Source organism: Lissotriton helveticus, chromosome 7 (genome assembly GCF_964261635.1).
Source record: "Lissotriton helveticus chromosome 7, aLisHel1.1, whole genome shotgun sequence".
Taxonomy (NCBI): domain Eukaryota; kingdom Metazoa; phylum Chordata; class Amphibia; order Caudata; family Salamandridae; genus Lissotriton; species Lissotriton helveticus.
The window spans coordinates 192,063,822-192,307,614 of record NC_136068.1 but is presented as its reverse complement, the minus strand read 5'-3'; the positions used below and the strand labels follow the sequence as shown (position 1 = coordinate 192,307,614).

General features: G+C 43.6%; 1 protein-coding gene across 2 annotated transcripts; it reads right to left on the bottom strand.

Annotated features, from left to right (window-relative positions):
- Positions 1 to 786: 786 nt before the first annotated feature.
- On the bottom strand, positions 787 to 237,758 carry KCNS1 (potassium voltage-gated channel modifier subfamily S member 1). Of its 2 annotated transcripts, XM_078650462.1 has the most exons (5): positions 237,717 to 237,758; positions 183,445 to 183,499; positions 121,985 to 122,143; positions 110,544 to 111,536; positions 894 to 1,452 (listed from the first exon to the last, which is right to left on the bottom strand). In XM_078650462.1, the coding sequence occupies exons 2-5, from the start codon at positions 183,475 to 183,477 to the stop codon at positions 1,039 to 1,041; spliced, it is 1,599 nt and encodes a 532-aa protein (XP_078506588.1). In that variant the 5' UTR covers positions 183,478 to 183,499; positions 237,717 to 237,758; the 3' UTR covers positions 894 to 1,038. The 2 variants fall into 2 exon arrangements, with proteins under 2 accessions (XP_078506589.1, XP_078506588.1); XM_078650463.1 differs by lacking the exons at positions 121,985 to 122,143; positions 183,445 to 183,499; positions 237,717 to 237,758 and having other exon boundaries at positions 787 to 1,168; positions 1,263 to 1,452; positions 110,544 to 111,530.
- Positions 237,759 to 243,793: the final 6,035 nt, after the last annotated feature.

The following is a 243,793-nucleotide window of genomic DNA, read 5'->3' as shown; positions in this document are numbered from 1 at the left end:
AAGCACCTATAATTATTCGTGTGGCTTTAACCGAGTGACACAAATCCTCCTTCTGTAGAATCACAGGCATGTTACCCAACCTAATCAGTGAAATTATAACTCAAGTAAACGGATAACAAAATAAGGCCGGAGCGAACTAATGTTTTGCAGGAGAGACCTTAGTAAGAAAGTAGCCTTCAGGGCTGAAAACTTAATGAAAATGAATGCTTCCAGGCTTTGTTAGTCTGTAGACACCAGAACTGATGAGAGAGAGAGCTGGGACAGCCAGTCTTACAGGTCCTTTTATGAGAGTGAGAAGTGAGTCCTCCAGATGCATATGCCAATGTAGAGTTTATATGGTCATGCTGTTGTTGCCTCCCATATAATATTTTCATAGGTTGCATTCCTGGGGACACTGGTCGCAAACGAATATATGATTATACCACGATTTCAATTACCACGCATGGCTTTACCACGCGAATTTTACATCGCAAGTGGCTTTACCACGCTGGTATTTACAACGTAGGATTTTACTACGCCTAGAAACGTCTTACCTGCACGTCTTTCTCTACGAGCCCTTACTTCCATCCTCCATTGAAACAAGCGTCAAAACACGTATACCAAAATAAAAAAAGGACTGCTTTTTTGACGTACACGGCACGTCTTTGGGGGAGGCTCTTTCCTTTTTCTTTTAAAATTATGTTCGTTTTTTTTTTAAAGTAACCTGCTTGTTATTTTTGGGGGGGAGACCCCCCCCAGCCCCCCTCCGAGCCCCCCCCCCCTCTGCCCCCCAAACCCACGCAGAACGACTTGAAGGAATACCACGTCTCCCCCCCAGCCCGTGGTAAAGACGTCGTGGAAGGCACCCTGCGTGGAAGGCACCCTGCGTGGTAAGTGTCACGTGGTAAACGTTAGTAGTGGTAATGCCTTCGTGGTAAATGATGTTTCCCGTCGCAAACATCATATATATATGCGCTTTGGTCAAGGAAGTGTCTGCTCTCAATTTGATTTATAAAAAATGAAAATATAATTAATTTGTTCATGTTGCAGTGATTATTTCTAAGAAAGTCCGGTTTCACTTGTTTCGTTTCCTTTGCCATCAGATACTTGGCTTTCGCTGTTTTCGTTTTCATCAACTGCTTGTTCCTTGTCGCTATTCCGCACAGCTGCCTCCAGCGCCTTTTGTCTCCTGTAGAAGTGCGAGAACTTGTTGAAGATGATTGTGATGGGCAAAGCCACCACCAGAATTCCTCCCAGAATGCAACCTGAGGCAGCCAACTTACCGGCTACAGTTACTGGTACCACATCGCCATACCCCACAGTTGTCATGCTCACGGTGCCCCACCACCAGCACGCTGGAATGGTGTCGAAGCCAGCATCTTCATCCATTTCTGCGGTGTATGCCATTCCAGAAAACACGCAGACTCCCACTGCCAGGTACAGGAGCAACATGCCCACTTCCCTGTAGCTGTGCTGCAATGAAAGGAAAAAAACACTCACTTGAAAAGCATTATAAATAAATTGTAAAAGGTATTACATGCCTACCTTTGAAAAAGATAGGATAATGCAAAGCTAATGTAATTGAACTTGTGTTTTATCAGCTTTTTTCCTTCTGTAACCCAGCCATCTGGCCAGCCGCAGCCTGTGCAAGTAAGAGCGGTGGGGTTGGGTGGGCGGGGTTATTTAGACAGACGATGACGAGGGAAAATTAAATTAATTTTCCCTCATCATCGTCCATCGAAATCCACCCCACCTGGCCCAACTGCCTCACCGCTTTTATCTGCAGGGGCCGGGCTGAATCTGGCCATACTGTAAAACAAGCATCAGCAAAGGCAATAGATCTGGTTTTAGCTGCCAGCCTTTTGTCTTTGTCAAGCTTGGTTTGTTCTGTCATGGTTTTTGCAAAATGTCATTGTTGAGGCAGTTGCCAGCCTTCATCAATCTAAAAGAAATAGAACAATGGCTAAAAGCAAAAATATTTTTTGATCTCGAAAAGCGCACATTTTTCCATAGTAGTTTCTGGCACTGAAGGGTACTACTTTGTTTGTGAATGTGCTGCATGTGAAAGGAAAGAATGCTGCCAATCACAGTGAAGTTAACCAATGGCTAAAGTGGGCCACCCCCCTACTATATGTTGTAATGGGCAGAAGAAAAATGTGATTTACAAATAACCGATCAATAGATGAAAATGCTGACAAAGTCCCTATAAGTAAGTGTAATATTTGTAAAAGTAAAAGGTCTTTGCTACCACCAATTGTTTGAGCCTGCTGTCTGTTTGAGCCAAGGCACAGTAGTGTCATGTTATGCCACAGCGATAAAAAGTATAGATGTATTATTATTATTATTATAGAAAAATGTGAATTATTTTTGTAGCCCACCCTTCTGCATTGCATTTTTTCTTATAGTGTGGGGGCTACTAATCAATCACTCAATTAATCAATCTGGAAGGGAGAAAGACTGGGGTCTTCCGATGAGGAAGGAGGCAATCCACTTGAGGGCGTCTTTGGGGATTCCAATGTTGTGAAGCCTTTTGATCAGGGTGTGGTGTGATACTGTGTCGAACGCTGCTGTGAGGTCGGCGAGGATCAAGTCTGCCATTTTTCCTTGGTGGAGGAGGAATCTATGGTCATCCGTGGCTGTAATCAGGGTGGTTTCAGTGCTGTAGTTGATGCGGAATCTAGATTGAGAAGTGTCCAGAAAATAGTTGTTCTCCAGGTGTTCTGTGAGTTGGTGGTTGATGGCCTTCACGAAGACTTTGGCGGGAAAGGGCAGCAGAAAGATGGGGCGGTAGTTCTTGAGTTTATAGTTGTTGGCAGATGGTCTCTTGAGTAGGGTCTTGACTTATGCATGTTTGGGGAAGGTAGCCTTGGTGATGTATGCGTTGAAGATGGTGGTAAGCTCGCTGCTGATCGTCTTGCTCCAGAGGCTGAAGACGTGGTGGGGACAGGGTCAGTGGGAGCTCCTGAGTGTCGGAGTTCATGGTTGCTGTGGTGTCTTGCGTGAAGTGCTGGTCTCGAGTGGTGAACAGGTGTTCATGTTCCTCATTTTTTGCCGGTGAAATGGTTGAGAGGGTTGGTGGGTTGGGGTTCTTGTCTTGGATTAAGTCCATCAGAGTATGCAGAGTTCCTGATAAGGGGTGATGATGTTTTCTATGGCTGAGGGGCTGGAGAACTCTCTGATAATGTTGAAGAGTCCTTGATGTGGTTGGAGCTTGCTTTGATGCGGTCGGCCAGGGCACTTATCTTTGTCTTTTACAGGAGTCTGTGGTATTGGTTGAGGGCTGTTTTGAATGTGGTTCGGTCTGTGGGTTCCATGCTGGTGCGCCATTTCCTTTCAATTCATATGCAGGTGCATTTCATAGTTATTACTTCTGTGGGCTGCCAACTGGCTTGCTTGGACGACCTCTTGAGCTTGGTGGAAAAGCAGAGGTTAACTCTGTTAGTGTAGTCTGTGGTTCAGGTAGAGAAGTTCTTGACTGCCTGTCTTAGGTTGGTTGCAGTTGAGGGCGGGAGGTGTTGAGAGTGTCTGTCAATTGGCTCTCAGAGACTTTCTTCCAGTTGCAGTGTGAAGTACTGGGCAGCGGTGCTGGGGGGTCCCGAGATGGTGAAGTGGACAATGGTGTGGTCTTTCCAGGTGAGCTTGGTGACATGGCTGTACTTGACTCTGTTGCTGGCCTTTAAGATGGGGTTGAGTGTGTGTCCTGTGATGATGTTGGGGTTGCTGGCAAGGTTGGGGAGGCCAATGTTGCTTGTGCTTTTGAGGAGTTTAGCGGTTTTAATGCCATCAATCTAAAAGTTGAGTTTGCCAAGGAAGATGTATTTATTGGATTCTGTAGCGAGTGGAGTGATGAAATCAAGAATGGCGTTGCAGACGCTAGGTCGAGGTTCTGGAGGTCTGTAGGCGAGAGTGTCTTTGATTGTGATTTTGCATATAGTTCTGAGTTGGGAGTTGAGGTGTTCCATGATCGGGGTGGCATCATTTGCGGTGGTGGTGCAGTGGATGGTTTCCTTGTGGATGATGGCAATTCCGCATCAGTGCTTGTTGATGCATTCTCGGTGAGCAATCTTGTAGCCTTTGGGTGTAGCTGAGGCGATGCGGGGTGACCCAGGTCTTGGTGAGGACGATGATGTTGGGGGTGATGGTGCTCCAAATCTTGTGCTTGCTAATGAAAAAGCAGTGGCGGTTTGAAGAGCTATATTTGTTAAAACCTTTATATGGAAGTGATAAGCTTCCACAGAAAACTTGGCAAAGGGATCTTTCGTAGACAGACCAAAACCTTGTTTCACCTTAAGGTAGTGTGTACCAACATTAAGGCTTGCTCTGATGGAGGCAAAGAGGGTATTCATGGATCCAATAAGAAATATCTGTGTTAAAACATAACATCTAAAACCCCAATCGAGTGTTAACCCCTCCTGTGCTCATGACGAGCTCAGCTTGTCATGAGCCACGGCACTCCGGTGCTCATGATGAGCTGAGCTCGTCATGACCGCGCCCGTTTAATGTAACGCTCGCACGCTGGGCTGATTCCCCTGCTGTGCTGAGCGTTCCATTAAATGGGCGCGGTCATGACGAGCTCAACTCGTCATGAGCACCGGAGTGCCGTTGCTCATGACGAGCTCAGCTCGTCATGAGCACCAGGGCGCAGTGCACGCCCCCCAGCACAGCGGGGGAATCCTGCCAGCAGCGAAGGGGTTAAAAATGAACTGTTTATTTACAATTCTAAAAGAAATTCACAAAGCAGAGAAAACTGAATTGTACAACCAGGGACAGATAGAAGGTGAGTTACATGGCCAAAGTTCTCAGACTTTTTAATGTGTCCAGAGCCAAGTTTAGGTCAACTTGCAAGTGCACGTGTTGCTGTAGATCAAGATGATTTGAGTTTGTAGACAAAGTTATCTAAGCCTGTGATGGACATCTTTAGGAGAGATTAAATAATGTTTCTGAGTCATGGTTGTGTCTTTTGTGACACAGACTCTTTGAGCTATGCATATGATTAGTCTTGAACCAACTACGTTGCCTGCCAGTTGCTGGGTGTTTTTTAGATCGTGGTGCCAGTGGCAGTAATCTTCAGGCAAAAATTTCCTTTACATCTTCTGCCAATTTCAAGGTGCAGGGCTTAACAGCCGACAGGCTTGTCGCTGCAAGGAGAGTCTGCTTCAGTTTTGGATCTTGCGTTCTTGTTGGGCTTCCCCGTTACCAGACCTTGTGTGCCTCTGCTGCTGTGGGCTCCAGCCACAGGAAGGAAGGATACTATCAGCAAACAGGACACTTCATTTGTTCCAGGGGTGAGTCAAGGAGTTTGCCTCTCCAATAGAGATCATGACTGGGAAGGATCCCAGGGCTAGATTGTCAGATACACTCTCCTAAATGTAACTCTGTCCCCTTGACCTGGCAGGGTCCAGTGACAGAAATGAATCAAGCAGAGAAAGGAGTAATTCTTCCTAGCTCTCTAAAGATGTGGTACTATGCTGTGCAGGGCACATGGACTGTATGATCCAGAGAAATTTACAAGGGTTCATGTGCCCTGTATATTCCAGGGGGCGCATTGGACAATTGGCGCATTGCACCTACTGTGCACTTTTAACTGGGTGCACCAGGCACAGACTGCTTCAGTGTGCTGTGGAAAAGTAAATTTTGCCATGTTATATGTGCCTACGTGTTCCCCATGTTATGCCATATGTGCATGATCGATATGCATGTACTCCCTTCTGATTGATTAAAGACGCAATTACAGTTGTGTCCATCTCTAGTATGCCAGTTTCCAGTTTTCGTAAATATAACGAATATCAGGCCTATGTAAAACTACGTTGCCACGTTTTACAGTGTGCACGTTAATTCATTGAATTGTCCCCGTTTCTAGGCCTCAAAAGGGCCCGGACTCAGATTCAGCTCCTGTCTCCTGAACCCTCCTCGAGGAGCGATACAGCCCCCACCTGTATCCCTGACCCTTCACTTACTTTCATGCCTCGCAGTGCCCGGCTCGGCCTGGCTCTGCCTCCCAGTCTGCCAAGAGTATGTTATGTTTCTAGTTATCAGTCCAGCCCTCCTTCTCTGCATTCCTAAGCTACTGAATCGCATCAATAGTTTCCGTCATGGTCTAGCCTTTATGTCTCCATGTAAGAGAAATACTGTATTAATATTCATTTAATATTCCTCACACACGCACTATATGTAGAATTATGTATGCCCCAGTCTTAGTGTCTGTTAGCCTTTGCCCTGATAACTCTTGGATTCTATCAACATGTTCTCTAAACACTAGATACCAGATAGGCTTTAGGTACATGTCGCTCTGCTCTCCAGACTTTAGTCTCCTCTTCTAGCGCAGAAGTCATAGCCCCCAGTTCTCCCTGGTAACACGTCATTGCCAGTTTGCGCGCACCACTAGGTTAGAGGTCCCAGCTGCTCAGGTAGCCCCCTCCATGTTTCCGCCCCGTTTATGACATATTCTGTTACGTTTGCATCACATGTCTATGTATACGCCCTGTACACACCTCTTGTTACACCCACTTTATGCCTTATCTTTCGCGACTGCTACAAACTCCGCCTACTGTATTCAATACAATGTATTTGTTTAACTATAAATATTGTGCACTGTTATTAAAGTTTGCTAGCCATTCCCAGATCCTGCCCCGGCAGCTGTCGGGCCCTGCCATCCTATTCCATGCAGGCTGTCCTGTTCCAGTCCTTTATGCCTTAATTAAAGCCTGTCAACTCTAGCTACCTCGTATCTTGACTCTTATTTATTGAGCTAACCGTTTATTGTTTATTGTCAAAAATAGAACCGGTATTTAATTATTTATTTACCACATAATGGCGCCCGAATAGGGACTTGCCCTTTCCCCACGCGCCGGAGAAGCCACGCAGGCCCCCTGATCCTCTGCAGCCGTGACGGAACCATACCGTGCACGTGCAGATATTTCTGCTTCAAGTATCCCTCAGGCCCACGGAGGAGACGGAGGTTGCGGTCCAGCATCCAGACGAGGCGGTGGAGGAACGCGGCGAGTCCCGACCAGAGCCCAAGCCGAGAGTTCAAGGTCCGAGGTATCCGGAGGCCCACCTGTAATGTAACTGAAGTCCGAAGTTCGTCCGTCCGTCGTCATAGCAGTCCAGTCCAGTCCGAGGCCTTCCGTTCTTGCTGCCCGGTGAGTACCGTTGCTGGGGTAGTATCTAGACAGGGTCAAAAGTAATTTGTCTCTGGTCCGTGGGTTTGGGTACACAGATCCAACACGAAGTGTCCACCTAGGTGGATGCGGGTCCTGACGTGTCTCTTTATGGGACCGGTAAGTTTCGTGCTGTTTTAGCAGTGCATCTAGTAAATTCTAGTAAGTTCTGTTCTCGAGAAATTCATGTGTTCTGTTCTCAGTATTCCAGGTAGCATTTTGTCCGAACTGTTATTCTAAATGTTATTCCATGTGTTTTCAATGTCGTGGTATGAGTGATTTGTCTTTCTTGAAGTTATTATTGTGTTTATCGTGTATTGTATTGTGTCCAGATTCCAGTCTTAGTTATGCCTTTGTTCTCGAAATTACGTCAGTTAAAAACTAGAAAAGGTCTGCTCGAGGAAGCAGTTCCTGTCCCGCCTAGGGACAGTCCAGGACATTTTATGTATCATAAGCATGGCTTGAGTGCCATAATATATCTAGATTTATGGTCTGATTATACCAGACATCTCGAAGAGAAATATAGATGGCCTGTATCAGGCACATGGGATGCCGAGTGCATCATGGGAGTAGAAGAAGTATTATGGAAAAAGAAATCCAGACAGTCCCAGAAAGATGCCATCGAGTTATGGCGCAAAGAATCTCATAAAAGAACCGAAAAAGAAATGAGAAAGTCAGAATTAAATAGAGAATCCTCAGAAAGAGCCCAAGAAAGGGAATTAATCGAAATAGGTGAACGAGTAAAAGCCGAACAGTCAGACAGACAGAGAAATGCCCTCATTAAGGGTATGTATCCTCTTCTTGCCGAGGGCTTGCCGAAAGCAACCCCGGAAGCACCATGTAATTTTCCGCCGCCATTAGTTCCGATTAAGCTACGTCACAAACCGACCGCAGCTGATATTTTTCTCTCGTCCTACTTGGACGACAGTCCCAGAATATGCAAATCCTGCTCTGCCAGCTCCTGTAAATAATATAATTCCTGTTCCTCCAGCCACCGGGGCACCTGTTACAGCACCTGTTACGGTACCCCCGGTCCAGCCCGTAGTACAAGTTCCCGCTACATCAGTCACTCTGCCAGCACGAAGAGTATCCGTCGACGATTCCAGTTTAGGGGCCGCGGGGGGAGGTCCTCCTGGTACCCCGCCGCCACACAAACGTGTAACATTAGTCGAGTTACATGAACGTGCGTTACAGCGTACGCCCAAATATCAGTCCGTTGCAGATATCAAGCGAGCTCTTACCGAATGCCGTTATGATCCAGTCCCAGGCGATGATAATATGGTTATATATTCATTGCGTGTAAGACGGGTGACCGAGTATTTGGACACCCTACCGAATATGAAAGAAGATCTAGACAGAATATATTGTTTCATCCGTACAGGAGACGATCCAGAAAGTATTGGTGAAATCATGTCTTTAAGGAAAGCTGAGACCCAGCTCATGCTATTAAAATTTCTAATCAATTGTTTAATAAGGGAACAAGATTGTCCGACTAAAGATCCGACCGAAATGAAAGTTCTGACAAGGTGGAGTGATAATATAGCCGAGGGAAGACACAAGACACTCAGTAGTATAGAGAGTATGTACAAGAAAATTCGTAAGGAAATAATAAGGTTACACGACAAACGCAAAGCAGCACAAGTAAGCGAGAAGGAAAACGACTCTTCTACTGAAGAGGTAGACGACGAGAATCCTTCCAGAATAGCGTATGTAGGTAAAACTAGACTTTCCGACCGACATTCACGCCTAGAACACAAGAAAGCTTTTCCTTCTCCAGTACCAGAACAGTGTTCCCTCGAACAAGTATTTCAAGCTACCGATCACATCCTGAAATCACGAATCGGTTATAGTGAACTTAGTACCATGCATGAACAAGAACTAGCCCGATCAGCAGTCCGATGGACTACTGATTCTACCACTTTTCCAGACGAAATAGTGGCACAAATGTTTCTGAAACTGCCCCCAGCCGAGCAGCGACTGGTGGGTATGTATATGATCCAGCACCTCATTACACTGTATGAGGGTCAACATTCTGATCCAGGTCCGTTACATGATGTTCTGAACGAGTTACTCCAGTATAGATGGAAAGGTTTAGGTACCGATTTAATTAGTGTCATTCTAGAACAGCGCCACAAATATAGAACGTTTCTGAATCCGCATTTTGGTCATGTCTCACCTCCAGAAAGTAAATCATTTTACATAGATAGACAGCATCCATTACGAGAAGTCCACCCAGTTAGAGGAACGGGTGGCGATCTAGAACGAGTATTTGTTTACACCCCGATTACCAAGATGGAACTCTTAGAGATGAAGAAGTTAATTCCCTGTCATGACAAAGATCCAGCAGGGTTCCATCGAGAATTAAAGGACATGCTCCGTATGGGAGAATACACATATCCAGATATTATTAAAATGTTAAAAGTCCTGTTGCCTGCGGGCATATATGAAAAACTCAAGGAAAAAGAATGGGAGGTGGGAGAGAAAAAGATAGATTGGACAGCTCTAGAAGCTGAAGATAATGCACGAGTACCAGGTACCGGTCTTGGGGACAAATGTAAAGAATTACCTGAGTTATTGATACAAGTTTTGCCAAGATTATTAGCCACGAAAAAGGAAGATTGGGATGCAATCTCAGCATGCAAACAGAAACAGGATGAAGATACTAGTGATTTTTATTCTAGATTCGAGAAATGTTTTATCATTAACAGTGGTTTGAAGACAGGTAGCGAGTCATACCCTCATCTTTTTGTTACTAAACTAGTCGAGAATTCAAGTCCACAAGTTAAAAATCGAGTTTTGAAAGTCGAAAGTACCTGGCAAGCTAATACTCCGTCACAAATGTTACAGATGCTCCAGTATCACCAGAATAGAATCAGGGAAGAGCAAGAACACGAAAAGAGACGTATGAAAGACACGAAAATGAAAGTATTAGTTGCCCAATCTGTTCCACAAGACAGTCAGAAGAGGGGTCCGAATCAAGCCAGTCATCCTGCAGCTCCCGTTAAAGGGACATGCAATTATTGTAAACAGCCAGGTCATTTTATAAACGAGTGTGCAGTTCTGAAACACAACATAGCTACTGGTAAGACTAAAGAAAGACCACGTCCGCCTAGACAAGAACAAGTTTCACAGACTTCACCGTCATCGCAGAATGCACAACAGACAGTTCCAGCATCGCAGCCCATCGCTGCAACACAGCATGTTACACAGCAAATGTACCAGTATGCCCAGACAGAGTATCCAGAGTATCAACAGTATTCATGAAACAGCCTAGAGAGGGAGGTAGGCTTGCCTCTCATCGAGATACCTGTAGATCAAGAGGGTCCCTATGTACACAGTCAAGTATTAGGGAAAGACAGAAAGTTTTTGATTGATACAGGGGCAAGTAGGACTACTATCAGTCATGACGAGGTTCCAGGGGCTCCGCTCTCAGGCTCTAAAAATGTTTCCCTTGGATTTTCAGGAAAGCCTATTGTAAACGAGATTTCAAAGCCAGTTACTCTAGAAGTTGGTCCATTGTCCCGAACTACTGATTTGTTACTTACGAAATCATGTCCAGAAAATTTGTTAGGCATTAAAACATTGAAAGAATTAGGTGCAGTAATTTGCTGTTCCCCAGAGGGAGTTCGTTTGTTTTTAAGGGACTATAAAGGTCATTATGTATTACGTGATTTTGATCCAAGATTACTGAACGTCCCCCAGCATCTATGGGCACAAGGTCCAACTGATGTTGGTTGTATGCAAATCACACCCCATCGTGTGACTCTGAAACAAGGTGTTGTCCTGCCACGAATCAGACAGTACAAATTGCCACCTGAGGCTGTAGCAGCCTTATCCAAAATTATTGACGAGCTCATTGTTCAAGGAGTGGTTGTAGAAACTGACTCCAATGTATGTAATTCTCCTATCATTCCAGTCATGAAACGTACTGATCCAAATGCACCTCCAGTATATCGATTAGTGATTGACCTTCGAGAACTTAATAAATGTATCATACCCCAGTATCCAGTAGTCCCAGATATTTCATCCTTATTGACAGCTATTGATCCTGAAGCTACATTTTTTACTGTAATAGACCTCAAGAATGCATTCTTCAGTGTTCCCATTCATCCAGACAGCCAGTACCTTTTCGGTTTTTGTTTAAATGGAAGGAGCTATAAATTCACACGAGCTCCTCAAGGTTTCACAGAAAGTCCTAGTATTTACAGTCAAGCACTTAAAAGACAACTAGACAATATTCACATGCCAGCTGACACTGCCCTGCTCCAGTATGTCGATGATCTACTGATCACAGCCCGTTCTGAACGTGACTGCGAGCGAGCGTCACTTACAGTTCTGTATTTCCTAGCCGAGATGGGGCACAAGGTGTCCCCTTCGAAGCTTCAGTTCTGTGTCCAGCAAGTGATCTACTTAGGCCACTTACTGTCCAAGTGGGGTAGGCAGTTGACACCAGACCGTATCCAGTTAATAGCGAGTCTTCCACAGCCCAAGACACAGAAGGAGGTACGTGCTTTTATCGGCCTTACTTCTTACTGCAGACAATGGATTCCTCAGTATGCATTTCTAGCAAAGCCACTGATACAGTTAACGACACAGGAGGCAGCCGTATCGACTGTCCTCCCTTGGACCCAGGAACATACACTTAGTTTTAATGAATTAAAGAAAGCCTTATGCCAAGCTCCTGTTCTAGCTACACTGAACTACAGTAAGCCTTTTACACTTTTTGTCACTGAACGTAATGGTACTGCATTATCTGTTCTCACACAAGATCAAGCAGGACAGTACAAGCCCTGTGCTTATTTTTCGAGCACATTAGATCCAGTAGCCCAGGCTCTGCCTGCGTGCCTCAAGTCAGTTGCAGCCACAGCTCTAGCTATCAGACAAAGTGATTCCATAGTGTTAGGACACTCCCTGACAGTACAAGTCCCACACTCCGTGGAAGTTCTTTTAAACCGAACACAGACCCAGCACTTGACTATTGCACGTTTAACAGGTTATGAACTGACACTGTTCCAGCCACACATAGAAATCAGACGCTGCAACGTTCTAAATCCTGCTACCCTGTTACCATCAGTTACTTCAAATCCTGCCACACATGACTGTGTGGAAATCATTAATACTATGACTAAGCCAAGACAAGACCTGACAGACATTGCATTACCTAAACCCGACCTGACACTTTATGTGGATGGTTCATGTATGAGAACTAGTACAGGAGAACTAGTAGCCGCGTATGCAGTGACTACTGAAACCGAAGTTATAGAGACACACCGTATTGACATCCTGTCTGCTCAAGCAGCAGAGCTAGTTGCTCTGACCCAAGCCTGCATACGTGCCAAGAATCTGAAAGTGAACATATATACAGATTCACGTTACGCATTCGGAGTTGTACACGACTTCGGAGTGCTCTGGCAGGAGAGAGGTTTCATGACTTCTCATGGAACCAAGATTCAGCATGGTCTCCTCATTCAAGCTCTGTTAGATGCAATACATTTACCGACAGCTATTGCTATCATGAAGTGCAAGGCACATACGAAAGTTACTGACATCATTTCCCAAGGTAATGATCTAGCAGATCGAACAGCCAAGCTCACAGCTCAGACACCAGACATTCCAGTTAACAAGACACAGACATCCACTCCAGAACAGACTACTTGTATGACAGTTAAGGACCCTACACAAGATGTCATAGACATACAGTTACATGCTACTCCTGAAGAAATCAAGAAATGGTCCGAACAAGGAGGGGTCCAGACAGATCAGGGATGGGTGACGAAGGGAAAAGCCACATGGTTTCTCCCCGACTCTATGGTTCAAGTCATTATTAATACCGCACATAGTCCAGCACATCTAGGAGAAAAAGCCATGTTAGACAGTATACAGAACCTTTGGTTCAACAAACACTTACGAGCTGCAGCCAAGCAGAAAGTCCGTACTTGTATGATATGTTGCCAGTTCAATCCAGGTAAAAGTGTCCCGGTGGAACAAGGTGGATTCCAACCCCCTGACCACCCTTTTGAAGTCCTCCAGATGGATTATATTCAGATGGAGCGATGTCGATGTTTCAAGTATGTCCTTGTAGTTGTATGCGCTTTGTCCAGGTGGACAGAAGCATATCCAGTTCCAGATTACACAGCAGCGACCACTGCCAAGCAGTTGGTTCGTGAATTCTTCCCCCGTTATGGACTCCCTAGGGTCGTGTATTCTGATAACGGCCAGCCATTCTCATCTGAACTAATGAAACATGTTTCCCTTTTGTTAGGGTACCAGTGGAAGTTCCATTGTGTGCGCCATCCAGAAGCAGCCGGTCTCGTAGAGAGACATAATCAAACTCTGAAAGTCCGTATTGCCAAGACATGTAAAGAGAAAGGTGTAGACTGGCTAGTTGCCCTGCCAGTTGCTTTATTCTTCATGCGCATGGTTGCACATTCCAGATCAGGTCTGTCCCCTTATGAGGTCGTATTCGGCCGCCCCCCAAATATGTGGGGTACACCTAGACCCCGCAGTATTACAGATGTTTCCAGTAATATGTTGACAGATTACCTAGCTTCCTTGATGTCTGCCCTACACTCTTGTCGTTCACAGGTTGCCGCCGCATTTCCAGACAATACTGAAGTGAAACCACATGAGGTCATTCCAGGCGACCTCGTGTTGGTCCGGAATTTTGATCGTTCAAGTCCGCTGGAGCCTCGCTGGAAGGAGCCGAGACTAGTCCTTCTGACCACCCGTACGGCCGTGAAGTTGGAGGGCCGCAAGGGTTGGGTCCATCTGTCGCATATCAAGAAATTTCATGGAGTTCGGAAAAAGACTTTTAATGACAATTCCAAAGACTGTTCCATTTTTAAAGACTGCCTGAAACCAGACTCTAAACCAGACAGTATTCTAAATCCCGAACTGAAAGCCTCCCCTGTTAGAGAAAACTCCGCAGCAGGAGTATAAGTTAAAACTCCGGTCTAGTAAAATAAGTCAGCCAGTTTAATTGTCTAAGTCCCTCTCGGGTGAAACGGTTAGACAGGTATCTGACATGTATGAGATAGACCCCCATAGTGAGAGAGTTAGTCAAAACTCTATCTGATGTATCGTTTTTCTAAGTTTTCTATTGTTTCTAAGTTTGATGGTTACCTGCACAAATTATGCATTGCATTTATGTCTCCAATTTCTCATGTAAATAAGTTTTCTAATGCTACAGTAGAGCACACATTTAGTGATCTGCCTCCTCACGAGTTATCCTATCGTCTTGCTATGAGAAATAATACATTTATAAGAATGTTACACTATTCACACCAGACCAGCAATGCTACTAATTGTTGGGTGTGTGGTCGACTCCCCCCTTTCCAGACACCGAAGGGAGTTCTGCCACTCTTTCCTTATCCGTTTTCACATAATGGTTCGTGTGGAGCATGGTCCACGTTAACATCATCCTCCAATGATATGTCCCTTCTGAATAGAACATGTTTCCCAGACAAGCAAGGTCTCCCCCATAGAACAGGGTTAGATCTAGAAAATGAAGTTTATAATTTAGGTAATTATTCTTCGAATTTTATGGTCCTGAATGTTCAGTCCGATACTACTCCGGACTTACCTGCTATTTCAGTACTACCAGTCAAAGGCGAATTATGTGTCAGAAATAATGGTTCCGCACATGTAGGACATAGTGATTGTACTACTACTGTCGAGTATAGTGACAGTGGGAAATCTATTTTCAAAGCCTCACGTCATTCTTATTTTGTTTGTGGTCAGACCGCATATGTTCGTCTGCCCCTCGATTGGGATGGAACATGTTACATTGCCTTCCTACTGCCACCAGTTTTTCTAGCCCCATCTGATTATCATAGAAACACACATCTAGTACACATTAGACATAGAAGGGAGATCGAGTCCCCGATTGTCGATCAAACTGAAACTACTCTAGAACAATATCAAGACTTCAATAAAGGTTTCTTCTTCTTTATAGGACCTGTCCAGAATAGTAAGTTAATCCGTAGACTAACCAGAACCCTTGAAGCAGTAGTGAATGAGACTACTTCTGCTCTAGGTAACTTAACTGAAGAGCAATCTGCTATGAGATTTGTCGTGCTCCAAAATCGTCTCGTTCTTGACGTCATACTGGCCGATAGAGGAGGAGCATGTAGAGTCATCGGATCTAGTTGCTGCATTTTCATTCCTAATAACGCGCCGTCTGTTTATTCAGCTATAACCAGACTTCATAAAATTGCCCATCAGTTACACCAGAATCCAGGCACCTGGACATGGTCCGGTTGGCTCTGGAGTATCATATCCGCTTGGGGATGGAAAGTATTGTCATTCCTAGGTATTGCAGTAACGATCATATTCAGTTGCTGCCTCTGTATACAATGTGGCCCTGCGATTTGCGGCATTTGTGCTACCTCTTGTATTCCTAGTCCTAAGTCCCGTTCCAAGACAATTCGAGACGAGCAAATTATGCTATATGAAATAATAGATGGTATCATGAATATTGATGTTTCCTGATGGAAACGTAGGGCACAAGGAGGGAATGTGGAAAAGTAAATTTTGCCATGTTATATGTGCCTACGTGTTCCCCATGTTATGCCATATGTGCATGATCGATATGCATGTATTCCCTTCTGGTTGATTAAAGACGCAATTACAGTTGTGTCCATCTCTAGTATGCCAGTTTCCAGTTTTCGTAAATATAACGAATATCAGGCCTATGTAAAACTACGTTGCCACGTTTTACAGTGTGCACGTTAATTCATTGAATTGTCCCCGTTTCTAGGCCTCAAAAGGGCCCGGACTCAGATTCAGCTCCTGTCTCCTGAACCCTCCTCGAGGAGCGATACAGCCCCCACCTGTATCCCTGACCCTTCACTTACTTTCATGCCTCGCAGTGCCCGGCTCGGCCTGGCTCTGCCTCCCAGTCTGCCAAGAGTATGTTATGTTTCTAGTTATCAGTCCAGCCCTCCTTCTCTGCATTCCTAAGCTACTGAATCGCATCAATAGTTTCCGTCATGGTCTAGCCTTTATGTCTCCATGTAAGAGAAATACTGTATTAATATTCATTTAATATTCCTCACACACGCACTATATGTAGAATTATGTATGCCCCAGTCTTAGTGTCTGTTAGCCTTTGCCCTGATAACTCTTGGATTCTATCAACATGTTCTCTAAACACTAGATACCAGATAGGCTTTAGGTACATGTCGCTCTGCTCTCCAGACTTTAGTCTCCTCTTCTAGCGCAGAAGTCATAGCCCCCAGTTCTCCCTGGTAACACGTCATTGCCAGTTTGCGCGCACCACTAGGTTAGAGGTCCCAGCTGCTCAGGTAGCCCCCTCCATGTTTCCGCCCCGTTTATGACATATTCTGTTACGTTTGCATCACATGTCTATGTATACGCCCTGTACACACCTCTTGTTACACCCACTTTATGCCTTATCTTTCGCGACTGCTACAAACTCCGCCTACTGCTACGCCTACTGTATTCAATACAATGTATTTGTTTAACTATAAATATTGTGCACTGTTATTAAAGTTTGCTAGCCATTCCCAGATCCTGCCCCGGCAGCTGTCGGGCCCTGCCATCCTATTCCATGCAGGCTGTCCTGTTCCAGTCCTTTATGCCTTAATTAAAGCCTGTCAACTCTAGCTACCTCGTATCTTGACTCTTATTTATTGAGCTAACCGTTTATTGTTTATTGTCAAAAATAGAACCGGTATTTAATTATTTATTTACCACAGTGCCCTGTTACAACAAATTTGCTGTTCCCAATGAAGGCATGGACCTGCTGTTTGAAGCTCTGATGCCCCTTCCACTGGAGGCAGTGACCCTGGCTCCATTTCAAAGTAAAGTGGGAAGTGATTCCTTTGCACTCACTTGCTAGGGGATGACTGATTGGTCCTGTTGGCCCTCATGCCTGCCTCATAAAAGGCATCTTCTGAAGGCAAACTGATTGTATAGCACCTCTGTGGGGCACTGCCAGTGAGCCTCCTCATGGCATCTTTGCCTCTGTAATATGGTGAGGGTTCAAAGGAAAAGCATTTTCTCATTGGTATGGGGCCGTGCCACCATGCAAATAAAGCAAAAGACACACAATTGATGGATGGAATGCAGAACAAACCAAAACATTCACCCCCAGTCAAGAGATCTGGGTTAAATCCATCATTCTTTTGCTCACTATGCCACTTTAATTTAGACCTGGCCATATGCAAATCAGTCTTGACCCTGTGCCTCATGGGAACAGTTCAGCCTGAACGGCCAAGCCAGGTCCTTCCTGGACTGGAGACAAGCATCCTAGGACCGGTGTCGGGGTTTGCAAATAAAGGCAGATCTCTTTTGGATTGCGTAAACTCTATCCTTATTACAGAAAGGACCACACAAGCGTTTGCAGCCACTGCTGTAATACTGTAGTGCCTTGTGGGTGCAAATGCCCATTGTGCCCACAGGGCACTATATTTGTGGAGAAGTGCGGCTCACTGGTTAGAGGAGGCGGACCTGGAAGCAAAGGTCAGCCCGGGACCAGGGTTCAATTCCCGGCTCGGCGGGGTCTTGAGTCCTAAAATGTCCATGGACTCGACAATTCTCGCTCCGGTGCCTACTCGATTCACGGGTTCACACTCTGCGACTCTGGGCAATAGCTTGCTTAATCTCCACAACGCCCCTCGCGGCGGGATGCCTGGCTTTCACCTTGCGGATACCCTGCCGGAGTTATCTCACAGGGGAATACCAGGACGGGTTCCCTAAGCAAGCGCTTAGAAACCGCTCGGTGATTTGCGCTATATAAATTCCTGTACATTTACATTTACATATAATACAGCCCTGAGGGAGCAACTTTTCATCCAGTAGCGCTGTTCTCGTCAGTCTGATTTGCACAAGAAGAAAAGGTATGTTAATGAGAGAGCGCTATTTACAGTGAAATTTGTAGGGGTGCATCATATGTACAAGTAGTCAGCACCCGTATATATATAGAGGACTTTCTAATCATGTTCGGATGCAATGTGGGATAGGGAACTAGTGTAATTGGTATTAGAAAACATGAAGAGCCAATGTTAAGATCTACAATTGCTGTTTAACCTAGAGATGTCGTTGAAATGAAATCTTTTCACTAATGAGAAATGGGTTTAAGCGAGCACTATTGTGTATCCAGATCTGCTTTATTGAAATATATAACTGTGTCTTTTTGTACTCGATAACTAGCTTAAAGTAGAAAATGCATTTGCTGTTAAGGTTGGAGGCCTAGTGAACCAAGGGATTGCTCATGTAAGATGTTGGGCCTATAATTCAAGCAGAGGCCTAGTCCATGGAAATTATGCAGGCCGAAAATGTCTTGCTTAACGTTTAATTGTAGAATAGTTGTAAAAGATGCCTTTAGCAAATATTGCAACATTACTGGAATGTGAGCTGTTGTATGTATTTCCTTGCAGGTGCACCGCTATGTAGACAGAAGAGTAGAAGGGCCCATTGTGTATGAGTGTTAGAATGTTAGACCCAGACATGGCGGAGTAGACCAGGACTTCAAAGAAGCAACTTGAAGCGATGGAGAGTCTGGGACCCAAGGACATCTGCACGGACAAGGATGGAAAGGTGCCATGATGGAAAATTCTGAAAGCTAACACCTTCGAGAGGGGCGTACCTGAAGGCGTGTCATTCACATTGTGGGGTTTCGTATTAGGGACAGCACCCCGAGGGTGGAGGCAGAGCAGATGGACTGAGGAACTAGAGAGGGTGGTCGTTTTGGGCAAAGAGCTTAGCGTGAATGAGGAACTCTAGTCTAAGAGAGAAGTGGTCGAACCACTGCTGACACCTTTTGTTAGGTTGGGCTATTGCTAAGTAGGGATGTCACGTAGTATAGAGTAGGGACAGATTAATTTGAATTTATGCTTTTTCCAATGCATACTAGATCACAGGTTATAGCAATTCTGTTTAGTCTGATGATTCTGGAATTGATTCTTGTATTGTTCATCAGCCGTTTGAGACTTTTCAGTAGGATTATATTTGTATTAGTGCCTGTTTATCTTCTGAACCTCTTGCTGAGGTGTTTATACCTTCAGTTGTTTTTGGTTATGTAATAAACCTACAAACTTAGTTTTTGGTCAGTGGTTCTTTGGGGAAGCTATTGGGATTTCTGAAATTTGATTGATTCCAGATGAAAAGATTGCCTAATTCACTCTGACAGGTAAAAAGGTCTAGTCGACCTGTGACGGGATTCTGTAGAATGGTAAGCAGACCCAGAAAGTAAAATCCCGCCTTTCCAGTTGGTAGCAGAGTAGGATGGTTTATCTTCTGGAGTGAGGGTAATCTAGAAGTAGGTTGAGATTTCCCCGAGGCCCATAGAGAACCAATGAAGAGTGTCCAGAGAGTTGCGGACGGAGGATGGCGTTCCAGGGAAACTGACGGAGAGTGACAGTGCGGCAGAAAGCAGCAGGTCGGAAGAGAGTGAGTATGAAAAGGGTCATGCGTCGTTAGATTGCGGTTATGTTGTGTTGTTGTGTTGTGTTGTCTTGCGGAGTTGAATGTCTGTAGTGTGAAAGGAGGTCAGGTTGTGAGCGCGCGCAACCGGAGAAAATCTTAAGCTCAAGGGGAGTTTAAGTGGTTCGGGTGTATCGAACACCCAAAGTAATTGTCGACCATTGTTAAGGGGGTCATGAGGTACCATTGATCGCCCGCAGGACCGAGATAGGTGGGACGAATGTGTGAGTGCGTGGGTAACGAACGCTGGTCGGAAGTTGCCGTGTGTTTGTAACCTATCAGTTGAGGCGATTGTCCGGTCGTTCGCGGACAGACATTTGCCAGTTCGGTGACAATTACAGTCAGACTGTGGACGTACAGTCAAGGAAGTGGTTGCTTGGTCGGCAATGATCACTTTCAGTGTATGATTGGGACGCATGCGTGACCGGGAGACGAGCGGAGAGAGGAGGGGAACTGCTGCGAAACGGAGGCGAGTGACGTCCGATAGAGCCGCGCTGGGATAGGGCGGTTAGTGAGGAGCCGCGCTGGGATTGGTGGATTGGCATCAGGAAGCAAACGAGTGCTGTAAACAAGGAAACGTTGTGGTTTTCATCATGAAATGTTTTAAAGTGTTGCGGAATTGTTTCAAGGGCGAAAAGAAGTTAGAACCTCGGGGTGGGGAGGAGGCTCCACCCGAGGATACTCCAGCACATTATATGGCTACAAATGTTGGGTTACATACCATATTGTGGCTTGAGAATTGGTGTAAGATGACAGATGGAAATGAGGAATTGACCTTTCCTAAATATGGAACGTTTAGACTAGAGGTGTTGTATCAGTTGAAAGCGATTATGGCTGCGTTGCGACGTTTGCCCAGACCAACACAGTTTGAAGCGCAAAATGCATGGATCAGGGCAGCTCATGAAAAGAACAGAGATAGGAGACAAGAAAGAGTGAAACGATCAGTTAGGGCGGTTCAAGATGCGAGATGGGATGCACAGGCCAAGAGATGGAGAGTACAGACCATTGAAAGGGATAGGTTGTACCCATTGCTGGAAAATACAGGGGATGCGCAGAGGAAAAGTACGGAGGATGAGCACAGTGAGACAGACAACAGCCTGATAGAGAGACTGTTGTCAGAGAGGCCACCTCCATACAATCCTGAGGTGGAGGGAACGCCACCATCAGCAATGAGCCGGGAAGCCTCTGTTGGGGACGGGGGGGGTCCAAATGGTGAGTGCCCTGGACACCTCAGGGGACAAGTTTGGCCCAGGGGAGGGAGAAAAGGCACCTCCACCTTCCCCAATGACGAGAGTAGTGGGAAGATTTACAGTACAAAAAGTACGGGTAGAAGAGGGTGTAAACTCTCAGAAACTGCCAGATGCTCTTATGGTATCTGTTACCATAGGTCCCATAGTATTAGTGTACAATCCAGAACAGAGACAAGGCGAGAGTCCGCCACGAAGGGAGAGCGAGAGATGTCAGTGAAGACAGGAGTAATGTGGCGGATGGGTGGAGGCAATTACCAAGGCCTGTAGAAAGGAGCACCCCTTTAGCAGCATCGGCAGACTCCTCTGAAGAGCAAGGGGGTTTGAGAGGACCGATGGATCTGAGGGGGCCGAGGTCGATGAGGGAATTAAGGCCTGATTTGAGAACTTGGGAAACAATTGTGGACACTCAGAGCAACAGATCGATTAATGAATTTGGGTCCGGAAGCCAGGAGAGTAGGAGGGTGTCTCACTGCGCGCCTAGCGAAAACAGGCAGGAATGGGAACGCGGAAGTGTGGGGAGTAGGGGGGCGTCCCACCACACCTCTGGCGACAGTAGACAGGAGTGGGACCGAGAAGGTTGGGAAAACAGAAGGGTTCCCCCTAACACACCTGAAGAAAACAGATGAGAGAGTCAGGACTGTGGCGGGAGGGACTCTAATGGAACTTCTAGCCAAGGTACATTGAGGGCTGCAATAAAGGCAAGGAGGATAGATGTGCTGAGACTAAAATCAGAAGTGGAGGAAATAGTGGAAGGTACATTGCCACTAGAAAGGATCGAACTCTATGAACCAGATGAGCTGTTGTTTGTGGTGAAGGATGTTACACGGAGGGCTAGGACAACTCATGAGAAACTCTCTGAATTAGCGAATAAGTATACTGTAGATTTGACGAAAACAAAAGCACTGCAGGGTGGCCACCGGTTACAGTACTCAGACCAAGATCTAGAAGAAAAGAGGGTGATCGGATTAAAAACCCACATCAGGGAACTGATTGTGGGAATCCGAACCTGGTCCCAGTTGGAGAAATGGGAGGAAAGGTGGTCAAGGAAAAAGAGTGTTAGACGGAGTACTATTGAGACATCCCCGGGAGGAGGGTTGATGCATACAGAAGCGTACCCCTTGCGGGAGGTGGCTCATGGGGGTTATGTACACGTGCCCTGGAGTAGGGGAGATCTGGCTGCCTTTACGAACACATTTCCAAAGTTGGGTGAGAGTCCAGTGGAATGGTACAAACAGGTAGAGAGGTTTGTTAAAATCTCAAAGGTGTTGTGGATTGATTTAAACACACTGTTTGACATTGTGGTTCCAGGAGATCTGTGGATAGCATGTAAGGTCAGTGTTGAATGGCCCACAGCGGAACCAGAACTAGATGCTGCAACGAATGGACCATCACCCAGGGTGATGGCAAAGTATGAGCAGGCGATCACATGGTTGAAGACTAAGGTACCACCACAGGACATTGACTGGGTGAAAATAGATCGGACCAGGCAAGAACCAAAGGAGACAGTACATGAATATTATGAGCGATTATTGCAGATTTTTAAGCAGTACAGTGGATTAGATGTGATGGATCCGAAGGATATGGGACAGTTTGTATCCAAGTTTGTTCTGGGACTGAGGCCTGATATCTGTCTCATGATACAGCAACATTTAATTTGTTGGCAGAACAAGCCTCTGGATGAGATCTTGAGGTACGTGAGGTATTGCAGTGACGAGATAGACTCAAAGACAAGAAAACTTAAGGATAAACTGATGTTAGTACAGATGCAATCAGGAGGACAGGGTCAGTCAGGTCAAGGCACGTTGGGGAGGAAATCAGGGGGACAGAAAAGGGACAACGAGGAAGGCCCAAGGACGAGGATAGACCTGGCAACTCTGAAAAAGACGACTAAGTGTCACCAGTGTCACGAGATTGGACATTGGAGACGCGAGTGTCCCCAGAACCCAGACAATCAGGTTCAGGAAGAAGAGGAGGAGGAAGTTCAAGCCCCTCCGGTACGGAAAGTAACAGTAACAAAGTTCCAGACGACTAAAGGGGGGACTTCAGCCCCTAGGGCTCCGGTTCCCCAGCCGCCGAAGATTTCAGCAGGGAACAAGATTTACAAGCAGATGCCTTTCATAGTCGAGGGGGACGAGTACTATTACTTTGACCCAGTGACAGGACGGTGCCTGAGTGGGGACGAGGGGACTGCACCCTCGGGGCAGTTCTAGAGGTAGATCAGAGGGGACCATTCGTGGAAGCTGATGTGGACGGACACCCTACCACCTTTTTGGTTGATACTGGTGCTTCCTGTTCTACTGTGCGGTCCGCAGTTGTCCCCAACTTACCCCTTTCAGGACAGACTATCCAAGTGGTAGGGGTTGCAAACAGAAGAATGACAAACCCCCTGACTGAGCCAGTCCCAGTGAAGATCGGAAGTTTTAGGGACAGACACCAGTTTGTAGTGTGTGATTCCAGTCCCGTATGCCTGTTAGGAAGAGATCTTTTGTGTAAACTCAATTGCACCATCTATTGTACCCCCAAGGGAGTAGAGTTACAGACAAACGATGACGATGCTGATTTTAAGGTTGCAAATACGCATGTGTGCATTGAATTGTACCCTGCTTTAACTGTGGAGGAACTCCCTTGGGATTTGAGGGATTCAGTCTCACCGGAGGTGTGGGACTTTACAGGGGAGAGATCGGATTGATTAAAGGAGTAGAGCCTGTCAGAATTCAAGTAAGACCGAATGCGGAATTCCTGAGAACACCCCAGTACAAGTTGACCCCGGAAACACTTGCAGGTATAAAACCCGTGATTGAGTCCATGATTAGACAGGGAATTCTGAAGGAGGTGATGGGCAGTCCCTGCAACTCTCCGATCATGGGTTTGCAGAAGCCAAGTGGGAAGTTCAGGATTGTGCAGGATTTGCGAAAGGTGAACAACATAGTTGTTCCATGCTGTCCAGTGGTACCGAATCCATCAGTGATACTGTTTCAGATACCGTTCCAAGCTGAATGGTTTTCTGTGATTGATTTGTGTCAGGCTTTCTTTTCCATCCCATTGCATGAGGAGAGCCAATTTCTTTTTGCGTTCAAAATAGAGAATCGCGTCCTAACATGGTGTCGTATCCCTCCGGGGTATACAGAGAGCCCATTGTTCTTTAATCAATTGCTGAAAAGGAATCTTGAGAGTCTGGTATTGCCGCAGAACTCCGTTCTCGTACAGTACATAGACGACCTCCTTGTTGCGTCAGACACCGAAGATGTTTGTAGGATTGACACCATTGCCTTGCTGAACCATTTGGCAGAGAATGGACACAAGGTATCCCCAAACAAGTTACAGTACTGCCTGTCTGAAATGCAGTATCTGGGTCACAGAATAGAGAAGGGAAAGAGAAAAGTGTCGCCTGACAGGATTGAGGCGATCATGAGAATGACGGTGCCTTCAACCCAAAGAGAGGTTAGGATGTTCCTAGGCATGGTTGGCTATTGCCGACAGTGGATTGCTAACTTTTCCCTGAAGGCGAAACCATTGCTGAAACTGACGCACAAGGACGTAAGTGATCCGGTACCATGGGACACGGATTGTATGATGGCTTTTCTCGAGCTGCGAGAGGACTTGTGTCGCGCTCCGGCTCTGGGAATGCCCGATTACACCAAATCATTTGCATTGTTCTGCTGTGAGACAGAGGGGTGTGCTTTGGCAGTCCTAGTGCAGGATCATGGAGGAGTCCGTAGACCAGTTGCTTACTTCTCGGCTACCTTAGATCCAGTAGCCGCAGCGTTGCCCGGATGTCTCAAATCCATTGCTGCAACAGGTGTCAGCATTGAAAGATGTGAAAGTATTGTAATGGGATATCCACTGACAGTGCATGTGCCTCACTCTGTGGAATTGTTGATGACCAGGACCAAGACGCAGCACTTGACTAACAATAGGCTCACACGCTACGAGCAAGTTATACTTGCTGCGGAGAATGTGACTCTCATGAGGTGCTCTGTCTTGAATCCTGCTACCTTGTTGCCATTACCAAATGATTTGGAAGATGATTGGGAAGACCATGATTGCCTTGATGTGACTGAACTATGCACCAAACCCAGACCGGATATTGTTGATGAGCCACTGGTGGACCCTGATGAAATTTACTTTGTGGACGGCTCATGTGTAAGAGACAATACTGGTCAGTTGAGGGCAGCGTTTGCTGTCTGTACTATTTCTGGAATAATTGAAGCAGCCTGCCTGGAAGGAGTACACTCCGCGCAGGTGGCTGAGATAATTGCGTTGACGCGTGCCTGTTTGGCAGCCAACGGGATTCGGATCACCATATTCACTGACCGTCAATATGGATTTGGGGTGGTTCACGACTTCGGTCAATTGTGGTCTCAAAGGGGTTATATGACATCATCGGGTTCCCCAATCAGGAATGGAGAATTTATCAGGTTACTGCTGGAGGCTTTGCAAGGTCCAGCAGAGATAGCTGTGGCAAAATGCACAGCCCACACCAAAGGTACTGATTTTGTGTCCATGGGGAATCGTTATGCTGATGAAGTCGCACGTTACTGTGCAGAACAGAGATACTCCTTTACTGAACAAACAGTCGAAGGGCCAAAGGAAAGAACCGAGTTAAGCATGATGCTTGAGGTGGCTGACACCTGGGAAGAGTTGAAGGGCATGCAGGGACAGACGTCAGATTATGAGAAAAGGGTGTGGGAATTGGCTGGTTGTGTCAAGGGAGACTTGGACATGTGGGTTTCGGCTGATGGAAGAGCTGTGTTGCCGAATGAGCTGGTGAGTTCGATGGCACGACAGATACATGGTCCGGTGCATCTGGGAAGAGATGCGATGATGCGTGTGTTCAGGCAAACGTGGTACAATCCGAAATTTAGACAGGCTGCGGAAGCAGTATGTCAGAGATGTGTAACATGTCAACAGATGAATGTTGGGAAAAGAACATCAGTTACATTGAGTCACATTGGGAGGTCCGGTGGACCTTTCTATAGGATGCAATTGGATTTCATTGAGATGCCGAGGTGTAATCGCCTCAGGTATGTCTTGGTGATTGTGTGTGTGTTCTCTAGGTGGGTTGAGGCATACCCAACTCGTAGGTGCGATACACTCACAGTAGCCAAATTGTTGTTGAGGGAATTGGTGCCATGATTCGCGGTTCCGACCTCTTTGGAATCGGACAGAGGGAAGCATTTCAACAGCGAAGTTGTGAAGATGCTCTGCTCTGCACTGAACATTGACCAGAGACTGCATTGTAGCTACCGCCCAGAGGCTTCTGGCATAGTGGAGCAAATAAATGGAACTCTTAAGGCCCGAATGGCAAAAGTGTGCTCATCCACATCCTTGAAGTAGCCCGATGCATTGCCGTTGGTACTGATGAGTATGCGTAGTACACCAGACAGGAGGACAGGGCTCTCACCTCATGAAGTACTGATGGGGAGGGCTATGAGACTGCCATCTATTCCTACAACTGCCTTGCTGAATATCACAGATGATCTGATTCTTGATTACTGCAGGGGACTTTCTGATGTCATCCGTTCTGTGTCTCTTCAGGTGCAGGCTGCTGAAATCCCGGCTTCTAGCTACCTTTGTCACGACCTGTGCCCGGGTGACTCGGTCCTGGTGTGGAAGCACGTCCGAAAAAGCTGCCTGGATGTGCGCTGGAGAGGACCTTTTCAAGTTATTTTGGTGACAAACACTGCTGTGAAGTGTGGTGGATTGCCAAACTGGATCCATGCTTCTCATACCCGACGAGTCCCAGCACCCTTGGAAGGAACAGCTCCTCTGGTAGAGAGAAATCCTGACGAGGAAGAAGATCCACAAGAGGAGACGAGTCAAGCTGTGGGGGTGCCGGTGGAAGTTGGTGACTCTCCTGATCGAGCAGAAGGTGATCACGACAACAGTGACACTGAGTCTGCCTCGGAAAGGGGAAGTGGCGACGAAGGTGATCTGAGCGCAGAAGAGGCTGACAGTGGGGACGAACAGGGTGTGCAAACGAGAAGCAGAAGAGCAAGAAGTGCAGAGGCTCATTGGCCCGAGAGACGGAGGCGAATGAATGTGAGATTGGCTTCCGAAAGAGATCTTGCCCCTGTGTCCGAAGAATCAGACCCGGAAGAAGGAGAACAAGAACAAGAGCAAGGAGGTCCGAGAAGGTCAAGGAGGGTGAGAGTACCTTGTCGAAGATACGCCACTCCCGAGTGGACCTACCCTCTGACAAATGCCCGGTGTACTGAGATCAGGGAGGGTGAGGTCAGTGGCGGTGACCAGTACGATCCCAAATGTTAAGTTGGAGGTGATATTGTTGGTACCTGGACTGGAAATTGAAGGTGTACTGACACTTACCATTCCTAATCCCCCTTACCTAAGCAAGATACGTGATTTACTCCTGGATAGACTGATTTTTTCTACATTTGGTCCGTAAATACCATCTTATGACGCGGTTGTGCTCCGCATGGAACTTTTAGACTATGTGTTACAGGCAATCGGAACAAGTGTGATCATAGACTATTAAAGACTTTGTAAATAGCTGTTGAACTAACTTAGAGCCGAGTGGAAGAAGAAGAAATTTAGGGACTTTCCACAGAGGACGGAGAAGGGTTAGGGCTGTCTGCTGTTGAAGCAAAAGAAGAACTGAAACGGGGATTTCTGCTTTCAGGTGTGGTTCAAGAGACTCAAATAACAAAGAAAGAGACTTTGGGTGATTTCCGAGAACGAACTACTTTGTGCCGAGACCATGGAGGCTGGAAACCCGACTCGTAGAGCTAAGTGCATAGTAGGCACCCTTCTAGGAGGAGTGATACTCCTTATATTCGTAGTAGTTCTAGTTTCCTACTTTGCACCACACGAACAGGTAGTGAAGTTTGAGGGGACACCGACATCTACCACCCCTAGTAAGAAGGAGGACAGGGCAAGAGCGGAGAGGGCTTCGCTGGCAGAGGAGAGTCGGAGGTTACATGCAGATCTGTCTAAGGGAAATTTTGGACAGAATGCGTATGCAAAGTTGTTGTATGAATACATCGATGCAATGGATGCTAAAGACTGTTATGTGTGTATGCAATTGCCAGCTTCAGTAGATGAGGGTATTAGATACCATCACCTTCCATTGACATATGGAATTTCATGCAGTCTGCTGCTTAGCATATTTTATGGGCGAAACCATTTTGAATATTTCTTTTCGAATTATGATGCTGTGTTATCAGAAGTCCCTGCTTATAAGCACTTGAACAAGTGGGATTATTATAAGTCAGAGGACAGACTTGGATATTTCTTCATTCCCACACAAGAATTAGACACCCCGTATGCACACCGACACAATTTGACATGCTTATTATCAGAGACAGAGAAGAAGTTCATTGAGCAAGTGGAAGATAGGTACACGAAGCAAAAACGGTTGCGAGATTCAGGGCAAGGCAAAGTAGATTGGACGGAAGAAGAGAAGCAGCATAGGTCAAGAGGGAGTTATGGTCCAATAGCTCTAGATGCGGTACAGAAAGGGAAGTTGTGCATTCACAGACCACAGACGTATTATGAAAATGTGTATGTGGGTCATACTACATGTGAACACACCTTCACATTGGAATATTACATGAAAGATTTCCTGAAGAGTGTGGTGCAGGTGATACCTACCGTGTATTTTGTCTGCGGAAGGAATGCGTATGTGAGACTGCCGGAGAAATGGTATGGAACATGCTACCTAGCGATTATTTTTCCCAAGATTTACCATACTGAGGATTTTGCGCTCTTAGAGGGAGGGCATCAAAAGAGTGTGAAGCGAGGGGAAAGTGCTGGAGCAATTATTAGAGATGTGTTTGGAGCAGCGATACCTATGCTGGGTGTCATTTTGAATGATGTAAAGATAAGACGATTGGCAACAGTGGTGGATGAACTGTCAATGAATACAGCTAAGTCATTAGTGTTGGTTGAGGGTGAGATGTTGTCGATCAGGACAATGGTTTTACAGAACCGTCTTGCCCTAGACGTCATCCTAGCAAAAGAGGGAGGAGTCTGTAAACGTTTGAAGGTACAGGAATGTTGTACTTATATTCCAGACAACTCTAAAGATCTGGAGAAATACATAAGCAACATTACTGTAATCCATTATGAAATTGAGGATTTGACTCAAGAGAATGCGTGGGAGACGGTTGGCAAGGGATTTGGAAAGGTTGGAAACTGGTTTGCAAACTTAGGGAGAAGTTTCCTTGGGTTTGTACTGAAACCCCTCATCATAGCAGTGGCGTGTGTGATTGGATTGTGGGGTTTGGTAAGAATGTACAAGTGGTATAGGTCAACTAGATTGGCGAGATCGATGAGAGTGCAAGAGCAGCGAATGGAGAGGCTGCAAGACAGTCAATATCGTAGCTTGAGAGCGTTGGAGATGTTCAAGCGAGGGAAAGTGGAAACAAGCTCTGTTTAGTTCGGTTCTTACCCTGAGGATGGTGATGACACGGGTCTTCAAAGGGGGGAACTGAGAGAGCGCTATTTACAGTGAAATTTGTAGGGGTGCATCATATGTACAAGTAGTCAGCACCCGTATATATATATATAGATGACTTTCTAATCATGTTTGGATGCAATGTGGGATAGGGAACTAGTGTAATTGGCATTAGAAAACACGAAGAGCCAATGTTAAGATCTACAATTGCTGTTTAACCTAGAGATGTCGTTGAAATGAAATCTTTTCACTAATGAGAAATGTGTTTAAACGAGCACTATTGTGTATGCAGATCTGCTTTATTGAAATATATAACTGTGTCTTTTTATACTCGATAACTAGCTTACAGTAAAAAATGCATTTGCTGTTAAGGTTGGAGGCCTAGTGAACCAAGGGATTGCTCATGTAAGATGTTGGGCCTATAAATCAAGCAGAGGCCTAGTCCATGGAAATTATGCAGGCCTGATCGAAAATGTCTTGCTTAACGTTTAATTGTAGAATAGTTGTAAAAGATGCCTTTAGCAAATATTGCAACATTACTGGAATGTGAGCCGTTGTATGTATTTCCTTGCAGGTGCACCGCTATGTAGACAGTAGAGTAGAAGGGCCCATTGTGTATGAGTGTTAGAATGTTAGACCCAGACATGGAGGAGTAGACCAGGAATTCAAAGAAGCAACTTGAAGCGATGGAGAGTCTGGGACCCAAGGACATCTGCACGGACAAGGATGGAAAGGTGCCATGATGGAAAATTCTGAAAGCTAACACCTTCGAGAGGGGCGTACCTGAAGGCGTGTCATTCACATTGTGGGGTTTCGTATTAGGGACAGCACCCCGAGGGTGGAGGCAGAGCAGATGGACTGAGGAACTAGAGAGGGTGGTCGTTTTGGGCAAAGAGCTTAGCGTGAATGAGGAACTCTAGTCTAAGAGAGAAGTGGTTGAACCACTGCTGACACCTTTTGTTAGGTTGGGCTATTGCTAAGTAGGGATGTCACGTAGTATAGAGTAGGGACAGATTAATTTGAATTTATGCTTTTTCCAATGCATACTAGATCACAGGTTATAGCAATTCTGTTTAGTCTGATGATTCTGGAATTGATCCTTGTATTGTTCATCAGCCGTTTGAGACTTTTCCGTAGGATTATGTTTGTATTAGTGCCTGTTTATCTTCTGAACCTCTTGCTGAGGTGTTTATACCTTCAGTTGTTTTTGGTTATGTAATAAACCTACAAACTTGGTTTTTGGTCAGTGGTTCTTTGGGGAAGCTATTGGGATTTCTGAAATTTGATTGATTCCAGATGAAAAGATTGCCTAATTCACTCTATGACAGGTAAAAAAGTCTAGTCGACCTGTGACGGGATTCTGGAGAATGGTAAGCAGACCCAGAAAGTAAAATCCCGCCTTTCTAGTAATTTAACAGAAATACACAGTTACTGCTAGGGAGTGGGCAGTCATGCTTCAGACAAGGCTAAAATTAGCAGTCCAAAAGTATTTTTCCTGAGGCAGGAAGTGGAGTTCAGACAAGTGCAGTTGGGATTTTACACCATTTTTCTAGGTTGCAGCCTGTGCCATGACTATGGTACATAGAAAAGGCCAGCGGCCTAAGGTGATGTTATCCAGCCTTAATATGCAATGAGTCAACCGATGGTGACTGTAGTATTCTCATGTGTTACTGGAGTTCCCACTGTGTCCTGACAAATATATTCTCCAGGACTTTTATTCAGATGTGTAACAAGCAGTGAAACTTGCCCTTTGCATTGAATTTTCTGAATATATAAGATTTTATTATTCTGGTGTTTTTTATGGAAGTTAGGCACCTGTTTATTTGGATTGCATTTTATGCGTTTGCCATTGCCACCCAGATCATACTTGAATTGAGGCTTGACCTGAGCATCCATCCAAATATTTCTTTGGTTTCTACAGCTCGATCGGCAGCAATTGGCTGATATTTAACTTCCAGGTTAAAGAAATTCATGGTGGTTAATGATACCGGTGGCAGTCCCAGTTATGACTGAGGTAACAGGAGGCTGCATTTGTCCCATTGTTAAATCAGTGACAGGGGACCCTCTTAGAGGGTCCACTAGAGTATACTCATAGACCAAAGCCAATGTACAAAGGTCCTCTTCAGTCCATTGTAGGCTCTAATCCATTCATTAGATGACCCTGACCAAAAGAGCATCAGTGGTTACAGTCTTATCCGCCCCCGGAAAATTGATCCATTACATCTCAAAGACTGCCATGGATCCTGTGAGTGCTGCCCTGCAAAAGGAGTGCTCTCCCCCACACATCTCCTAATCCCTAGAGACCAAAAGCTGACCTCACTGCTCCTTGCTGTCACTCTTGCCCACCAACGCGTCCTCACGCGCTGCTGCTATTCCTCATTCTATTTCTATGACCACCTGCAAGCCGCGAAGACCACCTTTCTACTCTCAGAACACCGTTTGTCTTCAAACCCACTATGATCACCGAACTTCACCCATCAATTTCCTTCTCCAGGTCCTCAAATGCTCTTGCTCTGTCTGCAGCTGTAATCGGTGTCTTCAGCCGACCCTTGAAGACTCCTGGCAGGCCATGTCCACTAATTCCCAGTCAACCTTTAGTCAGAGCAGAGAATCTATATCTGACTTTTTTACAAAACCATGCAAGTTCCACAGACCACGAAAACCCTTCCACTGTCCCCCAGAGACTCTTGTCCCATATCTACTGGCCCTTTAAAACAGCCTCTCAGAGGACTTAGAATACTACACTTAAGTTTCTTAGAGACTATTTTTTTAACATTAAGGCCCTGATTACAAATGCACTCGATTGTGGGAAGATAGTTACCTCACCTGGTACATTACCATTACTCAGATTGAAGTATTTTCTGGATGTGGTAAATACCTCCTATTCCAATATTTTCAGTTGTAAATGAGGCATAACACGAGGGCCCTTATTAAAAGCGTGTCGGAATGTGGTCAGGTAACACCACAACCAATAAATGCCATTATCCCAGGGTGATTTATTTACCAGATGTAGTAATGAGCTCCTAATTTAAGTACTTCACTTGAAAATGAGGCATTACATGCAGGATCGGTATTCCATACAGCCTATGGTTTTTCCTTTGTTTGTGCTTTTGCCCTGACAGTTTCACCTGGTTCGACCTTTATCAGAGAAACACTGTGAGTGTTTGATAATTTTAACGTAACTCATATTCAGTCCTGAGATTGTAGTGAGGGCTGTGAAATTGATATTTAAAGCACTAAATGCAATGTCTTGTCTTTTCCCAGGCAATTTCGCCTTATAAATTCAGCAGGTATCACCTGTGGAAATCTGTGAGGGGAAAACATCAGGGTGGGGGTTGATAGTTACTGAGCAACTTTGAAAGCTGATTACTTTGCAAACTCCTTTTTGCACAGGAATGGGAAATTAAGCCCCAGTTGTGAGGAATAGGGCCTTCACCACAACCAGTAACTACTATTACCTCTAGGCGAGTTATTTACTGGATGTCATACCTCCCCCCTAATCTGACTTTTTAACTTTAAAATGATACATAACATGCAATATTGGTGCTTAACACAACAAATTCTGCAAGTTTTGCTTATTTACTGCTAGGTTTCTGCAGGTTTGACCGGCTGGAATCTATCAGGGGAAATCTACACTGTGTGATATTTATCATACAACTCCTAGTGATCCCTGAGTAAACCTCTCTTCACAAAGGGGTAACATTTCATCCCTGAATTTGTAATCCAGGCCTTCAGAAACAGAAAGGAGAGGGCTGCTGGAGGTGCAAGCAAGAGGGGAGTTCAGATAATCGAAAAGCACTTGCTGATGGTGAAAAATTCCACAGTATAATCTTCATCAGACGTTTGAGGCTGATGTGCTGGAGTGAGCACAGCAAGTCAAACCATCAGTATGGCACAGACTAGGGTTTTAAGTAGGATTAAAACAAGTGTGTGGGGGGGCTCTAGAAGGGGCGTGGCCTGTAAAATTAAGGGCATGGCTAAAACACATATACTAAATTTCTGTATTGCATCCAGAAATTTAGCAACTGACATACACATAACACCACCTAGGACTATTGACTTTGTCAATGGGTGTTAGCTGTTTTAGCTAAGTGAGTAACTGAAATTGTGGGAATAAAACATTAGTGAGGCCCGTGGATGGGGTAGTGGTCTTCAAAGCCCTCAATCTCTCCCATTATGTTCACTCTGTTAGACATTTACACCCTTTTTCTCTCCACATCTCCTTCCTCTGCTATCTTACACTGCATCTCTTTCCTCTTTAGCACCCTCTTTTCACTCTCTCCTGAATGCACTTCCTCGAATCCCCTTCATTTCACTACTCCCTAAACAAACACACTCAACTGTAAGCACAGCTTTATTTTTATGCCTCCTCAATGTTTTGGCAACTGAATATCTCACACACTTACACAGAATAACAATTGCAACCTGAATACAAGACAAATGTTCTGTGTGCTCTGCAGAGCGGCCAAATACTGGATGACTGTGAGTTATGAGCACCTTTTCCACCCACTGACAGACACTCTGAGAACATCACACTGCCTTCAGCCTCAACTCCAGACTTTTTAATCGTAGCCGTTGTAAACACCTTAAAGGAAACTCTGTACAAAGGATGTACTATCTGAGAGGGGGAGATACGGACACTTACCTGAACACGCCGCAGCTTGCCAGACGGCCACGGTCCACGCCGCCACCGCCAAGAGTCACCTTTCCTGCAGTTTGGTCGCGCCGCCGCTCCGGGACTACGAATCCCGGCAGCCTACGCGGCGGCGCACGTTTCTGACAACGCGAGGGCGCCAAGGAGGCGCAATAAAGCGCCGCAGGACCGGCGGAGCAGGGGGAGATACGGACACTTACCTGAACACGCCGCAGCTTGCCAGACGGCCACGGTCCACGCCGCCACCGCCAAGAGTCACTTTTCCTGCAGTTTGGTCGCGCCGCCGCTCCGGGACTACGAATCCCGGCAGCCTACGCGGCGGCGCACGTTTCTGACAACGCGAGGGCGCCAAGGAGGCGAAATAAAGCGCCGCAGGACCGGCGGAGCAGGGGGAGATACGGACACTTACCTGAACACGCCGCAGCTTGCCAGACAGCCACGGTCCACGCCGCCACCGCCAAGAGTCACCTTTCCTGCAGTTTGGTCGCGCCGCCGCTCCGGGACTACGAATCCCGGCAGCCTACGCGGCGGCGCACGTTTCTGACAACGCGAGGGCGCCAAGGAGGCGCAATAAAGCGCCGCAGGACCAGCTTCGCGGGACGCGAGCGGGATGCCCGGGGCGAAGCCCGGGCAAAGGGCGGGCCCTCTACGGCCCTCATCGGCCCTCATCGGCTGGGCTGGGCCACCCCCCTGACACATCTCACATGGACTATAAGGTACTGTCTCCAGCTAGTTCTATTTGATAAAAGTTAACAGAGGCATTGGCCTCCCTTTCCATTACTGGATGTTTTGATTGACTTGCACGGTATATCGTTGCAAACATTGACTGTACTCACCTGAATTGAGCCCTGAAAGGTCGTCTAAAATTACCATTTCAATTATGGGGAAAAAGCTGATCCCTGCCCCAGCTGAGGCAGTGAATACTATTGACTCATATCTTGTACAAGTGGTCAGTAATATCAACAATAAGAGAAGGCAATCTCTTGGCCTAAGTCAATCACCTATTTTGCACACAGATAGTCCCTCTACAAGCATTTTAAGTACAGCGACATCGGATTCACTCACTGAAAAACCACCATCAGTTTCTGCAGACTCTAATCCTCAAAACAATAGCACTGAGGTAGCTGCTGCTGCTGACGTTGACTTTTCAACAGATAGAACTGATTTAATAGATCTATCAGATAGTTTTTTTATTGATGTGAACCAACAGCCAGCTGTTACGGAAGAAGACCCACAATCTCTGCAGCCTTCGACACGGGCTGTTAGAGCCTGTAGAAGACTTCCAGCAAAGAGGGGGGGGAAACAATTAGGAAGGAAAAAACCCGCCACACCACCCACTAGGTTGGGGGGGAAATATATAGAGCCCAACATTGATATAGAGTCCAAACGCATTGTCGATGATGATCTTTTTAATAGGATTCAAGAAATGATAGATATTAAGATCAGGACCATAATTAAACCTCTGATCGGGAAACTAGATAAATTAACATCTGAGGTCAAAAAACTGGGTGGGGTACACACTAAATTAGTTGATGAGGTAGAGAATCTATCCTCTCTCGTCACAAATCTAACACCCACAGACGTGGAGGTTACCCCAATCGAAAGTAATTTACAACCCATTCAACAAGGGCCGCTGCTCTTGCCAGCGCTGCCGTCAGTACCTATTCCTGGTCAGGATACTGCTGTAGATAATGGAGACGGCCGAAACAGCACCACTGGTCTTACAGCGGTTGCGCAACAAGAGGACGTTTCAGCCCAATTTATAGTGGAAGCTTCGCCAGTAGTGCTGGTGCTGGCGAATGTCCCTGGTCTATCACAAGGAAAAATGAGTCCAATCAGGATCTAAAAGATAAAGCGTTACATTGGCTCTCTAACAATATGTATATGGCCCAACAAGGGCTCGATAAATTGGCAGGGGATATTGTTATGACTAGGAGGGTCCCATGGATTGGCAGTAAGCCAAAAAAGTTCCAGGGGGACTGTGTCATCTTAAACTTTGCCAATGCCGAGGTTCTTACAGAAATTTTGAATAATGTTTTCCCACCTCAACGTCGTAGTGGCTTGATAGTTCCTCTTACTCTCAAGTTCTTTTATGACGAGACTCAGCTTGCTACCAAACCCATTATCCCCAGTTACAAAAGAAACACTAATCCCAGTAGCTGGGGTGGGGGCACCACATCTCGACATTTTAATGACTGGTTTCAGCCCATAGTACATCGGGAGCCAGGAAGATTCAACTACCAGAAAGAGTTTAATAACAGGCCAGTCCTTGCACATGAACCAAGGTTTAATGGTTGGGGTTCTGGCCTTATGGGCTACGAACATAGCGCGCGGGGAAATAGGCCCACACATTGGTTGAGAAATGACCATTTTCTTACACGTCCTATTACCCCACAACCTATGTGGAACCCAGCTTTATATGGACAGGGCCAGGTGGCTACTCCTTTTGAGTGGGGCTTTGCCACAGGAAACAGGTTTGGCCCTTTATCTGACCTGAACACTTGTGACTGACTCGAACCAGGAATTGACCTGGATAGGGAGGTGTTGAATAACTCACTAGTAAAATGTGGAGATTTAAACATTTTTGAGCACTTGATTAATTCTGTCCCCAATGTAGCATCAGAGTCTCAGGCGTTAATGAATCCTGTACAGCAACTGCCCTCATCTTGGACGGTGGCTGCTGTAAATATGAGTACGTGGGGAGAGGGCATACAGAGCCCGTGTCCAGTTGGCACAAGCGAAGGCCCATCACTGCAACTAGCAGTCGAGGGTGATTTAGAGGATGCAAATGTACTAAGGCCATCTACTGATTCGTGCAAGATTATTAGTTGGAATGTAGCAGGCTTAGCTGCAAAACGTCAGGATAATGCCTGGTTGAGCTTTGTCACTAAGCATCATATAATCGCCTTGCAAGAAACATGGGACACATCCAACAACCTTTGGTGGGATGGGTTCACCTGCTTTACCAAACCTGCAGTGGCTAGCAGGGCGGGCAGAGCAAAAGGTGGATTGGTAATTTTGTTTGCGTTAGACTTAGTGGGAAGCTACAGGCAGATTAGTACTGATTCTGACAATATACTAATGGTTGAAAGGGTGATTAATAAAACATGTAGGACTTTATATGTAAATTTCTGCAATTCAGGGAATAGTGATTATAGTGGTCGCAATATCTCCAGTTTGGATAATATTTTAAACACAGCAGTACAGAATATCGAGTTAGCTTTTGAGTTTATTTTATTAGGCGATTTTAACATTCATTTATGTAATCTATCATGTAAGGGAAGAAGTACAAATGAGTTTGATGATGCGGCCTTACAGGGGCCTCATTTTGAACATTCTGTAGAGGGCCAGGAGCTTGAAGATCTGTTGGCTAACTATGACTTATATGAACCTGATTGTGGCCTAAGATTGCCAACTTTTACCGGCGCCCAAAATGGCACAGTGATCGACTACATTTTTGTCTCACCAGGGATCTTAAATCGGACCATGGCTTACCGCACAGTTGCAACACACTATAGTGACCATAACCCAGTTTTACTCGAAGTGGCCTGGGGTGTTCAGATGGGGGCGCCACCAACGATATCAAAACTGACACATCCCCTGAGGACCACTGATCAAGACCGACGAGTGAAGTGGGCTAAAGTGATGCCGGAAAATTTTTATGAAAAATGCTTCCCCAAAATTAAAGACCATGTGGAGCGTTGTAAAAATCCGGGCACGCAAGGCATTCACATAGTAGCAGCTTATGAGGCAATTTGTAACCAGGTATCTAAGGATCTGTTGGCGAAACCAATCCAGGGAGTACAAGGACACAAGCGATGGTTCGATTCGGCATGCTCGAAAGCCCATAGAGAACTGTTGGCAGCTTTAAAAAACGCCCCAAGGGATAAAGTTGTAATCTCGAGTTTAAGGAAAAACTATAAGTCAGCCATTAAGAATCGTAAAGACACCATTAAAAGCGAAACATGGGACAATCTTTTCTCGGCGGCAGTGCTGAAGGATAGCAGGAAATTCTGGGAGATCATCAAACAGCCCATATTCTCTGATGACAGCAATGCACCTATGGACTGTGTGATCACAGATGATAAATGGTTGTCTTTCTTTAAAAATGTTTAGGGGGGTGATGAAGATGGTTGTAAAAATGGTCCATTACCCAATGTGGATGTTCATCCTATCATCTTTAATCCCCAAGAAGTGGAGAAAGCTATCTTGGCAACCACCAAACATAAGGCACCTGGCCCCGATGGAGTCCCTGCTGACTTTTTTATGTACTCTCCTAAACTGTGGGCTGAGGTTATGTCAAATGTGTTCAATGCAGTTAATGGTAACCCAGCTCCCGCCTCGTGGGCCAGATCTACTATCGTCCCCATTTTTAAAAATAAAGGTCAGCGGGACGACCCCGCGTTCTATAGGCCCATATCCCTCTTGGACTCAACGGTAAAAATTCTGGGGAGAGTTCTTTTATCTAGATTGAGGGAGAATGTTGAGGGCTGTGGCGGGCTGTCTGACCTGCAATATGGTTTTAGGGAGAGAAAAGGGACCATCGAACAATGTATTAATCTGCATTTACTCATCTCTAAGTACACGGTGGCCAAGGAGGGTTCTGTGTTTCTGGCATTTATGGACCTCTCCTCGGCCTTTGACCTCGTCAATAGGGCAAAACTTTGGTCAATTCTTTTGGAGATGGGTATTGATGAAGCTTTGGTCACGTTCATGGCTACTATGCATCAGGAGCTTTTTGCAGCTGTCCGAGTGTCAAATAATGGCAGATGCACCCCATGTTTTAAATCTTTAAAAGGGGTTCAGCAAGGCTGCATCTTAGCGCCCACGCTTTTTACCATCTATATTAATGGCCTGGGGGAATACCTGCGAGACCAGGACGCGGATGTCCCCCGTGCAGGAGATGTCCACATCCCGGCACTCCTGTACGCGGATGACGCCGTGTTGATTGCCCGTACCGGTGTAGGTCTGCAGCGCCTCTTGGACGCTTTTGGCTCCTTCATGGATAACCTAGACCTTAGGGTTAATGTCTCCAAGTCACACACTATGGTTATGGGCCGTGAGCGTTTAAAAAAAAGACATAAATCATTTTTCTGCAGAGGGGTCCCGGTGGCCAAGGTAACCTCATTTCCCTATTTGGGTGTATTGTTTGACCAGAATGGAACGTGGGGGCCACAGATTAGGGCAAAGAGGATTGCGGTTACTAGATCTTCCTCAGCGCTTTTGGGCTTTGCTGGCAAGTTGGGAGCTAGGCCCATGGAAGCCCTTTTGAAGATCTATAAGTGCAATCTCACTTTTGTTACAGTCCCTTACCACAGGTTTTTACTAACTAAATTTAGGTTTAACCTGTTACATTTTTATTTAGGCTCTTTTACGTCTTGGCAGAAGCCAGACCTAGCACCCCCATGCAGTTGTGACCATTTTTCTGTGCAGGACACAATGCATTTCATTATGTTTTTTAGCCTATACCATGAGCAGAGAAGAAAATATTTGCTCCCTATTTTGAAAGAAGCAGGCTTTACTCAGGTGCGTCCGGCGTTGCTTTATTTACAACTCCTGACAAATCCTCGTACAACTTTCTGTATTGCTAACTTCTTAGTGGCCGCTGCGAGGGTAAAAAGGGGGGGCCAATGTCACCTTAAAAAAAAAAAAATAATAACTTTTTAAAGTTATGTTTTTCTTTTTCTTTGATATGAATTGTATAATGTATTTTCTATTTATTCTTGTATATAGTATTTATAATATGTATTTAGATTGATGTTTTTAGGTCATTGAAGGGCTATTTATGTATATTTCCCTTCTCAGGGTTTTATTGTTTTGTTTCTTTGTATGACTTGTAATAAGTCGAATAAAGATATTCTGACTGACTGACTGACTAGTGTACTGCACACAAAAAATAAAGAAAACCAATATCCTAAAAATAGCTAGCAATCATGGGGAATACAAATTAAACAAAACATGCAAAATAAAAATGGGAACTAAATCGCTTAACGTTTTTTACATTCTTTACATTCACTGTTCAGAAATCAATCAGTGTTTTTTATGACAAAAAAGTTAAGGACGTGAACATAAAGCACTGTTTCAACGTTCTTTTTTAAATTACTACCGGGTCTCAGACCTGGAGGGACCCGGCTCACATAAACCCCAGGTGATTATTTGGAAGTGTCTTTCACTCCCTTGGAAATACACCAATAGTGAAAGCGAATGGTGTACCATTCCCTCCATTCCATGTGGAGCGCATCAGCCTAAAGTAATAATACCTTGACCGATTAAACACAGCAGATCTTGACCTCTACACATGACATGGGTTCAGGCAACAAAACCCTTTTCCTCTATGAACAAATAAAATGGTGGGCAACAAGAGGAACAGTCATGACATGTTGCCTGGGAGGAGGGCCCAGGCAATGGAGCTCTGTGAATACATCAGAGCCGTTACCTCCCTACACCCTTGATTCCTCAAGAGGCCAAATGCAGGGGTACCAATGGGAGGCTAAGAATCCTCTGAAAAAGCAGGGAAGATAGCAGGCAAGAGGGCTGGGCTGAGAGGACTGAAGGAGGACATAGTAGCTGCTGGGACACTAGGGTCAACCTTAGAGAAAAGCACCTGACTAGGACACCCTGTCTCTTCTCCAGAATGAATCTCGTCTAGTCGAAACAAAATGGGTGACTCCACTGTACGCAAAATGGGAAAGCAAATAACCTCCTACACAAAGGCTGTCCCATCAATGTCACATCTCAGCCTGCAGGCCATAGGGTGGAGAGAGGGGATTGCTTAGATGCAAATGCTATGTTGGTGTGCTCCACAAGAATTGATCCACCTGTTAGACGACATCTTGGATCGCGAGTCAAGTTAAACGGAAAGTTTTAGTTGCTCAACCTTGCCCTCAGTACCTACATACACAAAAATACTTCAGTGGTCTGACCATTGGCGTGTTGATTGGTTACATGCATACTGACATTGGCCAATCCCATTTGTCTTTGAAGAGGACAAGCACCCTTTATTACTGATGTAGAGCCTTGCATGTAAGGGGTGACATAGGCAACATTTCCCCCTCAGGGAAGGCCACTGGAGCTGCATTAGGATTAACAAAATGTGGTTGTGCTTTATGCTAGAGATCAATTGAGCTGCAAAATCCGACATCTCAGGACCTGCAAAAGCCAGAGAAGAATCATAAACCGTTCTGGAATCAGATCAACTGGCGTCAGCCAACGGAGTACAAATGTAATGACAAGAGGCGGGTGTGCGAAATTGTAATTCAGATAGAAAAATCTAGCAGTTTGCCACATTTTCAAATGTTTAATTGTCGGCGAAATTCCCCACCCATAAAGTTTTTTGAGTGAGATTTTTCCTGCAAATACATTCTTTGAAGAATAATTCCAGCTATTGCGTGGGCTTTTCTCCCACGGAATCTACTTTTTGTGATTTTTGCATATGGCAACTTTTAAAATATATCTATATATTAGACAGTTTCTTGACTTTGTCAATGTAGGCAAAGTTTGAAAAAACTTAACGAGGTTGTTTGTACACCCCTACTTCAAGACCAAAATGTGGACCTCGGGAGTTGATGGTACAGACAGTAGATAAAAAAGTAACCTGATTTTAAGGCTACCAAAGTTTATAAAATAACAAAGGGCCTGATTACGTAAACTGCCCAGTTCTAAGGCAATTCTGCTTCGAACTTGGGCAATTTCACACCGTTACAATGTAAGTTTGTACTCAGCAACTGGAGTAGACATTACAGTTGCACTCATAGACCACTATAAAAAAATACCCTTTTCAGGCATTAGTAACTGCAAACTGCAAATTTTAGGGCAAAATTGCCCAGCATTAGTGTTATTTACACATTGCTAAAAGAACAAGAGGTCTGAACGGCAGGTCAAAAGATGACCTAAAAAATTCCACAAATTCATGGTGTGGTAATCAAGTACTCCCTTCCCCATGGCCCATGGATGTCTTGGGCTTAACACGACATCAAAACTTCAGAGGTGACGGGTAAACTAAAATGAGGGGCGTTACTTGGTAAAAAAATAAATAAAATTAACAATCCAATTTTTCTAATACGAAATTTACATATTTCTAAAGCACTTAAATATGAATGAATCAAGCCAGCTCTGCAACTTGCACATTAGAATGTTATTTTCTCATTTCTCTGCAAGGAAAAAAATTTTCCCATATGGAAACCACTTCATCTACAATCCCGTTGGATATGAAGGTGTTACCTCCCTTTTTTGCGTCCTGGACACCTACATATCTGCCCCGGGCAGGAGTAGTATTCAAGAACATGAACATCCTAAAAGAGAAAGTTAGTTGTTAGGTGGTTAGTAAAGAAACACAAACTCTTGAGTTTGTGGGCGTTCTCTTGCTTAAAAAAATGGGGATAAAACAATGCAAATTTCCGTCCAATTTCTTTAGTGCGAAAGTTGCAGATTTCCTGCCCACTCAAATGTGAGTTAACTCATGGGTAATTCGGAAATGGTGCTGCAGATTGCGCGCCAACATTTTATCTTGCTTTTCTCTGCAAGCAAAATATGTTTCTGCTGAAGAAAGCCTTTTCCCTTACACCACAATTTTTTTTATATATAGGGATTCCCTTACTTTTCCCAACCTGGATCCCTTCTTTATCCTAACGTGCCTAGGATCAGGCTGCATGTTCATCCTAAAGGAGAAACGACCTGCATTGCAGTTCGGTAGTAAAACAGACACAAGCCTATGAGTATATGAGTGTTTACTACCCTTTGCAATGGCCCCTCATGTGTAACAGCTACTTTCCCTTCACAAGCATTACATTTGTGAATGTCCGATTTCGCCATAGTACCAAATTGTCTTCATTCACAACTACAACTTACAAAAGTTCATTATGTGAGTCAGATTGTGGTATCTGTATTCGAAAAATGTTTAAAAATACAATGTTTTTTATATTCGGTGGAGTTAATGAGCAGCACATGACAAAACAAGAGCAGAAACCGTAATAATTAATAAATAGCACGTTTCATTGTTACATCGCTAAATAAATCCTCTCAAATTCATCCTAAAATCTTCCATAAAAGTACCATGTGCTTAAAAAATGAATAAGTCCTATATTATAATGTGCAGGAACCCGAAATTCCCAATATTAAAAAAAAACTGCCCTTTTGTCATATTTCTTTGTATTTGGCCATTGATTCTTCTTTTTTTGCATAAGTTAATTCAAAAGGTTTCATTCTATTCTATTTTTGTTGTTGTTGTATAGGTAGGTGGACTTCCATCACTGCAAAATAAGTGACCAAGCAACTGTCATGGTGACAAACATACCTATGTTGCAAACTCGGGTGCTATTTCTTGTATACCCAAATAAGATGGTGAACAAATCTGGTATCAAAACCCTGTTCAATCAGGAGCCTGAAAACATAAACAGTTAATAGAGTCTGCAATTTTAAAATTAGTCCCTGCTAAGGCCCCAGGCCCGGATGGTCTGCCAGGAGATTTATTTTTGTTTGATTCCAGAGGGTGGTCGTGCTATTTTTACTTATTGTTTAATGCCATTGCTGCAGATGCCCAGTTCCAGTTTCTTGGAAAGGTGCAGAAGTAGTTCCCATTTACAAAAAAGGTGATAAGGAAGACCCTTCAAATTATAGGCCCATAAGCTTGACTGATATAATGCAAAAGGTGCTTGGTAGGGTTCTCCTGCAGAGAATACAATCTTGATGTGATGAGGAAGATATCCTCTCACAATACCAAGCAGGTTTTAGGGCCAATACCGGGACGATCGTTCAGGTTTTTAGGCTAATGCTCATATATTGGAAAGTGGTTTTAATTGGGAAAGGTAGCCTCTATATGGCATTCATTGATTTAAAAACAGCTTTTGATCTCGTACCGAGGGCCAAACTGTGTCAGATTTTAAATGATATGGGCATTCCTCCGCTCATTCTTAACTTACTAATCCGTCTTCATGAGGGTAACTATGCTCAGGTTAGAAGGGGCGCCCAAGGTCAGTTAACAAAGCGGATTTCTGTCGACAAGGGAGTGCGCCAGGGTTGTGTGTTGGCTCCCACCCTGTTCTCCTTGTATGTGAATGGGGTGGTGAAGTTTCTACAGGAGGATCCAGCGGATGCGCCTATTTTAGTGGGTGACAAAGTGCCAACGCTCCTATTCGCTGACGACACCTTGTTGGTGTCAAAGACTCCAGTTGGGCTTCAAAAATTGTTGTTCAGATATCAGTCCTTTTGTGATGCACAGGGCTTAGTTATTAATACCACAAAGACAAAGCTTATGGCTTTTAACCCCCCAAATTTTTTTAGGAACAACTTTACACTAAATGATACCCCTCTGGAAAGAGTCGGGAATTTCGAATACCTTGGCATACGACTCTCAGATAAAATGCTCTGGAGGCCCCATATATCTAAAATGCTTCTGAACCATAAACTTGTGACCGGGGCAGTAAGCAGAGAACTTCGCTCCTCGTATAGTAGGCCAGTTGCCCCTGTGCTCACAGTTTATGAAGCAAAGGCAGTTAGCTCGGCCATGTATGGAGCCGAGCTATGGGGGTTTGAAATGTGGATGAAATAAGTAGGTCTGAGCACAAATTTCTGAGGGACTTGGTAATGCTTCCCCGCAACACCCCTTTAACACCATTAATGTATGACATGGGTAGGCATCAGTTTAGAGCAATTGCCAGGTTACCACCATTGCTTTTTTGGGCTCGCCTGTGGCGCACTGAAGAGCTTACCAACTATGCTGCAGCTGTAACAGAGGTAATAAATCTGGATGCAAACGATAAGGTCAAGTGGCTATCGTATGTGAAGAAAGCTATGATGCAACTTGGCCTTGGAGACTCATGGGACAGCCAGACTCTCCCTAGTAAAGTGGAACTCAAGAGATACTATTGGGATTGGATTGACAGGCAAGAACTATGCAAGCCAATGTTGGGCAGACTGACAGAGGAGGATTGGATTGACAGGCAAGAACTATGCAAGCCAATGTTGGGCAGACTGACAGAGGAGTTCTTCCTGTTTAAAGAAACTAGAAGCTTGGAGCGCTACCTTGATGTGATACAGGTCCCACGAGATAGGACTCTACATATCCAGTTTAAATACGGCACGCTTCCTGTTAACACCCGAAAGGCAAATTGGCGTACAGCCGAGAACATGACAGAGAGTTGCCCGTGCTGTTGAGCTCTGGTGGAGTGTGTTGCCCATGTCTTGTTTGATTGCCGTGCTTATAATAAATCTAGGAGGAAATGGTTAAAACCAATATGTAGAGACATGGGCACCCGCAATTACCGGTCAGCCATGCGTATTTTAAAATCTGATTCCAGTGTCCTTTTTTCATGCGGAGTGGCAAAGTTTCTAGGCCAAGCCTGGCAAATCAGGATCAGAGCCCTATGAGGTGTGTTTTTAATGTAGATATTAATGACTCCTTACTTGTGACTAAAACTATATACCATCCTAGAATGTTTTACAACCTCTGAACACTGTCAACTATATAGATAGCACTTGTACTTTATACATTGTTTACTGAAATGGATTACGCCCCCTTATGTATATAGTGTCCCAGACTTAAGCTTTTTATGACATTTGTTTTATGTTTTTAAATCAAATATGCTGCTATTCATTTTATGTCAAGCTTTTTTAACGACCATCTGCACAGTACTGCAAGACTTTATCCTAAAATTTAGCAAATCTTGTTTTATTGTATAGATACAATTTGAAGCTTTTATGATACATGCTGTCGAATAAAGCTATTTGAACTGAACTGAACTGAAAATAAACAGTTAATTCCAAAAGAAGGTGAATTGGGGTGGGCTGCAATGCCATGTCGCCAATTTTCATCCCCGAATTGCTGCCACGTGAAACAGTGATAAGAAGAAGATGGATACAACTTGTTGATGACGCTTGGGAGTGGGATAAAGCAATCATCTTGTATAAAATTTCATCATTCTAAAATTTGCATCTCTAAATAGTTTATAGCTATATTGCACCCCATTCTTGAAGAGTAAGCCTCAACCCTGTTTCTCTGTCCACCTTATCCATATGGTGAACGAGGAGAGGGATATAGCAGTCATGGCATAGATATTTAATCCAACACAGGACCCCCCTACATTCAGCTTAAACAGGAGTTTTAAGAGCAAATTAGCACTCTCATCAATTACAGCAGAATATTTCTGGAGCATATTTTTAATCTTCAGGAAGCTGAAATACAGCCCCACATGCTCATTTCTATAGACAACACTAGCTGCTCCCAGGCTGTCCTTCTAGAATGTATCTTAAAGTCTGGTGTTATGCCCCAGTCTGTCCCAAATTAATAACTCGTCTCCTGAAAGCACTAGATCTAAATCTGATGTAGATCTGTCATTTCATATGCTTACGTTTAACGTTTCGAACCGAGGCCTTTGTTGGGAGATATGCACAACGAAATCCTTTGAAGTGCAACTTGTTTTGGTCTACGTGATACTATTTACTTCTTGCTGGCACAGAGAAAATACATATTTGAAAGCCCTAATGCATGTAAATCTGATATGATAAATACACAAATACATGCCCAGGTAATGGTTTGAAGTTTTGCATGTTTCTGGTACTGCGCTGTATGTCTAAAACACTTGCATATGCATTTAAACCCAGTCAATACATAATTTCAGTTCATCGATTCTTTCCCCATTTACAGCACTTGCTTTCTCCAGCTGCAAAAGTGCATCTCCACAGCCCCCGACATCGCCATAGCCATCCCGGACGGCTACAAGATCACCCGGAAGGACCGCGTCAACCAAACCGGAGGAGGAATCGCCATCATCTACAGGAACACCATCAGCGTCATGACCAACTCCGAAGACACCCTCTCTACTGCCGAACACCTACATTTCCAGATCCACACCGACCCCAAGACTACCCTCAGAGGAAACCTCATCTACAGACCCCCGGGCCCACGCACACATTTCAGTGAAGACATCGCCGATTTCATCAGCCTGCATGCCCTCGCCTCATCAGACTACATCCTCCTAGGGGTCCTGAACTTCCACCTGGAGAACAACAACGACAACAACACCACCACCCTGCTCGACAACCTCGCCAACCTCGGACTCAAGCAACTGGTGAACACCCCCACCCGCTACGCCGGCCACACGCTCGACCGCATCTTCCCTGCCAGCAGCCACGTTACCTTCAGCCACTCCACCGGACTACACTGGACCGACCGCAGCTGCATCTATTTCACCTTTATGAAGACCACATCCCACCATCACCCGCTACAGATCCCCCGCAGATGCTGGAGCAAAGTCACCACAGACCAGCTAACCACATCACTGAGCCAGAACCCACCAATCGACACTGCTGATACCAACGACGCAGCCCACAAACTCACACACTGGATCACCAACTGCGCCGACGCCCTTGCACCACTGAAGAACCCTAACTTGAAAAACACCAAAGGGGCCCCCTGTAAAAAAGGATAATACCCTAACAGGGAAAATACTTGCTTGGAAAACACAGTGCACAGGGCATAGTGCTAGAGATAAAAAAAAGAAAAAAAGAAATGAAATAAAAATATGTCTTTTTATTAAATATGAAGTCTTTTGCTATAGGTACTGAATCCAGTTCTATTGTTTGTGCGCTACATTGCATATCAATAGCACTATGCCTGGTGCACTGTGTTTTCCAAGCAACCACTGAAGAACCCTCCAGGCAAGCCCGGCAACAGAAAAGCCACTTGGTTCACCGACGACCTCAAAGAATCGAAGAAATCCTGCCGAACCCTCGAGAAAACCTGGCGCCATGAACAGACGACAGAAAACCTGACAGCAAGGAACTCTTCAGCATCGTAAAAGAGCTCTCCAACCCAAGCGCCAGCAGCAAAGACATCACTCCGTCTCAAGACCTCTGCAACTCCCTTGCCACGTTCTTTCACCGCAAGATCGCCGATATACACGACAGCTTTGGCGCCCCAACTCCGCCTCCAGCCACCGAACCAACACCCCCTACCACCACCCTCAGCGCTTGGACTCCCATCATCACGGAAGACACCTCCCATGTCATGAACACGATCCACTCCAGCTCTCCCTCTGACCCATGCCCGCACCACATCTTCAACAAAGCCGACACCATCATCGCACCCCACCTCCGGATCATCATAAACAACTCCTTCACGTCCGCCACCTTCCCAGAGAGCTGGAACCACACAGAGATCAACACCCTACTGAAGAAACCCACAGCGGACCCGAAAGACCTCAAGAACTTCCGCCCCATCTCCCTTCTTCCCTTCCCTGCTAAAGTAATTGAGAAACCCGTCAATAAACAGCTGACCGCATTTCTCGAGGCAAATGACTCCCTCGACCCATCCCAGTCCAGATTTCGAGCCAACCACAGCACCGAGACCGCCCTCATCGCAGCCACCGACGACATCAGGACCCTGCTTGACAACGGGGAAACAACTGCCCTCATCCTGCTAGATCTCTCAGCCGCCTTTGATACTGTCTGCCATCGCACCCTAATAACCCGCCTCCACAACGCTGGGATCCAAAGAAAAGCCCTGGACTGGATCATCTCTTTCCTCTCCGACAGAACCCAGAGAGTCCGCCTCCCTCCCTTCCGCGGCCACCGATATCATCTGCGGCATACCCCAAGGCTAGTCGCTCAGCCCCACCCTCTTCAATATCTACATGAGCCCCCTCGCCACCATCGCACGCAAACACAACCTCAACATTATCTCCTACGCCGACGATAACCAGCTGATACTCTCCCTCACCAAAGACCCAGCCACCGCCAAAATCAACCTCCAGGAAGGAATGAAAGACGTCGCGGAATGGATGAAGCTCAGCCGTCTGAAACTGAGCTCAGACAAAACGGAGGTCCTCGTCCTCGGCCCATTACCATCTGCCTGGGACGACTCCTGGTGGCCCACAGCGTTGGGCACCGCACCGACACCCACGGACCACGCACGCAACCTGGGATTCATCCTGGACTCCTCTCTCACAATGACCAAGCAAGTCAACGCCATCTCATCCTCATGTTTCAACACCCTGCGCATGCTCCGAAGGATCTTCAGGTGGATCCCCACCAAGACCAAAAAGACGGTCACCCAGGCCCTCGTCACCAGCCGACTGGACTACGGGAACGCCCTATACGCAGGAACCACAGCCAAACTTCAGAAAAGACTCCAGCGCATACAGAATGCATCCGCACGACTCATCCTCGACATCCCTTGCCACAGCCACATATCTGCCCACCTGAGAGACCTACACTGGCGCCCCGTCAGCAAAAGGATCACGTTCAGACTCCTCACCCACGCACACAAAGCGCTCCACGACATGGGTCCCGAATACCTCAACAACCGCCTCATGTTCTACACTCCAACCCGCCAGCTCCGCTCCACCAGCCTCGCCCTCGCCACCGTCCCACGAATTCACAGAACCACCACTGGAGGAAGATCGTTCTACTACCTAGCTGCCAAGATGTGGAACTCCCTCCCCGCCCACCGCCGACTAACCCAGGACCATCTCACCTTCAGGAAACCCCTCAAGACCTGGCTCTTCGAGCAGTAGAAGCACCCCCCCTCCCTTCAGCGCCTTCAGACCCTCACGGTTGAGTAGCAGGCTCTATAAATGTTCTGATTGATTGATTGATTGAATGCTGTTCTACAGCACCAATGTACCATTTCCATTAGCGTTTATGAAATCACATAATACTGGCTGCATGTGTATGTCTTTATAACAAAGGATGTTGTGTTGCTGGCGGTAGCAAAATTAATTCAGGGTGGTCATTAGAAACCTGGGCTCGGATGTACAAAGATTTTGAGTCGAGTTAGCATTGCTTTTTAATGTAGACCCGGCACAAAGTGTTAGGTTGGTATTTACAACCCAGTGTAAATCATGATTTACATTGGATTGTAGCCTAAGTAACACAGCTCAATGAACCGCCTTGTACTACTTTACGCCAAGTGGGTGTTCCATGGGTAATGCATGGGCGTGTCTGTGCTGCTACCTATGGGTATTTACCCAAATCTCTCTATCTACAGAAATGTAGAGTATTTGAGTCAACATCCTGCATCTCCTTGAGGAAGGTGTAACCAGAAGAAATATCTACGTTTCTCCTTGTTTTTCCCTCCTTGCATGTCTGCTGCTTTCTACAGCACACATACAAATAAGGAAAATGCCTTAAATCATGGATAGTTCTTGGACAGTAAGGGACCTCTTCCTGAACAAAAACTACACTGACCACAAAGCAGATACCCTTGCACTATGGTGGCGGTTAGATGTGCACCAGTGTAGTAAACGAGGAGAAAAGCACCACATCTTTGAAGATATAGGGCCAGATGTTTCAAAATTGAATTTAGCGAGTCTATAATAGCGACTTTTACCGATTTGCTATTATAGACTCGCAAAATGCAATGTATGTAGGTTTTCAGCAAATTGTCCATGCAATTTCATGAGTGCAAGGCAGCCGTAAGGCCACCCTGATGCAACTTTGAAATATGCATGTGTGCACATGTGGCGCACATACATGCCCTAAGGGTATGTATGTGCGCCACATGGCACTCAGGAAAGTGCAAGATTGTGCATTTTTCTAAGGATTTGCAATTTACCACCAACTTGAAGTCAGTGGTAAATTGCGATTCCTTAAAGCAGGGTCGCAATTTCAAAAGCGCGTCCTGCATTGCATTTAGAGAATCGCAAATTGCGATTCTCTAAATGCATTCGCAAAATAGGTCATCACAAATATTGCGATTCCTTATTTTGAGATTGCCTTTTGGAATGATACATCCCAAAAGGCTTCTTCCCGCTTGCAAATGGGCCGATTCGGCAAATCTACCCATTTGCGAATGGGAATACACTCGATACATCTGGGCCATAGTGCTTTTCTGCTCTCTCCCAATCATGCAATGCAGTGCAGCTATTTTATTGCTGAGCTGCGTTGCATGACTGCTTTGGATATCTGGTACAACTTTCTTCAAAGTTCAGGGAGAGTAAACATTGGGTGGCCATGTGTGTGTATTGTTACATGGAGAAAAGAGTATTCTCTCTTCTGGGTTAAGAATAAAAATGATTTAGATGAGACACAGGAGCCGCTGGGAAAGGCTGCGATTGAGGGACACAATTCACAGGTGGGTTAGCATGTGCCAAAGTAGTGATAAATCTGCTAAAGCGTGTCTGGAAGAATCACAAACAGGTTGTACTCAGTAGTAATGTGATATTGACTTAATAAACTATTGGTTTAAGTGGACTGTAAAGTCAATGCTCATGCTGTGACAGAATTTCTTGGAGATGTATGTTGTAGGGAAGGGTTGTCTGTGGGATTGGTGTCTGATAATTATCCAGACAATAACTGGATACTTTTAATTTGGCAATTAAAGAGTGGGTTTAATTGGCAGGTGAAGGAGGCACTTGTTGAAGGAAGGAGCTATATGCAGGGCCATTCTTGTGCGCTGTAACATCTATTTCAGGGCTATCACCTTTTGAGTTGTTGAGAGGGTGTTAGCTAGGAACTAAATTAGTTCCCTTGTGGTGGAGAAGAAATATGCTAGTATTAGTTAGACAAAGCAGGAGTACATTACAGATAGTCATCAAATATCAAATCAGAATGACCAGTTCCATGGAGCACAGAAGAGAGGATACACCATAGTGGTAGATGTAAGAATAGGACAGTTGTCAAAAATTATAAAATTGGCAACCTTTGAGTTAAAAGGATAGGCAAGGTTAGTCAGAATCTACTAAGCTCATAAAAGTATTGTCTAAAGCTGCGAAGCTTGAGGGTAATAAAGTAAGGAATCTTGGACATGTGTGAATGTGCAGAGAGACATTGTGTACAAACAGGAAAATCCCAAACCAATCCAGAAAAATTGCACTTAATGTAATAGATGAATCAAGACCAAAATGACAAACCTCTAATTTGTAGAACCAAAGATTTGCAATTTGAAAGATTTAAGTGAAAATCGTGCCAAAAAGCCCTAAGTCCCACTCGCGGCTATGTGGTCGTGCAAGCCCGGAAGAAAGTCACAAGTTTAGGCCGACCACGATGGAGCATGGGTTGGACACAGGGACCAGGTTAGTCTTGCTGAATAGTTACCTTCTCAGTCCAGTGCAAACAGTCACATTTGCAGTGGAGGGGGCTGAGAGGAGCAGGGAAGCGCCGCCGGCAGTCGCCGATGTAGCTTAAAGAGCAGGCCTGGCATTGTGAATGGTTGGTGCTGTATTGTGAAGATCCTGTTGTCGTGAATGCTCGGACTGGAGCTTCGTGGTAGCGCTTCCCGTGAACCGTTGCTGCTGTAGTGCGAAGGGTTGGATTTACGGAACTTCACATTGGCATGCAGTGCAAGGAACAAACATACCCATTATTGGTTGTGAATAGCCATATTTTTAATTTAGCTCCACTGAGGTTACACAAAGGGTCTAGGACCTGAGGGGCACCCATTGGGGGTAAGGGGCTTGCTCCAGGTGGATCAGGGTGCTGGTTCAGGTGGTGGGAACCTGTTATGTTCCTGTGGCTCTGAACAGTAGGCTAGCAGACTAATTCTTGGTGTCATTCTGGGAGTCCTGAGTACAGATGGAAGTCCAATCTCTCTGACTCCGGCAGTCCAGCAGGACAGCAGTCCAGCAGAGTGGCAGTGCTTTCAGTTGCCACAGTTCTTCTTCCTGGCAGGGTCTCCTAAGGCCCAGAAGTGTGCTGAAAAGTTGGTGCATGCGGTCCAATATTTATACCGGATGCCTCCTTAGAAGTGAGAGAAGCTTCTAGAGTTTTCCTTTTGAAGTGAACAGTTTTCCTGTCTCCCCTGCCCTGGCTCCATACTAACAACATTGGGTATGCAGCCCTTCGTGTGGAGGCAGGATATATATACTATTCAAGAGTAAGTAGGGCTGTGCCCAGCTCCGCCCTCCCATCCTGACAGTGAGGACCCATCCAGGCGCACCTAAGCTCTCTATTGTGTATGGCTGTCTAGGAGCAATACAAAAAGCCCAACTGTCAGCTACACCCAGTCATGTGACCCAAAGACATGCTGCAGAGTCTAAATCACAATGGCCGGAAAATTAAAAACTTTTTTAAAGTGCCATTTTCAAATTTTGTATTTAAAATCCGACTTTACCATAAAAGAGTATTTTCCATTACAATTCCAAAGACACCAAACACGACCTGCTTACCTATTCCCCTTCTGAAGTTATAGCTTATTAAATGTAATAAAGTAACATCTGATATTATCCTATGGGAGAGGTAGACCTTGCAGTAGTGAAAAACGAATTTAAGAGTCTTTCACTACCAAGACATGCAAAACTAAAAAGTACAGATACAACTTTTTTAATACACTGCACCCTGCCCTCTAGGCTGCCCAGGGCTTACCCTAGGGACGACTTATATGTATTAAAATGGAAGGTTTGGGCCTGACAAATGGTTTCCTTTGCCAAGTCGAAATGGCAGTTTAAAACTGCACACACAGGCTGCTATGGCAGACCTGAGACATGTTTAAAGGACTACATACGTGGGTGGTACAATCAGTGCTGAAGGTGGGAAGGTCCACTAGTGGCATTTAATTTACAGACCTTGGGAACAGGCAGTGACACTTTACTATAGACTTAAAAGTAAATTAAGTATGCCAATAGGGAATAAGCCAATTCTACCAGGTATTAGCGAGAGAGAGCACACGCACTTGAGCACACGCACTTTAGTACTTGTTAGCAGTGATAAAGTGTGCAGAGTCCTCAGGCCAGCAAAACAGGAGGGTTGAAGGCAAAATGTTAGTAGGGAAAACCACATTAAAGATGCCAGGTCTAATAGTATCATTGTTTTCTTACTAGAGTGGCCTAGTGAGTGAGAAACCATGCTCTGGCATGCGACCTTGAGCATTTGCCAGTGGCTGGGATTATTACAAGCATTACATTGCCTTTTTGCTACGGCTATCCATTCTTTCTCTTGTTTTTTTCATATTTGCTGTGCTGGGCTTTTTTAAATGTTATATTTTTTGGTTTGAGAGAGTTCATATCTGTGAGAACAAATGTAAAAGGTGAATTTTCTATCTGAAATTGTTTGTGCAGCCTTCCCACTGATGTTGAATGTTGTTTGAAAAACTTTGGATTTCATGAAGTTGAAAGAGTATATAGCAAAGGATGTTTCCTGTGAGTGGATTATTGCACAACGATCCTGTATCATTTGGAGAAATGATGTCTGTGATAATGAAATGGACTGACCAGAAGCATGGAAACAAAGTGCGTAGCTGAATGAAATTTTAACTGCGTTCAGCCAAAACAAGCATATGACTCGTGCAAGTAAGTGCATCCATTTATCACAACCTATCATGGATATAATTTCCATACATTCTGCTCTGTGGGCAGAATGTATTTTGGACCAAACATTGACTTCGCCTAATGGAAGGATTGATCGGCCTGCCTTTTTTATAGTAGGAAGCCAAGCTGCAAATTTTGAATGGATAGCAAAAATACTTGAAAGAGCAACATGCAGAGTTGCAGTTTTATAAGAAGCAAGCCCTGTTTCGCCGTCAACGCAACTCATTTCTATCTGCACAACAGTGCCACTATATGAACCACATCTTATGCTTTTAAGCATTGCAATGAGTCCCTCTAGCATTTTATAAGAGCGTGATGACATAGTTATGATATGTATATAACACTACCGTAGATTAGGGGTCTGGAGGGATGATAGATTATAGACAGATAGGTGTGCGTTCCCTCATGCAAACTAAATACAAAAGTAGAACACCTAAAGTCTTGGACATGTGTATGTAAGCAAATGTGTAGTGCCTCTCTCAAACGTGATGCTACAAGCGTGAAGTGACTGGGGGAGACATCCCTTAAGGATAAGAACCCTCACTCACCCGAGGGTGACATGCTTCATCATATGGGTCCTCCTTACCAGTGTGGAAAACCTAGTCACCACTGGGAGCTACTACTTAAGTGTTTAAAGAAGGAGCTCAGAGATGTTTTATCAGGTAAGGGACAGGATGATAATCCCATATGTGAGATGATAGGTGTAGTAAGGTATGAAGCGCTGTGTGAAGGAGTGGGTAGGTGAGATTAAAACTGCCTAAGTAGAATCACTACATAACTTTATTAATGTGTTCATCTTGACAGGATTAAAAAGAACAGCACAGTGGTATGGATATAGAACCACTGTCACTTGATAGTCAACATGTTTCAGCCTGATGATCTATACCAAAGTATCAGCTGCTTTCTTCAGGACCAGATTTAATACGTGCTAATGCTGCAATTATGTGAAAAAGTTTTATACAAAACCGGTATTCCTGCTTTTCATTTTCTCTGTCAGGTCATACCCAGGTATCCTCAACTGTAGGATAGTCCTGCCTCACCTCTACCTGGCTGGCTGCTCTGGAAGGAGGCCCTGCTCTGTCCGTCGGTACCTCGATACACAGGAGAGCTCGCCCCGGTATCCTGTGTATCGAGGTACCGACGGACAGAGCGGGGTCTCCTTCCAGAGCAGCCAGCCAGGTAGAGGTGAGGCAGGACTATCCTACAGTTGAGGATACCTGGGTATGACCTGACAGAGAAAATGAAAAGCAGGAATAACGGTTTTGTATAAAACTTTTCTTTATTATTATATATTTTTCACATAATTGCAGCAGCATTAGCACATATTAAATCTGGTCCTGAAGAAAGCCGCTGATACTTTGGTATAGATCATCAGGCTGAAACATGTTGACCATCAAGTGACAGTGGTTCTATATCCATACACCTGTGCTGTTCTTTTTAATCCTGTCAAGTTGAACACATTAATAAAGTTATGTAGTGATTCTACTTAGGCAGTTTTAATCTCACCTACCCACTCTTTCACACAGCGCTGCATACCTTACTACACCTATCATCTCACATATGGGATTATCATCCTGTCCCTTACCTGATAAAACATCTCTGAGCTCCTTCTTTAAACACCGAAGTAGTACGCCCAGTGGTGACTAGGTTTTCCACACTGGTAAGGAGGACCCATATAATGAAGCATGTCACCCTCAGGTGAGTGAGGGTTCTTATCCTTAAGGGATGTCTCCCCCAGTCATTTCACGCTTGTAGCATCACGTTTGAGAGAGGCACTACACATTTGCTTACATACACATGTCCAAGACTTTAGGTGTTCTACTTTTGTATATAGTTATGATATGGCCTGGGTCAAGCTCCCACGTTTCCCAAATAGAATCTAGGGTACAAATTTGTAGAGCACCACAGTGACTCCAAAGGGTATTTTTTATGCTAGAGACCGAATTCTAGCCAAGATGTCTATATACCTAAAGTAACAAGGCAAGGAGAACTTTATTTTAAGAGTTTTATGGAAAAGTACCACATTCCATTGTGCTCTTAAAACAAGACTGTTCCCAAAACTGGGAACTTAGTGAGTAAAGTTCCAGTCCCCACAACGCTTCATGTAAACTGAAGAGTCACCTTAAAGTTGGTAAAAGTAGACCCAAGGGAGGGAGCAACTGAGAGATTTCTTCAGTACCAGGTTTTGTGAATGAACATTCATTTGAAACGCCTTGCTTCGTGCCACACATATTTTAATACACATATTTTGGGTATATGGAGCCAATAGAGGCTGATGGGTGATTCATAATGGTCTCTTAAGCCACCTCATGATCTGATCAGGTTCTCCTGGCTATTGGACAAACCTGCCGGGGCCTGTGCTACTTCCCCCAATGCATGTCTTCAGAAGATTAATCTATCTACTCTCGCTGATACTTTATCCCGTGACCATCCCCTTCTGGGCTCTGAGGTTTCTGGTGCTGTACAGAGTTTTAATGCATGGATTGGTAGGGGGGCCGCCTCTTCTGTGAATCAGGGATCTGCGCACAGAATGCGTCTCTCCCCCTCCAAGCCCTGGTTCTCCCACGCTCTGCATGAAATGAAATTGGGCTGCAAAAAACTTGAACGATATTGGAGACTGGGCTATCAGCCGGCTGCCAAGACAGCTCTGCGAGCTGCTCAGAGAGACTATTATGCTGCGATTAGGACAGCAAAGGGAAATTACTATGCAGGAAGAATTGCGAAGGCTAACAATAATAGCAAAGAAATTATTTCTATTGTTAAGAGGTTTCTCTCTCCCTGTGCTGAGCAACCTATGCTACCTTCCTCAGAACTGTGGTGTGAGGATATGTCCTCCTTCTTCACTGATAAAATTGTGAAGATTCAGGACAATCTGCTCACCGCATGCCTCAATCAGAGGACTTTGCCTCCCCTGCCTTTTTTGCCCCTCTCTACACCTCCTGCTGGCCAAGCTTTGAGTTAAACGGATAGGCAAGGTTAGTCAGAATCTACTAAGCTCATAAAAGTATTGCCTAAAGCTGTGAAGCTTGTGGGTAATAAAGTAAGGAATCTTGGACATGTGTGAATGTGCAGAGAGACATTGTGTACACACAGGAAAATCCCAAACCAATCCAGAAAAATAGAGCTTAATGTAATAGATAAATCAAGACCAAAATGACAGACATCTAATTTGTAGAACCAAAGATTTACAATTTTAAAGATTTAAGTGCCTCCCCTGCCTTTTTTGCCCCTCTCTACACCTCCTGCTGGCCAGTTTGAGGAATTCTCTCCCTCTGCTGAACTGGACATTTTGGCTGTTTTGAGGTCCATGAAGTCAGGGTCTCCAACTAATCCATGTCCGGCTCGTGTGCTGGGAGGTGTCGCAGGGACTGTATGTGCAGACGTTACCCAGATTGTTAACCTCTCCTTTACAACTGCGACTGTTCCGATTTGCTGGAAGCAAGCTAAATTACTGCCGCTTCTAAAGAAATCTGCCTTGGATCCTTTCGCCCCGTCCAGCTATGGTCTATTTCTTTGCTACCGGTGCTAGCAAAGGTTTGCGAAAAGATGGCGTTTCGCCAGCTAGACAATTTTGTCGAGGCCTCTAATGCCTTGCACCCGGCTCAATCAGGGTTCCGGGCAGCCTATAGCACTGAAACAGCACTGGTTGAGATGTCAGAGGCGATTCAGGAGTGTCTGGATGGAGGTGGCAGAGCGACTCTGATTTTGTTGGACCTCTCTGCCGCCTTCGATACGGTGCCCCATCGTCTCCTCCTTGCCAGGCTGTCTGCTATCGGCATTACTGGCTCCGCTTTAGAGTGGCTGACATCATTTCTGAATGAACGTACCCAGCAGGTGTGGATTCCGCCCCATGCGTCCTCTTTTAAGACACTCGCCACTGGGGTGCCTCAGGGGTCCACTCTCAGCCCCCTGCTGTTAAATGCTTATCTGACCCCTCTGATTTACCTGGCTGAGCAACTTGGGGCAAAAATAATTGCCTACGCTGACGACACCCAGCTTCTGTTTACTTGGCCAGGTGATAATCTGGACACCTCTGCTGCTCAGCTCTGTCTCTCATCGGTCTTCCCTTGGCTCACACTTGCCCAATTGAAGTGCAATGAGGAAAAATCAGAAATTCTCCTCTATGGTGATTTTCCCAGTAATTTTAGGGAACTTCTGTGGCCTCCGGACGTTCCCTGCCCCAATTCCAATGGCTGCCCGGCAAAAAACCTGGGTGTATGGTTTAGCGAAAATCTTAAATTTGAAGACCATATAAAAAAACTGACAGGCATCTGCTTTGGCACATTAAAAGCCCTTCGTAGATTTTTTCTTCTACTCCCGAGGGAAGCCAAAGAGACGGTGTCACGTGCCCTGATTCTATCTCGGTTAGACTACGCTAATGCTTTGTTCAGTGGTATTCCAGCTTACCTGATCAAGCGTCTCCAGGTCATTCAGAATGTGGCGGCTAGACTCCTTTTTGACATCTCGAGGAGGTCTAGCGTTCGTCACCACTTACATAGTCTACACTGGTTGCCTGTGGCACAACGGATTCTGTTTAAATCCCTGGTTCTCTCTTTCAGAGCTACGCATGACCAAGGACCCCATTACTTGAGAAAGCGTTTCTCCATGTATGTCCCCAATCGTTGTCTCAGATCGGCCAATCAGTGTCGGATGGTCCTTCCTCGCTTTCAGCGTGCCCGGCTGGGTGGACAGTCCAATTCTGTGATAACAGCTAGAGCCTGGAATGCTCTCCCCCTGAAACTTCGCGCTATTTAGGACGTAGGTCTTTTCAAAAAAGCTTTAAAAACACATCTCTTTAATACAACATCTTGATTTCCCCCTCTCTGCCACCCTGCCAACTTGCACGAGCTCGCACCAGGATACTCCAGAGTAATTGCGCGCGATATAAAACTCTCTATAACATAACATAACATAACATTTAAGATTAGAAAAGCAGCCAAATTTTGACTGATATGGAGTTTGACCAACAAGTACTTGGGAAGGTCCAAGCACAATGAGTTGCTATAATACAAATGAAAGACATATACAGCTGAAATGGCAATTTTTAGGAGTGTCAGAGAAAGTATATAGAAGACTTTTCAGGCTTTTTTACTTGCAAGAAGAAAAGAGAAATGTGTTTACAAACCTCAGGTTTCAAAACAGAGATCAACCTAAGGTCGCATAAAGATGCATATGACAATGGTCTGGCACCCATAATAGTTGGTCACCATGCGTGAGATGTTGCGTCAAAGAGTTTTCCAACTATTCATATCTTTTTCTTATTGGCATAGGGGGTTGAGGAAGTTGATGTCAAGCCTGTGGATACTACTTTAAGGCAGTTTTGAAAATGTGCCTGAGGATTGGACCTTCAGCTGGGTATCATTTGTGAAGGTATATAATTTGATGCTCTAGCAGAGTAAAGTAGACATTACTCTGCTTTGTGAGGTTGGTGGAGATCTCTGAGGCACTCCTCATTTTAGTTTCTTAACAGATTAACAGCAAGGATGGATGGCTGCAACCTGATAGTAGTCTTGAAGAAAGGATGTCAGCATTTGAAGTGATAAGTTCCCTCTTCTAAAGATTTGAGATTCTAAAACAAGATGCCATGTGAAGATGGACTCACAAGGATAAGCCATGTGAGAAGTTGAAACACATTGCCCTGTTCTAGAGCAACTGTTCCCTGCTGCAGCCATGTTTTCTTGCTTATGCAGCTTTAGCCTACCAGATGTGCCCTTCTCTGGGGTTTAGATTCCCTGCCCCTGTCATCTGAGATGCAAACATTTTCAAGATAGCTTGCTCAGCCAAAATTGTTTACATTGTAGTTATTCATCTATCACAAACTCATTAGTGCACCTACTTGTTCTCTTGGTGATCATCTAGTTGTGTGATTGATACAAACAACTGTCTGTATGTGTTAGGGTTTATATTTGTTTCATGCCTTGCCTTAGGGAGCCTGGCTCAACTGGTGATGTATGGGTCTCCACTTATCAATACACACTGTGATTTATAGACTGTTCTTTTTTGCAATGGACTCAACTGAATGTGAGACAGAACTTTCCTCAACAGCCAATTTTTCCTAAGGATATCCATGTCTTACCTCTGATTGCCAAGTACAGTCAAATAATAATATAGTTAAATAAATACAGAAGATGGAGGGCCACACCATGTTGCATTAAAATAAAATAAGTATAATTCTACAACAAATGGAAGATTCAATAAGAGTTCAAGAATTATTCAATGAAATCTAACTTTCATAACGAACAATCTGAGAAGTTGTTTTGATGAAATTAGTAAGATTTGGACCCACTACGTGTATAACATCAACATTTCATATTGATAGCCGCCAGTAGTCCAGCCATCATGCAACGTCAACTTGAAATATTTTTAGCTTCAATATGCTCCAGCCACATAATCTAAGCAAACATGTGAACATCCAAGGGTGGCTCAGTGCACCACATTCAGGTTATAATGTCTTGGGGTCGGAACATGAACAGTTACCCTAACTCAGAGCAGAGTTGAAAGCCTGTTTTCTGTGTTTGCAGCGTATACATTATTACATTTAGCATTGAATTTCTTAAAGTTAATGCATAACCTGCAGACAGCCCAGCTTGGAAACAGAGAAAGGCATCCATCGCTGTGACTGCCATAGGTTCACAGGAGGCTCACATTCATAGACGTTTCTGCATATGGACATGTCAATTGTTGCTAGCAGAAATGTCATGCTAAAAAGTACATTCTAACTTAGTAAATTTATTTTGTTTCTACATATGGAAATATTTTTCCCTTTAGTAAATGTTTTGTAAGGTTGATTATTAGTAGGGGTAAATAGGCATCTACCACTAGCAATAAGGCTACCAACGCAATATAAGGTCTAGACAAGGTCTCAATAAATGATTCACTTGCTCAACTCTTAGTAGCTGGCAACGAGCAGACAGACTGAACTTACGAGACAGGTGTGTAAAGCATTTAAAAACACCAGTACATTCAATAAGTAAAACACAACACACAATAAAAGTCCCACACCAATTTATGAAATAGGAAATATTTTTATATTTAAAACTACAATCAATAAAGAAGTGGAACTCGCACAACCAAGTGCTCTCAGGTAATCCAAAGTGATAGTTGTAGTGTGCTACTGGAGTGAAACACTGTCTGGCCTCACAGTGCAAAATCCAAGGAACTAATGCGGGGTCCTCTCAACCAGGAGAGGGCTACTCCGAGCACAACTTTTAGAGACCGATAGGTGTTTTTATTTAAATCAAAAGGTTCATCAAAAAGTATATGAAGGAACAATATTCCAAATGTTCACATTGCATTTTATTTGCCACGTAGGTTAATTCACCCAACGTTATTTATGGTTCCATAGAATCAAATCCATATCATATCATCTTTTTCTCATGATATTTACACATCCCGATGCATTTCGGGCATAGCCCTTCTTCAGGGGAATACTCTACAAAAAAAACAATCCAAATAAGCCATATTCAGAAGGCAGTTCTAAATAATCAATAATCCAACAAAAAGTCTGCATGCACAAGTATCAATACACTTAATCTAATGATGATTAAAAAGCAAGAGTATAATGTCCCTAAATGAACAAATAACAGCGACAGAAAATGTAATCCTAAACCCATGGTGTTAACAGAAAAAGCGTGAAAAGTGACATCAAGGTAATCATCATAGTGTTCAAAAACGTGTCTCAATAGTATAGCCAACACCACAAACCAAAACTACAAGACCGGAGTGTACGTGATCAACTGTGCAAATAAAACAGATCCTGTAACCCAAAGCGTGTTGTTTTACATAGGTGAGAAAAACGAAAGTGTTCTCAAGCAGCGGAATCACTGCGACGAGAGAAAAGGCGAGTGTGGTCTCCAGAAGCGGAAAGAACCGCGGAATGAGTCCCAGAAGGGGTAACTTACTTGAAGCAATGTGCACAAAGTTCCCAGTCAAAGCGGGAAACGCGAGGACCAAGTGTGGCAGACCGATACTCCCAACCCTTAAAGCCCGGTGTGTATGAACATAAACAAAATACTGGAGGTCATAAAAATAAAAAACGGACTACCCGTCCCAGTGAATAGAGAGGTGCCTGTGCCTATCACGGTGTGAAAACCACCACGTACTACACAACATAACGAATTACAAACAGCAAAATACTGACAACATATTGCATGTATACAAAAACAAAGAACATTATTAAGTTAAGGAAATATAAAATTGTGTGAGTGTAAACAGTGTGTCATATGCAAATTACAGATAACATAAGAATTCCATCCGGTCATTAAGACCATCGGGCACCATCGTGGACATTGAACGGATCCAAAAGTTCTCTCGTTTAAGAAGAGTGTTCTTATTATTGTGTGTCACTTTAACCTGTTCAAGAATAAGAAACTTCAATTGTGCCACATTGTGTCTTTGTTCGTGGAAATGATTCGCTACACTGGATTTTTGATTGTGCGTGCGAATATTGCTTTTGTGTTCCAAAATGCGAACACGTATTTTACGTTCTGTGTGACCGATATAACATTTGCCACACGGGCATTTCAACATATAAATTACGTTAGCACTGTTGCAGGTAGCATTAACACGTAAATAAGAACACTCTTCTTAAACGAGAGAACTTTTGGATCCGTTCAATGTCCACGATGGTGCCCGATGGTCTTAATGACCGGATGGAATTCTTATGTTATCTGTAATTTGCATATGACACACTGTTTACACTCACACAATTTTATATTTCCTTAACTTAATAATGTTCTTTGTTTTTGTATACATGCAATATGTTGTTGTCAGTATTTTGCTGTTTGTAATTCGTTATGTTGTGTAGTACGTGGTGGTTTTCACACCGTGATAGGCACAGGCACCTCTCTATTCACTGGGACGGGTAGTCCGTTTTTTATTTTTATGACCTCCAGTATTTTGTTTATGTTCATACACACCGGGCTTTAAGGGTTGGGAGTATCGGTCTGCCACACTTGGTCCTCGCGTTTCCCGCTTTGACTGGGAACTTTGTGCACATTGCTTCAAGTAAGTTACCCCTTCTGGGACTCATTCCGCGGTTCTTTCCGCTTCTGGAGACCACACTCGCCTTTTCTCTCGTCGCAGTGATTCCGCTGCTTGAGAACACTTTCGTTTTTCTCACCTATGTAAAACAACACGCTTTGGGTTACAGGATCTGTTTTATTTGCACAGTTGATCACGTACACTCCGGTCTTGTAGTTTTGGTTTGTGGTGTTGGCTATACTATTGAGACACGTTTTTGAACACTATGATGATTACCTTGATGTCACTTTTCACGCTTTTTCTGTTAACACCATGGGTTTAGGATTACATTTTCTGTCGCTGTTATTTGTTCATTTAGGGACATTATACTCTTGCTTTTTAATCATCATTAGATTAAGTGTATTGATACTTGTGCATGCAGACTTTTTGTTGGATTATTGATTATTTAGAACTGCCTTCTGAATATGGCTTATTTGGATTGTTTTTTTGTAGAGTATTCCCCTGAAGAAGGGCTATGCCCGAAATGCATCGGGATGTGTAAATATCATGAGAAAAAGATGATATGATATGGATTTGATTCTATGGAACCATAAATAACGTTGGGTGAATTAACCTACGTGGCAAATAAAATGCAATGTGAACATTTGGAATATTGTTCCTTCATATACTTTTTGATGAACCTTTTGATTTAAATATTTAAAACTACAACAAACAACAAAAACCAGTATAGCGAACTGGAGATATGAATTTTTAATCAATAAACCCTTTCTAGTGCCTAAAAACATATAGCACTGCTTTGGGACATTTGTTCGCGCTTGAAGGAGAAAAGTTAATGTTTGAGGCTGACTGCGATGGAGCCCTGGTCAGATACACTAAGTGGGAGGCCTTGGTCAAAACTTTACCTTCAGACTTAGAAACTTTTCAGGAGGGTTTTCTCTTGACGTTGAGTAGTCTCCTCCAGCAAGCCGATTCCAATGCAACGTTGTCCAATTGCTTCTCCACGAGGCCCCGGTCAAATCCTGGAAGTCTGGAGCTCCGGAGCTTTCAGCTGGGTAAACTTGAAATCCAGGCTGGGTCGTGGGTGAAGGTAGCCGGCTTGAATCTAGACATCGAGTTGGTCACCTTATGGAGCTTTTTCCAAAAGTTGATCCAAACTCCTCTAAACTTCTGGAACTTCTTCTTGAAGTTCCTCTTGAGGGTTCAAAGTGTCCAAAACACACATTCAAGGGTCTAGAAGCTCTGAGATGGTCCTTGGTAGTTTGGGACTACAGTTCCCACAATGCATCTTGCCAAATCCTTAAAAGTCCACTGGACACACTTCAGCCTGGGAACTTCTTGTGAGAGATGGTGCACTAGTTCACTCAATTCCTTTGTGGAGCAGATCAAAGTCCTCAGGGCTTTAGTTCCAAGTGTGCAGCAGGAGCAGGGCTTCAGAGAGCAATCCTGTGTGGTGCACACCAATGTGCCAGCAGGGCAGTCCTTCTTCTCTTTGTAGTTTCAGGCAGCAGATCTGAGCTGCTATGCAGCTTTCACATATGTATCCAATGATCTGGGGCGACAAGCAGGGGGCACTACTGTCCAATGAGGTGCAGGGTCCCGCCCAAAATCATGACTGCTTCCTCCAAAGTGTGGCATATTCTTGTCCCACAAAGCACTGCACTTTACACTGGTGTGGCTCGTTCCCCTTAACACTCCCTTCCTTTCCAGACCTCCTGGCTAGCAGAGCACAGTCAGTCAGTTACCCCCAGTTTTAGTCAAACAATGGGTGCAATCGGGGCAAAAAAGGATGACTTTCTCACAAACCTCCCTACCATTGTTTTCATGTTGAGAATCTGCCTACAAGAGTTTGAATTCTTCCAACACAGTTTGTGTGTGCAGAGCAACTTTTGCAGGTTGACTCACTAAGAAACAGCCACAACCCCCCCTGAAAGCTGATGTCTACTAAAACATTTTATTTCTAAAATGAGAAAGCGCCAAACTCTATTTCGATGCTGTAGGTACAGTGGTGGTACTTCTTCCCCTCCTAATATCAAAAAGGTGGTCTCCCAATAATTGAACTCCCAAAAGAGCCATCCACCATTCCTCAAATGCCTTTGCAATATTTCCTCAAATCTATATTTGGTAGTTACAACAAAACAAAAGCAGAGTGTTTTTTATTCAGAGAAAGGTCCAGCATTTAAATAATTAATCACCACATTTTAAACATAGAGTATGGTAGCCATTCTTTAATACATTCCAACCATTGATACTAATACAAAAATGGTGTTCTCCTAATAAGTATTTTCCAAAAGGGCCTTCCACCACTGCAATGCCTATGCCATATGTTGGATCCAACATTTCAGTCTACCTTTTGCAGTTGCAACAAAACAAAAGCAGTGTCTCTTATTTAAAAAACTGTTTAGCTTCTAAATCATTACATTAGCATGTGGCGGCACTATCTTTCTATGTCCAGGAGGAAAACCTTTTAAAATTATTTTTCAGAAATTAGCAATGTTGGGCAAAAAATTCAACAGGAGTGTAAGGGTCTCTATGCTGTACAGACCACATACCTCCTCCCAGCCATTTAAAAATGTACAATCCTAAGCAGACCACAGTTTATAGGTATTTTCAGAATTTTTATTTTTTTAACAAGTCGGAGGAATATAACTGATTATTTCTGGTTTTCAGAGCCCTACAAAACTAAAAAGGGTGCTGTCTTTTTCCTCACAATAAGGGCATTTTTAAGGCTATATGATGCAGTCTGGCATCATATTGTGGCATCTATGGTGGCCCAGAAAGGCTGCCGTCCATAATGGCCATAACGTAGCACTGGTTCATAAAACTGCCTAGTATCTATATTCTGTTAGCAAATTTCATCCAGGATTGCCAGGTATGCACAATAAAAGTAAATGTGAACCTTTAACACCTGCTGCAAAATTCGAGGCAGCGAATCACCCTTCAAGTTCAAGCCGCCTAGAGACAGCCATAGCTGTCTGCCATCATCACAGAGTAGGGCCTTGTGTCAAACTCTCAAAGTCATTCCTTACTTAAAGTGTTTTTCACATGTTGGATCAAAACACTGAAGTATTGCACAGGTTTACATTTTGCATTGGTGATCGATACAAAGGTTTGCTTCTGGCCTTGTTTATTCTGTGCGAAGTGAAACTGGACACCTATTGAACAGTAAGGTATTTAAAGCTCCAGTCTGAAAAAAACATCAATAAGGGCATTGACGGAGGAAGACATTCTTCTCCCTGCATTTGCTTTGCCCACGCACACCTTTCAGAAACTGCACTGTTATAAAGATAAAGGACAACTGAAAGGAAGAGGATGTAGCTTAACGGCTAGAGCGGCCGACCTTGCAGAAGGGAACCTGGTTCGGGTGTGGTGGAGGCTCAAACATTCTGTGATTTTGATCAAATCACTTAATCTACCCATGCCTAAAAATGAATCTGTGCATCTGTAATGTAACTGGTGCTCAAGTAAAGCGCTCTGATACCTTCGGCTCTAGTTATCACTATATAAAAATGCAAAAAACAGAAAAAGGATTTAGCACCAGTTTGCAACAGGGGCGGCTAGGAACTGTGAAAATCGGTGAGGCACAGCGTGCCGTAAACTCACCAATATGTCGACTTTCTCCACTCCCCTCTCCCGATGATGACAATCAGCAAGGAAGGTGGTTTACTTACTGCTTACAAATCTATCGAATCCTGGAGCTGCTGCTGCTCAATTTGAGGCTGCAGCCTGTGTCTGGAATCCCTTGGCTGTCTTATCGCACTGGGATTGCAAGCTTTGAAGTGCGCATGACAGATCGGCCAGCTGCACACAGCCGGCCAATCTGTCATGCGCACTGGGCAGTCATCCTGCAATAGGCAGGAATCTGTGTGCCGCACGCCCACCATCACGCTTGCGCTAGCGTGGCCGGCAGCACACAGAATAATAAAATGGTATGACCATTTTATTATTCCAGGAAGGATCATGTTTTTAGGTTTTGCATCTGTAGCCATTAGGTTCCATTTCAACCAATACATGCAGTGCGCTGTAGATTAGCCCTTTGCTCATGAATTACTTTATTGTTTTTGATAGATGCCTGTTGTTAATTTGATAACTTTCATGACCTGAAGCTTACGGTTGCAAAGTTTTTTGCTCTGTATCATCTACTGCCGATTGCAAATAACGATTTTGTTTTACTGATCAAAGTCAATATTAGCTGACTTTCATTATTACTTCCATAAGTGATTGGTTGGTATTACAGATATAGAAGGATAATCATTGCTACATACAAGTGCCTGGTATTAGCTCAGACAGTTAGGGTGACTTCTTCTACAGCACACAGGATGCATTTCGAGCCATGATAATAAATATTACCATCACAACATATCAATAGCATATTTATTTAGGACATAGAAAACAATCAAAAATCATTAGACTTGTGAAAGTGAATATGAAGTTTGTGTTGAAGCCACTGCATCTCTGTGATCGGGTTCAGCAGCGTCTCCTTCGCTATGGCAGAGAAGCATCACCTCCCCCAAAACCGGCAGGAGAGGAAAAATAAAACACTAGTTTTATTTTTCCTTTTCTTCCGAGTCTTGTAATCGGGACCTGGTGGTGACAGGCACTGAGGGCAGTAAACGTGCACTTCCATCACTGCGCATGATGGTTTGGCCGTCTGACTCAGGCCAGCCAAACCATGATGCGCAGTGAAAACTCTCTCCAACCCAGCAACGTAACCTGGTTGGACAGAGCAGGCACAGACTCACAATCTGATCTGGAGCGCAAATCAAGGGTGCTCAGGGCAATCCTAAAGCTGATCTCATGTGCGAGAGCAGCTTCAAGATTGACTGCAGGGCATTGGGGGAGCCTGTGCCTTCCTGAAGAGCGCGACAGGGACGACTTCAGGTATTTTTTTTTTTTTTAATTCATTCCCCCCCACGACCCCTAATGTCCCTTCTCCTCCCTCCATTCCGCCCAGCTCCTCCAGCATACCAGCCACTCCTGATCGGGAGAACTGAAACAGGCAACTGATTGCCATTGTTTCTTCCCACTTTTAACAAAAGATATTCAAATGCATCTGCTCTATTCGTAATTCTCTGGTATCCTGAGATTGATGGGGTATTTGTGGACGCCCACAAGACATTGAGTTACTGTATGAGAAACTGCAACCTTATTATAGAAAGGACCATGTCACAGGGATCTCTTGTAACAACCTAAGGTACTGCAGCTTCCAATGGAAAAGGATTTGTGTCCGAGTTGTTGGGATCTAATTTTCGATACCATCCATTATTGGCCTAATATATCCAATGTAACCTCATAATTATATAATCGCATAGTTAGAATACATTATGAACTTTTAGTGACCGTAGATTCACTTTTGACTCGCTTGTTCCTATTGATATAACCAGAACCATTTTGTTTCGTTTCCCTATGTGCTCGCGTTGTTTCCCTGAAATCACGTGATCACGTTTGCTGCTCGAAACTATGACAACAGTCACCCCGCTTACTATGGTTGTTAGCCGGTAGCTCAAGGAAACCCAAGGTCACATCTGCCTTTCTTGTGGATTGCGCACATTCTAGTAGAGCCCGTTCCTGTACTCCCCGGGCTACAGATAGACAGGGAGGCACCTTACTGACCTGCCCCCGGAATAGCTTAGGCCTAGGCTACTAGCAATCAATTGTGCCTTATATGGGTATTCCTCTTGGCATGCAGACAAGTTGTATCTTTCCTTGTAGGGTGTCATCGTGAACACATGAAACGTATATATGCTTTGTGTTTTGAACATGTAACCAGTCTCCTCTGCGCACCTCCGAGGGTCGTGTAGACTGAGGCTCCCCTGCCAGGGTTCGCATTTGATTGAATAAACGATTGAACTTTCTCCATTGCCGACTGAATTATTATTATTGATAAACGTACATGGGCTATTGGTAAGTACAGCCCGATAGATTAATTTTGAATCCTTCAGTTGGCGACTCCGCCGGGACTCCGCGATAGGGTCGTCCCCTCCTGTAAACAGGGGTGACGGGACAGGGAGGAGTTCTGGCCGAGTGGGTGGACGGAAAGAGGATCCTGATTTGAGACACCCGTTTGCGGTACGAAAACAAGCTTGTTCCACCCTCGAGCCCAGTATCCCTCCCAGCTGTTGAAGACCCTACGCCGGAGTCCTACGGGCTTAACGCGAGAGAAGAACAGACTGTGTCGGTCTGTTTAGGTGTCGGCAGTGGAGAATTCGCAATCAACCTGAGTGCACCAGGTGAGTGATATTTGAAATTGAATTGGATATTAATCACTTAGAGGAAGTGGTTCTTTTTGGATAACAGTTAACTGTCTTTGTTTGAAGGTGGCCGGTGAATCCGGACCACGAGGGAATCTGGGGATCTATCGTTGTGGCGAAGGGGCTGCACGAGTAGAGGCCCCACGGACTTGTTTGGTGAATAATTGAGATTACTTCTGATGCCTTAGCAGAGTACGGTGTTGCTCGCTCGGCCGAATTCTCTCCGGGAAAGCCCTGGGAGCAACTGGGTAAGCCAGGGGGTCTGGAGACGTGTCTAGATCCCCGGCCCAACCAGAACAGGACCATGGGATGGCCTGTGAGAGAGTTCGTGGTTCGCCTATCAGAGGCTCTCAGAACAGTCTGATGACTGTTCCCTTTTGGTGAAATTTTGTTGGTCTGGAATTCATTTGAATCGATTCCCCGAACAGGAGTCGACGGGCTCTGTTCGTATTTGAAGACGTCATTTGCATAAAGTAGTATCTGAGAGGTGTTTTTGCCTTGCACTGTTTTACAGCACTTTTCTGTGACTCTGGAATAAAAGGTGTATGAGTGGATGAGAGAAAGGACGCATCCAAGTATGCAGGTATTGTGAGAATTTTTGTGACGTGAAAGTATTATCATAATGTCGTGTTTTAGCAAAATATGTTTTGGGTGTTGTTGTCGGAGAGGTACACGGCTCGAAGAAAGACAGCCTGCCCTTCCCGAGGGCAGCCCCAGTTTCGATATGTATACCAAACATGGTTTACAGCCGATTCTGTTTAATACTCTTTGGAACAAATACATCAAGGATAATTCGGATTTACAATGGCTTCTCACGGGGTCTTTTGATGAGAAAAAATTAATTATATACAGAATAAATTGTTTATGAAGAAGAGTCGTCAGTCTATGTTTGATTCCTTGAACTTATGGTTGAAGGAAGCAAAAAGACGACGAATCAGGGAAGAGAAGCTGGGAAAGATGAAGTTGGGTCAAACGGTCACACAGAAAGCCATAGCGTATGATAAGGAAAAGGTGGAAAAGAATATTGAACGAATGGATAGGCAGTTCCGGTTGGAAACTGATAAAAGCTATGTGGCGAGACCAGAGACAGGGGATGAATTAGAAGAATTGCTGGAAACCCGACCACCTTCCCCTTATGCCCCGCAAGGCTTGTATCCAGCTGTGTCTATGGTACGAGTTGATAAAGCGGGTGCCATCTCGGCCGCCCGACCACCATCGGGAATGGTCGCCACGGCCCCCGTTGGTGGATCAGGATCCGATACTCCGATTTCCCCTCCTTCTCTTCGACCAACTACCGCATCCTTATTATCCCTTCGGCCGGACGCGGCGCTTCCTTCTCCCTTGCACCCTGTATTTCTTTCTCCTCCGACTCAAACCACTTTAGATCTTCGAAATATAGTTGGTCCTGGTGCCACGCCCAAGCGACCGTTGTCTGACATGAGTGGTCAGCGCGCTTTCACTCGGTCGCTGTTGGGACAGGAGGAAAGGAGAGCTATTATAATTCAGGCATCCCAGTGGATGCGGAATCCTATTTATACTTTGGAAGATATTTGGAGTACTATGAAGGATTTTGAACCCGTTGCACAGCAACTGGCTCTAGAAAGCATGGCGATCCGATTGATCTCACTATGGGAACAGTGTTTTGAGGAAGGATTACCTCTTCCGATACTGCGTGATATCAGGGATCATGCTCATAAATTCCATATCCAAATCGAGGAAGTGTATCAGAATGTAACTACCCTTTTGCATTATAGGGAACGGATGCACCGAAAGAGCGCTGAATGGGGGGCACAACACCCTATGAGAGAGGTGCATCCTCTTTTCTTCCCGGAACTACCTGAAATAAGGGATAACGGGGGCAATGTTACAAGAGCACAAGTGGACGCTAGACTTCAGGAACAATGGGTTTACACCCCTTGGAAACAAAGTGAGGTCCTTATGTTAAAAGCCCAGCTCCCTGACCCCCGTAAAAATCCTACCGCCTATTATAAAGAATTGACGGAAGCTGCAAATTCGGCCATTATGACTATAACTGACATTGAGCTATTTTTCGGTCTCCTAATTCCGGTGGATATTTGGAGACAGATACATGATACGGACCACATTCCTGAATTAGGGGGGGACTGGAATCAATTAAAAGATTGGTATAACGAACGAAAGCCGGGTGAGAAACCCCGGGATGAAATATTAGCAGTGCCAGAAAAGATTGTTACCTATATGCAGACTCTTCTCCCTCCAAGGAAGGTAGATTGGGATAAATTGACAGCACGTAAACAGAAAAGGGACGAAAGTGTGTCCGATTTCTTCACCAGGTTTGAGAAGGTGTTCATAGATTTTAGTGGTCAGGACCTCTCTACGGAGGGTGGAATTCGATTATTTGTAAATAGGTTTGTTACAAATTTGCTTCCTGAGGTTATGACTCGTCTCCAATCGGCAGAAAGCACATGGACTATGGCTGCACCCTCTGTTATTCATGCATGGCCCAATATTATGGACATCGAGAAAATGAGAGTAAGGAGAAATCAGAGAAAAAGTCTACGGATTTAAAAATTAGGGTACTACTGCAGCAAGTCAGTAGAGGGAACAATTCAGGACGAGGAGTAAGAGGTTCCTTTCAGAGAGGTCAAACAACAGGAAGAGGAAGGGGTGGCCCACCGAATATTGGAATCAATCAATGTTCTAATTGTAAGGAGGAAGGCCATTGGAGAGTAGATTGCCCTCTGTTACTGACAAGGAATGGACCTAGTAGAGGACGAAGTAGAGGCCGAGGGAACATAGATCGTAACAGCATGAGGAGAGAGGAGTCACAACGTGATGGTTCTCGGAAAAATTATTTCGATGACCCACAGAACAGACAATATTACAACAAGACTTACCAGGACGATAGATACGATGAACGGGATTATGCATGAGACAGCCATGGACAGAGCAGGGGCCATATTACAGTACCAGTTGACCAAGAGGGACCTTATGTACAAGGAGAATTGTTGGGTACACGGGAAAGTTTTTGGTGGATACTGGGGCGATGAGTAGTTCGGTCGCTCGTACACTGGTCCCAGGGGCAGCTCTGTCTGGCCAAAATAATGTATCAGTGGGATTCTCTGGAATACCGGTAGTGAGCCCCGTTTCAAAGCCTCTGCCTTTTACGGTAGGTCCCATTTCTATGCACCCCCCCCTTCCTTCTTACTTCTAATTGTGGTGAAAACCTCTTAGGGTTAGACATTCTCAAACAATTACATGCTCGCATTTATTGTTCCCCGGATGGTGTCATCCTGACAATGCAGAAACCATCGGTGACAGAGTCCCAATACTTTGCTAAAAATTAGACTTTGCCTCCTGAATGCTCCACCATTCCTCTGACACTGTGGGCAACAGGGGACACTGATGTCGGTCTGTTAAGAATAGCTCCTGTGTCCATAACCCTGAAACCAAATGCGCAGATGCCACGCATTCCCCAGTATAAGATTTCACCAGAAGGTGAACAGGCCTTGTTGCATATCATTCGTGACCTCATTGACAAAGGAGTGGTGGAAGAAACAGCTGCTAATGTGTGTAACAGTCCCATTTTGCCAATTCTGAAAAGGACATTTGATGGTGCCCCCGATTATAAGACTGCCTATCGTTTTGTGATTGACCTTCGAGCGGTCAATAAGATAGTAGTCCCTCAATACCCAGTGGTACCGGACATAACAACCATTCTTACAATGATTCCCCCTACGGCCCAATATTTTTCTGTGATAGATTTAAAGAACGCCTTCTTTAGTATTCCAATCCACCCTGATAGCAGACATATCTTCGGATTCTCATTAGGAGGCCGAAGCTTTAGATTTAAGCGTGCGCCCCAAGGCTACACAGAAAGTCCTAGCATTTATAGCCAGGCTCTAAAAGCGGTTCTGGATGAATTAATTCTGCCTGCGGGTAACGCAATCATCCAATATGTGGATGACATTTTGGTGGCCTCTGATACAGAGGAAGGTTGCAAGGAGGCAACGGTGAAACTGTTACATCATTTGGCTGATAAAGGAAATAAAGTCTCCCTCTCTAAATTTCAATATTGTCGACAGGAAGTGACCTACCTTGGCCACTTACTGTCGAAAGCGGGGAGACGACTAACACCAGAACGAATATCTGTAATTACTAATATGTCTGTACCTCGTAGTCAACGTGATGATCGTGCTTTTCTTGGCATAACCTCTTACTGTCGCCAATGGATTCCTAACTATTCACTTCTCTCTTAACCCTTGTTGTATTTGACAACCAAAGATGCCCATGAACCCCTACCCTGGACGGATGAATGTCAAGAAGCCTTTGACTCTTTGAAATCTGCTTTGTGTTCTGCACCTGTTTTGGGTACTCCGGACTACCGGAAGCCTTTTTCACTTTATGTGCACGAGGTGGACGGTTGTTCCCTTTCAGTATTAACACAGGATTTTGGTGGGAAGCAGAGACCCTGTGCTTTCTTTTCATCAGTATTAGATATGGTTGCCCAAGCCCTCCCCAGTTGTCTGAGGGCCACTGCGGCGGTAGCAGTGGCCATCCGGCAATCGGAGGGTATTGTTTTGAATACGGAACTCACAGTCTTGGTACCACATGCAGTAGATATTCTGTTAAATAGAACTAAGACCCAGCACCTTACGAGTGCTCGTTTGACAGGATATGAATTAACATTGTTTGCACCACATATTACAATCAAAAGATGTGCTACATTGAATCCAGCCACGTTATTGCCCCTTCCTTCCGGTGCTGAGACAAATGATGCCCATGATTGTATATTCAGAACTGAAGAAGAAACAAAAGGCCGTGTAGACCTTACCAACACCCCCTTACCAGAACCCCAAGGAGAATTATATGTGGATGGTTCTTGTTTTAAATTACCAGATGGTACGGCCACAGCTGCATATGCCATTACAACCTTGAAAACGGTGGTGGAAACCGCTAGGATTTCACATTACTCAGCACAGGCAGCTGAACTAATAGCCTTGTTAAGAGCCTGTGAGATCAGTAAAGGCTTAAGAGTAAATATTTACACAGACAGCCAGTATGCCTTTGGCATCGCCCATAGCTTTGGGAGGCTGTGGAGGGAAAGGGGTTTCTTTACCACACTTGGTCAGAAAATTCAGCACGGGCCTTTAATTGATCGTTTATTGCATGCCTTGACACTACCAGATAAAGTTGCCATTATCAAATGTAGTGCCCATCAGAAAATCATTGATTCTACAGGAAAGGGAAATGCATATGCTGACTCAGTAGCTAAAGAAACAGCGCACACTAAGATGATTCCTATGTTCCCTAGTGCTTCAGCCCGGTGGGTGGCAGAAACATCTGTGTTTGATAATACCATTGAGAGCGTAAAAGAATTACAGAAGGAAGCTACCATAGATGAGACACAGAAGTGGGAACAAGAAATGGGTCAATTGGACACAAATGAATGTTGGATAGATCGAACTGAGAAACAGCGTTGGTTACTCCCTAATGCATAGGTATATGCTGTAGTGACCATGGCCCATGGTCCGGCACACATAGGGGCAAAAGGTATTTGTGCAGTGTTGGACCCAGTTTGGAATAACCCAAATATTTCCAAAACAGCCGTACATGTGGTTAAATATTGCCCAGTATGCTTACGTTACAATTCGGGGGGCAGAGAGGCGGTCCTGAGTGGAAATTTTGCACCACCATCTTTGCCCTTCGAAGTTCTTCAGATTGATTACATACAGATGGAGAGAGTAAATAATTTGAAATATGTGCTAGTGGTGGTTTGCGCGTTCAGTAAATGGGTCGAAGCCTACCCCACTAAGGAAGCCACCGCAGTTGCCACTGCTAAAGCTTTGATTAAAGAATATTTTCCCCGCTTTTGTTTGCCCCGAATTATCTGGTCTGATAATGGCTCACACTTTAATGCCTCCCTGGTTCAGAGTGTCTGTGATGGACTACAGATTAGGCAAAAGTTTCATGCAGCCAGACATCCTCAGTCAGCGGGCCTGGTCGAAAAATACAATGGCATATTGAAGTTAAAGATGGCCAAGATCTGTGCTAGTACAGGATTAAAATGGCCCAATGCCCTCCCTTTAGCCTTATTGTCTCTGAGAACCACCCCGCACACGAGAACAGGTTTATCCCCCTATGAATTCGTTTTTGGCCGCCCCGCCAATGTGTGGGGAGTCCATAGACCCAGATCTTTTAGAGATATTGACTATCCTTTGATGACAGATTACTTGTATGCGTTGACTAAAGATCTGCGTTCTATTCATCAACAGGTATCCGAGACATTGCGGCCGCTACCAGAGGGTCCAGGACATCGGTTGGAACCAGGCCAGTGGGTCCTGGTGAGGAACTATCAACGGAAATCGAGTCTGGAACCGAAATTGTCTGATCCTTACCAGATCATACTCGCTACAAGGTCGGCGGTGAAGGTGCATGGACGAGAGCACTGGATCCATGCGAGCCATCTGAAACGCCTTCCGCTTCCTTTACCTTTTGATTTGCAAAACCGTGAAGGAATTCCTAGCCAGGAAGGAGAGTCGCTGCAAGGCTTTGTGCCCTTTTCTGAAGCCCGAGAGGAGGGGCAGCGAAGTGAAGCGTTGCACTCCGGTGACAAGGAGGCGGCTCAGACAGCGGAGGCCGTTATCTCTGATATATCACAGGGGTCAAATGCATCTGATGCCCCTGCAGCTGAGTTGTTTTCTGACCAGGAGCAACCTGGTCGCTGTAACTACAACCTGCGGCCCCGAAAACAGCGCGGTACCCCGTGGAAGAAGATAGGGAAAGACTTCATTTGAAAAGTATCAGATAGTTACACTGGGGTACTGAGCGAGATACTGGACTGAACTCGTTGAGTGCTTGGAACACTGTGTTAAGCAGCTCTGTTCAGAACGAAAGACTAAGTTGGGGGCCGCGGTTGTTTTCCCAGATGAAGGAGATCATTTTCTTTTTACTTGATGGATGATGAGAGTCTGCCTGTGAGGCTCTAGAACGGACACTGGGAGAAGATCGCCTCTGGTGGCGTGCGTGCTTTGTGGATACAAAGATAGTTTTTGGACTTATAGAGAGGGACCGAGTTAAATTTGGACTTATAGAGAGTATGTTTCCCTTTGCTCGATTTGCGATGGAGGATGAAAGGCCACTGGCCCCTCGTCGATATATGGATAATATGCATTTATTTTCTGGATGGTCCACCAGAGTGAAGGTGGCATTCGTTGCTTTCATTGTTATCATTACAATAATTATGATGTGTGTATTCGTATATTTAGAATTTCAGCACCCAGCACAGAAGTTGTTAGGAACTACTGTTGCCCCGGAGGAGCATCTCTTCTATTCTTTGCCCCCTCACAAGGCCAGACATAGAGAAACTTATATGAAAAATGCTTTTATTGAAATGTTGCACCAGACACACAGCACCACGAATAAGACGAACTGTTGGGTATGTGGGTTACTTCCTTCAGTCATGCACCAGCATGAACTGTTTATCTCCTTGCCGATGTCATATTTAGCTAGTTGTGAAGCTTGGTTCCAGTTGTTATCTTTAATGTATTCACATTATGTAGCTGAACCGAAAATGTATACTGAAAAGGATTATGAAGCCATTTTGAAATACATAGAAAGACATCAAGGATTTGATGCAGCAGGAAATGGGGGAGAGGGTTCTTTGGACCCTAATGCTTGCATGAACGTGTATACCGATTATAAGAATGTTACCTGGCTAATGGAGGAAATGCAGGATTTTGAACTCTTTAATGACACTATGTATTTCCAGCATTTTAAGGAAAGAAATGTCACGAATGAGAAGGCCTTGCCGATTCCCATCATTAATACAACCTCTCCCTTTTGTATACAGGGACGAGGTCATGTTAAGGTAGGAAAGAGCAGATGTAATTATACATACACTTTACAGATATATAGTACCCCACCTATGATCACTCCACCCGATGTATATTTCGTTTGTGGTGAGAATGCATACACATGGCTTCCCCGGGGATAGGCCGGAAGTTGCTACCTCTCATTTCTCTACCCACCTGTGTATATTGCCCCGCCCGACTATCACCGAACTCATCAGCTAGTCCAGAAAGAGGCAGGAGTTAGTAGAAATGTTAGGAGTTATGACACTGACAGTACAGACCAAACTGATACCTCCTTGCAACAATTCGAAGATTTTGGTAAAGGTCTTATCCCCTTCTGGGGACCCATATTTAATAGCCGCAGCATACGACGCCTGTCTCGGATAGTTGAGAACGTGGTCCAGACCACTACTGGGATTTTAACTAATATCACTGTAGAGCTTGCAGCGACGAGGCTTGTTTCGCTCCAGAACCGGATGGTTCTTGACGTCATCCTCGCAGATAGGGGAGTAGCCTGACGTGTGATCGGCAGCTCTTGCTGCATGTTTATTCCAGATTCGGCCCCTACCATTCATCTAGCTATACAGAAACTACATCGATTAGCCAGTGAAGCCCATGTGGATAACGGCACCTGGTCCCTTAGTAGTTGGTTCTGGGGTCTTTTAGCCACCTGGGGTTGGAAGATATTCATAGTGCTGGCCGGAGCTTTTGGAGTAATATTTACGTGTTGCTTGTGTCTCCAGTGTGGCCCGGCTTGCTGTTCGTTCTGCGCAAACAGAATGACATCTGCTTTGAATTTTTCTCGACAAGTGAAGGTCGAGAAGCAGATGATTCAGAAGGAAGTATCGGATCTCATGCAGATCGATGAAGGGATTTTTGTAGAATGAATTGCATTGGCTATAGTAGGCCAAAAGGTCCGTCTGTTGGGATTGAATTTTCGATACCATGCATTATTGGCCTAATATATCCAATGTAACCTCGTAATTATATATTCGCATAGTTAGAATACATTATGAGCTTTTAGTGACCGTAGATTCACTTTTGACTCGCTTGTTCCTATTGATAGAACCAGAACCATTTTGTTTCGTTTCCCTATGTGCTCAAGTTGTTTCCCTGAAATCACGTGATCACGTTTGCTGCTCGAAACTATGACGACAGTCACCCCGCTTACTATAGTTGTTAGCCGGTAGCTCAAGGAAACCCAAGGTCACATCTGCCTTTCTTGTGGGATGCGCACATTCTAGTAGAGCCCGTTCCTGTACTCCCCGGGCTACAGATAGACAGGGAGGCACCTTACTGACCTGCCCCCGGAATAGCTTAGGCCTAGGCTACTAGCAATCAATTGTGCCTTATATGGGTATTCCTCTTGGCATGCAGACAAGTTGTATCTTTCCTTGTAGGGTGTCATCTTGAACACATGAAACGTATATATGCTTTGTGTTTTGAACATGTAACCAGTCTCCTCTCGCATCTCCGAGGGTCGTGTAGACTGAGGCTCCCCTGCCAGGGCTCGCATTTGATTGAATAAACGATTAAACTTTCTCCATTGCCGACTGAATCATTATTATTCATAAACGTACATGGGCTATTGGTAAGTATAGCCCGATAGATTAATTTTTAATCCTTCAGAGTCCAAGAACCTTTAATAATTACCGAAGATACTGCTGACGCAACAGAAGTTATGTCCGACTCAAAGGACCTCTAGTAACAGCCTAAGGTACTGCACTGCAAGATTTGCTTTTAACTTCAGGTACCTCTAACATGTTACTTCAGCCTATTACAGAAAAGATTTTGTTAGAAATGGGGTTTCTGGTGGGCTAGGGTATTCACCTTAGCCAGGCAGAACCCACCACTCTAGTCAGGATAAGGGACATCCAAGATAACCCCTGCTCACCCCCTTGGTAGCTTGGCAGAGCAGTCTGGCTTATCCCAGAGGCAATGTGTAAAGCGTTTGCACAACACACACACTAGTGACGCACAAAATACACCACATAGGAGACTCCACGCAAGGTTATATAAAAATATCCTTTTTATTATACATAAAACACATTAGACCACAATCACATACATCACTTTGCTAACTAGGCAATTGTCATACTAATGTATAGATCATAAATCACTTTGCCATAAGGCAATTGTCATAAACATAACAGATAGTGCACTATATCAAGGACTTATAAGTTGCACATGTCATAAAAATCATCCTGAAAACCTTTATGCATAACATCACAGTTAGTGTAATAAAGCAATACTTATAGATTGCACCTATCATGAAAACCTCAATGCATGGAACAGAAATGCAGAAATGCAGTAGTTTTAGGTAGAGCTAAAACACAAATGCGGTATTCTGAATGAAATGCCCCCAACGGTGAGAGGCAGCTGCCTACTGACATGTGGCGCAGCCGCTGAGATAAATGTAGCGGGGGCCCAGCCACTCTGCTCAGGCCAGTGTGGCCAACCATGCACCCCCGTCATGCCAGCAATATCAAAATGCAGTACTTTACTCAAAAAATGCCCCTGTTGGCAGGGAGACCTCACTGGGGCTCCCGCATGTAAAAACTGCCAAGTGCAGCTGCCTGGGACCTTGTGAAGCCGTTGTGGAACAAGGCGGCCTTCCAAAATTATTGCGGCAATGTTGTAGTGTGTCCAGAGCCCTCCGGGGCCTCGCGGACCGCTGGGAAGAAATTACTACTGCCCCCAGAGCTGCATCGGCCTTCTCCACTGAGGCCGAGCCACTCGCACAGCAATGTGGGATGACGGCAGAGTTCCTCTGCTTTCCTCACCTCTTTGCTCTCGGCAAGACCGGCAGCAAAGCACTTCTCACACGCTTTCCCTTTTTTTCCAAACCAAAAGGTACCAGGCACCTTCCTCCTGTTCTCAAAGGTGGGAGGTGGCTGATTGGAGCCTGTGAGCCTCCATTTCCTTCCGGGTGTGGTGGGTTTCTGTTGAGGGTCTCTGGTTGCTACAGCAACCGATAGGGGCCACGTCCAGGCTTCCTTCCTAGACCTGGCAGACGCCGAACAAATTCTCCTCACGCCAGTTCTGCACAGCATGAGGCCACTTCAGCAGAGCCCCTACTGTAGGTTTAATTGGTACCTCATCATACGTAGTGCAGCGCTGGTCACGCGCTTTCACTTTAGGCATTAAAAATGATGAGGTAGGCAACCCTAAAGCCCTCCACATAATCAGGACTGCCAAACAAAGCACTTCTCACACGCTTTCCCTTTTTCTTCCAAACCAAAAGGTACCAGGACAAGCCGGTCCTTTTAGTGCTACAGGCAGGAGCAACCACTGCAGGCCATCCTACCCCACACAAGTCATGGGCAGCGCTCCTAACACAGCTTCTACAGCTCTCCTCCCAGGCAGGTTATTTAAAATCCAGCAAGGGTCCTTTTCTTATGAAGTCTGTGATTTTCCTGAGACTTCCAACAGGAAGCAAGAACACACAAGCAGAATACCACAGCAGGGCCAAAAGAGTCAGTCATTTTTCACCATCAGAGACAGAAGGAGCATCTGCAGACCAACCCACCCCTCACACAGAAAAGGCAACGCTCCTAACACAGTCCTTCTGCTCTTCCTCTTGGAAGGTCCTCTTGTTTCTTGAAGTAATCTAAAGCCTTGGATTTTTAAGGTCTCATACTTATAACCCATTTTCTTATTGTTCTCCTTGTGACAGAGTCTCTGAGCTCAGTTCTAACCAGTTCTGCCCTCCCTCGTCCAGCATGACCACAGGGGGTGGAAACAGCATTGTACAAAGGAGATACAGCCTTTTCAGGTGCTAGTGAAACCCCTCCCACCACTCTAAAGGCAGACCAGGTCTATTTAGCCCAGCGATGAGTCACCCAGGCAAGGCAGGACACACCTCAACCCCCCTTGTGACTGTCTGGAGTGAATACACATCCCCAGTTCCTGTCACTCCAAAACCAGGCGCTGATTACACAAACAGTCAGGTGCACATAGAATGGTCAAGTAAGAAAATGCCCACTTTCTAAAAGTGGTATTTTCAAACACCCAATTTAAAAACCACATTTACTAAAAGGTGTGTTATTACATTTTAAGTTCAGAGAGCCTAAACTCAATTTCTCTATCTTGTCCCAATGGAAAGTTACACATGTAAGATGTTACAAGGCAGCTCCACTGATAGCCTATGGGACAGACAGCCTTTAAACAGTGAACAACGAAATACACAGTATTTCACCATCAGGACATGTCACACACACATCAGTACATGTCCTACTTTCACCTACACTGCACCCTGCCCATGGGGGTACCTTGAGCCTACCATAGGGATGCCTTACATGTAAGGAAAGGTTAGAACCTGGCAAGGGGGTGAACTTGCCAGGTTAACATGGCAGTTTAAAACTGCACGTGACACTACAGTGGCAGGTCTGAAACACATTTACAGGGCTACTCGTGGGCGGCACAACCAGAGCTGCAGGCTCACTAGTAGCATTTGATTTACAGGCCCAGGCACACTCAGTGCACTTTACTGGGGACATATCAGTAGATAAAATATGCCAATAATGGATAACCAATCATATCGCAATTTATACCGAGAGCATATGTACTTTAGTACTGATCAGCAGTGGTAAAGTGCCCAGAATCATATACCCAGCACAAATTGGGTCAGAAAAATAGGAGGCAAAAGGCAAAATGTTTGGGGATAAACTTGCAAAAAGGGCCAGGTCTAACAGATTTGCTCCTGTTTCCAGGAACCTCCAATAATGATCAAATGAACGGCCGTCTGGTACAGAAAAGGTTTTGCTTCTGACTGAATCCAGGGAACCTGGCACAGAAAGAATTTGTGGCTAACTTCAGGGACCTATAGTCACTACCTAAGGTACAAATTGCCTGCTACAGAAAGGTCTTATCTGTGATTGGAGGGATCTCTAGTGCAAGCATTCGTAAACCTGATAGGTTGGGCTAGCATTTTCATTTAAAAGCCAGATTTATTGGCTTTGCCAATACTTGTTTTGCCAATACTTTTTTTTTTTAATCAAGCCCCACCTGCTTTGCCAATCCTTGCTTACTGTGGTTTTGTTTCATGGCAGGGACTCTATCAGTTCCAAGTAAGCGATTAGTGCTTGAAGATTATGGTCATAATAAGTATTTGACCTTGGGACCGTAAAGTAGCTTGAATGGGCTCTAATATATGTTAGGTTTACATACGTGCTCAGGGAAACCCTACCCACCGCTGAACTTCAGAGAAGATATGTTTCCCTTATGAGATGGTAGCTATCTAAGCCTCAGCCGATATGATATTAGATATTCTGGTGAATGGACTGCTTTTTTCAGCATCAGTGAGTTTCTACATATTATATATATATATATATATATATATATCTCAAAACAAAACCCTTTCAGGCATTGAGTGACGCACAAATTATGCAAAAAAGAAGAAGAGAACTCTGGGTAGTTCTCAGTTTAGGTGGAAAGCAGGTCCTGTTAGAGCACTCTTAACACCAGCGACACTCTAGATCTGCTAACCTCTTTTTTGCATATATATATATACTCTTGAGGATTAAGAGAAATAGTACCCAAGATAAGGAATTCGAGGTGGCTGCCTCGGATTGCCTAGCCCGCTTTCGCCTCAGAGGGTATGATGAGCCACTTTTACAGAGCACATTGAAGAAAGTGAAAAAGATCCCTAGGAAAGATCTGCTTAAAAAGAAACTGGGTGGGATTAATACTAATGAGAAAAGTGTATTTAGGATGATTACACCATATTCCACGGGTGCCGAGAGACTGAAAGCAATGATGCGCAAAAACTGGCACATCTTGCTAACAGATGATATATTAAAAGAAGATCTGCCACCATACCCATTAGTGACCTTTAGCAAGGCTAGGTCCTTGGGTGACATGCTGGTACACAGTCATCTGCAGCCCCTTACCACCCAGCCTAACACCTTAAAAGAAATGAGCGGGTTCTTTCCCTGTGGGAAATGCAAAGCTTGCGTGAATAGCCGGAGGGTTCTCCACTATGAAATCCCTGATGCAGGTAGAACAAATAAAATCCAAAAATTCATTACCTGTAGTACTACATACGCCGTATATTGTTTGGTTTGTCCATGCGGCATGAGATACATAGGGAGTACCATCAATCAACTCAAGTTAAGAATACTGGAGCACCTCAGGGCTATAGACAGAGTAGATCCCTCTTACCCAGTAGCACAGCATTTTGCCGAATATCATAACAAAGACAGGAATAAACTACGCTTCTTTGGGCTAGATCATGTTCCATATAATCCATGGGGCGGGGACAGATTAAGAAGACTGAGACGTCTTGAATCAAGATACATTATCGATCTGTCCACAAGGTACCCGAAGGGCATGAATAGCTGGGAGGATATGGTAGTTCATCTTGGAAAATGACATGTTAATATCTATAGTCTTTTCTGAATGATATGTGGAGGGTTTTCCACCACCATGTAAAAGTCCTTCCATGATTGCTACTGCTAAGATTTATACAACTTGAAGTAGGAGATGTTCTATGTCTGTCTATATATACAACTATGTCTTTGCCTGTAATTTTATTATAATTTTGCCCCGATTGGGTGACCTGCTGCCATTGATTATGATTATGAGTATTTGGATCTTTTTGCTTATTCCTTTTGACTCCTCAGTGTCTATAACTTTGGTCTTCTAGATGAATTATACCATTTATTGATTATATATTACGGACTATGATGAGTTGTCTATGTAATCTATTATGAAGACCATTTTTCACTCAAGTATTTGGAATATTTAGTGTCTCCTGTTCCCCACTAGGTAGACATTTGGTTGTCTGTGTTGTTTAGATGGTTATTGTATTATTTCATTTTCTACAATTATTTGCATGAACTGTTGTCAGCATTAATTAATTGAATTGTTGCTGCCATGAATTATAGCAAACTGTAGTTAAAAGAAATACGCCAAACATATGCTCATGGTTTAAAATAACGGTAATGTGAATATCTAAATGTATATGTTTGTTGCTTGATACACATCTTCTTTTAAGGGGCAATTGCCGATCCACGGCTTTACTGTGTTTATATGTATATATATATTTTTGATTACCTTTTGCCCATTATGCATGTATGTTTACCGATTCACGGTACGATCCTGCATTAGTTCCTATATTAGGAATCCATTCCAAGATGGCGCCCGTCTTGGTCTTGGTTGGGCTGGCCCCTTGTCGATGTTTACTCTCGCATACAATACTTTATTTAAACCGGAACCATGTTTGTGTTGGTCGAAACACTGACAAAGGCATTAGCCGAAAAGTTTGCTTGCTGCTGCGATCAATAAACTCGCTGTGTACCTGTCACCACCGGAGTGCTGTTTCCTTTCCCGACGTTGGAGGGATTTCAGATATATATATATATATATATATATATATATATATATATATATATATATATATATATATATATATATATATATATATATATATATATATATATATATATATATATATATATATATATATATATATATATATATATATATATATATATATATATATATATATCCATATCCTTAGGGGCCAACTAGCCCACCTGTTACCTCCAGTAAGTCCCACATAGTGGGATTGCTGAGAGGTGCTCGGAGGCTAAGCCCCTTTTCCCACCACTTTGCAAACACACCTTTCAGTGGGGCTATGAGGTCCCTTTACATCCTGAGGGCCTTAGGACCAAAGTGGACTTCATCCCCCAAGCAGGAGTGCGCCAGGAGGTGCTTTTGCAGAGTGGTGGAGAAAGGGGGCATGGCCTCTGACCTCTCTGTAATCCAGCTGTTTGGGGCTTACCGGAGATAACAGGTAGGCTAGCTGGCTCCTAAGGACACCCAGCAGCGAAGGGAACTTTCTCCCCCAACCAAGAGAGGGTCAGGAGACGCATTTGCAGACTGTTGGAGAAAGGGAGCATGGCCTGCTAGCCTGCTACGTGGGACTTACTGGAGTTAACAGGAGGGGTAGTTAGCTCACAAGGACGTCCTTGTGTGTGTATTGTCTGGTCTACTAATATACGTGTACATGTGCAGCTGCTTGTGGGCAGCAGCTGACTTGTTCAGTTCGTATGAAGCCCATGTCCAGTATATCGAGGTCTTAGGGGGGACCCGTGGAGGTCTGTGGTTGCTGCCCCGTGATCGTGGAAAAGAGGAATACTGTTGGATCCATATGCAGGTTGTCCTATGTCTCACCTCCAAGTCCCTTATTCTCCCTCTACTCCATCTGTATTGGGTCTCCCTGGGCTACCCACTCCATCTCCAGGGTCACCAGGTTCTGAGTCCAAGTCTTCCCAGTTTGCCAAAATCTCTGTCCATAGTTAGGCCAATGGGTACTTGCATTTTACCCTGGCATCTTCTCTCCAAGAGCAGCACAGTTCTTCAATGACAATGCTTTCTTTGTGGCATTCTCCATCATGCACCTTACCATCAAAAGTGAGACCACATGCTAAGAAATTATTCCCATTTGGGAAGTTATCAATCAACCTTTCTTCTCTGAAGATCCGAGGAGAGAATGTTAGATCCTCTCAGAAGATTGTGTATCCCAATTTTGAAGGGCCTTGACCAAGAGGCTTGTAATTCACTTTCCCCAGTGGTATGTCACTTTGTTCCAGACAGTGCATATTTCCGTGCTAATTCTATTGATGTATGTGATGTCGCACTGGGCATTAAGAGCCCTGCCGGAAAATCTCCCAGCCCAGGTGGCCTTCCTATAGACTTCTACAGACAAAATCCTACATTCTGGATCTCTCCACTCACAAATGTGTTTTGCAGCACAATTAGAGCCAAAATCCCAAGCTCCGGGAAGAAATCCATTATTGTCCCTATGTTCAGAAAGGGCGATAGAAGTCAACCTACATGCTATCACCCAATCTCCTTCTTAGATTCCTCTGCCAAGACCCTAGGCAGGGTGATCTTCCAAAAATTGGAAGATTGTGAGGAGGAAAGAGGCTTCCTTTCAGAATTACAATGCGGCTTTAAGATTCAGGGGAGGTTCTCTCCATTTAGCTTTCATGTACCTCTCTAGTTCTTTCGATATGGTGGACAGGGTAAGGCTTTGGGACATGTTGAGAGAGGCAGGGGGTTGAAACTTCTCTGATAGAACAACTTAAACACCTCCAGTGGGACACGACTGCACAAATTCGGTACAGCAATGAAGGAGAATGCACGCCCCTTTTTAAGACTAAAAGGGGGGTTAGACAGGGCTGTATACTAGCCCCTTTTCTATTCCTATTTTATATTAATTCCCTTGATCAAGTGTTGAAGGTCAGAGGGACGGATTCTCCTATAGTAGGTGACCGACCTGTGCCTGTCCTTCTCTATGGAGATGACGTGGTAGTCATTTCCCATACTGCCAATGGGCTAGAGTGATTACTTGACTCTTTTAACGACTTGGTGGGGGTAACTAAAACTAAAGGTCAACCATAAAAAATTATGAATTTTATGATCTGCGGATGAAAGATTACACGCTCTCGCAGATTTTATTGGCGAGACAGCCATTGCTAAGGTATCAAAATTTAATTATTTTGGACACATGATGGATGCAAACTTTAGGTGGGATCAGCTATTGTCCCAGCTGGCTTTTAAAATTGCAGGGGCAGTGGATGTCATTTTTAAATTTGCCAGAAGACTCAGTCAAACGGCCATTAAATAATTAATTATTTAATTATGCAAAGCCAAATAACTTTCTGTAGGCAAGTATGGGGCCGGTGTTTAGGGCTAAACAGATCCAGGGTGCCTGCAAGTTATTGAAAACAAATTCCTTGGCAGACTGCAAGAAGTTCCTAAGAGCACCACCAATTTCATAACCAACACAGAGGTCAGCTTTTCTTACATAGATGAGACAATAAAAATTGCACCACTCCTATTGTGATTGAAGATTTGGCTTTCACCATACGCCCAATGTTCCCGTCTAGTTCTTGCAGACTATGCAAAGACCCTCCAGCTTTTTGCGATTTTGCGGTTCACAAAATAATTACCATGTTGGTCGCAAAAAAGGTCTCCCAGCAGGCAGGAAAAAATGGTGACTTCTTGGCTGTACACATACGTGTCACTATGTGTACAGTGCAGCCGTAATGGCTACTTTCCCCTGCATGTGTTTTCCTTTGTGTATTTATCAGTATATCTACTGAAACGCAAAAACGATCAGTTCACGTTGTCAATGACATACAGAGCCATTGCTTCCAGGATTACCAAGCGATGTTTAGAACTGCAAGTAGAGCCCAGCCTGCCCATGCCTGGATCTCTGTAAAGGGGATTGTCTCACAGCGACCAATAATTTGTCACTGCACATTGTGCCCATCTGGCTGCACCTGTCACTTTTTCTCTCTCTTGGTTGCATTTGTTGATGACCATATTTTTGTCCTATGACATGTCTTTTGGTGTATTCATCTCGGTACAGTATGGTTCCTTGTGTCTTTATGTATCCACCACTGGTATTCCTGTGTCTCTTTGGAGTGTCTATTTGATTATTCATCTTTCTTTTACTGTGTTGGGCCTGATTAGGCCTGTTCTAGTGCATAGAACCTTATTTGCTATGGATCCTTTACTCTTAACACAGATTTTATTTAACATGTTTTAGATTGTGCACAGTACATTTCATGGCAGCTTTTCCACAGCATGGCACTTAGTTATCTACCTTGCTCTGCTGCCCATGTGATAAGACTAGTCAGCAGTTGCTTTTCTGTGGTTTTAACATCACACCTAGAGTTTAGATTTTATGTCCTAATCTATGTGCAAACAACCTCAGATCCTTTAGGTCAAGACTTCTTTTTTTTTTTTTACAGCTTCTGGACTTACAATCTCACTCTATTATTAGTTATGCCCAGCAAGCATTGAAGATTATGAGAAATAGGGAGGTTTTGGCTTTGCTAGACTCATAGCCTCATTATAAAGGACCTTTTGGCTTCACTTCTTCCTTTTATGAAGTTTTTAAGCTGACTGCCCATTCGATGCAGTGGATTGTCATGTATAAACAGTTTTTATAAAAATGATTATGCTTTGTATTGAGCAACGTGTTTTATCCATGTGTTTGTTGCAGTAGAGTTTGCATTTTAAGCACTTTGAGCAATTTATGTATACTTCCTTGTATTTTTAAGAGGTGTGTTATTATTATGAATTTGTCTTTTTATGACTATACAGCCAAATAAAGTATTTTGACTGAGTGACTGATTCCCAATGAATCACATACAAGTATGGTCCCCTCACAGAGATCAAAGGAGGGATTCCATATGTGTTCCAACATACAAAGCAAAAGTCGGAAGTCACCCTTTAAAGTTCAGAAGAGTGAGAAGGAATTCTCATAATCTAGAGACTGATAACATTTGTTCAGACAATCACCCAATTCCCATCAATATTTGGTGAGATGTTCCCTAGTCTGAGCTGTAATAAACAATTGAAAGTCTAGTTACCGCCATGTCAACTGGTCGTTAAGATGTCTGTGAATATCACTCTAGGATAAAAAAATAATACAGTGTCCTCGGCTACAGAGTTATCTGTTGATGCTTGGGGTGGCAATCTAGCAGAGAACACCCTGATCGTCGATCTGTATTCGTTATAAAGAGAATGCCTACAATATTTTGACTCATTGGTACCTAACACCCGTTCATTTGGCCAAGATGTCCAGGGATTCTGCTACATGGTGGGAGGGCTGTGGTGAGAGGGGAACCTTTTTCCATACTTGGTGGTCATGTCCTGTGGTTCAATCTTTCTGGGTAGAGGTACAGAGTATAATGTTTGCCATCACCAATTTCTACCTCCCCCTCGAACCCCAATCATTTTTATTGGGCGATCTAGGGGCTGACCGCATTTTCCCCTCAACGACCCCTAAAGGCCGCCTTATGTTCCAACTACTCCTTGCAGCACAGCTTTGTGTGGCACAACTGTAGAAGCAACCACTTTCTCCTTCTGTAAATATGTGATGGGGGAAGGTTTGGGCTCTCTATGCTATGGAGAAGTTGACTGCTCTTATTCGGGATCGGGTGGCTAAATTTGATGCAACCTTGCACCCCTTCACCATCTAAGTTAAGCGACTACAATGAACCATAGGTCTCCATATGTCAATGTAACGAACATTACGCGCATCTGATATTCATATTATGTCTTCTTCAGACTCAGACCATGGCTCTGCTGAACTGTGAACACTGTGTAGGGGATCAGGGTGGTAATTGTTTAGCTAATGATTCGGGTCCAGAGAGGCAGAGTAAGCACAAGTCGTTCACCACTGCGTAAAGCAGGTTTCGCCTTTCTGGCCGCCCGACGAAGTTTACAAATAAACTCCGAAAAGGTACTCATAGACCTTAATACAGGTCAGGATAATATACCCAGACCCACCCTCAAAACGAAGAGGTGTTTTCTCATTCTCACTATCAGTTTCTAGGTCCTGAGGAAAGCCTACTTGACCCCCAGGGCAGACCAAGGCTGAAACATGTCGCCCTTTTTATGGACTCTAACCAGTGCGGAAGCCCCATAACTTTCCTTCCTACGCACGAAAAAACTTTTTAACAAGCCTGACACCAGACCTAATAAAATTTCGTTCTATCTGGTTACCCAAGCTTTTTTATCAAGAACTTTTCTCACTCACAATTTTTTTCATCACTAATCACTACTGTACTAACCAGTGGTTCACCTCCGGGTGGAGGAAGCATACAAATTAACCCAACGATGATGCCGTCACCTAGCTAAAAAATAAAGGAAAGGCGGAGAAGCAAGATATACCACCATTCGAGCCTTAGTACGTGAATTAGTTTTTTTTTATTGGTACTAGAACGAATAACAACAAAACCCTGGTAACTCAGGACAAGTGATCCTTCCCCACTTTGATTTTTTGATAATGAACAAGGAAGCTGAAAGGATCACAAATTCTTCCATCTCCCTCTTTTGATTCAATTTAGCTAATGCTTCCCCATGTACACAATTGTATGTGATTTGCTCTTCCATTAGGTGTGAGTCTGATATATTATCTTGAGTGACTCTGCGCAATGTGTCTTGTTAACTGTTTTCATTCACAAGTGCAAAATAAAATTGTTTATTTTTATAACTGAGTGTCCAGTCATCTTCAGAGCTAGATGGTAATAATAAAGATAACTTCATATAAGAAGTATTAAAACAATTAGATGATGTGCAATGTCACCAGATTTTTTTTTAACAAAGAGTTCTCCTTGAGTTTTCAATGACCTACATAGCATTTATTTCTATTTTAAACATAAATTCTTGATTTTTACTTAATTCTAAAATATAAGTGGTCTTTAATTTGACAATAGGGGGTGGTGATGGACGGAGCATCTGAACCAATCAAACACTCACACCCAGTCAAAAGATCTGGGTTTGATCCATCACCGTTCTTTATCCCACTCTGCCACCCCAGTTCAGACATGGCTATATGCAAAACAGTCTGACCCTGTGCCTCATGGGAACAGTCCAGCCCGAACTGCCAAGCCATGCCTTCCCTGGACTGGAAACAAGCTTCCGAGGACCGGTTTCTGGCATTCCAGCCGTCTTCAGCCCGGCTTGCTTGAATCCAGTGGCAAAGTGTGCAAGGGACTCATGTTTGAGCATACCCTGCCACACTTATGGCGGCCAAAGCGGTACAAAAGGGGGTGGTGATGGACGGAGCATCTGAACCAATCAAACACTCACACCCAGTCAAAAGATCTGGGTTTGATCCATCACCGGGCAAGCCTGGCTGAAGACGGCTGGAATGCCAGACACCAGTCCTCGGAAGCTTGTTTCCGGTCCAGGGAAGGCATGGCTTGGCAGTTCGGGCTGGACTGTTCCCATGAGGCACAGGGTCAGACTGATTTGCATATAGCCATGTCTGAACTGGGGTGGCAGAGTGGGCTAAAGAACGGTGATGGATCAAACCCAGATCTTTTGACTGGGTGTGAGTGTTTGATTGGTTCAGATGCTCCGTCCATCACCACCCCCTTTTGTACCGCTTTGGCTGCCATAAGTGTGGCAGGGTATGCTCAGACGTGAGTCCCTTGCTCACTTTGCCACTGGATTCAAGCAAGCTGGGCTGAAGACGGCTGAAATGCCAGAAACCGGTCCTCGGAAGCTTGTTTCCGGTCCAGGAAAGGCCTGGCTTGGCAGTTCGGGCTGGACTGTTCCCATGAGGCACAGGGTCAGACTGATTTGCATATAGCCATGTCTGAACTGGGGTGGCAGAGTGGGCTAAAGAACGGTGATGGATCAAACCCAGATCTTTTGACTGGGTGTGAGTGTTTGATTGGTTCAGATGCTCCGTCCATCACCACCCCCTTTTGTACCGCTTTGGCTGCCATAAGTGTGGCAGGGTATGCTCAGACATGAGTCCCTTGCTCACTTTGCCACTGGATTCAAGCAAGCCGGGCTGAAGACGGCTGGAATGCCAGAAACCGGTCCTCAGAAGCTTGTTTCCGGTCCAGGGAAGGCATGGCTTGGAAGTTCGGGCTGAACTGTTCCCATGAGGCACAGGGTCAGACTGATTTGCATATAGCCATGTCTGAACTGGGGTGGCAGAGTGGGCTACAGAACGGTGATGGATCAAACCCGGATCTTTTGACTGGGTGTGTTTGATTGGTTCAGATGCTCCGTCCGTCACCACCCCCTTTTGTACTGTAATTTGACAATGACAGCAAACAACTTCAAGGTCTGCAAACAAACAGCAAACGAAGAGCATATGTGACTACTGATCTAAAAATCCTCATTGTACTAACAAACTAAAGTTATCCTTGCTACAGTCACATGGGTGAATTGTAGCACGAAGAGACAATGTAATAAAGGCTATGAAAAGTTACAGTCTTTATTACACTGTTAAGAAAACTGGGTAAGAAAATAACTAATTAAGCATTGTCACAATTGAGACCAATTTGTAGTCAGTATTTTCTGTGAGGGATTTCTATAAAATTTTAGAAAGGTTTAAAATTTGCTGTAATATAATTGTCAAGAATGGGTTTTGAAAAAAACATCTCTGGCAAAGGTTGAACTCGAGGCTACCGAGCATTAGTGCGAGAGGACTGGCTCCATATCAAATTTTCAGGATATCCACATGAGATAAACTTACAGGGTATGCATTTAAATGGCTTGGCCTTTTAGTGGTTATCTTAAAGATCTGCATAGTGGTGTCGACCCTCACTGACTCTCACTAGGTGGCTCTATCAATGGAGATAGTTTAGTAAGTTTCACAAGCATAAAGTTGTTTCATTTCTTTTTTAAGTGCAACTACCTTAGGGAAATTAGTTGCCGGTCACTCTTTATATAGAAGTAGATACACAGATTTTCACAGACAGATATGGTTCTGACATAGTCTCTTTACTTTTTAATGGAAGCGCTCAACTTACTGTATATCGGTTGATGGTTGACAGTCGCTTCTATGCACAGGAAGGTAATATTCAAGTCATTCGGTCCAATATCTGTATATGTTTCAATTGGACCATTGCCTGAGGGTTTAGAGTAAAAGGGAGCTGAATTTATTCCAATGTCAGTAATAGGTTACAATCTGAAAAATTGGTTTGGAGGCTTTTGAGTTAAATTCTCTTTCATGGAAAACATTATTTTTCTGAATGAGAAACATAGAAATATAGAAACATAGAAATACAATTAGGGACCGTACGTATGACCTAGTTTGTGCCATGTTTGCACCACGTAAAATGGTACATGCGCGATGCGAACCTTAAGAGAGATTTATGATGCCACACACTGTCACTTTGCGTGGCCCTGAGTGGCTCAATAAATCTAGAGTAAAGCAACGTAGCGCAAATCGCTGTGTTGCCTTACTCTGCCCTGAGCAGGCATTCCATGGGCATTGTGTGGGTGTTTACCATGCTAATTTCATGCATTTTGATGCATTCCCAAATTTACCAGAACTGGAAAACCAGGGAACGTGTCAAAAAGATACGTCTTCCCAAGGGAGGCATAACGAGGAGAAATATCTTTATTTATCCTTGTTACTTCCTCTTTCTATGTGTGCTGTATTCTGCAGCACACAGAAAGAGGAATATGCCTCTCAGGATTGTTTTTGTGATGGGAGGTGCCCCTTCCTGCACAAAAACAATCCTGCATGCAACGGAGGCACCCTTATACCATGGTGCAAGGGTGCCTACATTGGCACGAGGCTACTAAAAAAGGGCGCCAGAGCATGGGAAAGTCAGGAATGCGCCTTATTGACTTAAATACAGCGCATTCCATCCCTTTTATTGTCACGTAGTGTAGCAAGGTGACTTGCTGCACTGCGTGACAAGTTCGTAAATCTACCCCTTAGTGTGGAAGAGTGCTCCATAAGATAAATTGATCATTTTTGGAAGACTTCTTGACATAGATGAAAGGAATAAGATGCATTGTTTAAGGTGTAGTTGTTTATGAATAAAATAAAAACAAAAAAGATGAATTATGGTATATCAAAAGGTGCTAGAGGTAGGAGACATAGGATTAGAAAACAGCTTTTGGAGAACAGCTAGTGGTGAAGCTGCAATATCCCTGCATGTGTCTGGTATCCAGGCTTTAAATTCTATCCCTGGTTGGCCTCATGCTGATCTACTGTGTGCTCGATGGCCTCAGCCTTGACATGAGTGAGGTCCTACCTAGAAAGGGGTGCACCAAGTATGCGCTCATTTAACTTAGTGAAGACAACCGCCCTGTCATAATTTCCCATGTAGAGTGGGGGTGGTGGTGGCATACTGTTTTTGGAAATCAGTAGCTGTGATCAGCTTTGATCTGTGTCACTGGAGTGGGGGCCAGCTGGCCCACTTGTTTACAATTGTGGTTTAATACATCAATGCAGATCCTTGTTTTAACATCCCAAGTGTGAGTTATGCATGTGCATGTATGTGGCTTGTGTGGTTTATCCAGGTTGTGTATGAATGAGCAGGAGTAATGGAGGCTTCCGGTTTCCATTTTGGAATCCACTGGCCTTTACTATGCACAAGAAGATAGGGTGACTCTGTTTACCCAGTGGATGTGTATTGCTGACATTCCTGATGTTGGAGGGAGAAGCCCCAGACAAAGAAGTTGGAAAAGAGGAGACGGGGTGATTTTTCAAAATTGAATACGGAACTTCTGCTGAGAGGAGTTTACTCATCATTCTTCCTGGGGGTGAAGTTCTGTTGTTAAGTGAGGGAATGGTACTTTAGTTGAGGTGAACCTTTTCTCCCTTCCTAGATCAGTAGCAGAGTGGCTGTTTATGTGTTAGGTACAGCAAACACACTCCTCATTGTGCCACTGTTCTGGGTGCTCCACCCTTGACACTACCCTGCTGCAAGGAGCATCACTCTACAAAAAAACTGTGTTCAGAGAACAGCTTAGAGAGGACAAATGCAAAGAGAAACAACCTAAAGTGGTTCTTAAACTGCAGGCAAACAGAATTCACACCCCCTGTCTACTTTGACTGCATAAAAGTGGGGATTTTGACCCAATATATGTTCCAGTTTCAAGTTCATTTCAACCAAGGAATGAAGTGCTCTGCAAAGTACCCAGAGAACTGCTCTGCAACCAGAGATGCTACCTGCCTGACACAAGCTTCCTAGAAGTGAGGGGACATCACCTGGCGTCAGCCTTACCTGGAAGAAGCTGGATTTCTGACCTGAAGCACCTTGAAGCCAACCTGCTGCTGATAGAGGGAAGGATCCTGCAGAGGTGTGCCTGACCTGAAGCACCCAAGAAACTTGAAACCTGGTGCTCTGTGGGTCTGTTAGCCAAAAGAAGACTGAGGAGAGCAATTTGCATGCCCTACGGCTTGAGGGCTGTAGACTTTCTATGAATCATGGACAACAGTCTTTGCCATTGTTACCAAACAGCTAATGCCAAGGTGGAGCACGCATTTGTGAACATGTGTTGTGATGAGACGTTACCATCAAGAAGGTTTGTGCAAGGTGGAATGTGTCGTCATCCAGATGTTTGTGCCGAGTTGGTCTATGTTGCAGCCTTCCAACAATTATGTCCAGGATTTGCTGTGCCGCTTCACCTGTGACCCCACAGTGGCTGCCTTAATACTGCTGAGATTTCTGACCCTGGCTGCGCCCTCACTGCAACTCACTGGTGTCCCAGAAGAGGGTGCTTTTCTCACCAGAGTCTACACCAACTGGTGAGGCTATCGCCAATGTCATACTGCTGTGGTCCTACCCAGATCAGGGTCAACTTTCCACCCGGCACATCTCTCCCGTAAGCAGGAGTTCAGTGAGATGCCTGTTGCAGGTCCCCGCCATTAATCCATTCAACCTCCGATGCCCGAACTGTGGTGGACTATAAAATCTGAGAGTTGCTGAAGGTGCTGAATGCTAAGGAATGAATTTAAGGGTAATCTGCACCTAAGCCTTGACTCTTGCCTGAGAGACACTTAACACTGGGGGGAGACCTACCTAGACTTGCCATTGAGTGGGAACACCTGAGAGAGGGGCGTAGTGGGGCAGAATCCAAGGTGCAGTAATACAAGTGCAAATATGAGAATTGTACCAGTTTAATGGGCTCTGAAGTATTACATTTTAAATTTGTAGATTAAAGTGCTTTTCTTTTAGCAAAGTAATGCACCTGACTGGACATTCACTTATTGTGCTGCTGGATGATTGTTGAGAGCCGAGTTTGCACCCCCTTCCCACCCTACCTTCCAGATTTGCTTGTGACTGCTCTCCATCACAGTCACTGAGAATTAAACCCTGGAGGGATTTTGCTGGCCTTATTTCAGAGCCATAGTAGAATGGGCCCTTGGACACCAGAAGGACATGACCCCAACTCACAAAGATAAGGCCCAATAGTCCCTGCTTGCCCCGTAGCCCCCCAAACTGAGTCTGGCAGCTAGTGCAGGTAATAAAACAATAAACAGGGTAAGCTTGGTTCAGTCAAACTCAATGATATTTTGAACTATATTTGTACGTGACATTCCCTCACGTTTCTTTTATGTACACCTTAAATTTCAAGCTAATGGGAAAGCCACGTATGAAATTCCTGACCATTAATGTCAGCTTGTAATAAAATGAGGATTCCAAACCTGACAACAGGAAGTAGCAGATTATTTTGGAGATTTTGCTTTACCTCCTCGGTGATAAGAAAAGTGACTATTGAATAAGGGGACACATTTATTTGAAGATGTGAAACACCATTCTGCAAGATGTAAGGTTGGAGCATAAGGCAGAAACAGGATGAAAGGTAACATCCTGCCAAAGAACAAAACCATTGAATGAGAAGAATGTGTAGGGAGAAATAATAAAGCAACCATATCCCATCATATAATAATGACTGTAACAGACCACGTTAGTAACGATATTGCACATTAAACAAACATTTATGGAACTGTGGGAAAGGGAGAAGGTACTGTAGATATCATAGAGAACCAGGGTTCCTCATGAGAAACAATGGTAGACTTAATTTTAGAGCAAAAGTAGAACCTCACATTACAATTAATGTAGAATAATCGTGAAGTAGTGAACAAGAAAAATTTCAAGATGTACTAATGAACACAATTAGGGTTTTATGAAGGCATGGAAAAATGCAACCCAATAGGCATTATATGCAAAAGTGCTCATAGGATCAGTGAACAAAAAACATAGTTAACGTTTTTTATGGATTCCTGGGAAACAAATGATTATTAAAAGACCGAGGAAATTACAAATAATAGTTTGGACTATTGGTTTAAGAAGCTGGGCCTGGGCAAAGACAATGCTGAATTGTGAAATGGCAAGTAGGTAATTTTAGGTTAAATAAAAACCACCCAAATCCACTGTACAGGCTAAACAGAGAAACACTGGACGATTTCTTGTTTGTACAATTGAAGCAGTTTGTTGCATGGATTGTCTCTGGCCAGCAAAATATGAACTAGGAAGAACCACAAACCACACTCCAGTGGCTATTCTACTGCTCCATTGAAAGCACATTCCTCATGTAGGCATCCATTTGGTTGGTTCAAGATCAGCTTAGTCTCTTTGTTGCTGTGAAGAGCCTCTCATTGACCCAACCACAAAGGTTGCCTGCTGAGGTCCTGGATCCCCCACAATAAACAGATAAAATGCCACCTCCCATGCCAATCAAAAACTGAAAGTTGGAGATGATCATTCCATAGGATCCCCAAGGTGTCTGAAAACAAATAGGAAGAAACCCCCAAACCACTGAGATACAACCAAGAGAAGGTGAAATGCTCAGAGGAAATACTCTTGCCTGAAAGACTATCCTTTAAAATCCTTGGCGTGAAGTAGGTTAACCTGATGGTGTTGCGCACAATAATAAAGGTTACGTATCTGTCTGAAGCCTAGTTTGATGTGCGCTTCAATTTAGCCTTGTAAGGTAATTTACAATTTGCACTTTGTGCAAGAGCAGAATGTTGTCACTCCCTGAGAGGTAAGCAAATGGAGTGGGCAGCCCCTGTGCTTCATGTATGAATAAATATACTGCAAATTCTTGTCATTTATCTCTGTTCTCTTCTTCAGTTTTTGAGAACAAAACAATATTGCGAGTTTGCCTTTTGTAGTGAGTGTGTTGACAATAAATACAAACACAGTTTAGTTTCTGTGAAGAAACTGTGTTAAACTTTGCAATCTCTTGTGTAAAGTTATCAATTTCATGTTAACTGTGTCCTGTTCCTCTACACTTGCACATACTAAATCCTCATTTTCTCAAGACTCCTGTTCAGGACCAAAGAAATGAAACTGAACATCTTCCCAAACTTCTTTCTACCTCTGCTACTGTACCATGCAATAGAGCTCTATTCATTTCTCCTAAACATAAGGCAGGAGTTTTCACAAAGTAAAGTCCTAACTAAATTTCGCATTTTAGAGTGATGAACAGCTAACATTCTGAAGTGATGAAATGTGCTTCTGCACACTTTCTTCGACAGACATGCCAGTGAATGCTCCTGTAAATTAGTATACTTCCTTACTGTGCATGGATCTTATCCGTGCAAAATTCAAAGATTCTGTTTCAGACTTATGCATGGAAAGGTAGGTAGGAAACTTTTAAATACATCAATTTATTTCTGATGAACAAGCGAATTTCACATTCAATCTATGCTGATTATCTCGTATTAATTTTGACCACCCAGTGCGGCCTCCAAACACAGCTAAAACGATTGGAGATGATAGTGCTCAGAATGGACTGCCAACCAATTATACCAAAACAAAAATATTATAATTTGGAAACCGTAAGTTGAAATTTATTTGGCAGTTGGAGATAGTTTATTTAATTAGTTATGGAGCATACGTACTTAGGTGTGACCTATAGTTTATTTAACTAGTTATGGAGCATACGTACTTAGGTGTGACCTATGCTCTTAAACTTGCATTGTTATAATATTTAGAAATTATCAGGGACAGACTTAAATCTACTGTCACAGCTATTGCACGTTTTCCCCATTTATATGGGGGAGCTGCTCTTTGTCCGACATTAACAATGCTAACAATTAAGATTTATCAACCATTTTATATAAGGTAATTGTATTTAATAAGCAAGTTAGGAAGGTTTTTTAATATTGATGTAGAACATTTTTAAGAATGTTTTAAATCTACGGCTTTTGACCCCTGCCGTGCAATGATCAGACTAGAATTTGGCCTTACTCTGCTAACTATCTTAAATTACATACATATAGTTAATTATTTAAGTGATTGTCAAAATGGATCACTTAACCTTTTAAATGGTCTAATCAGCGAAGATATTGAATTACATCCTGGAGACCAACTGAAATACCTTAGCAGAAATTCCAAAGATGAGTCGCAAACTACTCAGTAAAAAGAAGATGAAGATGAATCAATGGCCTTTTGCTTTTTCTGTGTGCTGCACATAGAAACAGCAAAAACAAAAACAAGTTGAAATGAAACATTTCTCCTTAATGCGCCTGTTTAAGACCAGGTTTTTCCTGGTCTTAATTTTGGCACTGCCCAATATTTACATTGCACTTGTAAATATGGGGCAGCGTTAAAATCAATGGGTGTTGTGGTGGAACACCCACCACAAAACTCATTTACCGCCCCTTTCATGCTAAGTTTGGTGTGAATGGAGGCTTTATTTACAAGGCAGAGTTAAGCCACGTTGAGTGGCTTATCGCTGTATTGTAAATAAGGCACAGCCCATACTACCACAGAAACGTTACTAAAAGGGGTATGAATACCAAATGACCAATGCACATCAAATGTTGCTTTATTGTGCACAATCAGAAGGCAATGAAGGTGCCAAAGAGAAGGGGACCCTGAAGCATGAGAGAAAATGGTTTTCACCTGGCATTGAGCATGTATAATTTCTGTAGACAGGTTTCGCATTCTAAAGTAGGTCTAAACTTGCTCCAACAGCGATCATTTAATTATGGTTCTTGAATAGTCCTAAATTGAATAGTGCTAAATCATAAAATTTACAAACACCTAACATTTCAGGGGTGTACAAAACTGTAGCTGTGCTGTATCACCTAATTGCACACTTATGTTTATCACTCGCTCTGCCGCACCTCATATTTATCTGCAGCGATGTTCACAGGAGCATGTTTGAATCATGTCTTTGAACTTTATGCTCCTCGCCCAACATCTCCCATATAGGATACACTACATCCAACATCCTTATCAACCATGCTGTCCAAAGGGGTACCTAAAATCACAAGGCAAATCAGAATACCTCACAGTTTTGTCCAGAGAATTAAGACCTATATAAATATAAGTGGAGGTGTGGATGCGGGCCTCTTAGTGGTAGCAAGGGTGGTGTCATTGAGCCTGGCCAAGGCTGCCTGCCCCATTACCTGTTGAGCATTCTAGAGGAGGTTAGACAAGGGGGCAGAGGAGACAGCAAGTGCCACTTGTGATGTTAATATGCGATTTTAGTCAGAGGTGTGGTAACCTTTACAGTGCAAAGACGCCACAACCCAGACATGAGAGAGGCCCAGTCTTCTCTGCATTGGCTGTAGTTTTTTTAAAATCAGAGACACAAAAGGTGATGAAAGGAATGCTGGCAATAAGTCTAAACATGAGCAGTCACTCCAAGTGGCATTTCAACAAATTCTTCTTTTGCCACCTCAGTTGGGACCCAGCCATATCTAAATCAGTCTTAAACCTGCTCCAATAGGAACAGCCAACTCTGAAATGCCAGGTCCTCCATGAACCAGAACAAAAGAACCCAAGACCGGTTCACGCTGATTGGGGATCTTCAGTCAGGTGTAGCTTGGTTCCAGGGGCACAGTGAGCTAGGGGCCCACATCTGGGCATACCCTTGGCCACTTAGTGTGTTACATCAAACACACAAAAGGTGATGGGAGGAATGCTTGCAGTAAGTCTAACCAATGCAATCACTCGGGAAGCGTTCCAAATGATTGTTCTTTTGCCTACCAGGTCAACGCTGTTTGGACCCAGCCATAGGCAAATCGGCCTTGAACCTACTCCAATTGGAGTGTTCTAGCCTGAACTGCCAGGTCAGATCCTCCCTGAACCAAACACACAAGCAACCCAAGAATGATTTTGTCCTGATTTTGCTGAGAATTACTTTGAAGTGTTTCCTTTGGTTTAACTCTGTGTGGTCTCGATGTGGGAGGGGTTGTGGAAGACCCATTGCCACAGAGAGTGAAACCAGTCTCAGGCAGGCACTAGTAAAACTCATAACAGAGGTTATAGCAGGACAGAGATCAAAGTTTAATTCAATGTGTTTGTACAGGAGCTTGTCATGAGGTAGAAAAAAGACAAGGAGACAGTGTGGAAGTTGATGGATGTGGTGAAAAGGCAGCAGAAATTAAGAAAAACAAAAGGGTGGAATGATATAGAGGTAGATACAATGAGGTTGGTAGGTGGACAGCTATGAAGGCTAGATATTATAGAGTGAAAGAATGGCGGGGTGAGGCTGAGATATGAAGTAGAGAGAATAACGGAAGAGGAGAGACAGGGAAAGAAAATGAAAGAGGAAGGAGAGATTGGAAAGAAAGATTGGAGAGCAGAGAAAAGGAGCAAAGATAAGAACAGTGTTTGGAAAGTAAGAAATGTACTGGTTAGGAAAGGAGAAAAGTAGGAAGGACAGAAATAACAGAGGGATAGAGAGGAAAGACGATTTGGGAGGGAGAGGGGAGATTTGACTGTAGAGAGAAAAAGAAACATGTATGGAGAGGAGAAGCCATGGAAGTGAAACAGAAAGCAAACAAAAAAAGGAGAGGAAAAGAAAGAAAGCGGAGTGAAACATAGAAAGGAGATGAAAAAGGGAGGGAAAGAAAGAAGGAAAGGACGATAAAACATCCATAAGGGGATAGGTAGACCAAAAGGTGGCATATAAGGAGGTAGTACAAGTTGAGAGTGGCATAGTCAAGAAATAGATTTAATAGAGTAAGGGTGGAATGTGAGAGCGAACAGGGAGATTAGAGAGACTTTGTGGGAGAGAGAAGAGTAGAATGTAGGTTAAAGAGAGGAGACAGAATGAGCAAAAAGTGGAGCAGAGCAAAATCAGAGAAACAAAAGTGGTTGTGTATGGAAGAGCAAGGAGAGAAAAAACTATAATAAAGGGAGGAAGGTAGTAAGGACAAGCTAGGAGATCATGTGGAAATGGACAGCGATAAGTACAGTAGTAAGGAGGTGATAAGAGTAGCAGATAGCAAATAGAGAGGAATTATAGGAAGGATGATTAGGACACAAGATGCAGTGGCAACCACGCCCAAGGGTGCAAGGAGCACTCAGCGCCTCAATAATGGGTGTCTTTTAATGCCAACCCAGAGGTGTATGTTTTTATGTGTGGGGGGTTTCTTTTTTATACTGGTTTGATTTGAGGCCATGGCACCCTTATTATGCCACCTATTTTGGTAGCTTGCACACCGCACATGCTTATCTTCAGTGCACGAAGCCTTAGCTGCAGTGGAAGTAGCACTTTTTTTTACCGCACATAGAGGAAAAATATTACAGAGAACATTGGTCGAGGTATAAGATATTGGAGCTCTAGCGTGCACACACAAATTGCTAAAATTAGAGAGAAACATTATTGATTATCCTGCAGTGCTACAAGAGTCAAGTAGAAATTATAACTCATTTTTCACAGAAAGGGTAGAGTGACAAAGCTTGAGGTACCTATTAAAATCATAGGGAGAAGTGTTATTGAACATACTTAAGTTGCTCCTTCTTCGTATGCTTAACTTTCAGGAATCAGATGTCCCTTGAAAGCTCTTACTAAATGTTCCTCTCAGCCAGAAACAAGCACTTTAATAAAGGATATTAAAGGATCATAAAAGATAATACCACTTGATAGTGATAAGTTAAAATATCAACTATAGGAATGAATTCAATAATAATTGTCCAAAGTACTTGCCACACATTTAAAATAATAGTGAAATGAAATAATAGGTGTTTTGATGAACCATCTTTCCTTTTACAATGCCAACACATGAAATTATCTAGAGACTTAGCTTTAAAAAATGTAAAGGGTTTCCACACGCAACTGGGTAAGACAAATATATTTGATTGTATAGATTAATGAAAAGCCAATCTGAAATATTAGAAAGCCATATCTGCTGCCAGTCTTTCAATAATATCGATAAAGGGAGCTCATTATTCCAAAAATGAATTAAAAATAGTAAATATTAAGACATTAATACATGAACTATTTTAATATATTTTGATACAGTATATTCTGATGAATTCAATAAACATAAATTGAGCTCTAATTGGGAGGTTTTAGCTACGAATAAGGCATTTGAAAAAATGCTTAAAATGTACTGTTATTGCACAGCTTTATGGGAAGATTTTACCACAATAAATCTTTTTAGAACATGCAATGTTTAGTGGAAAACAGAGTCACATTGAAGAAGTACTGATCCAGTAACTTTCAGTAGTGAAGTCGTTTTAATACGATTATGTTTATTACTAGAAATTGTTAATAAAGTGGGCTTTGGAAAATTCTTATGGTGTTTGCAATGATGTACTAAACCCATTCAAGCATTATCTTTACTAATGTTTAGTGTATTATATTTAATTCTTGGTGTTTTTTATTCCATATAAAACTAGAAATAATCTTATCTATTTTTACGTAAAATGCTAATGGAAACTGTAGAGGCAGCATAGACAATATATATAACACTTGTATATCCACATAGTTTATTAAAGCTATTAATCAAAGTTAATACAATTGGACTAGAAGTGCCTGAGTTACTAATGAGCAATTGAATATCATCTGCATAAGCAGATGTTTTAGGTACTATGGCCTTCATTTATTACAAGTGTTGCATCGCTGCATGAAAGCAGTGATGCAACACTTCTCAGTGCGCCCTCCTTGCGACATGATGGATGCGTCATATTTACTGTAGAACGCATCATGTCGCAAGGAATGACATATGTCAGTATTACCGACGAATCTGTCGGAGCAAAAGTGGCGCATTGCTGGGATGTTTCTGAAAACAGATGCAACTCCAGCAATGTGTCCTTTCACATGGGGCAAGCCCCATGTGAAAAGCCCTGCATCACCCTCATGCCTGCCGTGAGGCAGGAATAAGGTTTTGACACATTGGCGTCCTTGAAGTGGTGCAGTGAAATCTTATAGATTTTACTGCGCCACTTCTATGACCCTTTCTACTGGGGGAGCACCCACCCTGTATACATTATACCTGACGCAGGTATAATGTAGAGCAGGGGTTTATGAAGTGACGCATCTGCCTGATGCATCAATTCATAAATATGGCGCATTATTTGTGCCGCTGCAGTGTCGCAAAAAGTGACACAATGGCGGCGTAAATGTGACGCAGGCCTTCATAAATAAGGCCCCATATCTTTAACACTAAGTCCTTTATCTTCTTCTGCGTTCCGAAGGAGGTAGCATAGAGGTTCAATTACAATTTGAAAAAAGATGTGACAAGATAATTTCGTTAATTGGAGCTAAAATTGCCAATTCATCTTATCTAAGGCGTTTCCTACATCAAGTGTAATTAAGCCAATAGATTAGTCAAATCAAGAATTAGATTTCAAAATAGTCTTGTACTGTTGAATGATAATCTTCCTTTAAGAAATCCCGACTGATCAGGTTTAATAGTAGAACTTAATTTTTAGTCAATCTCATCGCTAGGGTTTTCTAATAGATTTTTTCATCTAAATGTATTAAAGTCATGGGGCAGCAATTAGTTATATTTTGCAAAATCCGTATCTGGTTTAGTTAGTACAATTAGTAAAGCTTCTTTAAAAGACCCAGATACAAATCCAGGATCACTAAATTCAGTATTTTTTTTTTAAAAGATGGCATGTTAATTGAGTAGAGAAAATGTTATAAAATTCTGCCCGAATTCCATCATGGCCAGGGAATTTCCCTGTATTGAGTGCTATTATGACACTTTCAATTTCTTCAGTGGTTATAGGAGATTCTAATAGTTGTTTGTCAGCTTGAGATATTGTGGGTAACTTATAGGTTTCCAAAAATGAATCTATGATGTTAATAGTGATTTCTTGGGGGTTATTATATAAGTTAGAATAGAATTTTTCTGAAGTCATCAACAATATCTTTAGTAGATAGTAACAAATGACCAATATTTCCCAAAATTGTTTATATTTAGTTTCTATCTTTTTTACTGCAAAGGCAATTACAAAGTAACTTGCTAGATTTATTATATGTAAAATAATACTCTGCTAGTTGTTTGATATTTGCAGACTAGGTCTACTACTAAGCAATAAATTATATTCATAATATAGTATTTGTAACTCCAATGTATGCGTATTGTCACCAGAGTATATAAAGGGACATTAATGTTTGGCTATTTCATTTTCATGAACAGAAAGGATACAGTGAAACTATTTCTTTTTGTATGCCATTATAGAAATAGCTGTACCCCTTAGGGATGCTTTGAAACCATCCCAACGAGTAATAGCTTAAGTTGCATTTTCTGTATTCAAAATAAAATATTATTGTAATATGTAACATTTAATCGTTATTTTCTTTATTAAAGATTATATCTGCATTTATTCTCCAACTAGATCGAAACACAGACAAATCATCAAGTCTTAAAAACGTAGAAACCATGCCATGGTCAGAGATTCCAATTTGCTCAATCCTGAGATTAGAAATTAATTTAGATACATTTCTTGAGGTTAACAAATAGCAATATGGGAATGGTATAGATGAGATTTAGATAAGAATGTAAACTCTTGTGGAGAAGTGAAGTTTCAATTGATTAACACGCGTAATGTTCTTAAAGAAGGCTTAAAAATGGGAAAATGCTCTAGGAAGTTTATATTTAATAGAAGATATTTAACCAAGCAATGGATCTGGAATAAGGTTCAAATCTCATCTTGCAATAAAGGAACATTACCGAACTCTATAATTTCTGAAATTATATCCCTCCAAAAATGTGGGTCATCTGCAGTAGAAACCATTGTTTATCTTAACAGCTGTGGAGGAAGAAAAGTGACCAACCCATCCTTTAGCCCTAAATAAGATAATATCTTTTCATTGATATTTATTGCAGAAGAGCAGCTCCTGGACGAAATAGAGCCTGCTAAAGCCAAGAAGCTCTATCTGCATGTCAGGTATGGGACCCTGCCGCTTCACTCTTTTACAGCTAAATGTTTGTAAACCCCTGGGGCACTGGATGAGCTGGGTCCATCTTGCAATAATTCCACAGAGTCGGTAGAGCATGTCTTGTTATTCTGCCCTGCATATAAAACAAAGTAGTAGGGAAAAAGTGGATCTTACCTTTAGGCCGCAATATAGGTGTCAGAGAATATAAAGTTGCAATGAAAATTCTAAAAACTGACACAAGCCAAGGTGTAGTTTTTGCAATGTAATGGTTCTTAATGGCGATTTTGGATGCTCAGACAGAAAAAGGTTAAAGCAGCATTAGCTCTAGGTGTCAACACTTAATTGGCACTGCATTCCTCAAGACTACCCCTTTGTATTTTTTAGATCAATTTATATGAAATAGGATTTTACAATCACATGTATGTATTGGTATTGATCTGCCTACGATTTTATTCTCCTCATCTTTTTGATGAAATAATGTATCATAGTTGTATATATGCATAGTAAAGTATTTATACTATTTTATGCTCTTTAAACTCAATTTATGTATTGATTTTTTATTTATTTGTACAACCAGTGATGTGTGTTGATTATTTGTACTTTCACTGCAATTTTGCTGAAATAAAGTTAGACAGATATTTACTTCTTGAAGCAAGAAAATATATTTATGTCTGGCTAAATAATCAAGTATTTTCTTTCATTTCAGTATGTGTCTCAAACCTTTAGCACTCAGTGGTGTAATTTCTAAATTGTACCCCTTGTTTATTGTAGGCAAATAACAAACCTAGAATATCTAAAGTTTAAACTTTGTGTGATATTATGGTAGGGTCAGAAGATCAGGAGAGAAAAGACAGCCAAAAAGAACACAGAACATGTACAAGTGAACACACAGGACCCATTTGAAAAAATCTGAAACACAAAGGTATGAGCCCAAGAATAACCAATACTGCATCCCGCCTATCCAATCCAGCATCTAAGCAGGGCTTAAATGATAACAACTTCAGAAACAATTTAGCAACTTTCAAAGCTCTTCATTGTACTGAGTGTTCATAGATAAAGGATGATGTAAATCATGGAATCTACTAATTCAAATGTCTAATTAAAAGGATTTAGAAGTGTCGTTCCTTCATATTCTCATTGTGGAGAGATCGAAGAGAGCATATATACATACATACATAGTCTCTGAGTCTGGGTGTCAACGTTGTAAATGCTTTGGGAGACTTTGGGAGATTCAGTGTTTCTCTGCCAAAATCTAGGTAGATATAAATTCTATTACCTTCGCCCATCAAGGAAGGACTTTCTCTTGCCACCTACCTTAGCATAACTAGAAGTTTATGTAAAAGTACTTTAAAAATAATCTGTCTCTGTTTAGTTTGGTTTGCCATTTGGTGCAAAGGAATCCAGTGTGCCATATCAATTTCTAAATTCTCTGAAAACATTATATTAAGTAGAGCAGGTAGCATGTTTTCCAGGTATGACAAAATCTCATGGTAAATTTAAAATTCATTCATTGGAAGAACTTTAGCTGCGATTGGAAAAATTTGATCAATCATGGCTTTGATGTCTCTAATTTTAATCTCATTGTCAGAAACTATCATAGACAAACCTGCAAGGTCACTTTGAATATTTTTAACATCCATGCCATTAGCTCTGATAGCAGTGATTTTTTAAGGAATTTTACTTAACCAAGGTTCTGTTGGTTCTACCATTTTGGACTTATCTGGTGGGAGTGACATTATTTGCTTCCTCTTATTTGTATGGTTTAGCAAATATTTGATCTCCATATTTGATGTAGCCGTATGAGGCAATTATACTTTGCGAAATCCAGACCTGGTAGAGAATATTGAACATAATGAAATAATCAGTTCAAAGTATTAATTATAATATATATCACCATAAATCTATATAGTGGGGACCGAGCAAAATTTTATGTAACTCAGAGTTAGAATGCAAAGTGAATGAAAGTGAAAAAGAAATTCTTGCTTTACAGTTCAGTCTTTCCCTTCAATATCTTGTGGAAACGCACACCCAATAAAGGCCTAACAATCGGCTTCTTTATAAAAACACCACCATAAGAATGCACAGATTTAATATATAACTGTCGACTCCAATAATGCAGGTACATGCTTCCTATTATTTTAATTAATTGTTAACAGGATTGTTTTGGGTGCATCTGCTACATTTGACTAGGGCGATCAAATTTTGAAAGCTGCACCCTTCTTACAAATACAGCTGTCTCCCTGTGAGGAGAAACCTGTGGTGAGGGGTTGTGATGAGCCAGTTTTCTGTCCTCCTCTGCAGCTCTATAAAAAGAAGAGAATCCTCCAAATAACAATGCCAGCCCCCACACAGGATAGTCAGACAACTTTGCAGGTAAAAACGGTAGATATACAAAGCCACAATTGTCATCCCAGTGATCATCATCTGACAGGTGAGCAGGAGCTCTCAGTTAAGGAGCCATCTTGTGTGTGCTCACTTGTCTCAGAATTTCACTTTTGTGACAATAATTTACAATGCATGAGTATTTCCGGCCATTTTGGTAGATGTAACGACATGTACTACAGCCACTATATGCATTATAACAGACTCATGTCCACGTACTGATTATAAGTGCTCTGTTAAAAAAGCGGAGGGGCCCACACACTGAAATGGTCACATAGGCAAGACAGTGCTTAATTTGTGCAGGTGGTTGGTACCGGCACTCATTTTCAAGGACCTTCACTTATTTTGATAGCCAAACTTTGACCCAGCGCAGGAGAGGAAAAAACAGAAAAGGGGCAAAAGAAGGCAGAAGTAAAAGATAAATGTAAAAAAACAATGACAAAGGGGAGAAAAGAGGGATAAAAGGACAACCAACAAAAGTGAGATGAACAGACAGTAAGAATTGGGTGGTGGAAGAAAGAGAAATGTAGTGGAATCAGAACTATGGAATATGGCAACCTTAGCATTGGTAGCATAAGCAGTGCGCTCCTAAGAACAACATTTAAGACATTGAACTTATTATTATTATTACAAAATATTTACTGGGCAAACACCGCAATCTTTTTTTGGTGCCCCCGTACATTGTAAAATGAGAAAATCTTTCCTCCTGCATGTCATTTTGCAATGATGTCTAAAAAATAATGGTTCATTTGAGAAAGAGCTGGCTACCCCATAACTCCAAGGCAGTGATCTTCAGATTTTTTAATGCCACACCCCCTTGTGAAAAAAATCATTATGGCCCCAAGAATTACACACACATTTTTTCACAATTAATTTATAAAAAAATGGCAACTCTAAATATATTTATCAATTCAAACATTGCACTTATAAAATACAATCAAAAATATGATTGCCAACATGTTATGGGCAGCCTGCGCCTCCTGTGTTCACAGTATGACCCTTTATAAAAAAAAAGTAGGGGGGGGGGAAGGACTTTGCGGGTTCTTTTAAGCACCCTCCCAGGACATGAGTGACAAAAGACAATACTGATGGCCCATTACAGAGTGGCTCACTGCCATTGTCTTTATTTCACTAACACAGTACTGAATTCAGCATGATGCCCCCTTAGCCAGTGCCTGGAGCCCGCGGCCTTCCCCCAAGCTTCAATTTAGCCCCCTCCGTTGATGTGGTCCAACCCCAGCTTGACGTTGTCTGTTTTATGGGCCTGCAGCAGAGCTCTGAGCTCTGGTGCTGTAGTCTTCTCTGCTCATTGACCAGGGCCAATTTGACTATAGAATCATGGAGAAAGCGAGCCAGCACGGCAACCTCTAAACAACATTCTCAACCTAATGGAGGCAGGTTTGACTCTAAGGACCCAATTAAAAGGGCCCCGGAAGGGTTAGGCAAAATTATCATCCCTAATAAGATCCAATACTTGGCGGGGCACTGGAGTCACTATTTATGAGGTGTAATAATTATCATGTATTAGGTGTTTACACCCCTTATAGAGGGGCATACATTGTGGACTAGACCAAAATATTCTGGTTATATGCTGGGCATTTCTACCTGATACATTTCAGCAGGTTAGGCCTGCAATAGGTATGTTGGGAAACTTGTGGAGATGCAGACTTTCTGGCACTTTTTTTTTACTAGTGTGCAAACTTCTCAGAATCTATTTTTCCGATCCACGTGCAAATAGGGGTTTGCGCAGGGTTGGAATTGTCCATCCCACTTGCAATCAGAGACTAAGGCTCATCAATGGATATCTCAGCAAATGAGGCAGCGTAGGAAGAAGAAAAATGTCTATAACTTCCCAAGTTATTGGTAACATTCACCCCATACATTTAAATTACCTGCATTTCTTCTAGACCAGATTGGCAGATTCCTCAGTATGCATGGGGTTTTTCCATGTCAGTTGCCTAGAAGTGGTCTTTTTGATTGCCTAATGAAAACCCTTGAGTCTCATGCAAAGACTATGTCAACGAATCAGGATTGAGCAACGACATTGATAGCTATGAAGCAGGGAGGGAGAATGGTGAAGAAGTAAAGTTTTGACCAGTAGTCCTCTTTAAGGTCTCAGCTAAAATGAAACAAATCACGAGGTGGAACAATAAGACTACAATATTTGTTGACGTACAAGATGTCAGAACACATCAAACAACAATGTCTCTTTTTCAAGGCCCACCACCAAAGTAACATGTGTGTTGTACTGTTTCTGAAAGCAGACACTATCAGTAAATGTGTAGATTGCAGAAAATCTGCTTTTGAATGATTTACTGCAGACACTGCCTTGAGAATTAATTTTACCTCTGAATATTTGTTGATAAATGGATGATTACCATGTTTCACTTTTTGGAGGCTTACACTGTGCACCATGGTTCTACAGACAATTTAGTTTTCTCCACTGAGACACTGGTATTATAAATATGCTCCTAAAATCTCTACCACCCCATACACAACTGTACATTCATAGTTGACCTATGATTCTTGAAACATATCTTTAAAGAATCAATGCTATCAATATGCATTAAGATTACCTTTAAGGTGGCTCCTAGTGACCTTAGTCCAGTCGAATGACGAGCCAGCTTTAGCACTCGAAATATCCTCATGAGACGGAACACCTGCACCACCTTCCCAAGATTGCCAAGTTCATACTCACTGCCAATAGTCATATCCACCAAGAGTGTGAAGTAAATAGGTAAAACTGAACCTATGTCAATCAAGTTCAGTGGGTGTTTGAAAAACTTCTTTAGATCTGGGGCAAGGAGCAAGCGAGAAGATACCTCGAAGGTGAACCAAGAGATGCAGATGTACTCAAGAACTTGGAGGACTGGATCGTCCACCTCCTTGTCGTCTTCGTCCAGTAACTGGTATTCAGGCATGCTGTTGATGCACATTGTGGCTATGGAGATGAGCACCACACTGATAGACACAAAGCTGAAGAGTTTGCTTGGAATGGAATAGCCAGGATTTTCCATTGTAAGCCAAAGTCGTTTGCGCAAATTGCCGCAGCAGAGGTTGTCAAAATGATGAAGATCCTGGTTAATGTCTGAGATTTCATCAGGGGTGGTGTCTACTACACTACTTGCCTCGCTTTCCTCATCCCAGTTATGAAAATTGTTCTCAAATTTGCGCTCATGGTAGTGGTGACTGCAGCAAGTATCGAGGAAAAAGTCATTAATGCCCCAGTACTCAAGCTCTTGGGAGAAGGAGTACACACACAATTCCTCCATGACATGTAATTTACCCGTCTTGTAAAAATTGAGCACATAGAGGAAAAGTCCTGGGTTTCTGTCGAAATAAAACTCGCTGGCATTTATATCGTAGTCGTCGCAGATCTGAAGAATGGACTCCTCTGAATTGCAGGATACCAGGCGGCCAAGTCTTGTCTCTGGGAACTTAGAGAGAGCGTTGGAGCGGAGCTTCTTTTTCATGCCCCCAACATTAATGTTGACTACGTAATCCTGAAATTTTGGATCCCAGAAGTTTAAGATGTCACGGACCATAGTTAGCCTTGGCATTCGATAATTCTGGAAACAAAAAGCGTCTTGTATTAATTCTCAAATCAATCCAGAAGTAGCTTCCATACTGCATGCCCTACACACTGCTTGAAATGCTTTGGGACATTGGAAAAAAAAGATAGCCTCCGAAATCAGGGGCATATTACCAACAACTAGCGATAATTTTTGTCTCTAACTTGTTTAGAGACAAAAATTATCGCCGCACATCGGCGATTTTTATCGCAGATAAACCTTGCTATTAGCAAGGTTTATCGCAAATGCGATAAAAAACGGCCGCAATGCATGAATATCGCTGAAAAGTCAGCGATATTCATGCATTAGCGAGCAAATGCTCTTAGCCATGTTATCCACCTCCCATTGGATAACATGGTGAAGAACTGCTCAGGGCAGGTGTTAGCTTTTGGAGATATTCGCGCTTAGCGCGAATATCTCCAAAAGTTGGTAATAGGAGATAGCGATGTTAGCGACTGTTTCCAGTCGCTAACATCTTGGCACGCCCACTTTGCATATCATTAGTGATAAATATCACTGACATGCAAAGTGGGGCCCAAGATGCTCGCTATCTCCTACTAGCTGTCGCTAACTGGTGTTAGCGACAGCTTGGTAATAGGGAGATAATTTTATCTCCGCTTTCTTGGCTTTTAAAGCCAAAAAAGCGGAGATAAACCCCCTTGATAATATGCCCCTCAATTCTTTGTACTCCACTGACAATGTCTTGCAGAAGAGGTGAGATGCCCAATTTTACAACATCATTGGGCAACAGAACTGCAATGCGACATGAAGTGTCCAATTCACAACGCTATTGGGGAGTGTATGATTAGCCTTATTTACAAGTATTTACCCACTTTTGACATTACACTTTGTGGTTTTACTATCATAAAAAGATTTACTCACATTGATTTTAGTCTAAATAAATCTATTCCCAGAAGTGCAGAGAGAATTCGAGGAAAAGTAGACCCACAAATATACTTCTTTCTGGCTTTTCCCAAATGTTTGCCAACTCTTTGTCCCACTCTGGAAAGTATTATTGGAGATTAACTTTGATTAATTCCAGAAATAAATTCTTGTTTGGGGAGGAATATGCTGGCTTCGCTCCCCAAAAATAGTGAGTGCAGGAAGCTCTTGGAATTATAAAAGTTCAGGTACTCACTTTGCCCGAGCACTACTGAAAAGAGAAGGCACTCTACCATTAAATCTATTGCATCCTTGGTGAGAAGTACTGATTAAATAAGTGTATGTACTTAAGATAGAAAATGCTTCAAATCCTTGCAAAGTATTTACCTTCACTTGTTGTGGGCTTCAACCATGTCTTAAAAAGCTGCAAATGCTTGGTAGAAGTAGCCAATGCAGTGGCTGTATCACTGTAGACTGCCCTTCATCATGCCTGCACCTGGGTCGATTTCACGGCGTGTACCTTCAGATCACTTTCTTCCTATTAGCTCCTGATCGTGGCAACATGCATAACAAAGGTGTCTCCTTGGAGTTACATCAAATGCCAGGGATGGGAGGTACTGTCATCGTGTTATGATTTTTATTCATACTGAGAGCAAAAGTGGAAAGCCCGCTAGGGACCCATCTCAGCTCCTGGGGCCACATTTATGGGTTCTTTGCCTTAGGGCAGCGCAGCAGGCCTTGTAGCTGCACTGCTCAATGGCAAAAGAAAGGGGCAGGAATGCGCCATATCTATTAGATAAGACACATTCCTGTTCTTTTCACCTGCGCCGGTGCACACTGGGCTGCCATGCATTAATGCAGGCACACTTGCACCATGGTGCATGGGTGCCTGTGCTAGAGGGATGTTTTTTGTGGAGGAAGGGAAACCTTCCTGCACAAAAATAATCACAAGAGGCTTTTTCCTCTCCGTATATGTGTGGTGCAACATAGAAAGAGGAAAAATGAGGCGAAATGAAGATATTTATCCTTGTTGTGCCTCCCTCATGTCTCTCCAGGCGTATGTTTTTGGTGCTGCCTCAGACTTACGATTTCTCATAAATCTGGGGAAGTGTCAAATAGCCCTGAATGTTGCTGGGAACACCTCCAGCAACAACCCTGGAACGCTCCTTTCACGTGACTTTCTGCGTGAAAGGGGGCACATATCTATAAGGAAAACTGGAACTGTGACTGTGGTTTCTGAAATGTAACCCCTTAAGATGGCCCTGCTGCTGCTTTGGTGGTGAGCAATGGCTCTGGCAGGACCTTGGGGACGATCCTGATTTCCACAAGGTGAAGCAAACAACCCAGGGTGAGTCAGCAGCAACAAAGTGGCCTGGATATATGCTGGATATGTACGGGGCTGGATTTGGTTTGTGGAGTGCCGACTGTGGTTAGTTTAGCTTTATGAGCACGAATCAATGAACTGAGCAGATGGTATGTGCTGATGAGTAATCACTTCTGAAAGAGCAGAGTGAATCCTGGACAGAAGTAGTAGGAGCATTCAGGCAACTGAGCCTGAGGGATAAAACAGATCACCATACTCCAATGCAATTCAAAACGGACCTAGCCAAACCAATAAGAGGCCAGCATGAACAGGGCCGGACTGGAAACCAAAACTGGCCCTTGCAAAGAGCTCGGCCAACCCCCCCTGGGAGTGGCCAAGCTGTTTGCCAGGGCCGGTATCGGCCGATTTTGTTACAGGGGACGCTAAGCTGCAAAAACGGCCATGTAACAGAAACGACCCCCAGGGGCCCAAAATCGCCCCCACCGTGGTGGCCCACCGGGGAAATTCCCGGTGCCCGCTACGGCCAGTCCGGCCTTGAGCATGAATGATTTATTTCCCTATCCACTGCAACAGGCAAAGACACTGATGATAAGAGGGGTCCGGATGACCTTGTCCGACCATCATAACGAAGGATGAATCAGTTCTTTTTGACCTTCTGCAAGATCCGAAAACTATCTTGAAATGTACTGCAGGAAAGTTTTCTATTAGGAAGGAAGCTTTGCAAAGATTCATGCCAGAATCAATGACAACGAACATGACCTGGAAAGTGTAAAATGCTTGGCTGCCAGGGGTGTAACACAGGCCCCCGCAGCCCACACGGTGCTGGGGGGCCCTAGCTTCAAGGGGCTTCCTCGGCACTGAACTCTGGCCGGGAGAGCTCCTGATTGAGCCCAGAGGGGGCCCCCCTAAGTACCGTGCAGGGAGGCCCCCTCACTTTTCGTTACGCCACTGTTGGCTGCAACAACTGATCTTCAGTTTCAAGCACAAGTCAGTTTTCATAAGTCTGGAAACGTAGTGATAATACGATCACTGCTATGATGACTAAGGAGGAATCCAAGCTAGAAGACATGGAAACACCACAATTCCAACTGGATGGCAAGTGTTTGGTATCCCTCCAACCTGTAGTGATGAATGAATGAATGAAAATATTTCTAAAGCGCACAGCTACTCCGAAGAGTGTCCTGACACTTTTAGGCATCCAGAAAGGCACTACACAGAGGGTAGATGCACCCCCATTCATTACTAGACTCTAAATAAAAATATTTTCAGTTTCAGTGATAGGGTATTATATCCTTTTTGTTGGAGTTTTTCACTGCTGATGATTGGGGGTCCCCTCCATTGCGGAATAAAACATATATGGCTACCAGGATAACTACAAGAGGCTCTAAGGATACCCCAAGTGGAATGGGCTCTATCATTGCAGACTTATGCTCCTCTAGAAAGAGAGATGAACTGACAAACAAGGTTGCTAAGATAAAAGGGCTACTTTGAAGGATCCTAAGATTCACATATTACCTGGTGTTCCACAAATGACTCCTCATTGGAGATGAACTTCAGATTATAAGGACAAAGATAAACATGCTACAATTAGTAGCTTTGTGGACAGTTTACCTCTTTGTTTCTGTGGCTGCCCGGAAGTCCGTGACAATGCTTCCCTATTCTTGTGCCTCTATGACATGCCACCTAAATATGTGGGTTCTCCACTATCTCATGGTGTAAATGTATTACTATTGGGAGGGCTTTGGTTGGTGGGTCTCGTTCTGTGGAGAACATTAAAACCAGATTAGATTGGTGTGGTTAAGCAAAGTCTTGGCTGAAATTCTTTAGAATAGCACTGCGATTGTCCATCAATAGAAATATAGAGCTTATGCCTAAGAGGACCAGAGAAATTGTGAATTAAAATATGGACTCCCTACCATGTTGTATTATGTCGGGAATGTGCATGGTTCTAAGGGAAGGTGTTGTATAGGTCTTTTAAGCCATCAAAAAACACAACCATGTTTTCTATGGCTTCTGGCCTATTCGCTACAGTGTAACATGATTGTAATACATTGGAATGCTTAGTGTTTTGGATCTAGTAGTTGTTCAGAGCACATGTTTTTAATTTGTGTGTACGTGGGCATGAGTGTGTGTGTGGAAGGTGAGAGTCCTTTTTTATGAGTCTTGTTTCAATGAATTGTATCTTGATTGTACAAGTATATATTTAATATTATTTGGGCAACTTGTTACCATTATTATAGAAGAAATTTTATTAAATCGATAAATATTTTACTGATTATTTTTAAAAAATCAACGATAGACAAAATATATTTTTTGAGGTAGAAGCTTATTGGATGCCGCTCTGTGTAATCTTAATCACAACCTTACAATATATGATTTTACACTTTCTGTATATCATGGCTAGTAAGGCCTCCCTTTTTTCATTTCTTCGTTCGGTAACTCAGTGAGACTGAGGGTGGTAGCAAAAGGATGAGTGAAAGCGTTTACCCATCCATTTGAAGCCCGCCAGCAATTGCCTGAATCCGCGAAATCATGGAACACTGACGATTAGAGCACTTCAGTTCCATAAGTTCTCCCAAGTAAATTTGATTCTGGTGATTTATGGATTCTTTTTTCTTGCACTTAGGTCTGTGTGTTACTGAGTTTCTACACTAGAGTTCTAAAAGGGCTTCTTTTAGTAGTTCTTTTTATGTGGGCATTCTTAGTTGCGCTATATTTGTGATAAGCTGAGGATATGTGACTGAGGGCCTGATTTAGAATTTGCGAGACAAGGTACACTTCCACAAACGTGACAGAGTCCCCTGTCCACCAAACCGTTGGCCCGCCCACTCTGTTTACTCATGCGGACAGCGACGTTTCTGACAACAATGCCCCTGACAACAACGATCACCTCAGTCAATCAGTGTGGCAAACTTTATGTCCTCTGCCACCGTGATGAATGGCAATCCGCACACTATATTATAGACCAGGCCATACGTTTTCCCATGTCCTTCCCTTCTTCCCCAATATTTTCTCTTGGGCAAGGCAGAGCTGAATTGGGGACAGATTGGAGAATCTTCCACACTAAAATGGATTGGGGGTGATTTTAAACTACTTAAGATACATGTACATATTGTTCTACATACCTTATGCTGTGCTTTATTGATGGTTTCTTTAACAAAGAAAGATTTAAAACTAAACATACTGAAATTCTCCTTAATTACATCTATAGATGTAATGATCAAGTGAGACACATGTCAATGAAAGTATTCCCTACACTGTAGTCCTTGTTGCACAATGTTGTGTTATGTGCATTTGCATAGTGTGCTAATCACCCATGAGGGTATCCTGGCAATTTGCAGGTGGCGGACAGCGTTTTCTGGAGATGGTAATCGAAGAGGCAGGTCTTCAGCTTCTTGCAGAGCTAAAGAAGCAATGCGAAGGCTTTGATGTGGTGAGCAATGTCGTTCCATGCTTTGGGGGAGAGAGATAAGAAGGTGCCGCCTTCAGCGGTGCTTTGCGGATCCTGGGTATGCATGCCAGTGAGAGTCTGGCTAAAACGAGTTGCCTGAGAGGTGTGTATAAGTATATGCACCTGTTAAGGTATGCAGGGCCGGTGTTGTGGAATGCTTTGTACGTGTGTGAGCAGTTTGAAATGGCTGCGTTTGTGGATTGGGAGCCAGTGCAGTTATCTGAGTTGTGGGATGATGTGCATGTGTCTAGGTAGGTTGAATCTAAGTCTTGCTACATCATTTTGGATTGCCTGGAGCCAGTTTAGGAGTTACTAAGTGATTCTTTCTTAGAGTGTGTTGTAGTAATTGGATCTGCTGGTGAGCAAGGAATGTGTGACTATTTTCCTAGTGTTCTCAGGATGTCATTTGAGGATCTTTCATAGCATCCCAAGAATGTGGAAGCAAGTGGTGGTCACTGCATTTACTCGGGCTGTCACGTGGAGCTTGATTCCAATATTTCTTGCATAAGTGGTGGGAGTGGGTTAGGGTCTGAGGTTTGTTGTCCACCATGTGGAGCCTCAGGAGGAGGCTTTCCCTCCAAAGATCACTACTTCAGTTTTGACCCTGTTCAGTTTGAGGCAGTTGTTTTTCTTCCATGTGCTTACTGTAGCCATGCATTTTGTGAGGCTGTTTTTTGTAGTAGGGGGTCTTGTCTGACAGAGGATATACTTTGGGTATTGTCAATGTAGGAGAGAGTGTTGATGTTCTAGGATTTTACAAGGTCTTCTAGCAGAGTCACGTAGATGTTGACTAACATAGGACTTAGGTATGATCCTTGGTAGTCTCTACTAATGAGGTTCTTAGCCTTCGATGTGTATGGTGTGGCAAGTTGACTCTTTGGGCCTGATTCACAAAGGTAAACTTACACTCTTGTGTAAGTTTACAATTGTTTGCTATTCAAGATACTACTTTGTAAAACTTTTTGTGAATAGCAAACAATCGTAAACTGACATGAAAGTGTCATACAAGGTGAGTCCTTGTATGTCTGTCTCATGTAGTATTTTGATCAGGGTGGAGTGGGAGACTACGGACAGGCTGAGTAGTATAAAGGCTGTTGTGTCTCCTTGCTCTAGGATCATCCTGATGTCGTCAGTTGCTGTGATGAGGACAGTCTTGGTGCTGTGGTTCTGTCAGAAACCACATTTTTTGTTGTCCAGGAGAAGGTGTGCATTGGGGTGGTCAGAGAGTTGGTTGGTTATGGCTTTTTCCATCACTTTGGCCAGGTAGGGTAAAAGAAAGATTGGTGGTAGTTTGATAGTTGCGTAGGGTTCTGCCAAGGCTTTCTTTAGAAAAGCATTGACCACTGCATGTTTACAGACTTCCGGGAACATCTCAGAAATGATGGACGTGTGGGTGTTTGTGGGTAGGCTGTAGCCGAAGGAATACGGATTTGGTTGAGGGTAGAATTTGTCATACATGGCTTTGATTTTGTCTCTTAAGAATTCTGAGAGGTTTTCACATAGTTCTTGCTAGGGCATGATGCAGTTGGTGGTTGCGGCTGGTGAAGTGATGTCCTTGACGATTGTGAAGATTTATTTTCTGCTTTTGGAGCTGTTGTCTATGCGTTTTGCTAAGACTTTTTTCTTTGTTTATTTGATTTGTTGGTGGTAGAATATAAGGGCTATCTTACATGCTATTTTATTATTTTCTAGATGGTTAATTCTCCACTGTTGTTTGCAGTGTTGTTTTGTTGCAAGGTGTTCCTCGGTGTATCCCCTGGACTGCTTCCGTATTTCCCTCTGCGCATTGTGCTTACGGGGTGCCAGGGATTATGCATATTTCATGATCCAATCGTTCAGGTGTTTGACATCGCTGTTTAGGTCATTGTTGCGGGTTGATTGATTTAGATGCAGGGTGTCTACCCAGTTGGGGTCCTGGTTGATACTACAGCTTTGTTTGGCCATGTTTATGGTGGCGGGTCTTGTTGGGCGGTGTATGTAGATGAGGAAATTAATGTTGACATGGTCAGTCCAGCTGAGCCACATGGATGTTGTGAGTTCAATGTTGTTGAAGGAGTGTTTGAGTCTGCTGATATGTTATGTCAAGTCCCAGATTCTCTAGGATCTCTAAGAGTTTCATAGTGTTGGGATTGTTCTTGCTTTCAAATGGTAATTGAAGTCTCCTAGTAGGATGTAGATGCTGGGGTTGATGGCTGTTGTCTGCAAAAGTGACACAGAGTCCCAGTGGTCAATATATGAGGGTTCCACTAAGAGTGTATTTTGCTGACGTATGTAGCTTAAAGTGCAGGTTCTCCATGTAGGGGGTTGCGGCTTCTATGATTGTTGTGCAGTTGAAGGATTCCTTGCATATATTTGTGATTCCCCCTGTGCCGCTGGGCGCATTGCAGGTGTGGATAGGTGCAGACAGGATTGGCTTTTGCATGCCTGCTGCATGTGTCTGCAGAGCGGGTGCGCTTCTTGGCCCCTGTAACTAGGCCCTGGGATGGTGGTGGAGTGCAGGAGGCAGTGGGTGGGCTATTGTGCTGCATGGATTGAGCAGTGGTGCGGGAGGGCCAGGTAAGGATCGGGGGAGGAAGGAGAGTGCGCTGGAGGTGGAAAAACGGAGCACTGGAGGGGGACCAGAAATGCAACAAAAGGGTAGGAAAATGCGAGGAACTCAGAAAGAGAGTGAAAAGCAGAAAGGCACAAAAGGGTGAGAAAGAGTACGCAATGGAAGGGTAGAGCACAAGAGAGCAGAAATACAAACACACGACAGAAAGGTGAGAGTGGGAGAGAAGAGAAAAAGGCAACAGAAGAGTGCAAAAGAGTGTAAGATAACAGAAAAAGGTAACAGATTGGTGTGCAAGAAGGCCAAAAGTCAGAAGACAAAGGAGTTCAATGCCAGAGCTGGCACAGGTATGAGAGAAAGAGTGTTCGCTGGAGAGGAAGCATCAGACTCAAGGTACTGGAGCCGGGTTCTGAAGGCCTTAGCCAATTGGAGGACTGGTCCAGGGAAGTCAGGCGGCAGGGCCCTGTGCACCTACTTATGGCAGGTATGCACTGCAGCTGCATTAATTAGGCACTGGGATGTGGGAGGAGTGTAGGGGGCTGTGGGCGAAGACAGAGGAAGCCCAGGCACAAGAGAGTGTGTGATTGGGAGAGGAAGGTGCAGCCTCAAGGCATTAGAGCTGGTCTGTGAGGGCCTTAACTAGTTGGAGGACGACAGGTCCAGGTAAGTCTGGGGCAGGAGACCATGCGCCCCCACAATAATAATTCTTGCCTCCAGAAGTCTGTATATTGCCATAGAATTGGCTGTGACTTCCCAATTGTGCTCCCTGGAGAGCTATGTCCATCAGCAGTGAATTATACTGTTCAGTCAATGAGGCTTCCTTATAGCTAAAGAATTTTCCAAAATGAGTTAAATCCCCAAGGCCCTTGCTACAATACATTGTTGTGTCTTAATTGGGAAAGTGATGCTTGCTATTATGTGTTTTATAAATAATTCACAGAGATTTTAATGCATTTTTAATTTCATGGTTTTAAATGCACATGTCTCTTTTTATGGATGTTGGATTTCCGATCTTAGACATCTATCATATATTTATTACTATACAATGAGACTCTGAATTTAATGACCAGAGGCCTGCATATTCCTGTTTCTTTCCACTTTGATGAGTATCACAGGCTGCAGAGTGAAAATTGAGGGTTGTTGATAGTCTGAAATTATATTTATTAACACCCAGAAGCACATATTATCGGTTTCCAACAAAAATGCTGATGAAGGTTGTCGATGGAACACAAAGGTTTACTTATCGCCAATGGGCAGGAATCCAGCGCATCACCTGGGCAAAGAGATATGCTTTCTCCTCCTCCTGTAAAAAATAGTTTCTCTAACTAAAGCAGCATTACGGTGGGACCTTGGAACTTGTGTTTATAGGAGAAAAGACCAAGCTTTAGCAAATGATCTTCTGCGGAACAAAGTTGATGATCTTGCGCTATTTGACACAACTCAAGCACAATCCTATTCCTTGGGAAAGGGTGCACTGGAGAAATTGTTAGAGGTCTTGAAATGTAATCTTTGTAACATTCTCATCCTGAGTTATAGGGAAACATGCAAGTGGGTGTTTCCAGGGAGGCTCAGGCAGAACTTCAATTTGCCCAAGTGATTGACCCAACAGAATGATAAGATTGGTCACTGAGTTCATCGAGAGGCAAGTTCTCGTAAATGAGTGTATACCAAGATTTGTGTCCCTTGGCATGCCGCCACTGAGATCAAAAGACTGAACAGTCACAGCTATAAGATAGTAGTAGGTAAAGTGGTCTATATGCAAAACAAAAATTAATCCAAATAGAGAAGGATTGTGCTGCATAAGTCAAGAGGAAAATTGAGCTGTGACCTGATTACTCTTCCGGGCGGTCATTATATTTTATACTGTATCTCGCATGGCAAGAAATGTCTATCTATTACAACTACATCATCAATGTGGGTAGATGTGGAGTTAAGAATAGTAAATAACACAACATTGTCCTACCTCATACCACTTCTTTAGCGGACTAGACCTATCAACACTCTTCATTTATCTTCAAGAATGCTTTATCCACTCATAAGGAATGAATAAACAAATAATTTAAAGAATGAATGAAACCAGCAATTTTATTGCTTCACTTTCCTTTACCCCATCTTTCTCTAGTATATTTCTCTCATGTCAGCATCCAATCCTGTTTCTTTAAATGCTTTCTATGTTCCTCCTATTTTCTACCCTTCCTTTAATCTTCTCTTTCTCTCTGGTCCCCGTTACATGTTCTTACTTCAGTAGTAGCAGCACTGGCCAGATGTGCATCTCCATCCCATGCTGTTTGGTGAGTCCAATCCAGGACAGCACAGCCATCTCTCTTTGTACTGTAAGAACGCAGTAGGCCGCCACCTTTGTCAGGAGCCTCCCATGAGTTTGGCAGGACTTGGGCAACCTGGTAGGAAAAGCAAGTAATGAACAGTGGGAGGAAGGAGGGACGAGCAAACGAAAGGCTGATGAAGATGGGCATAAACATGAAACAAAGAAGAAAATTACATATTAATCTAAAGAAAAATAAACATAATACTAGGAGTCCCACAAAGTTCAATTACCATACACTTAACACAGACATTTTCCTGTTGGGTAACATCTACTAATGAAAGTTTTGTAAATCAAAAATATAAGAAATATAGGGCCACAATTAAATTACATAGAAACCAGTAACATGATCCTCTTCTTTAAGAGGTGTTAAACCACTATATTGTTTAAAAATATTGTTGGTCCTTAATATTGTTGCAAAAATGCTATGATGTCCCGAATATTATGGGACATGATATCACAAATAATAATATGCTTTATTTAATTTTATTAATAATATCAAAGTATTCAATGTTGTGTTATTTAATATCACTGCATTAATTATTGTATTTTTAAACTGTTTATTAGTTTGAACGTTTTAAGTTATTATTATTTCATTGTTACTTATTTGTAGTTAGTTTTAGTATTGCATATTTTTTTGGTGTGGTAGCATATTTAAAGAATTATTATTATATCTTTTTGACTTGTTGATCTGTTGGATTTCCAGGGGATAGGGAGGGAAGTGTGTTACAATGTATATTTTACACAGTTAATACATTATTTAACAATTTTTAGATGTTAATTGGTTGATAAGATTATTAATTAGGTACAATAACTATTTCTAATATGTATATTTTTGTGCATTTTATAAAATATAAATTTAATATTTCTTAGAGTAGTACAGTTATTAAAATTATTTGCGTAGTTAAGTTTTGAGGGTAGTAGAATGGGATGTGTTTAAAATTTATATTTTACATTTCTTTAAATAAAGGACGTATTTGTAATTAGTTAAATAATTTATAAGATGGGTTTCTTATTTTGAAAACTATGTCAATATTTGGTTGCTTTGAAAAAAATGTAGATTTTTTAATGCATTTATTTATTTATTTATATGGCGCAACTAATACCCGAAGGCGTTAGGCGCATGTCGACCAACATTCTGCAGCCATAAGGTGAAAAGTGAAGAGTAGTTAAGAGAAAATAGAGAAGTACTAAGGTTATGCCTTAAAGAGCCAGGTCTTAGGACCCTTCCTGAAAGAGAGCAGGTGAGGGGATTTTTTAAGTGTGAATGGGGGGGACAACCAAGCAGAAAGCCTTTACCTGCAGTCACGCCGAGAGCTGCTCCTGGGTGGGGAACGCTGTGTGTCTCGCCGCCGCTGTTCCATCCTCGCGGCTGGAGACTACAGCTCCCAGTGAGCTTTGCGGGCACTTCCTGCCTCCCGCCCTCTTCACGCCCGGAGGCGCTACAAAGAACGGACGCTCCCTCGGTGGAGCGGGGGGACAACCAAGCAGAAAGCCTTTACCTGCAGTCACGCCGAGAGCTGCTCCTGGGTGGGGAACGCTGTGTGTCTCGCCGCCGCTGTTCCATCCTCGCGGCTGGAGACTACAGCTCCCAGTGAGCTTTGCAGGCACTTCCTGCCTCCCGCCCTCTTCGCGCCCGGAGGCGCTACAAAGGACGGACGCTCCCTCCGCGTCGCGGGACGCGCGCGGGCGTCGCCGGGCGGAGCCCGGGCAGAGGGTGGCCCGTCTAAGGCCGTCCAAGGACGATCAGGGACGGAACGGGCCACGTCCTTTTCATTATGGGTAAGCGAAAATTAGTAACATCTGTGGTGGGTGAAGTGAAGGCCAAAGTTCCTAAGTACACCACCAGCATTATCACTTACCTGACTACGAAAGTGGACGAACTCTCTACCCAGATTGCGGTCACAGAGCGTGAGCTGGGCCTTGAAAGTACTCCAGTGGGCTCAGGCACACCTAATACTTCTACCATCAACTGTATACCGCTGGAACCAAGGGTCATTATTGAGACATGCAGACCTAACATGCCCCAGTCCCCCACTGTACTTCCTATCCCGGAATTGTCAGAAACAGTGATACCTCCCATATCTGTGGTCTCTGGTGACAAAGAGAGTATATCAAGCAGCCAGACCGGGGGTCAACGTGCTATTTACATTACAGAGGAGGGAATTTCGTCTCTACTAGAAAAACTTTTTTCTGACAGACTGGAATCTGCCCTAATCCGGATTGCCACTGATATAACTGAGACTTTGAAGGATTGTGTTAAGGACCTTTTGGTGAAATGCGACCGCATTAATGATTTTTTAAACAAACAGGTCCCTACACCCCCCACACAAACGGTGTTATGTCCACCAGCCTTACAGGTTTCAGCACCCAAAGTTGGCGGTCCCTTGACTAACACGGTCACTGATAACCTTGTGCACAATAAAGGAAAAGTCGAAAGGGGTAGATCCACGCCTACTTTGGAAGCTGTGCCGAGCTCAACTTTTTTGGAGAGGGCTCGAGGCTTACAGGGGGGGCGGTCGGTTATGGTACCCCCAGTAAATTTACCACCAGATGCAACACCTTTTGTAGCAATACTGGTAAATGTGCCCAAACTTGCTGACGGGGAGGTAGAATCACACGAAACCCTTCTTAATCATATTAAAAAATGGTGCAATGCGAACTGTTCGGGCGAAAGTAACATTGCAGACAATATACTGACAGGCAGAAGGGTTAATTGGGTGGGCAAAACAAAGAAATGTGTGGCAGGTGACTGTGTAATAGTCAATTTTAAATCTCGCAATATAACTAGCCGCCTCTTTTGCGATGCTTCTCCCCTGGACCCAGTAGGTAAGGGCGTTCGCGCTATGCCCCTGGGTTTTTTCGATCCCCCAGCACACATGACAGTTGGCGGCGAAAAAACTAGGCCGCAGCATAATTATAATAACGCATGGGAAGAAGATAGAGCAATTACGCCTTTACAAGCCAATCAATGGGTTACAAAGCAATCTAGGGGTGGTGGTACAGTTAATACTTCAGGGAACATGCCCAGAGACGATTTAATCCTGTCATGGGTCTTGCAAATCGGGCAGATATTGACTGACTAGAGCACGATCAAACAAGAAAGAAAGCCTATGGCCATGATAATGCTATTACTATTTCACCTTTTAACGTATTATCCACAGCCTGTGATGGCCCAATAGATCTTGGCCGGGGAAATGTCAGGTTACTATCTTGGAATATTGCGGGTTTACGCTCAAAGCAGGAAGACCCGATTTGGTTAAAAAAGTTAAAAGAGCATGATATAGTGGCCTTACAGGAAACCTGGTCAAGGGACAATGTTTTTTGGCTGGATGGCTATACATCATTCTTTGTTAAAGCCCAGAGTTCCCCGGTGGGAAGGGATAAAGGGGGCCTGATGTTTCTAGTGTCCGTTAATGTAGCTGGTAGCGTTAAGGAAATCTCCAGCTCCTCACACTATTTTCAGCTGTTGGAAATCCTTCTACCAGACAAAAATAAGATAGTTTTAATAAACTGTTACAATTCAATGCAGAGGGGTCCCCCAAATTTTGTTTTAGAAGGTTTATCTTCTTTTTTAACTGATTATATGTCAAAGCAAACCACTTTTGTGCAACTCATATTAATGGGAGATTTTAATGTTCATTTGTGTGGGTTACATTGCCAGATTGAGGATGTTGATGGTCCTGATCACACGACCTTGCCACATTTTGAGCATAGCTCAAAGGGTTCAGCTATGGAAGATTTGTTATCATCAAATGATTTATATGAACCAGGCTTTTCTGATTCAAGTGATCGTGTGGTCACATACAATGCGAGGGGAAGTGAGTCGATTATTGATTATATTTTTATGTCCCCAGGTCTTCTCCATTATGTATTCTTTTATAACGCCATAGTAAGCGGGTTCAGTGATCATAACCCTGTGTCACTAGTTATGGATGGGTCTCTTGGTCTACTCAAAGGTGCCTTGTTGGCCACTTCTGTGAAGGATGTCAAGAGCAAAGATCAAGGGAGGCGACTAAAATGGTGTAGAGTGTGCCCTGAGGACTTTTTAGGTCTGATTGAGCAAGAATTGGCAGTGGAACTTGACGCATGCAGGGATACAGACATGGGGGGGAAAGAGGTAGTCACCGCCCTTGAGGCTATCTGTTCTAGAGTGGAAGATGAGCTCACAGTTAGCCCAAAGAGGGGACCGGCCCCAGTTCATGGTTGGTTTGATCATACATGTTCTAAAGCTCACTCTGCACTGTTGAGAGCGCTTAAACCTACCCCTAGAGACAAGTCACTGGTAGCACAACTGAGGAAGAACTACGCAGAGGTGGTGAAGACACGGAAAAAAGTTATAAAAGAAGAAGCCTGGGACTCTTTAATGGATTCTACCACCCTTAAACAAAGCTCTAAATTCTGGTCAATAATTAATAACCCTTTATTTGCCCAATCACGAAATACAGATCTCGAAGTAAATATCCCGGAAGCAGAGTGGCTTAAACATTTTTCTGCAATTTATGGGAGTAATGAAGTCTTTGAGACATTTCATATGCCTTGCCACTCCGATTTGCTACCCAAACTAGAATTTAGTGTAACTGAAGTTGAGGTAGCGATAAAAGGTTCTGCTGGGAATAAAGCCCCTGGTCCGGATGGGGTTCCTTTGGATCTTTATAAATTAAAACCAGAGATGTGGGCAATGATACTAGCGAATGTTTTTAACTGTGTACTTGTAGGGGGTTTTCCCAAAACCTGGTTATGCTCAATCATAGTTCCTATTTTTAAAAAAGGGCAAAGATGTGACCCCAAATGTTACCGCCCTATATCCTTGTTGGATTCTTCTATGAAGATCCTGGGCAGTATTGCTCGCTAGAATTAATAAGTGGTCATTGGATAATGATATCTTGTCTAATGCCCAGTACGGTTTCTGTTCAGGAAGAGGCACAGAGGATCAATGTTTAAATTTACATTTGATAATCTCAAAATATACAACGGCAGCAAAGGGGTCAATTTTTGTGGCCTTCATGGATCTGTCTACAGCATTTGACCTAGTTAACAGAGCTCGGCTGTGGTCCATGCTGTTAAAATTGGGACTTGACCCACCTCTTGTCCACTTTCTGGCTGAACTCCATAAAGATTTAAAGGCATCTATTAGAACGAATCAAGAAGGAAATCGCACAGCTTGGTTTAAATTGAGCAGGGGTGTGCGCCAAGGCTGCATCCTTGCCCCCATGCTGTTCACTTTATACATAAATTCTCTGGAGAAAAATCTTTTAACTGCTTCTGTGGACATACCGCTTGCAGGAGATACCCGTATCCCTGTTCTCCTGTATGCGGATGACGCTGCATTAATAGCCCGGACACACTTAGGTCTTCAAAGACTATTAAATACATTTAGTGATTTTATGTCCTCACTTGACCTAGTGGTAAATAATTCTAAATCACATGTTATGGCATTTGGGGCTGTTAAAAATAACACCAAATCCTTTTATTGTAATGGTGAAGCGATCACTAGCGTCAAAGTTTTTACATACCTTGGTATAATTTTTTAAACTAAGGGAAGCTGGATTCCACAAATAATAGCCAAAACTAAAGCGGTGAGGAGCTCGGCAAATGCAATTTTAAGCTTTTCAAGGAGACTTGGTGGGAAACCGAGCGGTGCATTATTAGCCTTGCACATTGCAAAAACACTGGCAATAGCAAGGTACGGAGCAGGTCTGTGGGGTTACGCGAAAAGTGAAACTATCCAAAGGGAGGTAAACAAGTTCCTCCGGTCTATGTTAGGGCTCCCCCAGTCGACAGCCACTTTCTCAGTTCATCAGGAGCTTGGATTAGGGTACATCACTGATATCCTTTCCATGGCACCTATTCTTTTATGGATTAGGGTTTGGATTAACAACAACTTAGGTCTGAACCATAAAATACTCATGGATTGTTTAAAACTTGACAAATTTAAAGATATTGATTGGCTGTCATATATTCACAAGTGCTCATTAGAACTTGGACGCCCTGAGATATTTTACTCCCCTTTGGGTTTAAAAAAAGCTGACCTAGAATGGGTCAAGCTCAACTTTTCTAAACTGAAGAGCTTGGATCGGGAGGAAAATCAACTAACTAAACCCACGGTCAGAGCCCATTTCATGACGATTACCTGTTTAGCTATTCAACTGTACCTTGCTATAGTAAACATTCCTTTTCACAGGTGGCTTCTGGTTAAATTTCGATTTAACCAGATTTATACGGTTCTCTGTGATAGCCATGGTTGGTACAAGCCTGAGGATGCACCTGTGTGCAAATGCGATAATTTTTATCTTCAAGACAATATGCACCTAATGTTGTTCTGTCCATTTTATAATACTCCAAGACAGAAGTATTTGGTGCCTTTATTGAAAGGAAAAGCTTTCTTACAGGCAAAACCAGCTCTCTTGAATTTACAAATGTTAGAATCACCCTTGGTTATGTTTAGCGTGGCTAATTTTCTTGTTGATGCTGTCAGGATCAGGAGGAGGAGAATGTAAATGTAACATTGGGGTCCGTGTTGGAGGTATAAATAGAAGAGAGGGGGTCGTAATAACCCGTAGGGAAATGGAGCACCAATATACTGAAAAGTAAAACAAGAAGTTTTTTCCCTATGGGAGATATTATTTCCTGCTCATAAATCAGGACTCAAACTGACAAACCCAATCCACAACATTCATTTATCTTGCATCTAGTTGAATGGGAGAACACTTACCAGAAAGGAACACAAACAATCTATTTAAAAAAGTATACAATTTATTATAAATAAAAATACATAGATATCAATGAGTAGTCAATTAAAAAACATAAGATACACAGATAAAACCACCTAATGTGGATATGGAGAAAATTATCAAAAAAGACACTGCTATCTGTCTTAGTTATGTCATTTCGGGCCCTCGTTTGACAACAATGGGGGAATAATATTCCTTTAGACCAAATTGTTTGTTGGCAACGCCGAATATGACTTGGTGAAATTGCGTCGACGCGTTTCGGAAGCTTAAGTTGATAATGGCTTCCTTCCTCAGGACAGTCTCTATGTGTTTTCTCCACAGAATTGTATCATACCTAATGCACAAATGAAATACGACTATTAGATCCTGACTTTATAATGCAAATGCAAAGACAGGTAAAGGGCCTATCTGTGATTACAAATAGGCCCTTTACCTGTCTTTGCAATCATGTTCCACATTTACATTTGAGAACAAATTCATAGATGGAAGTCGATGGAAGTCGATTCAGTTACCCTTAGGAGATTATATTAAAAAATATGCAATTAGTCATTATAAAGTCAGGATCTAATAGTCGTATTTTATTTGTGCATTAGGTATGATACAATTCTGTGGAGAAAACACATAGAGACTGTCCTGAGGAAGGAAGCCATTATCAACTTAAGCTTCCGAAACGCGTCGACGCAATTTCACCAAGTCATATTCGGTGTTGCCAACAAACAATTTGGTCTAAAGGAATATTATTCCCCCATTGTTGTCAAACGAGGGCCCGAAATGACATAACTAAGACAGATAGCAGTGTCTTTTTTGATAATTTTCTCCATATCCACATTAGGTGGTTTTATCTGTGTATCTTATGTTTTTTAATTGACTACTCATTGATATCTATGTATTTTTATTTATAATAAATTGTATACTTTTTTAAATAGATTGTTTGTGTTCCTTTCTGGTAAGTGTTCTCCCATTCAACTAGATGCAAGATAAATGAATGTTGTGGATTGGGTTTGTCAGTTTGAGTCCTGATTTATGAGCAGGAAATAATATCTCCCATAGGGAAAAAACGTCTTGTTTTACTTTTCTGTGTTGGAGGACAAACTGTTTTTATAATTGACAATTTTATCCTGTAATTATTTTAATGTTTGTTTTAAATTTTGTATATATAATGATATTGTATTGTATGAAATTTTTATGAATTTAAATTGCCCTTTTCTTGATTGTAGCATGCTTTTATGATTTTTAACTAAATCGAATAAAGTGGTTTTTGACTTGACTTGAAGTGTGAATGGCAGCTGATTCCACAATCTGGTTGTGATATTTAAAAAGCTTTTACCACCCCAGGTAGACAATCTTACTTTGGGGGCCTCCACCAACACAAGTGAGGATGACCGCAGCATTCTGGTTGGTGAATACCAGCAAAGTGCCTTAAAGTTGATCCGGGTTTTTTCTGGAAGCCAGTGTAGGGTATTAAGGGCTGCCTTTGCAGAGGAAAATTTTGGCAATCTAAAGAGCAGATGGGCGTCCGAGTTCTGAATAACCGGCAGTTTAACCGGGAGGGCTTTGTTAATTCCAATCAAAAGACCATTACAATAGTCCAGCCTTGATAGACCTAAGGCTGAGACCACTGTTTTCTGCAGGTCCAGAGGTATGAAAGGGAAGATTTTCCTCAGGACCTTCAGAGAACAGCAGGCAGCTGAAGTAATTACATTCACATGGTGGGAGAAGGACAGGGAGGTGTCAAAGATGACACCCAGGTTTTTTGCCGTGGCGACTGGTGTGGGGAGAGGGCCTAGTTCCGTAGGCCACCAGTCGGAAGCCAAAAAGGAGAACCGCTGTCTTATTATATTTAAGCTTAAGACAGTTCTCTGACATCCATCTACTCACATGTCCCATACAGACGTGAAAGTTATGGATTGGGTTTCGGGAGTCATCTGAGATGGATACTATAATCTGGGTGTCATCAGCGTAAGACACTATAGCAAATCCATAGGATTTGATAAGCCTGACCAGGGGGACTACATAAAGATTGAAAAGAGCTGGGCTTAAAGACGACCCCTGTGGAACCCTACACGGAAGATTGAAGCTCCAAGAGCTGAGACCTTCCATCTCCCAAAATTGTTCCCGATCCGAGAGGAAAGAGTTGAACAATGATAAGGCTGCACCAGCAATGCCTATTTCTTGGAAGCGATGTAGTAGGAGGCCATGGTCCACCATATCGAACGCTACCGACAGATTCAGCAGCATCCGTGCCGCCCTGCCTCCCTTATCTACAGTGCGCCTGATTTCTTCAGACGCCGTGATCAATGCAAGCTCAGTGCTGTGTCCACTTTGGAAACCATATTGAGATGGATCCAGAATGTCATTGTTAAGGATAAAAGAAGCTAATTCTTGGTTAACATATTTTTCCAGAATTTTTGCTGGTAGCAGCAGGTGTGCAATGGGACGATAGTTGCCTGGGTCTGCTTTATACAAATTGTTTTTTTTTAATAGTGGAAGAATTTATGTCTTTTTCCATTTTTTAGGGAAAATGCCACTTTTGAGAACAAGGTTAAACACCTCTGTGAGATGGCCGGCTATTGGCTCAATTGCAGAGATAATAATCTTAGGAGGACAAGGGTCTAAAGGTGATCCAGATTTGGAGACAGAGAGAAGTTAAATGACCTGCTCATGCGTTATCGGTGGAAACTCAGAGAGATATGCAGAGTCAGGGCTGCTGGAGTTCTTAGAAACATAGAGATCCAGACTTCCTGCTTCATGAGTTATTTGTATTAATTAATACGTTACTTCTATTGTTTTTGTGTTTATTATGTTCGTAGATTTTTCAATTGTTACTTTTTTTGTGCATTCTTGTGTTTGCAAGGAAGTAGCATTGGTAATATTTATAAATATATTTTGTATATATTAGGTGTTGAAATTGGTTATTAATTTTATGAATTGTATATTAAAATATTTCATTGGAGTTCATACATTTTTTATTTAGTTAGTTTTAATGTATTTATATATTTTTAATTAAGTATTATTTTTAACTTTACTGCCTTTTTTTATTTTATGGAATTATATTTAATTTATCATTAATAAGTAGAATCTATTTTTAAATTAATGCAATATTGTGTTTGTAGGAAAGTGCCCTTTTTTGCATGATCTGCCTCATACTTTTTGCCCCAGTGTTGATGGTTTAGGGGCCGAGTTCGATGTCGGACGGACTCAGGTCGGTCGGACATCAGTCAGGAGCCGTAATCGACCGACCTGCTGTCGTCGGTTACGGACGTGCAAGAACGATGCGACCGAACCCTGTTCGGTCGCATTCGTATGCTTCACAATGGAAGCATGCATTCCGACCGGAATGCATGCCTGCATTGTGTAAAGCAGGGGTGCAGTTCATCCCTGCACCCTGTGTCGGCACCCTAAGGTGCCATTTGGCGGCCTTGCACCCATGGGAGCCCTGCTGTTGACCCCCAGAGACAGTTTGAAACTGCCTTTTCATGCCGGAAACACCGGCACGAAAAGTCAGTGAAAAACTGCCATTGTACTCCCTCGGTCGTAAAGAGGCGACCCGGGGAGTACTGAAGGATTTCTGGATGGCAGACGGGCTCTCCGAGCCCGTCATAAGCCATCCGGAAGTCCGAGTTGGATTCCATTCCGACCGAGCCCATCAGAATGGCTCGGTCAGAAAGGAATCCGGCCAGCACATTCTGATGCGGTCGGAAGGGCTCCGAACATGGTACGGAGCCCTTCCGACCGGAATCGGAATTGCCCCCTATGTCTCTGAAAGTGCACTGGAGCTTTCTAACTAGGCCTCAGTGCCAGTGCTATCTCCCAAAACTGATGCATGTGAATTGGTAACCCCCAATTGACAAGGACTTTAAACCCCTTATTAGTCCATTGTAAGTGGCAATAGTGGTTGTCAGGGCTTGGGAGTTACAGGGGTCACCATGGCCTGAAGCACTGATTGTGCCACCCTGAGTGACCCAGTTAAACATGTGACAGCAGTCCTGCCATTTCAGATTGCCTGTGCAGTGCAAACTGCCCATGTTCGACTTTGCCCTCACCATCTGTGGCAAGGTCAAAGCACTATTTTTATTATATGCCAGTCACCTCTAAAGTAGGCCTCCCCAGCCTGGGCACAATATATCAAAGGTGTGGCTATATAAGTGCAAGCCTATATGTCCCTATAGTAACCTATTTTCATTAAGGGCTACTGTAAGTGATCAGGGGGCCATAGGATAGCATGGGCTGTCACCCAGGCACCCCGAGGTTGCCAGCTCTTTTATGATCCCACTAAAATATGTTATGCTTGGTATCAAACATCTTGTCTCATCACCCATGACATGAATCCCATGTCAGATTTGATGTGACATGCACCCAGGTGGCTACTTAGCGGTTGTCCATCTGGTTGCTCCGACCTTTCCTGTGCCCTGGCTGACAGCCTGCAGCTGCTGCCGCCAAGAATGTGACCCCCTGCCAGGAGGTGTGAACATTCCCAGGAGTCAGAAACAAAGGCCTGACCGGGAAGGAGGTGGCACCACCCTCCCTAAACGGATGGCTAGTGAAGTGACACATCAAGAAATTGAGCTTCAAAGCTTATACCACCTATGATATGTATCCAGGCTTCCTCCCAAAGAAGAAAACAGCCCACCCCTTGCCCCAGGCACATTTGCACCTGGGCAGGCATGAAAATGATGTCTCTAGAACTTGTACACGTCCAGAAGGCTAGCCACACCCCTAGGATGGGCTGCCTGGTCTGTACAGCAAAGGAAGGTTTCTGCCATTTTTTAAAGTGGCAGAATAGAGGGCTCTGGGTAGCAAAGGTGCACCCCCTCCCCACCGGATGTGGTAACCTCAGGGGCAGATTAGCCGCTGGGGCTAGTAGCCCATTGGCTACTTGCAACCACACCCTAATACCTCTAAATCTTGGATTTAAGAGGCACCCTTATCACCAGAACCTCAGTTCTGATTCAAATTGCAGCAGAGGACAAAGAATGGACCCGAGTCTGGGACTTCTGAACCTGCATCATACAAAGGAGCGATACTCTACACTTGCGGCAACCACCCTGCAACTGCATGACTGCAGCTTGTCCCGGACCAAAGACCGGATCCCTTTGAGAGCCAAGTGCATCTCCAGACACCCATGGACTAGTAGCATTAGTCCCCTGCAGCCCACAGGTAAAAGCAAATTCAGGGAACTAAAGAATTGTGCATTGTGGGAAATGTAATCCTGACCTCCAGCAGGTTTCAGGTGGCTACTGTTTTATTCTGGACCTCCAGATGTCCAAATATCTTCATGCTGACATTATCACTGCCAAGGCTTGATGGTGGCCAGTCTGGCTACCACTACCTTCACTCGACACTGCAACCCGAGGGAACACCACAGCACCTTCAACCAACCACCTTGGTGGCCCATTGCTGACTTGGTGTATCCGTTTCCTCACCAGCATCGTCTGAGCGGTCAAACTAGCTTCCTCCGCGACTCCCACTTCAGCACCAGGGACAGCCAGGGACAGCCAGAGCGACTCTGCCTATCCCTGCTGATGAGGGGTAATACCCGGAAAGACGTGTCCAGGGATGGCGAAGACAGCGAAGATAGCAGAAGATCGAAAGATGATGCATCGCGAACACTTTACTACATTGACCAGAGTCCTTAGGGGCGACACCGCCGGTGTGTGAGTAGTGTGCGACCCCACCCCCATTTGTAACTTTAAAGCTCCCTTGAGCAGCAGGCTGACGAGCCTGGGATCCCGCACCTACGCGCCTGAGTGGTACTATACCTGGCAGATATTGGCAGCCATCGGCAACCCCAGTACACGGCCTATCCCTGCTGATGAGGGGTAATACCCCGAAACACGTGTCCAGGGATGGCGAAGACAGCGAAGATAGCAGAAGATCGAAAGATGATGCATCGCGAACACTTTACTACATTGACCAGACTCCTTAGGGGCGACACCGCCGGTGTGTGAGTAGTGTGCGACCCCACCCCCATCTGCACCATTTAACCTGCAACCCAGGTAAAATCCAACTAATTGTCATGGGCTGGTCCTGGGACCCGCATCACCTTACCCCCAGTGGGTTCGATGCAACTCGACCTGCAAGTGACCAATTGTCACTAGTGCTTTTTACCATGCACCACAATATTAAAGTTTTGCAGTATTGATTGCACTGATTTATTTTTCTTTCTAAAATCCATCATTCCTGTTCTACTCATTTGATTGTCTTTATCTTGTTGTCTAAATGCATATAAAAATCTGCTCTATTTTTATAAATTGGTATTGGATTTCTTCCAATTTGCGCCAATTACTTATTGTCTGTGTGGGTACTCTAAAATGCTTAACACTTCTTTCTCTAGTAAAGCCTGACTGCTCTGTGCCACACTACTAGGACTGAGCTAGGAACTGACTTATTTTGGGGCATTGAGAGAGAATGAATAATGAAACCTAACCCGCTTCCCTGCATAATACTCCATGGTGTTTCATATGTTTTAGTGTTCATTTTTTTGTAAATATTCTACATTTCTTTTTTTTATATTTCTTTAGTTTAATTTTAAGTCATTTTCCTATTACTTATGATTGGGAATATTAAATGTGAAATGTTCAAAATTCTAAACTTTTTATACTGCTGATCCGTTTAGATTGAGAATAGTAAATATAATCCTTCAAAAGTTCAGCATTGTTCCTAATGTTGCTTGGTTTGGAGTTGGAACAGTAAAATGACCCCGTTAAAGTTATTCTCTTTCCCTATTGTTTCTCAGGTTGGAGTGAGACTAATAATTCTTACTCCTCCAAAATCTAACATTTTGCCTACTGTGGCTCAGATTCGATTTGTAATAGTAAATCTGAATCCTCGAAAACACTTTCCTTCTATTGCTCAGGTTGGAGTCAGTTTAGTAAATGTGGTCCCACCAAACAGTGGTGTTCTGAACCCCACTTTAGCAGCTAAAGTGAGGCTTTCCACTTGAACTGATAATCTGGGTCCTACTAAAACATTTGTTAGGTTTACATGGGCCACGTTCTATTTTCAAAAAGCTCATGAAATGCTCTAACGAAATACCTGTACAAGTACATATACTCCAACAAGAACCCACATGTAGACAGCATAACCAAATGGAACTGATATATTGATGATATCGTGATGATTTGGACTGGAACAGAAGAAAACTTGAAGATCTTTCTGACATGGCTAAACAATTGTTCATCCGACATCCAATTCCCTATGACATACAGTAAGGATTCACTACCATTTTTGGACCTGACATTGGAAATGGAAGACAACAGGATCATTATGAACCTATATAAAAAAACAGACAGATCGAAATACCCTCCTCTAATACAACTCACAACACCCCAGAAACCTGGGGGATAATTTGCCCTAGGGGCAATTCTTGTACTTGCGCATGAACTGCACAAGACGCAAAGACTATTTCAAGGAAACAGATCTACTCATTACTTAGCTGCGTGACAGAGGGTACCCCAAAGGTCTCCTTAACAGGGCACGAAAAAGAGCCTGGTACAGACCACGTGAGACACTGTTAGAAGTACAAGAGAAATCTATGGAAATGGACAGACTGATTTGTGTAACCACATTCAATATGAGGAGCCACGAAATCAACAAGGTGGTTAAAAAATACTGGAACTTGGAAGGACCGGAAATTGAAATGCCAGAAGCACCCATGTGCTCGTTCAAACGGGCGAAAAATATCAAAGACCACGTGGTTTCCTCCTATCTTGAGACTCCCAGTACATTGGACATTAGAACACAGCTTGGCTTACCACCGATAACTGGTCATCAAAGATGCGGAAGATGCAAAGTATGTAAATATACCAAAACTGGTAATTCATTCACACACAGGATGAAAACTCATGCTCTTACCAAGTTCAACAACTGCAATAGCCAAAATCTTATTTACGCCATGCCATCAGATGTCCATGCCAGATGATCTATATTGGACAGACTACCCAAAAAATAAAGAACCGGATTCTGCAACATCAGAGTAGACTTCGATGTAAGGTACAAGGTGCACCCTTGGTTGACCACTATAAAAAACTATGGCCACACACCTGAACAACTTGAGTGGTGGGTAGTAGAAAAAATACAACTACACCAGAGAGTAGGTAACATTGCCTCCTCGCTCAATTTCAAGGAATGCCGCTGGATTCATATCCTCGAATCTGTTACTCATGGCCTAAACGAACACGAGGAAACATACTTAGAAATGAGTAGACTATAATTACTCAATAGAAATACATGCACCTGTATGCACACCTCCTTAGGTCTAACAGCCGCTGGGCCATGCATGCCTGAGAACTAGGGTTTTACAATCGCTGCAATATATTACCTATTTCTTGTGTAAACATTTGCCACTGAATGTCCATAGGCTGATAGACTGTAAAGCCAAGGACTAAACTACACTATCCTATGTACTGATAAACACTTGTACCGTCACAAACATAACACTATAACATAAGGGCTTTTATTAATGTGTAGAAATGTTACGCTTTCCAACTGTGTATTTGTAGGCACCGAAATACAGGATAATATGCATTGACATGATTATGTACCACCAATACCTCGTGATAACTTCTGAACTAACTCCTTGTCTTTTACGAGTTATCTGATGGAGTGACCAGTAGATAAAACACCTGTTGTAGACAGCAGCCGCTTTTCTCACCACACACACATATCCGTGTAACTAAGCCCAATACTCTGTGTTGATGCGTGCCACTTCGAAACTTGGCAATATGCCTTAGTACACTCAAAAAAGTTATTTTTGTAAACGTGGAGCCATTACCAGGTTTATTATTCTCCCTGACCTGGGTGAGAGATATGCTACACTACACATAGGCCACATAGCCTTACCTGTTAAATAGGTACGGCTTGAGCGTCCCCCTTGCATTTAATCGCTGAGCATAGACGAAGACAGACGCTAGCTCCACAGCTCAGAAGTAGGTTTCCATGCATCTTAGAGAAGTCCGTTTGCCCCCCCTTTTTAATTGTAACATGTTTATTCATGCACCGATCCTTTTTATCATGAGCACTTGGAAGTTACGAGATAATTTGGGTTCGGCTTCACTTCTTTCCTCTTTTAAAATATGCTTGTCCCATCTCTCTTAAATAAATCATCATACGTGTCAATAGGACACTCCGCCTCCCACAGACTGATACTGCTTGCCTTTCATCACATGCCCGGGAGCTAAATTCGTATACGAGCACCTTCCCGCTTGCATTAATTACGCGGTTCTATCGTGTGTCGGCACTCCGAACAGACACAGACGTGCATTCACAGACGACGCCTGTCTTCCTTAAAGATATCCCTCCGGGCCGGTAATACCTACACCCCCTGCCACCGTTCATATGCACTCGCGTTCGTTTTGTCCACAGCGGGCTGCTCTCTTGAATAGCACATCAAGAAGTATGTCAGACGCTCCACACTGACACTGTGACCACCTCGTGTATAATGCATGTCGATCAAGACGTTAGTCACCACGACCATGACTTGATATAATATCCGCATAATAGGGCTCACTTACAGATTTAAGGCAGATTTTCAATATTTGTACTCCTTCTGGATACTTGATTAACTCTAACGATACAGTTTAAATAGGGGCTCTGTACTCATCGGGGGTCTCCATTACTTCCGCAGGTGATCGCTACGGCGGCACACATCCTGTATTTCTCCCACGGCTGGTGAAGAAATTCTACATTCATTGCTGAAGGTATGTGCATAATTTGATACCGCCCTCAGTTGTTTCCTTTCCCTACTGCCTAAGTACTGATACCCACATACATATCTCTACAGGATACCACAATAAAGGATATCTCTGGAAGGGTGTCGGCTGATACCCCGTCCGCAAAAGTTACTGAAGAATCTTCTAACCCTTCAAGGTCTCAGGTGAGCAGGCCAACTGGCATTGCCTCCTCCCCCCGTTTATATCCCCATGAACACACAAACTTCTAAAGTCCTCTTTACATTTCCAGGCTGTCCTCTTTGCCCTGTCCTGATGAAGACCCGTTCGAGATGCAATTAAGCCTGCACCACATTTTAGGGTCGAAACGTCGACGTTGTATTATCAATCCATCCATGTTAAGTCACAACACAAGAAAACAAAATAGTTGTGTCTGTTGTGACTATACAGTTTTTAAAATGGATTGATGAGAATTTTTGTTTTGTATGTCAATATGTCATCCCCACATTATTTTGTATAGCACGGTCATCACTTGTCTCTACCAATCACCTAAAAGCATTTCACTCTGTATGTGATTTCATGTCATTCCTGTCTCGGACAGCCGTTTTTTCAATTGATTAATACATCAAAGATATTTATAATAAGAAAAATCATGTAAATTACGAGTTGCGTTGTGTGTTCTTACATACTGTACTTTCATTGTTGATGATGTGAAAAGAGTAAACAGGATTTAGATTCACAGCACAACAAAGAAATTGTTCAATACCCGATAGAACCATTGTTTTTTGCCTAACTAACGAAATACCTGGGCAGGGCTGAGGTGGGTAGAGGTCAGGGGCTAATAAAAATGTGGATTTTTGTGAAGGAGACAAAGAAATGATGTAAACACAGAAAATTACAGCGAAAGCTCCAAAAACAATGAGTAGGACAAAGAAATGTAAGAGAAACAAAATAAAGTGAGAAAACTGATAGAAAAATGGCTAAGTAAGAACTGATAAAGAGGAATGTATGAAGCATTTGTGAAAGGAAGGAATAGTAAAAGGAATGAAGGAAACATTAAAGAAAAGAAGTTACGTTGAAAGGAAGGGTTAAAATGTCATGGAAAAGGGATTGCAATGCTGGATGGCCATGAAGATGAAATGTTGGATGTAAAGGTGGCAGTTTCAATTGGTACAAATATGGATGGAAGGAAGAATGGATGACTGAATGGAGGGATGGATAGGTGTAAAGAAGGATGGATGGAAAAGTGAAAGGATGAAAGGATGGAACGATGAATGGGTGATGCATCAGGTTGTGAACAGAATCATCATTGCATGGAATGTTGAAAAAATTTATGGAGGGGTAGATGGACAGAATGATGGAAAAGTGAAAGGTTGACGGATGAATGTTGGACTGTATAGATGGATTAAATGGTCAGCGATGGATGGATGGGGTGAATTGATCGATGAAATGATAGAATGATGGACGTGAAGGTGGATTGTGATTGGGAGATTGAATGGATGGATGAGTAGAGGTGAACATCAGGGAAATAATAGAGCATACTTGTTGAGTTCACTCGGTGTCATTACAGGTTCGGCTCAAAGTGGGGGATATTTCAATTTTCTAGCTAATAATTTGCATCCAAAGTCTTAACATTGTCCGTGCTCTTGTTCTGGTTGGAATGAGAACAGTAAATCCGACTCTTCGAATGTCCAATATGGTCTCAATTCTTGCTCAGGTTAGTGTGGGAATAGTAAACCTGACCCTTCCAAAGTCCAAGAAGTTCTCTGCTGTTGCTCAGTTTGGAGTGGGAATTGTAAATTTGATTGTATTTGTAAATTTTAAATGTATTTTTGTTTAAAGGGAGATATGTAATTTCATTTTTTTTTTTTGAAAACCTTTATTGTGCATGAGTAAAAGAACAAATACGGGCCCACAACCGTCAGGCCGGCCACAATACTGTTAAAGCACAAGTGCGAGCAAAGTAGTTCCTCAGCGGCATCATGTGACATAGCAACAAATAATGGATGTTACACTGAATAGAATCATGTCGCCTAGGAAAAGGAGCATTGAAGGTTAATTTAAAAAAAAAATTCGGACGAAATATAAATCAATAAAGAATAAGAGCTAAGGAGAATTGAGTCCGTACAATAGCGGCACGACATGGGTAGGCGGCATCATCACAGGAAACAACAATGGAAGTTAACACCCCGGGCAATATGGCGGTACAAAGTAAAACAACAAGATCATCAGCAGTATTCACGCCCCACATATAGCTCTACCCCCTACCTACTAACCCCTATCGCGGACCCAAAACAGAAACAGGTTAAGAAAGCGCAGAAGGATAGAAAAAATAAGGCCCATAGAAACTCAATAAGAAAACTAAATCCCTCCCCCCACCCTACACCAATGCGGAGGCTACGGCCTACCCCCCCCAGCAGAGTGTTTGTCGCCCAGTAAAGAACCCGAAATATAGACCAAGAAAAGAAGGAAGGAAAAAGAAAGATGGTAAGAAAAAGGAAAGAAAAAACCCCTAACACTTGAGATATAGGGAGTAAGAGAAGAGTGAACTAATCCATTACTCCCAGAAAAATGAAAAAGGAAAGGTGGGGAGGAGCCCACCCAATATCAAATCTCCCGGACTCCCCAGCCATACACAACTACTACGCGGTGTACAACAGTAAATTCGGAAGACATAGAACCAAAAGAGGGTCAGAATCAGTCACACCCAGATCCCCGGGCCAGCACAAAACCCGCCGCCCCATCAGCAAGAGTAAAGAACAGGACTTAGCAATTACAATCTTAAGTGGGGAAAATCAGCACATTAAACGCAATCAACATAGCAAAATGCGGTTCAGTCCGGGTCTCCGCCAGCCGAGCAAGCAAAACCAACGAGGAAAACACCTTCAGCCCTGGCCTGAACGACAAAATCCCTTCAGACATGGCCATCGCTGCGAGCACTCCTCAGGCAGAACAAAGGAGCAAGATGGCCGCTCTCGACAAGGAATAAGCAGCAGAGGAGGAAATGAGCGTCCCCAGTCCATTACAAGTTCAGGGTCATAACTGATGAACTCCACTTCCATCGCAGGATGACATACACTCCACCATTGTAGGATAGAGGCTCCAGAGGCAAAAACAACGAGGGGGGTCATCAACTGGAAGGTCGATAAGCGGAGCCTCGGTAGCAATTGCGCAGGCAGAGTCACAGTTCTCGAAGTGGAGTGAAACCTTGTAACCATAGCCTCACCGATAATTAAACTATCAACATGGCCGCCAGGGACACATCGCTCCTCCGCCCTCTCATGCTGCAACATTGTATCCGTTTCAGAAGTAGTTAGTGGTAGCAGGGGGCCAGCCAGCCCCGGACACGTTATGCCAGATGAAGAAGCCCCCTCAATCTTCCAGATCAGATCTCGGAAGGTTCGCCGCCATGTTGCCCCTAGGTCTGTAAGGGCAACCAGGATATCTCCACAAGTCAGGTCGCTCTGCGACATTAGCCGGTCCGCACTGCGCAGCGATGCCCTCGGAGCAGCCTCCGTCTCGGGGACAGGCAGGACAGCACATCTTAGGGATAGGGGAGTAGCCATCTTTCCGTCGTGAAAGGCAGGCGCCATTATCACCCCTTCAGTGAGTCCACAATAGAGGGAGGGGGGCGATTTCGTTACCAAGAAAAACAAGCGTGCGAACCACCGATGGAAACGCGGCCCACAACAGAGGGGCCGCGCAGAACGAGAGTCTCCTCGCCTTTTATGAATGCGGGCGGTCCACGGCTGAGAGGGCGCCCCAAGATGGAGACCGTCCAGTGAGCGAGTAGTGTAGCGGAGGGAAGCACCGCGTGAAGGGCTCCCATCTCGCAAATACACACTCCGTAGTCAGAGAGAGTCCCACTACACTGGAAAGGGTCTACTCCGTCCACTGCCGTAACCGGACACGCTCTCCCAGCCAACGGCACCTCCCCAGCTCGCCCCACCGGCTCCGTCCCGTAGTGTCCAGCGGAGGCGATCAGCACAGGTCTCATGAGCAGCATCGGAGGTCGGCAAACGCTGCGAGGTCTGCACCAAAACAGCCGGCGGAGACTTCAAAAGAACGCAATCGGCAACAGCGCGTTCATGGCTCCGGTTCAGCATGGCGTAGGCGAGGATGAATGTCAGGATATCGATGCGAAAGCAGACGGTTTGCGGAGCCGGGAGCTTACACGTCCGTCCCGGCAGCCATCTTGGCTCCTCCCCTCGATATGTAATTTCTTAATATGTATTTTAATATTTATTACGTTAAATTTAGAATAGCAATTATTTCCCTCTTTCATACAAGGTGTATATCATTTCTTATTGATGTTTGTTGGATATAATTTATAGTAGTATTTGTGAATACAATTAATTATTTTTGTTTGAATTTTGCTTACTGTTTTGTATTTGTGATAGTGTTATAGGTCTATGTTTTGTCATTAATTTTAAAGTACTTATCCAACTAATGGTCATGCTTTTGTCCACTATTTTTGTGGGCCGACATTTTGGTACCTTACACAGCAGGTAGGTAAAGTCAAAGTTGTTGTCCTATGTATTTTTGCAGTGATAGTTATATATCGCAATACTTTTGACCTCGATATTAGTTACACAAGCCAAGCCTATAAGTAATGCATGCACCTTTCATCTGCAAAGATATCAACATCAAGACTGATACAGTAATCATAAATATATCTTTCTAATTAGTATGAAGTCAGTTCATTTGAGGAAATTGATAGGTACTAACATCCTGTAATATAATGTTAATAAATATAGAGTGTAGTTGATGTAGCAATTGTTAAAAGCACACATATTTATAGCCAGATAGTTACTGTCAGTGCCCCACAGTCGCCACCATTTTACCAGAAAAAGACACCAATGCATCACTGGAGACTTCAGCTTCAGGGGCCTGCCTCCCTTTCACATTGGTACCCTATACATCCACATGCACTAGCCCTAATTTGCCAGCCTCTGCCTGCGGTAGCTTAGTGACATAAGTGTAGCACCACAAAGGGAGGGAAAGTTGTGGTGCAAGCTTCATGTGGCGTGCATTAAGTGACATGATCAGCAGCGGTGCAGCCTCAAGCTAACCAAGTCAATGATAAGCATAGAGAAGGTGGTCCCATATTGACACTTAATTCGTGCCGATGCTTGCAGCCGATGGACCCCTGCATTCATTTTTGTGGACAGGGACTTCATTGTCATCATAGACTTTGCTCCAGATCAAGAGAGAGAAAAGAATGAATGGGAGAAAGAAGGAGGAATAGAACAACAGCAAACCCCTTTCAAAGGGAGAAAGCAGGGATGAAAAACCTGCAATTGTGGGATAGAGACAGAAAGTGTAGGGAGGTGGAAGAAGGAAGCATGAGGTTGAATCAAAAGTAGGTATTCTTGATGTTCTGCAACTTGGGCTGTCAGCAGCACCGCCTAAGAACATCTTTGGGAGCTTACACATATATTATTTACATATTAAACTCTGGTTGATATTTCAATTATGCCATGGGGCATAAAGATAGATTATACCTTTTTTATTAAGTCTTGGCCGCTGTTTTTGTGAGAAAATATGTGAGTCTCTTAAGGGGTGTGGACCATTTCCTCCTCATGGTTATATAAAGGGTTAGTATATTGAGTATCAATTTTCTTGGGAAATTGATACACTATACTAGCTCTTTACGTTTTAGGTAATCTGGGCCCTGTATCCTGTTCCAGCTCTTGTCACCACGTTACTATGAGCCCAATATACGAGTTATCCATTTGCAAAAAGTGTCTGCAAATTAGGCACTGACTTTTGTGAATGCAAAGGAATTCTGCAAACCAACCTATGGACTAATAGGTCGGTTCACAAAATTCTAAATCGTAGTAAATGGCAACTCAACCTACCCCAATTTTATGCAAGAGGCAGGTCGCACACTGCAACCCACTACAAATGGCTAGAGTCACAGGCATGATATCCTGTGGAGGTCAGCAAACCACCACGTCGGTGGTTGCTTTTAGATAATGCTTTTTTTTTTAATGCAACCTGTTTTCCTAAGCGGAAAATCCAAATATGGCCAAGGTTGGAGATGCAATACCTATTGTATTTGAACTGGCAGTGAAAAGAGAGCACACTTTTTAGCATCTGATATGTTGGCCAGCAAGTGAGAACCTTTTTTTCTGGTTTATATATTGTGCACTTTGCCCAAGGGAATTGGAGCGCTTTATATGAGCATCTGTTACATTACACAAGGTCAGATACATTTTTAGGCACAGAGAAAATAAGCAATTTTGGCCAGAATCACAGTATGTTGAGCTGACACTGGGATTCAAACCTTATTCCCCAGGTCCAAAGTTGTCAGCTTTAACTGTAATGCCCCATCCTCTCCATACGAATATATGACATTGCAACGCATGCAAATACAACTCATGCTTTTACAACGCAGTCTTTACATCGCTACTACCATTACATTGCATTATTTTACAACGCATGCCATTACAACGCATTTTTTAAAACTACCACTACAACGCATACCAAACAACACATAATACTTTTAGGGCAACAGTAGGGTATGTGTTGGATAGTATAGGGGTAAAAATTACTATTCCCACTCCAGTAAGTGCAAAAGTAGGGTAAGTGTTGGATAGTGTAAGGTTAAAATTACTAAGTGTTGGATAGTGTAGGGGTAAAAATTACTATTCCCACTCCAGTGAGTGCAACCGTAGGGAAAGTGTTGGATAGTGCAGGGGTAAAAAGTACTATTCCCATGTACCGCAAAACACATACCCACCACAAAAATCTCTATTACTTACCTTATAATGCGTTGTAATGGCATGCGTTGTAATGGTATGCATTGTAATGGCATGCGTTGTCGTGACATGCGTTGTGTAATGGCATGCATTGAAATGGCATGCGATGTAAAGGCAGTGCGTTGCAGCAGTTGCTTTATACAGGTAGGTCGTTGTAATGACTGCGTTGTAATGGATGTTTCCCCTCAATACCTTTCACAGTAGCGATACAACACCCACTGAGGGTGCCACCATTTAGTTTAGATTCTGTCTGTATTTTTAAGTTCTAATTTCTAGCTCCTAATTTCATGTACTACTTGACAAGTTATTTAAGATTTTACTGTGTTTTGCTAAGCATGTTCATACTTACACCGCATAGCATCCTGGGAAAAGAATGGGGCACCAATCCTTTTTAGTTGTATCATGTGCTCACGATGCACAAGTATGATTGCTAATTCTGGCAGGAAAAGGAAAAAGCAACAACTGTCAACATTACCACTCATTCATCAACATCTAGACCGATAAAGCATAAATGGCCCATGCGACATTCGAACGTAATCAAATGATTGAAGTTTTTTTTCATATTAAGCATTTTGCATTAAATCAACATTAACACGTAAACATGCAAATGTTATTAAAAGTGTATTAGTCATGTTTAGGTTGACCATAGCAAATGGATGCCTGCATTTTAAAATGGCTAACATTGGTTGCCATCTTGCATCTTGCCATCTTGCAGTCATGTCACTTTTTATGATGTTCCTGTGGCAATTAACCCTTTGCCTAATTTACAAGGGGGCGTTAAGCTGCTTAATGTAGTTTGATGGCATCTTGAGTAAAAGGCCCCCTTTCACACAGCATTTAGCGTGAAAGGGGCGAGCAATGGGTGATGCTGCCCCCTATTTACAAGGGTGGCATAAATTGTGGCAGCGCAAAAATTAAGACCAATAAATAGCCTGGTCTTAACATGGCGAAAAGAGGAGAAATGCTGAATTTTTCCTCGTTTATGCTGTTTCTATCTGTGCTGCATTGTGAAGCACACATAGAAGCATCATATTGCCAGCACACATAGGAGTTACACATCACCATTAGTGATTATTTAGGTGCAGGAAGGGACACCTTTAAAATGACACCAATACTAAAAAAAAAAACCGTAGGGACCCAGAGATATGATTGTTTAAAGATTAGATATGTTCTAGTGTTTAGAAACCAACAGTGCCACTTCTGGACATTTGGTTGTCTCTGACAGGGACAAATACACACTTAGCAACTTTTCTGGAGGATTTCTCACCAGACTAGTGCAGCCTCCTCCAGCAGGCCTAATTTCTTCCTGAATTTCCTCTTGCGGGTCCAAAGTGTCCAAAACACCATCCAAGGGTCTGGAATCTCCAGGAGGGTCCTTGGAAGTTTGGGACTTCAGTTCCCACAATTCACTTGGGACAAAACCCTTACACATCCACTGGTAGCACCCCAGGCTGAGGATTCTTTGTGGTGATCGTCCAGGTGAGGTCTGTTGACCTGTAGCTTGCAGGGAGCCCACTCCTTAGTCCTTTTGAAGCTAGTTTGATCCACATGGCTGTAGTTTCAGATAGCGCAAGATACACAATCTTCAGAGTGCAGATCCTGGTTAATGTGCATCAAACTCCTCAGCGTAGACCCTTCTGGTTGTCTTAGGGTTCAAAGAGCAGATCCGAGAGGCATTGCCCCTTCTCCGATACGTATTCAGTGTTCTCTGAGGTCAAGCAGGAGGGCGCTCCTGTCCAATGAGGTGCAGGGCAATACCACAGAGCATGACCACTTCCTCTAAAGTGAGGAAAAGTGATACCCCAGAAAGCACTAATTCACCAGAATTCAATATGCCAGAATTTTCAGCAGAGGGAGCAGAACTAACTAAACCAGCCTACAAGCTGGCTTCATCTGCATAGGTCCATTCCCCTTACAGAGGAGAGAGGTGTAAATAAAAACTGGTTTCTCTAGCTTTCCCTTGCCTCCTCCTTCTCTTGAAGAACATTATTTATTACCCCTTCCCTTGGCTCTGGCATTCCTATGCCCAGCAACCTCTCCTTCCAGAAAGGCTTCCTATCCTAACCCCAGGTGTCATGTATCACCTCTTCAAAGCAGCCAGGCTAATCCACTCATCTCTGACCAATCAAGGCAGAGCACTAGAGGGCTGAATTTCATCGTACAGACAAGAAAGTCTTATAACTTCCTGTTTGTACAGTTTAGAAAAAAATCAACAATACCATATTGTTGAATTTATCACTACCATACTACTAAGTCCTTTAATCCTAGTTTTATGGCTTTTACTTCTCCAGTTATTAACTAATAACCTCTTCCAATGTTAACCTATGGGCTGGGGATCTGCAATGGAAAAATGAACTGGTCAATTTCTCCAATACCAGGGCCTATAAAACAGGTTTTATAAGCACCCTGCTTATACCTACAGGACCACCCACCTCTGGAACAAGTAGGAAAGACTTTAGGGGTTCTGAATATATCAAAATATTGCATCTCCTCATTTGACAGTGCTCCTAGCACAAAAGTCAATTTTGGTGAGCACTTTACTACAATGTGGGGAGTGAAATGTACAATTTCACTAACCCCAGAACATATAAAAAAACTTTTTTTTTATAAAGATTCTCCTTATAGGTACCTGACCCCCCCCCCCCCCCCCACACCCCAGGGACTCCTAGGGGAGACTCTGGGGGTACCTATAATGCCAAAACATTGTAGTTTATTCATTGTTAAGTGCCCCAAACACAAAAGTCGAGTTTGTGCACAATTTGCATTTTAAAAGCAGTGCTGCAACACAGGGCTGCTTTTAAACTGAACTCATGTGCCAGATGTGCACACATGCAAGTGCATAAAATGCTGTGACCTCTAAACTGCCCTGCCCTATTCTATACTGGGGACTTAAAGGTAGTTTCAATCCCCCTGCCCTATTATGTACTAGGGCCTTATGAGGGAGGCCATGCCAATCACAGGGGTAGCCTTAACCTATAGTGTACCCTAGTGTATGTAGGTGTTTTCACTGTATTCTAAGGGTTTACACCATAGCACTGGCCCTAGGCCTGTCTAGCAGAGCCCAAGGCACTCTCAGAGTCAGAAAACCAGCACTTAGGGTTCTCAAATGGGGCAGGAAGTGGGGGGTCACTGCAAACAGGATTTCTAACAATCGACAGACAGAACACATCCAGTCCATGGGCTTCCTCAATGCTTTTCTAGGCATAGGAATTTGTATGGATGGGTTGCTTCCAGGGCAAAACCTATACTAGACAGTATGCACAGACATCTGCGAAGCTGCATGTCACACAAGGCAGACTTTTAGAGCACCAGCACTGAGGATGACGCCAGCTGTAGGCTAGTCCTAATAGTAATGCACTGCGCCTCCCCCAAGTTTGATTGCGGCACTGCACTTAAATCTGGGACTAAATCTAAAAATGTTTAAGAAGAGAATGATCTGTGTTGGGACAACATAGCAGCAGCCATTCTTACTGTGTCAAAAATAGATGCATGAGCAGTAATGGTAAAGCAGAGTGTTAATTACTCTTGGACATATTCTAAAAAAAAAAAAAATTAACAAGTCATGGTATTCGATTGTTGTCATAACTTGCCGAATAAACGCGACACTGATCATCAGAGAGGAGAATTAAAATTAAGCAACATGACCAGGAAAAATGATCATCTAAATCAAGGGGGGGGGGGACTGTAGGGGTACTGAAGGATTTTTAGGTAATCTGGAATTGGTGAGTGATACCTACTGCCCTCCATTCTTGTCACACAATTACAAAGAATGAGAGTCTAAAAGGTGTAACTTCAGGTAGGGGCAACACTTGTTAACCACTTGTTAACCAAAAATACAATGACAAATCTGGTAATGGAAAAAGAAATTGTGTCTCACCGGTAGCTACCAGCTAAGTCAATCAGTACACATTCAAACTTATTTCTCTTAGAAAAATGAGTCAGGAGTGAAGGCAGGCCAAACAGTCCCTATCAGTCCTTACTTTATAAAATGGTAAGCACCAGTGGGGCTGCTGTATGTTGGTGTTTTAGAATATCAAGCCTATCTAGTCCTGGTTCCATCTGATTCCTCTTCCTCGCCCACCCTACACCCATGCCCCTTCATTTCACTCCTGCGGGTTCTTTTTCATTCCTATGTTCTCCCTTTCTCACTGTTTTTCCGTCAGTCTCTTCCCCCTTCTTTTCTGAATTTCTCTCTCTTGTTCTGGATCGAAGTGTCATGATTGAAAAATATGTCCCGCCCCAAAAATGATTACCAGTGGACCCCACCTGCACCCACTGGCTCAAATTAAGCACTGTCCTCCATAGTAAGCAAGAGTGACTGCAGGAGGCATGGCAGACTCTTCAGTCCACAAGCACAGATAAGAACGCGTTGGTGGCATATCTGGCACTCTTTGTGAGGGTGTCCGGTACTGAACACATTCTGGCATTCTGCGGACAGTGAGGCATTGGTTAGAGGGAGACCAGCACTGTTGTTGGCATCCTGTCCTGACCTGCTGCTGGTGTTCCGGCCTTGTGACTGAGGGATTTCTAGAAGATCCATCATTCATCAAGGTGGTCCATGCTACTGAATGACTTTGGTACTTTGCAAGTACAAAGAATGACAGGCAAGGCATTAAAGAAAAGTAAGTTTCACTCTCCGGAGGAGAGGCAGCAGTTTGGATGGTGAAAAGGAAGGGCCTGCATTGAGTGACCTTGAACTTGCCTGGGGTCAGAAAGACATTATGCCAAACCCCAGACTCCATTTTGAAGAGATCAGTAACAGTGGAAAAATCCACCACTTTGATGGTGATGGAGATTAGAAAAGATGGACTCCAGGGCGGAGGAGTAACAGACAACAAGTGCACTTCCTGGAGATCATGACAGGGAGAACAGAGAAGCAGGCAAGGTGGAATTATTATTCAGGAAAAGAAAGAGTACAAAAGGCAGCTAAATTGTGCATCTCAGGCTATCCACCTATTAACGACGAGACACCTGGCTCGGAGTTATCCGCTCATTTATTGTTGACCACTGGAGATACCCAGAGCGTGCAGGTAGATAGTTAATAGGCTAGGCCCATAGACTCTCAACCAAATCCCAGGCTATGCCTGACGAATCAGACCATTATGATGGTTTGGAATGACCCTAATCTCTGGGAGGCCATTCTTCAAAGAGCAGCCTCCTTGAACGGATATTCCATGGCAAGAATCCCCAGCACAGCACAAGGATAAATTGGACATTAGTGGCAATGTGGAACCATACCAAGCTCAAGGTTTATCATCATAACAAGATTTATGCACTCTCTTTTCTAGAAGGTCTTAAGCTGTACTATTTCTCTGCCATATAAGATGGTTTGGAGAATGAAACTCTAGCAGGGCCAGACTTGCCATTCTGATACTCTGGTATTTCCCGGTAGGCTGCAGTCTAGTGGGCTGCTTTCAGAGCTGGGTTGAGTGCCATGACCCAACACTGCTCCCCATGGCCCATTCTAGTCGCAGACTCCTGCAGCGTGGAGCTTGATTGAGCTTGATTGAACATTTTTACAATGGCTGATTTTGGGTTCCAGCCTGTCCCAAGACACTGTTTTATCCTTCTCTTTCAGATGATTGTGACACACAAGGCAGGAGATTTTTTAATTCCAGCTGGACCGCCTTATGCCTGGGTTACAACAAAACGAAAAAAACAAAAAGGAATTTACAAGGAAGATGGTGTGAAAAACATAAAATATTTACAGGACTGGTTGCCTACTGTTGGCGGAATTTGAAAAATCCCCTCAAAAGCGTGCCAGAATTTTATTGCCGTTGGCAATTTTAAAGAAGCATTTTTACAACATACTTTGGAGGCAGCATTTGCCACATTGAACCTTAAGAAGAGAGCCCTTGAAGAACCTTTGCTAATCATGATGCTCAGTGTTGGAATACATTTGTAGCAAGCCTGAAGGAGGAGGTGGGATCAATATAATCCTCCGAAACAAGTCGCTTTCTTTTGCTCATTCATGGAAAAATTTATTTGTACACTATTTTGTAACACATGCAAATAATGATATATGAATGTGAAGATTGTTGTTACAATTATCTTGGTTTTTTGTGACTTGGTTCTCATATGTTTTTAATGTATATATTGATGTGCTATTTTTAGTGCTTTTTAATGATTTTGTATGAATTAGTCTAATAAATGTTTCCAACGGAAAACCCTTTTTATTGTTTATATTTTGACTTTCTGGTAACTGATGGTACTGACCCAATGTATGTCTAACAATATTGTTGAATATTGAAGTACGAATGTTTGCTGAAGTATTGTATGTGTAAATTGTATGCCAATAGAATATCCCAAAGGGAATCTTTTTTCAACTTAAGTGATCCTTCTTTTTGTCATGAGTGTATAGAGACAGAGGTGGGAGAGGTTTGACGGGGTAGGGTGCAATGGATTACTTAGGGTTACCTTGCTCTCTGTGCCCCAACCCAAACTAGCTTTTTCTTTCTAGTATTTCTACCTTCTCGGCTCTTCCCTCTCTTATCTTGTTGTTTGTCTTTAGTTTAGGAAGTTTATCTGGATATGGTCATTTAACAGTTTAAACTTTTGGAGAAATACACATGTTGGGGCCGATTCACAGAACTAATCTGAAACAAAATCCTAAACTTACTACTTTTGGTATTCCCAGAAGGCATTTAGTAGTCGTAAAGTTATGATTTTGTTTTAAGTTAGGATTTTATCTTAAAACCAAAATTTAGGACAAACTTAAGTTTAACTTAAGAAAAAATCCTAACTGTAGACAAAATCCTAATTTAAAACAAAATCCCAATTTAAGACAAAATCCTAACTTTATAATTACTACATGCCTTCTGTGAATACCAAAAGTAGTAAGTTTAGGATTTTGTCTCAGATTAGTTCTGTGAATCTGCCCTGTTGTGAGTTGTATGATTAACAATCTTGTGTATTTAATTAATGAACGTATAAGATTGTCCATTTAACTCAACAGAAAAAGGACTGGACCTTTGCTACACATTTAAACATATGCAAAGCGACAAACCACCATAATAGCAAAACTCTGAAACTCCAGCATAACATCAACACAATATTCACAGAGATCAGACACCAGACATTCTTGCATCAAACGCACTCCCACAGAAAGCATCCTCCCATCCCTAAATGTGCATCGGTACCTCGTTAGATGTAAGAAGAACTACATGAATACAACCACAATACACCGACAATGTCCTGGCCTGCACATAAGAGCACCTTTGGGAGGGGAGAGGTGGGTTCTGGGTGATGAAGCTGGGGGATGGTTCAAGAAATTGGAAAACAGGCCACAGTTATGAAACTGGGGGACATAACATGATTCTGAAAATGCTGGATAAGGTAAGATTATGATTTTTAATATCTTAGATTTCTGAAAGTGTGCAATCATTAATGGCTCTGAAACTGTGCGTCATGTTGTGATTCTGAAAAGGATGCACAGGCCATGAATCTGATCCTAGTAGATGTTCTATGATCCACAACATTGACATAGCCAGGTAGGCTAATACCTTGATTAAGGAGCAGTTTTAGCTGTGTCATGGTTTGTGTTGGAAAAACACCTTTAAAAACCCTTGTGGCTTATTTAAAAGTCCCTTTTGGCACATTTCTGCAGAAGGAGCATCACTTTTGTGATGCTCCGAAGGCGCAGTGTGCAGATCCGTATTTACGAGGCCACCAAAGCCACTTTGCGTAGTTTTTCATGGCCTCGTAGATATGGTGTAAGGCAACATAGTGCAAGTCACTGTGTTGCCTTACACTGCATCATGGGGGAGTTACATGGGCGCTGTGGTGTGTGTTCCCATTCAACAACAATGGGTTTTGACACTGCCCCTGATTTACAAAATCAGGTAAACCAGGAGCAGGGAAAAAACCTTATGCCTTCCCATGAGCAGCCGTAACTAGGAGAAATGTTTTATTTCTCCTCAGTTTCCTCTTTCCATGTGTGCTGCAGCACACATAGAACAATGAAAAAACTTCCATTGATTGCTTTTGTGCAGGAAGGTACCTAAACTTTTTATTTTTCCATTGCAAGCACTGACTTTAGGAACATTTAGCAATGTGATCCAGCTTTCAATTACCTGTGTATAGATATTTTCTATGGCTCCTCTGAAAGCATTTCAGTGTATTGATTTAACGAAACCAATAATGTATGGCAAATATCAAATTAAGCCATCTCAGAATTAGAGACCTGATTCTTGGAACTCTGCTCTAATTTCAACAAACTGCTCAAATACTTTCCATAAATTATTCAGTGCCTCGCTCCTGTAAGGTAATACCTCAGTCTATCTTTGGAAAGGCTCACACAAAGATATACTCTGAGGAGAAAGGTGATCTGGAGAGGAATGAGGGTCTTCACCATGAAAAGGCAGTTTTGTGAAATGATGTAAAACTACCCAGTGAGGCATTGAGCATGCTGTAGAAATCTGTGTGCAACATGCAGGGCACAGGTTTGAATTCGGATGTGACTCAAGAGCCATACAATAAGCATAATTAAGATGGGGTTACAAATATTGCTGCACTTTAAGCAGCGAAATACTATGGCTCAGATTTACAAAGAGAGGACACAACATGAGCAGCAAGCAAAGTTGCTGCGCTGGATTATGTGAACTGGAGAGAGCAGAACTGCATCATATCTACAAAGAAGTGGAACAGTTCTGCTCTCTCCCTCCTCTTGTGCAGTTTCAGCAACCATGCACCAACAAAGCCATCCTTGTGCCATAGTGCAAGGGTATCTGTGTTGTGGTCAACATAGGTTGTGTCCAGGAAGGGCTCCCTTACTGAACAAAAACTAGGTATTATGGCATTTTCCTCTTTGTATGTGTGTTGCAGAATGCAACACACATGCAAAGATCTAAAAACTAGGAGAAATAAAAAGATTTCTTCTCATTCAGGGAGGCTCAGGATTTTGGCACAAATCCATGTTTACAATTCTTTGTAGACAGGGATTTGTAGCACAATCCATGCGGGGAGGCACATGAATGCCCATACACCACCCATGGAATGCCCCCTTGCTGCAAAGGAACATAAGGCAGCACATTACACTACATAATGTTACTTTTAGTTATAAACCAATGCACATCACCATTTATGTTGGTTTGTAAATACCAACTTAAATTTTAGATTGGGACTGCGATAAAAAAGTAATGCAAACCCAATGTAAAATCAATGTAAATCTGGGCCCAAGCTTTTTGAGGCAAGTGCTTTATACATTAGCAATTGTCACATTTTTGGAAAATAGATTGCTCTAATCTCCCAAGTGCTGGAAGGTCAGGAGCTGATGAAAGGTACTATGAGGTCTCAAGGAACACCGAGATGACCATATAAGTGACAAACACTGTGGCGCATATTTATTAAAGAGTAGCAACGCCCTTGCGCCGAGCAACTGGCGGAAGAGGGATGAATCTCTGAAGTTAGATTTATCAAGCCACGCAAGGCCACTTTGCATGGCTTTGCGTGGCTTGATAAATCTAGAGTAATGCAACGCAGCACACATTGCTGTATTGCGTTACTCTGCTGCAGGGAGGTGTTCCATTGGTGGAGCGTGCGTACGCCCACGTATTGTAGTGTTTTATCTAGGAAACCCGAATCGATATTCCTATTTTATGCCCTTGTTCGGTTATAATCAATAATATCCATACAACGGCATAATAATCATATCCATAATTCAGTCGTAGCACATGCTGTCACATTAAGCAAGGATACTTCTCCGGCCCCCTAGTAAGCACACCGAGTTCTCTAAACAAAACCAAGCCTCCAGCAACCTGGGAAATCCCCCTTGCTATTGTTTTGATTTCGTCCTAGAACTCCAGTAAAGCACTGTAAGAACGGCCAGTTCTTAGTGACATCTTTATTGACGTCTTATGTCCAACCTTACGTCAAACCCAGGCACCTTTCAGGTATAAACAGACCCTCCAGCTTATCGCGATTTCGCGATTTGCAAAAAAATCGCGAAATTTGCATCTTTGTGCAAATCCCGCGATTTTTGGCAAATCGGCCGCGAAATCCGCCGTTTTTGATTGGACGCCCAGGAGCCAATCTCAATCGTGTGTCCTTCTCTTCTTATTGCCCTGCTCTTCCATTCTCCATCCACTCCACACTCCAGGATTTCGCGCCCGAGAAGAGACCAACGCGCCACGGACGACGACGACGGGAGAAAACCAAACCAAGAGACGACGAAGACGAGAGACGACAGCAGAGCCAGGTCAGAGTGCCAGGTAAGCCTAATTGTTGTAACGCTGGCTCTGGGCTCTGCTATGTGGGGGCCCGCCGCACACGGGGCACGCGGCGGGCCCCCGGCCGAGCAAAATGCGTTTTTTTAATCTGTTGTGGGGGCCCGCCGCACAAGGGGAACGCGGCGGGCCCCCGGCCGGGCAAAAATGTATTTTTTTTATCTGTTGTGGGGGCCCGCCGCACAAGGGGCACGCGGCGGGCCCCCGGCCGGGCAAAATGTGTTTTTTTAATCTGTTGTGGAGGCCCGCCGCACAAGGGGCACGCGGCGGGCCCCCGGCCGGGCAAAAATGTATTTTTTTTATCTGTTGTGGGGGCCCGCCGCACAAGGGGCACGCGGCGGGCCCCCGGCCGGGCAAAATGTGTTTTTTTAATCTGTTGTGGAGGCCCGCCGCACAAGGGGCACGCGGCGGGCCCCCGGCCGGGCAAAATGTTTTTTTTTTATCTGTTGTGGGGGCCCGCCGCACAAGGGGCACGCGGCGGGCCCCCGGCCGGGCAAAAATGTATTTTTTCTATCTGTTTTGGGGGCCCGCCGCACAAGGGGCACGCGGCGGGCCCCCGGGGGCCAAAAATCCTTTTACTTCCTTTCCGGTGGGGGCCCGCCGCACAAGGGGCACGCGGCGGGCCCCCGGGGGCCAAAAATCCTTTTCTTTCCTTTCCGGTGGGGGCCCGCCGCACATGGGGCACGGGGCGGGCCCCCGGGGGGCAAAAATCCTTTTCTTTCCGGTGGGGGCCCGCCGCACATGGGGCACGCGGCGTGCCCCCGGGGGCCAAAAATCCTTTTCTTTCCTTTCCGGTGGGGGCCCGCCGCACATGGGGCACGCGGTGGGCCAAACATCCTTTTCTTTCCTTTCCGGTGGGGGCCCGCCGCACATGGGGCACGCGGCGGGCCCCCGGGGGCCAAAAATCATTTTCTTTCCTTTGCTGTGGGGGCCCGCCGCACAAGGGGCACGCGGCGGGCCCCGGGGGGCCCAAATCCAGGTTTTTAACTTAACTTTTAACGCAGTGTGACCCTTTGGCCTGATTTTGTACTGTCACTGTTACTGATTTTTTGTCCTGAATCTTGACCCTTTGGCCTGATTTTTTACTGTCACTGTTACTGATTTTTTGTCCTGAATCTTGACCCTTTGGCATTAATTTTTACTTGCCATTGGGCCAGGTGCCGCTGCGCACTGGTAAGTTTGGGGTTGTGGGCACCTGGTGAGTTTCCTAACTCTTTACTTGGTTTCTTTTACAGAGCATCACAGGGGAGAATCCGCTGTTGCAAGAGCCAGAATTGGGTCAGCTGCCGCTGCGCACTGGTAAGTTTGGGGTTGTGGGCACCTCTGGGGAATGTCATAATTGTTTGTTTTGGTTCTGGGGAATTGTTGTGTTCTCTGGACTGTACTGCATTTTTTCCCTGAATCTTGACCCTGTGGCCTGATTTTTTACTGTCACTGCACTGAAGTTTTGTCCTGAATCTTGACCCTTTGGCCTGATTTTGTACTGTCACTGTTACTGATTTTTTGTCCTGAATCTTGACCCTTTGGCATTAATTTTTACTGTCACTGTTACTGATTTTTTTGTCCTGAATCTTGACCCTTTGGCATTAATTTTTACTTGCCATTGGGCCAGGTGCCGCTGCGCACTGGTAAGTTTGGGGTTGTGGGCACCTCTGGGGAATTTCATAATTGTTTGTTTTGGTTCTGGGGAATTGTTGTGTTCTCTGGACTGTACTGCATTTTTTTCCTGAATCTTGACCCTTTGGCCTGATTTTTTACTGTCACTGCACTGAAGTTTTGTCCTGAATCTTGACCCTTTGGCCTGATTTTGTACTGTCACTGTTACTGATTTTTTGTCCTGAATCTTGACCCTTTGGCATTAATTTTTACTGTCACTGTTACTGATTTTTTGTCCTGAATCTTGACCCTTTGGCATTAATTTTTACTTGCCATTGGGCCAGGTGCCGCTGCGCACTGGTAAGTTTGGGGTTGTGGGCACCTGGTGAGTTTCCTAACTCTTTACTTGGTTTCTTTTACAGAGCATCACAGGGGAGAATCCGCTGTTGCAAGAGCCAGAATTGGGTCAGCTGCCGCTGCGCACTGGTAAGTTTGGGGTTGTGGGCACCTCTGGGGAATTTCATAATTGTTTATTTTGGTTTGGGGCAATGGGGAATTTCATAATTGTTTATTTTGGGGCAATTCTTTCACTTTCTTTGCACGTGGCTTTGACATTTTAAATTTTCAGGCACTTGGAGCTTTTCAACAATTGCTATGGCTTTTTCCCCCTGCGCTTTTCTCTCTGTCTGTTTGCTCAACACCGTTCGGGGACTGGCATTTACCATTGCAGTTATGGCCCAACACGTTTGTCAGTTTACTTGTGCTTCAGGGTTGCATGCATTTCTTATCGTTGAGCATCGGCGCTTTATGAACTTTCCATTCAACAATTGCCTTTCCCCCCTTCCCTATCTTTGTAGGTGAGGTAACTGACAGCGCCACAACAGCGAGATCTTCTGTCTTACAAGGGAGCAACAAGCCACCACAAGAAAAGCAGAATGGATAAATTTGTGCTGCAGCCTGCAAAGGGTGTGAAGCACAGATCACATCTGCCCACCCAGATAACCGCAGCAGACCGGGCCAGAGACTACAGCACCGTGATGCACGCTGACGGTGGGGTGCTGTTTTGCAGTGTGTGCAATGTGGCGGTGGACCACATCCGGAAACACACTGTGGATATGCATGTGCGGTCCCAAAAACATTTGAAGCGCTGTTCAGATGATCCGGACCTTCAATCGTCTCCAAAACGTGCCCGGCAGATGACAGTGAACTCGCTATTCACAAAGAGTACAGCTGCCGGTGCCGCAAACCATGAAATGATAAGTGAGTGGGTTAACGTCTGCACTGCGTTGAACATTCCGCTCAGCAAAACCGACCACCCTGTGTTGCGCAAGTTCCTACACGAGCGAGTACGGAATGGTGGCGCGATACCTGGGAGTCATCAGCTGCAAGAACGTTATCTCCCTGAGAGATATACAAGTGCCAAGAACGAGCTGCAAGAGCTATTGAAAGATCAGAAGATCAGCGTTATCTTTGACGAAACACCAGATGTCGAAGGGCGGTGTGTTTTGAATGTGCTAGTTGCAGTAGTCTCTCCGCAGGGTGCCCGTCAGATCCATACCTACCTGGTGGACACAGTCTTCCTATCTCAGTGCAACCATGGGACTGTAGCGCAAGCTGTTGTAAAGGTGCTCACAGAGTACAGCATAGACTTCCAGAACGTTGTTTCCTTCAACACTGACAACGCGGCATACATGCTCAAGGCATTCAACACAGTGTTGAGGAATCTGTACCCAAACTCCATCCACATCACCTGCTTGGCACACATCATGCATCTTGTTGGAGAGTCATTTAGGAAGCCTTTTGTGGAGCTGAATGCTTTCCTGCTGTACTTCTCCCGCATCTTTTATATGGCCGGCAGCAGAAAGAGAAGGTACCTGCACCATCTTGCAGAGAACCATGGGATGAAGGCACGGGTGGCACCTGACCCTTGCAGTACCCGCTGGAATTCTTGGTTTGCCGCAGTCCAGTACCACTGCAAGCACTTTGAGGCCTATGCTGGGTTTGTGGAGTCAGAGATGCAACTCAGCAAGTCTCCCCCAGATTCCCTTGAAAATCTACAGAAGATTTTTAACACCGACCAAAGGGAGTGCATTAAAGTCCAATTGGACATTGTGGCAGAAAAATGCCAAAGCATTTTAAACCTGATGGAGCTATTCCAGATTCAGACACCAGTGACCATGAAGGTATACGATTATTTGGAGGACCTCCACATGAACTTAACCAACAATTCAGTCCTCACTGTGGAGTCACTACAGCCGTTTGTACAGACCACTGCAGGGGCAAAATTAAGCCTGGCACAGAAAAAAAAAATTACAGCCCAGCTTAATGAAGCTTTTGAACATTCACTAGAAAAGGTGGCCAAATACATGGGGGAGGCCCAGCCAGGCATACAATTCTTGAAACAAGTGCGCCTCTTCAACCCTGCGCGACTCAGCATCCTGCCTAATGAGAAGAGTGCCTATTCAGCAATCCCTGGTTTCAGCGAAGTTCCCGATCAGGAGCTTCGCCTCTACTTTGACAATGTAGGGCCAGAAGCAGTGCAGGCGTCTGTTTCTGGACTTATTGACACCGACCTCTTTTGGCGTGGGCTGGCTGACCGCATTCCAGCTCTTTCCCAACTTGCAGCTGTGTATAAGGACTGTGTCACAAGCTCTGCAGATGCTGAAAGGAGCAACAGTATATACAAAATTATTCTCTCTTCCAGACGACGGTCCCTTTCAGAGCAATCAATCCGGGCATTATTGTTTTTACATTACAACCAGCAGCACAATACTGGTCTTGATTTGGAGTGCTCGGAAGAACTTACCGTACGTGGCCAAGACTAACATGCCTTTTAACTAAAACAAATGGGCTGAATTGTAAATAAACAAAATGTACATAGCTCCATGTTGTCAAATAACTCAAACAGTAAGATATCTGTGTTTGGTGTTGCAAAAACCACAAAATAAAATGCTGCTAAATGCCGCTACATTTCCATTTTTGTGCCGCTAAATTTTCATTTTTGTGCCGCTAAATTTGCCAATCCATGCCGCTATATCCTGGGGGGTCTGTATAAATATACCAACGTTGCCTTAAGCAAATACACGGTGGTAATTCTGGAGCAGAGCAGCTATCTACTTCCGAGAGCCCAGCTGATGCGAGAGCCCACGGACGCTGCCCCTCCTCTTTGACGCGCTGAGAAAGACGCTGTCTTTTCTCCTGCCGAGAAATCCAGCTCCGGCATTTCCAACCTACCCTCGCGGGTTGCTGGGATATCGAGCCCTGAGAGAGAGATACAAGACCTCCTGCTTTCTATTTACCCAGGTACGGAACTGACTAAACCCTTACAGAGAATTATTGAGTCAGATTCTTGGCAAAACAAACTTAACTTAAACTGCTACTTACTTACTCCTTCCCACGTATTAGGTTTAGGTCAGGTACACCGGGGTAGGCATAGTTAGAAGCACCAGTTGAGTATGATTAGTCAATGTATATATGTATGTATATATTTTATCTATTTTAAAGTATCATATGGCTCAGAAACCAAATCAATGCTTTTACAGTATTATTTTATAATCCTCCTTTTACTGTACGCACTTTATTTTACCATAAGTATAACAATCGTGGCAATTCATTTCTCTTGTATGAGGAAGAAGACTGCTCAATAAATAATACCTTTTATTGAAAACGCCCGTCTCTCTTTTCTCTGCATTCTGGTGAAACTAAGTACGCACATTTGGCTGAGTGAAATAGCTGTCTTTTGTTTTTACACGACTTTAGAGATATACTCTTATTCAGGGAGAGCAAAGTTGTCATGTTGTACGGTTGTCAGAAGCTAATCCCTTCTTGTCTATCCAGGGAGGTTAAACTCCTCCTCGTTTATTCGAGAAAGTTTCTAGTGACCTCTGAGCTAGCTGGCAAACCTTAAGTCTAATATAGTCAGTAGAGACCTAGATAACCTCAGTCCTACGTCTACACTGCTGAATATATTATTCCAATGCGCAGAGCCTATTGGGAATATAGGAACTACACTACAGTATCCACCGCATTACCAGATTAACCATTACTGGTAAGCCTGGGAATGCGTCAAATAGCTGCACCGCCCCAGGCGAGGCGTAACAAGGAGAAATGTCTTTACTTCTCCTCGCAATTTCCTCTTTCCATGTGTGTTGCATTCTGCTTGGAAAATGACTCAGAGGATTGTTTATTTGTAGGAAAGTATCCTTTCTGCACAAAAACAATCCTGCCTACAATGCAGGCACCCTTGCACAATGGTGCAAGGGTACCCGGGTTGGCACAAAACATTGTGCACCAGTGGAGGGACAACACAGGAATACGCCGTATCATGTTAAATACGGCACATGCTTTCCCTTTCTCTATCACACAGCTCAACGTAGCAAGGTATCTTGCTGTGCTGCATGATTGTTTTCATAAATATGCCCCTAGAACTGCAATTCTAATACTAAGCAGAACAAAAGACACATGGACCTATATGCATGGGCAACATTACTGAGAACTCCCCAATGCTTGACACAACATGTATGGAACTTTAGAATATATTTTTGGTTGTTTTCATTTGTTCTGTTCTGTTTGTAAAACACACTATCATCAGTTTTCCTTAGGCCTGCTACAAATATAAGCGAGAAAAACCAACACATGCCCTTCTGAAAAGGTCAACAAAAGCCTGCTTGAACAGCCAGGTCTCCATCTGTCGTCTTATTCTGTTGGCAGAGAAAGTGTCCTCCTGATTTAGACTTGAGGAATCTAGGAATAGCCATCAAGTTAAAAGATGATGATCTCAGAGTCCTAGCACGAACATACTTTTGATGACTCATTTGAATGAAAGCAGGAGCATCCCTCAATCTAGATTTATAAACAGTCATCAAGTCTTATAAGTAGATGCACTGTCTCACTGGAAGCTTGGGGAGCAGCTACTCCAGCCTGGCTGGAATATTCCAACAGGCTTAATGGTAGTTGCAACTATTACCATAGTCTAGCAGAGACCCTATCAATGCAGCAACTGTGAACCTATCAATTCTGCGAATGTGTAGCACAAACTTTCCTGGGTCGAGTATTGGATCATTACTCTCAATATTTTGATTTACCAAATGCAGGATGGCTCCACTGCCGGGACTTGGGCAGATATTGAAAGGCAATTGTTGATCTTCACTTCCAAACTCTTCACAATGTTAGCAGGTGTTGGAAGGGTGCTGTACAAAATTGGGTTATTGGTTGAGAGGGGTAGAGCCCCATAATAATAAACATCATTTTTGTAGGGCTGAACCACAAAAGTCACTCAATAAACATGTTCTTAACCAGCTGGTAGCTTGGCACAAAAGCAGTAAGGCGTAACTTAATGGCAGGGTGTGAAGTATTTATGCAGCACTTAAACAGTAATAAAGTGAAAACACAAAACAAGAAAAATCCCAAAGCGATCCAGAAAAATAGAGTACATTTTATTAGATAAAAGAACACCAAAATGTCAAAAATCCAATAAGTGGAACAAGAGTAATAATTCTTTCAAGTTTTACGTAAAAATGGTGCCAAAAAGGACAACGCACCAATTCGCTGTTGGTCAAAGTCAAAGTTCAGGCTGACCTCAATGGAGCGCAGGTTGGATACAGGGACCAGATTCATCCTGGTGGAACGTGTACCTACTGACTGTCCGATTCCATGTGAGGAGCCTCTGTTAGAGTTTTGTGGGGGACCACAAATAGATTGTTGTTGGTATGAGGAGCTGGTCGCCGGGTGAACCTTTGTGTTGGTGTGAAAGGCAGACCAGTTGCTGTCATTATGAAGAGCACTGTGTTAGTGAAGTCCGGCGGCTGTAGCCAATAACGACGCATTGGCCATCATATGCGGGTCCCACATTGGCATCTGTGAAGTCTGCTCATGTTTGTGAGGAGACATGGGGCAGTTATTTTTCATCACAAAGAGCCCAGAATGTCTGGATTTTCAACTGCAGTCCAGTTTCTGAAGTTTTTAGTTTGGAGAAGTACACTCTGGCACTGGCCAAGGATCTTGGGGGGGGGGGTGCAACTCTTGTGGTTTAAGACTCACTCCAGCAGATGCAAGCAGCAGGGTAAAGACAGGTCTAGTTGGTGCTGGTAAGCTGGGCAGTTACAGGGAAGGCCTCTGGAAGCTTGTGTTGTCTCTGTAGCTAAAACTGGAGGTCAGCCAACTGATTCTTGGAGTCACTTCTGGAATCCTGGGTTCAAGGCAGGCAGGTCCAGTCTTGCTTCAGGTTTCAGACAGCACCACAGTCCTTCTTCTGAGTCTCCAAAGTACAGACGTGTTCTGATGAGAGGTTCTCAGGGTGCCACTTTTATACCCAGTGACAGCCTATATGTGGAAGTCAACCCCTTTGTCTAACCCTAAACTGGTTTTGGTCAGTTCTTCCCATTCCCTGGGGTCTGGCTCCAATCTATTAAGTTTAACCAATGGCAGGCAGACCCAGTCATGGGCTGCATTTTCCAGTTACAGGGTAGGCATCTTCAGAAGTTTGGAAGTGGTGTGTACAGCTCTCAGGTTACCCTTTGAAGCTCAGGAAGGGTATAGCCCTAAGCCATCCTGATCAGGAGAGGAACACCCTTCCCCACACCCAAGGCCCTTTTGTTGTCCCCTCTCTGAAAGAAAAACACATCACACCACAAGAGAGCCATTTACGCCATGTAACCCTGGACACTGGCAGAAAGGCACCTTTAGTTTAGAAACAGAAATTCCAACTTTCTAAAAATAACATTTTCAGAATAGTAGCCTAAAATCTGACTTTATCATTAAAGAGGATTTACAATTACAATTCAAATAAATGGAAGAAGTATTTCTCTATCTGCTCCCATACTGAAGTTATCACTTATTAAGTGTCTGATTCAGATTTGCTAAAATCCTGTACGAATAGCCGTAAGGAGCATTTTCCCGTACAAATCGTATCCTCGAACGTCCCCATACGTACGATGTAGTGTGATGCGTACCCAAAGCAGTTCTCCGTCCGAATCGTACCAAAGCCCATACGACTCAATAATCCATATGAATCGCATTCGGAACGCGCAGTACGCGATGTCCCTATGGATCGAAGCATCATTTTCCGACCCAGCAAGTACGATTCGTCCAGTCAACACTCCGTACGACTCTTTTTTTACGAGAGCTCAAAATGTCCAGAAAAGCAGAATTCGACTCGAAGTGCGTGCAAAACGGACCCCCGGTACGGTTCGTACACCCCATGATCGTAGGGGTACGGTTCGTACACCTACAATCATGGGGTACGGTTGGTACACCACATGATCGTAGGGGTACGGTTTGTACACCTACGATCATGGGGTACGGTTCGTACACCCCATGATCGTAGGGGTACGGTTCGTACCCCTACGATCATGGGGTATACGAACCGTACCCCTACGATCATGGGGTGTATGAACCGGACCCTATGTGATTGTGTGGCTCTCCATACGAATTGCTCATACGCGATGTTTACCGTACGATTGTCGTACTCATTCCCCGTACCGGATCGTACTTGTCGGGTCGTACGGCATGTTTACGATTCGTACGGTTCACTTTCAGGGTCCGTATCGTACGAATTTTCCCTTGCTTTTCGTACGGTTCGCAATGATTCGGATCGTACTACGCAATTCGGACAGATTTGTTCGATTCGTACGGAAACAGCTACAAATTCGAATCGTCGTACGGATTTGTTTTTCCGAATCGGAATCGACCCCAAGGTGTAATAGGGTAACCCAGCCTTGATACAGTGAAAAAGGACTTTCACTGTCAGGACATGTAAAATGCACATGTCCTACTTTTATAAATACCATGCGTGCTGAGCCCTAAGGGCTTACCTTAGGAGTGGCTTATAATTATTCAGTTTTAGGATTTTTTAACCAGTTGAAATAACATTGTAAAATTGTGCAAAGGCAGCAGAGGCAGGCCTGGGGGCATGTTTTACAGTACTATTTTAGTACATGACACAAATAGTGCTGCAACCCACTGGAAGCATTTAATTTACAGGCCCTGGTTACATGTAGTACCATTTACTAGAGCATTATAAGTAAATTAAATGAACCAATCATGTGCATATCAATTTGACCATGTTCAAAAGGGAGAGCACAATCACATTATCACTGATTAGCGGAAGTAAGTTGAGCACAGTCTTAAATGTCAACAAAAATGGATTCAGCAAAGGAAGGCAAAAATCTGGGGTGACCCTGCAGAAAGGGCCAGGTCCAACAGGTGACCATCCCTACTGGTCAGTAAACATAACGCCATTCATTTCACGAATAAAGTCTGTTGTAAAAGGAAGTTACATTCAGTCCAGAGCCTTTACTAGTTATTTAAAGAGAGCATCATGTGCTGCTAACTAGTTTACTTGTGATTACTAGTGATGGTTGCACTGAACAAAGGGAATGTGGTCTACACAATGTACCCAAAAAGCCTATTGAAAGACTGCAGCGATTACTGAGATAGAAAATAAGGTTGGTTCTCAACTGGAAGAATGAGGACCATATCTATTCAACCTTAAAAATCCATTAAATGTTGCCCATAGAAACCAGGATTAAAAGCAAAGTCATATATGGTACGAATAAAGCAATCTGGAATAATGGGACTGGAGTATATGCAGTGAGGCACATGATATGTTGACTGGAAACTTCGGTTGGCAATGGCAAAGATCATCCATAAGAAACAAAGCTTCAAACTGATTTAGACCATTGTTCCATTCCTGCCATCTGAATGACAGTTTTTTGGGTTTTTTTAGGCAAAAATGTATTTATTATGGAATTAACAAAAGCATTACGAGAAAACTGCATGAATTTACAAGAAGGCTCCAATACAGAAATACACGGTCATAAAACTTTATTAGTCACGTTTAGGCAAACCCAGAGACCAAAACTAATAAAGAATACTGAGAGACTCCCATGAACAAAAATGGACGTAGTCTCAGGAAAAAATAAAAAGTCAACCAGTAGCAGTTGATGCAACACTTAATAATGACCCAGTGATTCTAAAACCCAAGAGCTTTTATACACAATTCACACAAGCTATTAATAAATTCTGCAAATTCAGCATGGTATGATCATGGTTAGCACTGCATTTGTAAATCAAAAACTGCAACTTAATATATATATATATTTTTTTTAAGCTGTGTCTTATAGTTTTTTTTTTATTAATTTATTTTCAAACCATGGTAGGTACATTACACACACTCAGGGAGAGTCGTAACCCATACCGGATAGCACATCATGTCGGGTATGATAGTAAACACAGCCGTTCAGCCCACAACCAGGGGGTCGGGCGGCGGAAGTTGCAAGACTTAAACACGCTCACCTGACCGTGCAACATGCAGTTCATAAACAAGAGATTCATCCTAGCCTATTACATCTGTAAGCATATGGTATAACTAACCAATAAACCAACTAAAAACGATGCCTCCAACTCTGCGCTCACTCCGTTATCTTATGGTGTGTCCCCATTAATCATGCTATTATCACATTTTCCTACATGTAGTGGGTGGCAGCAGACGCGATTGCAGCCCCCTTTGACATTCACCTCCACGAACTTTACAATATTCGTCACTCCTATGTGGTATTAATTACATCATTTTGCATTCCGGGAACAGGGTCCACCTCCCCCTCTTCTGTATTCTCTGCCATGGCGGTTAGGCGCTGTTTATATTCTACATATAGCCCCCAGAAGTTCTTGGGTCTGCTCTTTAGGGGTAACAGGTCACTGTAATTCTCCGTTTGTGTACAACAGTAGGCCAAGTTCCTGTCCCACTGTGCTAATGTGGGGAGTGGGCCCCTCAACCAGCCACAAGCCAGTCTGCGCTTGGCCAGCAGCATACCCATATCTACCAAACGTCGCTGAGCTTTAGGCAGTCCCTTTGAGTAACCCAGTAGAGCCAGTGCGGGGGACGGGGCAAGCTCTGCGGCTATTATTACACCTAAGGCGTGAAATACTCTGTTCCAGTATCTCTGCACTCCGTGACACTCCCAGGATAAATGCATGAACCCCGCATCCTTAGCCCCGCATCTGTCACAGGTCGCGTCCTCTCGCAGGCCAACTCTACACAGTCTCTCTGGCGTGTGGTAAACTCTATTGATAAATTTAAAATGTATTAACCTATGTCTTCCGTTTAAGGAAATCCGCCTTGTGTTGTTACAACAGTATCTCCACATGTCATCGTCAATTGCAGTCTCTAGGTCCCTTTGCCACTCGAGCCGCGCCTTACTATACCCAGTAGCTCTGCCTGTTAGAGTCATCCTGTACAAAATGAATACCAGTTTCTGAGGGGAATCTGTCTTGATAACATGCGTGAGTTCCACCAGTTCAGCCGGTTCCGCTAAGTCGTCACCCAATTGTTCCCGCCATGCCCCCTGACTCTGTGGAAGTGGAAGTGTTGTAGCCCGGTCGGGGCCATGTCCGGCGGGAGTACTGCGGCAAGCGTTTTGAGCGTACCCTCCTCAAACATGTCCCCCGCCGTTTTAACACCCATTTCGTTCAAAGCCGAGACCACACCCTTTTCCAGACACGGCGATAGCCAAGCCATCCACTCGACGGGCATCAACGGGGAGTACAGCAGTGCCCCCGCGTGGCACTGCAGCAGTGCCTGCCACGCATGTCTGGGCGCGTTAAGTGAGTCCAACAAGCCCGTGCGTCTGTCTCCCGGGCCAAAAACAACCACTGGCAGTGGCCGTGGCGCGGCGTAGAGACTCTCAAGTTGAACAAACGGGGCATTTTCCTTGTTGTGTATCCAACTATGCACAGCCGCACCCTGCGCGACTCTGTAGTAAAGCTCAAAGTCCGGAGCCCCCAAACCACCGAGGTGGTATGGTAACACCATTACAGCCCACTGCACCCTAGCTTGCTTTCCCGCCCACACCAGTTTTATCATCAAAGACTTAGGGCGGTCAAAGAAATGTTTCGGTAGTACCATGGGAATGTTGGTAAAAAGGTACAGTAACCTTGGCAGAACGACCATTTTCATGATCAAAATACTGCCTACCAGCGAGAGCGGCAAAGCCTTCCAGACCTCGACGTTATCTTCAAGTTTCGCCATGGCGGTACCATAGTTTTCGCGCATAACTACTTCAGAGTCTGTATGTAGTTGTATCCCCAGGTAACTCACCGAGTCCGTCGTCCACCTCAATGGATATTCCATTTCAAATTGTTCCGTTGCCGGGGTTAAGGGGAATGCTATGGATTTGTTCCAATTGACCGTCAGCCCTGATAAAGCCCCAAACCTCACCACCTCCCTCAGGAGCGGCGATAAGTTCTGCTCCGGCTCCTGGACATACAGCAGTGTGTCGTCCGCGTAGGTCGACAGTATCAGACGGTAACCAGGGAAATTTAGCCCTTTGTGACTGTGGTATTCCCGCATCGCACAGGCCAGCGGTTTCGCCACCAATGCGTATAGCGCGGGGGACAAGGGGCACCCCTGTCGGGTGCCTCTCCGGATATATATTTTGTCTGTGACATGATTCCCGAGGCGCACATGAGCCGTCAAGTCCGAGTACAAGACCGCCATCACTTGTAAAAACCCCTGTCCTAACCCCAACCTCGCTAGCACTATTCTCATGAAAGGCCACTCTACAGAGTCGAAAGCTTTCTCTATGTCTCAAAACACAGCTATCGCCTTCCGATCCTGTGTTATGTGTTGAAGAGCGCCAAACACTGTTCTTAAATTGTACGTCACGTTTCGACCTGTCACGAATCCCGCCTGTTCTGGTGCAACCAGCTCCGGGGTGAGCAGGGCCAGTCGGGTAGCCAGAACTTTCGCGTATATTTTGGTGTCAACGTTAAAAGGCGACAGAGGCCTAAAGGAGCTACATTCTTCCGGCGGCTTCCCCGATTTCGGGATGGCCACAATTAATGCCTCTCTCATTGAGGCGAGCATCACTCCCGCCTCCCTCATATCTGCAAACAATGCAGAGAGGTGCGGCATCAGTAAGTCCAGGAAGGCAGTGTAAAACCCCACCGTGAGGCCGTCTGTCCCTGGGGCACTCCCTGCTCTCATTCCGCTGAGAGCCTCGCTTATCTCATCGCGTTCTATTGGTTGCAATAAAAATTGCCTATGGGCATCTGATAAGAACGGTAGCTTGATGTGGTCTAAATAGTCCTGAATCTCGTCTTCACTGCCCGTCGCCCTGGTCTCATATAGTTCTGAGTAGTAAGTCCGGAACCGGTCAGCTATCTCCTCCTCCTCTGTAAGTAGGGTACCATCCCTAGCCTTTATAGCCGTCACAGTCATCCTGTGTCGCTGCTGTCGGATCATGTTAGCCAGCACTGAGCCTGGTCTGTTCCTTTCCCCGTATATTCTGGCTGTCGCGTATTTCCCCAGGTGCTTTAGTTCAGCGTCCGCCTCCTCCTGATAATCGGCCACCAATGCCCTAAGTTCTTCCCGAATTTCCTCTGAGTCATTTCTTAGTAGTCGCTTTTCACAGTCCGCCACCCTATGCTGCAGTGTTACCAAACGCTGTCGAATGGATCGTAGTACCCCCGAGTGTTTACTCATGACCTCTCCTCTAATGTATACCTTAAAAGCCTCCCAAACAGTAGTGAAGCTATCAACCGACCCGATGTTAATGTCGAAAAAAGTCTCTATCGCTTTGTGTATGTCCTCTCTGAATTGTGTGTCTTGTAATGAATAGGGCGGGAATATCCACGTGAAAGGGGGGATCCTTCTTTGTGGGGTTGTGAGTGTTATCAGCACTGGGGAGTGATCAGATAGAGTTCTAGGGAGCACCTGGCAGCCGCGTACAAGTGAGAATAGTCAGGAGGAAGCCAACCAATAATCAATGCGGGTGTGGATATTATGAAAGGCGGAGTAGTGCGTAAAACCTCCTCTGTCCGGGTATAAGCTGTGCCACACATCTATAAGGTCCTCGCTGAGTAACAACCCATCTAATTCCCTAGCCGCTGGTGTCTGTCGCCTATCTGGGCCGCTCGATCTATCCAACCCGGGGTTCCTGGTCATGTTGAAGTCTCCACCCCAGAAGACTGGTAAGTCTGTGTAGTCCCGGACCGCTGCCGCCAAGTGTCAGTAAAAGTCAGGGCTGTCAAAGTTAGGGCCATAAACATTAACTACTAGGATTTCCATCCCCTTGCCCGTGCATTGTGAAATTACATATCTGCCTCCTGGGTCAGCACATAGCAGTTTCAAAGAACATTCCGATTTCGGGTTCACCCAGGTTAGTACGCCCCTGGCGTGCGTTGTGAAGCCCGCTGCATTGTGCTGGCCTTTCAGCCCCCTTGCCTGCAGCAAAGGACTGCTATTAGAAAGGTGTGTCTCCTGTAGGAGCGCTAAGTCTATGTGATGTCTCTGCAGGTAATTAAGGGTTTTCCTCAGTTTCCTAAAGTCGTTCAGCCCGTGAACGTTCCACGTCATTGCTCGGAGTGTCTCCTGACGAGTGTCTAGGACAATGTCATCAGGGGCCATCTGTAGAGGCTAATTTCTCAGTCAACGTTGGACCATCCTCGTCATTAATAGCATTGTGTATTGTGAGTCTAGCATATTTGGCATCAGAAAACATTATCAACAAACCACCCCCCTGTCCCAACTCCCATCCCCTCCCACAGCAGACCACCCCCAACTAGGTCGCGACATTTCCATTTCCCAATCCCACCGGACCCTCCTACCCCCCTCCCCTTCAATTCTTACCCCTTCAGTGTTGACACTTGTGGGTGGAGGTAGCTCAAGACCATTAGCCAGTTACTCAATACAGTTCTAGTACTTGACGCTGTCACCGTACCTCCCGCCGGCCGCAGCCAGTCCATCCCGCACCAGGAGGGGGGCACCTCCCAGTTGCCTCTGTGCACATCTCTTCAGTGATTTCGGGTGGTGCAGTCGCCCGTCTCCGCCCCCGGATCACCCGGGGCGGCCAGGCACCTGATTCTCCGTCTTGTTCCTCCATGTTGCCTTCGTCGGCACCGTCTGGCGCAATGTGACCTGGACTCCTCCTCTGTCTCTTAGCCCAGTCCTTCATTGCCTTTTGAAGCGCTCTCGGGCCCGTGAAGACGTGCGACTGCCCGTCTCTGTTGACTTTAAGTTTAGCCGGGTATAGCATTGCGTACTCCAGGCCTAAGTCCCGCAGTTGTTTTTTCATTGGAAGGAAGTGTTTTCTCGCCTCTTGGACCCTGGCAGTAAAGTCCGGATAGAGCGAGATAGTTGATCCTTCGTATGTTAGCGTCTGTTTTTCTCTGGCTGCTCTCAGCGCCGCATCTCGGTCCCTGTAGTTCAGGAATTTCGCTATGATCGGTCTCGGCGGAGCTCCAGGCTTCGGTCGCGGCACCAGCGAGCGGTGCGCTCTCTCTATGATAAACATGTTGGAGAACACTTCGGCGCCCAGCAGGGTTGTTAGTAGTTTCTCTACAAAAGTCTCCATTTTGCCGGTTTGAGTTGTCTCCGGGAGGCCTACGACCCGCACGTTGCATCATCGAGAACGCGCCTCCAAATCTTCGGGCTTATCCTGGAGTATCTGCATCACCCTCCCCAGCTGTTTATGACTAGCATCAATGGTGGTTTGCGCCTCTTCAACCTCTGTAATCCTTCTTTCCGACATGTCCAGGCGCTCCGCGTGCTTGTCGAGCCGTTCGCCCATTCTGTCCAGTCTGTATGTCATTGCGTCCATCTTGGCTCCCAGTGACGATATGCCTTCCTGCAGGCCCTTCTCCATAGACAGTAGTAAGCTTTTAATGTCCTGGTCCTGTTCCTCTGGAGAGGGGGGCCTAGTGCTGTCCTGAGGGTCCTTGTCCTTACATTTAGCACTCTTCTGTGCAAACGGAAGTTTAGATTGGACCCGGTCCGGCTTCCCCATCTTACTGCCACTTCTGAGTGCCAGATTCGTGCGCGCTTCGTCGTCCGCCAGTGTTTCCAAGCAGGGAGGGGTCTTACCAGCTTGTCGGGTGCCGCACCAGTGGTCTATCTCGCGCACTCCGCTGTTCTGTTGCACAGCTCACCTGCCTTCCCACCGTGTCCTGATCTGCGCCGTGTACCGTCCACTCAGTGGCTCTACTTCACGTTTACTCTGCCCTCAGCAGACTGCGTCATCTTCTCTTCCAGAAGCCACCGTCTGCTCTCTGACCTTGCAACGCGGCACCTACTGCCGCTACCGGCGTCTCACACTCTGCCCTGTGTGTCAGCTCATGCTGTGTTGTTTCCTGGAGGCAGTGCAGTTAGGCATAAAGAGCAGATCTACTACGTTCACTGGTTTATAGGTAATGCAGGCAGAGGGTGGATCGCTGGGCAACCCTATCCTTCAGTTAGGTTAGCACGGGAGGCAGACCCCCCCCAAGCACGCGGCCCCCGCAGGTCCGATGAGAAGCAGGTCCAATTATCCGCAAGACCCGGGGAGGGGCCCCTCACCACCGCAGTGTTGTCTCCTGGTGAGGCGGTCAGGCCAAGGCGCAATTCACTAGGCCTGTGTCCGTGCGCCGCCTTCCGCCTCCAGCATCTACCGCACTTCTCCTGCAGTCAGGCACCCGTCTTCTGGGCGCCGCGCCGGACCACTGCACTTTCGCGCTTCTCCTTCCTCCCAGTGGGTGCCTTCTGGTGCAGCCAGCACCCCAGGGGGCCGAGCCGGAGGCCCGCCGCCTCCCCAGCCAGGTCCGAGCCACTCACCGCCCTTTTTCTGCTATTCTTCCGCCCCCTCGGGGCTTCGGCGCGTGACCCAGCCGCACGCAAGGCGACGTCGCCGGGCGGGCCGCAAAATCGAGGCCGGTGCTTTGGGGCCTAGCCGCGCCTCCGTGCAGGTCCCCCGAGGGCACGTTCCCCGGGTCCGATTCTGCCCGCAGTCGCACCCACGTGTGCCAGCCCGCTGCGCGGGTCCGCCGCTGCTAATTTGGGCCCCTCTCCGTCGCGGGATGCAGGATTATGGAGGATAGTTGTGCCGGCATCGGAGGAGCCCGAGACTCAAGCGTCCATCTTGGTCTCGAGCTAGCGCTGCTCCCTTATCTGAATTACAGTTACAGGATTGATCGTGGACTCCAGATTCAGTGTAGATCATTCCTGGGAGTACTAGTTCAAAACTCTGGACTTCTCTTCCTTTGTCCATAAATATTCGGCCAACTATTGAATCTTTTCAGGGAATTACCCAAGCAATTCAAACAGTTATATTATATGAGAGCCCACACACTGAAAGACAAGTAGCTCTAGGCTGGAGGGTGGGTGAAAGGGCTTGTGCTACATGGTTCGCTGATAGAATATCGATGGCCAAAATATCCCCATACACAAATATCGAGTTTTAAATATCGATGTCAAAAATATCGACATCCTATATTTATAATGGGAAGTATAAAAATATTGGGGGGGAAATCGATGTAAAAAATATAGATGTACAAAAGATCGATATTTTTATTTATATAAAAATTAATTTTAAATACATTAAATAATAAAATTAACTTTAAAAAAATTATTTGGATTTAATATACATTTTAACAAATATAAGAAAGAAATGTAATTAAAAAAATATTTAAACATATATATATATGGGGGTGCCGCTCGTAGCCGAGGAGATTGAAGGAGACTTTTGCCCTGTATCCCGTCGATTTCTATTGCCGCACGAGGGAGTTTTTTCTGCACTGTGAATTCCCGACGCTGAGAATTCAGGAAGGCATTTGGGTCCTGTTGGGCAGTTGGGCAGTGGGGACGGGGCCCGGACTGCGAGGCCCAGCATTCAGAGTGGCCAGGCACTCGCCGCACCTGGAGCCCCTTCCTGCCCCGCCCCTTCCTATTTACTTATTTCCTCCTTTTCCCGCGCTCGCGGGACGCGCGCGGGACGAAGACCGGGGCGAAGCCCGGGCCAAGGGCGGGCCCGTTTAAGCCCGTTCAAGACTGGAGAGGGCCGGGACGGGCCATCCCCCTTCCATTTACTGTTCAACACACCCCTGTGAGTACTCTGCCCATGTACATTGTTGTAGGTAACTGGGAAGTTTGCTATGCCGGCCAAGGGGAGAACGGATGCTGCTAATTTCACGGGAGCTATGGACCAGTTCATAACAAGGATGAACAGTGTTGTCGATGAGGGGATCACTATAATGGAGCGACGTGTCTCACATGAACTGGCCATCGCAAGAAGGTCTTCTATGGGACAAATTGCGAACGCACGGACTCCTGATAACTTAAATGCCAATAGTGGCTTAAGTGCTTCCCCCATTTTAGAACTCCCTATCCCACAGCTTCCCGTTTGCAATTTGTCACAGACTTCCCTTAGTAGTCAGTCCACAGCCTCTGAATCACTGTTGTTATCCCCCCAAAGGTTTCCTACTGTGCCCAGCATAGCGAGGGTGTACAATACTAGGCAACAGTGTGGGAAAGACCAGGGGGCAATCCCAAAAAATATGCAACAACTAGCAAACAACACTGGTGGGAGGAAACAAAAAGGTCGAAAAGTCATGAAAGTAAATCCACCTATCGTGGAGCAACCTGTTGCAAACTCTGCCCATGGCTTGACTGATTCTTCCTTGCCGTGCAGGGTGACCCAGGTTTCAGGCGGTTTGCCTAGCCACGAAGAACGGGAGGGGGTGCCAGAGGCTGAGTCAAATGCCATCTATGAGACTCTCAGGCTCCTTTTAGCCCCATTAGAGGAAAGGCTGAGCAAGATTGAGGTCCACCTAAAAAGGATTGAGCGTGACGTCAAGGGTATTGTAGAACCTACCCTAAAAGATATTTCACCTACGGTTACTAATTCATCGGCTAAAAACCGTAAGGAAAAGGTTGTTGCTCTAGCCACCCACAAAGAACTAGTAGCGCCTAACACAGCCCATCCGGTTTTACCGGCACCTGCACATATATATATATATATATATATATATATATATATATATATATATCCCAGATGGTTCCGTTCTCCTCTCACTTTAGGCGCTACTGGCAAGTGCGTTGCTTCGCGCGGTAGAACCAAACCGCAACATATTATATCTCTGCTTGAGCCCAGGACCTCCCGCGCTCCAGCCAAAAGAAGCCGCAACTCCAGTCCAAGTTTTTTAAAGAAACTGATAGATTTATTGGTTAAATCAATACAGCATACTTCACAGCGTAAAACCAACGCGTTTCGTGAGCTCCCTACTCACTTGATCACGGTTGTTACAAACACTGTTTGCTGAGAACAATTTAAAATGGGAGACCCTCCTACCATCGGTCACATGATTCCAGCCTTAGGTTTTCTTTCACACTATGGCCTTCTGGGACTTGTAGTATTTACATTAAAAAAGTTGTTTCGTGTTATTTTCACAAAAGAACAAATTGTGCATCACTTTTTTCACTATTGGTTGTCAATTCTAAAACACTAATTTTATGACATTTACCAACAAGATTTCTCATGTACTGGAAAAACTTAAATGTAATTTAAGGCAATTGAAATTAGAAACAATTTTTCAAAAACTTCTAAAGGCCCTCTGGTGGGCTGACTTAAATATGTAATATCTTTAAGACTCACATATGGTTAATTATTCCTTGCAATTGGAAAGATAGTTGGTGTCTCCAGTACTTTGTAATAAAGAATTATTATTTCAACATATAATTTCTCATGGTATTCAAACAATCACTTATTTTTTTGGGTCTAAATACATTTGACCTGTTTGAGGCCCTCAAGTGGGCTGATTTATGTGAGAGTTTTTGATAGTAACACAAAATTAGGTACATTAAGAATTTGGCCCAGAATTCGGTTTACATGTATATTATGCCGTGGTTACAAGGAGGGGAAAAATCCATTATGGAGCATGTCAAGAGAGGCTTTCATTATTCTTAAATATGTACATAAAGTTCTTCGGACTGGTTCAGACCATACGGGGTCATCGTTCGAAAGTTCAAGATGTGGCGTGATTCTTTTTGGCGTAGCAATTTTTCTCGATGTCCACCCCTTTCCGTTGGGGCCAATGTTTCCAATCCCAGACAGACTTCTTGTGTACCATATCTGAGTTGGTTTGGCGGGATAATTATTGGCTAATATCCATGGATGTCATCGGATTATATACAAATATTGACAACAACTTAGGATTGATGGCTTGCAAATATTTTCTGGAAAAACGAAACATACATTATAAGGAACATAACGACATGTTGTATGATATGATCAAATTGTTACTCTCAAACAACATCTTCTTCTTTGGAGAACAACTCTATCGTCAGCGAAATGGCGCGGCGATGGGTTTCTCATTCAGCCCAAGCTATGCCTGCATAGCAATGGGTTGGTGGGAGGAGGAGATAGCCTGGAATCAGCAAAATGTGAAACACACCCAACACATCGTACAATGGAAGAGATTTATTGACGATCTGTTTATAGTGTGGGGGGGAAGTGAGAGTGAATTTGAAGAATACTTTGAGCTTCTGAACAACAGCACAAGAGGTTTAAAATTCACATACACAAAAAGCAGGCAATCGATATCCTTCCTGGATACAGAAGTATATATCCAAAATAACAAACTAGAGACTACCTTACACAGGAAGAAAACAGCCACAAACTCAACATTGGAAGCCACCAGCTTCCATCAGCCTGCTTTAATATCAAGCATACCATATGGTGAATTTCTCCGTGTGAAACGCATCTGTAGCGAAAAAACAGAATGGGAGAAGCACAGTGCAATCACAATGGAGAGATTCCGAAAGAGGAAATATGGAAAGAATCTGACAAAAAAATGTTGGGAAAGAGCTAACGAAAAACCAAGAACAGAATGTTTGAAACCACAAATCAAAGCAAAAGAAACAGAAGAACCTATAAGACTGATACTGGATTATAGCAAAGAAGCAAAAGAAGTTGTCCAGATTCTCAGAAAAAACTGGAAGTTGTTGAAATTAGATCCAACAATTGGTCAGAAAATGGGAGACCACCCAGTGGTTACATACCGCAGAACAAAAAATCTGAAGGACCAACTGATTCATAGTCACTTTATGAAACCGGAAAAAACAATTTGGCTCAAAACTGTTGGATTCAACAAATGCTATAACTGTAAAGTTTGTGAGATAGCAAAACCAACGAAACAAATTGAGATGACTAATGGAAAAATTTGGAAAATTAAAGAACTAATCACTTGTAAAACCCAGTATACAGTCTACCTGATTGAATGTCCGTGTAAGCTGCGCTATATAGGAAGTACAATTTGTGAGCTAAAGAAGCGCATCTTGGAACATACTAGAGCCACAACCAACAAGGACAGAGGCAATGCTGTGGCCAAACATATGGAGACAAATCACAATGGCAATTGGCGACTTCTAAAATTTCTGGGATTGGAAACATTGGCCCCAACGGAAAGGGGTGGACATCGAGAAAAATTGCTACGCCAAAAAGAATCACGCCACATCTTGAACTTTCGAACGATGACCCCGTATGGTCTGAACCAGTCCGAAGAACTTTATGTACATATTTAAGAATAATGAAAGCCTCTCTTGACATGCTCCATAATGGATTTTTCCCCTCCTTGTAACCACGGCATAATATACATGTAAACCGAATTCTGGGCCAAATTCTTAATGTACCTAATTTTGTGTTACTATCAAAAACTCTCACATAAATCAGCCCACTTGAGGGCCTCAAACAGGTCAAATGTATTTAGACCCAAAAAAATAAGTGATTGTTTGAATACCATGAGAAATTATATGTTGAAATAATAATTCTTTATTACAAAGTACTGGAGACACCAACTATCTTTCCAATTGCAAGGAATAATTAACCATATGTGAGTCTTAAAGATATTACATATTTAAGTCAGCCCACCAGAGGGCCTTTAGAAGTTTTTGAAAAATTGTTTCTAATTTCAATTGCCTTAAATTACATTTAAGTTTTTCCAGTACATGAGAAATCTTGTTGGTAAATGTCATAAAATTAGTGTTTTAGAATTGACAACCAATAGTGAAAAAAGTGATGCACAATTTGTTCTTTTGTGAAAATAACACGAAACAACTTTTTTAATGTAAATACTACAAGTCCCAGAAGGCCATAGTGTGAAAGAAAACCTAAGGCTGGAATCATGTGACCGATGGTAGGAGGGTCTCCCATTTTAAATTGTTCTCAGCAAACAGTGTTTGTAACAACCGTGATCAAGTGAGTAGGGAGCTCACGAAACGCGTTGGTTTTACGCTGTGAAGTATGCTGTATTGATTTAACCAATAAATCTATCAGTTTCTTTAAAAAACTTGGACTGGAGTTGCGGCTTCTTTTGGCTGGAGCGCGGGAGGTCCTGGGCTCAAGCAGAGATATAATATATATATATATATATATATATATATATATATATATATATATATATATATATATATATATATATATATATATATATATATATATATATATATATATATATATATACAAAATGTAATATATATACAAAATGTAATATATATATTTTAAAACAATTAAACTATTCATTTTAATTTATTTTATAATTTTATAAATTTATTTTAAAAAGTACAAATAAATATATATATTTACATACATTTATAACATTAAATCTAATAAAAAAATTATATCATATAATTAAAAGATTAAGGGCTAGATGTAGGTAAATGGTATTTACCGATTCGTAAATACCGAATTTTACCGATTCGGTATTTACAAATCGGTAAATGCTATGTAGGTAAATATTCGGTAAAAATTACCGAAACGTTAAGATTCGGTAATTACCGAATCAGTAAATACCGATTCGGTAAAATTACCTAATAGTTAAGGGTGGCAGGGTGTCACTTTGACACCCTGTTGCACCCCTGATTAGTGCTTGTGTGCCATGTGACACACATACATGCCCTTAGGGCATGTATGTGTGCCACATGGCACAGGTGTACATGATGATGCATATAGTTCACGCAGCTGCAACAGAGAAGCAAAACACAACCATGCTCTGTTTAAAAACAGCTAAGACTATAAGGTCGTAAGCAAGTGGATTTAAGCACATAAATAGCTGAATGTTATAATTATGAATCTGTTCACATTTATCTATACGAAGACACAGTCTTTTTGCCCATGAATGATTGGCATGAGAGTGTGGGGTGGTGAACGGGAGGACGGGTAGGAGTGGTGCATGGGAGGGTGGGTTGTTGGTGAATGGGAGGGCAGTTGGGGTTGGATAAGTGGACTCAGCTCCCCCTGTGCCAACAAAACGAGTGGAAGAGAAGAAGCCATAAAGGAGGAGGGGATTTAAAGTGTGGTGGTTGGATAGTGTTGGATAGTGTGAAATAGTTAGGGAGGCACAATACAGTTGGATGGGAGCAAGTATCATAGCAAGTATCATAGAGCCTTTTTTATCAATGGGGACCTCTAGTACGTGATTTCAAGAGATAGTATATTTTTAGCAGAATGTAGAGATCAATTAAAATAATGAAAAACAGCCCTTATGGTGTAAGTAGTTCAAATGACCAGCATTGTGTTATAATCTCTCAGCACATTTTAAACTAAAGCATACTCCCAAATGTCAACCTGTTCAAAAGTATTGGTTGTTTCAAACTTACATAGTTTTGGCATGCTAATATCGGAACCTGTAATTTGTTATAATGAAGTAGATGTCTTTTATGTATTCCTCAGTATTTAAAAGGGTGAGTATACAAGTAAGCTCTTATTGTATGGGGCATTTCTGGGTTTGATGCTAGTATGCATCAATATAATGAGGGGGACCTGAGTAAGGAGATGTAGCCGATGGACTTCCTGCTCGTGCGTTTTCAAAGCTAAGAGAGCTGAATTTAAATCCTTGTAACCTGGGACATTATGGAGTTGAGGTCGTATGCATCATTATAATTAAGGGCTCCATGGTAGGAAAGGAAGACAGTACGTTACCTTGACCAGTTAAAGTTCACTGGTAGAAACCCAGAGTACTCCGGGCACTAGAGTCTGTTTGGTCCCCGCGGGACACTAAATAAACAAATGCCATGTGTTCCATGGTATCGTAATGCAAAGGGGCAGAGCATAGTGCTCCGGTCGGTTTAGGCAGGGTGGCTGTAATAAGGTATGAATAAGGGAGCCATTATTTATAGCTTCTAATCTGGAAATCTCTTACCTTAAATCCTGGGTCACATCCCTGAGTGTCGTGTGAGTCTGTTGGTGTGATGTTAATCCACCATGTTTATAGGTCGTGTCAAACCCTTCTTTGATGTCAATTACCGGAAAGCGAAAGGGAAGTCTACATCTCTAATGAGGTTGCCATATTGGAATGTATAGGGCTGAGCCGTATTCCTTTAAGATTTATGGTTTAAAACGTTCATAAAGGTGATTAAACTTAGGTCAGAATAAACGTATTTCATGTAATTAACCCTGCATCCTATATAGGCTAATTGCCAATCCGTGATGGAGGCAGGAAACCAGAGAAGAAAGAGAAGTGGAACGATAGAATTAAATTGGAAAGGGGGAAGCGAATTTCATGTTACCATTGTAACATTGTTTTAAATATATTAGTAATTACATCAAGGGAAGTGAAATCCGGGTGGAAAATCAATGATGAGCTGAGGAGTTACAAATTAGCTTGTCCTATATGGATAATAGAGGGAAGCTGTGGCTAGAACTGCTCCGTGTGGTGAGGTGTAAATTATATTGAGTCCCATAAATTAACTAATGGCCTGGTTATATAGGGTCCGTATTACCATGTCCTAGGAACATGCTGCACTTAAAGTAGCTGAATATGCTGAAATACAGGATAACAAGCCCAATCTCCCTTAAAAGGAAGCCCAAAACCAAACCAACATCCTACCCAAAAAATCCAAAGTGATGGTGGATATCGAAAAGTGCAAAAAGGATTTTAAAAAATACAAGCAATGGAACGGGACACACAGCGTGTGAGGCACCACTAACATAACTTTGTCATTAAGCGTAGGTGGGAGGAAGGAATGCTATATTTACATCTAAGCAGCTACAGCGCCAAAGATGAACACAGGCAAACGGTAGCAGAGCAGGAAACCAAGAAAAAATAGTCCCCCAAAGAACAGATAATGAACCACAGCGGAATGAGACAGTACTTAGTCCCTGCTGCGTGAAAGGGATGGAAAAGAAAAAGGAGGGACAAAGAGGCAGGACTGACCACTAGCAAGGAAGGATTTTTAAAGAACACTCAAGCAAACAAATGGAAAGCAGGGGGTGGCTTTAAGAACACAAAAGAACTTACAACAGTTCTTGCATGCTTGACTTAAAAACGACAAAATACTGAAGTAACGCTATCACAAAATATACCACATTATGCTGTATAATTTGCCTTTTCTTACCACATGATTCCTGAAGCTTTGTCCTACAGTTTCCACCTTTAGGGACTGGAGACAGAGAGTGAGGCTGATGACGAAGTGGCTATTGTTGCCAGCCCTGTACAGCAGTCAGAAAGTTCTTGACCTAGCAGAGTACTGTTTTAGCTGCAGCTTTTAGGTTTCGCCTTGCCAGCGCTTGCCCTGGGCTTGAGAAATCTATTGCTTTTAATATAAATTTAAGAGGGGCTTACATACCGCCTCCTCTCTTTCCGGGCTTCTCATTGGTTCCTGTGCTTGCTACTAACCTTTTCTCCATTTATATTGGCTATAGCATATTTTCCTGCATTTACCAATACTTGCTCGTATCAGTTTCCAGCAACCGAAATACTGTTAACATCCACTTTGGTAGATCTATAATTTCATAAAGTTTTGCCTTTTACTCTTGCAGCATATTCATATAACAATGTATCACCCGGAGAGATTAAGTAATTTGCATAGAATCACAGGATGTTGCACAGTGCCGCCGAAACCCGAACTGGGATCTCCAGCTCTCGAGTCGGCTGCTCTGGACGCTGCACCACATCCTCTCTACTGCTGTGTTACCTGCCAGCGAGCTCTTTCCTTCTTCCGGATGATGATTGATGAAAGCAGCTCTTTATTCACTACATAGGCAAAACCGATGCACTACCGGTGCTTGTTTTTTTTTGGTTCGGGAAGCTCACATTGTTTAAAAACTATCTTATGAGGTTGTGAACATAACATTTTTGTAGTTTTACACAGACCGACCACCATCTTAAAATGTTGCTAACCATTTGTTGCCAAAATTAGGCCTGGGCGTAAATTTTATTTCACTAGCGAAATTCCTAATTTTCACGTTAGATCATTTTGTGTCATTTTTGGCCCGCGGGAGTCCGGTTAGTGCAGAAAATCTCTCACAAAAGAGACGTCTTCTGCTTGATCCAGTCTATAGCCAATATCTTGTAAGACTTTTTATGTAAGTTGCATGCCTCGCTTAAAAGCAAACCTGAGTTACCAGCAATCCTTTCATTCTGAAAACATAATTCTATGTAATGTTCATGGGATTTTTTGGAAAAAAAAATGTATATGATTTTGCACACTCCCAGTCTAAATGCTATATTGGAACTAAACAACCAGCCTTTTGCAACACTATCACACAGGTCGACCCCTTACCCCATCCTATTCTTACTTCAAACTCTATTAAAAACACAAAAATTTCAAGAGCACAAACCCAACACAACTAATGTAAAAAAAACAACTTTAAAAAAAAACTTTTACTAATTTTCTATTTATCTCTAATCTTGTGTCCCGGACTGCATGCTAATTGCCACAAAGTGCTACAACGCTTCATAAGGGGGTAGTAAGCGCTATGTAAATAGCATTTACTACTACAATACTGTGTTGTACGCATAGGGTCCCAAGGAGGCCGAAAGGGGGGCGCTTTACAAAAAAAAATTATGAAGAGCATAAATAAATATGGACCAAGAGAATTTTTGTTTAACCCTCCCAGGCTCAATCCAAATTAATAAAACGCGATCACAATTTTTTCACTCTAGAAAAATATCCTTTTGTTATCTTTTGATTTTCGACTTCTTTGGAACGATGACTTAATTCACCAGAGAAGCCGTATTTTCGTACCCGTGTTTTCCCTCCAGAAGCAGAGAGGTTAACAAAGGCACAACGAGTTAGGAGTAAACAGAATCCTGGAAAAAAACACGGGGCTGGCGCAGCGGTGCTATCCGAACGGATCGATGGATGGTCCATTAGCGCGCACGGAAATACATCAGCGCGTCGGCTTCCTGGATTCCCTTTCATCCTCGCGGTGTACGAGGTGCGGCTATTTTCAGAACGCGTAGATTCCACCGACGGGCCGCTGGTGGATTTAGGGAATGTCTTTTCTCTTCTCGATCCGTGTTCCTCGACATGAATCAGAGTCACACACTCTGAGCACGAGTGATGGTGTCCAAAGCTAGGAACATTTTAAGTCGTTCAACAAACAACATTTTTGGAAGAATAGGCTATTTGTTCCAATTCTTTTTTTGCAGCGGTAAGTAACTTTATAGCAGCAAAATGAGTCTTCATAATTTCCTTAACACAGATTCATGCTACCACGTGTGTGTAGTGCTTTGTATCTCACATTTCAATTTTTGAAGCACTGTATATGAAAAGCTACCACTACTGACAACTTAATCTAGCCATTTCACCAACCTCAGCCGAATGTAGGCTGAGGTTGGTCTTAACAGGATTCACACGCCTTACCTGCAGGTCAGAGCAGATGTCAGGAGCGAGCATTTAATTCATTGAGCTGTCATTCCTGCAAAATAAAACGTATCTCTTAAAATTAGATGTCAGAAAGTAGCTCACCTTTACACATATCAGATTGGCATTAAATTGAATATAATATTTTATTGAAACCAATATCTAAGAACTTTATGACGTATTTAACCTCTTCAATGCATTGAACGGCCCCTGGCTGTCTGACGTCACAGTGGGCGTGTGCGAAGGACAGCCGGGTGCCGTCCTAACCATGCACGCGTAATTTTTTTCAGCACCACAGCGGAATGTCCGCCGTGGCTAATGTTCCACTAGATATTCCATTTTTATTCTTCATGTTTGCAAACAACTTCCTTTTTTTTCAAAAGGAAGAGCTACACACCAAGAATTTAAGTGGTTGTGGGAAAGGTGATGGTGTGACCATGTATTATAAGTGATAAAGTACCCCATACCATTCAGGATAAGGATATTGCAAGTCATTGAGGAGTTCCATATCTTTATAGAGGAACTCTGCCTTCGGCCTCGTTCCTCTATATGGTCATTAAACACCTCAGTGACTTGCAATACGCTTATCCTGAACGGTAGGGGGGACTTTATACCTTATAATACATGGTCACACCATCACCTTTCCCACAACCACTTAAATCCTTGGTGCGTAGCTCTTTCGTATGAAAAAAAGAGCTTGTTTGCAAACATGATAAATAAAAGCAGGGGTATTTTATCCCATATCGAACACTTGGAGCCTGAATTAGAATGAGGTGTTTAGAGGTATTCTAACTGTTTGGGAGTAATATGTGGGATTCAGATTTTCAATTCTGACCCGCTATGTTCTTTTCCTAGTATTTGAACTGGAGATTTTGCCTGCTTCCAACAGGTTAAATATTTGGGTGAAAAACCACATGTTGGGGCATATTTACTAGCCCCTAATTCCACCTGAACATCACTTTTTCTGATACTGCAGTGGTGTTGCACCATTCCCCATATTTACAAGATGGTGCTAAGTAACCCTGGGCGGGCAACTTCCCTACGCCCACGAAGTGGGCATAGTGTTGCCTACTTCGCCCTTTGCAAAGTAGGCGAAGCAGGCAACACTACGCCCACTCCTTGGGCGTAGCGAAGTTGCCCGCCATCCGCCTCCCTCCCGCCCTCCCGAACATACCTAATTTAATTAAATGGGCCGCCCGCGCATGCGCATTGATTGGTTAGGGAGCCCCGGGACGCCGCGGACAAGGTAAGTGTATTTTATTTATTTTTTGGGGCCCATTTAATTAAATTAGGCATGTAGGGGAGGGGGCATGCGGCGCGTAGTGGGGCTACGCGAAGTGCGCAGGTGGGCTTAGTTTCTCTCCCACTTTGCGTAGCTTCACGTAGACCCACTACGCACACTACGCCCAGGGTTAGTGCTAAGCCACTTAACGTAGCTTAAAACCACCTTTTAAACATGCCCCTTTCCGCTGCAGTCTGCTGCGGCAAAGCGGCTGTCAATGGGTGTTGCAGTGGGTTTTCCACCGCAGCACCCATTGCTTTTTGATGCTGCCCTGATTTACAAGGCTGAGGCAGTGCCAATAACTAAGGCCAGGTAATACCTAGTCTTAGAATGGCGATACGGTGAGAAATAATTAATTTCTCTCAGTTTTCTGCTCTTTCTACGTGTGCTGCATTCTGCAGCACACATAGAAAGAACACATCGCCATTATTGATTGTTTATGTGCAGGAAGGTGTCCCTTCCTGCACAAAAACAATTGCCCCTGCAGCGCAGGCACCCTTGCAAAATGGCTCAAGGGTTACTGCGCTGGTGATAGGCAGCTTTTTTAGCGCTAGCGCTAGGGTAAACACAGGGGTGAGCCATATTTTTGTAAATATAGAGCATCCCTGTGTTTTAAAAATGTCGGAGCATGGCGTTGCCAAATTTGACGTAAAACCGCGCTCTGGCATTTTCTTGTAACTATCCCTGTGGTGTTCCTGATAAACGTATAATTTCAATGGGTATGGTAAATCCTGTTCCACACAGGAATTATCAGAGCACATGTTTTAGATGCCAAAGTGCTTCAGACTTACCGACAATAGGCAATGTAGCACAATGGGGGTGCCCTTGAATCATACAATGAAACCAAGCGGAAAAACTATGATCACAATTCAGGCATACAGTTTCCAAAATAGACAAGTTAACGAAAACAAAAATGCTCCCTGCTCCACAGGGAGGAGTGCACATAAAGTTCAGCCAGAAATAATAAAATGTGAAGGTGGAAAGCATCTGCTCAGAAAACTAGTTTTATGATATTTCTGTAGCTGGTCAACTGGATTTATGCAACAGTGGAAGACCTCATTATGAGGTAGGTCGGACTAAACTATGCAGCAATTAAAAACAAAACATATGCAAAATATGCAACACTATTTCTATTAAAAAGAGTCCTGCAGTATAGCCCAATTCAATATCTGTATGTGCCTTAATAGATACATTCAAGCTCAAGACATGAGATCCTAAAAAGCAATGCTTTATGTTTGGTTCTTATAGAGTTTGGGTAATTTTCTGATATACTTGCATATATGAGGACTGTGATGTGATGTGATTATGAATTTGTATTAAAAATAAAACAAAACAATCATGGGAAATAAGGAATCATTCTTTCTCTGCTATTTTAATTGCATTTCAGTTATAACTATTTTGTGTTCTGCAGGGAAAAGTAATTTCATCAGACAGGGATGTTAAGAGTACCTGAGCACAATTGTAGCCTCTTTAGAGGCCTGATCATAATAATCCAAAAAGAACAATTGATGGACAGAAGGCTGAAACAATGTCAAACATTCACCCCAGTACAGAAATCCGGGTCTAAATCCATTGTTTTTTTGCAAACCATGCCATTCCACTTTAGACCCAGTTATATGCAAATCAGTCTTGACCTTTCTCCCCTAAGAGAACAGTCCAGCCCGAACTGCCAGGCCAGGTCATCCCTAGACCGGAAACAAGCATCCTGGGGGCGGTTTTAGGGTATCACCTCTCATCAACCAGACTAGCTTGACTCCAGTGGCATGGTGAGCACAGGACCGATGTCTGGGCATACCCTTCCCACTTAGGGCGACAAATGCAAAAAGAACAATTAATGGATGTGTCATGTATTCCTATAGGTCCTGAATCGATCCCCCTATTCCTGACCCTATTCTAGTTAAACAAGCCAACAAGTTAACTAGCAGTCAGCCCATGAGGCAGAAAACCCCCATGATGCAGATACCGTTATCTGACGCAGTCACACTACGGCACAGGAACGTGTTATCTGATTAGGTCATAACGCTTGCGATCTAATTAGACAAGCGATATTCCTCCAGTCCCTGATAAGGCATACGGAGTTCTCATAACAAATCAAACCTATGACAACCTGGGCAAAACCCTGCGGCCATTGTTTTGATTTCACCGAGAACTTTAGTAAAAGAATGTGCTAACGAGCAAGTCGTATGACATCTTTATTGACGTATCTATGTCCATCCTTACGTCAATCTCGGCACCTTAAAGGTATAAATATTACCGATCTTGCCCTATGCAAACACATGCGTGGTGACGAGACGGAGCAGCCATACTTGCCGAAGCCAAGAGCAGAGCAGACCCCGCTGGCAGCAGCCCCGCCTTCCTGACGCGCTGAGAGACGCGCTGCTTTCTCCTGCCGAGAAATCCAGCCCCGGCGTTTCTGGGTAGCCCTCGCAGGCAGCCTGGAATATCGAGACCAGAGAGAGAGATACCATTCCTCATTCATCCTAACTTCCAGGTACAGAACTGAATAACCCCTCACAGAGAATTCTTTAGTTATTCACTTGGCAAAAACAAACTTAACTTAAACTGTAACTTTCTATTCCCGCCCTCGTATTAGACTTAGGTCAGGTACACGGGGTAGGCGTATTTAGAAACACCAGTTGAGTACGTTTAGTCAAATGTATATGTGTATGTAATATATTTTATTCATTTTAAAACATCTTATGGCTTAGAAACCATATCAATGTTTTTACAGTATTATTTTATACTATTGCTTTTAATGTATGCACTTTACTTAGCTATAAGTATTGCAATAATATCGATCCATTTCTCTTGTATGAGAAAAGAGACTGATCAATAAATAACACCTTTTTATTGAACACGCCCGTCTCTTCCTTTTCTCTACATTCTGATGAGACTAAGAATGCACGTACTGACTGAGTAAAATAAATTGCCTTTTGTTCACACGACTCTCGAGATTTACTCTTGATTAGGGGAGAGCAAAGTTGTCATGTTCTATGGTTGTCAGAAACTAAATCCCTTCTTGTCTAATCAGGGAAGTTAAGTCCTCCTTGAACATTCGAGAAAGTTTCTAGTGAACTCTGAGCTAAGCTGGCAAACCCAAAACTTTAAGTCTAGTATCGACAGTAGTAGACCTAGTTAACGTCTGGCCTAGGCCTTTACTGCTGTAGGTATTATTCCAATGCGCAGAGCCTATTGGGATGATAGGAACTACACTACATGGCGCCCAACGCGTTTGGAAAGGGCGATAAAACTAACGTAAGACATTTAGAGTAACTCAGTCGTGCTTTCTCACTCAGACCCCTTTTCCCAAATACTCCAAAGACGTCTGGAGTGGGTGAAAGGTTATATCCTCCAAAACCTCGCAGGAGGGAACTCCTATGTATGGTTCTTGGTATAGTCAACGTTGAAGGATACACTGTTCCAAAATATTGTGCATCTAATCTTTGTTTCCATAAGAAACCTGATCTGCAAACAAACAAAATAATCTTCAGGACAGTAAAATGTCAGACAATGAAGAAGAAAGAGAGGCAGTTAGATTAGCAGCTGAACTCGCAGCGGCTGATGCTGCAGCACTAGATGCGGACGGGGATATAATACTCATCCCGGTCATCAAAAGGAGATCTATAACTCTAAAACTTATAGAAAATGGACTGACACCTAGAGGTGGCACAGTCATATTCGTAATTGAGGCACACGAATATCGGCAGACAGAGGTATATTATTCATGGATACATTTTCCAGCAGCAAATGCTGTAACAAAGTACTTCCACTATTACAAAATAGAGGAACCTCCTAATGAGTACACTCCTTTCGAGGAGGTGGAAGTACCACTCAAATTCCAAGGGCATTTGCTCTTATTTGATGGCGCCCTAAAACACAATAATCACATCACCAGGCTCGGTCCTTTAGGCAGACCAGGAGCAACGTGGCCAGTCCTAGCCGGATACACACCACATCCAGACATCAATGGGATGTCTGTAGCAGAGCTGTTAACACAGCTAAAGCAATTAATAAAAATTCATAGACAATTAGTACAGTATGTAATGCGGACTTCAACAATACAGCCAGCGATTAAACTTCCACAGCTGACCCCTCACCAGGGGAACACAAATAAAATTACACCACAGAACATACAGTCTTGCCTAGGTCAAGTACCGGCTAAACGGGAACAAATACCATTCTGGTTGGCACAGAAAATAACCCAAATAGAGGTGGTGTTTCCTGACACCACCCCGCTAGAAAAACACAGGATTCTGACTATCTGTCTTCCAATGGGAATCGCACCACACATTGAGGACTGTGACACTTGGGGTACAGTCTTTGCTTCCATCTACACAAAAACGCACGGTGTTCCATCCATTTCGGTGATACCAGATGTGCTAAAACAAATTCAAGACGAATATGGTCCAGAACCTGCTTTAACTCTTGGTATGAAATTACTAAAAGACTTCAAGCAGGTCTCGGCTATACTATTAGCCAACATAAAAGGTGAAGCAGCAAACGTGGCGATCCGCCAGAGGTTAAAAGAGACAGATATAGCAGACCAACCAGCTGAAATTGCCAGAATCATAGAAAAATCCTATGAGGAACTAGGTAGAGACAGTTTAGGTGGAATACCAGTAAAACCGCAACTGACTGAAAGTCCAGAAAAAATATTTTTTAATAATAATTCTCCAAAAAAGAACTGGGATGGAAACAAACAATCCAATCCTAAAGAAAAGAAATTCCAGTCCCGAGGAAGGTCTCCTAGGCGAATCGAAAAATCTCCGAACCAAAGACACAGGTCACCCCAGAGTGACCCCTCTGGGAAAAGATATAACCTTAGAAATAGGGATAATATAAAAAAACCTGATAGATATCAAGACATTGATACACGTCCCTCTCAATCTTTTCAGACTTCCTCGCAGAAATCGGAAAGAAGAGGACGATCAGAACAGAGAGAAGAGCACGCCAAGTCCAAAGACAAGGAACCTGCTCAACTAAAAAAGAAATTACAATTTCCAAAAAAGAAGGTAGCCAGTATCAAGGTAGTTAACAATGCCGAGAATACTGAGGACACAACTGAAAAACGGGGAATGGGCTCAGACAATGCTAGACAGCGCAGCAGAAGTGAGCATAGTTCGCAAAGTCCTTATGAATCATCTGGAGACAGTGGACACGAATGAATATCTTCAAGTGGAAACTGCAGACACCAGGGTTAGCAAACCTCACAAGATATACGAGATAACATTACGTATAGAGGGAGATAAGACTAGGAAAATAAGGGGACTATTTTGGGATAACCTCTCCGAGGGTTATGACATCCTTCTAGCTGAAAAAGACTGGCCACCAGAGTTTGTCAGGGAGTGCCCTCATGGCGAAGAAATAATTATGCCGGCCTTCTCAAATCAAATTCCAATTCATAAAAAATACACACTTGCCAGAAAGTGGGCAGTAGCTCTAGCTCCTGCTTTACATAAAAATCATGTAGGATGGGATGAGGACTCCCCTCCTCACAAAATCCAGTTAAAATCACAACCTACTGCACAAAGGCAGTACCCAATTAAGCAAGAAGCTAAAAAACAGGTAAATGAAATACTAGATCAGCTAGAATACCAGGGGGTGATTGAAACTTGCACCTCACAAATGAACAACCCTTTGTTTCCGGTCTCCAAACCAGACAATTCATATTGTCTAGTTTTGGATTACCGACACCTTAACACATGTTGCAAAACTTTTGCAGTGCAAAACTCACACAGTGCTGCACTAATGAATAACATAGTGCGCAAAAAATACAAAACAACCTTAGACATTTCTAATGGATTCTTTTGTCAAAACATAGCACCAGAGAGCAGATATTTAACTGCATTCTCAGTAAATGGCACTCAAAAACAATTCTGTCGGTTAGCCCAGGGGTACAAGAACAGCCCGGGGGTATTCTCAGCGAGAGTAACAGAATTACTACAACTATATGATGATGAAGCATTATCTTATGTCGATGACATTTACATAACAGATGATGACTTGGAGACTCACTTGAAAAGAGTGAACACCATAATACTTGGGTTCGCAGCTGAGGGTTACAAATTCAACTTTAAAAAATCCAGAATTGCCCATCTGACAGTCCTGTTCTTAGGATATGAATTATCAAGTGAAGGCAAAAGCCTGGCTGACAATTTCCTAGAGAAATGTGCCGTACTCCAAGCACCTAGAACACTAAAAAACCTACAGTCAATTCTAGGCTTCCTAAATTTCGGAAGAACATACATTGCAAATTACGCAGAAAGGGTCAAACCCCTTTATGATCTAATTAAACCAGATTTTAAAAGATCCAATTGGACTCAAATACACACAGAAATTTTGAGATCCTTACAAACAGTCATGCTAATTAAAACAAAATTAGAAACACGTGATAACACACGCAATCTTGTGATTCGAGTCATCCCAGGGAGATGCGGATTCACATACCTGACCTCTAATGAGGGAGAAAAGGTACCAATTGCATTCAAATCACACTTGTACACAGTAGCTGAACAGAAATTCAGCAACAAAGAAAAGATTGTTCATGCAGTTCAAACCGCAATAGCTACAGAAAAAGACATAGCTGACGGTAGACATATCACAGTCAGAACAGCTGAATCAGCCTTTGAGGCATTAACAACACCGTGTAATTTACCAACAACAACATTGGATCCAGAATGGTTACAATGGGTGAATTCGATCACAACGGACAAAGTATACTACTACTTTGATCCAGAACTAGAAGAAATGGAAGATCTAGAATATGAAAAAACATACCCTCTGCCAGCCGACATTCTGCCCTTACGACATTACGCTTGTGTAATCTATACAGACGGACATGCTCAACCCTCCGTTTGGGGAGAACAAGCATACAACCCCACATGTGAGATTACAAAAGAAGTGTGGCGCGGAGGTAAACTAAGACCTCTATTAACAAAAACACACTCAGTTGAAACTAATTCAGAACAACAAACTGAAATAATAGCATTGAAAATGGCGCTAGATAATGCGGATCGCGAATTCCCGACACTCATAGTGTCAGATTCATATTACTGCGTCAAATCATATAACAAGGACTTGCAGACATGGATTCAAAACGGTTACAAAGATGACACAGATGCACCAATAAAGCAGAAACTGCTCTGGGAACAAGTAGCTCTTTTACAAAAAGAACTACCAAAGACTCACGTGACACACTCACTGAGTCATCAGCGTGATGGCGTTCACGTTGTAGGGAATTCATTGGCTGAAACAGCCAGCGCGGCAGCCACTAAATCGGCTCCCGTAGTTCAAAAAAAGCGTACATTAAAATACATTGACGGTGAAACAGTGCTGGCGGTGAAAACGTCATCAAAAGGCGACTGCTCAGCGTTACCGATCAACTATCCACTCAATTATACATACATAATCGATGCAAACTCCGTCCCTTTTGCTCGAATCCCTGGAGTGGGGGATAGAGTGATTCCAAACATGGACAGGAGAAACTTGTTAATCGCAGACGCACATATGGGCGAGGGTCTCAGACACCTCAAATTAAAAGATTCTCTGGAAGAATTACAATCACGGTACTGGTGGCCAGGCATGAGCCTGCGTCACACCATGTTTGTAAAACGCTGCCCAAACTGCAACAGAGATCGCAGTGGGGAGAGAAACAGTTTAATACCTCGTCGTTCTACTCCAGGAAAAATCAGGAGTAAAAAGGAAGGGTTGCGATTAACATATACAGGCTAGTTCCACTTATAATGTAGATCACCAGCACTCGGCTGACGTCCGGACTGTTATACAAAGATTTGCGGGTCTAAATGGCATATACGCTAAGCGCATGCTACGTTTGACTATTGTTTCCACTCAAGCCCTCCAGCCTGGGGGGAAACATGGCCAAATGAGCATAGTCCAGCGGGAATCTTCTCACTTCCTTTCTGAGGGTACGGGACGGTGTAAAGAAAAAACCAAGGCATAAAGCAATCTATAACGGAAAGGATATTAGGTTCGGGAGCTGGGTGGGTCAAACATCTAATAAGTGTCCAACGTAGTCTCAATAACTTGCCAAGAAATTCTCTGAAGGGCTTCAGTGCGTACGAATTATTATTTGGAACTAGGATGATGATCTCTGACATTGATAGTCAGACTTCAGTGGTGAAAGAAAAAAGCTTTGATATCAAAGACCGTTTGGCTATTTTACAGGACTTAAACAAAACAAGAAAAGACCTGAGCAACATAAAGTTGAAACAACAGCCAACAACCACTGAAGAACCACCACCTGTCCCAGCAAGACCTGTCTGGATTCCAAAAGTCGGGGATCTAGTCAGGGAAAAGATCGCGGTAAAGAAGGAATTTGGGCCTTCTTACAGAAAAGCAGTTCCTGTCTTGTCTGTCAACGGGACAAGGTCAGTTGTACTACCGCCACTTGCTGGAAAAAAGGAGAACCGAGTTGTATCCATCGACCTGGTAAAACCACAACATGTGGCCGATAACAAACAGTAGGCCAAGTGGACTCCCAATAAGTAGCAGAACACCAAGGTTTGCTACCAGTACAGAGGTCCTAACAAAGAGGCTCATCACATTCGAAACGCCTACAGAAGAACAAAAAGGACTATGCAACAATGCAATAGAACTCAGACCTCTGAAAACCCAAATAATAACATTTAGCAGAGACACACCAATCTATAATGAAGTACCAAGTGAAAATACAAGAAACAAAAATCCTGAACCAATTGGAACAATTGACAGAACTGCATCCGGCTACTTCATAAATTTCGATGATTCCTCTGAAGGCTTCAGTGAATCAAAGACACAGCCATCATCAAAAACCTTTAAAGATAAAGCTATGGAACTTTTGAAACAACTGAAAGAAACATATCTGATTTCTCCATGGATTGAATTCTGGGTGGGTTTTGGTGCATTTATCCTCATACTTTGGCTCATCATGGTACTTACTTAGGGAAGCTCAATTGAGGGAAAATATGCTAAAATGGACACGGCAAGACAGAAAACGAACTTGATCCTCAGACCACACACATCTTCACACGTCGAGAAAAGAGAACTTTCTTCAGCCAACTTCACAGCCAATCCGATACCTGGTGGGGTAGCCTGGGACAACACTGACTATGAAATTTATGGTCCGGTCGAGATCCTGAAATATCCACACCAAATTAAGATCTCATTGAGTGACTTTGCAAAACCAAACTCATTTGCTGATGATTGGGACTTCGAAAGCATTAATAATATGATGTCTGACTTAGTAATGTCTGCTAAATTTACCAAACATGATTATTTGCAGGGTTCTACAAATTATGATAGTATGTATTGCTATAACCACTATGGTAACCATTTTTTACATAGATCTGCACAACCTAGAAATGTTTTAAATTATAATCAATGGGAACATTGTGCAACACCTCCAAAAGGGAGCTCAAGAACCGTTTACGACAAATATTCATATTTTTCAGGTTTTAACACAAGTAATGCTGAAACATTTTATTTTAAATTGTCGAACAAAACAGGAACCAAAACCATGATAACCAACACAAAATTGTTATATTCAGACTCATTCTTTGAAAAAATGAATACTTTTGGTTTTGATTATTGGGACAAAAATGTTGAATTGAAAAGTGTTTGGGGTACAAAAGAATGGCAAGTACAGGGTATAGAAGCTTTGTTTAGAGCCTGCATGATCCCAGAACAAATGATATTTTTAAATGACACTGTTCAACAAACCACCTGTCTTGGCTTAGCCAAAATCAAAGATTTAAATAAACCGTCTATTCCAAAGCCAACAATGTTTAGCAACACTTCTACAGATGAAGAGATAGACGTAAACCATATATTAAACCAAAACAGAACACATCCTGATTGGAAACAGTGGTTGATCTGGCCAACAGATACTAATAACTGTCAAGACAGATTCCTGAACAAAACACAGGGGTTCAAAATGACCAGGCCAGACCCTAGATATCCTCAAAGACATCACCCAGGGATAATAACAACCTACAGTGTGGGCAAATTATGCCTTCAGTGGGTACAAACTTCCACACTGGCAGAAATTAAGCAACACCTAACTTTACTTACTGATGGTGCTGACTTGCGTGATTTCACTTTGGGACCACGCAAACAGCGTCAAAAGCGTTTCATAGCAGCCTCTGTATATGCAGCATATAATGAGGCCTGGAAGGTTACTCAAATTGAAACAGCAGAGAGAATACGGGAAATTGACCGTATTAATTTGGAAAAATCACTTTCTGTAGTGGACAATGGGTTAATGACTCTGTCCTCCAGAATTTTTTCTTTGGACAGCATTGTGTCTTCAGCAATCGACATATTATCGCAGGACTTACTGTTATTACAACACGGTCAGTCTCAATTGCGTTCTATTGTACAGCTTGGCTGGACGTTACAAAATCTGCGTTCAGGCTATGTGCCTTGGCGTTTAATCAACACAACGTCACTATTCCAAATCTTTAACCTTACTGATAGACAAATCGGTATGGCACAAAAGGGTGCTGATTATACAATCTTGAGCATTGAAAAACTAGAAAGATTACCAATGACAATGTCAGAACGACCTGTCAGTGAATGGATAATACATGGGATAATAAATATTCCAATCTCAACCTTCAGGTTTCAATACTGCCAAAAATATATACAGGCTGGCATGTACGAGAAATTGGGAAAGGGGTACCTTAAAACAACTTGGAACCTGCCCTATTCACATGCATGTGTCAGTAATAAAGGACAGAAAGTGTTTCTCAGTGGCAACAATTGTGCGATGTCACTAAGTGGGACACTTCTGTGTAACGGAATTAGTTTGCATGGAGCCTGTGAAGGGAATTCATACAACCTTTCATGTCACCAGCAAGGCGCACCTGCAACAGAGATAGAACCATTCTTTCAAAGACTCTATAATGGGAGTTACATTCTTATTGTAGACCGCAGATGTTGTAGTCTTATGCCCGGGACTCCTTATCTAGTAACTACGACTGCGAAGGTCAAGTGCTGTGGACGCTCATTGTTCCCCAGCTCCTTCCCGGACAGGGAGGCAAGGGCATGGCCCGATTTGAAAATTACTTCTATTCGAATAGATACTTTAAGCAGAATGAAAACAGTCCTTCTTCACACGCCTACCAGGCTCTCGTCATCAAAAGAAACGTATGATCTACAAGTCGCAAGGACGACTGCAGAGATATATACATTATTATCAACTAATTCCCCCGTACATTTCGCGGAAATCCTAAATGAAATCTTAAATATTTCTGATACCAATGGGGTCTCTAATGTATTTAAGACAGTATTTTCGATGGCATTAACACCATTCAAAGCCATACTGGGTATATTTCCAGATTTCGTCCATTCGATTTTTGGCGGACTTCCCCTGATCCTGGGACTAATTGCAGGAATCCTATTCCTAGTCCTAATTTTTCGTTATGGCAACCCATGTCACAGACAAAACTCTTGCGACAAGGGAAGAAACAATCCTAGCCATTGGATACCGGGACCGGATATCAAAAATCCTGGGACTCTCCCGGCTTAGAGACCTGAACATGACTTGGTTTCTATCATTTCGACCAATGTGGCAAAGATGTGTTTTACCTGTATTGAGGTGTCTGCTATGCGGAGAAGAATGCGTGTTAGACACCTGTCTGACGCTACAATCGGATGCGCCGATGGATGCAGAAACATTGTTGAGCCCGATCAAGGTTCATGCTTTGTGCTGCCCTCAAAGGCTACCAATCCTGATGACGGCATTCGTGGAAGCTTCACCACTACGATTGATGGGTAGTGAAGTTCAAGATGAAAGCAGCATCGAACAGGTACGACCTTCTGTCAGTAATACAAATCAGAATGTCAATGGAGACAATCATGCGCATGAATGCATGATTACACCTATTTCCGAGTTAGTGGAACTTTCCCAGGAAGCTGTTGACAGTTTTTTCGAAAGCCTAAATGATATGATGTTCTCACCCGAACAGAAATAGAGACTTTTGAGCAAGCTCGCACACGGCGTTCCCTGAATTCGGCCTTCAACTTTAAATAATAAAGTCACATGAACTATTTTTCACTCCAGTTCACGGACAGCAGTTTTTCCAGCAGCCCCAAATATTTTTGCATATTTTTCGGGACACTATCTTCTGCTTAAAGTAAGAACTATTCTTAGAGAACTAAGGTTTCTAAATTTTAGATAGCTTATAGACATTAGCTGCCCGCTGGCATGTTCATAAATATTTTATTCTGTGATGGAATGGTCTCGAAACTTTTTTCTGTATTTAAGAAACCATTTCATGTGTAATACCAAACAAGCAATAATGTATACAAATGCGATTACTTTGGCATTTATTCTACAGCTTGAGTGCATACAATATATATGTCTGCAATTTTTCAGTATATTTGAAAATTTCAGAATGCATTTATGTATTTTGGGGTGGTAAGGTATACACACTACTCTATAGTATGTTGTACTATGTTATACTATGCCTAGATTAGTAAATATGTCCATAGTTAGCGTGGAGTGGGTGTCATGTATTCCTATAGGTCCTGAATCGATCCCCCTATTCCTGACCCTATTCTAGTTAAACAAACCAACAAGTTAACTAGCAGTCAGCCCATGAGGCAGAAAACCCCCATGATGCAGATACCGTTATCTGACGCAGTCACACTACGGCACAGGAACGTGTTATCTGATTAGGTCATAACGCTTGCGATCTAATTAGACAAGCGATATTCCTCCAGTCCCTGATAAGGCATACGGAGTTCTCATAACAAATCAAACCTATGACAACCTGGGCAAAACCCTGCGGCCATTGTTTTGATTTCACCGAGAACTTTAGTAAAAGAATGTGCTAACGAGCAAGTCGTATGACATCTTTATTGACGTATCTATGTCCATCCTTACGTCAATCTCGGCACCTTAAAGGTATAAATATTACCGATCTTGCCCTATGCAAACACACGCGTGGTGACGAGACGGAGCAGCCATACTTGCCGAAGCCAAGAGCAGAGCAGACCCCGCTGGCAGCAGCCCCGCCTTCCTGACGCGCTGAGAGACGCGCTGCTTTCTCCTGCCGAGAAATCCAGCCCCGGCGTTTCTGGGTAGCCCTCGCAGGCAGCCTGGAATATCGAGACCAGAGAGAGAGATACCATTCCTCATTCATCCTAACTTCCAGGTACAGAACTGAATAACCCCTCACAGAGAATTCTTTAGTTATTCACTTGGCAAAAACAAACTTAACTTAAACTGTAACTTTCTATTCCCGCCCTCGTATTAGACTTAGGTCAGGTACACGGGGTAGGCGTATTTAGAAACACCAGTTGAGTACGTTTAGTCAAATGTATATGTGTATGTAATATATTTTATTCATTTTAAAACATCTTATGGCTTAGAAACCATATCAATGTTTTTACAGTATTATTTTATACTATTGCTTTTAATGTATGCACTTTACTTAGCTATAAGTATTGCAATAATATCGATCCATTTCTCTTGTATGAGAAAAGAGACTGATCAATAAATAACACCTTTTTATTGAACACGCCCGTCTCTTCCTTTTCTCGACATTCTGATGAGACTAAGAATGCACGTACTGACTGAGTAAAATAAATTGCCTTTTGTTCACACGACTCTCGAGATTTACTCTTGATTAGGGGAGAGCAAAGTTGTCATGTTCTATGGTTGTCAGAAACTAAATCCCTTCTTGTCTAATCAGGGAAGTTAAGTCCTCCTTGAACATTCGAGAAAGTTTCTAGTGAACTCTGAGCTAAGCTGGCAAACCCAAAACTTTAAGTCTAGTATCGACAGTAGTAGACCTAGTTAACGTTCGGCCTAGGCCTTTACTGCTGTAGGTATTATTCCAATGCGCAGAGCCTATTGGGATGATAGGAACTACACTACAGATGGAATGCTGAAACAATGTCAAACATTCACTCCTAGTAAAGAGATCTGGGCAGTGGCGGCCGAAATGGCTCGCGGTTGGCGCGGCGGGCGGGGGGGTCATGTGGGAGGGTCACACAGGGGGTAATTAAAAAAACCCTACCTTGAGGACTGGTCCCGCGTCTCCTCTCCTGCCTCCCCCAGGAACAAGAATCAGGCAGCCAGGCTCCCTCCCCTAAGCCAATCACAACGCTGCAATGCAGCATTGTGATTGGTCTGAGCCCTGTGACACATCGCTCAGCCAGGGGCTGGAGGGATGGGCGTGTTCTTCATGCAGGCTGTAATGCAGCCTGTACGGAGAACGGGAAAAGTGCGCCTGACTGGTGTGGGCAGTCTTTGGGCACTTGGGAGTGGGCAAACCACTCCTCCCCAGCTCTGAGAGTAGAGCAGCCCTGCCCAGCGACCCACCCGCAAAACAGCAGGACACGAAGATAAAATGATAATAACTCTAAGTTACTATCATTTTATGTTTCTACTTAGCACTGCTTAAGAGCAGTTGGGTGATGCTCCTCAGCCATAGCGTAGGAGCTGCCACTGCATCTGGGCCTAAATCCATAGTTTTTTTGCATGTCATTCCAGTTTAGACCCAGCCATATGCAAATCAATCTTGACCCTGCTCCCCATGGGAACAGTCCAGCCTGAATTGCCTGATAAGGTCCTCACTGGACCAGAAACAGGCGTCCTTATAATGTACAGGAATTTTTGTTAAAACTTAAAAGTCATACTGCAGAGGATGGATTATGTAGCAAGAGTGGAAAATTAATTTATGTGGAAAAAGCTTCAGATGCACCGCTATATTTTCCAGTGCCTCAGTTTATGTTATGGCTTAAGGTACTTTTAAATTAGACATGCAATAGCTTTTAGGAGATATGTGTGTATCCACGGGTCTGAATTTCTGTTCTCACTGGTACTCACTCAGAGGTACATTCTTCAAACATATATAACGTGAGTTCCATTTTGTTGGATAGAAGTCACTTCTGGGGCATACTAGCAAGAACCTCGTTAAAATTATCGCAGTTTTAGCGGCAGGAAACTGCCACTAAAACGGCGGTAATGGGCTTGCTAACATGCGTTATAGAGTTCCGATAGAAGCCCAGGTTAGATGTCCTGCACATCTAACCTGGGCTTCTATTGGAATCCTATAACGCATATTAGCAAGCCCATTTTCGCCGTTTTAGCTACAGTTTCCTGCCACTAAAACGGCGATAATTTTAACGAGGTGCTTGCTAATATGCCCCCTCTGTTATTCAGTGTTGTGAAGCCATAGACTGGCGATTGCCATGTTGAACTAATACTATTTATTAAAACAACTCGGTGTTTCTACTGAAGGCTGTTGTGGTATTAATAACGTGGTCTGCTTGACCCCGCATCAGAGGCACTACTTTGTAGAAAACATACCAAAGAACTTAAATCAAAGAGTAACAATAACATGGAAGTTGCAAAAGAAGGTTGTAGCCTTGCTAGTAGATGCATGCACCACTGAGGTGGGAAAAATGTGGTTATGAGGGTTTTTGAATATCCCTTTAGGTCTAAGCACATTCGTTATAATTAAGACTTCCAGTTTTCCACTTTTTCTGACTTTTACAGATAAATACAGGCTGAAAACAATTTATTTCCTGTCTGTATTTATTTTTAAAAGCAGACAAGTAAAATAAATTGTGCTTCTTGTAAGTGACTCTCTTTGTTGCCATTCATAAATTCCAAACCAACTACTAAGCAGATAGACAGCATGGGGATTTAAAAACAGGATCAGATTCCCTTAAATACAGGCACATTTTAACATATATTTGTATATAGTGTTTTGTTATATTTAGCTGTTTAATTTGCTAAAATGCAACAGGCATCAAATGATGGGTACATCTTTATCAGTGTGGAAAAGATACCATTTTATGACTCATTCTAAACACATAAAACGAATATGGATACATACCAATAAAATGGCCAAAACATAAATATGGATAAATACAGATGGAGATGTTAAAAAAAATACCACAAAACTGGGAGCCCTAGTTATAATTCTACATTATGTTCTAAAGTATAAATGTCCTTTAGTTAAGCAATGAAACCAATATTGATCCTTTGCGAGTGAATGGAACTGAGCCCTGTTCTCAGATTATTTTACTTCACCCATTCAATACCCAGGATTTACAATTTGTTTTGAATATGCATTCCCCTTTTATTTTCACGTTTATTTACATGGAGAGCATAATTATCAATACAGAGGTGTTTGGAATGACATGGCCAATCTTAAACTTTAGAACAACTAATTAATTAGTTTTTTTCTCAGATTGTAACAGGGTTTGTATAGTGCTGACCACTAAACTGGGTTTCTTGGCATCATGGAACTCAGATTGCATAGAGTCTGCATAGTTTTGAAGTATTACATGTTCGGAGTTACTTTGTTCAGGGTTTTGTCAGACGAGTATCGGGAGCATCCAAGGATACAGGAACCTATTTTATTGATGAGATATTTTACCGCCTCCTTTTAGACGAATTTGTGGCTATGACAGATCATCTTAAATGTGACTTGGATGTTCATGGGAAGTTAGAGTATTGATTGTGTGGTTGGGAATATCCATCTCATCTGATAGTCTTGGCTTCAACATTCTGGACCACTTGGAGGAGGAGATTATGTTTCAGAAGGCAGAAGTTGAGTGAAAATGCATAACTGTGTCAGGGGGTAATGGTAGGTGGAACTGCCACAATGCAGTCCTCAGAGGGCAGATAGTAGGATATATAGAAATCGGCAGGGCTGTCGTGAGATGTGTGGACCATAGACGGAACATGGGTGTCAAGGATTGAATGGCATAGTTTAATGGAGAATTACTTGTTGGTGCTTTTTCTCAGTCTGGTGGCTAACATATCTACTTTATGGATCTGGGTTTGACCTTATGGTCATAAGATTGAATATTGGTAGGTCCATGAGAGAAATACCCAGGGAAAACATGCTGAAACCAGTGCGAAAGCACCAATTCGCATATGATATTCCTCAAAATCCCATCTGAATAATTTCTTCTTTCCCCCACATCTTCAAGTTACCAATGGTACTGGAGTAACTCCATGAGGGAGAGAATGCCAGGTGGTAAACTGTCCGGCTTAAAATGTCGTCTTAAACTGAGTAAGAATATACTTAGTTACCTTTTATAAGCACTAAGGGCTAACCCATTGAGGTGACAGTGCACTCTACAAATGCACAAGCTATTATGTTGCAGTTTGATTTTATATCCCTTAGGTTCCAGATAGGTCTCTGTCGTTCATGATTCAATTTGATGCAGCGGCTTTCTAGCGTATGGTAATGGTTCTGCTTGCTGGTGATACACAGACAGAGTTCCATGCATCAGTGAATGATTGGAAGAGATATGTCACGTGCACTGGTTTTGAGCTTTTGTGCAACAGATGTCAACTCTTCCTAATCTGAAAGTGAGAATAATAATGGAAAATCCATTGCTTGGGATTTCATTACCATAGCCATGAGTTCAGTGAGTATGTTTATAGAGCAAATCACCTTCAAATAAACAGAATATACAGGGGTTTTAAAGATACATTGCTTAACACTGGTCTCTAGTTGACTTTTAAGTTCTCATAATATTGGGAAGCATGTGCTGGAGAGTATCAGAAGTATCAGAACTGCTTCAGCGCTGAGGGTCGCAATGAATGGTTTTAGATTAGTAAAGTCTGATGCACAGGGAGTGGTGCTGCGGTGACCACTCATGGGGAGTGGCTTGGGCAGCTCCATCTGCACCTCTGCTTTCATCCACCTCTAGTGAAGGTACAGCTTTGATAGGACAAGAGACCTTCTTGCAGCATTTTACAGTAATATGGAAGAGTGTCTTGGGGACATACACAATTTCCATACTATGATAGAAGGAAGCAGCTACTGGGAGTAATGATGCCAGTGCTCCTTCCGTGGTCACACTTCAGGGTTTCTGCTTCATCTAGAAATGCCACAATGGCACCAAGCTCATAGGGCTCACACAGAGAGGTACAGGCAGTAGTGAGACTGTAGGAGGATTGCTGTCCTAGACTAGTGCAAACCCCTTCTACCTTCTGACATCATCAGACTAAGAGGAGGATCTGCTGCTTGGTAGCTGATGATCTTCAAGAAGCACCTGTAAATGCTTCCATGACAAAAATATGATGTTTGTCTTTGTAGTATAATAATGGTTTAATATCATAAAATATAAAATAACATATACATAAATTGACGATTGGTTTGAAGAAAGGTTTTAGAAGGTGCCAGTGAGAAAACGTTATAAGTACTCAAAAAATGTGACACACAAATATTATTATGCAGTATGTGTGTGGCACATACATTTGCTTAGAGTATGACCCTGTACACTGTTTTTTTAAATTCTTTTTATTAAGTGAACAATTCAATCCATCCAGGTACACAGTGAATTCAAGTAATCGTATGTTACAGAGCCTTCGTAGCGGGTGGAGCCTCAATACACAAACGTGTCGGAGGGCACATGCGTCAATCAGGTCAATGCATTGCATATATCCAAATCTATAACATTCCCGTATCCTATGGATCCTGTACAATTTAAGCATACCTAAAAGAGTTTGTTAATCAGAAAGTCAACTGCGTTTCAATCCTGTTGAAATGTTGGATCATCATCATGACACAATATAGAAAGAGCCCCAAATGAAAATGGTCGAAAGGAGCTCAACAGCGAAGAAAAATCAATAAAGTTTGAATGACAAACTGCAACACATGTGAAGTGAAAACACACTATGCTTATACTCACATGGAGTCAAAAAGGCAGCTGAGAAGAGAGGAGACAATGAAAGATAGTATAATGATTAGTGAGTCATGTAATTGGAGGCATGGGTGGAGTAAAACTCACCACAAATGTATTGGGTCTGCGAAAAAGGAAGGCAAAAGTTACGTGAGAGGATGTATAGACTGCAAAACTAAAAGGATTCCTGAATTTCAACATAGTAAACCATGAACTCTGGCTTCAATCACATGGAGGTGCTGTATACTCCAAACTTCCCAACATATGATCTAATAATAACTTCCTAACTCAGCGCCCTACCTCTAATCATTACCCAACCCACAGTCTCTCCAGGCTTCCTGGAATATAACATTGTTACGGTGAAATGGGGTCTCTTGTTGGCTGAGGTTTGCACCCTGTCCAAGTGGGGACCACCACCTTAGTCAGGGTAAGTCAGATATATACCCTAAATTAACCTGTGCTCATCCTCTGGTAGCTTGGCACAGAGCAGTCAGACTTAACTTAAGAGGCATTGTGGAAAGTATTTGTGCAACTCTTAAATTATAGAAACTCAATGAAACCACCACACAGGTTTAGATAAATAGAGAATATTTAGCTTAGTAAAACAAGACCAAAATAACAAACATCCAATAAGTAGAAGTTGAGATATGAGTTTTTAAAGATTGAATGTGAAAATAGTGCTTAGAAGTCACTAGTGGACAAAAGGTTACCTGAGGTCACAAGGGACCAGTGTAAACTCAAAGTTCAGGCCAACGCGATAGAGAGCAGGCTGGCTACAGGACCCAGAGAGGTCCTGCAGAAGAAATACGTTAGATGGAGCTTTTGTTGATGTTGAGAACCTACTACGTCGTCGTCGAGCCAAGCAAAGGGGGTCCCGTGCTGTCATCGAGCCCCATGGAAGTGAATACAATTCATCGTCATTGAGCTACACAGAGGGTCGTCGTTGAGCCGTGCAGGCTGTGGATCCGATTTCATTGAGCAGCCTCTGCATCGGCGTCGAAGGGTGATGCAGTGGAAATGCTCACGCAGTCGAGCCAATGCATTGGTGTTTGCAGAAATCAGCTCCTGAACCCAATTCTGAGGCCCAGGACTAGAGGGGCACCTCAGGCAAGGGAAGGTCTCGCAGATCGCAGAGTCCAACAGCACTAGCAGGATTGCAGGAAGTCTTTTCTGTCCCTGAGAATTCAGAAAATAGGAGGCAAGCCAGCAAGCCCTGGGAGTCACTCTGGGTTCAAGTGAGATGGGTCCAGTCCATGTTCTCAGCAGGACAGAGATCAGCAGGCAGCAGGGCAGTTCAACAGAGCAGAGAAGCAGTTCCTCAGAATAGTCAGGCACAGCAAAGTGGCAATCCTTACAGTAGAGCAGTCTTTACTCCAGCAGAGGTCTTCCCAGGTCCAGTAGAGTACTATTTTCGCAGGGTCAGAGCTGTTGTACCTATACCCAAAAGTCCCTTTGATGTAGGGGGTGACTTCAAAGGGGCTCTCTGAAGTGTACAACCTTTCAACCCAGTCCTGTCTGTCAGGGTATCTGTGGGGCTGTGGGGGGTAATCATCTCTTCACCTTCCTGCCCAGGAAGGCTATCAGAATGCAGATGAATGCAGACAAGTCCTCTGTCACACCAACCCTTCATGTGCTGGTGGTTGTATAGAGTGAATGCACAAAGTGTAGCTGTCACCAATCCCAGGCGTGTTTTGTAGACAGGCTGCTAGGACACAGCTCAAAGTTAAGAGCAGAGAAATGTCCACTTTCCAAAAGATATGAAACATGATGTAGCTACTCCTTTCTGTTCAGGAATTACAGCTTAAAACATTTTTTTAAAAATTTCCGATTCTAGCCGATGAGAGGAGTAGTCCTCACAGCAGTGAAAAACTAATGTAGATGTTTGTCCCTGCCAGGACATGTAAATATTATAAGTACATGTCCTGTCTTTTAGTTACAAAGCACCTTGCCCTTAGGGTCACTTAGGGCCTACCTTAGGGGTGACTCATGTGTAATAAAAGGGGAGTTCAAGGCTTCGCAAGTGGCATTAAATGCCAAGTCGAAGTGGCAGTAAACTGCACACACAGGCCCTGCAATGGCAGGCCTGAGTCTGGTATGAAAGGCTATTTGTGTGGGCGCACAACCAGTGTTGGAAGCCCACTAGTAGCATTTAGATTACAGGCTCTGGGTGTATGGTATACCATTTTACATCGGACTGGTAAACACAGGTAACAGGTTTACAGGTAAACTAAATATGCCAACGAGGTATTCGCCAATGTCACCATGTTTAGGGGTGAAGCACATACACTTTAGCATTGGTCAGCAGTGGGAAAGTGCTCAGAGTTCTAGTGCCAACAATAAGACACAGCAAAAAGTGGAGGTAAGCAGGCAAAAAGTTGGGGGAAGACCACCCTAAGAATGGCAGGTCTAACAGTCACCGTAAACATATTTTAACCACCAACCTTGTTTGGCTTTCCATTTTTGCTGCCACCTTCCTGCACTCTCCCAGGCAGCCATGCCCTCATATTGCCATGATAGCTCTCCCCCCTTTTTCTCTTAAGCTTACCGTCTCATTCCCTGCCTTGTCCCGAGCTCTCTTTTCTGCCTGCTTCCAGCAACAACAAGCAATGCAATAAACCAACACTTATCTTTAACATTCCTCCACTACCTCCCTTCATGAACGCCATTATCCTTTCCTCTGTACCACTGGGGAGGTGGGCCATATTGATATGCAGAGGGAAATGCTGTTTCCCTCTGCGCATGCATCAGCAATTGCAGGTCGACATCATCCATAGGCGGTGCGCAATTAAGCATCCCCCAAACTCCTAACGTGATTATAGTGGTTCTCCCCCCTCTGAGCAGGGTATTGCTGGAGAGTAAGACCAGTGGTCGAAAAGTGACACTGTAATGGAAGCAAACAGAGCTCTCTCTCTCATTACTTTTTGTTTAGCTGTATACTCTAAACTTCCTAATATATTGTCTAACAATAAATTCTTAACCCCTGTCCCTATAGAAGTACATGTAGTTCTCATTTGGCTCAAAACGTCTCCCAACATTCCCACCAAAATGGTCCTCCGTCAGTGCTTTGCTGGTCCCCTCTTCGGGTCCAGCCCAGTGCGGCTCATATCCACAAACACATTTTCCGTAAAAGGCCACGCCTGCCACTTTTTCAGCAATTGTTACTGTAGATAACCCCTTTTCCCCCCAGGGTCATCACATATTGAACCACATTCTCCGTCCATCTTTCCATTCCCTCCCTGCAACTCTTCCTCCTCCTTGCTGTGCTCTGCACAATCCCCATCCGTTCTTGTCTATATGCAGTGTTCATAGGTGTTGCTTCAACTAAGCGCTATGCTTTCATCTCCCTAGCTCCCCCAGTTCCTCTGGCACCTGCTCCCCGTTCCGCTCTATGTCTGGCACCAAGCCACAAAACCTCGACCATTGGAATAGAGACTAAACATCTCCTAGAACATTTTCCAATCCTGGTATGTGCCTTGCTTGGAACAAACCATGTAGTCAAAGGCATCTCAGCACCAGCTACATCAACAATATCCACATCCACCAGTCAAACACTGACAACTTGTTAATCCCACTCACTACTGCCTCATTGTACATCATGAAAATCACACGCCTGTTTGCCAGGTTACGTCCCTACAACTCAATTGCCGAAACCACTGGAAAGATTTCCAGGAATGCACTGCTCTGTTTTAATCTCACCCAGCATTCTGGCCTCCTCTCAACACATCATCAGCAATTCCAATGAGATCCAAGTCCACCAGTCCATGAGGCATCAAAGCATCAAAAGAAATTCTGACAAGCCATTCATACTCTTTGGGGGCATGCACAGCATCACCTCGTTGTAGTCATCAAGAAATCTCCTGCAAATACTGAAGTTCAGCCTCACCCCTCCTGTCGGTCAGTCAGTCCGAAAATCTTTATTCGGTTTATAATCTATACTAATATAATAAAGAGAGAGCCCAAACCTTTGAGGCGGGTAATCTCAGGAACCACAGCACCAATCACAACACCCAATACAGCATTGGAAAGGGCAGTTGCAGCAGAAGGACATAGGCTATGCAGACGCCCACCATATACATTTAAAAGGTAAAAGAACCGTGCCAGCAAAGTTGTCCCTTGTGGGCGTGTCTGCGTTGTGCTGTGGGTGTGTGCTGGGGGCGTGACAAATGCTGGTGGTGTGTGGTACGTTCCGCCCTTCATGCCATGTCTCATATCGTGTGCTAATCCCACCCTGCTCCCTTTAAATACCCCTGCACCCCATAATCATAACCCACCCTTACTCCTTAAAATACCCCAACTCCCTTAAACACTAACCCATCTTAACCCTATAAGTACCCCAAAACCCAAACCTATCCCTAAACCCTAAAAATACCCCTGTACCCCAAAACCCAAACCTAGCCCTGAACCCTATAAATACCCCTGTACCTCAAAACCCAAACCTACCCCCGAACCCTAAAAATACCACTGTACCCCAAAACCCAAACCTAGCCCTGAACCCTAAAAATACCACTGTACCCCAAAACCAAAACCTACCCCTGAACTCTAAAATACCCCTGTACCCCAAAACCCAAACCTAGCCCTGAACCCTTAAAATACCCCTGTACCCCAAAACCCAAACCTACCACTGAACCCTTAAAATACCCCTGTACCCCAAAACCCAAACCTAGCCCTGAACCCTAAAAATAACCCTGTACCCCAAAACCCAAACATACCCCTGAACCCTAAAATACCCCTGTACCCCCAAACCCAAAACTATATCTGAACCCTTAAAATACCCAAACACCCCAAAGCATATACCGCAGTACTCCAAAACATATACCTCTATACCCATACTTACCTTATCCAAACATTTAAAAAAACATGCTTTTACCATTCATGCATTTACAACGAATTTCATTGTAAATGTATGCGTGGTAAAAGCATATAAAATGTAATGCCATGCGTTATAATGGCATTGCGGAGTCATGGTACTTTCGTAATGAAAGTATGCGGAGTGATGGTATGCGGAAAGAAAGTTGCGGAATAATGGGTGTTTACCCTCCCCCGGTAAGTACATTGGTGGCACGGCGGCCCACATCTCCAGCAACATACTCATATTTTTTCACCACCCATTTGAAAAATGCACAGGTCTCTCTCATTGATGGCCAGCACCGACATACACTTTTAGACACACCTCCCGCCACAAGTTCTAGAATTGCGAACTTTAGAGCTGGGGAACTACGTTCGAATCTCGGCATTACCTCAACATCCTGTGATTCCAGGCAAAACGCTTTGTCTCCCCGTGCCTACCACAAATGAATGTGTTCTTCTGTAATGTAAATTGTGCTCATGCCATGTTGTCGAGTTCGCGCTATATAATATTGCAAGGAAAAATAAAGTAGGGAAACTCGAGTTCACACACTACTGAACGCGCACTCTTAAGTGCATCAGCAGTGCACTGTGAATCGGAGCGTTTCACAGGCCTGTCACAGATAAGAAATGCTATCAAAACGAAATCCTACAAAACAATATACCACTGGCCGGCAGCAATTCATACCCGGACAACATCGGGACGGGCTGCTAGTAAACCATAAAAGCGTACATAAGGCAGAGGAACATTTATTCATCAAAATGTAAAACTTAGACACAACTTAATCGATCATGAGCAGATGTCCTAGAGCCAGTATACATATTTAAAATACATCCATGTGCAAGACATTCATTAAAGAATAATAATTTTTGAATTTGGAAATTCTAAATTGAATAATTAAAATAACTAAAGTTTAATACAAAGTTCATTTTATCTAGGTCAGATCCTAAAGTGCCATAGCGTATCATGAAATACAGACATAAAACATAATAAAGAATAAAGAGTTAGTTAGGTCAGTCATAGATCTTCAGTACTTATCCACCATAATTAGTTTAGGAATATAGGGCCAGATGTGCGACCATGACAATTTGCGGCTTGCAAATTGAGCTCTATTGAGAGTCACAATTTGCGAGTTGCAAAATGCCCTGTACAACAGTGTCTGCGACACTGATTGCAATTCCCGAACAGGTCGCAAATTGCATGCCTCATGAATATTCATGAGGCACTCGCAATTAGCGACCCCATTGGGAATGGCTGGCCCTTCCAGGGATGGTGGCCTGCTGGGCTCAGCAGACCTCCATTTCTGGGACTTCTTTTAAATAAAGCAGTTTTTAAAAAAAAAACACGGAGCCCGCTTTCCTTAAAGGAAAACGGGATGCATTTAAAAAAAGAAAAATTAATCGTTTTAGTTTCATTTTTTAAGGGCAGGTAGTGGTCCCTGGGACCCATGCCTGCCCCTAAAATATATTTTCCCCTGCATTCACAACAGGCAAGGGGTCCCTTCTGAGAAGGATGGTAAATTGCGACTGTTTTGCAAACGCATTTGCGGTCGCAAAACAGTCATACATAGGGCTCCGACTCGCCTTTAGGAAGGGACGCCCTCGGGACGCCCCTTCCTAATAGTGAGTCACTAATCCTATTTAGTGAGTCACAAATAAATTGTGGCTCGCTAAATAGGGTTAGTATATGGCCCTTCTGTATTTACATGCGCAAACGGGTCGTAAACCTGTTTTTTTTTTTTTAAATCTTTTTATTAACAGGATAAGTAAGCTTTATAATGTCATAGCAGTCGCATTCGTGTATGTTACAGTACAGGTTAGCAAACGTTTGCCATGTCTTGCAGTAGTTATACATTTTCAGTTGACGTATTGTAACGTTCCCAGTAGAACTTCCCACCCCCCTACTCCCTCCCACCTTAGGCACTAGGTAGAGCATAATTCAGTAATTGCGATACATTCCACTTTCTTGGAGCATAATACTTGCATTGTGACCGTTACAACTTTCTGGGAATACCTAAATAATCCCGTGTACATCGTGTCTATTCTGTGCACCTATATATATGTATAGCCTCCAACCCCCGTGTGGAGCCCACTCTAATAATAGGCAATGCAATCCGGTGATGTCACTCTACTGCTGTCCTACTAACGACTCAGAGTCATCAGAGGTATCATCCTCTCCTGCCTCGAACGATCCCAGTAATGCGTTCCAGTCTAACGATATGGGGTTCTTCCGTAGCCCTCTACGCTCCTCCCGTTGCAGTGTCATGCCTTCGGCTTTCCCCCATCTCACCACCTCCGCCCTCCAAACCTCCGGGTCAGGTGGCCTAGGCGACTTCCATTTCATTGTTAAAGTACGTTTCGCCAGTAGCAGGGCCAGATCAGTGAAGCGGGAGCCAGCACTCCTTCGTCGCTCCACAGGGCCTAGCCCCAGTAATGTGTATTCCATTGCGGTGTATGGCTTGGAGGGGACCAGTCTGGCTAGAGCACTATGTATTGTCGTCCAGTAATGGCCCAGTTTTGGGCATTCCCAGAACATGTGGATCAAATTGGCGTTCTCCGCACTACAGCGGGGGCACGTATCCGCTGCGGTAGGGAACATCGTGTGAATTCGGCTTGGTGTCAGATATGCTCTGTGCAGTATCATTAGTTGTATGAATTTGAACTTTTTTCGGAAAAGCAAGTATTCTGTCCCATTCTTTGCCCCTGAACAGCCTCCCTACGTCTCCTTCCCAAGTATCTCTAAGTGTCTGTAATGAGATGGCCCTGCCCTCTCGTATGCCATGTGTTAGCCATCTTGTGAGGTGGCTGCCCGTTCCCATGAGGTACTGCATTGTGACAAGCGGATTTGTGGGCGGTTCCGTCCCGTTTGGTGCCCACATTTGCGTGATATATTGGCGTATCCCGGCATGTAATAGAAATGATCCGCCTCGTGTGTGGTGAGTATCACGAAAGTCCTCAAACGATAGGACCGTACCATCTGTGAAGAGGTCCCCGGCCTGTGTTATTCCAGCCTCCCTCCATACCAGCAGCCTTTGGTTTGAAAGCGGTCTCAGTCCCACCGGGAGACCGAGTAGCGGAATCGTGGGGGCATAGGAGGTCGTGCGGGACGTATACCTCACCGCCTTCCTCCAATACGCTATCGCAAGTTTAAGTAGGGGAGGAGCCGATCTGGGGATGTCCGCTCCTGGCAACAACAGGGCATGTACTCTCCCTCTGTTCCAGTCCGCCTCAGTGACATTGATTTCGTGTAGGTTCCTTCCGGCCACCCAATAGGCGAGCCATTGCAGCTGGCAGACGAAGTTGTAGGCCTGCATGTCCGGTACCCCCATGCCGCCTGCCACGGTGGGAAGCTGTAGTCTGGCTAGGCTAATCCGTCGCCTTCCCGTGCCCCACACCAGTTCAGTCAGAATGGTATTCAGCAGTTTGAACGTGGATACGGGGATCAAGAACGGCATGCTCGTGAAGTAATAAAGTAGTCGGGGGAGTACCACCATTTTGGAGATAGTCACCCTGCCCGATACTGACAGTGGTAATGCCGTCCAGAATTGCACTTGCGATTTCAACGCCGGTCGTAAACCTGTTTGATCTTGCAAAATAGGGTCGTACATCTGGCCCAAAATGAAGTAACTAAAACATAATATAAGTACAGAGCTCAATAGCGGTGATTACTGCTTTCAGAGAGATCAGTGGAAGAAGAGTACAATCCAAACCTAAGCTGCACAAAGGATTATTTCCTCCCAAATCAGTTGTGGGTTTTATATACATCTTAGAAAAATGTTCCACCCACTGATGGGAAGGTTATCAGTATCCACTATGGTGTTGTGGCCATCAGCCATCAGTGAAAAAAGGTGCATTTACCATTTTCCAGAACAGAGATACATCATTCCTGCTACTGGCCTCACATCATTGTGCCCAGGCATCTTGCCTAATCATTTTCTTTCTCTCCTTTATCACCTGTTTGTATCTAGCGCTACATAACTTTTACCCCCAATCTTTGTTCCGTTAAAACCATAAAAGAGCTTGTACATAAAATTAAGAATACATTGCATCACAACAATTTGTTTTCCTGTTTAAAATGTATCCATGCAGTCATAAAAACTCCATCTTCAATAATTAGGACATAAAATGCCTTATGCAGATGTAAAGATAGCAAACTCAGATAAATGTGATGTTTTTCTCAGCTGAACCAAACCCTCTTAACAATAAAAAACACAAAGTACCCTGTGCAAATGTGCACAAACAAGTATGATAGGGATGGCGATGATCCTCACAAGCTCAACCAAACCACCCCATCTCTACCATTAAAACCACAAAGTACCTAGTGCAAATTTAAACAAGTAATATGATGGGGATGCTCAAGATCGCCACAAGTACATAACCATTCAAATACTTTCTTCCCCACTAGACTCCTCATTCTTACAGCTTAAGAAATATATTTATAAACTACCAGGCAAATATATTCTGTAAAAGCTGTAAATAAAACAATGCAGGCCTGTATCTTCTAATATTCATGGACCTCAACTGTGGAATACAAATTATTTCCTGGGTGCAGCATATCATATTTAAAAAATCGAAAAAGTGTAGCGTGGACTGCACCGAGCACGAGCCACGAGGCAAAGTTCAAGATCAGAGTCAAGACATACATTGCTGGGGTATGTAAACAAAAAGTGGACTATATTAAACCTGAACCTTATCGGATGAAAACTTTGGCAGTGCTGAAATGGAAACAAGAGATAGGGTTTCATTAAGTCTGTGGATACTAGTGGAAGGTAATAAAAACACTCCTTTCTTTTCCATCACCAAGCTTTCTCTGCATCTTATGCATATGGCTCAAACAATCTTGGTTTAGCTGGTATCTGGGAACAGTGGTAGTGTTCTGTGGCTTGTGAAAGCAACCTGCTCCTCCTAGCGTGACACGCTGCTCTTTAACATATGTCAGCCACGGAATACTGTAGGCATTATCAAGACGTAGGCAGTTGTCAATTATTTCCTGGTGAAGGGTTTCATGTTTAGATTGAATTCCATGCCATCAGCGGCCAGGACTAGCTTACTACGACTCTCCAAGCACCGTAAACCTATCTTCATCAGACAGAGACACATTTGGGGAGGCTGTTAGGTACAGGCAAAAGCCTCATCAGATACACATTGTCATTGACGTGTAAACTGGAAGTGTCACAATATCCCAAAGTCCCAGCTCCACTTATCACAACAGAGCTGCAGAGTGCAATATATCTATTGATCATGACATTCAAAGGTTTAGAGCCCAACTTCCCTACAAATCATAAATAAAACAAATCTATTCAACAACTTCTGTAGGCCCTCACCAGTTGTCGACATTAAGACTCAGTCATCCGCATAAAGTAGGGCACGGAGCTTCCTCGAACCCAGCCTAGGTGTGTCTGCCTCCCCAAGATTTAGGGAAGAATACAAATCGTGGATGTATAGACAGAAAATGAATGGCGCCAACACGCACCCTTGCCTCAACCTGCTTTGATGGGAGCAGTGCATTACCCGTTTGCCCCATATCTTATGCATTCCAACACGTTTTCAGGTAACTGGTTATCAGGACCCTGTCATGGAGCTCTAAAGCCCCTTTCATGGATAGTGCAGTTTGTCTGCAGAAAGATCTCCTTGGGGCCCCCACCTGTAGGTAAAATTCAGGTGCTCCAGAGCTTGCTGCCTTTTAACAGTCCACATTCCTCTATGCCTAGGCTCATCTCCCAGCAAGCCTTGTAGATTTGTAACCTTCTCCTTGGGCAGTCAAGATGCAACAGCTAACTCTATCCCCAAAATGGTCAATTATGTGACTGGGCCCTTAGTTTATCTCCTTCTCCGGTGACACTTCTAGCTTTCCAGCCCCTTGTTACATCACTGCCATCAACCGGGCACACTCGTCATGGACTCCTGCCATTCCTACAAAAATTAAATCATCCATGTAACAGATTAGATGCTCTGAGCCCATCAAGGTCTTCCCCGCCCACTCCAGGAATGTGGTGAAGCACTTGAATGCTGCAAAGGCCACTAAACACCACATGGGCATCACTTTGCCGATGTAATACTACTCTCCAAAGTGTATCCCTAAGAGGGAAAGTCCACTGGTAGCACCAGTAACAGACGGAAAGCAGACTCTATCTCTGGCTTTGCCATCTCTGCTCCAGTGCCACATATCAACTCCAGGGCCACTGCCTTAGCCAAATCCATGTAAACAAATATGCACTCTCTTCCACTATAATCATTCACCAACGTAGCCTATAGCCCGGACAAGTGTTGGATCAACTTCAATACTATGGGTGTCTTTTTTGGCAATATGCCCAGTGGTGATATCAATAATATTGGTATTGGCATGTCCTCGAACTGCACAACCAGCCTACATCAGTCTCCTGCCTACATCAGTCTCCTATCTTAATTTGGCCTGCACCCTCCTTCCTTCTCTTTTGGGGATCTCATAATGTTAACTAATTGCTGAATGCATGGTTCATGGTATGGAATACAAAAACCGTCAGTGAAAGCTTTCTCGAGAAATTCTGCAGATGCTCTAATCAGGTATTTCTTCAGCTACTGGGCCATCACCTCCCTCTTAATTGGTATGCTGGCCCTTTCCCACAATCCCTTTTGGCTCCTCCCACCCCTTCCTCCTCCACATGGTCCTTTCCCCACAAAACCTTAAAACACTGTCACAGCATTCATGCCTGAAATGACATGGTGATCTATACCAGACCTCCTTTGTTTTAATTCAAGCATGCAACCCTGCAGCTCCCATAGGGGTCTCCCCTGAATGGGGTGTGCCTCATTGGCAGGCCACTGTGTGTGCTGACAGTATCAGCCTGGTTGGCATCTTGTATTTGAGACAGGGCTTGTTGTCCACTGCTTGCCCTCCATGTCTTTGATGGGTCCACTCCCCTTCTCGCTCTGAACTCCTCGTCATATCATAACCAGATCAAACCCCCCCCAAATAATGCCACACTACATTCAGTGTGAACAATGCTGCACATGTATCAATGTTGATAGGTACTCAGAAACACTTTGCTACCTCTCTTTCTTCCTCCTCAGAGCCCTCTTTGCTGCATCTTTCTCTGCGCAATAATTTCAAAATGTTAAAATACTCAGGTTAAAATTCACATATTTTTTCTTTTGTGGTGGTCATCAAGTGACTGTCCAGAGGTATCCCTCTCCCCATGTAGGACATCTTAACTATCCCTTCCATTCCCTTTTTCTGTTTGTCTTTCCAGTCACCTTCGCTTTTGTCCATCAGCCCCACTACTTTAGCTGCCCCTGCTACAGTGTCATGCCCACTTGCTCCACCATCCACATTCTCCCCAATCAGCATCCTCAGAGCACCACCTCCATTTACTACCTCTAGCGCTTCGTCTCCCATTTGCATTACCATATCTTGTGCGATGCCTAACTTTGATCCTTCATCCCCTTTCCTTTTCAAAACCATCTCCCAGTCCGCCCACCATTTCTCATGAAATTCACATCAATGCACCCCTGAAGCTTACCTCTTGCTCTCCTACAACTCCTTCCCTCCCACTATCCTCCTTTTCCACCTTCTCATGCAGACCGCGATCTGTCACCATGCTTACTTGTTGAATCTTGCACCTTGGCCTGCCGGGACACTGTTCACCTCCTCCTATTATCAACATCACCATCACTGATGCCACTCCTCTCCACATGTCTTCCAAACAACAGTGGGCGATTGCCCTTCCAGGCCATTCTTCATAATGCCCCAGGCTTAGTCGCTCCCTTCTTCTCTCCCAAACCCTCTTACGTGTCCCCTTGTATCTATTGCATGCTCCTTCCCTGGCATACTCACCACTAATGGCATTCTCTCACCTTGCCCTATGCTAGCAACCCTTATAACCAGCACCTACATTCTCCAACCCATGGTGCCATCATCTAAAGATGTCCCCGGCCGCTCAACAAGATCTTCTTTGTCACTCGCCACACACTCATTTCCCACACTTGTGCCACTATCAGCTACCGCAATGTACTGCCATTGGCAGGAACGCGGTAGCCCTGTTACTTCCAATGTCATTCTCATGTTGTTGGGCTTCCCCTAAACTCCCTCACGTAGAGAGGCCAGTTCCCACCCCCTCCATTCAAAGCCCGTCCAGCAGAGGGCCTGGCCCCAAGCTCTGTCCTATCATGTCGACCATGTTGGGTACTTCCACATTTCCCTGATTCTACACCTTGTTACTCAACTCTGTTTTGAAAAAAAGGCACTCTCCGTTGAACCTGACAGAACTGGTAAGGATGAACTCAAAGAAATCATCTAAAGTTTGTACTGAATGCATTTTATAAGGATGAGTGTATTTAGCTTTTAAAGCACAAGTCACCGATAAAAACACAGAGCTCTCTAGAACCCAGCTCTACTTTGACTTGGATCAATTGACTTCACTATGCTTAGACTTTGAAACAAAATGGATGTAGGTGAAGCTCTAGTAAATGCAGCTACAGAGTTTTGTTGTGTTTACACAGTCTTGTTTCTGGGTAGGCTTAGTAAAAGTATACATTATCAATATCAATAGTAATAATAGCAGCCTAATAGAAATTGCCAAATATAAAAATAGTGATGATATTAATATGATGTTCTTAGTGTAACTAGTTATGTAGTATAGCTGTGTTTGAAAAGTGTATGTGTATACGTTGTTTAGATACTAGGAATAATAATACAAATCCAAATAAAATTACAATAATATCCTATTGTGCAATAAAATATGTTAGAATTCAAGCACTGTAGCAATATTATAATAATACTAATAATAGTGTACGTATGGTATGGCACAGTAAATATGGCTATTTGTTAAAGCTGTGTCTTTATGAAATATATTTTTGTTTAGTAAATGTATATGACTTTATTGCAAATTCAACAGTAGTGTTCAAATAGTATAGTACAGTATGATAATAATATGACAGTAATAGAATATATATTCGTAGTAACCGCAACTATGTTGCCTAGCTGTGTTTGAACAGTATATGTATATGCGTTTATTAATAGTATATTAATAGTATATAGTAATTATAAAAGTATTAATAGCATATTGATTGCACAATATTGTACAGTACAGGACAGTGTAATATAAAAAGAAGCAGTATATATTGTTTTGTTTATGTATAGTTACATGATATACCTGTGTTTGAATAGTATATAATAATCACTTAAAATATTCATAAAACAGTAATAATTGTATAGAAAACGTTAAGAATACTACTATTACTATATCACTACTACGACTACTACTACTACTACTGTTACTACTACTACTACTACTACTAATAATAATAATATAGGTTTGTGGTACATAGAGCTATGGGGTATAACTGCATTTGAACAATCTTTGTATATACAGCTAAAAATAGTTCATGGTAGTAATTAGAGAATAGGAATAACAGTATAATATAGTATAATAATAGTAGTTATGGTAATAGTATATAGTAATGTCAATAGTAAAATAGCACATTGCTCTGTATAATAATAGCACTTGTAATAATATTACTATAGTTAATAGCAGCTTAAAGTGAGGGAGATTGAAAAAACTGGACTGGACCATATAGAGTGATCAGACTTCCACTTCATGCCCCCACCTCTCTCACCCTGCCAATGGAGATGTTGCAGTAGCCCAGGCAGGGTTTCAAACACAGCCAGGCATTACCTATGTGAAGTGTAAAGATTTCCACTCGCCTTCTGTTCACATCCTGCAACAATTCTATATAATTAAGAAAGAAAATATACTATATATACATATATTACCTACTGACGGTCGCTAGTACGTAGATATAGTTAGGACCATGTATCCATGGAAAAAGCGTTTTTGACTTGCCTATATCTTTGGCGCCGTTTGACGGTTCTTCACGAAATGTTCCCAAAAAAGTGTCAAGTTACACCTTGTTGTGCATGAAACGTTTTAGGGTGATCCATAATGTATGGATCCAAGAAGAAGGCGGGTCAAAAAAAGTGTGTTTCCCATGTTAATTCCCATAGGAACTTCGAACCGCTGGACAGAATTACACCAAATTTTGCGGAAAGTAGATTTGGTTACGCAGATCATTCTATCAGTTATTTGGTGTAAATCAGTTGAGTAGTTTTAAGAAACTAAAGAAAATCCAAATTTGTATATTTCTGATGGAGGGTCTTTCTCGAATAATAATGAGCTTGTGCAGAGATCTGCAAAGCTCTGATTGGCTTCCAACACTTCAACCAGGAAGTGTTGGCAGCCATCTTGGGACTCGGCATTAGTCAAGTCTCCATAAAAACGTGAAAAAAAGAAAAGTGGGCAGGGTAGGAATACCCTGACCTTCAAGCCTTGGTCTTGATGTCCCAGAGGGACCCTGGCAGGGTAAAAAAACATTTTTTCAAAAAGAATTTACTGCAAATTCAAAAATTTGTGGCAAAAAAATAAAACAAGCGTGTGCTTCCATGCTTGTTTTCAAAAGGGCCCCCGGGTGCGTCAGGTGCCGAGCCCCGGGGACCACCACCTCCCTGAGACAAAAAATAAATTGGCGGGGATGCACATACCCCTCAGTCTCACCACCTCCACGGGGCCTAAATAATCAATAATACTTGGAGGGGGTCACAAAGCCCTCCTCCTGGATCATACATGGCCCCAGGGACTTCTACCACCCAGGGCCAGCTCCAACTATGTTCTGGAGTGCCCACCCCTGGGACATAGCTGTCTGCTCTGACTTCGTGGGAGCTTTGACAGCTCTCGTCAAGTCAGAGCAAACACGAAGTCTGCTCTCAGCAAGTGAGAGCTGTGAAACCGCTCACGCTTGCTGAGAGCTGAGTTTTTGCCTGTTTCCCTGCCTGCCTTGAGGCTCCCCTGTAGTCCCCAATGGTGGTGACTGGGTGCCTTGGGTGGGCTTCAGGGCACCCACAATTAAATTGGGCCGGGAGAGAGGAGCGTGGCCGCCCTCCTCCATTTGTTTGTGGCTGGGTATTGAATGATGGGGGTCCCCGGGACTGAAATCGGCCTGGCTACAGGGGCAGTGCAGTCACCCCTCTCACTTCCCACTTAAAAATATTTTGTCCCCAGGAGGTGGTGGTCCACTGTTCTTGGGGGAGGCAAGACAAAGAGCAGAAAACGAGCAGAAAAGGCAAGTCAGAACAGAAGAGGGCAAAAAAGAAGGGAGAAAGATTTGTAGGAAAGGCAAAACAGAGGGCAGAAAAACAAGCAGAAGAATCAAAACAGAGCAAAAGAGGGCAAAACATAGAGCACCACTACACTCACACACCCACTCACTGACCCACTCAAAGACTCACACACCCACTCACAGACACAACGTTTCAGCCCCGGGAACCGTTCCCAATAGATAAAATATGGCTGCAACTTTCTGTTCAGGTTGTGTCCAGCCAATCAGAGCATTCCAGTTGGCGCGTGCATTTGCAAGTAATTGTGAAACCGCCGTGAAATATTTGGGACCAGAGATATCACTATAATTTTCAGCCTAAATTTCTCAAAAGCTACTGAACAGATTTACACCAAATAGGCAAAAAGCACTTCCTTAAACTAACATCTACCTCCCTGCCAAATTTAGTGTAAGTTCATTCAGCGGTTCGAGCTGTAGGTGTGGCTGAAGGTTCCTACGGGAATTAAAATTACTAACGCACCCTTATTTTGTGCCCCAAATTCTCTGTCCCCACTTCATGGATTATCCCCAAACTTTCCATAACCAGAACCTACCTTGACACTTTTCGGGGGAAATTTCATGAAGATTGGTCAAACTACGCCAAAGTTATAGGCAAGTCAAAAAATGCTTTTCCTGTGGAAACATGCAACTGCCAGTAGGTAATATATATATATACATATATATATATATATGTATGTATGTATGTGTATATATATATATATATATATATATATATATATATATATATATATATATATATACCAAAGACAAACTCCACACGCCACCTCCAATCGTCCAGATCGGCGAAGCAAAGGAGAGACGGACCACAGGATCTGGCTTCAATAAATTTTAATGTGCAGGCGAGGCAACAACAGCATGACGCCTTTCGGACCCGTGGGCCCTTGGTCACATGTAAAGTTGTTACTATTTTTTTCTTTTTATAAATGCTTGTGAAAAACACCACGCCCACTTAACGCATTAGTCACAGCAGTCACCTGATCATAGACATAAAAGATAGATTTGTGATAGACTGTCATTTGATCGGCAAAGAATTCCTTTTCCATAATAGCAGAACAAAATTAGTTCAAGCAAAAAATTAAGGAAATAAGAAATTGAACTAAATCACTATACAATATTTCATATGACAGCATGAATGCTGGATGGAGGGATACCAACATAACAGTAAACAAAAAATGAAAAAACTGTTAGTGATTCCGCTGTACAGGATGTCGTAATCTTCCGGGATAAATCCCTATTGGTTTCCATTCTTCCTGTAATACATCATAAAACAATTTCTTACTAAAGGCTAGTAACAAAACTGACATGTAGGGCAGAAAAACTAATATGAGGTGACAAAAGCAAAAAAACGTAATTTAAATAGGACAAATAAAGAACCTGATAAAATAGCAGGTAACAACTTAATAAATTGTGCAAACATAACTATCTCAATCTTGTGCAAAAATTATAATGGTGAAAGTGCCATGAGACTAGTGCGGATGAGTTATTAAAACACTATGCATAAATATGTAATAACAATAAAAAATTGGTAGTAGCCAAAAATTCATTGCTGAAATCACATAAAATAATACAAATGTTAAAACATTCCATCACATCAAGTGTCATAGGAAGTGAGCACCTAGTAAAACAAGTGAGCAATATGGGAGGTCTTAAATATTGAACAAATACAAAATGAAATGAGACATATATAAAGGCAACAGGGAACCTGACTACCTCTATACAAAATACATATGTATTCGAAGAAGAAACAATGCACCAATTAAGCAGACAACAAGAGAATAATATCAAAAATGATAGGCAACAAAGGAACCTGACTACCTATAATTAAATGCCTCTCGGTCTGCAAAACAGAAATGGAACAAGGATATCAGTTGTAAATAGTGCAGCAGGTATAAGGGAGAATGACAGAAGGCTACATCAACTCTAAAGGTGAGTATACATATCTTCAGAATTGTTCAGCCCATTGGGCCATCTACTATCAAACTGTAAGATCATAGTGGTCTCAAGCTGCCTGAGTAGTAATTCTCTGTTGCCCCCTCGGCGCAGTTTAGGAACGGCACCCACAACATAGTAAGAGAGACAGTTAAGGTAGTTCTTGTGTTTGGTCTTAAAGTGTTGTGCCACCTGGTAGGCGGGGTCACTGTGAAGGATCGCTCTCAGATGTTGTAAAATCCTGACGTGCACCTGTAGTTTGGTACTGCCTATGTAGTTTAGGCCACAGGTGCACGTCAGGACATACACAGCAAAGTCCGTCTTGCAAGTGTAGCTGCCAGAGATAGGGAACATATGCTTCCCAAAAGGGGTTTGATAGTGAGTTCTATTGGCCCCGAATTTACAAGCCCTACAGGAAGAGCATTTGCGAAAACCCTCTACGGGTTTTAGCCAGGTGGTTATTTGCCTGGTTTCAGGACTACTAGTATCAAGCACCGATCCCATATTCCTAGCCCTGCTAAAGGTGACCAACGGACTGTCCGGTAGAAGAGCACCTAGTACAGGATCAGTAAGAAGAATGGGCCAATTTCTTTTGACAATCATTCGAATTTTACTTTCTTCATTACTGAAAGCAGTAATTAATCTAAGGCATGCATTACCTTCAGGAATAGCCTCTACATGATCAGCAGTGGCATTGTTGAATTCATTAGATCTGAACAAACTAGCCCTCGAGTGCATTTCTGCCTTCGAGAGTGCTTGTTTTAGAATGGTATCAGAGTAGCCCCGTGCTTTAAGTCTTGCATTCATCTGAGCAAGACACTGGTCAAACTCAATGGAAGTACTGCATATGCGTTTTAAACGCCGAATTTTACCCAGTGGGATACTTGCAATGGTATGCTTAGGGTGCAGGCTAGTAGCGTGCAAAGTCGTATTTCCCGCTGTAGGCTTCCTGAAGAGGGTAGTCTCTATTCTGTCATCCTTAATGTACACTTTCACATCCAAGAACTCCATTTCTTGTTGGCTCATTTTGGATGTGAAATGTAGATTTAAGGAATTTTCATTGATCTCTTGGACAAAAAGAGCCGCTTCCTGGGCATCACCTTGCCACAAGATGAACACGTCATCTATATAGCGTAGGTATTTCACTATCTTTTCATTAACCCAGGAATGATGTTGGATATTCAGGACCTGTTCCTCCCACCAGCCAACGTGTAAACACGCGCAGCTGGGGGAGAAACAGGATCCCATAGCGACTCCCCTAAGTTGTCTCCACACATCCCTTCCATACATGAAAAAGTTGTTATGGAGACACCAGTCTATAAGGCTGAGGATGACCTTGTTATGTTGATAATATTCTGCAGGGCGCTTGTTCAGAAAATACTCAGTAGCTTGTAGGCCAACATTATGGGCAATGCTGGTGTAGAGTGACTCTACATCTAAAGCAATCAATAGCATGTCACTATTCCATTCAAGATCCTCAACTTTTAACAGAAAATCGCTGGTGTCCCTAACATAACTAGGCAGCGTCTTCACCATATCCTGTAGGAAAAAATCTATGTATCTCCCCACCTGTTCACTAGCACTTTTAATGGCAGAGATAATGGGTCTCCCAGGAGTGGGGTATAGGAATTTATGCACCTTTGGTATAAGATAAAATACAGGGAGCACAGGGAAATCATTATACATGAATTTGAATTCCTCTAAGGATATTAGGCCCTCCCTGCGCCATTTGTGCAATAATTTGTGAAGAGTTTCTTTGGCCTTATCGTATTCTTTGTGAGTAGTTTTCCCGTAGCAAGCTCTATCATTTAATTGTCGATAGGCTTCCGCATTGTAATCCTTGGTAGGCCATAGAACAACATTGCCACCTTTATCTGATGTTTTGATTATGATATCTGTGTTGTTACTCAATTTTTTCATTAGGGTGGCACAATCTCTTTGTTGCTGGCTTAATTTCATTCCTTTACTGACAGTGGCTCTGTGTAGTTGCTTGATTTCATTAGTAACACAGTCATGGAATGTATCTACAGCATCTTTAACAGCCAAAGGAACAAAGCTGGATTTGCTTCTGAATGGAGATAACCCCGCTCCTTTTTGTAATTTATCAATTTTACTCAGTCTCGCTTGTGTGCTAGAATTGATATCCGGGCCACAGGGCTGGGAGTCTGTAGCATCATGCAGGTTATGAAGTGCCAAAAGGAGAGGAACGTCCCCCGCAGTAGTCCCTGCGTCGTCGTCAATGGCCCCCACAGGCGGGACTTCGGACTCAGGACTTTCTTTTAATTTTTAGACGGCAAAGAATTTTTTCAATTTTAATTTCCTAATAAAACGGAAAACATCTATTCTGGTGGCAGCATACTTGAAAGGCTGTTTCGGGCAGTAATTTAAGCCTAATGACAATAACTGTTGTTCTGCCAATGTTAGTGTCACGTCAGATAAATTGATGACAGAGTTGTCTTTGCTGCCACTTCGTTTGAGGCTTCTTTTTTTGCTGTTGCTTTTTTGGAGCAGATACGTCTCCTTTCCCGTCTCCTTTTGTTGCGGTGGTTTGTGCTTGATTTTTTACTCGTGGCCTCAAAGTATCCAGTCTTTCTTTGACTAAAAAATCCACTTCCTCTTCTAAATTCAAAATAGGTGCTACTTGTATTGTGGAATCTGTGTTTGTAGTTCTGCTTGAGCCACTCGTCAGTGAAATGGTATCTAAGCTGGAGGGTTCTTCTTCACTGATTTTAGATGATACTATGGCACATGGATGGTTAGAGGTATTTGCTCCTTTTGTACTGTACTGTTGCCGTTTTGCTGCACTGAATTTAAGAGCAAACGTAAATATTTGGCCCTGTTCATAGTCGGCCTGATCTCTGGCAAATTTATGTACTTTACATGTTTTAATTTTGTCTTCATGTTTCCTCAGCCGTTCGGCCATGGCGTCATTGAGTTTTTTCATACCATCTGTGTCTCCAATTTTAGCAATTTCGTTATTAAGCCTCTCTATCTCTTTCAAGACATCCTCTCTGTCAATGGCAGCATACTTAATTAAAATATGCACCAAATTCATAGAGGCTGAGAGGTTGCTATGTCCCCACTCTTTTAGCATTAGGGGATTGGGTTTGTTGAAACTAGGAGCCAGCATTATTCTTAATCCTCTTGGTACTCTCCCGGCATCAGCATATTTAGAAAGTGAATAATGCTCCCACCATTTAGTCACATCAAGTTTTTTGTTTTCCTCCAGTTCTCTGAATAAGATCTTGATGTTCGTTTCCTCATGTGTTTCATTTCGATCAGCGACGTTTGTGGAACCGGCAGCAGCCGCTACAATGTTCCCAAACAATTGTTCTGCCTCCGCCGCTCGAGCACGAAAAGCTTCTGCCGACATGCTGCCTGACACCCGCACCTTTCAAACAAAGCGAATGTAGCGCCAACTCTTCCCTGGTTGCTACCGCTTCGATAATGATGCCGATCTCGCTTAACCTTTCCACCTCCACTCTGCCTCGCAGCCTCACCGCGTTGTGGTGTGTACTCCGATCTCCCCTACGTCCTCCGACCCAGGTGTAGCTCGTTTCCTCCTTACTTGCGGCAAAGACCGTTACTCGGCTGTATGAGGGGGCGTTTTCCGTAGTTCCCAATAGGATGCAAAAACAAAGATGGTTTGAAGAAAACGCCCACTTGTGGAAAGGGGGTCCGTAAGCAGCAGCAAACCAACTGCTGTCATCGTATGCCAAAGACAAACTCCACGCGCCACCTCCAATCGTCCAGATCGGCTAAGCAAAGGAGAGACGGACCACAGGATCTGGCTTCAATAAATTTTAATGTGCAGGTGAGGCAACAACAGCACGACGCGTTTCGGACCCGTGGGCCCTTGGTCACATGTAAAGTTGTTACTATTTTTTTCTTTTTATAAATGCTTGTGAAAAACACCACGCCCACTTAATGCATTAGTCACAGCAGTCACCTGATCATAGACATAAAAGATAGATTTGTGATAGACTGTCAATTGGTCGGCAAAAAATTCCTTTTCCATAAAAGCAGAACAAAATTAGTTCAAGAAAAAAATTAAGGAAATAAGAAATTGAACTAAATCCCTATACAATATTTCATATGACATATACCATTTTATCTATATTTGTTTGCTTGTTTACTTGTGTAGTGATGACATATGATAATGATGCTGACATACCTTACTGAGATCATGCAATTATGTCTCTCATTATTATTATACTAGCAGCCCGTCCCGACGTTGTCCGAGTATGAAATAGAATGTGTGTAATGTGTGTATTTGGCAAGGGCAATTTATTTTAAAATCTCGCGGTAGACAACATTTTTTGTTTCATTAGAATAGGGACGGAGAAGGCCCAGCGGCAGCCCTGGTTGATGTTAGCAGGCGCGTGTAATTGGTGTAGTGATCCGCCGCCTTAGCCCGGCTACAGCCCTGGTTGATGTTAGCAGGCGCGTGTAATGTCGTTGAATGAGAGAGTTATCAGCCGCGGGTAAATCCTTTTAATGAGAGAGTTGAGTGACAGCGAGTAGGAGAGGCTGCAGTAATTGCCCCCGCAGACACGCTCATTTGCGTGTTCCCCCGCTTGAAGCCCAGATGCAGGCCGGTTTGATGTTAGCAGGTGCGTGTTCCCCCACTTGAGGCACAGCTGCAGCTCTGGTTGATGTTATCAGGCGCGTGTAATTAGTGTACTGACCTGCCGCCTGAGCCCGACTAGAGCCCTGGTTGATGGTAGCAGGCGCGTGTAATTTCGTTGAATGAGAGTTCAGTAACACCGCGCAGGAGAGGCTGCAGTAACGTTACTTACCAGGCCTCCAGGTGAATGCGTTTGTCAAGCCCCCAGCACACGGCCACACCAGACGATCTTCTGATTAATGTACGACCCAAATGGCATGAAGGGCGGAACGTAGCACACGCCCCCAGAGTTTCTCACGCCCCCCAGCGTGCCCCTTGATGCGGCACAATTGCGTTCACATGGCATGAAGGCCGGACACACGCCCCCAGCATTTCTCACGCCCCCAGCATGTCACGCCCCCAGCGTGTCACGCCCCCAGCGTGCCCCTTGATGCTGCGCAGCAACGTAATTGGCGCTTGTATGTACCACTCACATGGCATGAAGGGAGGACACACACCCACAGCGTTTGTCACGCCCCCAGCGTTTGTCACGTCCCCAGCACACGCCCACAGCCCACAATGTGATGGCCGTACAACACGCCCCCAGCGTTAGTCACGCCCCCAGCACACGCCCACAGCACAACGTAGACACGCCCACAAGGGACTACTTTGCTGGCACGGTTCTTTTACCTTTTAAATGTATAGAGGAGTTGGCCTAACGGCTAAGGCGCTCGACCTCGGACCTGGGGATCTGGGTTCGAGTCTTGGTAACGACGCCAAACATCCTGTGATTCTGGGCAAATCACTTAATATCCCCGTGCCTAACAAAAATGAATTTGTATCCTTATGTAACGTAACTGGTGCTATGTAAAGCGCTCTGATACCTGATTCAGTTCGGGTCAAGTTCGCGCTATATAAAACTCTGCTAAAAAAAATATGGTGGCCATCTGCATAGCCTATGTTCTTCTGCTGCAACTGCCATTTCCAACGCTGTATTGGGTGTTGTGATTGGTGCTGTGGTTACTGAGATTACCTGCCTCAAAGGTTTGGGCTCTCTCTTTATAATATTAGTATGGATATCATTGAATGAATTGCCCACTGGGGCTTGACTGATTTACCATATGTGTATTGATTTTGGCAAAACAATGGAGATGTGGGCCACTTGGGCTGCATTTTGTTTAATTTACTTTTCTAAAAAGGATTTTTTTTAGCTTACCTGCTACACATTTTTGTCACATTTTCCATCTAACACAGCAAACGGAATTGCATTTTTATAAATATACTAGAAATATTTGGTTTGACTTCAGTGGCATTTGGGATGGTGAAGTAGGCTGTTTCCACTGTTTACTCACTTACAATGGTGCCTGGAGTATTACAAACGAAGTTGTAACCAAGGGCTTGCCAACATATTTGAACCTGTACTTGCTGCTAACAAAATAATAAAACAACCTGGATTGTAAGAATCCATGATTACTTCCTCTCAGTTATGAATTAGCTGATCTTTGGTAGATGATTATAGGGGCATATGGCTTTCCACTTTAGCTAGGCACTACTGTGCACCTTGTGGAGTTGGTTGAGGGCCTGGCCTGTCGCCAAGTCCTGTGCTCAACACTGCATAGTAAGCTAATCCCCCGCCTCGCACGGCCTTTGGCTGTGCACGGAATTGGGGTGGCCAAAAGGACCTGGCCTGTGGCTACAGGGAGCCCTCAACAATTGCGTGCAGTCAACCCTCCTGCCGCGCTTGGCCTTCAGATGTGCCCGGCATCGGTTAGCCACTGGGCCAACTGCCTTTTGGCGGCCAACAGACCACAGACATTCAAGCCCCCTTTTTTAGGTTTTGCCTGTGCAGTGCTTGCGCTGTGCTTGAAAAATCTATTGTTTAAATATAAACTTAAAAGAGACTTCGATCCCGCCTCCTCTCTTTCCTGGCTTCTCATTGGTTCCTGTGCGTGCTACTTACTTTTTCTCCATTTCTGTTGGCTGTGTCATATTTTCCTGCATTTACCAGTGCTTGTTCCTCATCTGCTTCTCTTGTCAGTTTCCCGTCGCCGACATACTATTAACATCCGCTTTGGTGGAACTATTTTTGTCATAAAGTTTTGCCTCTTTTCTCTTTGTACTCTTGCATTTTATTTATTTAACAATTTATCACCAGGGAGATTGTTATTTGCATAGAATCACAGGATGTTGCTGCCGCTGAGACTCGAACCGAGATCCCCAGCTCTGATGTCAGCAGCTCTGACCGCTAGGCCACATCCTCTCCACTCTCGTGTTATTTGATAGGGAGCTATTTCCTTCCTCCGAGTGATGATTGATAAAAACAGTACTTTATTCATCACATAGGTGAAACTGATGCATTACCAATGCTTGTTTTAATGGTTTTCCGATCCCGCAAGACTGCACAGGAGCAATTCCAGACCTTTGTGCTTCGTAGAAACTCTTGCATGAGCAGAGGTAGTATTGCTAGCTCCCATGAGAGTCCAGGGGATTGCGGAAACTCCCCCCAAAAGGTGCAGGAGATCAGGGTACCCCGGTACTGCTCTTTTATACCTTATATTTTTTAATTTTTGGACATGAGGACCGAGTTCAGTGGCGGCCGAAACTAACAAAGGGTGGTGAACAGGTGTCGGGAACCTGGCGGCAGGGGAAGCGGGTTAATAATAATAATGAAAAAAACGTACCTGATGGAGCCGGCCACCTCCCGCGTTGCGTCTTTCCTCCCAGCCAATCCCTGTGCTGTAGAGCTGAACGGGGATTGGCGTGAGCGGGAATGAAAGACGCTCCGCTCAGGCCTGGAGTCTATGGGGTTTCCCTAGTCCAGCTGCTCAATGCAGCTGGGATGGAGAAAACTTAAGTGTGCATGTGTGTGTTGGTCGGCCTGAGACGGTTGGCCAAACACACATGGGCACTTAGGGAGTACACACGCACTCCTCCAACCCCTCCCATGCCCCACCCCTCCATTCTCAAGCTGGCTCAGAGCCGACAAACATAATAAACAAACTATTCTAGATCATTGTTTTATTTTTTGTTTGCTGGCGCTGCGCTAGGCAGTGGGCCGCGGCCGCCACTGACCGAGTTAGAAATTGTGTGCATTGGGGGACTGTTGCAAGAGTCATGCTAATCCAACCATCCAGATATACAAATATTTTTAACCTTCATTTCTCGAAAAATACGGAACGGATTTACACCAATTCACAAAAAGCACTCTTTCTGGCTCAAGATCTAGCTTTCTGGCAAATTTGTTTTAATTCCGTTCAGCTGTTTGGGATGTAGCTCTGTTCAAATGTCCCTATAGAAATTGCATCGAAAAACTGCATTGTGAGACCCCTTTTTAGGTCTCGCCTACGCAGCGCGAATGCGCTGCACAGGAGACCTTTAGCCATCGTTCAGCTCTTTTTCAAAGCACATACTCGTGCTTGTGGCGGCATACACCTTGTGGGAGCGTGCAGGGGTGCACCACAAGCACGAGTATGTGCTTTGAAAAAGAGCAGACTGCACGCGCACGCACCACTCCCGGGCCAGCAAACACATGATTGCTGTGCCAGCAGTGTGTTTTCCTTTTCACTCGTGCACAGCTTTTGTTTTACTTTAAATAAAGCACTAAAACTAATCACATGCCTTTGGCGTTGATAACTTTCAAAAGCTCTCGCAGCGCCCAATTCGCAGGTATGTAACTTTTTAGATTACATAACGCTTGAACTTTAGCAAAACGCAAAACTTTATTTTTGGGTGTGACTTCTTGCATTCTAGGTGCTGTCACTTTATCAAACAACAATGCTTTTCTAAAATAGATGCTTTATTGCATGCCACAACGCTTTAACTTTAACAAATTGCAGCTCTTCCTTTTCCTCCATACACACACCTACCAAAAACTCTAATACCGGTGAACGCACAAGAAGCTTGACAAGGTGTGTTTTTGTTGCAGTTTTATAAAACGCTTACTCGACCCTAAGGTATTAGAGCACTTTAAAGGAAATCTAATTACATTACACAAGTGCGGTAGGCATGGCAAGATCTAGCCCAGAATTACGGAATCTTAAACCGACGCCGAAACTAGAACCCGATTTCTTAGTTCCAAAGTCGGCAGCTCTGGTTTTTATGCCACCTTCTTTCCCTATATACTATCCAATATTCTATATATAAATATAATGCGGTGGTAATTACATATTAAGATTACTAAAGCTGGATGTGTTACTTAAACGGGCGCTCCATTGCTCAAGAGTGGCAATGTAATCAAGGTTGTCAGCCTGGCTGGTGAAATTGGTTAGTCGGGCTTTTTGCAAGCTCTTTATCGAACATGGCCGCTACCGTAACTCAAGACCTCAGATTACTTACAAATACTCTCACTCTGGCAGTTTCATAGCAACAGATCACGCCCACTACCGGGTTCGACCAGCACCTGTCAGATGTCAACAGGATGCAGCGAATGGGAGACTGGAGATGCCGAGAGTGAGACCCTTGATTCACAAGTACCGCTGATTATGAACGGTCTCTGCTGCTGCGCGCTTTTAGGTCCTGCAGTGCTTCTCTCATTTCTGCCCATCTGATATGTTAACGCTGTTTGTATGTAGTATGTCGTATATTATTTCCAACGCCCCCCTCTGGCACTATTTGCTGTTCTCGCTTCTGAAGTGTGCTTTGTGCTGCTGGATGGTAGCAGCAATGCTGAATATTTAACGGTTGGTTATCAGTTCCTTCCTTAGATCAGCTGCTCATCCTGAAAAATAATTTAATGACCGAGCAGTTAAGCTCTTGCCTGGTAGATGCATCACTAATGCACCAATTACAATGTGTACACCACTAGGATAATCGTTTAATTTACTTTGCTTCCAGTGGTATTAAGACGTTCTTTTTGGTAATAAGTCACGTGGGTCTGCAGTCGAATTGTTTCACTTAGAAGCTTGACCTGTTTGGGGTGTCTAGGATAGGTGCGAAGTCAGTGGGGTTGGTGGCAGTTATGCACGTTTAAAGCAAGGGCATCTGTGGCACTCTATATGGCAGAAACAATCTGACAGGATTTTGGCATCTCAAGAAAAATGATTACAAATGTACATACAATTATGCGATAGGAGTAGGGTGAATGGTAAGAATGTAATGAGAAGGAACAATCACATAGATTCATCAAAGTGCCATTCTGCGAATTTCAAATAGCGAAAAATAGCGAATCGCTATTTGAAAATCGCAGAATGGCATTCATGAAGAAAAGCGATAGAAAAAAGCGAATCGCAATCGGCCGCAATTACCGATTGCGATTGTGCTACAATCGCTTAAATTTCGCAGAATCGCCCGTTTCCCATGTTGAAATTGCGATTTCGCAATTAGCTAAATCGCAATTTGCGATATCGCTAACTGCGAGATCGCAAAAACGGGAAGTCGCATTTTGAGCCCATTGATGACATCACAACCAGAAAGTAGGCTTTTCCCTCCCACAAACAGATCACTGAGCCAGCCAGTGGAAGCAGCATTGTGAAGAGCTCAACTACAGTGATTTTGCAGCACCCCAGCAGGACACATACCACCAACATGTCCCAGGAAACAGCAGGGAGCAGTGGCCAAGGCAGGAAGAGAAAAATAAAGTTCTCAGAACAAGAACTTGAGTACCTCATAGAGGGGGTCTGCAATGACCATGGACGCCTCTTCGGCAAAGATAGAGGCAGACAAGCGCCGGATCTGGCTGCGCATCCGCGCGAAAGTAAATGCAGTCGGGGTGACCCAGCAGTCAATCGACGACTTAAAGAAGCGCTGGTACGACCTGAGAGGTCGTGCAAAAGAGCGCATTGCGGAGAGGCTTGGAGAGCGAGTTGCCACCAGCGGAGGGGATCCAATTGCAACACCCAACACTCCATTGGAGGACCGTGTCGAGGACACCCTCACACCAGAAGCCTGCGTCGGTGTAACTCAGTTGGACTCGTCCCGACCCAGCAAACAATCACAAGGTAAGTGCCATGCGACTGCGACCCCGTCCCCTAACAATGCCCATGAGTCCTGTGCTAGCAATATGACATCCCCAGTAATGCAGGCCATGCACACCTGAAATGCCCCAATGCATTGTGGTAGTTGTAGTGTAATCATAATTCCCCAGATAGCCAAACACAGCCAGACCTGGATAAAAATCAAAGTAATTCCAAAAGCCAGTCAGGGAAAGCAAGCCTGCATGCATGTAGCAACATCTCATGTGCAAGATACATATCATTAATCATGCACCCTTTCACATCACAGGTGCTGCCGACCAACCCAGCACTGACAGCGAGGCCCTGCATATCGAGGAGTTACCGGAGGACACTGAGGGTGAGGGCCAATCTGACCAACAACCAGGTCCATCCCAGCCACCTGCAGTGATTCCACCACCACCACCCCGTGTGGACAGGGCCACCCCTGTAGCCACAGGTGTCCAGCCACTGCCCCAACAGACACCCACGGCAGTTGTACAGGCCACACTACCAGCGGCTAGGAGGCAGACGAGGCGCACAGCCGGAGCAAGATCCCAGTCCAGCGGCCTGAGGCACCAGCAGCGTCAAGCCTCAACAGGCACGGGCAGGGCACTCCATCTACCTGATCCTGGCCTGGCCATTGAACGCCGCATGCTGGCGGTACACCAAACACAGGCACGTCACCTGGCAGAGATAAATCTTCAGCTGCAGAAGACTGCCAACAATGTCGGACAGATGACCGCAGCTGTCCGTGAAAATAGTCAGCTGCTGGTAGCCCAGCAGGACATGACCCGCCGCCGCCACCGCCAACTACTGGCCCGCCTGTCGGCCTACACCAGGTCAAACCACGTAGTAGGCAATGCTACATCGCAACTATCCCGCAGATCATTTGCCATGCAGGGGCAAATGGTACAGTGTTGCCTGGATGTGGCTAGGTGACTTGAACAGCTGACAGCAGCAGTGCTCAGCATGCAGCCCACTGCCCATGGTGAACCAGGGGGGGGGTGACGATGTCAGTGAGGTTGCGTCCACCAACAGCAGTATGTCCTTGCCGCCGGTGCCTGAACGCCGCCGCAGCAGCAGGCCCACAGCAGGATCACGGGCCAATACCATCCCTCAGGACCCTGAGAGACGACTCGGTGCATCTGTACGTAGGCGCCAGTGATACCTTGAACACTGTCTGTAGGGCCATGCTGGACACCTAAGCAAGCCCTCTACCCCTGCATGGGGAGGTATGAAGCAATACTGTCCTCATGTGACACCAAGGAAATCAAAGGCCACATTATTGTGCATTAACAATAAACATGTATGGTCTCAGTTAACTCCAACTCATGTCATTATTACATTTGTCATGCATGAGTGCAGTGTTGTGTGAGGGGAATGGGTGCACTAGAAACAGTTAATAGTGATGTGGTTGCGGCGCCTGTGTCCTTCAGCAGGATTTTCCCCACGTGCATGACGCACATGTGGAGGTGGGCGGTTGTCCCCTTACGACTCACTGCCAGATATCTCCACTGGTATCCTGCGCTTGGTAGCAATGTTGTGGAGTATTGCACACACGGCCACGATGCGGCAGCAGACCTCAGGCGTGTATTTGATGGCCCCACCAGTCTTGTGAAGTATGTGGAAACGGCTCTTCAAAAGCCCAAATGTCCTCTCAATGCAATTTCTTGTGCGTATGTGTGCAGCATTGTAACGCCGTTGCTGTGGTGTGGCAGGGTTGAGGTACACGGAGACCGTAGGCGCTGTCACCTGAAGGAAAGAAGCACAGGGGGAGTGCCTGTTCTGCGCAGATACATGATCACAGTGTACTATTTGGGGGCATGTGTGCTTACCTAGTAGGTGTCCTTTGCCAAAGTCTCCTCTGGCCAGTCGTGTGTGCATGCCGCTGTGCCGGAATATGAAGGAGTCATGTGTGCTCCCCAGATATTGTGCCACTATGTCCGTGATGATTGTTTTGGCATTGCACACCATCTGGATATTGAGGGAGTGGTAGGACTTGCGGTTGCGGTACATGTATTCCGTTTGTGCTGGTGGGCAGATGTGGATGTGGGTACAGTCGATGCATCCTATTACATGTGGGAATTGCGCGATGTTGTAGAACTGAAGCTTGGTGTCATTCAAGTCCTGTTGGGTGGTCGGGAATGAGATATAGTGGTGTAGCCGAGTCAGCATTGCCTCCAGGAAACTCTTTAGGCAGCGGGACATGGTGGGCTGGGATATCCCCCCTGCAACAGCGACTATCCCCTGGAAGCTTCCGGAGGCCAGTAGGTGCAGGCTGCACAAGACCTGGACATGGGTGGGCACGGCATTGGTCCTCCTTGTTGTGTGCTGCATCAGGGGGTCTAGGTCCCGGATCAGCTTGATGATCATTGCCCCATTCAGGCGGTACTTAGAGTAAATTTGCTCATCAGTTTGGCCCAGAAGTGTGACCCGCTGGCGGAATATTCACTCCTGGATCCTGCGTCTGTTCCCTGCTGCTCGCTGTAGCCTTCGCCGCCTGACCACCATGTAGAGTCCTGGCATTGTGAGAGTCCTCATGCTCCAGCTGCGTATCCTTAAGTGTGTTTGGTCAGGTCTGCACCTGTTGGTAATTTGTTAAAGTTTTTTTTTTCTTTAATGGTTACCACCTGGTTTGGGTTCTCCTTAAATTGCGCGTCGCTAATAGCGATTTTCGGGTTTTTCGCAATTTGCAATTTTTCTTGAATAGCGATAGCGATTTTTTTGCAATTTTGCAACTCAATTAGCAGAATCCATGGTTTCTCACAATTTCCGATTCGCTAATGGCCTTCTCCTGGATTCTGCCAATTACTTTGCGAAATTGCAATTTTTCATTTGCGAATTCGCAATTTGTGAGTTTTCACTATCATGAATTGCTTTTCTTCAATTTGTGATCGCAATTGCTGATTCGCAGCGATTGCGATCGCAATTTGGCTTCATGAATCTGGCTGAATGAGAGGTGGGTAGAGTCAGTGTTTTAAATGGGCTGGTACTGCTTCAGGTTTCTAGTTTATTTTATTTTGCTCGACTAATTAAAGCCATTGCAAATTATGTAAAACAGCAGAATTAGATATAGTTTCAACGATTTTTAAAATATTGTTATAAATTCATATCACATATAGCAAGCAAAGGCATAGCCAATAGGCCTTGCCTTTGGGACCTTATACGTGTTCAACCATTCAACAGTTGAAGTTGTTGCACCAAAGATATTGCGCTGCATAACTAAATACTTATAAGGTCCCAAAAGTGAGACCTATTGGCTATGCCAATGCTTGTTTTCTTGATCCCCACTTGATGGAACACACAAAACTTTCATGGAAGGCACCTGAGGTGGATGAACGTTTTCGGGGAAAGATTGGTGAAAATTTGTCTACAAAGCTAAAGTTATAAGCAAACACAAAACGCTCTTCCTATCATAAATGTGTGCTATCTAGAACTACTCAGTGGCAACTTACAGTGTGTTTTTAATATAGATAGATACATAGATAGGCAGATAGATAGATAGATAGATAGATAGATAGATAGATAGATAGATAGATAGATGATAGATAGATAGATAGATAGATAATCTGTGTGTGTGTGTGTGTGTGTATTTTTTCCTATATGCGTCCTTGAATTTTTTATCCCTACAAAGCCTGTGAAAGATTGGACAAGGGCTCGACAAACCGTGTTGATAGACATTTTAATCGCTTGAATTTAAAAGAATCCAGTTAAATTTCGGAATATCATTATATACGTACTGTTAAAATGTATGCCAACCTTCCACAGTGATTTAAATACTAGACTGCATTATGTTGCACCATCGTTTTGATTAATTATGTCTGGAGGAACAACCGTTGTTGCGTAAATATATTTTTAGAACTTCAAGCACATTGACAGAAATCATTGCTTGCTAAATGAGATAATAGATATTTCTCTATATGTGTCATTCAGGCATGTGATTCATTTTTGAATACTCACTTTTTGTAAAATCCTAAATAAATATAACTATCAAAAGCAATGTTGAGTAACAATGACTAAGGTAGCATTCTTCTTTTACAAGTAACTTTTTGAAAGCACGCTATGGTCTGGGAACATTTTGAATTTGTAAGCACAATACAATACGTCACAAATATCTATGCATTACCTGATGGAAAATCCCTGATGGGAAATCTAGCTGGCTTCTTTCACAAATGTTTTTACTCGGGTCAGTTACAGAGCTTGAGATTTAAATGGGAGTACACTGGAAAATACTACCATATAAACACAAATACCAACTGTGGTCAATAGACCCCAATAACCAGTTGCACGATGCAATGTTCACCCAGGAGAACAACAAGTGTCCTAAAACGAATTTGGCAGCTACTAGATCCAGCAGAAACTTTTTGGAATCTTCCAACGGGTAGTTTCACTGGGGTTGTGAAAAGGCACCATCAGGTTTCAATCAATGCAGCTAAGAGAGCGTGGAGTCCACGCGCTCTAAAAACACACATTAACAGCAGGCCATCAAATACTAAACTCCACACAGTATCTGCAACAGGAACAAATCATAAACACAAGCCTAAGTTCACACTTCCTGTCCAATCCCAGCTGATAAGGAGCCACAGCTAGGTGAAGCGGCGGTACAGACTTCAAGGTCACAGTGAGCAAAGGCCAGAGGGAACTGAAGGGCACACTAGGCTAGAGAAATCACTATGACGGCCACTTGCAATATCGCAACATACAAATGTCGGACTCGACTGGTTTCAGGATCCCCGATTTACACAGTACACACACCAGGGAACAAATTCACCCTTTCTTTACATGCCTATTTATCCCACACGGCTCCTGCCTCCCGGGCTCCCCGATGTACATTTACCACCTTGTTGCGGTAGTTTTATTTCTGCAATGCTGTTTTATCAGGATTACATGCCTATGGATTCGACGCATGGTGCGGAATACTGTAAAAAAAATGTTACATGGATCCATCCATCCATTTATTCATTCATCCAGCTATCCGTCTATCCATCCATCCATCTCACTAAGTTGCTTACATTTATTTATTGATGTTTTCGTTCGTGCACTCAGTTTAAAATTGTCACCTCTCTCACAAGTTTCATATGTCTTGCGTTTTTACGCTTTGCCCGACGCGCGTCCTGATGGGACGGAAAGGCAGTTTCTCGGCGCTATATTACCACTTCGAAATGAAATAAGACCCGAACTAAACTGGATTTAATACTTTTAGGAACCACGGATGCCTCTTCATAAGCAATCTCTGGCCATTGCAGACGTTTTGACAAGCCTCATTTGTTGGTATATTAAATAAAAAAAAAGTTAAAGGCATTTTCCCACGCAGTTTAAGGGCGCTGAGTGGATTTAGGCACCGGCGTGTAACAATAAGGCAAAACGTTGAATTGACACCACAAAGTTATGGTATGAGTATTTTTATAGCGCTTACCACCTAGAATGAGACTCTGAGACGATTTATCAATGCACATAGATAGCAACTTTAGGATGGAGCGAAGCTGTCCGCTGGGACAGCACGCCAGGTGAATTGGCCACCTTGGCACACTATTTTCAATTAGTCCATTAACACGATCGCTACCCAAGACGTCGTGAACAAGTATAGCGCTTTTTGCCTTAAGACTCACACAACGCGCTTTGCAGCGCAGCGCCTTTTCCTGGAAGGGTTCTTTCGTGAGAGTTACTCGCGTCAACAAATATATGAGAAGGTGCGAACAAGCGCCCGAGCCCAGACCCAAGGCATCCAGAACAGACCCCTTGGCACGACAATGTCACTGCCTGCCCGTCTGCAACCAGAGGTACACAAACACAACTTGGCACACTGAGCACGAATATTAAACACGCCTGTGGGCAGACACAAAGCAGTGTGCGTCCTAACAAGAGTGCTTACCTGAGGGCACCAAAGACGACTGGCGGGCATGGTGGCTGCGAACTTCTGCTCGCTTGCCTGGCTCTGCTCGTGCTGTCTGTCGGTCTTAAAGGCACAGCACCGGTTTGTCCATGTATGGGAGAAGTGCCCCGTGTGTGACTGAAGTCTAGCTCAGAAGTACCTACGCAGTCCCAGTGCCCGCTCTCAGGCCGGAAACCTGCGGTGGAAAATGCGTCACTGTTTTTCTCCTCGGGGCATTCCTTGGTGTATCTAATTAGAGTGGTCACTAGAGGGCTAACATTTGTAAATTCGCCGTGCCACACGCTCTAAACACTATTCTGAGAGGGCTCCTGACACTGAATCACTAGTGAAATCAAATGATATCTCACATTTTATAACCAATGTCTCAACTTCTGACTTCACATAAGGCATCAGACCGTATCACTGATGACATCACATCATGCTGCCTATAAACACATTCAAGACCACAGGAACTGTCTATGCAGCGGGGAGGGCCACATTTTGCAAACGCCTTCAACAATTGAAGGGCAGGGGCCGGGGCGTAGGCAGCTTCAAGGGGGGTGGGGGGCTGTTGGGGGTGTTACACCTTCCCTATAAATGTCTTTTCTGATAAATAGTTGGCTACAGGTGCTTTCAGTCGTGTATTGTGAGAGGTCCCTCGGATTTCACAAGGGATTTTTACATACACACGGACAAAAACGTGCACACACTGTCTCCCTCTCTGTCTTGAAAGTCCTCAAAAATTTTGGGAGCCTCATTTATGAGGCCCTACAGGCACTTTTGCGGTGCCGGAAAAGTCTCTTTTTTGATGTTCGGGTGGCGCAATGTTCCACTGGGATATTTAGAAGGCCGCGTAAAGCCACGTTACGTGGATTTTTATGGCCTCATAAATATGTTCCCCTTTCACGCAGAAAACGGTGTGAATTTGGCATTCCATGGGTGTTGCTGGGGGCGTTCCCAGCAACATCCATGGCTTTTTGACACTGCCCTAGATTTACGAAAAATCGTAAGTCTGAGGCAGCGCCAAAAACGTACGGGGCATCGTAAGGGAGACACAACGAGGAGAAATATCTTTATTTATCCTCGTTTTCCTCTTTCTATGTGTGCTGCATTTTGCAGCACACATAGAAAGAGGAAAAAAGCCTCTTGTGATTGTTTTTGTGCAGGAAGGTTTTCCTTCCTGCACAAAAATAATCATCCCCGAAAAGCAGGCACCCTTGCACCATGGTGCAAAGGAGCCTGCATTGGCGCACAGCAGCCCATTGTGCACCGGCGCAGGGAAAAAGGACAGGAAGACATCCTATCTAACAGATACAGTGCATTCCTGCCCTTTTCTTTTGCCGTAGGGCACCGCAGCAGCAAAGCCTTCTGCGCTGCCCTACGGCACAAAACCCATAAGAGGCCTGGGTACTTTACATAATATTGTGTTTTCTCTTTTAGCACTCCTACCAATCCTCATTCCTCTCTCTTTCCACTGCCCCTTAGGCCCCTCTCATGCACCCTGATTGTCGTATCATGTATTTAAACATTATACTACAGCCTGATTGTCAGAAAATCTGAAGCTCACACCCACCCTTATCCCCCTGTGTAATGGACTAGAAAATATATATTATGTGGCATGTTGATACCATTAACAGGACCAAAAGCAGCACCAAAGTCAGTACCAGACACCTGAAAACCATCTCACCCACGACTATTCTTCTGGATACACTTTGTTTGAGCCATCATTAAAGGAAAAATTGATGATGGCTCAACATACTTCACAAGTCCTATTTATACTCACGTACTGCAACTTCCGACAACTTTAACCGGATCAGTACATCAGCTTAAACCATATGATTCCAGGATCCCTGAACTCCAATTTTTGGAGGGCAAATTTAAATTAAAATGTGCCCTAAAGTTTCACAGTTTAAAAAAAAAAAAAAAAACTTTATTGAGTTGTTCTTGTTTTTTTGCTAATACCATGCTCCAGGAGCCACTATATACAATCATTGATCAAAAGTAATGTTGAGATGTATAAGCAACATTTACAGTTACTTCATTTAACAATGTAACCAAAAGCAAACAGAACACACAACCAGCTGCGATCGAGACAGGATGAAATTATAGCTTTGCAAAATAGTCCAGTCCCTGGATATTGTTTCGGCTAAACGTTTGCACAGGTTTACCATAACCATCCTAAGTTTCCAATATTTTTTGCCACTTTTTGCTAATAAAAGAGCAGACTGGACCTGGTACCAAAGGTCAAGTACCCTAGGAAAATGAAGGGAAACCCACATAGGGAAACCCACGCAGAAAAAATTCAAAGTCCACACTATGATGGTCTATTTAAAAATTGGGAATCATTACAGAAGGAACAAAGGCAATTCATTAGTCAATTTAAATCAGTATCAATAATAATCACAAATAAAGAGAAAAGTCCAAGTCTGGAAGCAACAAGAGGACTGACACAAAGTCTGCCATTCTGAAGAGACCAAGGAAAGGTCTGGCAAATATTCTAAACACAAAGTAAAAGAGCAGTTTGCCATAATGACATGCTCAACAGATGTCTCAGAAAGATTCTGGCATATATTAAAAAACAGCACATTCACAGCTGTAGAGAATCATGCCCTTTGCATGTTGTGAAGTGGTACCACGAGCTACGATAATAAAGAAACATTGACAGATACTAAACCAACATTGTACAAACTATGGGCCACATGCATCAAGCAATTTTGCTTTCGTAAACAGGTAGATTTTCAGAATCGGCCTGTTTGCGTGCGCAAAAAAGGCTTTTTCCATGTATCAAACCCTATTTTGATATTCAGTAACCTGTTATCGAATTGCAAAATGGGTTAGCTATTTGCTATTTGGAAGTGGCGTGTTTAGAGCGTTCCTTCCAAAACATTTGCAATTTACCACTAACTTCAAGTTCAAAAGCAATGGTAGTAATTCTGCCATGGCAATTACATTGGGGCAATCCAGCTATTAGTGGATTACTGTATTTGCAAGAAATCATCAGATTTTATATTGGTGTAATTCTCTAAATCAGCAGATCTGTCTCCCTGCTAAAACTCTTAAACAGGCCTCATTGATAAGCCTTACAAGAGACAATAGGGTGGTTGTGCCAGGAAGGTCACTGGCTGAGGCAGCCCATTCTAGCTTGAAAGGAGGGAAGGCTTTACCCTTACTTTGAATTGGCCTTAGGAAGGCCAAATTGCTCTTCTGGGAAGGCCTGGCCCACCTAACTCTTCATCTAGTGCTTGACCTGCCTACAAGACTAGCTCAATGGTTTAACACACCTGCTGTAAAACTTGGTGTATCCTGCAAGTAGCAGAAACAGGGTCCAACCATTTGAGCAGACCAATTCTCATGTCCGTCAGAGACCATTACATTTAAGAATAATGAGATTACAACTTTTTAAATGGACCATTCAGGTGCTTTAATGATGTGATTGAAGAATATCAGCTACAGGTTGTGTCCTAACGAATGGGACATGCTCTGACACAGACATCACTCTTTCATAAGACTTGATGATATTCATATCTAGTTCTACCCTCTTGTAGTACTGCGCGAGCATCTGTCATAATTCTCAGATTACAGAAGGGTACCCTTCCAGTACAAAACCTATGCTTAAAATCATGAATACCCTTGCACTGTGGTATAAGAGTGTGTGGGTTGGCAGAAGACAACCTAAAGTGAGCCAGCACTGGTTGAGAGTGCAGAATGCAGCACACTTAGAAAGAAGAAACTATAAGGAGAAATACAAATATTTCCCCTCTTTACCCCTCTGGTGGTGAGGAGTACAATTCTAAAGTATTTCCAGGTCTACCAGTGTTGGTAAGTATGGGAATGTATCAGACTGCATGGGTGGACTCGTGGGAACACTCATGCTCCACCCATGGCATGTCTTCCTGCCACAGAATAACGCAAGGCAGCGATTTGCGCTGCCTTGCGTTACTCTAGATTTAGCAAGCCATGCAGGACAACGCAAGGCGGCCTTGCGCGGCTTGGTGAATCTCATTTAAGCTTTTCATCGCCCATGCGTCCCCTTATGTGGCACAAGGTTGACGCAAAACCTTAATAAATATGTGCTAAAGTGTGCAGATGTTTCTAATTTCCAAGCTTCTCACAGCATCTGACATAGTCCTGGAGCACTGGGAGTTGCTAACACAAGAATGGACTGGGCAGCACTCATTACTAGACAGCACCACAGATGCTGCTCCGACACTGAGTAACATCAATGGTGCAGCACTATAGATGCAGCTTGCCTACTCACCCTCCATAAAGAAACTGTATACAGGTACCTTTCTTCACCTCTGAATATGTTCATCATGCAAAGTAAATAATCTGCACTGCATTGTGAAAAAACGTCAAAACCTTTATATAATTTTCATACCATAAGTGAAACTGCTCCTGATATAGGGACAGTAATAATGCTGCACAAGTCATTATAATGTAAGCATTAGTAAAATACATATTATACTTGTTAACTCTACCTTTTTAGGTCTGGCCTAATGACAGCTTTAGCTGTTTTGCTAGCCTAATATTTTCCACAAAAAATAGCATGCAAAAATACATACAAATATAGTGGTTCCCAATGATCACTCTTTCAACATTGTGTTGTTGAAAAGATATTCAAATTATGCTTCCTCCCACTACAGCACAGCATATAGATCAATGGACCAGCCCACTACAGTCATTGGATGCTTTCACTTTGAGTTACTGCATTTTGCCCTCGCACATACAAATATAGTGGTTCCCAATGATCACTCTTTCACCATTGTGTTGTTGAGATGTTACTCAAATTATGCTTCCTCCCACCACAGCACAGAATATAGATCAGTGGACCAGTCCACTCCAGCCATTGGATGCTTTCACGTTGAGTTACTGCATTTTGCCCTTGCACATACCTAGATAAAAAAATAGGGCCCTACAAACAGAATATTTTAGGTCAGTGATCGCTAGTCCCTATGTATGGATGGGTTTCATCAGCTGTCACCATAGCTCTCAAATTATTTATTGCAGTTTATTGCAATTCACAATGTTGATTCCTCACTATAAACCAGCTTTGGTATATTTATATATATCGTACAGAAAATTGAAAGAAATCCCTGGAGTATCTAGAATATATATGTAAATTTCAAGGTTGAAATCACAATTCTTCAGGTTTGTGACTGACATTTCAAGCACTTGTATCTGACTTGAAAGGGACCTCTGGTAACTACTGGTGGACCTGCAGCTTCAGGAATTAATTTTCCTGCTTTGTATTGGTCATCTACACCTGGGATCTGTCTCCTCCTGCTCCTTTTATCTAACACACACTCCTCCTGCTATCAGAGTGGATGCACACTGGGGCTTGTCAGTAAAATACAACGCAATACACACCCAAAAGTACTTATCTATAGGCACTTGTGCTTACCAATGAATGACAGTTCTTACATATGGAAATTTATTGAAATCTATCAGTTACTCTATTTTACAAACCAGATTTGGTAAATGCAACTGGTGCTCATGTAAAGTCCTCTGATACCTTTGGGTTAAGTTCGCGCTATATGAATCTGCAAAAAAAAAAAAAAAGAATCATGTGCAGAACAAGCACACATTTTTAAGATAGCAAATGTATGCATGCACATTTATTTGTTAAAGCCACACCTACTCAGCTTGGTGAAGGTCATTTAAAGCAGTTGCACCTAACCCGCAGTAATGACTTGTGGAACTGCTGCTACATGAACGAATTTCAATGCTTTTGAATTTCACTCAAGAGAGACCTCTAGTAATAACCTTTGGAACTGCAGGTTCATGAAAGTATTTAAGTGCTTTTATATCTGACATAAGGAATGCCTTGAGGCGCTGCAGCTCTGGGAAAGAATTTTTAAAATGTTACCAAAGGTTAAAGTAACTTTAGAGTTATGTGAATATGTCAGTGAGTACTTTAACGTTTGAACTGAAAAAAACACAGAACTTCACCAGTTATAGTCAGCAAAGCTAACTTCAGCTTGCACCCCACCATGATGTACTTATGTCCTCATACATATCATCACTCATGACATGTTCTACGACATCATTTATAACATGACTCATGACATCTCAAATTA

Bases quoted from the DNA above. Each gene is read 5' to 3' on its own strand.
- KCNS1 (XM_078650462.1), bottom strand. From the start codon at position 183,477: ATGCTCGCTCCTGACATCTGCTCTGACCTGCAG. The intron at 122,144-183,444 runs GTAAGGCGTGTG...TTTTCCTACCAG, and splicing joins ACATCTGCTCTGACCTGCAG to GTTGCCCAAGTCCTGCCAAA. The intron at 111,537-121,984 runs GTAAGAACATGT...TTTTGTTTCCAG, and splicing joins CCAGTGCTGCTACTACTGAA to AATTATCGAATGCCAAGGCT.